The sequence below is a fragment of the Leptopilina boulardi genome, unplaced genomic scaffold, assembly GCF_019393585.1.
Source record: "Leptopilina boulardi isolate dan_hultmark-lab unplaced genomic scaffold, ZJU_Lbou_2.1 LbouV2_354, whole genome shotgun sequence".
Taxonomy (NCBI): domain Eukaryota; kingdom Metazoa; phylum Arthropoda; class Insecta; order Hymenoptera; family Figitidae; genus Leptopilina; species Leptopilina boulardi.
In genome coordinates, this window is record NW_026137923.1 from 1,233,079 (window position 1) to 1,521,436 (window position 288,358).

Sequence of the window (288,358 nt, forward strand, 5' to 3'; positions counted from 1 at the left end):
TTACTTTTTAAGTAGTAAAAGCTCTCTAGTCAGACGTTACCTTTTATTAATTATAAAATTATTTTATATTAATTTAAGATTTAAAATTTGTTTAAGTTTTGCAAAATTTAATATTTAAAAGTTAAACACGGAAAAAATCTTTATCTGGAACAGCGATATATTTCTCTAGAATAGTGAAAACTTTTGCTGTTTTAGTAAAAAATAACGGTGTTCCAGTGAAACTTATCGCTGTTCCAGGTAAATATTTTTTTCCTTGTAGAACCTTGAATTTTGAGATTATGTTCATTTTAATACTAATATAGATAGTTATATGGGTCATTCCACGTCAATTCGCCGCTGAGTTTGAGGTTAAAATCAGAACTAAAATACTAATATTTAGATTGGTTACTCTTGACGTGGAATGACCCACATGGAAACACCGGCGAAATTTTTTTATAATATATATATATATATATACAACTATATATATGGGCCTTATGGTTCTCTGGCGTGGGTCCCGTTTTCGTAATTTATACCATTGGCTTGTGGAGCTCGGGGGGTCCCACTGCGTCCCTCGCTTTACGAACGCAATTCGCCTGCAACAATTAGTTATTTATGAGGCGTTCTCGCCTAAGCTTCAGCGTGCTACCAAACGGACGCTAACCATGGTCTCCTTCTTGAATCTCAAGACACGGGAGAATAATATGCTTTTATTTACACGCGCGCCTCTTTCGCGTGGGCATGATATTTTCGAACCCCCCTTTTTTCAAATCTTTGCTTCTGATTTCGCTCCGCGTATCATCCATTTTTTTATGAGACACCATCTGCTGCCTCTAATCAGTATTCGAATTCTATTTCAAAAGCAGTCCGGTTTACGGCGATACCGATTCAATACACGCTTATATTTTATCCTATTTGCATAAATGTATATAATTCCTTCTCATAAAATGTTTCGCTCTTTATTTATTTATTCTTTTATTTTTATTCTGTCGAAAAATAATGAAAAAATTATAACCGATTATTTGAATCAAATAAATTTTTTTTCAGTGTAAATACACTTGATTTATTTTTTGTAAATTTGTCAAGGAAACATAATATATACATGTTTTATTATTTATTTTTTGGACTTTCTTTACTTTGAATATTTTCATTTTGAATTTTTTGTACTTTGGACTTTTTTTCTTCGATATTTCGTTCTTGATATTTTGGATTGAACTTTTTGGCCTATATAATCACTGACAATAAACCTTCTCAAAACAATGAATAATTCTTAAATTATTTTCAATTCACCATTTAATTCAAATTAAAGACAGGGGAAATAGTAAAAATTCTCAAGTTGATAGAATTCCTTCACTAAATTCTGAGGTTTGACCAGAAGGACATATCAGGCTGGCAGGAATTTCAAACAGAATTGAGGCTCTTCAGAGTTCAGATAGTAGAAATGTTCCAAATAATTTCGAAGTTGCTGCAGGATTTCAGGAAATGAATTAAATTTTACAAATAATTAATTATAAGAAATATAACAAAACAAATTACTTATTCTTGAAAAATTTGTGTAACTTGCAACATTTTTTGCAACGTCACATTATTAATATAATTTTAAATCAAATATTTATAAATGTATAGCATATTTTTATTTTATTTTTTAAAATGTCAAATTATTTATTAGGCATATTTTAAAATTAGAATTTTTTTTTTATACTTTAGGTGAAACAAGTAAACATTTCTAAATATACTAAATTTTACAATAAACCTTTGTATAATTCTTCATAATTGATCTAACATATATTATTAAAAATTATAATTTTTTTTATCCAATTATGATCAATTTTTGAGCTTTTGTTTCTTTATTAAGTAGTAGTAGTGTTTTTGTTTTCTTACAGATTTCGTGAAAATTCTTTATTTCTTTTTCTGTAAAATAAACAGGAAATAGATTCTATTTAATTTTCGAAATGTGTATATATATATATATATATATATATATATATATATATATATATATATATATATATATATATACATGTATTCTTTATTTACTCTTTAACTGAAACTTGAGGTTTGATCTTCAGTGGAAGAAGCGTAGGTGTTTATAAATGACTTTCACGTTGCTTTAGGGTGTGTTCATGCATTTTAAATGTGTCCAGTTTTTATACATATTTAGATAGGAAATTTCTGATATAAGATATACTTCAATTCAATTATCAGAACTGAAAAAAAATTTTTAAAAACAATATAGTTTCATTTTTTTTTATTGATGCAAAAATTATAATAATAATAATAATAAACAAAAAATATATTGAAATATTTGAAAAAATTCATGATTTAAAAGGTTTTGATGGAATTTTTTCTTCATTCCATAGTTTAAAAATCTTTTTTTATATAATTTTATATTTATTTATTACTTCCTTATATTATTCATTCAAATAAATTACAAATATTTATAATCGATGAAAAGAAATACAACAAAAAATTTTTTTTTTTATAAAAACAAAGTTTATTTTTGTATATGTGACAATATTTATTTAAAGAAGAAAAATGATCTCTGCACCTCGCATACAATGCAACAATTTTTAGTGTCACCATTTGCAGATGTTTTATGTATTATCGAATGCCACGTGTCACAAGCGGACGTGTATGAAAATAAAATTGTAAAATTGACGGTCAACTAAAGTAAATTGGAATGAAACCTACTAAAAAAGATGAAAATTATAAATATTCACATGTACAAGGCAAATGGCTATAATTCATAAGTAGGTATATATATATATATTTGTTTGTCGCTGCCTGCAAATATAGAAACTGCACTTTTGAAATATTACATACAAAGTCCGTATTTGATTTATCATTCGTTTAAGATAAAACCTGTTTATGTTTATAAAGTAAAGTATACAACCAAGCATCTTTCGCTATAACGTGTAACGCAGTAAGTTTCGCTGATTTACAGAGTAACGTTATCAAATTGACCGTCTCGGCCTTTGGGACCATTCACTTATTCTTTTCTCATCATACTTATTGTATTGCTTTTAAACATATATACATACGTATTTATACGTAATTACGTATCAAAATGTATCGCTATACAAGGAATTTTCAAAATTTCATACTAAACTAATCATTTACAAATTACTGATTAATATGACTAATTTATCTCCTATTTTTTTCGAAAATAATATTATTTTTACTAATTAAAATAGAAATTAACGCTTTTTTTCTATATAATAAATGAATAATAAAAACAGAAAATTGAGTCCTAGATAATTTATAATTTTCTGATTTTTTGTTTATTTTACACATATCTTCTAAAGGATTATTTAATTTTACCTTAATTTATAGCGTAGTATTTACAATATTTGTCCACTTTTATTTTTAGTAATTCTTGCGATATGTATATATAGAAATAAATAATTATCGGCTAATTATTATAGTAAATAATAAAAAAAATTAATCAATTACTTAAAAATAATTAACAATTATTGACGAATTAACAATTTATTGGTTTGTTTTTGGGAGGGGGATTCATGATTGTTAACAGATTTTACTCCGTGATTGAGTCTTCATTTTCATTTGGATAGGGGTAAGATCGAGGATTGAATCTGTAGACACTTTCTGGATGTTGGTACCTGAAACATAAAAATGGAACAAAAATTTTATTACTGTTTCTAAAGATATTGCTTTTTATTACTTATTTTTATATTATTTCTTCATTACTTTTTTTTATTATTTATTAAAAATCGCATTTATTTTTTTAATTTGGATAAAAATAAGTCTACAGTCGATGATCATTTAAGGTTACTGCAAATATTAAAAATATCTTGTATATTTGACATATTGGATCCATATCATTTTAAATTTTGAACATTTGACTTCAGATTATGATTTGATAGAATCTTAGTCTGTAGAATATTAAATTGATAAAATATTAATTTTTGCAGAATAATTTTTCTCTATAAATAAAATTTCTTCAACATTGATAATAATCGATTTAATGAAAATTCTAAAAATTAATATTTTAAAAATGTAATATTCTGTAAAAGTAATATTCTACAGAATAAGATTCTATCAAGTCATAATTAAAAAAAAAAAAAAATTTGTTTTAGAGTTTATTTATGCGTTCGGGCTCTTATTTATGAGTGTAATAAAAAAAACACTTTAGATAATTTAGATACACTGAAAAAAAAATTTATTTGATTCAAATACTAGTGTATTTGGTTATTATCAAATAAATATTTACTTGAATCAAATATTTCAGTATTTGAAGCAAATACCATTTATTTGATTCAAATATGAAATATTTGATTCAAGTAAATATTTATTTGATAATAACCAAATACACCGGTATTTGAATCAAATAAATTTTTTTTTCAGTGTAATAATAAAACAAAATCTCTTTACCGAGTACATATCTGACCTAGAACAACAAAAACAAAAATCTTTTTCATAATTCTCAAGTTTATTCTTCATTTTCAAGATTGTCTCATTCTCTCCAAACAAGACTAATGATGGAACAAGGCCCAAGTCTCGTTGAGAAAAGTGTCGATAGTTATCTGGTGTGGATGACAAAGGGGTTAAAACGGCATTTGTTGCCGTGATAATCGAAAAGAATAACACACACAAACACGTGAATCGTTGTTGTACGGTATATATATACATATATATGGATGCAAAGCGCGGCGCGAGAAGCATCGCTGTAGGTAGGTGCGAGTCCGCACAGCTAAAACCACCAAGTGGAAAGTAACTGGGTGGACGTTTAACATATGAGCGGCTACCAGTGTTATTAATGCGGCAAGAGCTTCGTACTCGGTTTCTTCGGTTATGTGCCCACGTAGGGAGAGAGAGAGAGAACGAACTATCATCCGTTCGGGGCCACCCGCGGGTCCTTTGGGCCCCCACAGGGGGGAGAATCTGCCCCCGGGTCTCGAAGCACAGTGGTATAAAAGAGGGGGGGGGGGACCTTGCAGTAACACGACACTTGGAAACTCCACGAGAGACAACGTTGACTTGAAGCTAGAATTGCATATAATAGCCTATAACTCGCAAGTCAAGGAGTTATGTCTTCCTGTCCGCTGACGGCTAATTAATATAGGTGTTTAGGGTGGAATGACACACATATAAGCGAGCCAACAACCCCACCCCAAATAAATTGATGCGAGATTTTGTGGATGTTTTCTTATATATTTAAGCCTTTAATAGTTAATTATGTGGCAAGGGCGCAAAAGTAGGGCAATCGAGACACGTGTGAGTTTGACGCACGAGCAATAAGGGGAAATTACCCACTTCCCCCATCTTAAAAAAGAAAATTCCCCCCTTCCCCACCTCAAAAAGGGTAAATTTCCCACCTAAGCTCAACATTGGGAAATCCCTCAGGTCCAAGTTCAACATTGGGAAATCCCCCCAGTCCAAGATTCGGGAACCACCATGCCAAGGTTAGCATTCCAAAACTCCCCACTCCAAGCCCAACATTCCAACCCCCCTATTCCGAGCTCAACAATCCAAAAATCCCCACATTCCTAGATCATCATTCCAAACCCCACTTTCTGGATTCCACATTTCTTATTCCAGATTTCACATTTCAGGATTCAACAATCAGTATTTCAAGCCCCTCAGTTGAAACCCCACATTTCAAGTTCAACATTCCAAAACCCCTCACATTTTAAGTTCAACATTCCAAACCCTAAATTCGAAGCCCTACATTACAAACCTCACTTTCTGGATTCCACAATCCGTATTCTAGATCCCAAATCAGTATACGGAAAGTGCCCGAGGCGAAATTTGAATCCTCTTTAGCTTCCCTTAGAACCTAAATAGGCCCTCTTTACGATCTTGTAGACTCCCGTAGGCCCTCCTTTGAATCCAAACGTGGAAGAAAGGTAAATTTGCGACTGGTTGAGGAAGCTAAAGAGGGTCTAGTTCGATTAAAAAAGTACAAAAAAATGCAAAAAAAAACTCTTTTAATTATTTTGATTAAAGCAAAATGAATTTTTTCTTCACACAATATTTCTTTAATTACCCTTTAAAAACTGGAATTAACATATTTTGAAGCGTTTTAAAAAAATTAATAGAATTAGAGCAATTTCAAAATTTTCAATATTTTAATCAATTTTTAGACCCTACTTTAAATCCAAACGTGGAAGAAAGCGAAATTTGCGACTAGTTGAGGAAGCTAAAGAGGGTCTGTTTAACTCTACTTTACTCCTTGTAAATTAGGGCTTAAATTTCGCCTCGGGTAGACATCTAGAAATCAAATTGGTCTGTACCAACTACTCTCTAAATTTGAATCAGCGATAAGTATACCACTGGTACCAATCAGCGGATATACGCTGAAAAATCAGTGAAATTACACTAATTCATCAGTGCATATAAGCTAATTGGAATCAGTGGTATACTTATAGCTGAGAATCAGCGAGATTCCGCTGATTCAAATTTAGAGAGTAGGTTCTTCCAGTAGTTTCTGGCCTTCCATCTTGTTTCCTCAATAATTGCAGCCTGATCCGATAACTTTCAATTTTAAAGTTGGATTACTTCAGAAATTTTGCCTCATATATTTTATGAATTTTGTTAACATTAAATAAAAAAAATCGTTTGAAAAATTATAATTTAGATGAAAATATTTTTGAGCAGAAGAATAAAGTGATCTTGATTTAAAAAAATAAAGAATGAATAAAGATATCCTGACTAAGAAGAGATCAAGTTGTTGTGATAAGCCATATACCGGAAAGTGCAGTAATGAATTCCTTCTGACCAGATGAGTTGGTTTCATTCTCACATCGGTAGGTATATCTCCTAGAAATTTATGTATATTTAAGTTTACATATTTATAACTATATTATCGCATAATCGATATAATACTTCGCCCCAACGCAAACGATAATCAAATATATATATACATATATATATATAAATAATTTCGAATATACCTCTAATAGGCACTGAAAAATTTATTTTTGCAACGACAGTTTTATATTTATAAAAATAGTAATAAGAATACAATATTGCTGAAGAATTTTGAGTAATTGATAGAATTTCCTTAAAACTCATTACTTAGGGGTTTTCGGAGTTGCTAATTACTAATCTGGTATTAAATTCCTTACGAATAGCAGCGTAAACTCCCCATCAGTATCAATCTAATCATTTTAAAAAAAAATATCCGCCATATTGGATCAACCATTTTGAATTTTGAAAATCTAATACCAAATTCATAACAAGCGACCACGAAAACCCGTAAATAACGAGTTTTAACCAAATCTGACAAACTTTTTAAAAAGTCAGTCATATTGTATCCGACATTTTCAATTTCAGAAATTTGACATTATATTCGTAATCAGCAATCCCGCAAGACCCTGAGTAACGAATTCCGAACAAAAAAGTTTTGAACGATCATATGAACAAAATTTTTTTTGCAACTTCTTTAAGTACGAATTTTATTACAAAATATTGTTTAAAATATCTAAAAAGATGTTATTAATTTAATAATTGTTTAATTTACTGTTTTATTTTACATGGTCATCATAATTTTTAATAATTTATAGATTGAAAAAAATATTTCGTTGATATAAACGTTCAAAACTTTCGGCTCATTAAAATTCAATATGTATAAATATTTGCAATTGTATTATACTTCAAAAAGAGGTTATGTTAACTAGTAGATGTGGTACAATTTTATTGATTTGTCGATTTTACGAAGCTTTTTAATAATGAAAAAAACATTAAATTTGAAAGATCAAAAAAAGCGTTACGTTAACAAGTTTAAAAAATAACCTCACATTTTTTGTACAGTATTTTACATATGACTCTTGTTTGTTTTGACAAGCAGTATTACATTTTTTTTATAATAATACTTTTACCATTATGAAATTCTGACTTGATAAATAAATATCAAAAATGTAAAGAAAACTACAATTTTCTATATTATGTTCGGAATCCTTTGATTTAATTTTAAAGAAAAAATTATCTTCCGGGCCACATCAGTGCCCTATCAGGCCCATATTTAGGGACTTCCATATGTGGATCTGATCAGGTGGTGTGTTTCATCCTGATCTGGTCTTGATCAATGTTTCCACATCAGGCCCTGACTAATCCCTAACAGGCCCTGATCGGGACCATGACAAAATTTCTACACGGGATACGTCACGTCAAAGTTTTGACGTTGAATTGAAAATGATAGTTGATGACAACGTAATTTGGAGTGTTGCTTAACGCTGCAATGAGTAGAACAATATAACCTCGTTAATATTAACATAGGGTAATCGGTACAATGATTGGCCACCCTACAATGGTTGGCCGTCTTGATGAAATATAAATATAATAAGAAAGAACTAACATCAAATCATTTTTCAATTTATGCTTAATAAACTTCACACAATTACGCTGCGATCATTTCAGTCGGGATTATCTGGTCCTTCATTATTAATTTAAATTTAATTATTTATTTACGTGTTCTGAAAACAAAGTTTGACAGCAAAGAATACTATGGTGATCAGTAGTGTACCCTAATAAAAGATTAGAAATTTTTTAGTGTAAAAATATGTTTTTAAGAAAATTTGTTCTTATATAAACTTGCAGTGGTTACAAATACACGATAAAATAGTTTTTTATTTAAAAATATAATGTTTTTTTAATTTATTGGGAGGCCAATAATACCCTCTTTGAATTGTACGAAAATACAATGATTGGCCATGGTGGCTAAAGAGGCCAATGACTGTAGTTTTCAAAAATATTGTAAAATATTATCAAACATTTTTTACAACACTTAAATATTTGTTTTTAATAAGTCTGTTTATGTAAAAATGTTAAATAACCTTAAATTACAATTTTTGGCCACGGCCAATCATTGTACAACGATAGGGGCCAATAACTGAAAATTCAACATTTTATTTTGCCACCAGTGTCGCCTCTGTTGCTTTCAAAAAAGTACAGGTTATACCTATAATTCTAATAACTTCATGTTAATAGGAAAGGTGGCCAATCATTGTATTTAAAAACTTACAGAGGCCAATGATACAATTATTGGCAACTGCCAATCACTATGTTTTTAAGGCCAATAAATGTATTTTCTGACATTTGCATTATTTTCTTAACATATCTGTTATTTAAAATTTTCCTATTTTTTTCTAATTACTAATATTTAAAATAGAATAAATTTATGGGCGATTAGTGTTTCTCAAATATTTTTTTGACATATGGTGTGAATTCGACAGTAAGTCAAACATAAAAATTTTCTTAGGGGGGCCAATCATTGTACCGATTACCCTATAAAAATTATAAAACTAATGGTTAATGTAAAATAAAAAATCAGATTCGACAAATCTAATCTTCCAACACACACACAGACATAAAATTAGTGCAGGAAAATATGGTCCTAGTGGCAGTAGACGAATATCCTGTGGTCAAGCCGGTACATTAGGCGTTCTTCTCCATCCGAAGGATTATAAATCCTTAATACAGATCGGCACGCGATGCTTGGCTCGTTAGAGTGATGCATGGCCGACCGCGATGTCCTGGGGTGTACGGTAGCCGCACTACCACCAAAACATGCATATCTTGCGCATATTGGTATACACAACGTTCCAGCACCCACACACATAAACCAAAGAACCCAGGTAATAATGAGAGATCGCAGATACGACTCGATATTAATTGTGCGCATCGAGTGTGTTGCTGCTGCTGGTTGTTGCTTCCAACTCAACTCCCTTCCTTTTCTCTCTCCCTTCAACCTCACACTCATACACATACTGCTGCCTGTCAGGGGACTCGAGGGAACAGGCTACCGACTTACCCCGATCATCCGATGCGATATGCGATATATGCGCGATATACGATACAGGAACAAACCTGGACCCAGGCACAGGTTGGTGCGAGAATAGTGTGCGTATATATATAGTTTTGCATCTTCCTGACACTGTGCGACTGATTGCAGTAGGCCATGCCTCCTCGCGAGAATTTGTCGACTCGCGATCCTAAGCTCTGATCATAAATATTCTTATCCGCCATCCAGACAAGATACTCGATTACTCGACTATATATATATATATGTCCAGGAATTGAGCAGTTTATAAAGTGTCATATTTAATTTATGAAGATATGCGTGTAAACAAGATGACTTAAGCTATACCCCCGTGCAGAAATTGAAATGTGGGTCTGATAGGATACTAGCCAGATTTCCCTATCTCTGATTTGACCCTTCTCAGAGCAACTGACTAGTGCCCTACACTATTGGAAATCGAACTCTAAGTTTTCATTTCATTGGCTTAATTTTTTTTTGTCCATCCATTCACACTTTTCGGGATTGAAACTACATATAATTGCAATCTTTTTAGTGTAAAATTAGAGTCCAATTTCTAACAATGTAGCATGGCTGTTACTATTTTCTTAGGAAAAAAAATAATTATCAGGGACCTCTCAATTCTCCTCTAATCTGTATTAAATTATAACTATTACCCTATTTTGTAAGATTTTATTTTAAATTAATGACAGTTTTTACAATTTTTTATTTCTAACTTATATTCTACACTGAGAAAAATAATTTCGTAATAATAAGAAAATAATTTAGTTGAGCTTTTTTAGTTGGCGTTACTAAAATATGGTTGTCACAACAGAATAGAAAGTGTCAATAAATCGGGAAGTTTAGTTGGCTCTACCAAAAAATATATTTGAAGCTTTCATGTTTACGAACTAAATAGTTTGGTTCCCAGTACTAAATAGCTGACATGCTGTATTGCGCACGCGCTCTTCTCGTAAATATGGCGTCGCTTCCCATTCACGGGATGTCAAGATTAACCATATGTCGTTCGCGTCGTGAAGTTTCAGTGTTGAAGTTTTTATGTTTTTCAGACATTTTTTTAAAAAAAAAGTTTGTGTAGTGAAAATAAATAAATAAAACTTGTTACAAGAACGAAAGTTTTTTTCCAGCTTTTATACATTGTGAAAATGATTTAATCTCAAATTGTTAGTAGGATTCGTAGAGTAGTGGTCAGCGTTCTCGACTAGAGTTGCGTAGTCTGAGGGTTCGAGCGCCAGCAGTGTTAGGTTTTTTCCGCGATAGAAATTAATTTAAGTAGGCATAGGTAGGTTATATAAAGAGAAAAGGGTGAAACAAAAAAATAAGTTGGTTGAGAAAACAAAAAAAAAATTTTCATTTAACTAAATTTTTTGTTTGCTTAAAAAAAATAAGTTAGTTGTGCAAAACAAAAAATTTGGTAGACCGAACAAAATGATTCAACGAAAAAATTTAGTAGCCCGAACCAAACGGATTAGTTGCACATATATCAAATAAAAAATTTGGTAGAGAGAACCAAACTTTGGTAGATGATACTAAACATTTTTCTCAGTGTATTTAAGATTATTACTTGTACAATAAATAAAATACAAGACTAATTTTAAAAAAATTTTTTACGCATGGGGGATTGAACTCAGGACCTTTGGAACGCGAGCTAAATACTCTGTCCACACAGCTACGTTGCATAACAGCATAACAGATTGTGTTATGCAAAAATAATTCTATATTATTTGGTTCAAACAAAACTTTTTTCTGTATATATTTAAGATTCGACTTCTTTGAGTTTTAATAATTTGGCAGCCATATTGAATCAATCATTTTGAATTTTTGTATTCTGACATTTGATCCGTAATCAGTGTCTTCAAAAATCGGTTAGATTTACAGATTAATAATTTTTGTTTTAGGTCAACTTTGAAAATTATTCTGGATCACCCACCTTTTGTATGTAAGTTTTAATTTTTTTTATATTTAATTTAATATGAGATATTTTAATATTAATCATAAAAACCTAAACTACTATCATTATTTGTTATATTATCTAATAATAACTTATTTGTTTATAATTTATTTAATTTACGGTAATTATGTATTTTTTAATTATGGATATTTCAACAAATTTACGGTTCCAGCACTTTCAGAATAAAGTAGTATAAAGTATATGTGACACAATCATTTTAGTTTAAAGAGAGAAAGAGAGAGGGGTATGCATTGGAATTTTATTAATGTTGAAAAAATATCAATAAGTTCTAGAGTGTATCGATTTACCGTCAATTTTATTAATAAAAAAAAAGAAAATTCACCGCCTAATAAATGCGCGTCTTATATATATATCAAAGAAATCGGTCTAAAACCGATATTTATTGATACTGGTTTCAGCCTACGTTAACATCAAGAAATGGCGCGAATGCTTATCCGCACAAGATGTTCAAAGCTGGATTTATGTATTCTAATCGTTTACAATCATATAAATTTTCAATAAAAACAAGAATGTACATTCTTTCCGATAACCACAAATTAAAATTTGTATTAAAATTATATCGATCTGATAAAATTACACGGAAGATTTCTAATTAAATTCAAATACCTAATATATAAAACAATATAATATATAAAAATATTACAGTATCTAATTTTCTAGTTTTTACTAAATTATAATAATAATAATAATGATGAAAAAAATTAGGTTAAAATTAATTGATAGACACAATTTTTTTGTTTTCACTGTATATGGAGAAAGAGCCAGAAAGTTAAAAAAAAATTTTAATATATTTTATAAAAATTGTTTTAAAAATATTGGTATAATTAATTAAAGGTATTGTAAATATAATTATTTTTAAATTATATTGCCTGTAATTGTATATTTGCAGTGAAGGGATGAAAAATTATATAGACGTGAGAAGGGTAGAAAACGATTCGTTATCACGCAATACGATACTTAATCAAGCTTTGATCGCAGAGCAAATTAATTCCAATCGAGAAAAGCTAACTGAACGCGAGTCTGGTGAGGATCAATTTTGTAGATTTGTCTTTTATATGGTAGTGATTACAGGGAGCAAAGTTGCTAAAGGAGCTTAGCAAGTGGACAATCTGAAGTTGATCTTTTATTATACAAAATGAACGATGTATATAGTACGTTGAATACATTATACATAGTAAAACCTCCATCAGTAATAAATATTTCTTTAAGAACATTAACCCTTTCAGGGGCAGTGGGACGTATACGTCCCACCTTTTTTGTTGTTGTATTTTTGGTATTTCCGGCATATTTATCTAATAATAATCATATATTTCTTATTTTTAGATTCTAAGGATATAATATAACGAATCTATAATATTGTTTATGAATAATTTATTATTGTTAACTTAATATTATTCCATCAATCTGAAAAATATGCATTTTTTTAATAATTAATTCAGCTATTTGTAAACGCGAAGTGCTACGACTTTGAAAATCTTTACTCGGGGGTTTTTGGGGTCCCTGATTACGAATCTGAGGTCAGTTTTTCAAAATTCAAAATGGCGGATCCAATATGGCGGACGACTTTTTAAAAATATAATGCAATTTGTATGAAACTCGTTACTCGGGGGTTTTCGGGGTTGCTGATTACGAATCAGATGTCAGTTTTTTAAAATTCAAAATGGCGGATCCAATATGGCGAATATATTGAATTTAAAAAAAAAATGTCCGCCATATTGGATTCGCCATTTTGAATTTTTAAAATTTGCAAAATCTGACCTCGGATTTGTATTCAGCGACCCAAAAAAAGTATAAATACGTAATGAAACAAAAATTTGTATGCTTAGAATAATGTGCCCCTGAAAGGGTTAAATTCTCCTAATCTGAATTTCTTCTTCTTCTTCTTCTTCAAAAAAATAATAATAAAACAAATTATTAAATTCTACTGTATAGTAGATAAATGATTATTTTTATTTAGTTTTAGAAATAAATTATCCCAACCAAAAATTTACTACTGGCGCAGTATTTTCTTGTGTAGAGTTCATTTTTGTTCATACTGCTCAAAAATATATATTTTCATTTTCAATTCCATTTTAGTCATAACTTTGTTCTTTATTTGTATATATATATGTATCTCATTCTGTACGACACACAGGCGAATGTCCCCCTCAACGAGGACGAAGAGCCACTTTGAAGATACGATCTCGAAACAAATTACGAGTTCTATCTCGTGTCCCTCCTGCAGTTCTTCTTCGCAGTCCTATAGCCCCTTTCTCCGCTTTCGCAGCTGGATTAAAATAATCGCGGCCCGTTAGCGGCACCGGGACCACGAGTACTCGCATTTTAAATTAATATTGAGTCAACTCTTATCGTGAACACTGAAGAAAACGAGAATTCGCGCTTATCCTCTCAATGAGAAGAAAAAGATATCTTCCTTTTTAATTTGTCCTTTGGTTTTTGTTCACTGATAGACTGAAATATATATAATTGAATACCCGGATCAAATATGTCGACCGACGCTCGGACGAACGCTCTATTACCAGTCAAGTAGCAGTGACAGCCTGTGGGCGGCTCACTGCTACCCGACTACCATTAGAGCGTGCGTCCGAGCGTCAGTCGACATATTTGATCCGGGTATTCAATTACATATATATATATATAGGGTAAATGTGACAGTTACGGCGTGTTAGAATCAGTTTCTGTGCGTCAATTACGGTGACCAAAATTATGTGTATTTTGAATATACTTTGCTTACCGTATGCCAATTGAAAATTTTTAAATGTTTCAATTTTTAATTGTTTACAATTTGTTAGGCTACTAAACAAGTTACAACGGTAACTCTTCTCTCCGTGTGCCACGGGGAAAAAAATCAGAGCTTTGTAGCACGGAATATGAATTCATACGCTTTCTGCGCGACGAATGTCTGTATTACAAGTCCAAGTCAGATGTGCTTTGGTAGCAAGAAATCGTGCTGCATTCGTAACGACGCCACGCGGAGAACGCAAGCACTATCAAGGTGCTTGCTTCTTTTCCACGAGTTCCGACATATTTCGGTAAGAAGAGCTTCTTGCAAATGTTTGAGAAAACGTATTTTAACCCTTTGCGGCACAGTGGTAACCCAGATTACCACCTATTTTTTTACAACTTTTCTTACTGTACTTTAAGTTTTTTAAGCAATATTCATTAATTTTTTTTAAAGTGAATGAGAACATATTATTGAATGAAATGAAAATAAAAGTAACAATATTTACGCAAAATTAAAAACAATTATAAATAAATAATTGTCAACAAATTCATTATCGAAAATTTAGGTAAAAAGGGAACCGATATTTTGTACTTGGAGGTTTTTGGGATCGCTGATTACGAATCTGAAGTCTGTTTTTAAAAATTTCAAAATGGCGGATCCAATATGGCGGACAATTTTTTAAAACTTGCTTGAATTCGCTTGAAACTCGTTAATCGGGGGTTTTTGGTGTCGCTAATTACGATTCTGAAGACAGTTTTAAAAAATTCAAAATGGCGAATCCAATATGGCGACCGAAAATTTTAAAAATCCACGAAATTTGCTTAAAACTTGTTACTCGGGGGTTTTCGGGTCGCTGATTACGAATCCAATGTTAGTTTTTCAAAATTCAAAATGTGGATCCAATATGTGCTCATTGTAGTACAAAAGCGAACGTCCTGGATTTGTAAAACTTGCAATGTTCCACTCTGCCTATTGCCAGTAAGAAATTGTTTCTCTCCTTATCACAACTAAAAATGCAATTTTACTTACGATCCGCCATTTCCAATTTTTAAAAAAAAACGTGATATTTGTAATCAGCAACTATAACAATCAGCCTTTTTCAAGGCTACCAAATCATTTCGAAAAACCCCGAGTAACAAGTTTCAAGCGAATTGCATTAGATTTCAAAAATCGTACGCCATATTGGATCCAACATTTTTAATTTTTGAAAACTGACTTCAGATTCGTAATCAGCGACCCCAAAAATCCCCAAGTAACTAGTTTCAAGCGAATTGCATTAAGTTTTCAAAAAGTTGTCCGCCATATTGGATCCGCCATTTTGAATTTTTAAAAACTGACTTTAGATTTGTAATCAGCGACCCCAAAAACCCTTATAGGTGTGATCATGTGTATTTTTGAATGGAATGAAAAATGTGTGCCGCAAAGGATTAAAAATTCAATTTAAAGCCATTTAATGCATATAACTTCAAAATTGTTTCTAATAAATAAACTTTACGGGGAAGAAAAGCGCCGGGCGAAAAATTCACGATCTACTTCCGTGCTACAAAAGCCCTGATTTTTTTCTCCGTGTGGTGCTGCATGAAGTTAGCATCAAATTTTTTGGCGTTAATCACCAAAACTATTGAAATAAAATAATATTAGTACTGTACATGATTGAGTTAAACTGTATTAAGATATTTTGAAAATTTGGACATTCCAATGAATTTTCATGATTTATGACTTCTTATCGAGTTTAATATAATATTTGATATAAGATTTGCAATATTGGAACATTTTATCAATAATGGGCATTTCCATGAAAACACGGACATAGAGTTGGAATTTTAAATTTAGTTGTACGTGTTAAATAAATCCACTGAGAGGCATATTTCGAAACTATATTTCAGAGACTTACGGTCATTATACAAATAATTTTTCACTTGTATCGTGTAGTGCAACTCCTAAACAACTCAAAAAAATGTTTTTTAATTATTCTTTCTATATTATTTCTAATATTTAAAAGTATTTTAAAATTTCAAAAAACAATGTCCGTGCGTCACGAAAAAAATGCATTTTTTTATTTACAGCAATTACTACTGCACTTTATAACTTGAAATCTCGGATACAAAGCTAATTTTTTATCCTGAATATTTTCCCATAGAAATTTTTGTGACTTAACACAAATTATGTCTGATATTACCGTGATGCACGGACAAAAAAAGTGTAAATTGTTAGGTTACCCATCTGTAGGTTACAAATTTCAATTGTTTTTTTTTGAAGTGAGGTTAATAAATGGAAAAATTTTCAATAACAAACTTGAGAAATGTGTACAACAAAATGACACCAAAAAAATCTTCACCTCTTTCCGCGGCCCAAAGGGCAGCTGCATATAGGCAACGCAGAAAAGAAAATGGTTTAGGTGAAGAAGATAAAGTAAAACAAAGAGATCGAATGAGATTGAAACGTATGAATTTGAAAAAAGATACAACAGCTTGCAAGAATTTTAGGTTAAAAGATGCTGAAAGAAAACGCAAAAAACATTTTATCCGTGTTGTAAATGGATCTGTTTTGGGAGTTAAAGAACACGCACGTTCTTCCACAGAGCAAGAAGTAGCTCTATTTTAATTTATTTTAATAAATTTACAATCTTATTTGTCATGTTATATGAAAAGTATCTCATTTCAAACTTCAACAATAAATATAATTTATAACTACATACTGTAAAACCTAGCAACAACTTTAAATAAATATAATTTCGTTCTATTTGTGGTATTAAAAATTATTATTTATATACAATATATTTAATCGATATAATTATTAATTATTTTTTTATAAAAGCATGTAAATATTTGTTCAAATATTAATTTATAACATATCCTTTTATACATTTTGTAACATCTGAATACAAACTCCTATAAAAAAATCGAATAATGTCCGTGCGTCACAATAGTCAAGTCCGTGCGTCACGATGATAAAATGCGTGTGGATTCCCCAAAATTTATTAAAAATTTTTTAATTTTTTTCAAACTGCTTCTACATGGATTACTTATTATATTGGTATATATTAAATATTTTTAAAATATTACAATTCGCAGAAAATTTATAAATTACACCGAGCTGTCGAAAGGTGTGTCCAGAAAACGTCCGTGCGTCACGTTTCATAATTTAACCAAAAAAAGGTGTAAAGAAGGAGAAAAAGATTTTTTAACATAGGTTTTAGAAAGATTTGCTCATTAGATTTTCAATTTTAATTGACTTTTTGTATTATCAATTCATTTGAAATTACTAGAAAGGCTAAAACAATAAAATTTGTCATACAAACGTCCGTGCGTCACACGTGGAAATGCCCTAATTGAAAACTTAATTTAAAAAAGAAGAAAAAGAAAATTTTTTGTAAAGGATTTTTATCACAGATTCAAGCAAATAATCCCTAAAAACTTTAATTTCGGGAAAATGGAAGAAGTATAATCGTAAAAAGTGCAAGACAAGAGATTGAGAAAGAGAATAAGAGAGAGAGAGAGAGAGAGAGAGAGTGAGAGAGATTGGTAGATGGAACAGGAGGAAGATTTTCATGGAATTCGAAATTGTCCAGCCTTGGACTCTTTATCCGGCTTACGCTAACACCTACAGTCCACCCGCTCATCCGCAATTTCATCATCTCCTGTCGCGCCTTCCGGAAGGATTCCAATTTTCTTTTTCTCCTTTCGTCGCTTCCCTCTCATGCAGCACTCCCGGGATGGAACTCAATCTGTGTCTCATCGCGGATTATCGGGATTTCGCGAGGGCACAGCGAAACGAAGAAGAGGATCGGCTCGCGATGTCTGAGTTCCAAACCAAATCGGTTTCTCTCAGGAGAATATAAGACTGAAAAGAAATCCTCAATGATCTTTATTCGCATTTTTTTTACTCTCGCTTACTTATACATGGCGCTGTGTGTGTGTGTGTGTGTCCCACGATCATTCCAAGGAAATATTTTATTTGCCAAGAGCAATATCGTCGTTATAATAAAAATCTCAATTAAAAAGAAAATTAAAAATCATTAAAATTGCAAAAAAAGAAGGAATTATATAATGAGTATATTCTTTTTTACTTTTAATTATTATTTCTTTTCCCTACTTCCCACTTCATTTTCCAATCAATAAAATCAAATGACCGTATATATCTTTTCCTTAAAGGAAAGTATCAAAAAATTGTTTTAACAACACCGAAAAAAAAATATTCTTGTATTCAGAGGAAAATTCCTCTTACAGAATTCTGTTGAATTTTATTCTTAAAAGAAGAGTATTACTCTTTAAATGAGAATATTTTCCTCTAATTTCAAGAGGATCGAAACAAATCTTTTTAGAATAAAAATAATACTCTTAGAATTTAGAATAATCTTCTATGTTTAAGAATATATTCCTCTAAATTCTAAGAGGATTTCTCATAGAAAGTCGCTCATGCGCAAAGATGATTGCGTCATATCATTTACGTCGCGTCATAAATCGCATATCATATATGTGAAAAAGTTTTAGTTTCTGTGTGAAAAAAGGTGAATAAACCAAAATGGATAATAGTCTTTTAAATATCTTGATTCAGTTGCAACTTACACGATACGTGCCCATTTTTAAAGGTAAAAGAAATTTTTAAAAATAATTTTTAAGAAAATTTAAATAAATTTGAGGTTATGCTATTTAAAATTTTATTTAATTACGATCTTTATTTATTTTAATTTTATTTAAAATTTATTTAAAATAAATTTTCAAATTTAATGAATTATATGTTTTGCGCATAAAAATATTATTAAAAATAGATTTAGTTGATTTATTCAAAAAAATAAAATCAATTTCAATTTATTTATACTTAAATAGATGTAAATCATGGAATAACAAATTTTATTCCTTTTAATTTTATAGATTATATCTATGACATACAAACTAGATGATTACATTTTTATTATTTCAGAGTTCTTTTTAAGATGTTATTTTCCTCTTAAAATAAGAGTATCCTCTTAAATTAAGAGGAATAATTTTACATGGAGGACAATCCTCTTAAACCTAGAGGACATCCTTTTGCAGCATATACTAGAGGAAAATATGCATTGAAATAAGAGGAATCCTCTTGAAACAAGAGGATTTTTTTTCGGTGAAGAAGTAAATATATTGATTGAAAAATGAAAAAATGGGAAGTGGAAAGTAAAAAAGTTACGGAATATATATTTTTTGATTACCTATATTTATTATTTAAATAATAAAAATAAATTATTGCAGCGTTGATTAAAATTGTATACTAGATGAATAAATGTTAAAAAAATAAATTCAAGGAATAAAAAACATTTAATTGAATGAATATATTGAGGAATGTATATATTTAATATAATATATGAAATGAAATGTTTTGACACTTTATTAGTATCTTTGTAGTGAATGTAAAAGTGACGATAAGCAACGCACTTGTGGGAATGGTGGACAAGTAATGTAATGAATGTGATAAGCTGTGACACGTGTAACTGGGGAGTAGGAATCCTTGTTGTGTAGAAGGCAAACCCCTCGACACTCGTTTCGACGGCATCAAAGAAGTAGTAGGTCATCCCATAATTGTCCTGAAACAACTCCCTTGAAATGGGGGATAGGAAGAAAAGAAATTTTTAATTTCCTGGAAGCTTTCTCTTTTGCAAATTGATCTTAATTTTGGACAAAAAAAAATTATATATTACCTTATATATTTTTTTTTTCTATAAATCAGGTGTTCACTGAAATCAGTTTTTATTAAATATTTTAGATGTCTTTTTGCAAGACAATTTTTTTTTAAATTAGATAAGTTGTCCTGATATTTGCCAATATTTTCTTTTTAGGAATAAAGCATTTTTGGAAAATTATTAAGTTTATTTTATTTTAAATTAATTTTTTTTTATTAATCAATATTTATATTAAAATTTTACATATATTTTAATCTCATTAATAGAAAATTTGTTCCATTTTCTTTACAACTTTATATTTTTAAATATATGTACACAGAAAAAAATATAAGGTAACTTTTACTACTTACAAAATAAAACCAAAACTATCTGGAGTTTTTGTGCATCTCTGTTAACTTTGGCTTTGAAAATAGAAAAAATTACTTCTGAAAATGTAAAATTTACTTCGGAAATAGTATTTTTTACTATTTATTTCCGTAGTAAAAATTGTCAGAAATTCCCGACAGTTTAGGATTTATTTTAAAAAATAATAAAAGTTACTTTATTTTTGTTTTCCGTTTTTCATCGTGCACATATTTTTGCTTTCTATTTGTGTCTGGGAAATTTTTTAATATACAGTCGAATATTTAAAATATTTTGTTTCTCAAAAATATTTTAGATTCTAGTATATCAATTTTCGATGTATGTATAGTTTACAATTATTTTTTCTAATTCACATTTTCGTTCTTTTTACATTGTTTTATGGAAAATTTTCAGAATCCTGAAATCTCGTTTTCGTATATAGAATAATTTTTGTTGCAACGCATTTATATTACTCAAATAAATGAAAATATTTATAGAATGTGAAGGACATGAAAATTAAAAAATCCTTTTTTCTAAAGAGAACGAGACAGATGTTGGTTTCAGTTCGTCGACCCTCGAAAGTCTGGTTGCAATGGAGTGGTTGGACCGGCTGGCAGGACTCGTTTTCTACAGCAGAGCATAGCAGTAGTAGCATTCGGTTGAATTACCGGGGATAACGCTGGGATTTTCATTACTCTAAGAGCCGATTGCATTTTTTACGTCTCCATATCCGCGCGGTTCAATCTCGACGGTCGATGGACGGTAGGACCATCTAATCACGCGTTCTTGGCAATCATGTCCTGCACCCCCTGAGAGCGGACACAATCCGCCAACCCCCGGCCAAAGTCTTTTATTCTTTATTCGTCGATGGCCGTTGGGGACTCACAGTGACATCCTCTATTTTTGTCCCCACTGAGAGAGAGAGAGAAAGATAGAGAATGTATTAGGGGTGGCACAACCCCCATTCTTCAATCGGACTTCCAAGAACGGCTTAGCCGCCACATAATTAAGTCGCAATTGAAAATTAATCATCGACTTCGATTCCATCCGCTATACTAAAGTCTCATCATGATAAAAAGGAAATTTCCATTGAGCTATGTTATTTTTCTTTGATCTTCCCGATCACTCGAGACTATATAACGAGAATGCTTTCTAGGCCAATTATTCTGCAGAGATTATTATTTTTTTCTTCTTATATATCTATAGGAACGAAAAAAATAAACAATCAATGATTGAGTAGGAATTTTGTTTTTCAAATTAAAATATCACTTTTTTTGTATTATTATTTCATTTCTTCATAAAGTTTTTTTTGTCTGTAAATTATTATTAAATATTAATTTCTTTGTAGGTTCAAGGACAAAATAAAACTTGAAACAGCGAAAGGTTTTACTAAAATAGCAAAAGTTTTAATTGTTTCAGTTAAATCTTTCACTATTCTAGTGAAACTTTTCGCTGTATCCAATAAAGTATTGTTCCTTTAATTTTTAATGTTTTGTGCCATTGTTATCTAAAATTACAAATATTTAGTAATATTGACTAAAAATTATTTTTACTACTGATACCTGCTAAAATTACTATAGGCATGAAAATGAACCGTTTTGTCTGACTGATATTGACTTTTACTACTGAAATATAAATGACAAATCAAAACGTCGTGACGATTAAAACTATTTTCAGCTATTAATACCAAAATTAGAAAAAAAATATCGAGTCTTACTTAAATTGTCTTTTACTACTGATATAAAACTTACAAAAATGAAAGTCTGACTGAAATTTACGTTTTACTATTGATACTAAAATTACATGAAATAAACTTGTTTGTTTTTACTACTGTTCTGTCTGATCAAAACTGATTATTACTACTTAAACTAAAAAAAATTATTGTTTTTGTAAAGAATATTAAATTCCAAGAAAGAGATAAAAAAAACAAATAAATAAAAATCTAATAGATTGTAAGGTGAAGTATAAGTGTCGTAAAACAGGATCTCGGGTATTATAGAGGTCGCGATTTTCGGTGATTTATGACGCACTTTTTACATGGGGCGGCTAAAATAATTCACCCTAATGCTCTTGCTAACTGTTCCTGATTCTGTACTCTCGCCAGTTAGTCGATTGTTTATTGCCAAAAAATTCCCTCTTGTATTCCATTCACTATAGGTACATTTTTCTCTATGGAAGATAAAAACAAAAAAATTTCGACTGTCCATTCAAACAATTCCCTGTATATGTATATATGTGTATCCACAATGTGGCACTTTATTTAGCTTTTACTAAGAAATATTTATTCTTAATTTCGATTTAACTGTAAATTATTCTATTATTGAGTTTAATTCAATTTATAAGCTTGATTTTTTTTAACTATATTGTTAAATTAAAAAATAATAATATATTTTGATTTTAACTTACAAGTGATTATGTATTTAATTTAAAACTTAGGAGTAAAGAAACAAAAATTTTGTTTATACACCTACACTCAAAAAAATAAGTAGTAGATTTGACTACTTTTTAATTACCCTGTATAGTACAATAGGTCCTCAACTCAATTTTAAAAGTTGTATTAACTACTAAAAAGTATTTAAAATAACTAAGAATGTAGTTGATATAATAAGATTTTATAGTTAGTTTTAAATTCTAACTACATTTTTAAGTTAATTGTACTACTAATTTTTAACTTCTTAAGAAATAATGAAATTAACTACACAAACATTGTTAAACTAACTAAGAAAGTAATTGCAGCAATCTTGCGGCAAGCTTCAAATGTCCCACCTGACCCAAACTTGCATGGTAAGCTTACTGAAAGATTGCAGTGTAAGGTTACTGCAAGATTGGACAATAAGATTATCGCAAGATTGCTCAGTAAACTTGCACGGAAACTTTGTTGCAAGGTTGGTGCAAGGTTGCCAAATAACCTTGCTTTGAACCTAAATTTTTTTCAATATTTCGTCTAATTTATATAATAAAATTTATATAATAAAATTATATAAATTAGACGAAACTTTTTAAAAAAAATTTTAGGTTCAAAGCAAGGTCATTTAGCAACCTTGCACCAACTTTGCTACAAAGTTACCGTGCAAGCTTACTGAGCAATGTTGCGATAATCTTATTGTGCGATCTTGCACTGCAATCTTTCGGTAAGCTTACCATGTAAGCTTGGGTCAGGTAGTCAGGACATTTGAAGCTTGCAGTAAGCTTGCGGAAATTTTGCCGTGCAAGGTTGGCAATATTGCGCAGCAAGCTTATGTGTTATCTGGGACATGATAATTTAGATAATTCTGGATACTTCAAATTATTTTAAGATAATTCACATTACTTCAAAGTACTGCAGTATATTTCACAGTACTTTAGATAATTCAGAATATTTTAAAATAATTCATATAGTATTTCAAGTTATTTTTGGCTACTTCACGATACTTCACGTTACATCAAATAATTCTAATACTTTAAGATAATACAGGTTATATCAAAATATTTCAATATTTACTGATACTTTAGATAATTTTAAATACTTCCAATAATAATTAAAATACACTGCAAAAAGTTGGTATCTTCTTGGTATCTTAAAACAAGATGTTAAGACGGAAATGGTAACTTCCATTCGCTTCCATCTTAGAATAAGATGTTAATTTTAATATTTAGATGCTTTATTCCTATTATAACATCTTAAAATAAGACACTTTAAATAACTAAAAAGTTACTACCAAAACGTCTTAAAAGTGACTACCAAAACATCTTATATTAAGACACTTCTTTTTGCAGTGTACTTCATGGTAGGTATTTTAGGATATTTCACGTTACTTTAAATAATAATTTTGGATACTCAAGTATCCTGTTTGAAATTATCTGAATTATCTTCAGATAATTTAAAGTACTTCAAGATAATTCTCAGCACTTGAAATTACAATACAATATATATGTAACTTTTTTTTACTATAAAAGATTGAAATTAAAAATAAAGCTATTAATTTATTTTTCGGTTGGAAATTGGACTAGTAAAGCATATTATGAATATATACAAACATATTTGAATTTGATGCCTGAGGCTGGCTAATGGCAAGCGAGGTGTATTAATTAGCGATGAGAAAACCGAGAGCCAGGATATAGATATATATAGCTTTGGGATTGAAATCGTTATCGAGGTTGCCACGCGCTTTGATTTACCCTCGTCGTACTTAATTGCATTTGACAGTAATTTGGCTCGCTGGTACTGATTGACGGCCAAGGTATTTCTGTTGTAACATTTGTTTTTTTTTCTTTTTTTCAATATTCGTAACATTATTATTTTTTTATTTATTATTACCATCAGTATTATTATTTAGTTTTGTTATTATTGTTTTATTACTATTATATCATTTATGATTATAAATTATTTTTTTTTTTGTTATCTATATTATATATGTCGTGTGCATTTGTCATTATTACAGCACACATTGAATATCTAACGTACTCGAAATCGCTCGAAATGAACGAATACAGAACGATCAATTAAAATATGAGCTAAATGAATGTAGTATGCACGTTTGAAAGTCATTTTTGTGACATACACAGACGATGGCTGTGCTGATTAACTTTGCTACAAAAAAGAGGGAAAACACACCGCATGTCCATGACGGGAAATGACGTTTTAATTCGAAGTACCGGAATTATTGGAGCGCTTTATTTTTCCCTTTCTTTCAATTTAAATTCTGTTTATCTGTTTTCATGTATTTATTTCTATTCAAGTTGAGGCTAAATACAAAATTTCCTGTAAATTCACGTTTACGATTAATTTTTTTTTTCATTTTACGCAGCATATAATATATATATAGTTCATGAAAAAATTGGTTATTTATAAAAAAAAGTATTTTTGTTTTAAATTTATTCATTGTGAGAATTAAAAATTTTCTGACTATATATTCAAATAAATAAATTTAGTTAAAAACATAAATATTTGAATTAATTTTACTGCAGTCGCAGTAGTAGGTTATATTTTCAAATTTACGCTATTTTATAATAGTAGAAATTTTAATTTTTCAAACAAAAATAGAGATTATTATAATAATTTGCAAATCGCAAAATTATTAGATTTTAAATATTCTTTAAAATACAATTTTATTACTGAAAAAAATTATAGTCACGCTATACTACTTTTGATCTTTATTTTTTATGTGATTCTGCGAACAAATTTTCTAATTTTTATAGTTTGTTCGTTATGGTATAGTGATAGAAATAATAGTATTAAGTATAATATATATTAGTGATTGAGTAATTATAGGAATAGACGGAATAGTGATGATATGAGCGTGTTAATTATCTATCGTTAATTATGCTAAACGTCCAGAATCGTGTTAGAGAACTGCTCACCAGTAACATTTCCTCCATATTACTGTATCATCATTCTCTAACAAGTTGCAAGTTGCTAAACTTATATCGATTAATTATAACCCTACCCAAAAATTGACAGAGTTCACTGCTGGTGCGGTACTGGTACCAGTATCACGCCACTAGTCAACTTTTGATAGGAAAAAATGTATTGTTATAAAATAAAATCTTAAAAGTATTGATTTTTTCAATTTATAACTTAACTCTTTAAAATGTCATGAAAGAATTTACTATTTCTACCTAGTTACAATTTTTTATAGTTTTTCTATTTGGAAGATAAATTTTGATTTAACTTTTCTATTAAATTTGATTTTTTTAATCATTTTTCGGATTTCAATAAATGTACCTTCATTTTAAATTCTATCGTTTTTTTTGTTTAATAAATAATAGTGATTTAGAATTGGATGATACGCTAGTGGAAGCAATTTCTACAGATCGTAGTGAAATCAGAGGAAAAAGCAGTTATCGGACAGACAATCATGTCTTTATTCCCTCACAAGACCTGGGAGACGGGGAGAAAAAAATTAAAACCCATCACTGAAACTATCAAATCAATTCTATCTCTGCTATTATATAGGGTAAGTCCGGGGGAGTTGGCCAATTCAAATATTTTATAGAATTTGCTGCTAGGTATCGCTCATTAAAGATTAGTTCGCTTTATTTTGTGGCAAAACACAATTAAAAGAAAAAACTTCACGAAAAATATTGAAGAAGTAAGTAAAAAACTGATTTGTTATTTTGACTAGTTCGGAAAAAAAGTGATGAGTTTACGTTTCTCACTGGTGTTATTTTATTTTATAGAATAATTTTGAATTTTATTTTTTTCTGTAAAGTACATGACCCAAGCTTTGTCATAAATTTATATTTATTCAAAAATTTTATTTATTTATTTAAATTTTAGTTGTGTCAATTTGTCTCCTGACATTAGGAGAGATGGCCATGTTTTTTCGAGGTGAGATGGCCATACTGTTTAAGTTATTGGCACCCTTGAGATTCGTATGTTCGCTAAAAAAAACATTAATTCTGTGGCAAATGACATATATTACAACAATACACTCCAACAAAGATTTTCAAATTTAAATATGATCAAATAAAAAAAAAACTCACTATTGTGTAATTAAATCTTAAAAACGTTTATAAACAATCATAACACAGGTCTACAAAATAAGACTTTTTTATATACATATCAGAGTGGTTTTCAATGTATTTTTGTGTGCTGAACACGATCCCGGGTTCTAAAATGGCGTATGAAGCCAGGATTTTGAATAAAGTGGGGGTAAATTTTTCAAAAACCGTGTTTCTGAGTGTTTTCAGTATTTTTTTCTCTTTAAACTGACGTGCTAGAGACTTCTATCTAGGCTTAAATTGAAGTTTAAAACGTACATTTTAAGACCCATATGCGTATAATAAAAAATTTTTTGAAATTTTGATAAAATGGGGGTAATGACCCCAAAAATCTGTTTAGTGACTTGAACCTAATTTTTTTCAAAATTTCAATTTTTTTTTATCTTGTGCATACGTATGTGTCTTAAAGTGTAAGATATGAGCTTTAATTTAAGCCTATATGAAAGTCTCTATCACGTCAGGTTAAAGAAAAAAAATACTGAAAACACTCAAAAACACGGTTTTTGGAGACTTTATCCCCAGTTTACTCAAAATCCAGACGTGATACGTAATTTTGGAACCCGGATTCATGTTCAGGACACAAAAATAAATTGGAAACCACTCTGATATCTCAAAAAAATTCCTTGTTTCCTTGTTGTGTTGGTGAGACAGACAAACAGACAGCGCTTATGAAAATTGCACTGAATTTAATCATAAATGTTCGAAATGTAGTCAGAACAAGAAAAAAATACTTTAATCCCTTTAAATTAAAAATTTTGATAAAGCGAAAAGCTAAAAATTGATTTTAAAGTATTGGCCATCTCTCCCGTACGCCTATGGCTATATCTCCCCCGTACATTCCGGGAGAGATGGCCAAACGCGTTTTTTAAAAAATGTTAATTTTAAGATTGTTTGCATTTAAAAAATTTCTCATTTTTATTATTTTTTGTAAATTAAATGTTCAATGTTTAATTAGCAATAAATGTTAATACATAATTCACTTTCTTTTTATTTTTATAGACCTTTAAAAAAAACCATGGCCAACTCCCCCGGACTTACCCTATACAATTAGAATATAATATATTCTGTTTTTTCATAAAAAAAAAAAAACAAAGTAAATTTTCTTTAAAAAATCAGTTTTTGGATTTCGTAGTATTATAAATGTTTAAAGATTCAGGTCAATAATTCCATACCAGTTGTCAATTTCCGGTAGGGTTATTATCAGTCCGCTTTTATAATTTAAAAACATTTTTTTTTTTTTTTGACTTCTCAAAAGAAAATAAAATTTATATTAATAAAAAAAGAAGTCTCCAAAAATGATCTAATTTAAAAATGTTTATCATATAATAATAAAGATACAATATATTAATGTCAGAACGTCAATTAAATATATAAATATGAGGGGGCAAAAAGAAAAAAAGAAAATGTAGAAAAATACCTGATTCGAGGTGTGGAATGAGAGGTAGGGTGAGTTTTGCTGATAAATTCAGTTAGTCGACAGGTCTGTGGGCTCTCGGGCTTCATTTTTTATCCGAGAGGAAAATAAAGCGACCCTTGTGAGCCGCGCGCGCGGCAACCGGCATTACCGGTAAGAGAGGAAAAATTGCTGGGAAAAGAAATTACTTTCTCTTTTGTATTTCGGTATATCGCGCGCGAGCCTCGGCTGGATGCTGGGGATGCTGAAGCGAAACGGAGTGCAAAAGATGGTTTGAGAGAGGTGGATGCGAGAAGGAGGAGTACAAGGGTGGAAGGAGGGATTTTATCTCGCTCATCCTCATTAAAACCCTCCAACCTACAGCCTGCCGCCACCCTCTTCCTGCCTGTGCGCTCTTCCTCGACTCTTCCTTCAACCGAACCCTCCGCTTAGTATATATATATATATATATATATATATCATCTCTGCCTTGCTGCAGTACGCTCTATTAATTAAAAAAAAATCTTTTTTTTTTTTGTCAAAGGCTTCCCAGGCAACTGCTGGTCAACGAAAGAAAGAAGATGTGTTCCAACTGTGTAATGACGCGAATTAATTTTTCACATCTCGTCAACCGCTCACGTATAATTACTTCTACTTTATGAAAATTAATCTCTTCTTTCTCTTCGTTTCTTCGTATTTACATGTATGGTAAACCATATTTCTGAGGTTTCCTCAAAACGCATGAATTTTTTTTTTTTAATTTTGATTTATATATCTTCATTTAATCATAGAATTGACCTGCAATAAAAAAAAATTTATCCTTATAGCTTGTATAGAATTCGAGATTTTTATAAAGAAAAAAAAATGGAACGACATTCGCGCCAACTCCCATTATTTCCCACTTTAATGATTAACTTTTTAAAATCTTGCAAATATTAAAATTATAAAAATTTTATCTAAATTTCGAGGTTATGTTCGTTTCTTGATTATAGGGGAGTTTGAAGTTATGTTTCTCGGACATAGCGCTCGGTCTCTTGACCTATGTCCTTGAATTTTGAGGTTATGTTTGAACTAAGGCCTTGAATGCTGGAAACCTATGCCTTAGAATTTTGAGGTTATGTTTGATCTCTGAACTTGAATTTTGGAACCATATGCCCTTAAATTATTTAAGGTTATGTTTTATCTATGACCTGGAGATCTAGGACCTTGAATATTGAGGTTATGTCCGTTTTAATACTAATATAGGTAGATATATGGGTCGTTCCGCGTCAATTCGCCTGTGGGTTTGAGGTTAAAATCAGAACTAAAATACTAATATAGGTTCAACATATATGGGTCATTCCATATTAAATGTAACCAACCCATGTTTTTGACATGGTTAGTAAAATGATTGGTTACACTTGAAATGGAATAACCCATTCCTAACCCAGCCTAACCTAACTTAACCTTGTCAAAGACATGAGTTGGGTACACTTGACATGGAACCCAAGAAGCACGTAATATAACCTCAATATCAAGGTAATATTACACTGAAAGACTTTTTGTTTCAAAAATTGATATAATTTGTTACAAAATGAGGATAACTGTATTTTTGTACTATTTAGTCGTATGAACGTACTAGTTTCTAACCAAATAATACCAAAAATTAGTATGGTCCATACTAATTTTTGGTATTATTTGGTTAGAAACTAGTACGTTCATATGACTAAATAGTACAAAAATACAGTTATCCCCTTTTTGAAACAAATTATATTAATTTTTGAAACAAAAAGTCTTTCAGTATACATGTAAGATTGTAATATTGACGTTGTAATATTACAGTAATCTTACAGTGATCTTAAAATGTCCACCTCAAGGTAATATTACCGGTAATGTTACTGTAATATTACGCGCTAATATTAAGGTAATATTACAGTAATATTGCAGTAATATTAAGGTAATATTACAAGAGAATATTACAGTAATATTATAGGAACATTTCTTTACGAAAAAAATCTACCCATCCAGGGAATCGAACCCCGAACTCAAAGCACACGAGTCCAGAGTTTTACCAACAAGCCAAATTGACTTATAATATATTTACGTTTTTATGCTTTATGAATAACTCAAATCAGTCTGTAATATTACTGTAATATTACCGTTAATATTACAGTAATATTCCCGGTATTATTACCTTGAGGCGGACATTTTAAGATCACTGTAAGATTACTGTAATATTACAGCGTTATATTACGAATCTCACGTGTAATATTACCTTGATATTGAGGATATATTACGTGCTTCTTGGGAATGACCTATACTGAAGACAGCAGCGAAATTTTTTTTTTGTAACACATGCAAGAAAAATGACACTTTAATTCAATGTAAATGGGGCACAAAGTTGTTGATTTCTGCACTTTGAAACAAAAGTACACTTTTCTGCACTTAGATCAATACTTTGCTGCACTGCGAGTTCAGAAAAGTGTACTTTTGTTTGTTTGTTTAAATAATTATTGTTAAACAATTAGAAGTTATAAACAAAACAAAATACTGTAATTTAATTTTTTATTTGTCTAATTAGAATCAAGCTGGAATTGCAACAAAAAACACACTGCCAACATATATATATACTCTAAATTTTATTTAATAAAAAGTGAGCTACAAATTCACATTAGTAAGAATTTTTACTAATTTTCATTAAAATATTACTATTTGATTTAGTAGTTTTAAATTGTATTTACTAAATTTAACTAAAATAACTAAATTAAACTAAAATAAAATTGGTGAAAATTTTATACTACTTTGAATTAATGAACAAATTCTCACTAATTCAAATTTAGAGAGTACTGTATTTTATTATAAATTAGTAAAAATGTTATTGGAAAGAATATAAGCGAGTTGTGTAAGGAATTTTTAAAGGGATTCATTGACAACGACGATGATGACGATGGGGAAATCCCTCTGCAGTTCGTCAGATTTGAGGTTAGGTTTCCGCAAGGGGGGTTGAAGAGGGTGGCGGCTAAAACAAAGGGCTGGTCGCGGGTTGGTCGATAGTCTACATTCGCCAATCAGGCGAGACTTTGTGAGAGGGAACCCTCGTTTTTGCAACCTGCTCTCTAGGGTTACACTCGGGGGTTGCTCACCCTCTAGATTCTAGTTCGCGAACCCAAAGCGAGCACTTCTTCTTTGCGATGGTGGATTTCACAAAAAAAATGAGAGAAAATCGACGTTTTTCTTTTGTTTTTTGTTTGAACTGATAAAAATATATTTCTTTGTTTCTTGAAACGTTTATTTTTCTTTTTCTTTAATTTATTAATTTTATTGAGTTCAATAAATCAAGAATTGGTAATTTTTCCCTGAAAAGAGAATAAGACTTCGATTTGAAGAATACAAGAACTCTCGAAAAATTATATCGATGAATTTATCATTTTTTGATTTAAAATTATTATCTTAATTTAAGGTCATCTCAATTTATAAAAAAACTAGTATTATTTTTAGTTTGGTTTCACTGTATAATGCTAAAGCGCATAAACGGTGGCGTCCTCAACTAGAGTAAAAATTTTATCCCGTTTTCATGGTAGAAATTATACTTTTCTTCAGTGTAGTTAATGCCTTGATTTAAAATCTTTTCTATTTAGTATTTTATTGAGAATCGTATAAATAAAAAAGATGTAATTTATTAATAATTTTTTATTTAAATTCATATTTATTGAAGATTTATATATTATTGATTATACACTGAAAAAAAAATTCTAGTTAGAATAACCAGAATTCTAGTTAGAATAACCAGAATTCTGGTTAGGGTATATTTAACATTTTGATTCTGGTTAGAATAACCAGAATTCTGGTTATTTTAACGAGAATTCTAGTTAATTCAACTAGAATTCTGGTTAACATAACTAGAAAGTAATGTTAAATATAGCCTAACCAGAATTTTTTTTTCAGTGTAATGACGATAAAATAATAATAATAATTGATTAGAATTTTTTTTTCTCAAAGATGGTGATATTTGGAAAACAATGAAACTGAAGGAAGACGCTGAAATTAATTAGGAAAATGTAATGTTTCAAATTTGAAATGAGATTCTCTGTTGGAACATATATTAACAGTGGTATACGTATATATATATTTGCTACATGATTGCAAGTTACGAAGACGACGCGTTACTACTCTCCCAATGTGACAGAATAAGTTCGTCTCGAAGTCAGTTTAATTGGGAAAGTTTTCAGTTGGAGATTGTAACGTCAAATCTGTTTGCTAATTAGAGAAACTCAACGAAACTCAATCAGAAAGCAGGGGTGTTTCTCTGAATTCATTTTCAATGCACAGTTGAACACAATACCGCGCAGGACGGATCTGTTACAAAGTTGACAACCAACTATTCCAGACGAATGCTTTTAAAGTACAGAGATTTTCTGGGATGAAAACCTTCAAGTCGCGAAATCATTTTACTTTGAATAGTCGTGAAGTAGGAAGCAGGGGGGGGGGGGGTGAAAACTTTAGATAATTTAACTTTCCAATTGTATTATTTGTTGTTGTTTTTTTATAATTATTGATATTTACCGAAATTTGGATTTAAAATTTTTTTAATTATCAAAAAATTTGTAGATAGATATAATTATTTGTATAGCGTATGAGATAATTTTTTTTTTTTTTTATTATTATTATTTACTCCATGTCTTTAAATATATTTTCAAACCCTTACCCTTACAATTTATTTTTTATTTACTATAATTAGTTATTTATTACAAAACTCAATTAATTACAACTACAATGGATGTTATGAATCTTTATATTTGTCTTTTGTTTGTAATTGATATTATTTTTAATTTTTATTGGCGTCGACGCCAACTTCATATGGAGGTAATTATGTGAGGAAAGTAAAAATCAAAGGGATGAGAATCATATGCGAAAAATAATTTCTCTTAACGAATTTTGTTTATTCAACACTTATATTGTATAATACAGCTTAATAATAATAACTACATACAAACTTATTAAAATGAGCTTAAATTTTATCCTCATAAATTGTTTCGAGTTGAACAGCATCACAGCCTCTGATCGCAGTTCCCTTGGCTCTGCAATAATGAAAACCAAGAAGCATTTCTTAATTAAGATAAATAAATTTACAAATTAAAAATGTCAACTGCAGAAATCGTTTTCAACATCTTAGAATAAAAATATAATTTTTGCAAAAAATTGTTTCTGTTAATTTTACATTATATATATCATAGAACTTTTATTGATAGAACGTCCAACAGCCTTCCGGCAGGATGAAAAAGACTCACGTGAGTCCCTCCGAAATCGCTTTATAAAATTAACATGGATTCAGATAATCCAAAAGTAAAATATATCGTTGGAAAGGTAAAAACACAAGCTTTTAGCGCATGTAAACATAAAGTTTGTTAATTAAAATCCCTGGGCTAGGGAATTCAAAGAAAAAGGACGTTTTTATAGGGTTTTTTTGACGAATCCAAAAAAATATTTAAACTGAATTTTTTTTAAAATAAACTATCACATTTTATTCTTTGAAGGCTTCAGAAGAAAATGAGAGTAGTTAGACCGAAAAATATTGGTTTTTGTAGATTTTACAGTGAATTTACGAAAAACTGTTTTTTTGGCTTGTAGCAAACATGCAAAGTTTGAAGGCTTCGAAACATGGTTTAATATTATTTTTTTTTAAAGTCTAACGCATGAATTTTTTCGTTTTTACGTCTACTTTAATAAGAAAAGGTGAAAGAAAAAAATTTTGAGTTCCCTTTTTACCACCCTCATATATATAGGGCCATCCAAAAAAGCCTTCCGGCAGGACGGGCGCTTGGACGTTCTATCTATTCGTTCTATAATGTAAATGGAAATTCTGTCAAATAAAATAATTCGAGCAAATATAAATTCGGCTAAAAGAAAATTCTATCAAATAAAGATTCCGTAAAATCAATTTTAGACATTATTCATGCGTTTTTATAAATCATTTTGATACCGGTCACTGTGTGTGGAGGGAAAGTGACGAGCTCAAAGGTTAGCCTAGAACGAAAAAAAAGGTCGAACGAGCAGTGGCCAGGGAGAGTTCCTGGTGTCGGGCACTCGAACCCAAGCAGGGTTCAGAGCGCAGTCCCCAAGAGTCTCCCGATGATTCGTGGGGCGACTGCTGTCGAGGATTAAATTTCAAGTTTAAAGAACAAAAATAATTCCTACGATTGACAATTTGCCCTGAAAAGGACTAATTGTCAATGTTTTTTTTCCTTTTAAATGGTTGTCCTGAAAAGGACAGATTGTTGTGTTGGTGTGTGATGGTGATGGTCTTTCACGGCCAGTGAAAGAGTAAATAAGACGATGGAGTCCAGAATAAAATAGTATTTATTCAATAAAAATTCCCTATGGAGAACGGCAGGCAGTTGACAGGTTGGCAGGCGGTTGAGAGAAGATGGCGTCGAGAAGTGACGCGGCGGCTTGGGTCTCACGGTAGTGAGACGCGTGGAATGGCAGCGTGGCTGGAGTTACGCAACTCGTCACAAGTGACGTGTTGCTCCGTTGAGAGTTGGCGAAGAAGAGAGAGCGAGTCACAGAAACTCGCTGTATTTATGTAGCGTGGAGAGAAGAGTCGCGCGAGGTACCCTCTCTCCAAATTGTGAGAGCCAATAGAGGCCTTATTTTTCCCCCACCATGCGGAGCATGTGGAGTGCGGAGAAGGGGAAGAAGCGAGAATCAGTCGAGCGCGGGAGCTCATAGCGACAAGACGTCGCTTTAATTGCACAGCGAGAGAGAGAGAGAGAGAGAGAGAGAGAGAGATTTTCACGTGCCTTTATGCCATGCCGTCAACTTTGTACCGAACTCCGGTACAAATAGCTAAAAGTTTTAAACTAAGTTAAATTATATTATAATCATAATATTTCTTAAGGTTATATTTGATATTTTACCGAATATATTGTAAAAATATATTAGTTAAAATTATAATATATCTTAATAAATATTATGTGCAAAGATAAAATTATTATTCCTCCGCACAAAAGTGGGTGTCAAAATGACACTTTAAAGAATGTTCCGGTGTTTTCTGATGTTTGATAAATTTAACAATAAAATGCTAAATTTTGTCAAACATCATACAACCCGGAATATAACCAACTATAACAATTTCATAAAATAATAAATTATTATTAATTAATCGATAAAGTATTTAAAAGCGAAAAATGTAAGAAATAATTAAAGTAATATTAAAATCTTGTTGAATATTGTAAAAAAAAATTTTTTCTTGTCAAACTATTGGTCTCATTGTAGAGGAATTATTATCCGCGAATTAAAATTCTCATGTGATGAAAAAAGCAAATGGAAAAGCGCCATTAAACTGTTGATGTATTGGTATGCAATGGCGAATATAGATATATATATATATATATATATGTATAGGTATGTATGATGGGTAAAAAAAGAGAGATAGAGAGATGCTTTTTGTGCTTTTACAAAAGGCAGGCAATCGTTCGATTAGTCGTTACATCGCAGGCGAGCTGGGAATCCCATCGAGTGGCAATATTAATTTTGTGCATTACGCTACAAAACAAGACTGCTGCTGCAGCATTGCTATCCTACGGGAATCGATGACGAACTTTACAGATCGTCGATTACTACTTGTATCGGGGCGTTGGAATGGGAAAAATTTGAATTCAAAATTGATGAATTTATAAAGTTGCACGATGAAACTTCTCCCCGGGGGCATAGATCGAGTGACAATCGTTGAAAAGCATGTGTTGTGAATAATTATTTCAAATAATAAGCACAGATAAATTCATTCTGAAACTCTTGGGGAATGATATGTGTCATGGATTTCTCGTTTATTTATTTTTTTTCACACATTTACGTATTTTCCTATTGTTCTTTGAGTTCGTTTTTGTTGCGCATTAGAATTTAATAATTCACTTCAAGTCTGATTATTTATTTTTTCAATATTAATTATAATATTTATGATAATAATAAATAAATAATAAAATTAATTCAAACTTCAAGAAATAATAACAAATTATAGATAGCAAAATTTTCATTTACCACCATTTTTATTGATGAGAAATTTTATATTTTAATAAACTTTTAATTCACCTGTAAATATTTAACGAAATTCTTATTTAACCTAATTTCTATTTAGTTAAATTTTTTCGAAATGAAAAATAATTTTTTTTTTAAATTTTAACAATATATAAAAATTTTAGATCCTAAATAATGTCATTAAAAAACAATTGAAATCCCCTAAACATTAATTTTGATAGATTGAAATTTAACCTGTCTCTCCCCTTAAATATAGATAATCGCTTATGTAAAAAATATGTGTTAATTATAAAAATTTGCCAAAGTAAAAATTTTATTTAAAAGAAAATTTTACTAAAAATAAACTTTCAATAAACATTTTCCTGTCATGTGCTCTTCGCTAAATATTTTAAATACTATATAATTAATAAAAAAAAAAAAAAAAATTCTATAAAATATTAATATTTGAACAAAAGAAAATTCTATCGTCTTTCGTTTACTGCGGATAGAATAATGCGCGACGAGAGAGATATAGAGTAAAATGAAATAGAAAAATTAAATTTCTCTCGCGTGTATTTCTTAGAATGACGAACAGAGAGTCAGATTGAAATCGACGTTCATTCGATAGGAAACAAATGAATTTTTATTAGTTGGGAAAAGCATTGGGTGCTTATATTGCAAGCAACGTCGACCAACCGCGAGAGAGTGAGTCCGATTGGCACAATGGCGTTCGAGGATACTTGAAGGGTGAAAAACTGAATCCGGATAGCTTCAGAGGATGAAAAAGGTCGACAGTTCTCTTGCGTCAGACTGGTAATTATTTTTGCGAGGGTGAGAAGATCTGTCGATGACAGCTGAGACTCAGAGTTTTCCCTGACGGAAACACCGAACCACATCGAGTCAGGTACGGCTTCGTACCTATATATATATATTTTAGACAGAGAGGGAGAGGGGGTAAATATAGAGTGAGAGAGACAAGTCGCGAGAGAATGTATATGGAAGAGTGTAGGGGTATTGCAAAATGGGATGAGATACGATAAAGCGATAGGCATGAAGTGAAAAAGGGGTGTGAGAGGAAAGGGATGAAACCGTGGAGACAAAGATTCCTGTCATTGGCAGCATCTCGATCCGTCGGGAAAAGCAAACTTTGGAAAGTGACAAGCTCGAACGTATAATTTCCCTAGAAAGCCACCTGCTTTTCTATATATAATAATAATTAAGGTATCACATCGGTAAAACCGTTTTCTATAGATTTTCTTGAAAATTTTACCATATGTTCTTATTATCATTCTTGACAAATTTGCAAAATATGAAGAATTTTCGCCGTACGAAACCCGAGATATTAGCAATCAAAGTTGCTTATTTTGTATGGGAGACGGGACTAATGTATGGGGGAGAAGTACATTTTCATAAATATCATCAGAAGTTTTCTATAAATTTTTTTCAAAAACTAATGTTGAATTCACGAATAAATTTGGAACTAAAATATACAAAGAAATTTATAATTTACCGTGCCGTTTATTTGTAATTATAAATTAAAAATTCTATTTCATGACGTCATTTGCAATATATAGCACACCCGCCACTTTGATGTGGCAACATCGCAGGATGGTAACATTAGTTAGAGAGAGACAGTAGTCCACAGTAGTCAAAGCGAGACTTAAAGCGACGTTGTCAAACCTCCTATTCCTTCCAATCGCTGCTAGTGTGGGGTATACGTGTACGAGTGTATTTGTAGAAGTAGGTACAGTATGGGCTGAGAGTATAGGGAGTTGAGGGCGAAAGTATAGTGCGGGAAGTAGTAATGCGAGCTACAAACTTTTGACTCCGATTAGTGCCGCTGTGATACCTTAAGTAGGGGAGAGCGGGTAAAGCCGCTGATGTAACATTTATTTATAAATATTTTTGTTATTACACCTCCAATTGACGTGATTTTTTTCTATTTCATCTAAAACTAATTAATAACGAATTTCAATAGTAATTATATTTAATTTATTATAAGCTTGATTAATTAATTTAATTATTTTCAAAGAGATGTAAAAAAACGGCTTTGCCCCGTATGGCGAGACAGCGACGTTTTTGCTTATATTTTTTAAAGGTAGAAAATTATAGCCGTTATAACAGTACGATGTTGCAGTAAATGACCTAATATCTTTGAAACATAAGTATTTTATACATTTTTTAAAGAGTTTTAAGTTATATTATAAAAAATATCAATACTTGTATTTTTAACCTCACATTTTGAATTCAACTCTTCACTTTTTCGTTGAAAAGTCTACTTTACCGACTGTTCAAATTCAAAAATAATTTAAATAACGGGGCGAAAATATTATGAAATATTAATATTATATTTACACAAAATTTATCATTTTTTTAATGTTAATAATAAATTTGAATTCTAATAAATTAATTTATGTTCTAAATGAAATATTATTTTAAAATTATACTATTTTAATATATTATATAATAAACACAGATTTTTTACATAAAAATAACTAATTTCCTTTATTTTATTTGATTTTGTGAAATAATGTAACATAATAATATATAGGTAATGTAAGATAATTATAATAATAATAAAAAATAATTAAATTGAAATATGTAATTTTTGAAAATAAATAAAAACAATTATTTAATATTAATTCATTAATTTTAATTTAATAAAACTACAGTTATAAAAAATATATATTTATATTCAAAATATAAATAACAATAAGAAAGCACGAAAAAATACTTACATGTTTTGGTTAAAAAATCAGATTAATATTTGTTGACACTTAATTCATGTGAAGTTAGAAAAACTTCAAATATGAAGGTAATGCAGATTTTCATTTTTAACTGTTTTTACGAAACAGTTTTTAAACGGCTTTGCCCCCAATGACATACATTTTTTATTTTTAAAATTTTATTTATTTAAATAAAAAATAAAACCTTAATTTCATGCAGATCGTGTAGATAAATGTTTGATTTATTCAAGCAAAAAGTTTTTAAGACCTAAGTGTTTAAAACAATTTTTTAAATTTGAATCCTCGATCAACGAAATTTTCATCTCTTCCTTGCAAAAACTATTTTTATGTTATATTTCCTAATATATTTAATATTTTTTAGCTGTTTCTTTTCCAATCTATTGCTTTAATCGTATTAATAATAAACTGTTAACGAAAATGGTAATAGATTAGAAAGAAAGAAGATCCCCTAAAACGCACTTATTTGTTTGATTGACCGAAATCACATGAAGCGATTAAAATTATAATTTAAATCTTATATGAAATTTTAACCTTAGGAAAAGAAAACAATTTTTTTGCCCTATATTCATTTGTTTTAAATAAAATATTCTTTTTTTTGAAACTAAAAAAATATATTTTTTAAATTGAAAAAAATCATCTTTCATATATATATATATAAAAGATTTCTTGATTAAAAAAATTTTTATTTTTGAAAACTATTGGGAGTTTATTTTTTTTATTCAAAGAAATGTTTTTTTTTTATTTGGAAAAAATATTTTCAGTGAGTGTATAAATACCTACGGCGAGAAAATTTTCTTTGTATATACTCGGATTTTACATAAGAAATAACAATGTTCTTTTTAATATAATACACATATGTAACACCTTCTTTTATCGTATATATAATAAAAGACTATATGTAAGTTATCTCATACTCAGTTATTTCCATTTTCAATTCAAGTTTTCTTTATTGTGTGTTACATTTTCACTATTGAAAAAAATGTATTATCGAAAAAAAAATAAATACGATACTTGCGTACATTTTATTCATTTTTTTTTTTAGAAATCTTAGAAAATATATATTTATAAATGATGTTTGTGTGCGATTTTTTCTGCACATAAAAATAGTTTAAAATATATAAATGTGAAATATGCTTCAAAATAATATCAAAATGAAACAGTTTTTTATTTCAAAAGAAAAATCCTTTAAAAAGAAATAGAAAGAAAATTCCTTTGAATTAGAGAAAGATTTTTTTTTCAAATTAAAAAAAAATTTCTATTATTTAAATAAGCATTTTTTAAATCAAAGATTTTTTTAAATTTGAATATATTAATATTATTATTAAGTAGAAAATAAAACAATGTTTACTTATAATTTGCATAAAATTAACTATATTCCGTTTAGAGTTGAGTATATATATATATATATATATATATATATATATATATATATATGTATGTGTTTAGAATATTTTCATTGTGAAATTCAACGAGGTGAAGAGTCAGGCAATGATTTGACGATAATGTAATTTGCTGGTCCATTAGTCAGCCACCTTTCCAGAAGACGCGTCTGCACAAAATTTAGTCACACGAGGTCCCTCCTTTTTGAGATTCTTTTAAATCAACATTATAAACTACAGTCGCAATTGATACACCAGCATTCAAAAAATTAATTCACAACGATAGACAAAATTCATCATTGTAAATAGTTTATTATTTTTATTTCTCACGACCCTGAGATACTTTCACTTTTTTTTACGTGAAAAATTCCTTTTTACATCATCATCGCTTTTATCAAATACCTATATATAATAATTAATAATTTTTTTTTATCACGTTATTTCTAAAATTCAAAATAAAATAATAAAAAAATTTTTATTTTTCTATTTTTTGCATTTCTTTCTCAAGAAGTGGGAAGAGAGAAAGAAAGAGAGGGGGTAATGAAAAATTAATTATCCTTTCGTTTAATAAACATTGAGATAAAAACATAAATGATAAAGGGAAAGTAGACATTTAATCGAGGGGAGTGTGCGGCCTAGTTGAATTTTTTTTTATTTTTTCTAAAAAAAAAAAAAAAAAAAGATTTAATTTACCTAGAGACAATGGAAAAACATACTGCGATCGTAAAACACACAGACTTGCTCAGCGATCCACGGAAAGACCGGGAGCAGCTGACATCATGAAAAAAGTGGCTCTACCGTTATTCCAAGCTGACGCCTGTGAAAGATCGGAGCAATTAATAATTGAAGTACATGAAAATACGAATTTTTTTTCAGCAAAACTGTTCTTTTGAAAACAAATTGCTGGCAAGTGGCAAACACAAAGTGTATCTAAACCCGTTATATCGTTATGTATATATATCTTTCGTAAGCCTTTTTAGAAGCGATACATATAGATTTTATTAATTAATCGATCAATTTCAATCCTAATGCCGATTTACCTATTTTTTCAAATTTTTTTCCCTCGTTTCAATTCAAATTTTGATTATTGCATTAATAAACGATTAATATAATTTGAAAAAAAAATTAAATATTAAATATAATACAAAAATAATAAAGTATTACCTTTATTGAATGTCATATTATATACAATGTGTTATCAGAGAAATAATAGTCATGAGTAAAAAATAAAAAAAATTGTAGCACACATAAGATGTTAATTCGACTATTATTTAATTTTTTTTTTTTTAATTTAAAGTATACATTTTAAACTCCACATCGTACACTTTTTCTTCGGTATATATTTGTTGAAACCGTTCCTCTGGATCTCCTAATCTACAACCACCATCACAAATGCAACCAAAAATTGCACATGATCCTTTGCCACAATATGATTCACTTGGTGTGCCATCAGCACAGACTGTTATTTCACATGAAGTATTATCACTATAAGAACCAATGTTGTACTTTTTTTTATCAATATATCTTCTTTCAATGTTTTTTGCAGAAAAATCTGAGCAGATATTATTGTTTCTAGTTTTAAAAGTCAATGTATAAAGTGTCCTACAACATTCCATACTACTCACAATCAGATGCGGTAATAATGAGATTCCAATAAATAATATAAAGCACGATTTCAACATTTTTTCGTCATATATTTTTATAAACTTTTTTTTGATAAAATCACAGTTAGAAATTTTTACCAATATTTATTTTTAAACTATTACCGAAAATTACAACACAATAGTTGTTCTCTAAAACTAAAATGAATTATTAATAAATTTTTAAATAAGTTATTCAAAATTGATGTAGAATATTATCAATATTTTTTAAGTATGGAAAAAGTTGACAGTTATCTTATAACATGAACTTGTAATAAAATTTTTAATTTAAAAAAATAAAAGATTGCTGCCTGCTTTTTATTTACAAAGTTCATGTTTTTCGATATAATTTTCAAAGTTAAACTTTATTGCTTTAAAATTTCAATATATAAATGAATAGGTAGATAATTTAAAAAAAGATTTCTTTAGAATATATAGTATATTCTACTTAACTTTTACTTGAATTCATTAAATGATAAATAAGTGTAAATTTAGTAAATTTCAAAATATTGCAACTTAAAATAAGATTTTCTTTTTTACAGTAATTACCCAATCAAAAATTTACTACTGGCGCAGTACTGGCGCCAGATTTGGCGTAACTTTGGAATGATAACATTTTACCAGTATTGGTTACCAAAGTTGGCACCAGTATTGGTAACCACTGCTGGTTCAGTACTGGTCGAGTACTGGCAGTTTTGTAATTTATTGTATACGAAAAGAAAGCTTTAACTATAACAGAGATAAGTTTCACTGCAATAGTGAAATCTCTGCTCCAGGTAATACTTTTTTTTCGGAAAAAGTGTGTGAAATTTTTAGTAACCCAAGACAAATTAAAAAAAGTATACGTATTTTTTTGTAGGTTTATAAATTTTCGGGTAAAAATTTTTAAATTTAAGTTTTTTCCAAAAGTATAATATCTATTTTTAATCACATATATATTTGCATCAAAATGAATTTTTGAAAAACTTTTTTAAGAAAATAAAAGTTGTTTTTTGATTTTTAACAAGTGTTGTCAAGAAAATCTTTTTAAATTTTTATTTAAAAAAATATAAATTTTTTATAAACAAATTTATTTTTTTTAGTTTGATCGTTTAAAATTTTTTTTTGGTTTATTGCATATATCTGAAAACAATAAGAAAATCTTGCAAAATGTTTTAGGCTTGGTCTCAGGAAACTTTTTGTTTAAATAATTTTACCCATACAGAAAAGCAAAATAAAGTACATTTAAATTTTGAAAAATAAAATCAAGGTGAAAAAATTTTTATAAACAAAATATTTAAACAAAAAGATTCATCAGGTTCACTCTAGAACTTTTTGTAAACTAGTATTAATCAAAAAGAAAATCTATTTCAGCCAGTACTGGCTTAATATCGGCTCAGTACTGGTTTGCCAGTACTAGGAGGGTGGTACTGCAACAGTACTGATACAATGAAAATACCAGTACTGGTTCAGTACAGACTGCCCAGTCTCGGCAGCCAATACTGAACCAGTATTGTGCCAGTAGTGAACTTTGGTATCCCAACCAAAAATTTCAGTATTATACCAGAGTTGACTACTGGCGCAGTACTGGTTCAATATTGGCTGCCGAGACTGGGCAGTCTGTACTGAATCAGTACTGGTATTTTCATTGTATCAGTACTGGTGCAGTACCACCCTCCCAGTACTGGCAAACCAGTACTGAGCCGATATTGAGCCAGTACTGGTTCAAATAAATTTTCTTTTTGATTAATAATGGTTTACAAAAAGTTCTAGAGTGAACCCGATGAATCTTTTTGTTTAAATATTTTGTTCATCAAAATTAAATACAATCGCAAGTAAAATTGCACAAATGTTATATTATCAATAATATAAAATATACAATTAACCTTTTTTAAGGCCAGGTCCAAGTGAGGCAGCGCCATCTACATTGATACTAAAATTTTGGAAAATTTTTAACAGCCTTTTCTTGAAAACAAGATGGTAAAATGCTTTTTCCTTTATGGATAATTGATTATTGGCAAGATATACACCAGCTAAAACTTTTTTTGAGTTAAAATAATAAAAAAAATTTCATTTCAATAAATTAAATATGAGCACTTTTTTCATAAAAACTGTAACAATACTTTCTCAGATATTACAATCAAAAATGCAATTTCCATTTGGAAAATTAATAAACGCTAAAAAATACACGACCTAAGATTTACCAATCACGAAAATAACAAAAAAAAAGTTTTTTAACATAACATATTTTACTCATTATGACAGCCGTTTGGCAGGTTATATATGTCACCAGACGTTTCGCAGTTTTGCCGAAAGGAGGAGATTGGCGCTGTTGCTAACCACCTGAAATACATAATCTACCAAAGGGCTGTCACAATCAGTAAAGCAGTATCAATATGTTAAATATTTAATAAAATTTTTTTTGTTATTTTCGTGATTGGTAAATCTTAGGTCGTGTATTTTTTAGCGTTTATTAATTTTCCAAATGGAAATTGCATTTTTGATTGTAATTTCTGAGAAAGTACTGTTACAGTTTTTGTGAAAAAAGTGCTCATATTTAATTTATTGACATGAAATTTTTTTTATTATTTTAACTCAAAAAAAGTTTTAGCTGGTGTATATCTTGCCAATAATCAATTATCCATAAAGGAAAAAGCATTTTACCATCTTGTTTTCAAGAAAAGGCTGTTGAAAATTTTCCAAAATTTTAGTTTTAATGTAGATGGCGCTGCCTCACTTGGACCTGGCCTTAATAGAAATTATAAAAAATAGTTAAACCTACAAACTTATATATTTCAATGGTCAATAAAATTATTGTATTTTCCAAAAGTGAATTATAAACAAAAATGTAATGTTAATTTAAAAATAATTTAGATAATTTTTTTAATAATTACTTAATTTCAGGAATTTAGTATTCATTATTTATTAAATCATTATATTTGTGATGAGTTAATTTGTAAACTAATTTTGTTTTATGTAAATTGAATTGAATTCAATGTTAATTTATTTATATTTGATAAAATAATTAATATTAATTAAAGTAAATAATAAAATAATTAAATAGTTAATTGCATAATTATATACATTATAATTATTTTATAAACATTTTTATTTTTAGTGAAGTGTTTTTATATATTATAAAAAGTTTGGTTTAATAATAAACATATTTTTATATTTATTTTTTGATTTTTTAAATAATAATTTGCAATATATATTATAAGGAATGAAAATTCTTGGTTTTTTCGATTTTATATAATAAAATATTAATTAGTTAGTTGACACATTTAATTAATATTTAATTTGTGTTGGGTTACTAAAAATTTCAGACACTTCTTCCTAAGTATACCAAAAAAGTATTACCTGGAGTGAAACTTATCTCTGTTACAGTTAAAGCTTTCTTTTCGTATACAATAAATTACAAAACTGCCAGTACTCGGCCAGTACTGAACCAGTAGTGGTTACCAATACTGGTGCCAACTCTGGCAGCCAATACTGGTAAAATGTTATCATCCCAAAGTTACGCCAACTCTGGCGCCAATACCGGGTGCCAGTACTGCGCCAACACTTGTCAGTACTGCGCCAGTACTGTGCCATTAGTAAATTTTTGATTGGGATAATACTGAAATTTTTGGTTGGTTAGGTATACATAAATAAATGTATGAATAAAAGTAAAAAGTATTAAGGACATTTCTCTGAATTTCAATAAATCTTTAATTTCACATTTGGATTTAGTATCTCGAATCCAATCAAAAGGCCAACTCTTCTTTCTCTTTCTCTCTCTCTCTCTGAAATGGTATTGGGAGAACTATATAATATTGGAAGACCTGGATGGTCGTCGAGAAGGATGAGAAAAGATTTAGTCGAGGATGACTTTGCCAGAAACACCAAACTCAGTTTTCTGTTCTGAAGCCTCACTCGGTGTGGTTCAATTTCTGGCGTCAATTAAAAAGTGACGCGGACCGAGAAAAATCAGTAATTAACAAAGCTCTCCCACCTCTCTTTTCTTCCGTTCCTTCCTCTTCATACTGATGCTACAACCACCATTTCGATGTTTCGTTGTCGTTAATCGAGAGTGAGAAATTGACGGACCCAAATCGACAAAAATTTGCGATCCAAATCTACCGTGAATAATTCGCAGCATCTCTCTAAAATTTTTATACCGCAATGAAGAGATCATTCAAGATCAAGAGTTCGTATATATAGTCTTTTCTTAATCACTGCGTGCGCAGAAGAAAAAAAAACTTTATGCCAGACACTTTTAGAGAGACTTGCCGCGCGCTAAACTTCTAATGTCCGGTATTATAAAAATTTATCGATGTACTCACAGATGATGAATCGACTAACTCTCGAGTCAGGTGCTGAAGATTTACGATCTCATTTGAATAGGATTACGGTTTTTACGGAATGTCGCTTCATCGATCTTATTTGTTTGGATTAGGTGTAAATCCGAGGAATTATTCTTAACACTCGAGAGAAATCTACGGTTATAATGAATTTGAAACAGGCTCTAGATATACATATTTGATAACGATCAAGCGTCAGGATGATGAACTTTAAATTAATTTTTTTTTATCTTCATTTAGTGGATATATTACTTAGTTTGAGGGAATATTGAGTTTAATAATTAACTAAATTTAATTGACTTATTAAATATTGATTCAACTAGTTTTAATAAGTTGTTTCAATTAATTATTAACAACAATTAATTAAATAATTAATAATAATATTTTTTTTATTTATAGAATAATTACTAATATTAATTTAAATGTTAATAACTTTATAATTTAATAATTAAAATAAAAATATGTATAGTACTTTTTTTGAAAATCAAATTGAACGTATGTTCTTAAATTTTCAAGAGGAAAAATGTAATTTTATCAAGAAATAGGTTGAAAAAAAACTAGATACAGTAACGTATTCAAATTAATTAATAAAAAAAGTTACTTTTTTTTGAAAATTAAGAATGAGATGTTTTAAAAGTTTTCAAACAGTTCTAAAGTTGTTTTTTTTCCTCTAGTGAAATAAAAAATTCTTCATGGAAATTTAAGAAAAGTTTCAAAAAATAAAAAAAATTTTCAATTTCAAAAATTTTTTAAAATTGTTTTAAAGATTCTTGTTTCTGTGAAAGAAACTTGCTTTTTCTATGAAATTGAAAATATACCCTTTTTTTGAAAAAACATTTTTTTTAAATGTAAAAAAAACTCTTCTTTCTCCTTTTTGCAAGGATTTAGAAATAAATTTTTTTCAACGTTTTGGAAAATTTTCTTGAACCGAACAATAAACTTTTTTTTTTTTTACAATGCTCGCTGAAGTTGACGATTAAAAATTATAAAATTTGTTGTCAAAAAAATATTTTTCATAATTTTTTGATCAGTATAAACATTAATGAAAATTCATAGAATAATTAATTTCAAAAAATATTCATTTAAAAATTGTTTATCAAAAACGTTGTGGATTTCAGGTGTTTTTTTTAAAATAATTAATAACACTGGAATAATACTAGTTTTAATTGCTTCAGTTAAATCTATATCACTATTCTAGTGAAATAACCTTTCGCTGTTCTAGATGAAATTTTTTTCCATGTATTTCTAAAAAAAAAAAAAAAAAAAAAAATATTAATTTTCTTTTCATGAGGTAAAAACTTATTTTAATTAAAAGAAGAAATTTCTTCTTTGAAATAACAATTTTAATTATATATTTACCATTTGAAATTAGTTACGACTTTTTCAAGTTCAAAATAACATTTAATCTATTTAATTAAATCGGTACCACTTGTTGAATATAAGAGGATGAGTATATATAAAGTATATTATCGGATGTATTTTTAATAAATAAATTGACTGATGATGCCTGAATAAGATGAAAGACGAATATATAAAGGAGGAAGAAAAAAAGTTTGCCAACCTGGATTAGAATTAGTATTTATATATATATACGAGAAAAGGGAGTGTGAGCGCAGTAGCGCGAGGAAGAAAATGATCAGAACGAGATAATGGTGTCCTTGTCATCGTCGTCATCATCAGGCCGATCTGTCCGAACAACATCGTCGATGACGACGATCGATGCTTATAATAATAATAATAATAATAATAATAATGAAGGCACGACTATACGGAAAAAGAAGCTGCTTTCGTACGGAATATGCTGCGAAGCTCGTTACTTGTCATGACTCGGCATTACGAACACCCTTTTGCCCATCGTCATATATTTCTACTTCAACTCCTCCTTTCACGTCGATTCCTCCACCACACCAATCTCAGAGATTGGTCTCAACCAATTTCAGAGAGCCGATGCGCGCGAACCGTCATTATCACCGTACAGTCCTAATTGTCAAATGCACGATCATGTCCTACCATCAAAATCACCTAATCGATCTCGATAATAAGAGGGGGAACCTTTAAGAATATTTTTTAAATCCCTGATTGATTTAAGTGGAAACCTTTTTCACCTCATCTCATTTAAATAGGAAAATTGAATCTGATCATTTTTATAACGGACATTTTTCTAATAAGCTTATTTCATTTTAAGAAATAAACGGTATTAAAAATATATTTTAATTATACACTCAGAGAAAAAAGTTAATTTTACTTAACCAAACAATTTAATTACCTTATTTTGTTTGACACAAATAAAAAGTTTAAATAAAAATTTGGTTCATAAATGCATAAATTCATTTAGTTAATAAAAACAATTTTTATTTAAAGGAGTTTGTTCAATTTAACCAAATCATTGTCTTTGATTAAGCGTAAATTGTTTAGTTACAATGTAAAAAGAAAGGTATTATAATTTAATACCGACTACAGGTACTAAATTGTCATTTGGTATCTAAAATCGGTACTGTTTTAGTACTTTCTTTTTACAGTGTAAAAATAAAAAGTTAAATTTGATTTTTAACCTGATTTTTAAAATTATGTTTTGAATTTTTCTATTTAGGTAAATGTCCCAATTAGTGTCGTACTAAGAATTTAACTTTAGTTAATAAAGAAAAAACTCGATTTATATTCTTCCATGGAGATAATTTTTCACATTAATATAAAGGTAATCATTTTTTGAGCAGAAAATAATTTTTATTTGAGTATTATTATTAAAATATTTTAAATTTTCTTTTTTTTTTAAGTGATGTTATTGTACCAATTTGTGTCCGACGAATTTTAGGTTGCCCCTATTTGTGACCTGAGGTGTACCAATTAGTACTCAGCAGCCATATTTGTGTCAAGAAATGCAAAATATAAAAGTAATTGTTATTTCATTCTTTTAATAAATTTATAATAATTAAATTAATAAATTGAATTGAAAAAAAAATTAATTTACTTCGTGAATTTAGTGTATTTCACAGTCTGAGTAAATAAATAAATAAGTAACTAAAGGAAATAGATGTTCACTATTTGGTACACAAACATAAAAATATGCTTTGTCCTAATTAGTGTCTTTAAAAAATACTCGCTGTTCTTACACTGTCACATTTTTCACATATTTAAATAATTTTAGGTTAAAATATAAAAACTCTCACAATAATTTTCAAAATTAAGAGTTATAGAATTAATAAATGAAGTATTTTTCAGAAAAATGTAATAATTTCTTTAATTAAAGTTGTGTTATTGTATGTAAACACAAATAGGATCATTCTCATTTTAGTGTACGTATTTGTATTTTTAGGTATACATAAAAATTAACTTACCTTTGCATGAAAAAAAACCTCCAAACAGTAAAACTATATTATCTTGAATTATTTACTTAACAATTTAATTCAATATTAGACGTTAATTATCCTGTGCTAACAACATTCTGTTAACCTGTCTAATGACAATCTTTATAAGATGGCGGCATACTTTCCTCGTTTTGGCAGAGAGGGCGGCAGTGCAAATTTTCAAAACTTAATTTATAATTATTAAAGAATACTAAGACCCTAAATGCAAATCTACACGAAAGATATATAATGTAATATTCAAAAAATATTTTTTTGAATATTTTTCTAAATTGTTTTTTATTTTATTTCGTGCATAAATGTGCAAGTGGACACAAATTGGGACATTTACCTTAATATTTAATATTATTTATTAAATAAAGAAGTGGTTATAAAAATTTTTTAATTTTTATTTGTGTGCAATTTTTTAGAATTTTTATTTTATGTGAAATGACTGATACATTAAGTTTTTTTTCTGTTTCAGTAACGGCAAAAAAAAGAGAAAAAACGTCAAACAATAATGTAAGTGATATTTCTCAGTTATGATATACTTTTGTATTAAATGTTATTTTGTAAATAAGAGACAAAAGGATGTGAAACTATGTTAAAAGAACATATACATAATGTGGATATATACATACGAGGTGGTAATCGGAACCTCTGGTTAAAATCTTGACAAGGCTTGAAGCCTTTTTGCGTCCATATCCACTCAAAGGATCGACCTTAGAGCTAATTACCTGAAATAACCCATTAGTCTTGTATCATCCCGAAGTTACGGCTTAGGTGCTTGTCTCGCACCTTTGACGACTTAATCTCCTCTCCAAGAAGCTTTCTTGGGAGGAGTTGTTTCCATGAATCAGCGATACTCCCGCGACCGAGGAAAATTGCTCTCTCTCTCTCTTTTTTTTTTCCTCTCAACCATAATAATGATACTACATAACTAAAACTATATAAGCTTCAGCCTGAAGAAACGTCAATTTAAGAATTCACACCTCGCGAGATGAAACTTTTGAACCATTATTAAAATCTTGAAACAATTTCAAGGATGGATGATTACTAATCATTCTGTTGCCTTAATTATAACAGCTGTGAAAAAAGTAACTAATAGCACCGCGCAAACATTACGGAAAGATTTGTTTTCTTGAGAATAAAATGTTATAGTGGGAAAATATTATATTTTTTTTATCATCATGATTGAAGAAAATTAATTGAAGCAGTGTGAAACAGTTTATATATAATTATGTATAAAAGAAATATGGGCATATCTAAAAAAAACTTTTATATTTGGATAAAAAAAAACATTTTTTGAAAACAAAAAAAGAAATTCTTTTTTTTCTTGAAATTTAAGAAAAGTTAATTTTTTAAACCTTTTTTCTACCGAACTGTTTTTCTTTTTTTTTTTTAATTTCATCGGGATTTCTTTCTCTCGAAGCGTGAAACGGATGAAGGAATATGTCGAATGGGGTGAGAATGTAAATTCGCTGACGATATCTTAAAGAGGTGCGAAGAAATGAGAGAGTGAGTCGGGGTGAGATACGAGGTATAAGAGCAATCACCGACGATTTCATAGCTGTCTTAGTTGAGCGGGTTGCGCGTTCCAAGTCTTGAAGGTTCGGTTCCAAGGTTGGTACACGGCAGAGGATGACCGAGCGCATTCCATCATCAACGCGCCGAGTGAGGCTTTCCCTCTCGAAGAAATTCGAATCGCGACACCTCCCCTCACTAAAGTCCCACCTGATATTTTTTTTTTTTTAATTGACATCAAAAAGTGTTACCAGCAACATTCTTTATGAGCGAGGATTACAAAACGTTCACACGTTCCAAAATTATAGGAATCTTCATTTGTCAAAAACTCAAACGTCTATCTCTCTCTCTTTTTAAACCTCTTACAGAATCTACAAGAAAATTTAACTTTTGACTTAAGGATAACAAGTTATAATTATTTAAACAAAAAAAAGAAAAACCTGAATTTAAATTAAAACCCTATATTTTTGATATGAAATCTCTTCAAACAAAATTCGGAATGATAAAATATCGCGATCAAATCCTTTCAAATCAGCTCCTTTCATTTAGGCATTATTACTATTAAAAATTTTTATTCTTTCAAAATTCAAAATGGGGCCTCACACTGTTTTCTAGAAAGGATCAAATTGAACCCGAAGTGGATCAAATTGATCTAAAAATTTGGATCAATTTTTGATTTGATCCGTATTTTTGGATCAATTCGTTGCAATTTGAGACTTTTAGGTTAAAACAGTGGCAAAAATGGCCGCTAAAATGTCTGAAATTTAAAATAAACAGGAAAAACAAATTGCAAGCATATTCTTTATTACAAATGACTATAAACAGAATATAAAATTAACAACATCTTTGATAAAATTTTATCATCAGATAATATTTAACAATATTTATAAACAATTTTATAAGCAAACTGTGATTTGAAAGACTTCAATAGTTGGAAAACATTTAATGTTTTAAACATCTTAATTTAAAACAATGAAATATATTAAAAATAAGACACCTCTTCTTACAGTATAATGTCAATATTTGGTTATGTCTGACTAAACACAATTTTTCTACTTAACTGTAACATATTCTTTTTGCGTCAATTATTAATCTTCACTTTTTCTAAATCTGTTTTTGGCTTTTTTTTCACCCTCTAAAGCAAAACCTATTTAGAATGAGTTATAATTAAAAGAGAGAAACTTGTTCGTGATGTTTGAGAGCAAAAGAAGAGTGTCTTGAAGGGAAAATTGTATTGGTTGTTTTTGAGCTTTTGACACATTGGCGATCGTTATAAGCCCCCCCCCTCTCTCTCTCTCTCTTTCCCTCATTCGACAATGAGAGAGAATCGATCGATCGCAAGAGCGACTGACGATTTGTTATCGACAAAGTCGATCGCCTAGTTTGCTTGCCCGGAACAAATGCGCCGTGCAGATTGGCATTCAGGCGAAACTGGGGCAAAACATTCGATCGGCCGCGATTCAATCCGGTATTAAGAGTCGACCATCGGTCACGGCGCAAGTCTCGATCATCTTTTCTCTTTTTCGTTCGACAAGCCTTAAATCAGCTCTTAGGATCGATTAAGGAAATTGGATGTGTCTTCAATGAAAATGATCTCTGAATTAAAAGAAATCTTTATTTCTTAAATTACTCTCTCTTTCCTGATTTTATATAATTAAATCAACATTGTTTGAGAAAGGGGATTTTTTTTTTTTTGGTCTCCAATATCAGTCAAAGCATTAAAATTATCAAATTAATTTAAATAATTTTAAAAGGGTCAGAATTTCTCAAACTGATCACATAAAATTTTCAAAAAGCAATTAATTTTCAATGATAAATCGGGTTTTTTTTTACTTCTATTGTAATCAAAATAAATTTCTGAAAATATTCGAGCAAAAAATGTTTTTTGTCAAAGTTACAAATAATTGAAATCATTGGTAATTTGAAAGTAGGTATCAATTTGATCCAATTCGGTATCAAATTGATATTACTTTTAAGAAAATTGTGATTTTTAGATGTTATAACATAAACAAACAATTTTGTTCTGTTCTAATAGTTTTAGAAACTTATTATGTATTTTTTATTTATGTTTAATTTACTTTCCCAATGTATTCAAAATTATTTTCTTCTTTAAAATTATAAATATATTATATTAGAAATATTTTTTGAAAAGTTTAAATAATTTTCGAGAACTTTGAACGAACAAGCTGAATTAATAATAGTTAATTTAAGTTATTTTTTTTTTTATTTTGGATTATGTAAGTCGAGGGAGAGAGAGAGAGAGAGAGAGACATGTCGGATAAATATTAATGATTCAACCAAAATTAATGACCAATTTCAAGTTAACGGTTTGTTGGTATCGGTTGACCTGACATTTTACGAGAAAGTGTGAATATAACTATACTAAAACAAGTTAGTGGAGGCAACGCAACATTTGATGTATTTATTGCTTGTATTAAAATTCGACGTAATATCGAAGCAATGTAGCTACTTTATGTTGCTGTAAATCATTCATTTATATATCCTTAAGATTTAAAATATTTAATATCATAAAATGTCGATAAGCAAGTACTTTTATTTCATTATAAAGCTTCCTTAAAGCATCACTCATTCGAAAAATTACTATCGGTTTATTGTACCCTAAAGCGTGCGGATTATTAGAAATTAACCCCTTCCTGCATTATAGAATTTTTTCTTTTATTTTTAAAAGCAACGAATTTTCAACGTTTTTCAGAAAAACAAAATCATTTTTATTTATTTAACGTTTTTTTTAATGAAACAATTTTTTTTTATTAAAAAAAGAAACGTAAATTTTCCTTTTTTCCACTTTTAGATTTAAAATACCTAGGGTCTAGAAATTGATTAAAATAGGTATTGAAAATTTTGAATTTGCTCTAATTCTACTATTTTTTTAAAAAACGATTAAAAATATATTAATTCCAGTTTTTAAAGAGAAATTGTGTGAAAACAAATTTCATTTTCATTTTATTTTGTCATTTAAGAGAAAAAGAAAAAATAATAAACGATCACGTGATATAACAATCACGCATGCTGTTAAAGAAACAATTATAAACGTTTTCTGCAGTTGACAATATTAATAATTAATTATAGTCAATGGATGGAAAAAAATAAACTAAAGAATAAAAATAAAATCTTCACCTGGGAACTCACCATGATGCGCGAAACGATCAAGGGGCGTGATCCTTTAGGCTGGAGAGGTGAGATTTGTCCATATCGTAAGACGCTCACGTTGGCCAGGATTCTTGTACACGAACATTGCTCGTTCCATTCCAATCCCTGTAACACACACGACAGTCGTCTGAGACTTTCAGTGTCCTCTTCCCTCAATTTTCTTCTAATTAAGAATTCATCTAAGCTCTTTATTAATAAGTTTACGAGTTTTATTTTAATTAGAAAAAAAAAAATTAAATTCTAATTTTAAATCATAATTTGAGAAAATTTCCTCGCATAGATATAGTGCATATACTGAAAGAAAAAAAAATTATAATCACAATTAATCAAAACAATAGATAAATTATCAACTTAAAATTAATTTTCGATAACGAGTATTTTCGTTATTTTAATTAGAAAAAAATTCAATTCTAATTTAAAATCATAATCTGAGATAATATAATCAGTTATATATACTGAAAAAAAGGAAACTATAAACGAAACAATAAATAAATTATCAACTTAAAATTAATTTTTGTATTAATTAAACATAAAAGTGAAGTTTAAAAATTTAGATTTTTTAAGAAAAAGTTAATTCAAATCCTTAATTTATTAGTTTAATTCTCCTCCAAATGTCAATTAATTATATATCAAGAGAAACTTCCGTTTAAAAAAAATAATCCTACATATTTCGACATTATACATAACTTCGACCCTCAATCATGTTTCTCTAATGTTATGAAAAATTATTTTCTAAATTGTCTTTTAATAGCTAATTAATTGTTTTTCAGAGAGAAAAATTGTATTCTAGACACATGCAATGAAAAAGTTTTTTTTTTATGTTGATCCATGGGAATTAATATATTTATAAGAATATCAGGGGTATATATAGAAGAAGCTCACGATACCCGGTGTATATAATTTCAACTGATCTATTAATCCTGAGCTTCCTACCTCTCACGCACAAATGCGTACCTGCGTGCACACGTGACATGTGAGCACGTCTGTAACTTGAGGCTAAAAAATAAAAAAATAAAAAATAAATCTTCGAGACCAAGAGGCAAGGCGCAAGATCATAGAGCGATCAAAAGAGAGGGAGGGGATCAGAAAAGATTGAAAAAGGGTGAGGGGGGAGAGAGAGAGTGTGATGTATGCGACGTCATGCGTGACTCACGTGAACGCAAGAAGAAACGTTGATATTAAGATACGTAAGTGATGCATTATATAGAGACATCATTCCTTGCCATCTCTCTTTCTCTCTCTCTCTCTCTCTTTTTTCACTCCTTCTTCTTTTAAATTTGATATGTCTCTTATAAACTTCTACGAAATATTTTCATCGTCTACTTATTTAATATCAAGATATTTTTTATCTTATTTAAATTTCTAATCAATAAAAGTATCATTAAATCAAAACTTATTTGAAGGGGAGGAGGAATTGGGTAGGAAATTGGAATTAAGTACAACTAATATAATTATTGTAGTTGTACAAAATTCAATTAGACTTTTTTTTTAAATCGAAACTATAAATAATTATTTTTTGTTGAAGTTTTTATTAAATAAAATTTAGTTATTTTATATTAATTTTTATAATTTCTTGTTTATTATATATATATATATTTTTTTATTGATTTATATTTTTAATTTGTTTAACTAATTAATATTTTTTTAATTTAATAATGTTAATTTATTAAAGGTATTATTTTTTCAAATTACAATAGTCGATAAAAAAAATATTAATTAAAATAGCGTTAGTATATAAAATAGGTACTATTGTATAATATTCAAATATTGTATAAGTTAATGAAAATCCCATTGACAGCAGCTGTTAATATTAATTGAAGATATCGTTAATTAAAATTGTAACGTAAAACAAAACGTTGATTGAATAATTAATTAAATAATATATAATTAAAGGTATAAGTCAGAATTTCTCAAACGGATCACTTAAAATATTCAAAAAGTAATTAATTTTCAATGTTTCAATGTTTCTTTGTAGTTTTTTCGTTTATAAAATTTTTAAAAATAGTTGAAACAAATTTTCCTCTATATTGAAATATTATTTTGATCACAGTAGGAGTAAAAATATCATTTAAAATTGAAAATTGAATTTTTTAATTTTTTACTGTTTTCAAATTTTGTCTAATTTAAGTGTTTTGTCAAATTTAAAGAGTTAAATCAAGTAGAAGAAAATTTATTGAATTAACAAATCAGTCAGTTAGAAATCTAATGAAATCGTATAAAGTGCGTAAATATTTGAAAATGAAAAAAAATAAGAATATAAAATGAGTAAAGGTTAATGAACCATTTCTTATAGTAAAATAACAATTAGTGCCTATTGAATTAACAAATCAGTCAGTTGAAAAAATAAAGAATATCTAATAATAAACGTTTATATATGTAGAATAGAAAATCGAATAAAGTGCGTGAATATTTGGAATTTTGTAGGAAAAAAAATTAAATTATGAATATTTAATGAATAAAGAGGTTAATAAACCATCATTCGTTAACGAAATATTAAACTCCAGGGTTAGTCAATGCGCGTGTCAAATGGTAAGGAGAAAAAAAATTTATCTCTCTTTTGTCTTATTGTCAGACAAACATAAATATTTATTAGCTTAATAAATAAATTTTATTTGAGGCAAATAAAAAATTTTATTTATATTAAATAAAATTTTATTTGTGATAAACAAAATTGTTATTTGATACAAATAAATTTAGTTCTAAGAATAGATAGTTTTTTTTTATTCAATTAAATTATTTTTGATTGGTATAAAAAATTTCTTTATTTCTATAGGTATTATTATTTTTTTTCTTTCTTATAATATCATAGATTTGAACGTGTGTCGCGTCTTTTCAAGGTGTGAGAATGTAGACGCAGAAAACGACAAAAAAAAAAATGAAACGATAATATTGTGTGCGTACCTTCTTTTTCTTCTATGGTTTTTTATACTGCGTGCCTAAACGTGTCTCTAGATGCTAACTAATGCTCACTTATTTATCACACTTTCAAAAATGAAAAAAAGAACTTCGTTTAAATGTACGTGCTACTAATATATTTTTTGGCATTAGTCATTGAGATATATTAATTAAACTCCATATTTGAAAATAGGTTTCTTTAATCGCTATCAAGGATTCTTTTTTATAATAAAAAAAGGACGTATATATATTTAAATTAAATTTGTGGAATTCCATTTTTTTCTAAAGGATTCTTGAAAAATATTGCGGGACCAGACAGAAACGTTAGATTACTTTATACATTAAATATATAATCTTATTTTTTTATACAAATTTAAACTCAATAAATTTTATGTTAATTTTTAATAAATAAAAAAACTTGAAAGATTAGAAACATTTCTTAAATCGTAGAAATTTTATTATGGTTATTTTTTTAAAAGAAAAAAAAGAAGAAGAATTTTAAAAAAGAGTCGTGAAGTGAAGCATATATGAAATTTGAAAAAGTGGTACAGAATTTATTTATATATATATATATATATATATATATATGTGGATGTTGGGCGTCGCGGCGTCATTACACGGTTCATTAGGAACGTATAAGCCTGAGGCTGCGGAAAACCAGAACCACAAGTACTGACACCATTACCAGTACTGGTATAAATATGTACACGTACATACTGTAACAGACACATACTGGTTGCAGCGACTGTGCTATTCGCGGATGGATCGAAATGCGGGAGAGGAAAATGCAAGAGAGATGCCGTGGAGGATGCGCCTCTATCAGCCAACCAGACCAACCATCGCACCGACACCCTACCCAAGTAGCCAGCCAACTGGAGGCGTGTACAGCATATAATTCTCTGAGAAATATAGTAAATACGTATACAGATACGTATATCCCGGATTCACGCATTGCCCCAAAGCCAACGACGATGAGATAGCTAATGAGAGCATACCTTTCAGTTACATACAGAGAGGGAGAGAGAAAATGAAAAATCCGGTTTTTTAATTAGCCCAAAAACAACCGTTTTGCTCGAAAAATCAGAACTTAAAACGATGATAAAGAAAAATCACAGTAGAAAAAAAAGATGAAAAAACAAGTAAAAAGGATATGGAAGAAGGAAAATAAAAAGATAAGTTATAAAAAAACTATCAAAAAGAACAAGAAAATGAAAGTATCAACTACATTTTTCTGTGTCGAAAAAATTGAAAAATCAATGTTTGTACCCGTAACCCAAGTGCGAAAACCAACACGGCCCAATACTGGCCCAGTATTGGCAATTCTAACACTTTCGGGAATCGAACTCGCAACCTGAAGCATCAAAGTACACTGAGAAAAATAATTTCGTAATAATAAGAAAATAATTTAGTTGAGCTTTTTTAGTTGGCGTTACTAAAATATGGTTGTCACAACAGAATAGAAAGTGGCAATAAATCGGGAAGTTTAGTTGGCTCTACCAAAAAATATATTTGAAGCTTTCATGTTTACGAACTAAATAGTTTGGTTCCCAGTACTAAATAGCTGACATGCTGTATTGCGCACGCGCTCTTCTCGTAAATATGGCGTCGCTTCCCATTCACGGGATGTCAACATTAACCATATGTCGTTCGCGTCGTGAAGTTTCAGTGTTGAAGTTTTTATGTTTTTCAGACATTTTTTAAAAAAAAAAGTTTGTGTAGTGAAAATAAATAAATAAAACTTGTTACAAGAACGAAAGTTTTTTTCCAGCTTTTATACATTGTGAAAATGATTTAATCTCAAATTGTTAGTAGGATTCGTAGAGTAGTGGTCAGCGTTGTCGACTAGCGTTGCGTAGTCTGAGGGTTCGAGCCCCAGCAGTGTTAGGTTTTTTCCGCGATAGAAATTAATTTAAGTAGGCATAGGTAGGTTATATAAAAAGAAAAGGATAAAACAAAAAAATAAGTTGGTTGAGAAAACAAAAAAAAAATTTTCATTTAACTAATTTTTTTGTTTGCTTAAAAACAATAAGTTAGTTGTGCAAAACAAAAAATTTGGTAGACCGAACAAAATGATTCAACGAAAAAATTTAGTAGCCCGAACCAAACGGATTAGTTGCACATATATCAAATAAAAAATTTGGTAGAGAGAACCAAACTTTGGTAGATGATACTAAACATTTTTCTCAGTGTATAACATGCTAAAACTACTACACTAAGCGGATATGGGAATCTCAACACAAAAATGTTTTGATAATCTGCATCTGAGGAACATTTCAGCCGTTGTTGGGCCCGAGGGGAAATTCACTTCAGAAATCACGACTTCATGATTTTAGAATTAAAGGAATAGTTTAAGAAATTTTCGAAATCTATAGAAATCCCAGGAAGTCTCATTCGAAATCTCAGAAAATCTTAGTAGAAATCGCTAGAAGTCTAGACACAGTAGTTGGCTCGGCAGTTGACATCTGCCGAACGCGACTGAACAAGCCCGAAGTATTTATCGACTAATGATCACATCTATGTAAATAGTGTCGTTATCACATACTGAGACACTTTTTGTAAAATTATAACGAGTTTGATTTTTAGAAATAACTGGATACAAGCAATTTTCAAAATTTAATTATTGCATTCGCAAAAAATTGATTTGTATTAAAATAAGATGCAAAACTTTTTTAATTACCATCGAACAACTCTAAATTGAAAATTAGGACGTTACATTATATTTAAATCGAACACAATTTTTATTATAGTGTTTGTAGCTATTCAAGTCAATAGATTATAATTTATTTTTAAAACAATTAATAGAGCAAAATATATTTTTAAAAACTCAATACATAATTTATCTAAATGAGAAGTTTTCAATAATATGATTGAATGTATATTTCAAAAACAATTCATTCCTATATTTAGTGACAAATAATTTTTTCATTTAAATTGTTGTATTTATTGATTATTTATTCTATTAATGACACAGCCCCACAAAAAAAAGTGTCGTGCGCGGCAGACCAGACTCGTCATTTCCTATGTATTTTGACGCGCTGAACACGAATCCGAAGTCCGTTTTGCTCCATCACGTCAGGATTTTTTTCTAACCTCCAAAAACCTGTCGGATTTTCAGAGGTAGGCTATTTTTTTAAAAATTGATGGATTTACTTCAAAATTGGTATCTAGGGGTTTTTTGGGTCGCTGATGACGAATTTGAAGTTAGATTTTCAAAATTCAAAATGGCGGCTCCAATATGGCGGACGAATTTTGTAAAAATTGATGGATTTACTTCAAACTTGGTATCTAGGGGTTTTTTGGGTCGCTGATTACGAATCTAAAGTTAGATTTTCAAAATTTAAAATAGCGGCTCCAATATGGCGGATTATATCGACCCTTCAAAGGTGATAATTCCGCCCTTACACACGAAACTAGGAGCAATTAAACAGTTTGTCAAAGCCTTAGATAAAAAAGGAAACTGTTTCAAATACCTGGAACAAAAGTTTCCAGAAATCTCTGATGCGAAACAAAAAGAAGGGGTTTTCGACGGACCACATATTCGCAAATTGTTAAAAGATGAGCAATTTATCACCAAGATGAATAAAAAGGAGAAAGCCGCAAGGCTTAGTTTTAAAGCAGTTGTCGAAAATTTTCTGGGTAATCACAAGAGTGAAAATTGGGAGCAAATAGTTAGTGATATGATTAAAAACTTTGGTAAGTTAGGATGCTTAATGAGCATAAAGTTGCATTACTTAGACACGCATCGGGATTAATTCCCTGAATATTTTGGAGATTACAGTGAAGAACAAGGAGAACGATTCCATCAAGATCTGAAAGAATTTGAGCGTCGTTATCAAGGAAGATGGGATATAAATATGTTGGCCGACTACTGTTGGATGCTGAAAAGGGATATTGTACCTGGAGGCACCAATTTGAAAAGAAAACCATTACACAGATCCTTTGAGGACAAAAGTGTGCGCTACCATAAAAAGACGTGAATATCTTACTTATGTATATAAGAATTTCCATTTCTAGTTTTGAAAATCTAACTTCAGATTCGTAATCAGCGACCCAAAAAACCCCTAGATACCAAGTTTGAAGTAAATCCATCAATTTTTACAAAATTCGTCCGCCATATTGGAGCCGCCATTTTGAATTTTGAAAATCTAACTTCAAATTCGTCATCAGCGACCCAAAAAACCCCTAGATACCAATTTTGAAGTAAATCCATCAATTTTTAAAAAAATAGCCTACCTCTGAAAATCCGACAGGTTTTTGGAGGTTAGAAAAAAATCCTGACGTGATGGAGCAAAACGGACTTCGGATTCGTGTTCAGCCCGTCAAAATACATAGGAAATGACTAGTCTGGTCTGCCGCGCACGACACTTTTTTTTGTGGGGCTGTGTGATTAATATTTCACAAACTATAAATATTATAGATTCTTTAGAAGAATAAAAATGATTTAAAAAATTATTTTTTAAATGCGCTTTCAAAAAGTTATCCGAGCTAATGTGGACTGGACCTACCTCGGATAATCCGAATTGTTATTACAATTTAACATTATTATTGTTTAAACAATTATTATTTATTACAAACGGGAAAATAATATTGTATATATTTCATAATAATTTAAACAATTTGAATTTATTAAAAATAAACTCATATTTATAAAAAACTAAAATTAAAAATAACTCGGATGAAGTAGACTAGACTCAGATAATACAGACTTTCCTACTGGGACACCACCTCGGATAATCGAGACCTCGGATAAAGCGAGCTCGGATAAATGGGGTTTTACTGTATTTAATAAACTTATAAACATAAAAAGTCGATTTTTTACCAAGCTAATCCAAAATTTCATTTCAATGAAAAGCCGGTAATCGATCCGGCAGTCCCTAGAAATCTGAGGTAATTGCGTAGAAATCTCAAGAAATCTTAGAAATCAATAAGAGAATCTTATAGAGACTACCTCTACCGATTTCTGATTTCCTTAGTGAATTTCCCCTCGGTTGGGCCATTAATGATCCGAGATTCATTTCATCATTAATAAAGAGTAGTTGCTGTAAAAAATTCAACACTTCTGCCATTGATGGGCCATTATTGGGCCGAGATTCGTTTCATTCAAAGAATAAGAGTTCAGAAAATTTCTGCCTAATTAAAACTTTCATTCACGATTTGTTATAAAATTACAAAAAATGAAAGAAAGTTTTGACTGTTTGAAACTGTCTTTTTCTACTGATACAAAAATTATTATAATTTAACACGTTTTTTGATTATACAAATAAAACGATGTTTTAAATTTATGAAATATAATGGCATATGGCATAAGTATTTTTTTTACTCATTTGAAATTAAATAATAAACAAGTAAAAAGATAAGATAATTATATTTTTTAAAGTTTCATTTTTGTTAATTAATTTATTGTACTTGTATTTGACATTAATTTAAATTTTCTAAAAAAATACTAATTGATTGTTAAACAAAAGAAGACATATAATTATTATTTTATAATATATTATAAAATAAATATACGTAATCATTGGTTGGATTTGTGTAGGTTTTTCAGGTAATGCAACAAAACAATGAATCTTCGGGGGTTCTGTTTACATCTCAAGGTTGCATGTTATTGACGTTCGATTGTGAACTATAGACTCAATTCAAATAGCAGGTCAGAACCGGTGAGATTATAAAATTCACAAATATAATATATAACTAAATTTCAATGATTTCTCAAAAAATTCGTCTGACTGAAATTGACTTTTACTACTTGAAACGTGACATAATGAGACCATTTTATGTGATAATTCTATATCATTTAAGATAAATATTATTTTGAAAACTATACTTTTTCTACTTTAACAGCAAGTACCTATAGGTACTACTTTAACAAAATAGAAATATTTATTTATAATTGAACTTTACTTCACTAAACAACTTAATATCCATATTTAAATGAATTAAAATTTTCTCAGACGAAATATTTTTTCATTAAACGCATTAATAATCTCTAAAATGAATTTGTTAGAATTTTCATTTGGCAAAATTTTATTACCTGTAATTTAATTTTAGCCGAATTTTTATTTCTTCAAATTATTATTTAACAGAAATTTCATTTAACTGAATTTCTTTTATTATAGAATTGTTCTTAAAATATAGAATATATAATATAGAAATTAGGTTAAATAAAATTTCTGTTAAACAATAAATGAAAGAAATAAAAATTCTGCTAAAAATAAATTACAGGTAACCCAGAAAACCAGAACAGCCTTTATATAATAATTGTAATATAACATAGATACAAGAAAATGTCATAATATAGTTGTAACAGGTACAGATTTGTGATTATTATTATATAATAATAATTATTATTATATGCGTTATATTACAATTATATAAAGGCTGTTCTGGTTTGCTGAGAATCAAATTCTGCCGAATGAAAAAAAAAAAAATTTTTATATAAAATTGCTTCTTCAATAATCATAATTAGCGCTAGTATGTCCATCATTTTCTGCTCGCTTTTTTCAATTCTAAATTTCATCCCCGTTTATACCTATCATTTCCATCAAGAAGAAAGAAAAGGAAAATTTAAATATTTGCACAAGCAATAAAACTATTCTCTAAGTTAAGGAATGTTTTCGATTCTCGCGCGCTATTCAAACGTAAAAACAAGTAAACTCGTTTTGAAGGACGATGTACAGCATCGTGTAGTTTGTGTTGGGGGTTTGTATAAGTAGAAAAAGAGTGAATGACGTGAGGGTTGGGGGAGTTTGGGTGAGCGATTCGAGGGAAGAGGGTGGATTGAACTTGGCGCATCCGAGTACGCATAAACGCGTTCATTCGACTCTAGTACATCGTGAGTACAACGTCGACAGTCAGAGTGAGAGAGAGAGAGAGAACGAGGATCGGGACAAATCATGCGCAGGAAACGGAAGTCCATCTCTACTGCAGCGAGACAGAACGAGTGTGGGTGCGGTCATGGGCCGACGATGAACTGAGGGCGAAAAGGGATCTCTTTCTCTCTTCCCCAGAGGAGGGATGATTTGGAGATGAGATCGCCTGCCGGAAGTTCCGCTGGACCGGAATCCATAAAAACTGCTGTGGACCACGTTACGCGCTCCGACAACTTCCTCCATCCACCTCCTACCCATTTCGGCTCCTCATATCGTGTCATTTCCGAATTCTAAAAATTCCAAGCGTCTAGGAAATATGTAGATTTCTCAAATCTACAATTCAGAAGGAGTTTCATCTAAAAAGTTGAAAGTCAGAAATATTTTGCTCTGACCCAACCAATGTTTTCCAAAGTAGAAAAAATACCCGTATTTCTTTTTTTAATCGTAGAATATTTAGAGCTTGCTCAAAACCCATCAGTAATAATGCAATTTTTTGTATAGCTATAAAGTCGCGTAAAAAATCAATTAAATCAGTTTTGCTTTGGATCAGTTCTTGAAAAAGGTTTAAAAAATTGTAATTGAACCTCCCAATTCTGTAACTCGTTTAGCACTCGGCCGCACGCTCTATTCGTAGTCGGGTAGCAGCGAGGGAGCCATGGACGCTCGCTGCTACCCGACTACTAATAGAGCGTCCGTCCGAGCGCTAAACGAGTTATAGAATTGGGCGGTTCAATTTATAGATTATTTATTTAACTACAATGTACGACGTAACAAATTTGTAAAAAAAAGATCCTCAATCCTTTTAAAGAAACAATAAAATTTATGCAGGATAATATCAATGGACAGTCAACATATCCGTTAATAATTTTGAACAAAAATAATGTCCAAAAAAAAAATTTCAGACGATAATTTTGGGATCATAAATGATTTTTTAAAGTCTATGTAATCATTGTTTATTTAAAAATGTGTTAATATTATCTATTTTTTATGGTAGTTTTTCAAGTAACCAGGAATATTTAAAATTTAAATGATTTTTAACGATTTTATTTCAAAAATAAAAGGCACTTTTTTACAATAGGACATTTAAGAAATTAAAATGTTATTATTTATAAAGTTAAAGTTTTTGTATATTACACTGAGAAAAATATGATATTGAATCAATATAGCATTTCTGCTAAAGGTATGAAAATTAATTATTAATTCAGAAGCATATGCTGTAGAATCTTTAAAATATTTTACAAATTTTATAGCATACATGTTTTTGAATCAATAATTTTTATACCTTTGGCGGAAATGCTGTTGATTCAAAATCGTCATCATTTATTTTGTTTGGTTGTCTTTTTTTTAAATCAAATTTGTATTTAGTGACCTAAAAATCCCTAAGGATTTAAAGTTCCTTTTTTTACGTTTCGAGATAAGTTTATATATATATATATATATATATATGTAGTCATTAGCGTGAGAAAGTATTTATCTTATTTTTGACCTTCTTATTTTCAGTAATTATGTTTAAGAAAACTCTTTTTTTTGTTTTCTATAATCTCGACAGTCCAGGCAAGAGTATCGACATAATTATAAACTCAATTATAAACGTATTAAATATAGTAATTAAAATTTTTGATAATTAAATTTAGATTGAAAATGTTGATCACTAAAATGCAATTTTATCAGGAAAAATTTCCAGGACAAACAATTTCAATAAAAAAAAAATACTAAAACGTCAATTATTTAAAATAATTAATTTTTGAAATTGACAAATTAATAATTGAACGTTACCTAATATATATGATTTTAAATATCATTATTTTTAGTTTTTTTAAAAACTTTTATTCCTTCCATATGTATCACCTTTTTTCGGGTTTCTTTACATATACTGATGCTGACCGGACACTTTTAAATTAATGAATTGTTTTCGTGTCCCGACCAGACAGGTTTAAAAAAATTAAATGTTTTCGTGTCCGGACACGCCACTTCTGAAATTTTTAAATGTTTTTGTGTCCGGACACAACACTTTTAAAATAATTAAATGTTTTCGTGTTCTAACCAGACACTTTTGAAAAAATTAAATGTTTTCGTGTCTGGACACGATACTTTTAAAATAATTAAATGTTTTTGTGTCCGGACACGACATTTTTAAAATTTTCAAATGTTTTCGTATCTGGACACGATACTTATAAAATAATTAAATGTTTTCGTGTCCACACCCGACACTTTTAAAATAATCATGAGTTTTCGTGTCCGAACACGATATTAAAACTTTTTAAATGTTTTCGTGTCCGGATAGGACCCACTTTCTCATTGTAAAATATTCTCATGAACAAATTTACTTGTTACGCCATATTAGATACGTCGTTTTGATTTTTTTCATTTTTGAAATTAGATTTGGATTCAGTGATCCCAAAAACTAGAAACTCTCCTTTCTCCTCCCCTCCCCCATCACAAAGATTAAAAATTTAATTAAATTAATAATAAATTATTCATATTAAATTAAGTTAATTAATTAAATGTTCCAGTGACTAGACATGAAACATTAAAAAAGAATTACATATGTCTCGTATCCAAACACGAAACGTTATATTCAATGAGAAAATGTGTTGTGTCTGGACACAAAAGATTTTATTATTTTAAATGTGTCAGGTCCGAACACGAAAACATTTCATTATTTCAAAAGTGTCAGATACAAACACGAAACGATATTCGATGAGATAATGTGTCGTGTTCTGACACGAAACGTTACTCGAATCCAGTTTTAAAACAAAAGATTTTTGTTGAAAATGGAGATTGCTCTTTAAAGAATCATTAGAAAGTACAGTTGGATCAACTTTTGAAATTTCATACATTGTATATATATATATAATGATGTTAATTAACTTGACTTCTCACCTCGTGAGAATATTTATATATTCATTTTTAAGAGATTAAAGGTCTCTTGTGATAATAATTTAACAACTTTCGCTGTCAACGCCTCTCATTGGTCAATTGGAACCGAAAGAAGCTTTCGATCAAATTTTCTCAGCGCGCAACATCGACGAAATTTATATATCTTTTTAAGGAACGATGCGGAACACCCACACGCGAGAGAGCCTTTCCAATGACGTTCGAGGACGACATCAATCTCGGGACAATACTGATCCGTGGTGGCTGGTCCATTCAACTCTCATCATTCCTCTCGTGTATGTACATACATATATATATATATATATATATACGAGCCACACGGATCCTCATCACTCTTGGAACCGAGCCGTGACCAATTCGAAATAAATATTGCCGATTATTAACTCTTCTCAAGAGATATGTTGTTGCGGTGATGGAGCGAAGATGTGAAGCTCATCGCGAGAAAAAAAATATATATCTAAGAGAAGCAAAGCGGTCCGATGGCTGGTCCAGCATTTGAGAAGAGATGCTTGAGATGTTAAGTGGGGCCATTAGCGTGCCTAGATGGACCGTGCCAGATGATGGCATTCCTTCAGGGTCAGACGCGCATTCAAGAACCATATCTTTCGACGAGACTGCGCGAGAATATATATATATATATCGCAGGGTCACACTTCCAAAAAGTGTGATTTTGCCGAATGGAATTTCAAACCTGGAAGTGGAAGCGATTGATTCTCACTTCTGTCAAGATCCCATGATTCGCCAGGTGAATGATGATCATTCCTAGAATCGTGATGATTCCATACCTTTCTACTCGATTGATCACGCCGACGATATAATTATTTTGCATTTAGGACGATTATGACAGATGTCGGGCCAAGAAAAAAAAATACCTAAATTTTTTCAATTTTCGATGGATGATGATGGTTTTTGTTTAGGTGCGATAATGCGATTTCAGTATATATGAACGCAGAAAAATAGGCCTGATTAATTATCGATGAATAACAGTCGTTCAAGGTAGAGGGGAGAAATTAATCATTAGGTGAAACAGTAGGAAAATAATAATCGTTTTGTATATACACCTTTTTTTATAACATTTTAGCTATTAAATTTGCTTTCGCCTTGGTAGTTTTTTCATGCTATGTCGAGTTACGATTGTCATCGTCGATTAGATTGCGGATCCATTTGAATTTTTATTAAAACACACTGGTAGATTAATCGAATTGATTACAATTTTTGTTTCTATTAATAATTCGTCGATTTGAGGTTATGTGTTAGTTAACGTTAAAGTTTGGTACAAAATCAATGCGATTTATCGATGCAATGTCAACGTGATAGAGCTTCCATCATAATTTGAGAGATGGCGTTAGCTTCGATTTTCATTTCCCTACAACTGAACCATATTCGTATCATGTTATTTTTCCTATTTGCCTCTCGCAATCATGTAACAAATTGGACGTTTGTCATGATTCAGAAATTATACGAATCAGCAGAATAAAAGAAATGGCTAAAACGAATTTCGAGAAAAAACTATATTTTGTGAGGAGAGACATAACCTCTAAACTGACGGAGCATCAGCGCGACCTAGTTCGAACTTGCTATAAAATTTTTAAATGTATATATGTATAAAAGAGCAGATTTATTCAAATGAAATACAGAGAAATCACATTTTCCCTGTAGGTATTAAAGAAAAGTATTTAATAAATATATAAATGGTTGTATCTTAAGATGTGTCAGGTGTGTCGGAACAAAGGGACCGAAAGGATGCAAGTTGGATATTAGAAGTCGAGAGAAGACATAGCAAAGTCATGCATTGTGTATAGCAGTAGAATCGATCGATGAGGGTGGAGAAATATTTTTTTTTCATAGTCGACCGACTGATAGGAGAAGGAGAAGAAGAAGAAGTAGAAACAGTCTGAAGAAAAAAGTCAGAAAGAGATGAAGATGTCATTGCAGAATACTCTGAAGTTGACCCCAGTGTCGAGTCAGCAAATTCCATTCGACCTGCGGTTCAAGTTCAAACGGGAACCGTCACCCTTTTTTACAAATCACATTACTTCCTTGACAGACACCCATATAACTCGAAAAGATTTGCACTTTTATTGTTACATTCTTGCGCGTGAAGATTATTTTGTCCTCCTTTAAAATTAGTTCAGTCACTTAAAAATATTGACTCGAAATAAATTCACAAAATTTAATAGAAAAAACATTGAATTTATCTTTATATAAGAAATATAAAATATTTTGTATGAAACAAAAAAAAATATTTTGGTTTTAAAGTAAATTTTTTGAAAATAAATGTAAATTAATTCGTAATTCCCTTTAGATTTTATCGTGATTTCTTTTGAATGAATATAAGGGACGCTATCCGTCTGGTGCCGTTTTCAAATTAAAGAGAAGCATTTACGTGTGCACGCTCGACCCCCATAAAGATTAAATTTACACATAGTAGCGCCGAGGAACAATGGTCGTTCTTCGCTTGCTTCAAGAGGTAAATATTTGAAAAAGCCACCCCTCTTGTGTAAATTTAGTCCAGTGTCGAATCAGGCTTTATTCCAAGCTCTTTGGGTACTCTTCTTGATCGATGTTTACTTCGGCCACTTCGACATAATTGCCGACGAATCATCTGTTAAATAGTTAAGAACTCTCGCCGAGAGAAAGAGAGAGATCCAAGAAAATAGCCCAATAAAGTGACATTAACTTATTTGGCTTTTTTCATTTTATTTACAAATCCTTTAATTTCGAATTTAAAATACCTTGAAAGAGGCATGGTGTTTTTCTGTATCAATTCTATATATTATTCATTGCGTGAATAATAGAAAAAAAGGACGTAAAATGTCTGACATAAATTGTCATTTACTACTGATTTCAAATTGCCGAAATTCTTAAAAAGCCAACATTTTTATTTACAATTCATTGAAACTTTATTTTTCGAAAGTTCCATTTGTATACGAATTGTCATTTAAGAGAAAAGTTTTGGCGCGAATTTAAAAATTAACCAATCAGAAATAATTTGACTAAATAAAAATTCCTTTAATTATTGAATTCAGTTACCTAAATAAAAAGTCTTAAATATGAAAATTCAGTTCAATATAAATTTCAACTTTATAAAATTCGAGCTTATTAATTTCGACACCGTAGAAATTCCAACAAATTCAGTTCAGGGAATATTCATGCGCCTCGAAATTTTAAATAATAATTCTAATAAATGAAAATCCAGCTAAAATTAAATTCTAGGTAATGAAATTCTATCAAATTAATTTTAACTTATTCATGCTTCGTGAATTGTTTTTTTTTTTATGGAATCGACAAAGTTCAAACTTGTGCATTTAAAATATTTGAAGGACATATTAGAAACAGTAAAAGAGGAATATATTAAATATTGAATATAAATTCACAGTAAATATTGTATCTCATGTGTCATAAGACGACGTAGACAACGAATTACAGTAAAATGGAACGTGACGTTCGTAGGTTTCAGTGGCTGATAATGTCCATTCTGGAGTTTCGTCCGGGAAAGATAGATCAGAACCTGACCAGCCAACTCGTTGCGGCGCTTCCTCCTTTCCGGCCGGAACTCGATAGCAATCGGATAGCCCCGGTCCCGGCCGCAAATAAATATATATACACCAGCAAACACACATACATTCGTATCGTTTTCGAGAAATATATATATATATATATATATACATACAAACTTGTTACGTTACGTAGAGAGAAGTACATATATATACATGAATAGAGAGAGAAACACGCATATAGAATCGCGACAGCAATGCTCTATACTAAAGCCGCAAAAGCAACTTAATGTCCCCATTTGTCCACTGCTCTCCGGAGGCGATTCATCTCACCCTTTTGTGCACCCAGGGAACATGTCGTCCGTTCGCCCAAATAAACGGCGCCACCCCTCACCATGAAAACTGCACCTTGGAAGAAATTAACCTTCGTGCTTCAACGACTTATTTAAAGCCAACATGGCCAAGACTACTCTAGTATTTTATTTTCATGAATGAAAAATTACTTCTCGTTTCCGCATTTCTTATATACTTTGCATTTTTCATTCTAGAAAAAAAAGACAAACAAAAACCATTTCTAATTTTTGGTAAAATTTTCCTAAAAAAAGGAAAAAAATATAGTTATATTATGTAAGAATATTTTTTAAGTTCATGAAGCCACCCCTCCACATTTCCTAGTGGGAAATTACAAAGACTGAATATTGGCTAAATATTGGACCCAGTCTGGGAGTGTAGAGACCAATGCCAAGGCTGAAATTTCAATATTGGCCCAATATTCAAAAATACAAAAAATCAGACTTTAGGCAAGATTAAAAAAATTAATTATTTAAACTAAAATATAATAAAATTGTTTGTTATATTTATATATTATATTTTATTATATATAATAACATTATTATTTCTCTTCGGATCAAGGGTTATATATAAAATCATCCGCAATAAACGGAGAAGAAGAAAAAAATATTTCCTAATGTCCTTCTAGGCATTAACAATTATCAGCTAAATAAAAGAGATATTGTGAAGATTCTGTACATATCGCGGATACTTATACCCTAACCGATTGATGTTGTTTGTGAGAGAGAAAAACACTGCCATCTGAAGGATATTTGGAAATAAACGTAGCGCGAAATTTAAATTGCGTGAAGGAAAAACTGTAAATATAAAGAATTAAAATTTTAAAAAAATTATTTGTGACCATTGTAACATTAATTAAGTTTTGTTTAATGCAATAATATGCATTCTTAAATAAATACATTTTCAATAAAATATTTATATTTACAGTTTTTTCTTCACGCAATTTGAATTTTGCGCTACGTTAATTTTCTAACTATCCGCCAGATGGCAGTGTTTTTCTCTCATAAACAACATCAATCGGTTAGAATAATATAAGTATCCGCGATATGTACAGAATCTTCACAATATCTCTTTTATTTAAGTGATAATTGTTATTGTTAATGCCTAGAAGGACGTTAAAAAATATTTTTTTCTTTTTCTCCGTTTATTGCGGATGATTTTATACACGGAGAAAACAGGGTAATAAAAACAAAGTAAAAAATGATAGGGAGTTTGGTATAATTCTTTGACAGCATGGGAAAAATACTCGAATTCTATGCAAACAGGAAATTTTGTATATAAAAAGGAGTAAGAAATTATATAAGGAAATTAAAAATAACTATGCTTACATAGCACAGAAAAAAACTGAATTCAAATTGAGTATAGATTCTATACTCAATTTGATTCGCAACAAAAATGAAACTGGTTATCTCATTTCGAGTTCTAAGGTAAAAGTATCAAAATGAAACAGGCAAGTTTCATTTTGAGAAAAAGAAAAATGGAAAAATATTGTGAAATAACGAATAATTTTGCACAAAAACATGAAATATAATAATTACAAAGAAGTAAATAACACGCTAGACTTAATATATTTGATTAAAAATTGCTTGTAATCGCGTAATAAAATAATAAAGGAAATATGTTTTTAGGTTAGAAAAATGAAAACATGTGTTTTGACAACAGGAACGGTACTGCCAACTTAAATAATAGCGGTAAATTTAAAAACTTATGAAATTAATTATTATCTACGTTAATAATAATAAATAATTTTTATTTAAAAACTTCTAAATATTCGTACTGGTCAAAATAATCTTTCTGGTGTTGTTGAAATATTAGAAACAATAATTGAAATACAAAATTACTTTGCTTATGATGCCAACTTAGAAATCTGAAATTCCAGCCAATATCATTTTGAATAACATGAAGTTTGTCCCATATTCATTTCGATACCCAAAAGAAAATGAGTTGCAACAAAAATGAGTCTAAGTTTTTTCTGTGAGTAGAAACTCTAACTTTGAAGATTTACTTGACGTTGATATTACAATTTGCGTTACACTTGGAGAAATTTAAAATGCATAATGTGATTTTGTGCTTTTTAAATTTAACAATTTTAATTATACATACACTGAGAAAAATAATAATGTAATGTTAACAAAATAATTTGGTGGAGCACTTTTAGTTAAGATTACAAAAATTTAGTTGACATAACAGTAACGAAAGAAGCAATCAATCGAGAAATTTAGTTGGCTGTACCAAAAATTTCGTTCAAGCTTTTGCGTCTGTTAACTGAATAATTTGGTTCTCCAAACCAAACCGTCTGAATGCTCAATTGCGCATGCGCTGTTCTCGTAAATATGTCACACGTTAACCATGCTTCGCTCTTCGTGTCGTCCAGTTTTATTCAAGTGTTTTCGGGATTTTTATGTGTTTCAGAAATTCGGTAAAAAAGTGTGTGTAGTGATGCATATCGAACAGAGAGAATAAAGCTTGTTAAAAGAACGGAAGTTTTTCTCCAGCCTGTATACTTTATGAAAATAATTTACACTCACATTGTCACTAGGATTCTTAGTGTAGTGGGCAGCGTTCTTGATTTGCGTTGCGTAGTCTGAGGGTTCGATCCCCAGCAGTGTTAGGTTTTTCCGCAATAGAAATTAATTTAAGTAGACATAGGGTAATAAAAGAGGATAACAAAAGTGATAAAATTAAGTGAAAAATAAAAAATATAAGTGTGAGCCAAAAAATAATTTTGTTGAGAAAAGAAAAAAATTTTTTTCATTTAACTAAATTTTTTGTTTGCTTAAAAACAATAAGTTAGTTGTGCAAAACAAAAAATTTGGTAGACCGAACAAAATGATTCAACAAAAAAATTTAGTAGCCCGAACCAAACGGATTAGTTGCACATATATCAAATAAAAAATTTGGTTTGGAGAACCAAACTTCAGTAGACGATACCAAACAGTTTTCTCAGTGTACTTTTGTATAAAATGCGGTTTACAAACAATAATAATTTTTTTAATCTTGGCTGAAGTCTGATTTTTTTTATTTTTGAATATTGGTTGAATATTGGGCCAATATTGAAATTCAAGCCTTGGCATTGGTCTCTACACTCCCAGACTGAGTCCAATATTGGATAAAATAATAGACCAAGATTGCCAAAAGTGCTCCCAATATTGGACCAATATTCAGCCAATCGTGCTTTTCCCACTGGGTTGTCATCGACATAAACTTGATAATCATTTTTTTTTTTGTTTATATCCGCACATCTCCAATTTCTTATATAACATAAAATTATTTTATACTTCTTTCAAACTTTACACTAATTTATTCTCTAAATTTGAATCAGTTAAAGTTTTACTGATTCATTCAGAGTATACTGAAAAAATTATATTCTGAATTTAAGAATTTATCTTCTTGGCGCCTATTTAAGAATATTTCCACGAAGTAAGAATAAGGAGTCTTCACTCCATGCGTGGATTGGAGGAAAACTGTCCTCAATTCTGGTAACTTCATTCCGGAAAATTAGAATTGTCGGAGGTGGCGTTCGTAACGGGAAAAACCTTAAACTATTGATTTCCCTAATGAAAGTCGTCTGCTATTTTTGAAAAGTATATTATAAAATCACATATAATTCCATATTTTTGAAAAATTAAGTAATTGAATAAATAGTAAATGTTAAATATGAAATATTATTTGTATCTAAAAAGTCATTTATAAATTAATTCATTTTATTAATTTTAATGAAGTTCTTTAAAAATTCGCGAACTTTAAACTTTTTTTTAATACACATTCTTTAACAATCAATTATTGTTTTTTTTGTTTTTACAGTAATCAGTAGCTATTTAATTGTAAAAAAAGTTTTCATTAAAAATCTCTTAAAATTAAATTAATTCGATCTAAGAATCTTGCGAATATATGATTTTTCCGAAATTCAATTATTTTTAAAATTATTAAAATTCTTTGTAAAAGTAAATATAATAAAAATGTTTTTAATCACATTTAAGTAAAATTTAATAATTTACTGTAAAAACAATAATTAATTGTTAAAAAGAAGTTTAAAGTTAGTGAATTTTTAAAGAACTTCATTGAAATTAATAAAATTAATTAATCAGTAAATGACTTTTTATTTACAAATAATATTTTATATTTAACATATTTACTATTTATTCAATTACTTAATTTTTCCAAAATATGGAATTATTTAATTTTATAATATACTTTTCAAAAATAGAAGACCATTACCACTTAGTTATAGTCAGCCTAACTGTTTCGTTAGTAAGGTAACTAATTAAATAGTTATGCCAACCAATAAAAAAAATAATCACAACTAATAAATTAGTAGCAGTATAGTTTACTAACTAAAAATGGTAACACCAACAAATTTTTTCTCTCAGTGTATGCATTTTATTCTTAAAATTAGAATATAATTTTTTCAGTGTTTTTGAGTTTTTTATCGTTAGTAATTTCTTTCAAACAAAATATTATTTAATTAAAAATAAAATTTCTTTAATCCAAAAGGAGAGTTTTTGAAAAAAATAAAAATATATCTTTGCGAACAAGTAAAAATATTTTTTTTTTTGTTGTAGAGATTTTTCTTATTTAAAAAAAAAATTTACTTATTAAAATTTTTTTTTCATAAAACACTAAAAATGAATAATTACCGAGTAAAAATGAAAATTATAAAAACGAAAAAGCCTTAAGGAACATATGTAAAAACTTTTCCACAATTTTACCAATTTTTCATTTCTTAAGCAAACAAATATTTGTACCCATTTTACGTAAAATTTATATTCCATAATGAACAATACATAATAAGGTTCAAAAGAAGAAGACCTATTCTCTTTTTGTTTTGCCTACTTTAAATATATATTGAAAGACCACATATATATTCCTCTTGTATATAAATATTAAATAGGTTACCTAAATATTATATATATATATATAGCAAACTATTAGAAGTCGACCTGTTAGCTAAAATAAATGGATGCGCGTTTACAAAATTTGAAACTACGTAATGAGGGTGAAATTTTTTCTATTGTATATAATAATAAACGTAAAATTCTTTTTTTTTCTCGAAAGGAGAGCAAAGAGCTGAATATTGTGACATATACAAAAAGGGTCTCAAATTTTTTGAGAAATTTGTTATTCAATTTTGCGCCGTATTTAAGACCAATTTTTGGACACCCGGTGAGTAAGATTACAGAACCACAGAATCGTGGAGAGAAGGGAAGGAGTTGGAGAGAGAGAGAGAGAGAGAGTAGAAGCGAGGAGACCTGTCACATTACGGACTGGAATTTATATCCGATGCCCAGCGGCGTGACAAGTTGCCTCTGATGAACGGCCCCACCGCGAACTTTTGGCCCTCTAAAGTCTAACATAAAGATGAGGGAAAAGCATCGACGACTGGTTCCTACTCGTCCTCCTGTCATATACCATACCAACCAGAATGGTTCGCCAATTTTGCAATAATTGCCGGAGCAAACTACTTAAAATCTCACCTTTTTTATTATCTTTACTTTTTTTCTATTTTTGTTTTTTAATATGCCCTTTTTTTTCTTTCTAACATTCTACATACCTATCCTATATCTATATATACGTGTACAGTACTTTATTTTTTCTTACACAGTAAACTATATGAGGCATTAAAAAGGATTGCAAATTAAATTTTGACGTTCTGATTTAAAAACACACTATTTACATTTTTATTTATGAAAAATGAGTTTTTTAATCGTTAGATTCGTAAGAAGAAGACGGATTTTTTTTTTGTTAATTATAGAATTATTAATTGTAATCGATTTCCGATAAATCCTGATGCAAAATTCACTATTTACAGTGGCAAAAATTACATCCTGTGATGCTCCACGAGAAACTGACCTTATATATAGTAAAGAAATTTTAAGTTATGTTTAGTCATTTAGTGACAATTTCATCTTGATAAAAACTTTTCAATTAAGGATGTTTATCCACGGAAATGCAGACATCCAACAGAAAAAAATTATTAACATTTAAATAATTAAAATAATATTATTAATTGTACTTTCTGAAAGAAGAAATGTCAATTTTTAAGAAAAAAAATTTAAAATCTACAAAATTTATTTGTTTATACAATTTGCATAGGATAAAAATTTTCTGTCACTTCTCTTCCACGGAATTTTTTAAAAAATGATTCGATTTCAATATAATATGGTTTATATAAAAAAGACTCAAAATTTTGTCATTTACAATCTTTAAGTTTAATTTTCAGAAATAAAAAATTGTCTTTTATTATTTTTTAATTATAATAGCAATACAAGGTTTTTTTACGTTTATAATTTACAATTATAATTTAAATTAATTGTCATTATTTTATGAGAAAAAACATTTTACATACATATTTATAATTTAAAATTACTATTATAATTCAAATCAACTATTTTTTAGTTCAAATTAATAATTTATAGTTTCAATTAAAAATTCATAATTTTGTCTTTTATTTTATTCAACAAAAAAAATTTACTTCCAAGTAAAATTTCATATTTATTTTCATTTGTGTTAAAGTTAAATTTAATAATTTTGTTCTCCCTTAAAAGTCTTTTACCTTGAGCAACACAAAGTTTAATTACTCAAAGAATAAATTCACGGGCGAATGACCGCGAACTTTTTTTTTTTACTCTTTCATTTGTCCCGGGACCACTGGTTGGGATTATTTGCAATAACGAATGCGAGATGACGTGGGTGAAAGAGGAAGAAGTAAAGAGAAAGGACGAGAGAGAGGGGGGGAGTCATTTGTGGGGTGAGAGGGTGAAACTAAACTCTGGTCTTCTCGTAGGCCATGGGTTTTAAAATGTCCATACGATTTTAAGGCCCGTCGCAAAAAAGGCATTCCTCGTACTAACGCCCGTTGGCGAACACGACCAATGCGGTGATAAACACGATAAGTTACGATTTCTTGGACTTGGCGAGACTTACATGTAATGCGCACATATACGGAACAAAACCATACTTTCGGGGACATGCTTAATGAAACAATGAATTCGTTAAAAAAAATGACGACATTTCCATCTGAGAAAATGGTTAATAAGCAATAAATAAATCGCAAGAATTTTTTGAGGAATCGTCATATTTGTTATTGGTTCAATAAAATATAATTACGTCAAGAAAATAGATTTTGACTAAAAAATTTCACGAAAAAATTATATTATATTTACTTTTAACCATATTTTTTTTATACTCGAAATAAATATAATAAAAAAAATTCTCGAAAGTGTTAAAATGTCCTGAAAAAATTACTTTAACCATCATCCACGCAGGCTTCTTCAAACATTTTTTTTCGGTTTGAGACCTTTTTGGTTTAAGAATAATATTCAGGGGGAAAAAAATATTCTTTCTCAATTTGAAGTTTACAAGGTCAAAATGGTGTAAAAACTGATGTAAAAAAAAAAAAAAAAAAAAAAATAGTGAACCCTTTGGGTAAATATTTTTTTTTTTAATAAATGTTTGCAGTTTATTAAATTTTTCCTCAAACTTTCTCCTAATCATAAATTTTACAATTTTGACGTTATTAAATCCCTTTTTTTTGGACATAATGTGAGAGAAATACATCTGTGAGACATGTCTCTTCCACATGTGGAGGAAAATATTTGCGCACATATGATTTTTCAATGTGTGGCTTCGCTGTATAACAAGACCTGAATTTGGAAATTACAATTTTACATTAATTAGTTTCTTTAAAGTTGAATTAGTAAAAAGTGAGTTACTAATTCACATTAGTAAGAATTTTTTAGAGGAATTTAGAGAGGTAACTGTTATATTATATATTATAACATAATTTTTTTTACCCAATTTTTTATTTAAAAGAATTCTTGTTTAACCGAATTTTAATTTAGCATAATTCTCATTCAACGGAATTTTAAGTGATAAGAATTTTTAAATGTTAAAGTTTCTAATTCACCGAATCTTCATTTGTACGAATTTTTATTTGATATAAATTCTTAAAACGACGAATCTTATTCATTTGCCCGAAATTTCAAATGGTCGAATATATACAATCAACAGAAATATTTCTAGGAAGCGCATGATTTTTCCCAAAAATTAAAAAGGTTGAAAGTTTAATTGATCGAATTTCATTAAGTCGATATTTTATTTGAACGATATTCTAAATGATAGACATTTATGAAGGTTGACATTTTATTCAATCGATTTTTTATTCGGTCGAAATTCTAAATAACCGACATTTATGAAGGTCGACATTTTATTTAGTCGATATTTTATTTGATCGAAAATCTAAATGGTCGATATTTAAAGTGGTCGGCATTTTATTTAGAGGATATTTTATTTTGTCGAAATTCTAAATGATCGACATTTAAAGTGGTCGAAATTGTATGAGTTAGATATTTTGTTTGGTAAATATTTTAAATGAATGACATTTAAAGTGGTCGATATTTTATTTGTTCGATATTCTAAATGATAAAAATTTAGAAGCATCGAATTTTATATCCATCGAAATTTAATTTGGTTGATTTGATATATTTTAAAAGCTCGACACTTTTTTAGCTATAAGTACGAGTTTTCTTTGTATGTAGATCATTTAGAATATATCGAACAAATAAAATATCGACCACTTTAAATGTGGATCATTTAGAATATCGACCAAATAAAATATCGAACTAATAAAATTTCGACCAAATAAAATATCGTCCATATCGACCACTTTAAATATCGAGCATTTAGATTTTCAATCAAATAAAATGTCGACCATTTAAAACTTCGACCAAATAAAATATCGTCTAAATAAAATGTCGACCACATTATATATTGATCATTTAGAATTTCGAATAAACAAAATATGGACCAAATAAAATGTCGGCCACTTTAAATATCAATCATTTAGAATGTCGGTCAAATAAAATATCGACTAAATAAAATGTCGACTTTCATAACTGTCGTTCTTTTAGAATTTCGACCAAATAAAATATCGACTTAAAGTAATTCGATCAATTAAAATTTCGAACTTTTTAATTTTTGGGAAAAATCATGCGCCTCATTTCAGCGCGATTTTTAAAATTGACCAATCAGAAATTATCAAGATTGTCAATTCGTCATAATGGAAAATTTTGCGCTGAACACGAATTCGATGTCAAAAATGTTCCATCACGTCATGTTTTTGAGAAAAATGGCGTTAAAACCCCTAAAAATAGCGTTTTTTGAAAAAATCGTGGGGAAAAATCCTGACGTGAATAAAACCTTCGCTATTATCAGAAATTAAAGCTTAATTCGTGCCCTTTGAAATAATTAGATTTATTGAAATACAACAATTATTATATTTTTTTCAAATTATAATTTTTTCAAGTAAAAATTTTCTGGAAAGTTGAACATCTCAAATTCAACATTTGAGAATATGAGCCGAGTTATATACTCATTTGCGTTTGTGCGACCCGCTCGGCATTTCGCTGTCGTTTGGCTCTGAGAGCGTTCCGGACGCTCCGGATCTCCCGTTACCGGTGGTCGTTACTTCTCGGAAACTTTCATTTCGCAAAATGTCGAGCTCTCTGTACCGGCCTTTACGCCCATAAAAACCCTGTATATTGCAACGCGTAATGTCGCACTCTGTGCGCGACACATATATGTATATATGAAACACGCGCGCGAGAAAATTGCTCGCATATATGTGCCACTTGTGCACTGTAGGTATCAGAAATTACATTCGTACATATATATATATATATACATGCCTGCAAAGTCCTCGCGTTACAACAAACGAAACGCAGTATCAGGTGGCCGCGTATAACCTGTGTCCCGACACGGCAGCTACCGCATTAGCTTGCATTCCGGAAAATAGCAATGCTGCCTCACACCTTTCAACCATCATGTATCTTATATATTTATATATTGCGTCTCAGGTTCGTTTTATTATCGTGAATGAAAATTTTATTTGCAAAAAAAAAATTCTGTCGAAATTTACGTAAGATCAATATGAAGAATATTACATTTCAAAACGTGGAATCACTTTGAAAATTGATCCACATCGCTTTTTTATCAAGAATATCAAAATAAAACGTAAATATATTCATTTAATCAGTAATTAAATTTTATTATTTTGTTTTAATACAATTTTTTATGTTAAAAAGTTAACAAAATTTTAAAAATATTTTTCAATAATTTACATCGAAATGTAATATTTTTGAAAAATAAAATATATAATTTATGAAAAATAATAAATAAATAGAATAGAAATAAAATATATTTATATAAATATATACCTACACGGAAAGAAAAGGAATGGTTGGGCCAACCATAGGTATTGATAAATACGTCCCATCAATATTATATGGTTACCACAACCATATCTTTAGTTGATACAACCATAGTATGGTTGGCCTAACCAAAGGTTACACAGAAAAAACCTGAATTCAAATTGAGTATAGATTCTATACTCAATTTGATTCGCAACAAAAATGAAACTGGTTATCTCATTTCGAGTTCTAAGGTAAAAGTATCAAAATGAAACAGGCAAGTTTCATTTTGAGAAAAAGAAAAATGGAAAAATATTGTGAAATAACGAATAATTTTGCACAAAAACATGAAATATAATAATTACAAAGAAGTAAATAACACGCTAGACTTAATATATTTGATTAAAAATTGCTTGTAATCGCGTAATAAAATAATAAAGGAAATATGTTTTTAGGTTAGAAAAATGAAAACATGTGTTTTGACAACAGGAACGGTACTGCCAACTTAAATAATAGCGGTAAATTTAAAAACTTATGAAATTAATTATTATCTACGTAAATAATAATAAATAATTTTTATTTAAAAACTTCTAAATATTCGTACTGGTCAAAATAATCTTTCCGGTGTTGTTGAAATATTAGAAACAATAATTGAAATACAAAATTACTCTGCTTATGATGCCAACTTAGAAATCTGAAATTCCAGCCAATATCATTTTGAATAACATGAAGTTTGTCCCATACTCATTTCGATACCCAAAAGAAAATGAGTTGCAACAAAAATGAGTCCAAGTTTTTTCTGTGTTAGGTTGTCACATCAAAATGACGAAAAATTGCAAATTTGATGTGTCAACCATACTATGGTTGTATCAACTAAAGATATGGTTGTGGTAACCATATAATATTGATGGGACGTACTTATCAATACCTATGGTTGGCCCAACCATTCCTTTTTCTCCGTGTATAATATACAATATTTTTTTAAATTAAAGCGAAATATTCCACTAAAAATAAATTAAACCAAATTATTACAAACCTCGAAAAGATGTAAATTCCTAAAACAAAACACGTGCAACATTTTTTAATGTATCATATATGCAAACTTTGAATTATAATTTATATCGAGTCCTTGATATTGTCCAAATATTGAGATTAATTTATTCACACACATTAGGTACTCATTGTATAGTTTAAATAGTAAAATTTTCCAAAAATGCAAATTATACAAAATATAAGTTATGAATTTTTTCAAGTACACGAAATGTTTGCATTGTTGCATATATATTCATACAGTGAAAAAAAAATTAAAATTATAAATGAAATTAAAGACTGTAAATATTGAATAATTAATAGCGTTTACCTTATCTTGAGTAATGAACATTTTTGTCGTAGAATTTTCCTTAATTAATATTTATAATTTTATATGTATACGAAATTTTATATATACATATATATTAAAAAGAAGTTTCTCGAATATTATTTTAGAATATTACTACCAATATTTATATATATAATTACTGTATATATCTATATATTGATTAAATGCAGGCGACAAATTAAAATAAAATGATATTCCGGAAAATAAGTCTTCCGCGAATATATGTTATATATTCGGTGAGCCAGGTCGGCAAATATTATTAACTGGAAACACGACAAAACTAAAGCATTTAAAAAAGAAAACATGACGAAACAAGTGTACAAATTATATATTTCGCCATATAATAATTTTTACAAGAAATTACTCTATATATTTTAATTATAAAATTTGAGACAAATCGTTTAATTATAATAAATTAAAATTTTATATGTGTCATTCGCAGTTTTAATGCAAAATATTTCTGTGTGATTAATCACATCTATATACATATATGTATATGTTAATTAATTATCGAGTTTTTAAATAAATATATATATATATATATATATAAACAAGGAGGGGTTCCTTTATGTTTATTTCATAAACATTTTGCTTCCTCGTAGAGGAAGCTATGAATTTCTCCAATTCAATTGATTTATTTAAAAAATTTCGAGTTGAAAACTCTGTTTTAAATTAATTAAATTTTTTGAAAAATTAGGAAAATTTTAATTAATTTTGGGTGTAACATATTCTTAATATATACCTGTTAAAGATAATTTGGTGTTCACAAAAACGATCCACCCCCCCCCCCCCCACATACACACATATCCGGAAAATTGATCAGGATCTCATATAACATGTTTCTATATAGAGGGAAATTTGTTTTCACCATTTTTAAAAATTTTTAAAACTACAAAGCTTCCTTCACGAGGAAGCAATAGATGTATGATGTAATAAAAATAATAACGTAATTATTTAATAAGTGTCAGCATATTTTAATGAGATTACGAATATATCAAAGTGGTTCTCGACAGTTGTTACAACATTTGTTTGTTGACAGATTTTTAAATATTACTGCATACATTAGAATTTCATTTAATTTCAAAGAATTTGAGTTTAATAATCTCTTTTGAATTAGTGAGAATTCGTTCACTAATTTAAATAAGATACTTTGCCCGCCGAAATTGGAACCAATGGAAATCCTAAAATTGTTTCAATTACGGCGAGGAAAAAAATTTGATCTCAAATAATTAAATTAATACTTGTTTAAATGTCCATCTTTATAAGTAATTGTATCAAAAAAAAGATTAAAATAATTTTTTTAAATCATTTTTCAACAGTTATATTAAATATATATATATATATATATATATATATATTATATATTATATTATATATATATATATATTATATATTATATATATTATATTATATATTATATATATTATATTATATATATATATATATATTAAATATATATATATAATAGTAATAATAGTTATTTTTTATGAACGCGCCGTAATTGGTACACTTACCCTAGTATAGGTAATAATTTATTAAAAATAAGTGAAAATACTAATTTGAATTAGTTAACGAATTCTCACTAATTCAAGTTTAAAGAGTATATATTATGTGATTACCCTACGAGGAAATAATTAATTTTTTTCAAATACAACTTAAATTTTTCATACAGATTGTATTTTGTTACCCGTTTATGATTCGACATAAACTGCGGGGAAATATATATATATATATATATATATATATATATATATATATACCAATAAATAAATAAATTCAGTATATAATACTCTTAAAATAAGACTATATTCTTAATTTATGTGTAAAATATATATACTGAATTCAAGAAGAAATTTTATAAAAAAAAAAATTAAAAAAATAAAAACCAAGATTATTTATTTTTAATTTGAGAATATTCTTTTTCGGTGAAGTCACAGTTTCACAAGTTGATATTAAATATATATACATCTGTATATATAGTATATCCCTTACATAAGTAAGAGATTCATTTTCACCAGACGAGCAGAAATTCCGTGTCTCATCTAGTTTGTCATATCTCTTAATGTTCAGAACGCAGTTTCATAACGAGATTTGTGTGTTTGCATGCACACAAACTTGACCACAAATACACGCGGCAATAGAAATGATCAGATTTACACATTTATGTATTATATATACATATACATATAATAGTACACGATATCGCGCCCCGGAATTGCCCAGTAGTTGTAACTCCCAACTAGAAATCGAGAGAGTGAGAGATGCAGAAGTTTACTGGCCAACAGTTATCTATCGATGCGCGACCATTGGTCGAGTGAGTTTATGTTTGTTTTGCGAACGATACGCCTTGTTGGTTCCGCGATGCACGATTCGCAGCTCGTCAGGGATCTTTATCGAGAGACTATGCGTTTTCTCTTCAGAAATTCTAGTGGTTTTTTTTATTTATTCTTTTTTTTTCTTTTTTTTACATTCCGTATTGATTAACTAACTACTTGTTTTTCCCCTTAGTCCAATATCGTATGAAAAACAAGATAAATTAATTTACAATTAATTAATAATCCATTTTTGATTTCTAAGATTTTTTTCTGAACATAAAGGGTATTTTTCAATTAATTTCACCAAATCTTTATTTTTGTCTTGAAATTTTATTTGAACCAATTGTTATTTCTAGATTTTTAATCTAAAAGATGTTTGCTTAAACGAAATTATATTTGTGAATATAAAAATCTAGACAAAAATAAATTCGTTAAGATATAAAATGCAAAAATTTTAAAATTTGATTTAGTAGAAATTCTGTTGAATGAAAATTTGGTTAAATTGAAATTTAATAAAAAGAAAATTCGTGGCGCATGAATAAGTTGAAAAAATCAATTGTTTCAGAATTTTTATATAACCGAAAATTCACTTCACAACATTTTTATTTGTTTATAAGTTTTATTTTAATATATGGAAAATATTTATCACACTTTTATTCTAAAATATTATTTTTTTGAATGAAAATTTGTTTAATTTAAACTTAAGGGTTAGTTTAGAATGTGCGCATGTAACTAGAATTCCAGTGAAACGTTCGAAATATGACATATCTTTATATTTTTGAAGTACCTATACTTCACTCTGCTTTTCTCTATTCTAGTTCCCCACTATGTATCGAAAAAAAAGCTACCATTCCCTGAAAAGTGTCACAATTCAGATATTTCATTGATTATTTTATATTTATTGTCAATAAGATTTTGACATGAATATAGAAAATCGATTAAATGAAAATTCTGCAAAATAATAATTCTAATAAATAAAAATTCGTCTCAATGAAAATTATATCTATAATAAAATTTTATTAAATGAAAATTCTAACAATTGATTTTTAGAATTTATTCACGCGTTTCAAAAAATTCGCCGAATTTTTCTGTTAAATTAAAAGTCGGTTAAACATAATTCATTCCTCTATTATATAAATTCAAACTATGTAATGAGTTTCAGTGCGAATATTCCAAAACGTTTCAAAAATTGATTATTTGCGCTCGTGTGTAATTATAATATTAGTGAAAATATAATCGAGTTTAAAATTTTTTTCAAAACGAAAAATTTCTAAATTGAGAGTTGACAAATTGACTTTGTAATATATTTGTGCAAGGTAGAGAACTCTCTGTTCTTATCTGGAAAATAGATTTTTGTTTTGGGTCCCTGTGGTCGATTGTAAATTAAAAAGAAAGGAACCCCTGTTGCTTGAAGGGGCAAACCATTTTTATATTACTACAACTCAAAACATGTCGCTTTCAACATCTCACTACTATTGTCTTAACTTTTACAAGGCAAGAGGTTTTTCGTGGTTTGTGAAAATTGTTTGTTCACCTGCAGCTTTTTGGTTTTTCTTATGTCTATACCTTTTAGTAAGAATAAAGACCTTCTAAATTGCCAGGATTATGAATCGTTTCTCATTTATTTTCTTAACTGAAAAATTATCTACATTTGTATTTCGAAACCAGTTTGGACATTTAAAAGTGTCACGTCTTAGGAAAACACACCTGTTTTTAAAGAGTCCTCAACAATTTTCCACTAATTTCAACTTTTTATTGCTCGATTAATAATTCATTATTAATCATAATATTAACAATAATGATAATAATAATAATAATATCGTTATTATTACATTAACAATTTACTATTAGCGATACTATTAATCTTTTTGTAATATTTATAAAATTTATGTGAAACTACAAGATGATGAGAAATTTTTGTCAGATTTCATTAAAATTGTTTTTAATATCGATTATAATCGGTATTAGGTATTATTATTATTATTATTATAGTAATAATTATTGCGACAAATTTTTGGTTGTTTTCTAGGGGCGATTTAAAATACAAAATATACACATATTATGTAATTAATTATTTAACTAATTAATTCTATTAGCTATGTAAGTTTATGAAATTTTGAGATTGTGATTTTATTAAATTGACACAGCCAAAGATTGATTAATTTATATTTTTTTGGGGGAGAAACGGTATAACGAACTCCCTGATTATTATATGAAGATAATTTTTGTTGAGGATCTAAAAATTATTGAATTAGGAGTAAGGAGATTTGTCCACGAATTTGAGAAGATGTGTCAAAAGGACACAGGAGTTTGGGAGGATTATACCGAATTGAGGATTAACGCCAATTAGTCAAGCTTTGAAGTTGGCAAGGCGTGTCGAGGGAACACTCGCAACTCTCGCAAAAGTCTACGTTTAACTAACACTTCATATTCGTTGAGGCCCCCCCTTAAGTAAAGCATACTGTATATAACCATCTGGGGTACTACGGTACCTGCCTCGAAAACGCTATCGCGCTTCCATTTCTCTGCAGCATCTCTTCCTTTAAAAGCACTGGGGGGCAATGGTGGACATACCGGGATCATAAAATAACCTTCCCTTCGGACACTTTTATGGTGGCACAGCTTTGTCTAGATTTTAAACTTTAAAATCTCTTTCGCCAAGACTAACAACATTCAAGGTAGCGAAGCGACGACTCTTCGAGGTCGAGTTTACTTTTCCCGAACATTTTTTTTTTTTTTACTTCGCCCGCAATGGTATTATCGAAATTTTACTTCAATCACTTCCCACCAGTGAAAAAAAAAAAAAAAACAATCTTCTTTGTACGAGGGAGAAAAAAATTTAGCCCTTTGCGATGGGGTAAAAAAAAGAGGATAGGAAAATATATATATATATTTTTTTTTGTGAAACTAAGTAAATATTTACACTGGAAAAAAAAATTTTTAAATTTGAATTTTAATGCTAATTTTGTTGCTAAAACAATGAACAATTGTTTTCTGTAAAAAAGACAAAAATTACTGAGATTTATTTTTGTTGAAAATCATTTTCAGTTTATTATTAAAATTAAAATTAACGGAAAGCTACACATGTGAAAAATGGGTTTGTTCATTAGAAAAAATAATTTTAATTTATATTTTTATGAATAATTACTTGTTATTTGCCAATAGTAATAAAAAATGACATTTTATTTTGAACTAAAATAGAAAAAAAGTTGATTTTTTTTGTTGTATGTTCTTTTAACCAATAGGTAAAGCGCATAGACAGTGGCGCCCTCAACTAATGTACAATTTGTTAGATGTTATTTTAACATCATTCTTGGTGTTAAAATAATACTTTCTTTATTAATTTCTTTTAATTAACATTTGATAGAATTTCTTTTTAATCGATATACAGCTTTTATTCTATAAAGTAAAAATTCGTCCATAAAAGAAATTCTGTCAAATTATACTATATCGAATAATGAAAATTCTTCTAAAAAATAATTAAAATAAAATTCTTTAAAATCAAAATTCTAACCAATATGATTTTTATGGGATAATTATGCGCTCCTAATTTTTGTTGCACTTTAAAATAAGAAGCATATATATGTATTTTTAACCCATTTTTTTCCCTACATACATCGAGAAGAATTTCGAATTATATATCTCATTGGATGTACAAGCTTGGGAAATACGATTGAGAGAACGAATCAACATTCCTAGAAGTGGTATATCATTAACCGATTCCGTTTGGAGATTGATTGCAAGAGAGAAAAAAAATAAGAGAGAGAGAGAGAGAGTGTGAGATGGAGGGGCTTTAATTTCTTGACAGACATTAAAACAGACGAATGAACGGACCACGACAGACGGAGTGGCTCCAGCGTGTTCGAATATGAGGATGAAAATCGGGATCAGAATCGAGAGAAGAATCAGGACGTGAACCAAGAGGGAGTAGCGAAGGTGGATGAAGAGGGGGAGGGGGGCTTGTAGGAAGGTCGGCACCCCCGTTGCGAGAGCCGGTCGGACATCAAAGTATTCCTGAGACTTCATCATCATCGATACAGCTGGTCTGATCACTGCCGACAGATTAGACGCCTCGCTTCTCTCTTCCTTCGATTTTTTTTCACTCTTTCTCTCTCTCTCTCTCTCTTTACTCATCTCTTCATCCTCTTTCATCTTCACTGAATTTATTTCCCCTCTCAACCCCCCTATCTTTCACTTGAAGAGCAATCCGTCGATCTCGCGTGGGGATCCCTCTATCACCCCCCCCCCTCTCCTCCTCTTTCCCCTTAGTATCGAAAAGTCCTCAAGACTTCGAAATCCCGACCTTGTCTTTTTAAAAAATATTCTCTTTCATGACTCATATATATATATAATATATTCTCTTTTGATAAATTAAATCGTCCTTAAGCCGTCAAATCTATGACTCGATTGAGTTGATTTGAAAATTGAGACGAAAATTCGATGTGAATGTAATAATTGATGTTCTCAAGGAGTTTTTTTTTTACTGATTTTTTTGAATAATTGTCTATGAGATATATTATTAAAACTCTTTAGTTAGAATTTTCAGTGGATCGAATTTCGTAAGGCCGAATTTTTGTTTAATTGCTGAAGCATAAAGTGAGCCATAATTTTACTGATAAATTATTTTTTTTTAACTAATTCAAAATTTAGAGAGCGGATTAAGAAAAATTCGTTTCATAATAAATATGTTTATTTAATTAATATAGGTATTTAATGTTTATTTATTTGTCAATGAAAATTTTGTGCTTAGAGAATCTACTTATTTATTATATAAAAGTTCAATTAAATAAAATATCTATTAAATACTCAATTATTTACAAAAATTCTGCTAAAAAAAAAAAATTTTTCCTCAAGTAAATTCAGTTTGAGTAAATTTAGTTCGATTCTGGGAGTCGATTATATAATTTGATTTGACTTTGACGTCAAAGTCAAATTTATTTTTTGATTGCAATACGTCAAATTGCTATCAAAAAATAAATTTGAATGTAACGTTAAATTGAAATAAAAAATTAAATTTTAATTTAACGTGTAAGTTAAATAAAACAATGAATTTGTTGAATTGAATTTGACATTGACGTTAAAATGAATTTGATTTTGACGTCAAATCAAATTACATAATCGACACCCAGTTTAATAAAAATTGTACTTTACAAACTTTAAATTGAAATATTCCAGCATAAAATTTTCAAATAATTATCTACTGATTATTTTTATTATTTATTTATTCTAACGCCTTTCTAATGTAATATTATTGAAAAAAAAAATATATATATTTATATATATTTAACGAAAATGTTGATGGTATAAGGAAACTGTGAGATTATATCGTATATTTCCTCGAGGATATTAGAGTCCTTACCGTTTTGGGGTTTAAAAATTTAGATTTAGAGTTTAAAAGTTTGTATTTTACTATGCTAAAGTTTAAGGGCTTTAGAGATGAGGTCAGATTTTTGGGCGCGTAAAGATAAAATTTAGGAGAGAAGATCTGCGAAGTGAAACATTGTTCGCAAAAGGAAATAGTATAGAGAGAGGTGTACCTGTTCGTGTACCTGTCGCAGGTGTGTCGGAAGTGGTGGTCACGCTTTTCCTTAAAGGTTTGTACCCTCTTCAAGGACACCTTGGAAAAACTGTAAAGCCCCCACGGACTACAGGTGTCTGTTAAGCCGATTAGCTACAGAGCAAGAGAGTGATAGAGAGAGAGAGAGAGAGAGAGAGAGAGAGAGAGAGAGCCCTTGGGCCAATTTGTTGGCGAAACTAACCCTTGCTTCTGAAATGAAGCCCCCCAAAGGAACCCTATATATAATATTTATATATATAAATAAAGCCCAAAGGTCCAATACTTGAAAATGCTATTACCAATTCAAAGTGCAAATAAATCCAATTTTGCCTTTTCTATATGAATCCTTCGACAATAGCATCAATAGTTTTTCTCTCCTCATATCAATGTCGAGAAAAGCCAATGAACAACCTTTGAACAGGTGACGTATTGTCAATTTATTTTTCGAAAGGTCCCATTATTATGGCACGCGGTTTTCAAATTGGATTATATTAAGATCATAATATAATAATAATAATGAATGAATTTTTCAATAGTGTTTATACTACAATGATTTGGTAATAATGATTTTTGTAATTGAGATATGTCGGGAAAATTTATCGATTGTCGGGGAAATTGATGTGAAATAATAATAATAATAATAATAATAATAATAATAATAATAATAATAATAATAATAATATATAAATGTCAAAAGTCGATTTTGTGGAAGGAGAGGGCAGTATAACTGAAAAGCAACTCTTCTCAAGTGCGAGCGATTTAACTTCCCGCAATTTTGTTACTCGGTATATAAGTACCAGTTTCTCGATTGAAACTTTCCTCCCTCGAGTGTCTGTAAAGTTGCAAGGAGTTTGGAAAAAGATTAGTGGCCGCACCGATCGAAAGAGATTTCATCCAATAGAATCAAAATATTTCTACCTCGTGTTCTGTACACAAATTGATTGTATTTTTACAATTTTCAAACGAATTTCGAATCAATTTCTCGTTTTTGAAAATATTGTAATATTTTTTTTTTTATACACAATAAAAAGAAAATCATATTTTAAGAAAGAAAAATAGTCTTATTTTAAGATGCAACTTTTTTAAGAAATTCTTATTTCACCCATAGTTTAATTTAAGACTAATTTTAAGATACGATTTTCTTACCACTATGTTTATTATGTTGTATATATTTATTTATTTTTATAATCAATTCAAAAAAAATTAATTTTCTAGACCACGGAAATTGGTTTTTTTTTTCAAATCACCCATATTTCTGTGCGTTAAATATATACATAAGACCGTAAAATCAAACCCTGCGTTGAAAAGTTGTAACAATAGTTTGGAAAAGTACGGCATAATGTGAACTAACGTAGCGTGCAATTCCGTGAAAAATCTTCGCACTTCGGCATTTTTCTGTTTCAGCACTTTATATATACGTATATATATATATACAAGGAGTTAATGGTAAGATTCATGTGTCGGCAATTTTTTTCCTCTCATATTTTTGAAACAATACGACATGACTTGTTTCTTTCGAAATTAGAAAAGCTGGAAAATTTTTCTAGTCTTTGATGAAACCGCACTTATAAACATATTATAGGTGAGAACTTTGGTGTCAAAAACTTTATTTACGAAATTTACTTTGAAAACATTAATACACAAAATTTCTGATGAGAAAAATTATTTTTAATTTTCAATTTTTCTTTTTTTCTGTTTTAGCTTCTCTCCCTCTTTATTTATGTTATTAATTTTTCACTTTGCAAAAAATTATTGACTCGTATATTCGCACACAAAACAAATTATCAAAATGAAATATATAATTGATTGGTCATTGTAAATGCATTTGTCTTCAAAAACTAATTTCTATTGTAATCGATTCACACTAGTTATGAATGTAGCATTTTTTTTTTTTTTTTTTTTTTTTTTTTTTTATTTTATCTCGAGTGGTGAAGAACTTTACCTGGGGGGTCTTGGACCTCCCCCAATACATTCTCTGCAACGCCCACTTAAAGAAACAAATTTATACATTACTATATATGTATATACCTCGAAATACACGTGATTTATTCGAATATCAAACCGCGAGAGAGAATTTTAATTTATATAAACAGACAGTTTACACCAGACAAAAATATATCATTTTTATTTGCAAAATATAAAAACAATGCCAAAAGAAAAGCCACAAAAGTATATATATATAACAAAATAAATTTTCAGAGAAAAAATTCATTTCATAAACTTTCATCAAATTATGAAAATGTTCATTCATCGTTTATAACATTCAATTATTTAAAACACAGAAAACAACAACAAAATTATTCCTCAAAAATTGAAAAGAAAAAAAAAATTTTAATCCTTAATCAGAAAATAATTTTGGAAAAAGCAAAATTAATATTTTCTTAAAAAAAAGAAGTTAAAAACATTCTGACAAAAAATGACGATATTAAAATAACAAAATTGATAAATGCGGGCGTTTAAACATAAAATAATACGCTTATAATAGAATGTGCAGATTTTGATTTTAACAACATACATCCATAAACATTTGGCTTTTCATGACAGCAAAAGTGATTACAGATAAGATTGCGTTCATTTAAGAAGACAATAGATGTGTCTGAGTTCTAATGATTTATGCTGTAAAAGCATACTTGAACGGTATACATATATATATAGCTAATATTATAGAGCTGTACAGGGTTCTTATTTCCTCCAGTAAATACCATTTTCTTGGAATTGTTGCATTCAACACTTTACACAAATTCAAATGATTTTAACATTTAAATTTGTAAAAAGAAAATTGAAAAAACATTTGCAAAAAATAAAATTTTTTATTCAAAAATTTTTAGTTTTTTTTTTTAAAATTTTACTTATGTTTTCGTAAAAACTCAAATTCTGCAGCATTTGACAGACAATTTCCTAAGCAATAAATTTTGAAATGTGGGTCGTGATAACGTCAATAAGAAAGAAAAGAAAAGTTTCAGTTTTTCTTTTACTTTTCAATAACGTTAGGAAAAAATTTTTTTTTCATTTTTTATAAAAAAAATATCAATTTTTTATAAACAAATTAATTTTTTTTTTAATTTGGATATGATATTTAAAAAATTTTTTTTTAAACATACCTGGAAATACTAAGAAGATTTTGCAAAAAAATTTAGAGTAGGCCGATGAGTTTTATAGGTTTAAATAAACATTTAAACACCGCGCGCAGCATTTTTCGCAGTTTTGAAAATTAAAAAAAATTGTAAAATTGTTAAAAATTATTTTTTTTTTAATTTTTCATAGTGAAATATGATTTCAGGTTCCAAAAAAAAAATGAAAAAAATAATTTTTAACAATTTTACAATTTTTTTTAATTTTCAAAACTGCGAAAAATGCTGCGCGCGGTGTTTAAATGTTTATTTAAACCTATAAAACTTATCGGCCTACTCTAAATTTTTTTGCAAAATCTTCTTAGTATTTCCAGGTATGTTTTTAAAAAAAAAATTAAAAAAATATCATATCCAAATTAAAAAAAACTTAATTTGTTTATATAAAATTGATATTTTTTTAATAAAAAATAAAAAATTTTTTTTTTTGTTAACATTATTTAAAAGTAAAAGAAAAACTGAAACTTTTCTTTTCTTATCAAAAATTGAAAAAATCCATTTTTTTCGAGTTATCAGCCATTAAAAATAGATCTAAATTGAAGAAACTAAAATTTTGAAAATTCATAACTCGAAAATTTTTCAAAAAATAAAAAAATACGTATCTCCTTTTTTTTACTACAGAACAAGAAAAAAATATATTAGGCCGAATTTAAAGGGTCGTAGGAAATCTCACGTGATTTCGCCCATATATACTTTCGCGTGTAGATTACAGGAAAAATATAGCGAACCAGATTGGAATTGATTATCATAGCGTTGTTAAGGGAAAAATAAAAAATTTCGAAAAAAAAGATTTATTCTCCCTAGCGCACACAATATTCAACTCAGACAGTTCATATTTAGTATACAAATGTATTTTTAGGGAAAATGATAATTTTAAGGAAAAAAATCGGACAAGTGCGAGTTACACTCTCACTGAAATCGAGGGTTTCGTACTCGAAGCGAACTTATTTGGTATAAAAACAAATATTTAAAAAATATGTGTTGTACCCGAGGCGAAATTTGAATCCTCTTTAGCTTCCCTTAGAACCTAAATAGGCCCTCTTTACGATCTTGTAGACTCCCGTAGGCCCTCCTTTGAATCCAAACGTGGAAGAAAGGTAAATTTGCGACTGGTTGAGGAAGCTAAAGAGAGAGTCTAGTTCGATTAAAAAAGTACAAAAAAATGCAAAAAAGAACTCTTTTAATTATTTTGATTAAAGCAAAATGAATTTTTTCTTCACACAATATTTCTTTAATTACCCTTTAAAAACTGGAATTAACATATTTTGAAGCGTTTTCAAAAAATTAATAGAATTAGAGCAATTTCAAAATTTTCAATATTTTAATCAATTTTTAGACCCTACTTTAAATCCAAACGTGGAAGAAAGCGAAATTTGCGACTAGTTGAGGAAGCTAAAGAGGGTCTGTTTAACTCTACTTTACTCCTTGTAAATTAGGGCTTAAATTTCGCCTCGGGTATGTTAAATAATATAAGTGATACAAAAAGGAACAATTTTGAAAAAAAAATTTAAGAAAATTGTTCCTTCTTTGGTATAAAAAAAAATTTTTAAATATGTGTTGTATGTCAAATAATATAAGTTATACGAAGAGGAACAATTTTCTTAAATTTTACAAAATTATGTTCCTTTTTGCGTACGTACAAGTTGCGGATAAGAGCCTAACGATATTCGGTCTCAGCACATATATATATAAATATATATATAAAAAAAAAAACTTGAGTGCAAGACAAGTGCTCCAAAACCAGCGGAACTCACGATATTTCAATATATTCATAGGTACACGTCACAGTTTGAGAGGAAATATTTCTCTCTTTCTCTCTCTCTCTTTCTTTCGTCGACAAAAATACGTTATCATAAATTGAAATCAAAAAGAGAAGTGGCACTCGAAAAAATAATGCAGTTTTAGCATAAAAAAAAGTAAAATATTTCAAAAAAATTTTTTTAATTTTCAATTTTTTATATAGTATATAAACTCTAAAATATGTCACGGATAAAGTAAAATACACAATTGTAAAAGTATATAACTTTTAAAAGAAGTGTTAAAGAATATCAGAAAGGTAAAATTTTTGTAGGCAAATATATATTACAAAAAAGGCAACAAAAAAAAGAAGCATAAAATTCCCAAGGACACGTCTTCACGCTAATTGGGACTAATGGAAGAGCAATCACGAAACTTTTTTAGCAAATAACTCAAAACTTGTGATTTGAAGAGTTCTCACTTTTGACCACGCGAACACTGAATCACGTGACTCGACGTATACCATAATAGATGCCTTTGCGATAATTAACAAACACCTACGCATCGAGTAAAGCCTGCTGACCTTTGTCGAGAAATAATAATAAAAATAATAATAATAATAATTTCTAAATAAAAGTCATATACAATTAATAAAAAGGTAAAGTTAGAAAAATTTAAGAACATAAGAAGTGAAGAAATACAATCTTAATAATGTAAATATTATTTTGCCCAATGGGAAAATATAAGAAAAAATATAATGTTAGAAATTATAGAAAGATAATATTTAAACAAAAATTTATTATGAATTATATCATGATAAAAGTTTTGAATTAAATTTCAATTATTTTTATAAACATTTATTCCAAAACATTCCAAAATTTGTTTCCGAGCCAATCAGATTTTATCCGCATATAAATATTTTAATGTAACTTAACAAATAAATATTCTTTCCGAATCAATCCGTTTTATTCTGAATAAACTGAATTTTAATTCTTTCAATTCTGTTTTTTCTTTTCGAATCAATTCGTTTTATTTTGAGACAAAATTTTGATGCTTTTCAATCCTGAAATTGCATTCTGAATTAATTCATTTCGTTTGAAAACGAATTGATTTGAAATGAAATTTCATAATTTAAAAGAATTACAATTTAGCTTCACGGATTGATTCCTATTGATTTGAAATGAAATTTCAGGATTCAAAAGAATTAAAATTAAGCATTTAAATAAAGCTGATTGATTCGGAATAATCTGAAAAGAATTTTTTATTCAGTTACATGGAAATTTAGATTCGAATAAAAACTGATTGGTTCGGAAATAAATTTCGGAATGCCTTAGAATAATACTCAACCAAAAATTACAAGTATGAAATCTTAAACCAAAAAAAAAAAAAAATTCGAAGTAAATTTAGTAAACTTGAAAATAATTAATAAAAAAAAAAAATGAAGTCTGTATTTATTTAATCGAAATATGTATTTTAAAATCATGAATTGAGAAATGGCAATTAATCTAAACGGTGAAAGGTCGTTGAATTTTCGAAAGAATAACAAATCGGAATAAAAGTGAAAGCAGGGGTTGTATCTCTTCCTTCTTTTTTTTGTATTATTGTATACACTATAGGTTTTTGATAAGATTGAATGACACTCTTCTGGGTTGAGGCCAAAGAATCGAAATCTCGACGTAGCATCGGCACCGATTAATAATTATGTCTGACGCTAAACGCTTTAATCAATGTCATCGGGCCAATTTCCGAACGCCGTTGGCTTCCATCCCGTCTCTCTCTCTCTCTCTCTCTCTCTCTCTCTCTCTCTCTCTCTCTCTCTCTCTCTCGACCTTCTCTCCTCTCCCTGTCCGTCGTCGAACCGCACCACGTTATCGGCACAACTCCTCACAGGAAATTACGCGGGACACGGCCGAAACGCCGCTGCGGAAGTTGCAATTTATCAATTTCCACGCTCAAACGCCCATTCGAGATCGATACTTGTCTAAATTAATGCTCTAGTCCAGTTCATTTCTAATTCCACTCGAGAAATATATATCATCCAAATTGCAATTTCAACTGTCCAAAATCCAATTGTTATCGCAATGTAATTATTATTATTAATGACGAATGGAAAATTAAAAAAAAAAGGTTTTTAATTTACAAAAAAGAATTGAAGTTATTATTATTAAAAAAAACACGATTATTCTAGACTGAAAAAAATTTATTGTTTTCAAATAAATCGATTATTACTTGCCTTTATTATCAAATAAATATTTACATGAACCAAATAATTTTTATTTGAATTAAATAAAGTGTATTTGAAGCAATAATTTATGTATTTGAAACAAATACCATTTATAATTGACTCGAATAAAAATTATTTGGTTCAAGTAAATATTTATTTGATATAATAAAGGCACACCCAGAGAAATGATTTATTTGAACCAAATAAAATATATTTGAGTTAAATAAATGTATATTTGTCTCAGAGCCTACTAACTTATTTATTTGATGTAAATAAAAATTTTATTTGTCAGAAATAAATTTTTCTTTGGCTCAAATAAATTGTTTATTTCAATGAAATGAAATATATTTGCAACAAATAAATGAGTTAGTAGGCTTGGAGACAAATATACCATTTCTCTGAGTGCAAGTAATAATCGATTTATTTGAATCAAATAATTATTTTTTTCAGTGTATTTTGTGCTATAAAATAAAAATAGAATTAAAAAAGTTTAATTATTAAAGAAAATTAAATTAAACCAAATTAAAAACTTGATTTATAGTACAAATTTTACGAGGCACGTTAATTTTCTCCAAATTGGCACAATATTATATTATTATTAATATAATTATTACCATATCTCTCAATTTTTATTTGATCTAATCTTTATTTAATTTAATTCTGATTTATTCTAATCATATAATTTGATATAATTTATCATTAGTCGCACTTTTATATACTAATTCTTATTTGACCCAAATCAACATACATATTGGCCTAGTTCTTATGTGGCATAATTTTCCACTTAACCTAATTAATGTATGACATAATTTTTTTATTTCAATTTAAATAAAAATTATTTATTTTATGTGAAATTTAATTTCTTTACTGTTTAATAAGTTTTATTGGCACTTAAATAAAAGTTAAACCACACAAACATATATTAAATTAGCCCAGATCAAAGATTAGGCGAAATAATAATTAGTTTAAATAAAAAAGGTTAAAATTTAGGTTAATGAAAAATAATTATGCCAAATACTGATTAGGCAATACAAATAAAAATTAGGGCAAATAAGAATTAGACATAATAAATAAATATTAGGCCAAAAAGGAATTGTAAAATTCCTTAAAAAAATTAGGCCAATAAAGAATTAGATCAAAATAAAATTTACACTCATCAGGGAAAAGATATATTTGTCTCAGAGGCAAATTTTTTATCTACTCTTTTAAATAAATTTTTGTTTAGTTTAAATAAAAATTTTATATGTATTAAATTAAATATTATTTCTGATGAATAAAATTTTATTTGTATGCTAAATGAAATATTTTATTTGAAACAAAATAAAAAGTTATTATAGGCTCTGAAACAAATATATTTTTATTTTATTAAAAAAAATTTTATTTATCTCAAATAAACGTATATAAAAAAAAAATTCTCTCGTGAACCAAATAAAAATAAGAATAGTAATCTTTTTTTGAAAATCTTTTCCGATTCTATATATACTTCACGTCATCTAATACTGTAAAATTGAAAATTATTAACTGAATCAGCATTTTCTTCTCAATTTCTCATAGGGATTGCCATATAATAATAATAATATACTGCAGACTCTCGAGGGATTATATTCGAATTTGAAAGTCCGGAACTTCAGATTATGAAAATTGTTGGAAATAAAAGTTTGTTGTGAAGAAAAATCAGTTGAGTCATGAGACAAACGAGGACGAGTTTTGCACTTTAGATTTTAGAGACCAGGTAGATAAATTTCGCGCTACCATGAGAGAGAGAGAGAAAAGGGTGAAGGGGGGGGGGGGTGAAAGGTGGTTAAAAAGGGGACTGCGTCGCAATGCCACCGATTTATTAGCAATTTTAGCAGAACTCAGACCCTCGGCATAAATCAACCTTTACTGATGTTGACTGAGTGGCCATCTCGACCAGCCAGAATACCAGATGTACCTGACTACTATATAGTAAGCAAAGGAGAATCACCAACCACTGCCAATCAAGCAGCATTCATTGAGCCGCTGATATTACCTACTGCTCGCAAGCTTTAATTAAGCGCGGGAGTACTTTGCCATTTCGCCAACTCGATTCGTGGTCACGTGCAGACCATTAATTTATATTCTGCGACCACTTGAATCAAATCATTCACCCCCCCCCCCATCACCCCTCTTTTTTATACCGCGAAGCAAAAGTTATAATAATTTTAAAATATTTTCACTTTTCAATATTTTTTTTACGTATATATTAGAATAGTAAATCCTTTCAAAAAATTATTGTTTTAAAATATTTTATTATGACTAGAGCAAAAAAATTTTCATTTTTTGCTTCCTCGTGGAGGAAGCTTTGTAGTTCTTTCATTTATAAAACTTTTCAAAGTGGCGGAAACAAATTTTTTTCTTTATAGAAACATGTTATATGAGATCCTGATCAATTGTCCGGATGTATGTATGTGTGTGTGTGTGGATCCCTTTTTTGTTTAGAAGATAACTTTAACAGGTTTTAATGGATTTAGATAAAATTTGGTAGGCTCATTTATTATATTAATATCTCAAATCTGACCAAAGGATTTTGATAAATATCCCAAAAAAAAAATTTTATTGTCTTTTTTCCAAAAATTTTTTTTTAATCGAAAAAATTTTTAAATAGAAAAATTTAAGGTTATATATAATAAAATCGTTTTCCTTACGTCAAGACGAATCGATCGATATATATAAAGTATACATTTAAGGTAAATTTAAAGAATTAATGAAAGTAAAAAAATCAAAATTTCACATTTAGGCTATAAAATTTTGTGATTTTTTAAATTGAAGTTTATATATGAAATAATTGTATTCCTTACGTCAAGACGAATCGATCGATATATATAAAGTATACATTTGAAGTAAATTTAAAGAATTAATGAAAGTTAAAAAATCAAAAATTAACATTTTGGCAATAAAATTTTGCTTTCTCCACGAGGAAGCAAATTTTTTTGCTGATCGTAAAGAGGAAGCAAAATGTTCATGTAATGAACATCTGAATTTACAACTTGTTTTTTAAATTTTCAATTATTACTTATACTATACTGTAAACAAATTTGGGGAGTTAACAACAATCGGAGTTTGGAGTAAAATTTTTGAAGTTAAAAATCAACTCCAAAAGTGAGTTAACATTAGATTAACTTCCTTGTCATTAATTCTTTAGGCATAAATTTAACTTCGTTTTTGCTTCAACTCCAAAAGCAAGAAATTTATTATTTATTTATTTTTTAAAATATAATTTACGAGATAATTCTCATATTTTAATTAATAGATACGTGTACTTTTAAAATATGAGAATTAAATAATAATAATAATAATAATAATAATATATAAATTATTATAGTATAATAATAATAATTGTTAATTTGTAAAATTTTAGAATTTTAATCATAAATTTAATTATTGAAAGAGTAAAATGTATCTTCATTATATGAAAAAATGATTATTACACTCTAAATCTGAATCAGTGAAAATTTCACTGAATTCAAATCAGTGGCTCAGTTTTCTTTAATTCATAATTTTATTATACACAGAGATGGTATTTGAGATTATATATATATGCATAAAACTGAGAAAAAAAATATATATGTATATAAGTAGCGTATTATTTGATTACATCCTCCGTAATAAATTTGAATGACTGACGAGCCAATAAAATATTTATAGAATCGTTTAATACGCGATGTGAAAAACGTATTTTCACCCCTGTCTATATCTTATGGTCCCTGGTGGTTACACGGTGTTTACCCTATGTGTGATCCCCATTGGTTTTTCAACATCAAAAGTTTGCGTAGAGCATCATATATATAGAACGCTATTAACAACGCGTTTTCTTGTCAAATCTCACACCCAATCATTTGCAATAGGTATATATATATTGGTGCAAATTAAATCTTTATACATTTTTCCTTTTTCGATCTCGATTTTCTTCCCATTATTTATTTTTAATATTATTATTATTATTATTATGGAGTATTAAATTTTTTTTTTGTTTTTATGGTCCTTATTTGAAATAAATTCGAAACTAGGTAATTTTATTATATTATACAAATTATAAATTATTATTAATAATAATATTATAGTAATATTTATTATTCTTAATTATTACAATTTAATTGGAAACTAGATGTTAGTTTTATAACATTAAAATAAATTATTATTTAATCTTAATTGTACTCTATATATTTCAAATTTGAATTATCTGGAGCGTATATTATTTGAAGAGAAGTGATTTTAAAAAAAGCTGTCGTGATTTGCTTGTTGGGTGATAAAAAAAAAATCATCTCGGAGGAAATAATTGAAAATTGGAAGCTGGATGAGTGCCACGCGCGCTACTAGAGTGTTTGATATCGTGCAATCGAAAGTTACCCTTATATATTCTAAAAGGAGCACAGCTGGAGCTCATTTTTGTGCAGCTGCCCTTGTTGTCTCGGAGGGGTAAGTCCCATCACTAGGGATGTGTGTGTGTGTGAGTAACTTACGCGCGGGACACGATTGTCAATATAAAATTGGCTCGACCATCTCGATGCGTGAAGCATAATCCTTTCTCGATTGTCGATTGAGATTCGTCACGGTCTCAATTGGAAGACCATGTTAAATGCCACAGAGGCAAATAAAATACTTGAGCTGCAATTATGCATTGAGATCTCGCTTATATATTATTATCAAATATATATAGTCTCGACTCTATTTACCATTTTTTTTTATCTAAGGAGAAAAAATTGAGTTCTTACAAGAAAAATGAAATTTCAGACCATTTTAGCAATAATCGTGTTAATTCGAGGACTGAAATTTATTTATATTTGACATTGAAAAATTAAAATAAATAATTAATATACATAATAAATAAATTATAATTGTTAAAGTCGATAAAAGCTCGCAGTGGATGTTGTAAAAGTAATAATTGCTCGTTCTTTATATTATTGGAATTATTATTAATATTATTATTATTATTATTTTTTATTATATTTCAAGTGGTTCTTTACGAGTTTTTTGATGAAAGGGTTTTCTTTCTATTTACAGTCGCCTGGCACACGGGCATCTAAATCAAAAGGATCATTAATTTAAGTGCGCAGTAAGAGACATATGAAACTCATGTCTGTATCATCAGCCACCGAGAGATTCCAATTCAAAATACGCGCACGTTATTATATATTATATACCATATCGTAATATAGAAATGGTCACCATAAATATGGTTACGGACGCGCGTGCATCGTTCTTGAGGCGACTATAACGTTCTTGGAAGAATAAAATCTACTGGTAATTTATGCAAATCTCGCTGACCAAGCAAAAAATGCATATATATATATATATATATATATATATATATATATAGGAGACACTGAAACAGAGAGAGAGAGAGAGACATCAGAAATGCGCGCGTCTGGATTTCGGGGAATTAAAATCGATCGCTCAAAATAATATTAACCGCGAGGCTATCTTATTGCATTTTTTTTCAATTTCGGCATTTCTTGATCGTATAGTAATTTTTTGCTTTTCAATTTATTTCATTTTAGTATATAGTCTCTCAGAGCCTCGCTCAAAGCTAAATAAATATTTATTTAGTTCTAAAATTTTATTTGTGCAAAATAAAATTTATTTATTTCAAATCAAATAATGAGTTTTTTTTTAATCTCTGAGATAAATATATTGTTTTATCTAATTCAATTATATTTGTATTTGAGTTTTGATAAATAATTTCTCTGAGTGTATAGATATTATTCCTAAAACGAAAGTAGTAAAAGAAAATGAGGACGGAAAATTTGTCGGAAAGGAGATCCTTGTTTATGTATATCTCGTATATAGATCGAGTGTTTGTTTTCCTTGCTTAAGACAAATTTGCTGTCTTGTAGAAAAGTGAAACTAAACGAGAGGGTCCTTTGACAAATTACATATGGATATATGCGGATGCTCGTCAAGGTTTCTGAGATTTCGAAGATTTCTTGTTTTGTTAGTAAATTGTTACCGCACGGACTAATTTTGTGGGTATACATATGATCGACATTTCGTTTTCAATTTTTTTTTCTCTTCATTCCTTAACTTTTTTTCTTTCTATACAACGCAACACTTTGGGTATATATATTTTTTTTTTTTGCACATTTTTCCAGCGACCCTCAAATAAAGTTGACCATTTTTTTTCTTCACTTCCCGTTCAACTGTTTTCTTGTTTCGATGTTTTTTCTATAATGAACCAAAACACGAGGGCTCCAAGGTGAGTGCGTGCGCACGCGGGATTTATTTATTTGACCGTTAAACTGTTACGCGTGACTTACGATTTTCATTGTTACCCGCGAATCAAATAATATAATCAAAGTTGTACCATATATAAAGAAAATCCTGATTGACACCAATTCTTTGGCTATAGCAAAATCGCTTCTATTTACAGATATTTATACACATACATATATGTATTATGTGAGTGTTTAAAGAAGAATCAGATATGAGAAATAGTCGCAAACTTATACACAAAGAATTACTTTTTTTTTTGCTTTCTTTTAATTTATTGGAAATAATTTACAAGGTAAACAAAAGACTATTACAAGGACGAATTTTTATTTATTTGAATTTTATATAAAGTAAAATTAATGTTGATCAAAATATTCAAATTGTAGAATTTTCATTTAAGCAAAGTTTTAATTAAAATTTTTTTTTTGAGTCAAATAAAAATCCTAATAACTTTTTATTTTCAATACAAAATTTAATTTAGAACAAATAAAATTTCATTTAGCACAAATAAAAATTTTATTAAGCGCAAAAAAAATATTTTTATTATTTGTTTCAAATAAATGTTAATTTATAGTTTAAAGAAAAATGTTATTTGCATTAAATGAAATTTTATTTGTTCTAAATTATAATATTGAAAACAAATAAAAAATTATTAGGCTCCTGTGACAATAAATAAATTTTTATTTAATTCAAAGAAATTTTATTTTTCTTAAATAAACGCAAATAAAAGATTTCTCTTGATATGGAATATATTGAGGGGGGCTATTACACTCAAATATTTCGCAAATGTTTCTATTGCTCGACTAATTATCATAAATGAATGTGAATGAATAAATCATATTGACTTAACAATGAAATTATCGCAGGTTGCGTAAGAATTAATTATCTGAAGAGAAAATTAGGATTATACCATGACGACGACTACGACTACGCGACGACCCTTAGGGGTTGAAGAGCAACGACTTCCTTCCCGGTTGATATACGAGTAACTAGCTCAAGTAACTCAATGAATTTTCCAGCTTTCAACCCCTCAGAACGGTCATTTGGTGGGGTGTAACATCTAATCACCGCTATCTTTTAGCCACACCCTCGCCACGATGACGACAACGACGACGACGTCGACCCCTGCTCGCACTTTCTGTATAGCATCTTTATACGAGTATATATACTTAACAGGATTTCCTTGACTTTCTTACAATCTTAACAGTTCGTGGCTTCTTTCCTAATGTGCTATGTTGTCTCGGTATTTTAAGGGAAGTCGAAAGGCATTAACGTCAACGTAAACGTACGTCTGAACACTTTGCAGTCGCCTTATATATATATATATATATACATTCGAGAAGAGTTCGTGCAACACGCGAGCTTATACTTTTTTCCGACCCCCCCCCCTTTTTTTAATAGCGCCCTGCCTGTCCACGTATATACATTTTTTATTTCTAGTTTTTACCTTCTTTTCAAAATTAACCTACTTACGGGTGTTCACCTCTGAAATCAGCCCTAAAGCAATTTGCCAATTTCTAAATTGTCTGGTAGTGAGCGAATATACATAAGTGGTACATTTTTTCAAGAATTCTTCTAACATTCTAATATTATGTATATATGTTAAAAAAAAAATTATAAACTGCATCTGAAAATTGCACCAGTATTTTCTAACAACAACAAAATATATGATAATGCATTGATTTTTGAAGAAATTTTCGATCACTATTTTTACGTTTTAATTGGTTTATTATTATTTAATTATTAATTTAAATAATAATTAAATATTAAAAATATTTATTTTTTTACATACCTATTTATTTTCAATTATAATTTTTTATTATCTAATTGATTATGTAAATTTTATTATTCAAATATACATTTTTAGGTATACCTATATAATCGATTAAAAGAAAAACATTCCGTTAATTAATAATTCTTGGGTATTAATATTGATATAAATAAAGGATTAATTATTTTTTATTAAAAATTATATTTCGCATATTTTAAATATATATATGTATATATAATACAGAATCCATCACAAAAGCAATTTTCTTATGAAAAAAATATATTTTTTTATTCAATGCAAATGCGTCGCAGAACAAGAAGTGCATTAACATTATATGGAAAAGCGGTAATAAAATTTATCTATTTTTCTTTTCTTGACAGAACACATGGGGGGCGTTAGAAGTAAATCGTGCGTTAAAAATTCGCCGAGGGTCTTTCATTTTATATATATGTATTTATATGTCCAGAAATATTTTCACTGAGATTTTTGTGAGCAATGCACGCGGGGAAAAATAGTGCTACACACAAAATAAAGAACAAGGAATGAAGAAGAAGGGTATATACATATATATATAAAACTTGGAAGCGGAACTAAATCATGTTCGTCGTGACGACGTCACGTGATGACAAACGACCGTGACGGCGTCATCACGCAAGAAGGAGAAGTGACATCTGATAACGACCCTAATCGCATTAGAGCCCTTCGAATTGCTCTTTTCTTATACATTACAATCGCGTGCATCACCTCTCTACTATGGACGCGCACGATCAAGGAAATAAATATATCTTGATCCAGTTCGATCATTGATGTTTTTACATCCTTCAAATTTCCAAGAAATTTAGATTTTTAAAATTAATTTTTATTCTTTAAAATAATTTTTTCTATGTAAATTAATTTTATTTCCTTATAGAGAAAGCATTTTGTAATACCCAAATTTTTAGAAATCGATTTTTTGATGCAAATCTTTATGTTTTCAAAACTTTATTCTACAAAAGAAAAAAATAATAAAAGAAAAAAACATTTTTTTTTACTTCAATCCGTAAGAGAATTTTGAAAAAAAATTTACTAAAAAGACCATTAAAAAATTATAAAATTAAAAAATTTTAAATAATAAATGAAATTACATAATAATAAACGTTTAAAATACAAAAACATAAATTAATTAATTACTATTAGTTTGAAATATTAAATTTTAGAATCCAGACAAAAGATACCTCTCCTCTTGTTCAGGAATACAATTACTATATTAAACGAATATCAAAACAATAATAAACAAGCATTACAATCAGTTGAATTTCAAATTATAAATTTTTCAAATAAGACATTGAATCGATTATAATTTTTTGTGCGAGATTAATTTTTTAAAAAATATTTTTATATGGATTATTGCGCCGATTTTTATTCTATAAGTAATATTTTTGATTTTCAAAATAATTTAAATTTATAAAATTTGTTTTACAATGTGTCTTTTATTTAATTCAATTAGCACTTTGAATTAATTGTTAATTTAATGAATTAAATATTGTAAAAATTTGAATGAAATTTATAACGATAATTGGGATAAAAAAAAAGTTTTTAAAACTCTTTTAACAGGAACAATGATTTTTGTGTAGAATTCTAGGATTGTTATGTTGATTTTTTTTTTCTTTTTTGTGCGGGGCGGTTAAGATACTCATGATGGGCGTTCGTGCAAAGCGTTAATAAAAACATTCGAAAGCATGCGTAAAGAGTGTTGTCAAGGAACACGGCAATAAATTACCGCAAAGCGAGAAGAACAGAAAATGTCGGGGTCACTCGCACGTGAAAGCAGTCCTTTAGATTTCAAAGTGTACTACACATATATTTTTCTCTCTCTCTCAGGGGTGTGGAAGAATGCGACGACAATATACATATATATATACGCACGTCGCACCAAAAACCACCCTCGAGCACGACCCTTCAAGTGACAATGCGACATTTTATTATTAAACTCAAGTACCAGCTTCGCGAATCAAGTGCCTTCTCAATGTATTGCACTTTTTTTTCCTAAATACTCTCGTATCCATATACAAAGATTTTATAGGTATATACACGTTTTTGAATAAATAAGGAAAAACAAAAATGCAAAAATTGAAAGTACAGCCAGAGAAAATTTTTTTTCGTTAATTATATGAATGCAAAATGAGAGTAATTTTTTGATGCATGTAATATTTAATTATAAAAATTTTACATTATAATGTAATATTTTTAGTATTATGAAATATTCTGCAATATTGAAGCCATATTTGTGGACAGTAATATTGTATATATATGGGTGATTCTCCAGAAACGGGTCACTTTTGAATAAGGAATTTTTTTTTCAAAATTATTTAAAAATACATGTTTATTGCATCCTTTGTATTAATTATGATTGGAACAAGTGATTCTAATAAATATTTGAGCTTAAAAACCGTTTTTAATGTAATTTTAACGATAAATATGTATTGTAGTACTTTCAGCGCAATAGCGTAGCAAGGGCGGCCGGGGCCCCAGGCACCATTGTTTTTGCGCAGACATGTAATTAAATTTTTAATATTTAATTTTTCGAGAACAAAACAATAATTTCTTTGCAAAAATTAATTGTTTTGTAGAAATTTATCTCGGCTTTTTTTTATAAAAATAGAGAAAAAAAATTAAGTTTCTTAAACGCAAGGGAACTGAAAAGCTGAATGACGGCCCTGTAGTTGAGTGTCGTTTCTGCTCGCGCGAAACTTGCGCATGCTCAATAAAATTTCGGGGGCCGGAGTTGAGAGAGCTGGAGTTGAGAAACAAATGAAAAACATTAATTACTTTGTTAATTAAGGACTAAATAAAAAATCCTTTAGGGATTTTATACAATTTTATTACTTTTATCGATACTATAGGTTGAAATTCAAAATTATTTTGAAAAACGATTGTTTTAAACAGGTTCGGAGTTGAGACATAATAAAAATACGCAAATTGTATTGTTTAATAATATAAATTTAAAAGTTAATTAGTTAATTAGTACCGTTGATTTTTATTCAATTGGGATTTTTACACATATTTATCAAAAAATTGCTTTAGTTACAATGAAAATAACAAGCAAAACCTCGAAAAACTAGTCAAATTCTCAACTCCGGATCCAGAAAAAAATTTACGAAGAAACATTATAAATAAACATTTTTTTATTTAAATGGACGAAAAATTAAAAACCCTTTTAGGGAATAACAGTTTTTCAGCCATACTTTAAAATGACTATAATGAAAAATTTTATTTTTTTAATTTTAATGTCAAAAATTTTATTCAAAAATAGCAAAATCCATGTGTGGAACGAGCAAAAGTATATTTTTAGCATATTTCAGATGACAAATTAAATTTTGGGAAGTAAAATATCATTATATTGATAATGAGTTTAATAAAGATCATTAAAATGAAGAAATTTAAAAAAAAATAAACCAATTCTAGATAATATTTATTAACTAATTAATCAAAGAATCAAAAGTGACCTGTTTCTGGAGAATCACCCATATCTATATATTGCAATATCGAAGATTTCTACAGCAATAAAAAAAAAAATTCCATTAAAACTAACATCTAGTAAAATATAAAATCATATACAAAAGTAAAAATATTAAAAATAGTAATATATTGCATTTGGAAATTTTAAAGATTTAATTTTTTAATTTAACTTAAAATAACAATGAATTAAAAGTAATTAAAAATTTGTTTTGAGAAATTTTAAAATTGTTTCTTACTTTTTTATTCATTTGGCAATTAAATTCAAATTATGAAAATTTCACTTGAATAATTGATATTTTAAAACAAATTGAATTTTTAATATACAATTAATTTTTTAAGTACCTAATTAAATTTGTTTGAAACAATATAAATTTTGGTTATTAAATTAACAAAATATTGATTAAATCAACCAAATAAATGTATTGCTATAAAGTTAATGAAACTTTTAGTTAAATCCACCAAAACTTTTTTTTCAAATGCTCATGGTTTTTTTTCTTTGTTCAAGATAAATTTATTAAAATAAACCAAACGTTTATTTAAATCAAATTAATATTTAGATATTTAAATTGCAAACATGTTTTGATTGAAATATCCAAAACAATTGTATTAACCCCTTCGCAGTCCAGTTAAAAATCGCTGGTGGGCCTAAAACGGTCCGAAAAAAAAGTTTCCAAAAAAATATGACTTCATCATATTTAAGGTTTTTGTGGTCGCTGAATTCGAATTTGAGGTCAGTTTTTCAAAATTCAAAATGGCGGATCCAATATGGCGGACAAATTTTTTAAAAATTTGTCCGCCATAATGGATCCGCTATTTTGAATTTCAAAAAACCGACCTCAAATTCGAATTCAGCGATCCCAAAAACCCCCGAGTAACAAATTTCAGACAAATCGGATTGATTTTTTAAAAATTTGTCCGCCATATTGGATCCGCCATTTTGAATTTTGAAAAACTGACCTCAAATTCGAATTCAGCGACTACGAAAACCCTCGAGTAACAATTTGTGGTCAAAACGCATTAATTTTTAAATTATCCGCCATATTGGATCCGCCATTTTGAATTTTGAAAAACCGACTTCAGATTCGTAATCAGAGACCCCGAAAACCCCTGAACAACGAGTTTCATGTAAATCTGATAAATTTTAAGTTTTCATGGTCGCCATTTTGGGTCCGCCATTTTGTTTTTTTGAAATCTGACTTCAAATTTGGATTCAGCGACCCCAAAAACCCCCGAGTAACAAATTTCAGGCGAATCAAATTAAATTTAGTATTATTTTTTTGCGATGGCCATATATGGCCACTTGCACAAAGGTGGCACGACTTTTTCTTGCCACATATGGGCCCTGGACTGTCAAGGGGTTAATATAAAAAAATTGTATATTTGGTTCAAACAAAACTTTTTTCCGTGTCTTTTAATAAATTTTTCAATTGAACAAAGAATTTAATTGAGTTAAATAAAATTTTTATTGATTCAACCAAAAGTTTGGTTAACTGTCTAGCAATAGATTTATTTGGTTGTTTCAACAAAAATTTGATTGTTTTAAAATTTAAACAAATATTGGTTGTTTCGAACAATATATATTTTTTTTTGTGTGTCCTATATGTATATTATTAATTTTGTATTTTAAATGTTATTTTCCCAATGAGCTTTTCTCCTTTAAAGAATTTTTTTGCAGTGAACGCATTTTGCATGTAATGAAAAAAATAACATACATTTGGAATTTTCAAACTAATTACAACTCGACTTCGTTAATGAGAGATTGAAGAGTGCGAGTTGAAAGTCGAGACTGATTAAAGCTAAAACCAGATTTTCGTCAGAGTAGGGGTGGGGTGGAGAAGGGCACAGTTTGGTAAAAATTATTCCATATTTAGATTAAGAGGTAAATATGCTCCTTGCGACGTAGAATTATATGTGCAACCCCTGTGTGACACTGACGTTGTTAGTGCACACGTAAAAGGGGGTTTAAAAAAAAATAACGTGTTTAACTAATGGATACTTCAAACGCGCTTTTTTCAAGTCTAAATATTGGCAACAGGTCTCAAATTAATGTCAGGGTCTGTTAATTAACATATAAACTTATATATATACAGTTCCCTTATATTCCCTTACCTAGTTTTCACTTTCAGTGAATTGCAATCATGATATTTTGATGTTATAATCAGACATATTCATTGTTAATTTTTATTTGCATTTTTTGTTTCATATAAGAAGAAAAAAGTTTTATATATATAAATATAAAGGGGTATAAAAATATGTAACTCACCACGCTCGCACCGACTCGGATGAGTAACAACCGGTTTCCGGATTTATCATCTTGCGTTCACTATCCGACCTGCAAGAGAAGAAAAAAAATTATGAAAACTTTTAATTAAAAAACTTCTTTTCAATTTAGGGATTTGCATGTTATGAAAGCTGTTTGTAAATTTTATAAATCTAATTCTTCATTTAAATGGTATTTATATTTTTTTAAATATCGCATTTATGAATGATAATTTCATATTGTTATTGAATTTAAATACAGATATTATTATTAAAATTTAGTATAATTAATTTCATGAATCAGAAATTTAAAAAATACTAAGAGAAAAGTTATCTTCATGCACTCTGTTTTTTTTGTATAACTGTATTTTTTAAATTATTTTCAAAATTTGTTCAAAAATAAGCAAATAGAGTGTATAATAAACTGTATTTGTTATTAGTAATTAAGATTATTATTTATATATTAGGATGGAAATTGTAAAGGCCTATACAATGAAATAAATTATTATTATTCATGTATTTGTTATGAAAAATATTATTAACAAATGTTTATTGAAGTTGAAAAAATTTTAATTTCAAATAATAAAAAAATTGAATAAATAAAAAATGTGTTTGGTTCAAATATAATTTTTCTCTATGAGTGTATTGTATAATTAGCGTAAAATAAAACTTAAAAATGTTACAATTATAATTGAAGATATATTTTATTGGAAAAATATTATCAAAGAATATATGTGAAAATGAGTGACAAATTGTGTTTGCATATATATATAAATATATATATTGTAGAAAGAAAGAAAGAGTGAGAAAAGAACAGAAATTATGAACGTTTCAGTTATTTGTTTTAATTAGAAAAAAAAATAATAATGAGTAATTGATTTTAACATTCGATGAGATTGATAGACAGGGTCGTTATTTTCGTTATGTCGCAGTTGCGATTTCATAAATAAAGAATGATAGCACTGTCACGCGTTAATAATGTCGTTTGAAGAGAGACGATAAGGGATGATCGTTATACGCTCTGTATGACATGCAATTCTCTCACTGATATACGTATTTAATGTATACACAATTTTCACCAAATATACAAACACTCATTTTATGTTATACAATATTTACTGTCCCATACACATCACATATATATATATATATATAACATATCGTATTAATTTAAATCCGACAAAATCTGATAATTATGTACATAAAACCACTTGTTTCCTTAATTTATTAAATACACACATTTCATTTCATTTTATTAAATTCGTTATCCCATTATTCGCATAAAATCATTCTTTATAATAAAAAACATCATCAAAATCATTGTGATTTATTATTAATATTAATAAAAATATTAGTCTTAGTATAATTCAAAAAATTTTATTAATAATATTCGGCAAATCAGAAAAATTTTGGTTGCTTAAATACCAAAAAAAAAAAACGTTTTGTTGTTAAAACCAAACCCTTTTCTCAGTGATATGGATATTGTTAGAAAACTTTTTTTTAATTTAGTGCTTGCAACAAAATTGTTTGATTAGTCAATTTTGGTTCTTGTAACTAAATTTTGGTTGGCTGAAACAAAGACGTAGAGTTATCTCAACCAAACATTTGGTTAGGCCAACAAAATTATTTGGTTGAACATTTTTAAATTCCAACCAAAATTCGGTTACGACAACAACATAATTTGGTTAACACTACAAAATAGTTTGGTCTAAAAAACCAAATGATCGTTTGTTGTCCTAACCAAAATTTGGTTGCGACAACCAAATAATTTGATTCGCTCTCAGCTCATAGCTTAAGAGAACAGTTATAGTTTAAATCTCTCACAAAGACCAGTGGTCAGAGCTCCCAATCTTCAGTTTTAAAACAGAGGTTCGATCCCAGGCGGAGATGAGATTTTTCAAAGTCCACAAATATTTCAACACTTAACCAAATTTTTTTGGTTGACTCATACAAATAGTTTGGTCGCTTAAATACCAACAAAATTTTTTTGTTGGCCCAACCAAATTTTGGTTATATATAATATTTTTTTAAACCTACACACGATTAAAAAGCATCTAATTGCCGTTCATTAATATTGACCTCGAGACAATTTCATATTTGTATATATATATATATATGTACACTTAAAATGTCAAATGTTATTAAGATATAATAATAACGTTATATATATATTTAATATATAGCAACACGTTAGGATCGAATTAAAAGACAGATAATTGCGTCTAAAAATAAAAAAAAAAGAAAAAGGAATTACAAAGCAAATTGAAAGGTGACAGGGCATAATTCATTGCGGTAAAGCAAACTAAATGTTGCGTGTCTTTGGGTGTTATGACAGTAGCAGTATCGACCTCGATTACTAGCGACATTAGTGCGCGCATTGGGTGGGGGTCGTGAGAACCCCATCTGTCCCTATATATATATATATATATATTGAGGGGTGAAGAGGGTGTCGAGGCTCGCAGAGGGTGGAAATCACTGTCCACAGACATTATGCATTCATGCGTACTGGTTGCGTGAGCTACTCCTGTGTGGGAATGCCTTTATGCTCCATGTTAATTCGAGGGGTGGCAACGAGAATGTGATTTTTGGTCGACACAACGACGTGTGTGTACGTGCCAATACGTTGGGGGTGAATTTTCAATTACCACCAATGAATACTCTCTCTGATTTCACTCCCACAACATTCCCCCCTCTCTCCCCCTTCATAAAAAAAGAACAGAGAAAGAAAAAAATTCCCACACACACACACACACAAAGCAATCATCAATTTTCAAAATTCGAATTTCACCGGACTAATTAAACATCATTATTTATTGCCCACCGAATTGATTTTTGTTCTCTCTCTCTCTATATATATATATACCTGCTAAATCATTTCGTGAATAAATTGACATTTCTTTTATGTGCTGCAAACAAATTTCTAAACTTGGATTTTGTTTAATTGCAAAATATAATTTTTTATTAAATTGTATTTTAAAAAATTAATTAAAGGTCAATTCACATAAATTTTTTGAATTTAAATAAAATAATTTATAAACATTTATGAATAAAATGATTTTTTGGGACATAAAAAAAAATCAATTTCTGAAAATTTTTTTTCTATTTGAATGGGAAATATTTTGATCTTCTCAAACAATGGCTTTCATGGTTTTTATTATGGGAGGGGGAAAAAAAAGTTGACTATTTCATTGAAAATAGTTTTTTTTCGTGTTTTTGCCGGTACCAGGAAGTCACGGTGGAATAATCGCATTGGACGTGACTTTCAGTAACGCAAAATGATCTAATTCATCTAATTAAAGTTATATCACCACCATTGGGCTGCATCGATATCTGTGTGTGTTTCAAGTATATATATACCGCGACTAAATGAAGTTGGAGTGACGATCGCACATTCCTATACAAATGGAGCGTAACATTGCAATCAAAAATATTAGAAGCCGCAAACGAGTAATGAACATATTTCCCCGCAAAAATCTTTAATTACTTCTTAATTATTAATATGGAAATTAATAATAATTTTTTAGGTTTCATTGATAGAAAAAATTTTCAATGAAAAAGTAATTTTTTTAAAAAAATGGACTTAAGATGTGCTCTCTAAATCTGAATTAGTAAAAAAAGTTTACTAATTTGAATTAGTGACTCACTTTTTGCTTCTCAATTAGTAAAATTTAACTGATTCTAAAGCAAAAAGTGAGTCACTAATTTAAATTAGTAAAGATTTCTACTAATTCAGATTTAGAGAGCAAAAAGTGAGTCACTAATTTAAATTAGTAAAGATTTTTACTAATTCAGATTTAGAGAGTATGATAGGCTTTTAAAAAAATCATAATTAATTACCAACTAATACTCAAAAATTTTTAGATAATACGAAATTAACAAAAATAGAAATTGTATTTTTTTTTTGATATTGAAATTTGCTTTGTATAAAATTTTTTTAAAGATGTGGATATTATTGCACGCTAATATATTGGAAAAGCACTTTGAGGAGGAAGCGTCTATATAATTTCCTTGTCGTGGATAATAATTTGCCGCAACTGTCGATCATTAATGACTAATCGTTGACGATGACGTAGGCGGTGATTGGTAATCAAGGTACATATCTTCAAATAAGGGGTGTCGTGGGACATAGAACACGTGAAGGGCGAGAAAAAAAAATATATATAGGGAAACGAAGAAAATAGTAAAAATATATGAACTCTCTTTCTTTTTTTTTTTTTTCATCCACCATTTGCTACTGGTACCTTTATAGCTCACAAACCATTTGTCAAGGTGACAGGGCAATCTTACCCCCGCGCACTATCAAGCTCGAAAAATTCAACCCGTCCTCCACCTGTCGTCGAAACAACCATTAACAACAGTTAATGTATTAAAAAAAATGTCTTCCAATTTTTCTGAAAATATCTCTGAAAAATGTAATTAATTAAAATCACGCGACGAGAATAAAGAGCGGAAACTCAATTTTTTTTTGTCTCTCAAAAAACAATTTACCATCTATAATATATAAATTATTTATTATTTTTATAATATATGTTATAATATATAATATAACATATTATTATTATTTTTATAATCATTATGTTTTAAATCTATTTATGTAATAATAATATAAAAAATAATAACTATTATAGTAATAAATTACCTAAAACATATCGTAATATACAATTTGTAAATAATATCATCTGTAAAATGAAATTACAGGTATGATATAAACCGAAGAGAAAATAAAATAACAAGCAAATGATTATACAAAGTGAAGAAAAAGACAAATATAATAAAAAATGATGAATAAGTAAAAATTACCATAGTCAATGGTCGGTAGGAATAAGTGATTGCAATTGAATGTACATATATATATATATATGTAATTTCGAGTACTATTCAAGTACTATATATATGTATACCCCGTGAATATAATTATAGTATTTATTAAACCCATAAGACAGAGTTCCCATAAGCTGCACATATATATATACATATGTATATATATTTTTTTATCGTAACGCCAAGTTCCATCGCATATGCACTTCAGTTTTGACAGGTGGTGTTCAGATTTCCCATATATGTATATATAGACTGCGCACAATTTGACGATAATTATATTATCGTGTCCCATTCCACCTGTATTTTAACTTTAAATCCGTGCCCTCGTGATTCCCATGAAATATGTTAACGAAATATAAATATATCAGTTTCACTCTTCGGTGAACAATAAAATATACACCCTTTTGTATTACAATGTGCTTCATAATTTAAATTTAATCCTTCATGATTTTTCGATTTTAACATAAATAATTTACGTAAAAGAGAATAGAGTTTAAATTCTTTTCATTTTTTGAAAATTTTCAATTAACTTCACGGAAAAAAATAGTTCGTTAAACTTTCGTAAACTATAGTTGTTCACTTTTGGACGGGCCCAAAGTTTGGAAATCTTTCATTAACTTTTTTTTCAAGATTCCACAAACTTTTTTTTGTGCGCGTGCACAGACATTGATCGTCATGAAGAGAATGATGAACATTCGTGAAATCTTGGAAGAAGTTAATGAAAGATTTCCAAATTTTGGGCCCGTCCGAAAGTGAACAACTAGTTTACGAAAGTTTCACGAACTATTTTTTTCGTGTTGATAACTTTAATGATCATTTTGAAAATTTTTTAAAAATAATAAGACTTTTGGTTCTTGTAACCAAATTTTAGTTGGCTGAAACAAAGTCGTAGAGTTGTCTTAACCAAACAATTAGTTAGGCCAACAAAATTATTCGGTTCAACATTTTTAAATTTCAACCAAAATTTGGTTACGACAACCAAATAAAAAAAAATTACTATCGACGTTAGTGCGCGCATTGGGTGGGTAGTCCAGTAGTCAGAGCTCCCGACTCGCAGTTTAAAAACAGAGGTTCGATCCCAGGCGGAGATGAGATTTCTCAAAGTCCACCAAAAAACACTCAACCAAATTTTTTGGTTAACTTAAACAAATATTTTGGTCGCTTAAATACCAACAAAGTCTTTTTGTTGGCCCACACGGAGAAAAAAGAATTGTTGTGGTTACTAAAAATTAAGTCCACACAACAATTCCGGATTGTCAATATAGAACCAGCAGTTCTATTTGTTGTTGGGACAAAAAAAAGTCATATCACCAGTTTCATTTGCATTAAAATCTGTGGAACATGCAGTTTCTGAATCAAATTCTTTGACCTGAAACCAAAAGATTATTTTGAGTTGAAATTTGTTGTTAAATAATATTTAATATGCATTTTGTATTTTTTAAGGTGAGGTTATGTTCAATAGTAACCGTGTATAACTCACCGATAAACGATGAAATTGTCTCTTCATCCCTTCACCGCACATTAGCTTGCAGTAGATTTCTCACTTTAACCGAATTCATTATTTAACAGCACTTTGTCATTTAAAAAAAAATAATAATAAAAGCAAAAGTGGCACATGTGCCAGAAGCAAACGACGCTACAATCTGCTCGCCAGTTTGCGAAAATTCAAGATGACCACGAGAAATGGAACAATAAACCTGTCAGCTGAACAAATCCGGATTGTTCCATCAGCAATCGACAGAGAGTTTGCTCCTGCAACTGCACGGTATTGCAAACTGAACAAAACAGACAACAAAAAATTCGTATTGTTGTTAAAACAACATACAGTTGTATTGATGACAATCCGAATTGTAATATTAACATTTCGAATTGTAATATTAACAAATCTACTGACAACAATCCAAAAATTCTTTGCCCAACAATCCCATATTTTTTTCCGTGGCAACCAAATGTTGGTTGCTCTGACTAAACATTTTTTTCCGTGTATAGATTTTTTTGAATTTCAAAGTCAGTTAACTTAATGTAATTATAAAATGAACATTAACAATAGGGAATATTTTATATAATATACATATATACATAAAATCTTTGCAAGAACAAGCAAGATTGGTAAACTCGCAGTTTGGAAGTTTGAAGATAACTTATCAGTTATGCGAAAAGTAGGCCACTATATAAACACAGTCGAGTTGTTTAAAGTGAAAATATAACAGCACTTTACTCGTGAAAACGTGAAATAATCGCAGAGTTCAGTCAGAGGATGTTTGAAAAATGAAAAAAAAGAGAAGTTGAGCAAGAGAGTAATTTTACAGTGCGCGAAATAGCGCGCAAGATAAAGAAATGAGAGTGAAAATAAAACGGTGTACTTGACGGATAGAAGGTAGAACCCCGTGGCAGCATGGTATCCATATAATAAATCGCCCTTTTAATCACGAGTTGTTCACGCTCGAGTCATTTGCCTTAATGGAGCCTCTTGTTTAGGCCGCAATGCGGTAGGTTTTGTGCGCGAGAGCAAAGGCAATTTCCTCGGTCGAATATATACATATACACGCATATACAATATGATACATATATATATAACATTTTGTTTAAACCTTCCATCATTAGTCACTGCGTGTTCGCGCTGTTATATGTTATAACACAAGACGTACCATTATCTTATATCGATGCGATTTGCACACTCTAATTTTTCGAATGTGTATATATATATATATATATGAATCCAAAGTACCTCCTGCGGTTTTCTTTTCTCGCTCAGAAAATTTCTATAATAATCAATTATACATAAATCCCCTCACATGAAAACCATTTGAAAATCAATTTTTTTTCATCTACATTTTTTGTTTATAATAGTAGGATTTAAAAAAAATATATATATTTTATTATATTTTCCACTTTATAAGATTATTATTAAATATTTTTCAAGTGATGTTTGATTTAAATTTTATAAAATTCTGTATTTTTTTAATAAATTAATTAATAAGTTAATTAATTTTTAATTAATTAATTTCGATAGGAAATTAATAGGTTGTAAAATAATATAAATAATACACTGAAAAAAAAATTTATTTGATTCAAATAATCGATTACTTGACAATTATCGAAATAAATATTTACTTGAACCAAATAATTTTTATTTAAATTAAATAAACTGTATTTGAACCAATAATTTCTATATTTAAAACAAATACCATTTAATTAACTTGAATAAAAATTATTTGGTTCAAGTAAATATATATTTCGATAATTGTCAAGTAACCGATTATTTGAATCAAATAAACTTTTTTTTTTAGTGTAAAGTATATTTATAAATATACAAATAGGTATTATATAAATAACAAAATAATATAAAAATAAGTGAATTTATGGGATATTTTTTTTTAAATATATACGACTTTCGTAGAAGATTAAAACTAAAGATTTAATATTATGAGAAATTTTCCAAGAATGGAAAAAAATGTTTGATTATCTTGAAAGTTGAGAGTATTATAGAGAACGGGTTGAAAATTCAGAGAACGTTCTCTGGGAGTTGTAAAATATATATATACACGCGTGTTCAGATTGGTTATAGGCAACTTTAGAGTGGAAACTACGGAAACGACGAGTCGGCGATATTCAGCCGATAAGCGACACAGAGTACCGTCGTTATTGCCTCAATTTCCACTTCCACTTCCGTTGGTGATCTCTTTTCCATCGGACCAGCCTAAAAACTCCTATCGACGTGTCACGCTTTTGAATTGCCATCATCGTCGTTATACATGAAGCTCTCATATATTTATTGTTTTTTTAGCTTCATTTTACGTCCTGCAAAATTTTCTCTAAAATTTTATTTTATAAAATTATTTGACGAGGTTATTATAAATAATTTTAATTTTATTGATTATAAAGTTGATATAAAAATATAGGCACTAAAAATATTTGTAATATATTAAATATTACTTATTATTATTAATATTATATATTTATTATATAAATATATAAATATTTGTCTATTATATTTCACCTAAAGTCTTACTTTTAGAAAAATCTTATATTTTGTAATAATCATTTTGGAATTAAAATTTTAAAGATGAAATCCCCCTAAATTTTCACCCACTTAAATTTAAATTATCAATAGAGGTTACATTTTTTTTCTTGCATCACTTGTATCAAGATTAACCTTTTTCCGTGCAATTAATCTTTAAAAAACTTCCAATGTAAATAGATAAAATTTTATTAATAATTATGAAAATTGAATTGTACGGAAATCAAAAATAATAATTATGGCCTTTTTCTAAAAATAGGTAGCAACGATTTTAAATAAAATATAATGGATTGAGTTTGACCCAAATAAATATAAAAAAATGTAGAAAATACCCATGAAAATATAATAACAAAATAAAAAAAAAAAAATAGAGTTTCCTTGAAAAATTAAAATAAGGTAATATAAAAAAATTACAATAAGATTAGATTTTTGTATAACACATTATATATTAAATTTGAGAAAATGTTTGAAAATGGATATTAAGCTGCAACTATATTACGTGAAATTAGAAGCTTATTATTATTATTATTATATGAAATAAATTGACAGCAAATCCGCGTGAATTGTATAATATATATGTGAGTATCATATCGTTCAGCTGAGCGTGTATCCCACCTGAAACGGAAGTAATAGTGTGTCCCCCTTGTAAGGGCAAGCCTACCGGAACACCGGAACCGGAAGGGTGCGGAACCTCCATGACGCGTCTGAACTGCGGACGTACGGACTCGCACTGATTATTCCCTGATGATGAAATAGATTACTGCTTACGTGGATAAGAGACATTTTCGAATCTATCGTTGTCCTTCAACCGGAATTACAGCATTATATGAGGATTCACCAAATCACATTAGTAAATTTAACACGCGGCCTTCAATTATAAATCCTCTTATACCTCATAATTATTATTATTATTATTATCGTCACTATTTGTATTTACAATGTGACGTAAATTTCATTTTAATACAACTAGAATTTTATTATATATTTTTCAATTTTTTTTTTTAAATATAATAATTTCGAATTAAATCTAACGGGATTATAATAATTTAGAAAAATTTATTGACGAAATTTTTAATGAACACATTTTCACTTTTTCAAAAATTTTTATTTAAATGGAGTTTAATTAACTCAATTTTGAATTTTTATATACGAGAATTTTTATTTAGCAAAATTCCTATACGCGAATTCTTATTTAACAATATGTCTATTTAACTGAAATTTTATTTATCACAATTTCTATTTGACCTGAGTTTTTATTTAACAATATTTTTAATCGGTAAAATAAATATTCTGTTTGATAAAAAATTTACTAAATGACAATTCTGTTAAATAGAAAAAATTCTGCGAAATGAAATTTTTGATAATATGAAAATTCTCTTGTAGAAAAATATTGTTTTGATATTCGATTTTACCTAAAGATTAAAGAACATCAAATATTCTATTTTAATTTTAACATATAAAAAATGTATATATATATATATATATATATATATATACTATAAATAAACCAAATGCTTCATTTAATTGTAAAAACTAAGCCAGTCTCAGTATTTCATATCTGACATTAATTTTTTTTTCTTAATTTCCTCCCGGAAATTGTTGTCACACATTTGAACCAAATTCTAGATATCCGGACATATAAAATAAGTACACTAGAAAAATATTTCTTTTTTTATTTACATCTTTTTTATATAACAAAGATTTTGCTAATGTTTATACATATACTATATACAAAAATAACTATATACGTTTAAAAATACATTATTGAATAAGAGCAGTAATTTAATAGACTTATATATACATACGTATCCGTATATATAACTAAACAATAATGACAGGAAAATATTGTAGAATATAATTTTAAAAAATACAGGAAACAAACATTTTTTAAAAATAATATATAAAGAAAAAGGAACACGGAAGTCACAATATTTAAGGCGATAATATATAATATACACATCTCTCTTGTCACAATGTATAAAAATAAATGATCGCACATACCTATATATAATTTTTGTGGAAAATGGAAAAACGTTGTAACTTGGAAAATGTCACAATTCGTTGTGATTTGAGTTTGTGAGTAAGAATTTCTCGGCAGATATGAATATATCCAGTGTTGCCGTAACGATTCATATGAGAGAAAATGTTTGATCGGAAGCTGTATACGGTTGGCAAATGGCATAAGAGCTACCCTTATGGCAACATCGCCAAAATGGTGCGATGGAAGAAGGTAGAGAGCACACCTGGACGAAAAATGCAGCTGCAACTTTTGCGACCCCCGATACGACATATATAGATATACATACATATGAATATATGTGTATGTATGTGTCGGCAGGGGATGAAAGAGAGGAGAGAGAAACGAACGGGCCCAGTCGAGGGGAAAGAGCGGTATACCCAGGATTTTTAAGGGGGGTGGATGCTGAGATTTCAGTTATACGCGTTACACGTCCCTCACCATAAACGTTTGACGATTTCAACGAGCGCACAAGCGACATCAGTTCATTATTTTTCCATTCGTATATCTTGAAACACTCGTAATATTATATACAATTATTATAGCTTTTTTGTTCCTTTAATTTCACTTCTTTAATTTTTATTTTCTCATTCAAATACATATATTATCCTTTCATTACAATTATATAAATTTAAAAAAATATTCTAATTATATTTAGAACATATTTTTTTAATTAGTAAAATTAATTTTTTAAAATTATTTTCTTAACTTTTGTATTATTTTTTATATACTAAATTTAGAATAAAAATATTAATATAAACTCCACCGCAATGATACCAAGGACAATATAATTTTGAACCCAAAAAAATTTCTCGGAAGGTCTGAATCAGTTAAGAACACTTATAGATTCGATCGATATTACTATATGTATGTAAGGGGACTTCAAAGTGGTTGGAATAAATCCATATACCCAAGACTCAAAATGTGAGACTGCTATTAGTATAGTACAGAGTGGAGTGCCGAGAGGCAGTGGTGCAAGTATCTTACAGTACCCTCTTGAGTTTCGATTTCACCCCGAATGATTTTCTCTGCTTTTTACCTTGTTTCTGGCTCTTTCTCTCAATTCTTTGTCTTCACCCACACCTTACATCACTCTTTTTTTACTTTCTCCCTCTCTCTTTTTCTCACCCCTTTTTTCAATCGTTCGTTCTTTCTTCAGTCATATATTCACTTTTCTCAACCACCATCGCACAATATATACACAGCAAGATCGAGAGAGCCCACCACTACATTTTTAAATCCGAAACTCACAAAGAGGTTTCAATTCTATATATGGTCCAACTCTTCTGTATACGCTCCATCATCCTCATCCCTTCATATCGCGATTCCCACTTTTTTTTGCAAGTTATTCTGCACATTTACCCCTTTACTCAAATTCAAGAGAATTTTTCGCATAATAAATGATTAATGGTGGAAAATGATACATCTGAATAAAATTAAAATATATAACAATTACAGCTGGAACTATTAGCGATTAAAAAAAACATACTGATCTGTTACTATAGGCAAATACCTATATGTTCGAACAATATCAGTATTTAAAATAGAATGTGATTAAAAAAATACTCTCTAAATCTGAATCAGTGATATTTCACTGATTAGCAGTAGAAATCTACTAATTGCCATAGCGAGAATTGAGCAACTGATAATTAGTAGAAATGTACTGATTCAATTAGTAAAATATCAATTACTGATTGAATCAGTAATATAAACATGTGGCAGCGGCTGCAAAATCTACTGATTTAACAGTTAATTTGAAAGGTTATGTTATATACAAATTACTGATTTACATAAGTTATTTTCTACTGCTTATATATTCACTAATTATATTAGTAAATTTCAAAAAATAACTGAAACTTCAGTTAAAATGAATAGTACTGATTGAATTAGTGAAATTTCTACTGATTCAGATTTAGGGAGTACTTAATAAAAAAAAAACTCATTGCAAACAATAGTTGATCCAGTCATTAATAGTTGCAAATTATAGTTGTTCCAATCACTAGTTCTTCCGAACAATAATTTTCATTCACTAACAGTTGCGAACAATAGTTGTCCCAATTAATTACTGATTCCAAATTTCCGCCATTATTCACTGTTAGTTCCGAACAATAATTGTTCTAGTTTTAGTTATTCCAAAAAATGTTTGATAAAGTCACAATAGTTGATCCAATCACTATAGTTGTTCCGAACAATAATTATTTTAGTCAAAGTAGTTGTGAACAATAGTTTGTCTAATTGGTCCAATCACTATAGCTGTTTCGAAAAATAGTTGTTTCAGTCACTAGTAGATTCGAGTAATAGTTGTTCCAGCTATGGTAGTTTCCGAGTAATAGTTTGTCCAATCACTCTAATTGTCCCGAACAATTCTTATTCCAGTCACTAGCAGTTTAGAATAATAGTTGTTCCAGTTATTAGTAGTTTCGAAGAATAGTTGTTCGAATCATTACTTATTCCAAACAATGATTAATTCAGTCAATTATATTTACAAATTATATAGTTGTTCTATAGCCAATACTAGTTTCGAACAATAGCTTGTTCAATTATTAGTAGTTCAGAACAATAGTTGTTCCAATCACTAATAGTTACGAACAATAGTTGTTCTAATCATTATTGATTCTGAATCATGGTTGTTCCACTCACTGGTGTTTCTGAACAAAAATTATTTTAGTTATAGTTGTTCCAAAAAATTATTGTTAAAGTCACAGTATTTTCGAAGAATATTTGATCTAATCACTAGTTGTTCCGAACAATAATTATTTTAGTTAAAGTAGCTGCGACAAAAATTTGTCTAATTGGTCCAATTACTGGTTGTTTCAAACAATAGTTGTTCCAGTTACTAGTAGTTCTAATTACTAGTAGTTCCAAACAATAGTTGTTCTAATTATTACTGATTTGAAACAATGGTTGATTCAGTCATTTTTAGTTGCAAATTATAGTTGCGAACAATTTATTATTTGTCCAGGTTCACTAGTTGTTCCGAACAATTATTATTTCAATGATATATCCTTCCAAGAAATATTTCATTAAATTCTAAAAAATGGTTCTTGCAGGTCCTTGTAGTACTAAATCAATTGTTGTTTCCAACAAAAATTCTTCACTTTTAGTTTCAATTAATAATAATTACTTTATTCACTGATAGTATCAATGACTGTTTGCAATTATTAAAACAAGCATTGTTTTACTATAAAACGCTAAAATAAATAATCGCAGAGTTTAATTATATAAAAAAAAATTTATATTTCACCATAAAAACATTTCATTAATCACATAAAATTTTTTATCACACCAATAGAAGTTTTTAACAATGAAATATTTATTGTCTCACAATAGAAACTTGTGTCTTTATGATCATTGTGGTTAATAAGCAGATGTATTTTCATTATAAACATAGATATATAGGATATGTATATTTAAGCAATGGCTATAAATATATAGATATATAATAAATGAGACAGTGTGTTTTATAGAGGCGTGCGCGTCACGTATTTTTTTGAGTAAATGAAAAGGAATAATTTTCAAATAATAGACAAATGCGCCAGGTGGGTTTCTCTCGCCTACTCGACTCTCACTTTCAACCCTTTCTTTCGCGTGGAGTGCTAACAGGTGAATTTATTCAAATGCCGATGAATCCGAGGGAGACGCCTCATCGACACGAGCGTGTCTCTCTTTTCTTGAGTGCGACAATCCTTTTGTAATGGAGCATATACATAGTATGTATTCCTATGTATATATATAAAGAGAGAGAAGGGGGTTTCAAGCAACGGACAATGGTCGTGATTGACGATTCTCTAATTTGTTTATAAATACCCATATTCCCTTGTCTGAGAAGTCACTCGACCCGTCATGTGAGGTGTGAAATTCTATTTATTCTGTAACCATATATAAGTTTATATATTTTATACAATCTACAAGGACTCCCTGTTTTTTTCTGCTAACAGGTTGTTTGTTTATTACGCGCACGAGACATTGAGGGCACATATTGTTTTCATTTATTATTTTATTTATTTCCTCACAAGTATTGATTTAGTTTACATTCAAATTTTTTTTCTCTACATATATATATATATATATCCATGTTATTTTCTATATTTATATAATCAGGAAGGTTTGAACTATTAGTGATTAAAAACAACTATTGCTCGCAAATACTAATTACTGAAACAACCAACAATCGGAACTACTAATAGAGTAACTATTGTTTTCAATTATTAGTGACTGGAACAATATTATTGTTCGGATCAAATTATGATTGGACAAATTATAGTTCCCAAATACTATATGACTGGAACAATCATTTTTCAGAATCAGTAATGACTGAAACAACTATAGTCATTGGAGAAACTTTTGTTTGAAACTACTATAACTGGAACAATCATTGTTTGAAATCTGTCATGACTGGAACAACTATTCTTCGAAACTACTACTGCGACTGGAACAACTATTATTCTAAACTTGGAATAAGAATTGTTCGGGACAATTAGAGTGATTGGACAAACTATTATTCGGAACTATCATAGCTGGAACAACTATTACTCGAATCTACCAGTGACTGGAACAACTATTTTTCGAAACAACTAGTGATTGGACCAATTAGACAAACTCGAGGACAAACTATTGTTCACAACTACTTTGACTAAAATAATTATTGTTCGGAACAACTATAGTGTTTGAATCAACTATTGTGACATTATCAAACATTTTTTGGAACAACTAAAACTAGAACAATTATTGTTCGAAACTAACAGTGAGTAATGGCGGAAATTTGGAATCAGTAATTAATTGGGACAACTATTGTTCGCAACTGTTAGTGACTGAAAATTATTGTTTGGAAGAACTATGTGATTGTAACAACTATAATTTGCAACTATTAATGACTGGATCAACTATTATTTGGAACTACTACTGACTGGAACAACTACAAATAACTGGATCAACCTTTGTTTGAAATCAGTAATGATTGGTTTTGCTCGAAAGCCATGAAAAATCAGCATGGATTTCTTGCAATTTACGCAAGGTTGTGTCTGTGTTATATTCGAACGGACTGCTCAAGCGTTATTAGTAACAGATTTCTCTCCGTGTACCAGTGACTGGAATAATTATTATTCTGAATTATTAATAACTTCAACATTAATTTTAAAAAAATTCTTTAATCAAGAAAACTTTATTTAAATTAATATAGTTTTACATTTCAAAAAAATTGTCTACGGAATAAGTTAAAATATTTAAATACATATTATTAATTTTTTAAATTTTCTTGTTAAATTTTAGGTGACTAATTTTACGCAGATTTGAGTTTAAAAATTAAAAAAAAAAATTTATTCAGATTAAAAATGAAATAGATGATCGACTCAGGTTTGTGTCGTGCGTTTTTCACGCTTATATGTCGAAAGAGAATTCGTCCTATAACAAATTTCGCTAATAAATATTCATGAAAGTCGCGCGCGACTAATCGTTTTTGCGCGATGCGTTAGAAGTTTCGAATGAGAATATAGGAATATGTATATATGTATATGGAGCGCCGTCGTGTATTTATTTTACTTGTGCGCGCACGTCACGTTTAGGAATATGTTTAGGAACCCGTCGAAATTTTGCGCCTTTTTTTCGGTTCGACCTTCGTGTATCGCCTCGTTCCAGACACAATCACTCCGCCCCACAAAAACACGTATAGTCTAGGAAATTATCATAAATTAGTAATATTTTCGTGTCGAAGGGCTTCTTTCGCACCTTTCGAAATTCCTAGGTTTCGTGCGAGCTCACGATTCAACGCGCTTCCTTTCCTCTGCGCCCCCCTCCTCCTTTTAAGATTCTACAGGTCGTTAAGAGAGACGAAATGATATGACGATTTTCAACTGTTTGTATGTGTATAGTAGCGCGTCTAGCAGTCTCCTTCGAATGAGAAATAAAGGGTTCTCATCTTTTAACTTTGAAAAATACAATAAATAAAGATAAAAAAGTGGTTTATTTAAATTAAATTTATTAGCAATAAAATAATTATAGTTCCAAAATAGTTGCTCCAGTCACTAGTAGTCCCAACATAGTTGTTCCAATCATTACTAGTTCCAAACAAAGGTTGATCCAGTCATTTATAATTGTTTCAGTCAGTAGTAGTTCCAAACAATAGTTGTTTCGAAAAATAGTTGTTCTAATCATTACTGATTCCAAACGATAGTTGATTCAGTCATTTATAGTTGTTCTAGACAGTAGTAGTTCTAAACAATAGTTGCTTCAGTCACTAGTAGTCCGGACAATAGTTGATTCCAAACAAGGGTTGATGCAGTTATTTATAGTTGTCCCAGTCAGTAGTAGTTCTAAACAATAGTTGTTTCAGTCACCAGTAGTCCCGAACAATAGTTGTTCCAGTCACTAGTAGTTCCGAAGACTAGTTGTTCCAATCATTACAGATTCCAAACAATGATTGACCCAGTCATTTATACTTGCATATTATACAGTGCGGTCTCGTAACTGCAACATTCTCTGAAATTTCCCACTCTTTCGGACTTGATACTGCAACATATCCCACTACCTACCATTTCAGGGACGTACATACCTACTATACTATACTACTACTATACTATACTTGATATTCATTTTCCGCTGTAGATACGGCACTGAAAGCTGCCGACGTCACGTTTCAGTTTCAAGTCCGGTGGTCGAGGTGGGGTGTTGCAGTAACGAAACTGTTGCAGTTTCAAATGTTGCAGTTACGAGACCGCACTGTAATTGTTCCAATCACTAGTGGTTTCGAACAATATTTGTTCCAGTCATTAGTAATTCTTAACAATGGTTGTTTTAGACATAGTTAATTGCAAACAATAGTTTTCCAATCACACTAGTTGTTACAAAACAAAGTTGTTTCAATCATTAATATAGTTGCGAATAATAGTTGCTCCAGTCGCTTATAATTGTGAACAATAGTTATTCCAGTCACTGGTAGTTTTGAATAATAGTTGTTCAAGTTATTAGTATATTTTAAATCAACGCAATTTTAATACAAGAATAAAACTTTTCTCGAAAATTATTTTTGAGAATAAATTTTATTTTTAAAGTTCTAGAAATTTATTTTTAAACGTTGATAGCATTAAATTCGTTATAATAATTTAGTTTTAAAAAATTTTTATCGTTCGTTCGCAAAGTGGTACTAAGATTTTTTTTCCTCCTTTCATCCGGACTTTATCTCGTTTTATAAACGCAAAGAAAAAAACCATTTTCCTTGTGCTTTATATAACAAATCCATAAACAAGTCCCTATTTAAATACATTTTTTTCCAGCATCTTAACTGGGTGAAAAAAATAATTCGCCCCGCATCTTGAATGTTGACGAGCGCCCTTAATACTCTCTTGAGCCCAGTTTTCCAGTTTACCAAGAAGCACAATTTTACCTGGGTTCTCGTTCACTTCGCTGCACCCCCCCCCTCTCTCTCTCGCTTTTGGTCCAGAAGAAATATCCTCTCCCCCCTCATTTCTGAGAAAACTCCCGTGAGGAGAAACTTTCCATTTTTTTTCCTTCTTCCCACGCGGCGTGTGGTGGCTTTTTGAAAATTCGAATACAACCTGTTTATATATTTTTGAAAAAAAATATTCATTTAATATTCAGCATATAATATATGATGAATTGTTATTCATTCTGAATTAAATGAATATTATTCTTTTTAACGCTTTACTTTCTCAAGTGAAATAAATTTGAAATGCTTTCATTAAAATTCGTTCTAGGGGAGAAGAATATTGAATAAACGGAGAGACTTTAACATTTTTGTTTTTATTTTCTTTTGACAATTATTTTCACTTGACAGTATATATGGTAATTTTAAAATAATTTGTATTAATATAATTATTAATATAATTTTGAGAAATAATAATTTACAAAAAATAAAATTGTTACTTTTGTTAATAATAAGAAAAAAAATTTGTAGGCATTATTAATTTGCAATAATATTTGAAAATTTTTAATTGAGATTTTAAAGGAGCGGGTTTTAAAAAAAAAGATTCAACAGTAAAAATATTTTCATTGTATCGCATCATTGAGAAAAAAAAATATTTGATTTGATGATTTCCTTAAAAAATACACGCACTTAACACTTTGTCCTTCGTCAAAGAGATGAAAGAGACCTGTGCACATTTCATCTTCCCAGTGGCTCTTTATTGTCACGATTATATTCCTTTTTAAAGGAATAATAGATAGTTAAGATCTCTCTCTCTCTCTCTCTCTCTCTCTCTCTCTCTCTCTCTCTCTCTCTCTTTTTCTCGAAGCTTTTAATCTCTCTAGATCCCATTCTCGAATTGAAAAGCAAGAGATCTATTCTTAAATTTGAACGGAGTAGCATGGCACGCGTCGTTCGATTTTGAGAAGCGACAGAAAAACGGCTTAAAAATTTCTTCATTCACATTCCTCTTCCGGGTTAGCTAAAGAAAATAGTTTGGTTTTTCCTGCTCTGCGGTAATAGAAGGAAATAACTCGTGTGAGAATGAGAAAAAGTCGATTTTTAAAGAGGAAAAGAGGCGTGAAAAAAAGTGAGAATCGAGAAAAGGAATTCAGGGTGTCATTCTCATTTTGACCGACCGCACGTTCAAGAGTTTACGCACAGGTACAGATATATATTTTATACATATACATGAAACGTGCTGTTCAAATATTAACACGGAAACTAAAAGAGATTCCCAAGACCTTGCTTGGTTTATATATATATATAAGACCAGTAGCTACGTTTACATGGATCCTGAGGTTATCCGGTTTCGCTATTTGTCGACACCTTCATTTTGATATCGCGTATACGTGCCTTTCTTACATTTTACCTTTTCAGTTCAAATAACCAACTAACAGCGTGCTTCTTCGAGAAAACATAATAATCTTCCATCGTCAAGGAAGAACGTTCACATTTTCAAAAATATTATAATGTTATTTGTTGGGGAATAAAATTGATTTTTATATTAAGGTTATATGTAATTTTTATGACTCCGTAAAGATTTTCTCGCAAAATATTTGACAAATTGAATTATTTTGTGGATAATTCAAAAAAGTATAAGGATTTGTTTTCATATACCGGAATATATTAATATTTTGTCAAAAAATTTAATTTTAAAAACGTTCTATTCTATTTTGATAATTTCTCCAAATATGAAATTTTTTAAGAATACATTTTTTGACAAAATATTAATAAACTCTGGCCCATATTAATAACAAATCCTTATACTATTATTCACTTCTCTGCTCAATCTATCAAGTATTTTCTGAAAAAATCTGCTAAAGAAAAGCATTTTAATTGAACAGAATTTTTATAATACATACACGGAGAAAAATGGGATTGTTGTGCAAACAATTTTTGGATTGTTGTCAGTAGATTTGATGGTATTACAATTCGAATTGTTGTCAGTACAAATGTATGTTGTTTTAACAACAATACGAATTTTTTGTTGTCAGTTTTGTTCAGTTTGCAATTCCATATAGTTGCAGAAGCAAATTCTCTGTCGATTGCTGATAGAACAACCCGGATTTGTTCAGCTGACAGGTTTATTGATCTATTTCATGTGGTCATCTTGAATTCTCGCAAACTGGGATGCAGATCGTCGCGTCGTTTGCTTCTGGCACATGTGCCACTTTTGCTTTTATTATTATTTTTTTTAAATGACAAAGTGCTGTTAAATAATGAATTCGGTTAAAGTGAGAAATCTATTGCAATAAGTGTAGTGAATGGATGAAGAGACAATTTCATCGTTTATCAGTAAGTTATGCTTGGTTATTATTGAACATAAACTCACCTTAAAAAAACAAAATGCATATTAAATATTTTTTAACAACAAATTTCAACTCAAAATAATTTTTTGGTTTCAGGTCAAAGAATTTGATTCAGAAGCTGCATGTTCCACAGATTTTAATGCAAATGAATCTGGTGATACGACCTACGGAAATCTGCTATCGATTATTTTAGAAGGCGAAGAAACTGAACAAATTGTATTAGACGGATCAAAGTTTTGTTAATACAACAAATTGTGTTGCCGATTTAACAATTTAGTTTTGTTATTTCAACTGTTCCATAACAATTTTCTTTGATCATCAAACAATTCAGTTTTTTCACCGAACAATTCCATTTAAAAAATTTTTTTTTTTTTTTTGAACAACAAATAGAACTCTTGGTTCTATATTGACAATCCGGAATTGTTGTGTGAACTTAATTTTTAGTATCCACAACAATGCTTTTTTCGCGATGTATTTTTTATTTAAATTATTCTTTAATTAAAGCGAATTTTCATTTACAAATAAAAATGATGTTATATGGAAATTCTATTTAAAATATTTAAATATAAAAGTTTCGTTTAAAAAAAATTTGGACTAACAACTTTTAAGAAATATTTATTCTCTCATTTAACAGTAACATAAAAACTGAATGAAGCCAAGAACAAAATCCGTGACAATGATCTTTTTATTATAAAATGAATGATTAATAGGTAATTCTGGCTTTTACTCCTTTTTTTTCTTGAAAAAAAAAATAATTTATAGATTTTTTTTTTCATTTCGGTAGGTGGTAAAGATATTCATCGAAAAATTGACTCCACACAGAGGGGACCCGGGTGTCTAATGTCTATATGTATATACAGCTCTATTTTTCTCGCCCAAAATGATGTGAGATTTATTTCTCGGGTTCATGTGTGTCAAGTGACAAATGGAAAGGGATAGAAATCAGTTGAGTGATCGACTGATGGAGAAAACTGCATGCAATTGCGGGAACGACTTACACTCACATATAATATATATATATATATATGCATTCGTAACAATGTCTTTGTCGCATCAGCAGATCTGATATCATATATATGTATACATATATATGTATGTACTTCTTATTCGCGGTTGCACTGAATTTTTCCAAAAAGAAATATCGTTTCAATTTCATTTGAATATGATTATCATCATTTTCAGAAAGAATTGTTTCTGATTAATATTAATGTCAAGAAATGACACAAGTTTCACGCTACCTGGTTGTACATTGCATGTATAATTATATATTTTAATTGATGACTTAAACAATAAATAACAAATTTTGTCTAAGTTAGTTAAATTTTATTATAATAAAATGTAAAAAAAATTATTTTTTTTGTAATGAAATTACTATAAAATTACTATTATATGGATTTAGAGAAATCTTTAATTTGCGTTATATAAAATTTATTTAAATCAAAAACAAATATATTTGTCTCAGTGCCTAATAAATTTTTACTTGTTTCAAATAAAGAATTTAATTTAGCACACATAAAATTTTATTTAACGCAAATTTTAATGACTTTTATTTGAATGAAATAAAAAATTTTATTTGAATCAAATAAAATTTAACTGTCACAGCAAATATGTTAGCTATAATTATTAGCTAAGGTAGATAACCTTTATTCTCCATGTGGATTTGAAATATATACATATTTGCTTAAGTCACGTTTAAAATAAAACCTTTGTTTGAATGCAATTCTTTGTTGTCTCCAAATAAAGGAAAATTGAAAACAAATTTGTCTCTAAAATTAGATTACCTTTTAATAAATATATGATAAATATTTGTAGAAAAAAAATTTTTAAAAATAGAAATTTTTCTTTTGTAATATGTATGAGTGAAAAATGAAATTTTCCTGCGTACAAAAGTATTTATGAAATTAATTATTGAGAACCACTGTACGGTAGCAGTAAAGCAGAGGTGGGCATTGTCGGCAGATCTCTCTCTCTCTAAAAATCTCAAATTAGAGTGTTCCCGCCGACGCAAAAGATCGTTTGGTGTTAGAGAATTGGTAGTAGACAGTTGGGCGCCCAACTTTACCGGGAAGTAGAATCGAGTTTGGGACTCAGGTAGTCGCTCGTGTTTCGTATACATATATATAAATATACATGTATATGTATACCTATATATACACCCTAAAGCAGCGCCCCTTCCATCCCTCTTTATAAGTCCCAAGGCGAATTATATATGACATGGAACTCAATGGTATGGTGAGGGGGGTCCACCAAAGGGGGGAGAACAAGGTACCCTCATCCCCTCTCCTCCACCCTTCCCTCTGGTTTTCTCGCACCCAGAAATACACACCTGGGCGAGATTCTGAGCGCTGCTGCCGCCGTTCACCGGATCCTCTTTTCCCTGTCCGCGTGGATCTCCACAAAGTCTCGTATATATACTCTCATGCTTCGCTATACACCCGGATTAAGTCCAGAGATCCTCATTCACTCGACATATACACGGAAATCTCAGGGATCAATCAACTTGTATCCGCTCGAAAATCTCCGAAATTCGATTCGACGTCTCGAGATTATATAGGCGGTGGATATATATATATATTCCCTTGACGTGCCGCACTAAAAAAAAATGAAATCCTTTCAGAAATATTACTGGAAAATATTTTCAGGAAGGATGAAATTAATAGATGAGGATTTTTTTCGGCTTCTTTTTTTTTCTTTTTTTCGAAGACTCGTGTGTTTTTTCGAAGAATGGAGAAAATGCACAGGTGTTGAGAATGTTTGGATTTTTTTCCTGAGAATTTGATAGTAATAATTTACCTGTACGTCACATAAGGAATAAGATTTCTTTAATCGGGAGGACTATCATTTTATGTAATGTTCCACGGTGAAAAGGACCTTAGCTGTAAGAAGTTTTAGGTTATGTTTGTGACTCTTGGAGTGAAAATCACAAAGAGCATCAACTCTTAATGTACACAAACCGCTCATATTGAAGTCTTCACTAGATCAAAAATATTCATTAAAAACTGATTTTGATTTTACATAATTAAAAATGAATGTACCAAATTATGATTAAAACAATAAAATTCCTTTATTCTTCGTATTTTATTGTGTCAACCAAATTTTGATTTTGACAACTAAAATCTGATTGGAAAGAACAAATATTTATTGATTATATTACGCAACAAGAAAATTTTGATTCCACGTATATTAAACAAAGTGTTTTGTTGTCAACTGAAACCTTTTTTTCTCAATGTGATCTCTCGTCACACCTACAATTCGATTAAATATAATTTCAATAAGCCTGTTATTTTTTTCTAAACAAACAATATAAACGCAGCCAAGTGTCAGAAATATTTTTATTCTGTATCAATACTATTATACTTTGGATATTATATATATATATATATATATATATATATATATATAACCAAACAAAGAGACATCGAATCATAAAGGAAAATCAAGAAGATAGAGAGCAGGGGAATATTCACGATCGATAGAAAATAAATGTTGAAAGCTGAATCCCGCAATATTGGCTTCCATCACTTTCGCGTAAATGAGGTATAATAATATAGGTTAAGGTGTAACGTCCCTAAGTAAAATTTATATGTATACATAGCAAACAAGTACACACACATAGGTAATAATACACACACACATACACACCATGACACGTTAAGACTCATGCTTTGCGCGTATACAGAATCTCTTGTAGATGAAAACAGGGCATGTCATGAATGACGGGATAAAGGTATACCCGAGGCAAAATTTAAGGTCTACTTTCCTAGGAGTAAAGTAGGGTTAAACAGACCCTCTTTAGCTGTCTAGATTGTGCGTAAATTTCCCTTTTTTTCCACTTTTGGATTCAAAGTATGGCCTAAAAATTGATTAAAATACTGAAAATTTTGAAATTGTTATAATTCTATTAATTTTTTGAAAACGCTTCAAAATATATTAATTCCAGTTTTTAAAGAGTAATTAAAGAGAAATTGTGTGAAAACAAATTTCTATTTGCTTTAATCAAAATAATTAAAAAAGTATTTGTTTTATCGAACTAGGCCCTCCTTATAGTTCCTACACAACCTGTCACAAATTTTCATTTTTCTCCATACCATTGGATTCAAAGGAGGGCCTACGGGAGTCCAAAAGATCCAAAAGAGATCTCATTCAGGTTCTTGGAGGAGCTAAAGAGGATTCAAATTTTGACTCGGGTATGATGTGAGACGATGGCTGAGGAAGGAGAAAGGGGGAGGTTGAAGGGGTTTTGAAGAAATGATGAGAGGGGGGGGGAGAATGATATGATGATTATTCGTTTTGATGAAGGGAGGAGGGTGGTTTCTTGTTACACCATTTCCTGTATGGAAATCACACAGCGCCCAGATTTCTGGTCTCAAAACTAGTCTCTGGTTCAATAATCTTGGAATGAAATCAAATCTACATGTGCTATATACATACCCTGAACGTCCAAAGTCTCGTCTTCCGGAATGGAAAACTGGATAGGGATCGAGATAAAAATGATAAATAAATATATGTCTATATAGAAAAGACTGGGTGCAGTTTAGCTGTTGATTGAAAGTGGGTCATGTGACATTTCCTTGGTCTTATAACGTATTCACCCCTCCTCTCTTTCTCCTCTCTCTCTCTCTCTCTCTCTCTCTCTCTCTCTCGACTTCCTGAAAATTATTCTGTTCATGAATTTCTGATATCGTCTTAGAATATTCTATTCTTTACTACTTCCTCACAGAAGGAGTAATTAAAATTAAAAATCAAAAATGTATCTAGGTTTGAAATTGTCGAAGATTGAGTTAATAATTTATAAATGCGAGGTAGTTAAAAATAAAGAATTATAACTATATTTTTGGGATTTTTATATATATATATAGGTCATCAATTTTTTAAACATTGTGAATTGATTTCATTTAATAAAATATTATAAAAACACTAAAAAAATTGTAACTCTTTGATTTATACTCTTTTTATGATTACTTATAAGACTTTTTAATTAAAAAAAAAATAATTGTCTTAAACTACTTTTAGTACAATTAAATAAAAAGTATCAAATTGATTAGTATTTATGTTAAATAAATTGTTTCCTCAAGGGAATAAGTATTCTTTTTTTAAGAATTATAAAAAACATGGAAAAAGAAATTTAAAAAATTATTTTTTTTAAATAAATGATTAGCATAATTGCATTGCTTTTGTATATTATTGTTTCACGTATAGACGACTTGTAGACGCGAACTTGGATGGACCTCGCGTACAATTCATGAATCTAAATATAAAGAGTTGTGTGTGTGTGTGTTGACTTTCTCTCTGTGTTATTCGCGGTGGGCGCTCACAATGGAAGCACTTCATGTCCACGAATATGCGTACAAGACTTATGTCTATTGCATACAATTGTCTCTCCAGTGAAAATTTCGTGACGAGCAAACAAATTTTCCTAAACGTTCGTAATTACTCAGTATATATATATATGTAAATAAAAGAATATCTCTTTTCTAAAGCTACAACAAAAGATCAGTTGTATATAACTTCCTCTTTCTCTTTATATCATTTCCAGAAAAACAGTTTTTAATTTTCTTCCATATTTATTTTATATAAATGCTCATTAATTGTTTACTTTCGTTACTTTTTTTAATTTACAATTTTCTCCGTGTATCAATATTATTTCTGTTCACAATTATTTTTCCAATTTTATATAGTTTTCGAATATGAGAAAATAAATTTCGATAATGAAAAATATAGAAAATTCATTACTTTTTTTAAGGGTGGGGGGGGGGTGAAAAGAGAATTCAAAGGTCGAACCGAAGATATGAGAATGCTGTCGTTTCGGTGAATCAACGATGCCGAGAAAAGGTAAGAAAATGGAAGCAAAAAAGCGGCACCTTTCAAGCTTGCATACGGAGAACTAACAGAAACAGAAAGATGCATCCGTTGCTGGAATGGGTATAAAATTTTCTTCCTTTTACTAAACATACATACACACATATATATATATATATATATATATATCTCGGACTAGAGATGTATTCCGGTTGAGTTGCCGTATCCTCAGGATTTATCATAGAACTATATATATATATATATATATATAGTTGAGTAACGCGGCATCAGGACTTGTCCAGAGATTCGAAAAGTGTAGCCAGGAGTGAAATCCGGTAGCCGCGAGCACGTCGAACAAAGTTTTCAACTCAACGTGCCAAACATAGCCCGCAGGATCTACAGCTTACAGAATTCGTGGAAAAAATAGAGAAGTATATTCTTCAATTCACATCCCAACGAAAATCCTGTTAAAGTTAACGATCGTCGGCAAAAAAATAAAAATGAAAGAAAATTATTAGTGGATTTGATTTTTAAAAATTATATATATAATAATGAAACTTGAGTTTTGTAAAAATTCTAAAATTTTAATTTCTCTTTTTAGTAAATGAATCTTTTTTTAGTGTTAAATAAAAGTAGATGAAAAAGCAAATTGCCTGGGTTCGAGAGACCCAGCTCAGGCACGCAAGGGTTAAAATGAAAAATCTAATAAATGATTTTTATGGTATAATCATGCGCCCCGGTGTAAACCCATAATAAGAGAAAAAAATTTTTAAAAGTAAATAAATTGTCTGAATGAAAAAGTAAATGAAATTTTTTTCTATATTTTTCAAGTTAAGTTTTGCTCTAATATATACCCAGATAACACACGTACTAGTACGGTAGTAGTATAATACTAGTACGACGTACTAGACATACTAGTACTGTACCAGCCATGTACCTTCGCACGGTACCAGGTACTGTACTAGTACGGCGTACCGGTATGCAATATCGGTAGAATACGAGTACTATACGAGTACGACGTACTGAAAACTTTTGTGACTTAGTATAACGTACTGTTATTGTACTGGTACAATACTAGTATGATGTACAATATAAAATATTATATACCCTCCCCTTTCTCTTCCCACAATAGTATTTTCATTATTTTCATTTATTATTCAAAAGAAAATCTGTGGGAGAACTGAAATAATAATAATTCATTTTTATTGAATCATTTTTTTTATTTACATCATATATGTAACTTGTATTCTCACTTATCTTAAAATATCTGGTATTTTATATTATTTTAATTACTTAACTTTATCAAATATTAATTGATTATTTCTTTACATTTAAACATTATTTCAAAAGAATTTTAAACTTGATGTTATAAATTGCTTTGAAATTTGCTTTGAAAAACATATTATCACATCCTAACCTATAAATATGTTATATGTATAAGAAAAACTATAACGAAATAACACACAATTGAATTTAAAAATATATCAATATGATCAAGACCGAATTTATGAATTTTTCTCATTATAAATGTAAAAGATTTTGATGTTTTTCAATGAAATAACACCATGGCACCATGTCAAAGTAAAAGAATATAAATCTTATAAAGATCGATAATTTAATATAAATTTAATCTCGGATATTCAAGATGAGTACAGAAGCACAAGTTACAAACGTTAAAACTCTTTTGCTGCATCATAAACGACTTTTTTCACCAACATTTAATGCACCGTTTTCAGTGACGCGTTCATATTTGACAATTGTCAAGAAAGTGAGGTTGGGTTGGCATTACCAGCAAAGATTCCCAGTACGACGTACCAGTATTATACTTGTATCGTACAAGTATGTTGTGCTTCTTATTTCAGAAGTACGACGTACTGATATTGTACTAGTACTATACTTTTATCGAGTAATCATATTTTACAATTCTAACAGTACGACATACTTTTATTGTACTAGTACCGTACTGGTACGACATATATAATTATTTTGTACTTGTATAAAACTAGTATAATACTAGTACGCCGTACTCGTAAATAACGATTAGTACGCTTGGTTATCTGGGTATATATATATGTATAACCAAATAAAAACAGTGCGGAATGATGTGAATTATTAACCGACTATATATACTGTCAAAACTCGCGTCAAACGAAATGAAATATATTTTCATTATATTATTTTAAACACATTATAGGAAAATGTATGCGACGTAGAATTGGAATTGAATTCGCGAAGATGCTATCGATGTTAATAAAGTTGAGTTTGCCCGCGATCCAAGTGGCAGGAGTATAGGCGCCGGTGAACATCGTTTCGCGTAAGTGATGGAAAGAGGAAAATGAAAAGATAGAAAGAGCTGGGCGGTGTGGGGGAGGAAGCGGGCAAAGTGAAATCCAGCAAAATGTAATTTCCCTTGTTGGCATAGGACACGTGAGTAGCACCTTCTCTCGTTGCAAGAGAACATGTTAGACTCATGGCGTACATATATAACACACAGGATGGAACTGGGACAAAACAGGGTGAGACACAAGAGAACACATCCTCGAGAAAAGACAAGAGAGAGAGAGAGAGAAAGAGAGATATATGCGTCGTCAAGTAGTAATTTCCAGGCTGTCACAGCCACCTCGTCTCGTGTCTGCCTTGGCTTTACGTTTGTCTCTTGTCCTATACCCTAAGCACTATCCTTCTCCAACCTATCCCTTTTCTTCTTCGATTTTACACACTCTCTCTCACCCATTTACTTCCGCGCACTCAACCCCTTCATCTGCACCCCATCAGTATCCTATATATTCATCCGCCCACCAATCCAACAATGTCACTTTTACTTCTGCTTCATGAACGTCTCTCCTCTCACAGTTTTCATCAAAGCTGACTTACTGTCAGCATTCAACTAACATATCCAGCATCTCATTTTTAATGGATCCATTTTACCGATGAGTTGCGATTATTTATAGGTTTTATTTTATTAAAATTACACGATATTTAATTAATTTTTGCTTTGTAAGCTGATTTGTTAGTTATCTTAAAGATCGTTATTTATCTGTGTAAATAATTATTATTCGCTTTCATTTTTAGCCACTTCTGATGTTTCTCAGGGATCTCATATACACTCTCTAAATCTGAATTAGTGAAAAGTGAGATAATCTAAGGCTTGGTACCCATTCTACTATATAATTCGGTTAACACGACACTCAGAGTAATTGGCTCAATCTAACGAAATGCGTGTCATTTTAAAAATTAAGTATTAAAATCATTGTACTTTGCTTTAGCTAGATCAAAATTAGACTTTGCAATATCAATATGTGTTCCTTACCAGGATCTTGATCTACTATTCTTATTTAAAATTATCAACGGATGTGTTGACTGCATAACTTTCAAAAAAAATTATTAACTGCAGTTTTTTTTTGTTTATAGTGAAAATATAAAAATTATGAAAAGAAATAACACATTTTGAAAAACTTACAAAATATAAAAATTTACACAAACCAGAAAGAGTAAAAATATTTCTAGACTATAATAATAAATTATTGTGTACGCAAATAATATTCAACAGAGAAATGAAAATGAAACTACACGCGAGTGCAGAAAGGAAGAAAAACAAATAGTTAAAACGACTTGCTAGTTGTGCGTGGAAATGTAAGTCAAACACGTACGACCATAGTTGGAAGTTGTTGCGCGCAAAATAAATGCATTTATAAGCCATGAAACCGCGCATAATGAACATATATATATACACACACACACGGTCTTTACCATTTTGAAACATACAATTATGAACCAATATGTGAAACACACGTGCTCCGGGTGTGCCTTCCACGAGGACATGCTAATTATAAGACGTCTGATGTCTTAAAATTCTTTTGCAAAAAAAAGTTCCCAGCTAATTTCTTTTTTTCATATATTTTTTCATTAAAAAAAGCTAGTTCTACCTCGCAGCTATATAGTCGTACATCTATAATTTTTTTTCTTATTCTATATTATACATTTCTTATCTTTTTTTTCTTCAACTCTCTCACTTCTAATTTCCTCTTCACACATTTCTTCGCGCTAGGACCCCATCGTTTTTACGCTTTTTAACTATTCGTCCGTTTCGTCTTGGAACTAATTACACACCATAACCCGGAATCAGAAATATTCAGTTTCCACGAATTTTAAGATTGGCAAGTTCACGGTGAATCTAAGATCATCAAATTTATTTTTCACGAAATTCCTAACGCCTCTGAGTCTATCGATATATTTATTATTTAAGCACTGTAAAAAATTTGGGCAATTAATGGCAACCAGAGTTGTGAGTAAAATGTTTGAATTTAAAAATCAACTTCAAAAAAAAGTAAACATTATATATAGGTACATTAATTATTCACTTAGGATTAATTCCCTAGGCATAAAATTAACTTTCTTAGCATCAACTCCTTTTGCTTTAACTCCAAAAAAAGTGTGACATTTTTATAAAATTTCGTTGAGAGTTAAAATCTAACTCCCTTTTTTACAGTGTGTAAATATATGATTAAAAATGTACAAAACATCCTCAAAAAATTTTTTTCTAAATCGACTTTTTTTATTTTTAAAAATGAAAAGTGAAAATTATCATATGAGAAAAATAAAAAAAAATCGTGAAACGAAATAATATAGGTAGACAAATAAATAAACTTAATAAATATAGAAAAAGATTATTTTATCAATTAATTTTATCAAACCTTGACAAATTTCTGGGAAATTCTGCGTTAATAAAATTTCATTATACATCACATGAATAAATGTGTTTGTTTATACATAATGTCAATTTGAATGAATCAGTGACCTCCCATTCAAAGGGGGGGCTGAAGGGATAGAATAATTATTATTCTATCATGAACATTCGATATATAATCGGATGCAACAGTCATCAATTCTAAAATTAACGAGACGCGGAAGAATTGAAGTTTGTTTAAAAAAAAAGGGGCTCGTGCTAAGCGGTATAATTTTCTTTCTTCTACAAAAGGCACGAATTGCTCGATGTACAAACGATACGTGCCTGATCGCTGATAATAATTACAACTAACTCTTTTATATATATAATTAATTCAAATGGCCACGTAACGATGTTTGGACACTCATCTCATGTGTACAACCTGACTTACATTTTAATAGAAGAAAAAAATACCTAGATTTATATATATAGCGATGATTAGCACTTCGTATAATCAATATTCAACAAGCAATGAAACTTCCTTCCAATACACCGCATTTATATTGAAAAATATTTCAGTTTTATTTTTTCTTTATTTATTCATAAATTGAATTTAAAGATGATAATCTAATTTTTTTTTCTTTCTTTTTTTTTTGCAGAGAAATTTTCAATCATCCGCAATGGATGATTTAAAATTTAAAAATCACAACTTTCTCAATTTTTATCAAATCAAAAAATATGTATTTTCTTATTTTTCATAAAGAATTCGAAAAAAAATTTTCCAGTCAAAAAATAATTTTTTTGTAATAAAAATCTCATTTAAAATGCCCCATGTATTACACAGAAAAAACTTGGACTCATTTTTGTTGCAACTCATTTTCTTTTGGGTATCGAAATGAGTATGGGACAAACTTCATGTTATTCAAAATGATATTGGCTGGAATTTCAGATTTCTAAGTTGGCATCATAAGCAGAGTAATTTTGTATTTCAATTATTGTTTCTAATATTTCAACAACACCAGAAAGATTATTTTGACCAGTACGAATATTTAGAAGTTTTTAAATAAAAATTATTTATTATTATTTACGTAGATAATAATTAATTTCATAAGTTTTTAAATTTACCGCTATTATTTAAGTTGGCAGTACCGTTCCTGTTGTCAAAACACATGTTTTCATTTTTCTAACCTAAAAACATATTTCCTTTATTATTTTATTACGCGATTACAAGCAATTTTTAATCAAATATATTAAGTCTAGCGTGTTATTTACTTCTTTGTAATTATTATATTTCATGTTTTTGTGCAAAATTATTCGTTATTTCACAATATTTTTCCATTTTTCTTTTTCTCAAAATGAAACTTGCCTGTTTCATTTTGATACTTTTACCTTAGAACTCGAAATGAAACAACCAGTTTCATTTTTGTTGCGAATCAAATTGAGTATAGAATCTATACTCAATTTGAATTCAGGTTTTTTCTGTGTACTGAAAAGTTAAAATCATGAAGATTTCGTGGACATATGAAACTAGCTTCTGGCGAATTTTGTCAAAACTCCCGTGACGACAACTCAAGTTTCTTTGCTTCTGATGCAGAGGTTGGCGGGGGTGGTTAGTGTCACGGAGAACGTTATATGTATGATGTGAGGGGGTGGAGGAAAAGGTAACCGTGAGAGAAGTTTGTACAGGTTTTCTAGGGTGGGCGGGAGTTTCAAAGTTGTAGTTTATGAATTTATAGCGGCAGAAAGCAGCAGCCGAGAGCCGCGCTTGGCAAAGGCAACTGAGTTATGCACCCGCTCCGGTTTATTTCATCTCATCTCCGAGAGATTTTCCACATAGAAATTTTGGTACCAAGTTAAAGGGCGGGTCCTCGTGGACTACTGTTAACGACATTAACCTTTTCTCTATATTTTCGCCTATTTAACAAAATATCCTCTCTCAATGTTATAAATGATGTGTTCATTAAACTAAAAAGTTGCTTGTGTCTGTATTTTTTTCTAAAAAAAAAATTCGTAATTTGCTAATCTTACACGGAGGAAAAAGAATTGTTGTGGTTACTAAAAATTAAGTCCACACAACAATAATTGTCAATATAGAAATTGGATTGTTCGGTAAACAAACAGAATTGTTTGATGGACAAAGAAAATTGTTATGGAACAGTTGAAATAACAAAAGTAAATTGTTAAATCGGCAACACAATTTGTTGTATTAACAAAGCTTTGATCCGTCTAATACAATTTGTTCAGTTTCTTCGCCTTCTAAAATAATCGATAGCAGATTTCCGTAGGTCGTATCACCAGATTCATTTGCATTAAAATCTGTGGAACATGCAGCTTCTGAATCAAATTCTTTGACCTGAAACCAAAAGATTATTTTGAGTTAAAATTTGTTGTTAAATAATATTTAATATGCATTTTGTATATTTTAAGGTGAGGTTATGTTCAATAATAACCAAGCATAACTTACCGATAAACGATGAAATTGTCACTTCATCCATTCACTACACTTATTGCAATAGATTTCTCACTTTAACCGAATTCATTTTTTAACAGCACTTTGTCATTTAAAAAAAAATAATAATAAAAGCAAAAGTGGCACATGTGCCAGAAGCAAACGACGCGACGATCTGCACGCCAGTTTGCGAGAATTCAAGATGACCACGTGACATGGAACAATAAACTTGTCATCTGAACAAATTCGGATTGTTCCATCAGCAATCGGCAGAGGGTTTGCTTCTGCAACTGTACGGAATTGTAAACTCAACAAAACTGACAACAAAAAATTCGTATCGTTGTTAAAACAACATACATTTGTATTGACAACAATTCGAATTGTAATATCAACAAATCTACTGACAACAATCTAAAAATTGTTTTGCACAACAATATCATGTTTCTCCGTGAATATGTGGTTGAAAATAAATTAAATTCTTTTCCAGTACTGGTACCAGTAGTGGACCAGTATAGTGAACTCTGTCAATTTCTGGTATAGGGTGTAATAAATTAATTTTTAAATCATATACATTCCTTTGTCTCTCGTATAGAGTAAATTTTTACTTTTTTCTATACCAATGAAAAATGAAAATAAAAAAAGATTAGTTTTACGGAAATGAGTATATTTCATTTCCCGCGAATAATATACGACATATAGGAGTTTCAGTTACGTACGTGTGACACTAGAGTCGTCCTCGTGATTTTCAATGAGTGGGAGAGAGACCTTTAAATGTATACATGTGATTGTTTTTTTTTCATGTGTTTGGCTGTTTGCGTAGGACGTTTCAAATACCGCGAAATACATAGGTACCTGTGTGCTCGGTGTCGGTGTTCGTGGGCAGATTCAGTTCAGTCACGGTCCCCGACGACGCCCTACTCTACGCGAGGCGACACTCCGACCTGGTGCACCCACCGTGTATCCGGTCTGACACATGGGAAGACTCCTGCCCTACCCTATGGCCTATCCTATCATCTTGTTTCCTCCTGTTTCCGGATCGATTTACGTTCACTATATATGTGTCTGTGTGTGTATTGTCATTTTTTTTCAAACGTACTTTATAATTTTTATCACACAATTTTTTGCAAAAAAATCAAAAATAACAATTTTGCGAAAAAAAATTTCGATATTATTTATATATAATATATTATAGATTTTATTACGATTTTATATAGGTACTTTAAAAGTAAATATTAAGATAAACTAATTAAATTAGTATTATATAGGGGAGAGTGACAAACAGTGGGACAGTTTAAACAGTAGGACACTTTAATTTTCTGAAAAACTATACTTAAAGAAACTCGATCAAAATTTAAATGTAAAAAATGTTTATGACAACACACTATCTCCAAAATTTTTAGCCACATTGATTCATTATTTACAATGAAAATTAAAAAAAAAACCGTTTTTGACGTAACACAGTAAATTTTTTCTTGAAGTACAATGCTGTTTTTTATATAGGTAGGACAGTTTAAAAAAAAGGGTAATTGTTACTTCATTTACTTATGTTTTTAATACAATATCCAATAATTAAAAATATTTTAAAATTTCACAAACAATTTTCATTTAAATAATTGCGATTGCTTAATTTAAACAGTGAGACATTCAACACTGGGACAGGCAAAAATTTAAGTTTATGAAACCTGAATTTTGGCAACACTGATTATAAGTTGTGTTAGCTATACGCATGCGCATTTATACTTACACAGCGACTAAAAATGTGATTTTTTTATGCTAAAAAACATTAAAAAATTCAAAATTTATAATTAATAATTATAACAATTATTGTTCGACAACATTTAAAAAGTAACACTTGATAAGAGAACGACTATTCAAATTTTGCTCCAAATTGTTTTAAGGTTATGACCAAATTATGACGTATGATCAGCAGAGTACTGTAAACGTGAAAAAAAAATAATAGCAATTTTTATATGAAACTTGACATCGTATTATAAGAATGTAAAATATTATTAAATTATGAGTGTTTTGCAACATTTGTTAACGTTATTTAATGCAAAAAATATATATTTACAAAGTATGAAGCAAAATATTATTATTGAAATATTATTATATTATTGAATTATTATTATATTATTGAAATAATTGAATGATAATAAATCACATTTTTTTAAAATTATTATATCGTAAAACTAAAGATTTAAAAGTACAAATTTTTTAACCGAATTTCAAAAGTAGAGATAAATGATTTAATACATATAAAAGATAATATATCAGAAAAATATTTATCTGAATATTAAATAGAATTAATAGTATTAATATAAATATAATAATAATTATTATTATTATTAATACAAGAATGTATTCATTACATTTTTCTTCTAAGTCATTGAGACAACATTAATTTAATAGTCGAATTTTTTTTTTATTAACATGCGAAAAATGTTCTATCCTTCTACCACGTAATTACTATTAATTATTATTAAATTTATTTCTAATTCAATATTGTTGTTAACGATTTTTAAACATTCTTAAGGCAAGTTCTGTGCTTAAAATTCAACAAAAAAAAATTTTTGTAAACGTTTATTAGTTTTGCATAAATCAAAATAAATTTAAAAAGTGCAAATAATGAAGTTCATCTAAGTATATAATGAGAGCCAGACGTCTAATTAAAAATTTTCCATTAGAATTTTATTTGTTCATTCATATATATTTTTAACTGGAATATGATAAAATTTAGATTTCCAATATAAAAGCTATTTTTTTTTCTTTGTGAATATAATATATTTTACACAGCTGCAGTGATATACTCTCTCACGTTTATTCATAAGTTTACTCTAAATCTACATTTTTTTCAATCACAAAAAAAAATTATTTCATCAGGTAAAGGAAAATTACACATATTTTATAATCTTATGGTTATTCAAAATTCACGTGATATATTAATGTTAATTAATTCAATTCAATTATTGACATTGGTAAATTTTTGTAAAAATTAATTATTAAAATAATTCTTCTAAATAATAATTATTAATTATAAATAATATTAATAAACAAAATAGAATGAAAAAATATAATTTGTTAAGGAAACATGATTTGAAAATTTCAAATCGATAATAATGCAATGATTTGGTGTCATTTAGAAATAGTTTTCAAGTATTGACATTACAGTGAAATGCAAGTATAGGTCAATATTTGGTGAAAAATGTCAATAATTCCTTGTCAACGTCCCTAAAATTCTACCAATACTTGTTCAATAATTGGTGTGCAACTATGCATATTTATTTGTATAGGAAAGGGATTTAATAGCATGCCATGTTTTTCCGTTTTGTTAGTTGGACATGTGCACCGTGACTGGACAGTTAACACCTCGACAACGATGGTGGTTGCGATGTCAAGGATCCTGAGTCACTATATAGAAATCTTTCTATCATCCCCGTCACAAAAGGAAAAAAAATAATTTTTTTTTATACAAGTTGCATAAGTTGCAAAAAAATTTCCCCTTAATAATAAATAAAAAAAAAATCGAAACAAAGGAAAAAAATAAATAATTTACGAGACAATTAATAAATAAAGTAAATAAAATTAATTGAATGAAAAGAAAAAATCGATATAGGAAAAGAAATGAATAAAAAAAACAACAATGGAAAAATAAGTAAATGACATATGGAAATTATGTGAATTAGGGAATTTTGTATAAAAAAAATAATGTAAATAATTGGAAAGATGGTAAACAAGAGAATTGACAAGCATAAGGTTGAGTCATTTCCATCACACCTATATACATATATAAGGGCCAGAAATCTGAAACCTCATCTGACAACCAAGTATATCTCCGGTCAACAAACTCCACTTTCGAACTCCTTGTAACAACCCCCTGAATGTATCTTCACATATCGAGACATACTTATCGTACCAGCTTACATATGGTCATTCCCGTTTCAAGTATCATTCTCGTCAGGATCAAATTTTTTTCCTCTTCCATTCACCCCATCGCATTTACGAACATTTCTGTATATTTACATTTTATAAAAAAATCTCTTATTATTAATTTTTACGAAATTTTTATATAAACTACTTTTTTGTCAAAAAAAAAAACATTTTTGTTTTATGATAATAGATTTTTTTAAATTAAATATAAAAATATATTTATCTCAAATAGCTATATTATTAATTTCATTTATTTGTTACAAATAAAAATGGGGACCATTATATGTAAAGCTGAGCCCAGAGGGCAGCACCATAGCAAGATCGTGGAGCGCCAAATTTTTGATTTCGGTTAAAATGACATTTGATTTTCTTCTTGTTTTGATAAAATAAAAACATGAGTAACGAGATAAATAAATTATTAAACAGTATTTTTTTAAGAACTGCAATTTTGAAAATTTTAAATTGCATTTGTTTCATAATTGTTTATATGTATAAATTTTTAATATTTGATTTCTTTAAATTTGAAGGTTAGATTGCACATTGTGTTAATAATATATATTTTTAATTGTAATGTACAATCATTTTATAAAATAATTATAGTGTCAAGAGGGAGTGTATGTTGTTCTTTTCAAAATAAAATAAAAAATAAACTGTTTAGAAATACAGATTTATACTAATCCAACAAACGATTTGTTCGTAAACATCGTAAAATATATTTCATCATGTTGACAATTCTTTAGATTTATAATAAACAAATATCATTCGAGATTTTTAATGTTAAATGTATTTTAAATTATTGTGATAATGTAATTACCTGTGTGATAACTTTCATTGTTTTTAATTATTTCATCCTCTTCGAAATGACTTGCACATAACCTAGAAGTTTTTATCGATTGAAAATTTGCACTTATTGCATTTTCCCACAAATTTCGACGCTTCTCATCTTTAGGAAAGGTAAATGTGGCATTTCCTTTACATAAAGGGACACAGCATTTCACCATTGTGTAGAAAATCACTTTCAATTTAAATTATGTAATTTTTTTAACTTTTGACACTTTAAATTACAACGCTGTCTGAAAATTGACGATAATGACTGGCAATAACAGACAACAGCTGACCGTATCAGTTTGTCTCCTAAAATCTTTAAACAGTTACCCACACTTTATTATAACCACAATTTCTTATTAAATGATTTCATTCGTCTTTTAAGTGAACAAAAACATTTTATAATATGCTTTTTAAATATCATGGAATAAACTCGATTTGAAATTTAGCGCTCTACGATCTTGCAGTGATGCTGCCCTCTGCTGGCCAAGTTTGGCCGTGAGGATCCCCATTAATAAATTAATTAAATATTTGTTTAGTGTAAATAAAATATATTTGAAACAAATAAATATTTATTTAGCTTGGGAAAGAAAATATTTCTTTTTCTCGGCTTTTAGAGAGATGTGAGCAATTTTGTTCTATATATATATATATATGACCAAATTATTTTCTTTGCTAATGTGATTTATCTATTTTTCTAGGCTCTGGCATCGTTTTTCCGGTATTTTTACCTGATTGGAAATTCGAAATAGCCGTGAAACAGAAGCACATAATGAAGAGGATAAAGACGTCCCCTTTGGGTCAATATTCAATAGCCTTTGGCAAAACATATTAGTTAAAGATCATTTTCAAAATAGGATCTTCGTCTCTTAACTGACTAATTCGGAACTGTGCTAACGATCTTAGTAAAACAATACTGAAACCGTAAAATGTTTCTCTAATTCACCTTTATCTTTTTTTAGGTCATGCAAATTGCAGATTATTTTGTATTATAATTCATTAAAAAACAAACAAAAAATATAAACAATAATATTAGTGACAAATTATTATGTTTAACGATCAGAAATATATTAAAATTAATTAAAAAATATAATTATTATTTTATTTTTATATAATAATTTTATTATTATTATTCTATTTATATTATATTATATTATTATTATTTGTTATTATTAATTTATTATTTTTTCTACTTGTTAGATAATTAATATTATTGAAAATGCGTAGTATAAATTAATTATTAAAAATTATTTCAGTTAATTAATTGAACGTCAAAGATTCTATCCCTCAATAGTTAATAGAAAAAAAAATTTTTCTTTTCAAATTTAAAAGAGCTATTCACTTGTTTTCAAGTGTGGGCAGACAATCGAAGATTATTATTATTATACAAATAATAATAATCCAGCTATATATTAATATAATTATTAAATTAATAATTAAAAAAAATTATTGTAAAATAAATTAATTAATTTTAAAAATAAAGTAGGAAAAGTGAAATTTTATTCATATTTGATAATGAAAATGAAACTATATATAATTAGGATTATTATTGTATACATGTTAAAAAAATTTCACGATCTCTATTTTTCTTGGCAGGGCCACCCATTATTTGGATGTTGCGTATAAAATATATAAAATTTTTATTTGAACCTCTTTTTTAACGATTAAACGACTCGTAAGATAAGTGGCTGCATGGTGTACACAAGGCACTTGAAAGTGAATGCGGCACACAACGAATAACGATATGCCCGATGCTGCGTCTAATTAATTATCATCGTACGCAAGCCGCATTCAGTATAGAGGATGTGCAGGTGGGATCCTCGAGACTCGTATGTGCAGTTGTACACCACCCACGATAAGAATATCTATTACTGTTATAATATATGAATTTATATTTGCATTTGTATTTATATATATATATAACTGAATTTAAATCAAGGCACTTGATATTAAAAAAATCAAACAATTTACTTTTTCCTTTTAATTTTATATATATTTTTCCAATTGTTGAAAAAATTTTTAATTATTTCATTTTTTTTTTAAATGTTAAAATAATTATTTTATTTTTTTCAAAACGTTAAAAAAATTATTTCATTTATGAATTATGAATTTTTTCTTTGTTATAAAATTTCTTATCTATAGTACTTTGTACGAATGGGTTCTACCCGTATAAATTCAATAAATAAATAAATTTATTTTCTATTCTAATTAAATTATTCAAAAAGTATTAAATTAATATAATTATTGTAAATCATTATTTAATGTAGCATAAAGTGATAATAATAAAATTGAAGCGATTTTAATTATGAAAAATTACAAGGAAATTGTTATGGATATTTAAAAGCTAATTAAAGAAATTGACTATAATTATATAATTAATACAATTTTGCACAAATAAAAGATATAATTATCAAGTTTATTAAATTTTGATTCCTTCTGTATATTTGAAAATATATATCTTTTTTGCAAATGGCATTTGTTTGCGGAAGTTTATATGCAAATTAAAAATAAAGAATTGAAAATAATAAAAAAAGACATTTGATAATATCGAATGAATTAAAATGGAAAAAACTATAAACTTTTGTATCAGATTATAAAATATATAAAATTTCAAAAAGTATAAATTCTTTTCATTGATGACAAAACTTCCTTTTGAGATTGTAAATTTTTTATATTATATGATTTTAAAAATTTTGTTACTGAAGCGCGAAAAAATACATATTAATTATATATACAATATTAATAAAGAATTTACATAATAAACTATATCGTTTAAATGAAATTAAATATCGATATTATAAATATATATGATTTCATACACGTGATTTTAATCACGTAGTACAATATTTTTTTTTTACTTTTTTAACGCTTTTACTGCATTCAATCGTCTGGAAAAGATTTTCTTTGATATTTTTTTTTTTTTTTAAATAAATTCTAAACAAATAAATTATTAAACTAAAGTATTTTACTTAAATTATAAATTCAATCTGTTTCTTTTTATTTATATTTTTTTGTCATTTTAATTTCAATCTTATTGAAATTATTTTTGACTTATTTTGTGAATTTAAAGAAAAAAATTTATTTCTCTATTTCTTCGTCATGAAATTTTTAACAATTTTTTTAACATTAAAAAAAATATTTCTGATAATAAATTGAAATCAAATTGATTTTTATTGTATTTTAAAAAATCTTAAAACCTGGTTTAAAATTTATTGTCTCACTGAAAGGGTTAACTGTTTTTATATATAAAAGGCAACAATGGGGCAAAAGTCACACTTTTCTGAACTACTGACAAGTTTCACGCTTCAAGATAAATTAGTTACGAATCGGTTGCTTCTTTCGTATGCAAGTGAACCTCTAACGATTCGCATCTTTTGTACATATAATGTATATGTATATATATATATATAGTATATAGCGTGGCTCATCCTCGTAAATGGACAACCGGTACAAATTCAAACCCATTACCGGGCGCATTCAATTTTCACGGGATCGACAAAAGCATCACATTACAAATTCAAATCCCCGGCACGTGTATAAAATACTCTCGAATTCTTCACGTCGATTCACCTGTTATAACTAGAAAGAAAGAGAGGGAAGGCGCTATAAACTATTTTCAACAATCAAACACTATTATATTCTTATCGGCTCCTTTACCGGGAAGACCTTCATTTTTTCTCATAGAAAATGTTTTAGAAAGCCAAAAACATAATCCCATTTAAAAATTATATAAATTCATTTTTATAACTATTATTTATTTAATTTAATTTAATTTTTTTTCAAAAAATATTTTTCCAATTTTATAACTTTCTTTTATGAAAGCAATTTTTTCTATATCTTTTTCCATTTAATATTAATATAGAGAAAATAAAATATTAATATATAAAATTTTCACACAAATTCTAAAAAAAAAAATTAAAAAAAAAAATTTTTAAGCAAAAAAAAATTAAAGTGTTCTTCTTTTTTTTTGATTTATTGCTTCACACAAATGGCTTTGTTAAAGAAAAATTTATCATTTTTTTTTCACGGACACCTAAAACAATATAATCATGTGTTAATAGTATTTAATATTCAAGATTTAACTCAATTTTTTTTTGTTTCTGGGTCAGTGATCTATTAATTATTAACAAGTAGAATTTTTTTTATCTGTTACAAAACTAAGAAATGTTAATTTTGCACGTATCTTTATAATATAATTTTGCATTAATTAAATTCATTAATAATAATAATTTAATTATAAATGTTGGGAATTTTTTTTTTCAGTGTTACATCAAATTAAAAAATATTTCACCATCGCATTGTGAATTAATTTGAATATAATAACTTTATTTACTCTCCCTGCCTTATGCAGGGTTCGAGGACCCAAATACATTTTTCTTACAGACTAATATTTACAAAAAAAAAATCCTTAAAACTAAACGCAACTTAAAATTAACTAAAAACTACCTATCTGCCAGTGCCGGGGTTCTGGCATAAAAAAATTTTTATTTACGTCAAATAAATTTGGTTCAAGTAAAACATTTCTCTAGGTATCATTTCTCAATAATCGAAAAAATCAACTTATATACTTCAATAACGGAAGAAAAAGAATTATCATCATTATTATAAAAACAAATAAATATTTTATTTGCATTTATTTGAATCAAATAAAAATATATTTCTTTCAGAACCTAATAACTTTTTATTTGTTTCAAATAAAATTTTTTTGAAACAAATAAATATTTATTTGCCTCTGAGACAAATATATCATTTCTTCTGGGTGAAAAAGTAAATTTATTTTGTGAGATTTTTTTCAGAATTTTAAAAATAACTCCCATTTGTAAAAAATGGTTTTTAAAAAAATATTTAATAAGGGAATAAATTTATAAAGTTTAAATATAAGAATAAAATAAATTATTTATATTCAAATTAATATTATTATAATTAAATTATAGAATTTAATATATACGATACATTACCAGAGATAATAAAATTTACTTGAGTGGAAAAATAAAATTGTTTTTCTCCTTATATAACGAATAATAAATTCCTTACGCTGTGATTCAAAAAGGAGGGGTTATCTTTAATTTCTTGATTTAATATGTGCCTTCCTGAGCGGGGTAATTTTGCCACACGATATGCAGTTGCTAAACGAGTGAAGAAGAAACATAGCCCGGGAATCCCTTTTACCGTATATCCATGTCATCAGATGCCGTGCACGCAGAATGCGGCCTACGTGGCCCCATTGTCATTTTAATATCCACTGGTTTTTTGATTTATTTTATGGGACCTTATTCGCATAAACGTTTCACTAAACGACTAACAGCGAGCGACTTGCCCTCGAATGAGGTGCCAAAGATTTTCATCGAAAGAATTTTACCCGCGTATTTTAATTATATTTTTAAAAATATTAATTCATCCTTTTCTTGATACCCCCTCCCGACTTGATTAATTTAACAAACAGAACTTTTCTTTCAATATACGCGCTCAATTCATCTAATTATAATATTCCACTTCAATAACATTTACAATACAATTACAAATTCATAAAAAAGAAAGAATCTTTTCATATTCTTTTTGAAAATATTATTATTGATTTTTTTATTTTATATTTTATTTATACAAATTTTCTTTTATTTTATCTTTTCATTTTGTCGTAGTTTTTTTTCCTTTATTTCTTTTCTATAGATATATCGTTTTTTTTTTTTTTGAAATGCTAAGTGTATATAAGTTTCCGTTCAGTGTTGGGATTTAGAAAAAAAAGTGTATTTGATATCAGGTATGAAAAAAAGTAAGTTTACAAATTGTGGAATTTTGGTCTTCAGGTTAGAAGATCAATTCTCAGGCACACGTCAAGGGAAAGATATGAGACCAGGAAGAAAAAAGTGAGAAATAAGCTGAATGTATATGACAGGATTCCATCCTAAGTAAACATTGACTATGCAGCTGACTAAATGCAACTCACAAGTGCAATAGGGTTATACAAGATTTTTTGATAAAAAAAAACTCATCCTATTTTTTTAAAAGTGTGTTCCTTGATCGAGTAATAGTATTTTTTTTTTTTTTTTATATTAAATCACTCTTTCAGAAAAAAAAATTACTCTAAGAAAAAAGGGAAAAAGAAAATACTGAAAAGTCAACAAGTTTTTCTCTCTATGGTAAATTTTTGCCCAAAAGGGATAAATTAGAAAAAAAAAACATTGTAAATAAAAATATAAAAAATAATCATTTTAAAACAAGGAAAAAATTAAAGAGAAATAATTTTTTTGTATTTATAATTTTTAAAAATGAAGTAATTTTTATTTATTTTTTTTTTATTTTCTTGGCTACTGAATTTTTACACTATGGGAAAAAATTCAATTTACTGGCAAAATATACATATATTTATATGTATGTATATTGAAGTGGCTATGTCAAGATAATTAAGAAGATGCTAAAAATTGTGAAGTGAGACTGTTAAAACAACGCCACGCGTATTGGTTATTGAAGCCGTCAAGTTTCTTTTTTGACTTTTTGACAAGTCGTTGTGAAATGACAAGTGTTTGTCGGACATTTGGTTTTGGATGGATTCTCAATTCCCAAGTTCTATACCTACTATATATGTGTACTTTTTTTGTGTTTGATCGTTACAACTCTTGAGTATTTGCTTTCCTGCTTTGCTGTTGCCAGTAAAATGAACGCGGTTTCCCAGTTAGCCAAAGCTGACACTTTACTCTCTCGAGTCAACCAACTCGAATTTCTTTCATTCCAAGCGCAAAATTACATACATAAAAGATGATAAATTAATATATATATACATAAATTTTTCTAAATTTGAATTAGTAAAATTTTTAACTAATTTGAATTAATGACTCACTTTTTGCTTTTGAATTAGTTAAATTTTACTAAATTCGATAGTACAAAAAGAAAATTTTGTTTTATTAATTAGTTACATATAAATATTTTTCTGTTAATTATTTTCAAACAATTATTATTTTTACCAAAATAATTATTTTAAAAAAAGAAAGTTACTAAATTTGAAAAAATTAATTTTTTTATGCGATTTTTAAACATTTTTAAAAAATTTCTTAGCGGAATTATTCAAAATATAGAAAAAACAAAAAAAAATAATAGAATTTTTTAAAAATATGTACACAATAATAATTATAAATAATTTACTTTAAAATCAAGAAGTTTAAATTATTAGCTTCATTGAGCTGTAAATGATGCGATTAATATTAATCTATATGAGGCATTTTACGTGTAATGTCCTAAGTTAAAAAATTGATTTCTCGAAAAAAAGTGAAACTTGTGGAAATTATGTTCCTATCTGATAGTAAAATATTCCTAAAAAAAATTTTTGACTTTTTTGAAATTTTTGGGGAGATAAAAGGGGGTCAATTTTATCAGTTTTACCTGACACCGCCTACTATTTGAATTTTTTCTGTCTATAAATGCAATAACAAAATTTTGGCAGGTAAATTTTTTTGAAGGGTTTTTCATGCTCTTTCCAATGATGAATTTCGTTTTTTAAAATTTTTGAATTTTGACCTTGATTTTCTATAATTAAACATAAATTTGCTATTTTCACTAAAATCGGTGCGTTTTTTTTTAAATAAATAATTGCAAACGAAAGATGAGGTTTTTTCCGATCTGTATATAAATTTTCAAAATGCCGATTTTTTTTGTTTTCGAGATATTAAATATCAAAGATTTTATGTCCGCGCGCGCCAGTATTAACAGCTACCACGGCGCGGTATGAGTCGACCCCCCTCTATATCCCCCAAAATTTCAAAAAAGTCAACAAATTTTTTTTGGGGATATTTTACTATCAGGTAGGACAACAATTTCCCCAAGTTTCACTTTTTTTCGAGAAATTAATTTTTTAACTCAGGACATTACACATAAAATGCCTCATATGTAATTTGATGTCTTACAAATTATTCATTTTCAACGTGATTGGCGAACGTGAATAGTTTAATCAATAGAGAGAGATTTGTTAATAATGGAAAATTTTTTTTTTTCGTCAAAATTCAAAACGTTGATAAAAGAAAATATATTTGTTACCAAGAAAAGTGTAGTGGAATTTTTTTTTTAATTATTTATTTAATTATATACCTATAAATTTAGAAATAAAAAAAGCATACAAACTTTTTAGTATTTATTGTATTGTTTACACTATTTGGATCAATATAAACTGACATAAATTTTGACTGAAAAAAACCAGACATAACATTTTGAAACAAAATAAAAAAAAGGAAATTTTGTTATGTTGAAATAAATTTTAAATACATATTTAGAATATAATATAGAATCGCATAGATTCTACATAGATAAAGTGAATGTGAAAATATTCTACATTAAACTCTAATGAATAATTGAATTATTTTTATTCATCTATGAATGTTTACTTTTGTCTATATACCTTACTACTATAATCTAAAATACTAGATAAGCGTGCCGCACAAATTTTTTTTCTTACATTCAATAAAACGAATTTGATTTATAAATTTTACTACATAATTTAGATCTTTCATTCAATTTTTATTAATTTATTAATTATAATATATAATGTAATATATAAAATCGATGAGGTCCCAATTTATTAATTAAATTAAAGTAAATGATTTTTCATTTATTGGCGGGTTTTTAATTTATTAATGTATTAAAATTAGTTCTTTATTTATTAAATTTTTTTTATTGATTTTACTTAATTTTAAAACTAGAAAATAAGCGTGCCAATTAAATATTATTTCAAGATAAACATAATGAACCTTCGTATTATTATTATTATTATAACTATATTAAAATTCGCCTTATTGATTTATTTATAGTTGACAGTAAAAAAGTTTTAAATAATAATAAAATCTCGTTATTACCATTGTCAAATTGTAAATGTTTATTATCAAAAGTAAAGAATATTATATTTAAATACGTTAAATATCAATAGAATGATATAAATATAAATTTACATTTTCAAAAATTAAATACACCAATCTGTAAAAATAGTTTCACAAACTTTATATATAAATTAAATTTATAAAATTATTTTCTTTTTCTACGATTTTTACAAATATTTTTCTTGAACCAAACAAATAAATAATAACCAATAATAATTGACGAAAATTTAGATTTAGTATCAAATCAAGAAAAACAAGAAATATACTATTAATAAAAATAAATAAATGAAGAAAAAAAAAGAAAATTCTTTATTGACAGTTGCAAATAGGGAACGATAAAATATGTTGAACAAAACAATGAGTCACTTCTGTCTATACCCTACATATTTAGATTCATTTCCGTTTATCAAGTGATGGTGTGTACGATGACAATGTCCAAATAGGCAACGGTAGAGCATAAGGAATTTATTAGTAAACAGAGTACATTCACAAATTATAAACCGTGTGTGTCATATATGGGAAGTTATGGTGTGTATGAGAGAGAAAGAGGAGTTTGTTGGTTATATGGCTGTATGGTGATAACTACTATACAACAGCAGCAGCAGCAGAGGCAAACACCCACCTCGGCAGCCACCGCGGTGCGACTTGTGATTTACTGCCGCTGCTGCCCCACCCAGGAATGTCGCGGTTTTGCGCAAGATTTTTAAAAATAATCGACCAAACCCCAAAGAGAGAGAGAGAGAGAGAGAGAAAGAGAGGAAGCCAGTCGGCGCCCATATACATAGTAAAAAAGAAATCATCCACCGAACCTCTCTTTTATATATATATATGCTACGTGGAGTGAAGCTGGGGGGGGAGGAGGATTTAATCTGCGCGGAACGCAGAAGCAGGTATGGGATTGCATATCTTTACCCGAAGCCACCTTTCCAAGTTAAGCATCTGCGCATAACTTAATTCCCATGACACACGACATAAAAAGCCAAACTCGATGACCGTACCAAACTTTACATATTATAGTGTCTCTTTTTATATATATATATATATATATATATATATATATATATATATATACAGCATGCATTAAACATATTTTCCTATACAAAATTTTAAGACTAAAAAATTTTCACAATTGTACGAAATTTCCAATATAAAAGTCAAAATTTCCAATATTTCGAAATTAAATTAACTAAAAAATTTTTTTTAATTATTTAGTTTACATTAAAGTAGAATTTTTATTTAACTAAATTTCCTTATCTGAAAAATTAAATTAACATACTTTTGATTTACATTTTACAGAAATTTTATTTAACATTACACACAGAGAAATGATTTATTTGAATCAAATAAAATATATTTGAATTAAATAAACATATATTTGTCTCAAAGCCTACTAACTTATTTATTTGGCGTAAATAAAAATTTTATATGTCATAAATAAATTTTTCTTTGGCTCAAATAAATTTTTTATTTAAATGAAATAAAATATATTTGCAACAAATAAATGAGTTAGTAGGCTCGGAGACAAATATACCATTTCTCTGAGTGTATATTTAATGAAAATGAATTTCTATTTAGATGGATCTCCATTTAACAGAATTCAATATTTAGCCTAATTTCTTTTAATAGAATATTTAACTAATAAAAATTTAATTTAACAACATTTATAGGTATATTTAGCCAAATTTAGAATTTAACAGAATTTATATTTAAATGGATTTCTATAGGTATATTTAACAGAAGTTCTGTTTGGCTTAATTTCTATTAACAGAATGTTTGTTTAATCAAATTTTTATTTAATAGAATTTATGTTTAGATTGATTTCTATTTAACACAATTTATTTTTTAATAAATTTTCATTTAACCACCCAGAGATATGATATGTATTTGAATGAAATAAAATATATTTGAATTAAATAAACGTATATTTGTCTCAGAGCCTACTAAGTTATTTATTTGGCGTAAATTAAAATTTTATTTGTCATAAATAAATTTTTCTTTGACTTAAATAAATTTTTTATTTTAATGAAATAAAATATATTTGCAACAAATAAATAAGTTAGTAGGCTCAGAGACAAATTTATACCATTTCTCTGAGTGTAAAACAGAAGATTTATATCACTAAAACCAAATTTTCATTAAACAAAATTTATTGGTATATTTAGCTAAATTTTCATTTAATAGAATGTTTATTTATTTTAATTTTTATTTAACATAATTTCCATACCTGAATGAATATTGCAAAATTTTATATACGAACTCTCTCGATTTGAATTTAAAAAAAAATTAAATATTTCACCCAAAGAAATCTTTTATTTGTATATATTTATTTGAGACATAAAATTAACTTGCTTCAAATAAAAATATATTTGTCTCAGAGCCTAATATGTAACATTTAACTTGTTACAAAAAAAATTATTTAACACAAATAAAATTTTACTAAGAGCAAATAAAATTTTTATTTAAACCAATTATAAAACTTTTCTCTCAGTGTTCTGATTCTGAATTATAAAGAAATAAGTATCAAATGTTGTATCTAATTTCAAAATATAAAAAAATTCTAGATACATAAGACATTTTAAGTAAAATATGAAATTTTTGTTTTACAAATATTCTAAATCTATTTTAAAATACAGAAATTTATAACTATCAAGAGATCCTGTTTCTATCAGTTGGGGGCCATAAGAAATTTTTCGATACAAATTTATCAAATCAATTTACGTATATATATATATATCCAAAAGAATTTTTCCACCAAAATTTCTCATATTTTACAAAATATCCTTTTGCCTTTTTTTTCTAGAATAAAATTTTTTTTTTTTAATTTTCAAAAGACCTTGCCACCTCGCACCAAGACCGGTAGCCAAATTAATATTCGGTCATTTTCATGAATAATTCATCAGATCGTGTCTGTTTTGCTGTCACTTATAACCAGAGAATGTCTGACACTCTCAGTAGGTATATATGAGAAATATTTGTCTCAAAAAAATATTTGAACAATTGTATGGGCCTTCATTTAACGATATTTTTCACTTTTCTGTTAAATAAAGTTACATAAAGTAAAAAAATAGATATTGGAGTCAGATTATGCATATATTTAAATAATAATTTTTTGTGAATAGACATTCTGGTATTTATAGCAATATATTGTGAAATACATTTCTAAAATTGATTTAATATTTTAATATTAATATATTAATTTTATGATTTTAATACAATTCATTCAATTTTAATTAATGAGCGCATCATAGGGAAATTTTCAAAAATCCTATAAATTATTTTTAATAAAGGCATGTGTATTAGGTGCTAATGGATATAATTTTAGAATAACAAACTATTTCACTTTAAATTATTTTTTTTTTTTTAAATTAAATTAATCCTATGAATTTGGCTAATTTTTCTTTAAAAAATGTTTACTTTTATCTATAAATATGCAGTTATTGTTAAGTTCTTTTCAATCAATATTCATATATACTCGATATCAAATTTTTAAATAAATTAAAAATTATTTAAATAAAATATCTCTTTGAATTTCTCTTGTTTTCAAAAGAGTTTCTCAAGAATAAGATTTTTAACTAAAAATAATAAACTTTTAAATAACAATAAAAATTTTTAAAACAATTTGTTTTCAATTTAAAAAGTCATGAATTTTCGATAACAATAAAAATGCGTTTTTTTTCTTTTAATTAAAAATACATGAATCTTTTTACATTATATTTAAAATATTCAATCACATGCTACTGAATTTTCAATTATATGTGTGCAAGTAAATTTGTCAGGTAGCGGTTATTGAAAAATATTTAATAAAAATTCAGAATGTTACATCATCTAAATTCTTATCTTTGAAAAAAAAATAGTATATAGTATTAATATTGCTATCAATATTACATTGTGTATAATGTTATTTAAATAAATTTTATAAAAAAAAAAAAATATTAAAACATATTAATAAAAAAATTTTTATCTTAAAAAGTTATAAAAAGAAACAAACAAAAAATTAAAATTAAAATAATATTATGAAAAAACAATCTCATATGGAACTTTCACGTCGATGATTTCTAATTGGACCACTACTGCCTCAATTAAAAAAAATGGAAAAAATAGCTAATCGAACGATTTCTCTACGGTTTTTTGAAATAGAAAAAAGGAAAAAGATGATAAATAAAAGCCATGGTATCAATCTCCTATATATATATGAAGGCGCGCGAGTAATGTCGTTTCAGGTTATCAACACTTTCACGACGCAAGTTCTCTCGCATAGTGTGCAATTGCAATTTATTTCATACGGCAGCATTACTTGGCAATTTATAAATTTCCTCAAGCATTACAAACGTCGTTATACAGCTAAGTGCATTCCATCGTGTCATGAATTTGATATGCATCATTGTACTTTAATTTTACTTCTATTGGCACTGCGACAGGTGATTGTTGCAATTAATATCTGCAGATCGATGATTCAATGATAAATGTGCAAAAAAAATATAGTCAAGAAAAAAAATAATATATTTACTTCTTTTTGCAACTCTCGTAGTGGATATATATATAAATTTAATTTTCCATAGGGCTTCATTAGAACAATTATAAGTGAGATATTAATTAGTAAATTAATTAGTAATTAGTATAAATTACTTATTAATATAATGAGATACTCATTGCTGGAAATGAAACATAATAAAATATTGAAAATTAGTTGAACTTTTTTTTCGTATAAAGTTTCAAATAAAAATTTGTCAAAATGAACAAAATATCGCAAAAGCGGAGAAATTTCGTAACAGTTCCTATATACTCTAAATTTGAATTAGTGATAATTCGATAGGATCTCTAATGTTTAGTAATACTATTTGATTTATTAACAATAGGTATTTACATTTTACTAAAGTTTTAGTGAAAAATGAATTAAAAATTTGTAAAAATTTTCACTAATTCAAATTTAGAGAGTAATATTATAATTAAATGAATTATTTAAAAAATGATAATAATTTTTCAAATAAATAATGCATAATTTTTATAAAGTTACTATTCATCACTATATATATAATGAAAAGAAATCAATCATTGACAAAAACAAGTCTCTCTCTCTCTCTCTCTCTCTCTCTCTCTCTCTTTGTTTAATATAAAGAAAGGATTTGAAAAATTGCAAATGCAAATATTATGGATGGTATTTTAATCTAGTCTGCTTTCCTATCCGATGAGATGATAACTAATCCGCCATAATGCATGAAAGATTTAAATTACGATAAACGATCAATATATAGAATTCAATAATCTAAATATGTTCATATAACGCGTCTAGAAGTTTGAACTCTCTTTTGGGAATGACTATACACTCAGGTGAGACCGGTTTCAATTTTTATTTACTCTGTTTTATGCCACCGATTTTTTGACATTAACGCACCGCGCCATTTGGGCCTATTTTATTTATGGGATTCTCCCCAGGCACGTATCCTTGTCCATTTCGTTGAATTTATCATTCATATATATATATATATATATATATATATATATATATATATATATATATATATATATATATATATACACGATTTTGTAAAACAAAAAAATTATTTATTGTTTCAATTTCAAAAATTTCGTATTTTTCTTTTTCATTCTATTTTTTCAAAATGTATAATTTTTTTCATCTACCTATATGCAGAAAAATTTACATTCTTATTTCTGTATATGAAACAAATACCGTTTAATTGAATCAAATAAAAATTATTTAATACAAATAAACATTTATTTGATAATTTTATTTTAAATTGTACACGGGTTTACAAAATTTTACCCTTTATAAAGTAAAAAGAAAAAAACATATATATATATATATATATATATATATATATATATATATATATATAATTTTTAAGAACAATAATAACAAAAGCAATTGGCGTTATATAAAAAAAAAAGAAAACAATAAGAAAGCATGATCATTCAAATCATTCCAAGCAACTTACATAATTAGACAGATCTTGAGCAAATCCACTCTTTGAGTTATTAAAAAAATCCACACATTGAGCATAATAGTCAAATAACCGATTATTTTAAATAATTTTTTTTTAATAAATAATTGTTTTTCAGTGTATTATAAAAAATTTGTTTTCCCTTAGATTAAATTTGCAAAAAAAAAAAATATGCAAATTTTCGTGAAATTGAAGAAAATGTAATTTCACGCGAAGAAAATTGACAAAAGGACAAAAATGTGCGGCCCTGTTAAAAATCAGCGAGGCACATCAAAGAACGCTCTTATTGGCCCAGGTACGAGAATAAAGTCCTGGACCCAACGGGAGTCTGCTGGTCACGTCTGAACGTGTCATATTAAGGATAACCAGGACCTCAGGATTCCTCTTGGATCCATCTCGCACCCCGGCGGGAGTCGCTCTTTATGTATTCCCTATAGCAAATATTCTGGGCATTAAATGCAGGTGCAGCGACAGCTACAAATTTTGAGGCATGATTTACGAAAAAGGTTGCATAATTTTCACACCTTAAACTCCTCACGAATTTTTCAACTCATACCGTTTTTCAAAGAAAAGAATATAAAACTCAAAAAAAAATTTTTAATTTGTCTCCTCACTTTCTTTTTTATTTTATTAAAGAGATTTTTTTTTTTTTTTTTTTTGTTAAGAAAATTATTTATTTTTTTTAAAAAAAAAAAAAAAAAAAAACACGTTTCGTGCCAAAAAAAGGAAAACAAGATTTCGAGAGAACGACTTTTCAAATCGCATTTTTTAACTTCCCACGTTGCAGTGGCGGACCGGCTTCGTCCTCGAAACCTAGTGACTATAATATGCTCGTAAATTAAATTTTTTCACCAATGATTTGTGAAGCGACTCTGGCTTCTTAATATTCGCACTGCTTTTTTTAAAAATTAATTTTCATTTTTTACTCTCTATTTATATACGGAATTTGAAAAAAAAAAATTCATGTGACTTTTTGTACATTTTTTTTTCGTGAAATTTTCTACATTTTTATTAAGTACATAAATTTAAGACAAAAAAATTTCAAAAAATTCTTTAAAAAAAAAATTGTTCCCTTTTTTTTAATGTAATGATAAGCAATTTTTCTCTTTGAGTTTTTCTTTCATGTAAAAACTATTAGGATTTTATATTTATAATGAACTGTTGTGCACAAAGCCATAATGCCAGCAAAAGTCTTTCTGCTACGATTTTCCTCTTATCCAGCAAAAAAAGAAAGTCCTCCTTTTGATCGAGTATTTACTGGTCAAAAGGAAATCCTAGAATGACTTATTTTACTTTGAGTTTTCATCCAGAAAAAAAGGACTATCTTCAAAGAACATAAAGCTTTTTGCAGAATAAAAAAAAGGGGAATTAATTTCTCTATATATTTTTGCATTGAGAAAATGAAATTATGTTTATTATTATTTTACCGTCTTTTTATTTTTTAGTCATATATATATAGTAAATTATATTACAGTAATTAATAATATATTTTTATTAATTTACTAATTGAGATATTTATATTATTAATTATTAATTAAGAAATTCTTTGAAAATTAAATTTTATTTAAAGTATGAGTTTTTTATTTAAAAAAAAGACATGATTAATTAGAGTAAAAACTTGATTTCTTGATAATAATAATTCTTGGAAAAGAAAAAAAAAGTCCGACTGGAGAAGATCCATTTTGCAAATTAATTGAATTACGAATGGTACAAGACTTGCAAGGATGCTGGTAGGCTTATTTAGTGGTTTTCAAGGGTTTGCCGCCATCTTGTTCTTCAAGTACTGCTACTCGTGTTCTAACCATCGTGCACACTGCACTTCTCTACCTTTCTCAAGGACCTTTTCTTTCGCTCAACATTTCCAACTTGAGGGCTCGACGTCGTTATTAATTGATTCACATCTTTCTCTCTCATTGGTGTGTGTGTGTGTGCCAACTGCAAGCGCAATTACTCTAATAATGAGATTAATTAACAACTGTTTAAAAATGTCCTCCTTCCACCCACTTTCCCAATATATATATATATGTATAGACACATTAATTTACACACTCGCGAAGCGCAAGTAATTACAAATGTAATTATCACTTTGATCGCAAAATGCAAGGAAATTTGCATAAATTGCGCGGGGAAAACTATTTTACTTAATTAATTGGTTATTATTTAAATCTGTCATTTAATTAAATTTATATTGTTTAAAAACCATGGTTGATAGAAATCATCATTATTGATCATTGTATTTACCATTGTTCGTAAGTATATAGTGATTATAACTACCATGGCCTGAAATTACTATTAATATAATAATGTGAACTATTTTTACGCATTACGGTTAACGCATTATCTATACGGAACAGAGAAAAAATTCCCCAAGTGCCGGGAATTGAACGCACGACCCTAACACTCGCTGGCCGATACCATAACCATCTGACCACAGACGCCCGCTATGAAAGTATGTTCATAATATTGAACACTTTTACAATTTCAACTTGTTAGATTCTTATTATATTGTCTTTGACTGTTTTGAAACACTTTTTTTAATAATTCTTTTAATTTTATCCTTTGGGAAATGTTAACAGTTTTTCACGGGCTTTTCCATGTCGGAATTTCGATATAATTTATATATAATATATATGTATATATGTTCGGTCAGCGAACCGGTTATTATCGAAGCGAAACCAATATACGTAAACGGTAAGTTCTCGATAAACTGTTCATTGGTAAATTTATGGGGTAGAAAGTCCCATTAAGCTTTACTTTGTTGCAAATTCATTCATATCTTTTGCGTTTAAGAGCCAATTTAGCAATGTTATTAAATGCAAGAATTTAAACAACGTGTTTTATAGAGAGTAGACTATGAAATTTTATTATCACCTTAGTAATTATACTCTTCATTTAAATACAAATTATTTCTTTATTTATTCGTCATTTTATGAGTGAATTTTTTATTTCATTAATCTTCTATATATATATATTTGTATATTATTGAATAGTAAAATAATTAATATCGATTGCGCTATTTTGGAATTTCATTATTCTTAATTGTCTCTGTCTATAGTATTTTGTAGTTTTTTTTTATATAATTTATTTCATTTTTAATTACTTTAAATAATTATACAGGTATAAAAAAAGCCTTATTCAATAATAATTTATTCGTCCATAAAGTTTTAAACGCTTGAAAGAACGATATTTTTTCAATATTGAATTTAATTTAATTATATTGCTAATTAGAATTATAATTACATTAATTAGTAAAATAAAATTATATGATCTTTATAAATGTACCTAATACTGTAATATATTATTAACAAAAATTTTAAAAATATATGAATTAAAATTAACAAAAATTATTATAAATTCATTAAGAATCGAAGCCTTGCTGTTTCCTAACGGTAGTCGGAACTTGAATGGATCTCTAAGATGCTTTTCTGACATGACAAATCACTGAGCAAGACTATATCTTCAAGAGGCAAAAGGTATTTCTCTTCTGAGTTTATAAAAATTCTAACAAACAACGCAGTAAAAAGAAAATCTTATTTTATTAAACACATGTCTAAAATTAAATTAATCTTAAAAGTAGAACTTCAATTTTAATTTAAAACATAACTATATACATATTGTTAGTTTAACCCGAATAAAATGTAAAAAATATCCCCTTACTATCTTTTTCTGGTTAGAAAATATTTAAAATTTCGGTTAAATTTTCGGTCAATTTAACCAAAAATTCTTTTCAAACAAACCAGAATTTTTCTATTAAATTTTTTTTGGTTATTTATTCACATACTGTATTCTATAGTTGATCTTACTACACTCAGAGAAATGGTATATTTGTCTCCGAGCCTACTAACTCATTTATTTGTTGCAAATATATTTTATTTCATTTAAATAAAAAATTTATTTGAGCCAAAGAAACATTTATTTATGACATATAAAATTTTTATTTACGCCAAATAAATAAGTTAGTAGGCTCTGAGACAAATATACGTTTATTTAATTCAAATATATTTTATTTGATTCAAATAAGTCATTTCTCTGGGTGTAGAAATTAACCAGGGGGTCGATTATGTAAATCCATTTCCATTCCCACTACCATTTCTACTTTCTTTAATCAACTTTTTATTTAAAAATTTGTTATTTGCCCAAATACTAATTTAGCAGAATTCTCATTCAACAGAATTTTAAATGATACAAATTTTTAAATGTCAGAATTTTCAATTCATCGAATCTTCATTTGTCTGAATCTTTATTTATACAAATTTTTATTTGATAGAATTATTAAAACGCCGAATTTCCATTAGTCCGAAATTGTAAATGGACAAACAAATAAGGGACAGAAATGTTTCAGCGCGAATTTAAAAATTAACCAATCAGAAATTATCAAGAAAATTGTGCGGGAGTGGAAATTGGAATAGGTGGAAGTGGAAATAGAAGTGGGAATGAAAATTGGAAAAAATATGGAATTAGAAGTGGGAGAGGAAATTAGGAAAAGTGGATGTGAGAATTGAAAATTGGAAAAAGTATAGAATTGGAAATGGAAGTGGGATTAAAAATTAAAAAAAAATGGAAGTGGAAATATGAAAGTGAGAATGAAAATTATGGAAAAAGTTGATGTGAAAATGGATTTTCATTTAATCAATCCCCAGAATTATTTAACTAGAACTGACAAGTTTTATAAACAATTATTCATTGTTAAAATCACTAGAAATTTTTTAACCATCATCTAGTAAATTCAACTAAATTTTTTCTTTAATGTATTTTATTTTTTTGTTGATTTTCTTCTTTTAAAAATAATACAACACAAGAGCGTGAAAGTATATATATCATCAAAAGTTGCAGCTCGTGCCCAAATGATTCACTGTTTTTTCTTTGAAAAAGCAGTCAGCTTTATATTTAGTAAACTGGGAAACTTTGTTTAAAAAAAAAAGAAAAAAAATGAAACTTTTCTTATGGAGAGGGTTGCATAGGTTCCATTTACACTGCACCGCCTTTGCAATGACTTCATATGGGGGTGTGCGCGAGAGGCAGAAATGTGTATTAAGTTGAATAATACTCGCGGGCGACTCGTGCCCGCGTGTGCCAACCAATGTCAGAGTGTGGGTGTACGTTAATTAATTGCAGTCAAGATCCATGAGGATCCAAACCTGTGAATTTAAAACACGAGGAACATGACGGAGGGCGAAGTATATATATATGCAAAAAAAAAACGAGAGAGTCTGTACGGGAAGCGCGAGAGGTGCGAAGTACACTTCCGTGAATGTCTGTCCGGATTTTTTTTTTACTGCAAGAGGGAGCACTTAATTGCAAGTTTAAGTAATTAGTACGTTGGCACCTTTCCGCGTTGTGCTCGTGTTTTTTTTCCATCCGTCATATAAGGAGTATCTGCTCATATTCACTTTATTACTTTTCATATTCTAACGACAATCTATATTGTAATTAACATATATGTGAAAAGATCAAAATGTATAATTTATTAATTAATATTCAAACTCTGCACATTATAAATTTGAATTAGTTAAAAATAACTAATATTTCATATAATATTCGTTTTAATTTTGAAAAAATATATATATGGGTGATTTTCTCAAAAAGGACAAATTACGCTTTTAAGATATTTTGTTAAAAAATATGAAAATTAATTGAAATTATTTAAAATTCTGTCAGCCATGCGTTAGGATTTAACAATTTTCAATCGGACCACTAAAGAAAATTTTAAAAAAAGGTAAAATAACTGAAATATTGAATAAAAACTGATGTTACGGAATGGAGTTTTAACACTAGTTTTCATTCAATAATTCAGTTGTTTGCCATTTTTTTGAAATTTTCTTTAGAGATCCCATAAAAATTTGTTGAATTTTATCGTATGGCTGGGAGAATGTTTATTAATTGAAATTAATGTTATTATTTTTTAACAAAAACCTCGTCCAAAAATTGTGCACAAATAATTTGTTCTTTTTGAGAGAATCATCCATATACATTTTGCCATAAAAATCATCGATGGTAAAAATTATAATTAACTATTGTTTCTTTTTGACGTATAAACATATTCAAAAAAAATACGTTTCATTTTAAAACAATTGTTATTTATAAACATTGTTCCCGAGTAGAAATTTGTAATGGCGCTAGGATGGAAGCGCTAGATGCCTTGTTATCGCTTATGGAGTCTCGCGCCGCGAGCTAGCGCCATTACAAATTTCTACTCGGGTTAATTAATTTATATATAATAAAATAGTATACAATATAATGTGTTTTTCAAAGAAATTTTTTTTTTAAATTTTCATATTTTTATTAATTAATTCTTTTTTAAATATTAAAAAAATATTTTTTTTCAACAATAAAGCATGGGGTAATTTAAATATACGGGAGGAGCAAGCCTACTTGATTTAAAAGAATACACACTCCACTGAGACTCGCGTCGAATAATGCGTAATTAGTAATTAGTGCAGAGTTGCATATATACAGTATTAATAATCATTCGGAGGTGACCATGCGATGATATTGCTCGTTATTTTCTAATTAAGTAAGGTAGCTTGCCATTCAGATTTATCGAATTAAGCGCAAACAATAATACGATACAAAAGAATTGAGGGGGCTTTTGCTGCATACTTTATATTTCCACTGTCGTTTTTCGCCGTCACACCTTTATATTCAAAGAATATGAATGCTTTTAAGAACGCGAAAGTGTGTGAAAATACCTGATTTATTTTTAATGATAAATTTTTACAATATTCACTGAGAAAAAAATTTAGTGTTTACAACAAAATTGTTTGGTTAGGCAATTTTGGTTCTTGTAACCAAATTTTGGTTGGCTGAAACAAAGTCGTAGAGTTATCTCAACCAAACATTTGGTTAGGCCAACAGAATTATTTGGTTGAACATTTTTAAATTCGAACCAAAATTTGGTTACGACAACAAAATAATTTGGTTAACACAACAAAATAGTTTGGTCTGAAAAACCAAATGATCGTTTGTTGTCCTAACCAAAATTTGGTTGCGATAACCAAATAATTTGATTTGCTCTCAGCTCATAGCTATAAAGAGAACAGTTAGTTTAAATCTCTCACAAGGATGGGCAGTCCAGTGGTCAGAGCTCCCGATCTTCAGTTTTAAAACAGAGGTTTAATCCCAGGTGGAGATGAGATTTTTATGTTATGTTCGTTTTAATCTATAATTCTGTCGTTCGACCTTAAGTATTGATGTTATCTTAATTTTTAACCTGTGTTTTTGAGATAGATAGTACAATCTCTGAAATTTCCAAGACAAATTCTGAACGGTACGCGAATTTGAATGCTTCGCGAGTTGAATGGTAGACGAGTACAGCGAGTTCTCGCCTAGTGTTCATTTGAGACAAATTCTGAACGGTATGCGAGTCGGAATATTTTGTGAGTTGAATGGTAGGTGAGTACTGAGAGCTCCCGCGTAGCGTCGAAGTTCTCGCCTAGCGTTCATTCTTGAAAAATACATATATAACACTATACTACATTTTTGTCTGACTAAAATTCCAATAACTGTTGCGGTCATTTCTGACGAATCAAAAAAAAAAAATAAATAAATAAAGAAAAAAAAGAGCGAGAGAGGTGCTGGGAAAATAGAGAATGAGCGCACGAGTTGATGAGAATATAATTGCAGCGTCATTCATCAGGCATCGAACCCAAGGATATATGGATTACGTTTAAGATATAACTGTAAATGAGAAGTTAAGAGAGGTGTTAAAAAAGTCTCAGCAGCATAACATATACTTGAAATTTGTATTATTAACAATGTTCAATAATTTATACTTAATTTTTAATAATAAAATGAGAAACTAACGAAAATGTAAAAAAATATGCTATATGTATATATAATATATTGTCTTGATTTTATACAATATGAAAAAACATTTTCCTTCAATGTCAAACAAAATTTTTTATCCTCTAAATTTACTCATATAAAATTTATTTTGTTCAATTAAAATTAAAAAAAATGTTTGATTCATTGAACCAAATTGTATGAGTCTTATTTTTCCTCTTCAAGAAAAAATCTGAAAGACAAATTAATTATTATAAACTATGAGGCACGTGCGAAGAACAAAAAAGAAAGAAATAGATTTGCTCTTCAATCGCGTGCAACCAATGAGACTATATGAGAACGACTTTTACGTCTTGATAAGCCTGCGGGGGCATAGCGCATATAATTACGGTTTAATCCACACCTTTCTTAACACACGCTATCATTCCGGTTCACGTATACTCGATTAACGATCGATGGATAAACAAATATTCCCATCGCGTGTTTGTATGCCTGTTAAAACCTAGAAAATCGCAGGAATAATTTAGAAAATTTATAAACACGTATACTTGTACGCACACCTGCCATTTAGTGTCGATTTTACACCTCCTATTAACACGCGTGTTAATTATATATGTAATATAAATATTATTGTTTTTGACCATTATATAGACAAATATTTACACCCGGGTCCTTATTTGTCAATATAGTGAAAAATTTTCTTCTTTTAAATCTGTAATAAAATGTTCAAATTCTGAAATTGAGAAACAAAATTTAAAGTTTTCTATATTAATTCTATAATAATAAAAATTCTATTTTAGTTCTATAATTTAAAATTTTTTTAAAAATAATATACAATTAAATTTAATTTTTATTTTCAAATTTGGGGAAAAAATGAAAATCAATTTATTTTAAAGCAAAATACACACACTGTAATGTAATAAAAATTTCAAACATAAAAAATCTAATATAACATTTTTTTGGATTTTGAATTAAAAAAATCTGTAAATAAATTTTTCAACTTTACAAATATTTTTAATAAAATTAAATAGTATTTGAATAATGAAGATATTTTGAATTGTGTATTTTATTTTTTGTCACATATAGTTGTTGTAACTATAAATTTAGATTTTATATTATTTCTTTAAAACTTGATAATTATAAGCTCGGTAACTTTACTCATTAATTACACTAAAACAAAGCTGTAGTAATCAATGAGTGAAGTTGCAACTTATAATTTATTTTGTAAAATATGATAAATAGGTGTGAATTAATTTAAAAATATGTATATAGGTATTCGTTGGTTAAAATTTTTTTTCTATAATATTTAAATAAATTAACAAATTAATTCAAATAATACCTTTATTATTAAAAATTATAATTTTTTTCTAAGCGAACTGATAAAAAAAAAAAAAAAAATTTCGGTAAATAATATGAATCACCTGATTTAAGATTGACGTTCATCATGAGTAGAAATGAAATGACTTTTGAAAAGAGAGAGAGAAAGAGAGAATGTACGATAAGCGTTCACTCAGAACAAAACAGGTTCGAAATTAAGACAAATCGGATGATAGTGATCGCGTGAAATTAGTCGCGACAGAGTTTGTGCGTCGCTTTGACACACACATGCGAAGTAAACATTAGTTCAACTAATGCCTTTTTCGGCGATAAGACAATACCCTATTTTTTATAGTCGGGATCCCCCTCCCCCAAATAAAACCCTTGCCCAAAATAGGTAGATAAATAAATAATAATTTTTAATGATTTATATATAATTTATATAAAATTAAATTTAAAAAATTGTTTCACTTAAATAATTTTCGAATAAATGTCAAAAAAAAAATTTTATTTTCCCTTCTATTTTAATTTATTTGGAAAAGTTTGTTGACGAAAAATGTAAGTTCAAAAGAAAAAAAAAATCCCATTTCAGTAAACTAATTTGTCATTCATCTTTTATATCTTTTTCAAAAAAAAAAAAAAATAAATAAATTGAGAAAAACTAGGTGACACACAAATGGATCATTAATGTTCAAGTTTTTCTTTTGGGGAAACTAAAATTAATTGAAGTAGGCGCGTAATCGTTTCAAAAGGTGCTACATCAAATTGTATTAGATATATAGGTGTGATAAATTGATATATGTGACGCGATAGGGAATATAAAAATTGTGTTGCGTAAAAAAAAAACAAAATCACAAGTTTTTCTCAACAAATTTTTCTTATTTGATTATAAAATTACCGTAATTTTCATAATGAATTTCATTTTGACTTTGACTTTCATTTTCACTTTTATTGAAATTCGATTAAAAATTGTATTTCAGTAAAAGTGAAAATAAAAGTGATAGTGAAAATGAAAGTGAAAGTACAAATGAAATTACATAATTGCACCTCAGTAATCTTATTTGAGTATATATAGGTTAATGATAGAACGTCCAAGCGCCCGTCCTGCCGGAAGGCTTTTTTGGATGGCCCTATATATATGAGGGTGGTAAAAAGGGAACTCAAATTTTTTTTCTGTCACCCTTTCTTATTAAAGTAGACGTAAAAACGAAAAAATTCATGCGTTAGACTTTAAAAAAAATAATATTAAACCATGTTTCGAAGCCTTCAAACTTTGCATGTTTGCAACAAGCCAAAAAAACAGTTTTTCGGAAATTCACTGTAAAATCTACAAAAACCAATATTTTTCGGTCTAACTACTCTCATTTTCTTTTGAAGCCTTCAAAGAAGGCGATAGTGGTGATAGTTTATTTTTAAAAAAATTCAGTTTAAATATTTTTTTGGATTCGTCAAAAAAACCCTATAAAAACGTCCTTTTTCTTTGAATTCCCTAGCCTAGGGATTTTAATTTACAAACTTTATGTTTACATGCGCTAAAAGCTTGTGTTTTTTCCTTTCCAACGATATATTTTACTTTTGGATTATCTGAATCCATGTTAATTTTATAAAGCGATTTCGGAGGGACTCACGTGAGTCTTTTTCATCCTACCGGAAGGCTGTTGGACGTTCTATCATTAAAGTAGGTTAAAGTAAAAATATTTTTATTATATTTTTTAACAACCACTAAAAAAGAAAAGGAAACAATATAACACTCATTTGTATTATATATAGAATAACTTGAAATATTTCTCGAGCACGCGAATCAGCCAGGAAAAATGTAAACTATTAATAAAGCCGTATACTTGATATAATAAATAAGATTTTATACTTGAAGAGGAAAAACGAGTCTTGATGGAAATATAGTCAAATACAATATGTTTGCAGGGACAAGTGTCTAAGGTGAATATTATGTGTATATAAAAACAGGGCGTAAGATCTTCATATTCCATCACAGAGTAGAATGATAGTCCGCGCGTAAGCAGGGAGGACCAGTTGTCGTGCCTGTCAGCGTCACTAACAAGAGGTTTCAAGTGTCATATTGCGAACAACCTAAACGAATAAATATTATACAGACTCTCGAAAGGGGTTCAGTAACTGGAGACTCATGTCGTTGTTACTGTTTACCCACAACGAGTTTGTCGCATTAAGAACACATTAGCGTCAAGTCTATGTCGAGTTTTAACTGATTGGCGTGATATAGATTGTAAGCGGGGTGTTATATGCACGTGCACATACTTGTGCTTGTGTATTGGTGCCATATAAGAAAACCTCCGGGATATATTTCCTGCAATTGCAGACGCATGTTCAACATACTATATAATCAGCTTGTTCCAGACTTGGAATCTTGTAATTAAGCTTCTACTCAATTACGTCTAACGTATGTATATATACATATACACACTTTAAAGATGAAAATTATAATGTTTAAACGAGCGAAGAAATGCGTGAATTGAAATTTTTATTATTTTTGATTTACCATTAATTAATTGCCGTCAATTGTAATTATCAGTTAAGAGTGGAGATAAGTTAGCATAAGCAGAGAGTTACCCGTGTAGAAATTGCCCCACCAGGGCCCTAGTAGGGAATGAAACGCCACACCTGATCAGGGCCAAATCAGGGCAGCCTGATCCGGCCCCGATCTGGTGCCTAAAACTTCTGTTATATACAGTGAAAAAAAAATTCTGGTCAGACTATAGTTAACATTACTTTCTAGTTAAGTTAACCAGAATTCTATAGTTACATTATAATTAGAATTCTCATTAAAATAACCAGAATTCTGATTATTCTAACTAGAATTTTTTTTCAGTGTAGAAACTTCAAAAATATTTCTACTTGAAAATTTAAATGTATATAGTAAAAAATGAAAGTAAATTGGAACTTCACTTTTTTAACAAGGGTGAATCAATTAGATGCAAAACGCATTTATTTTAACTGTACCTACAGTTTCTTTAATGGAGAACATCTGATTGACTGGTTCTAACCAATGGGCAAGTTAGATTACGATAAGTAAGGTTATGGGTCGACCTTAACTAAAAATAAGTGAGACTGGAAACTATTAAAATAAGTGCAATTTTAAATAAATGAAGTTCCATTGCGTATTATATATATACATTCTATGAATTAGTTATATACCTTCAGACAAACAAGGTTACTAAACTTTGTGTAATAAACCTTCTGAAAAGCTATATGTTTATCGAAGCATTATCATTATATTGTATAAATATATTTAGCTTCAATAAAGGTATAGATTAGTGAATGAGAATAATATTCATTAAGCCAGACTTTTCGTTACATAAATGCCAATCAACTTAAAATTCTATTCATTGAAATTACGTCGGGTAAGTCTGAGATATAGATATACGTTTTTTAAATGTCCATAAAAATAAAACGGAAGCAGTTTATGTATTAATTTTTATTGCTAATTGCTGAATTTGAGGTCCAGTTAGACAAGGACAGACTTACATGGGCTTAACTTAAGACTTTGTTTTTACTGTGGCAGTATTTTAAGCATATAACCATATAATGCAGAAAGAAACAATTACTTAAAAAAATTAATAAAAAATTGAGACTTAGCTCCCGATTTAAGAACCGGTCGGACGCTCGGGAAGCACCTTCTCAAATCTGTCAACGCACAAAAATGTCAATAAAATTAATAATAAAAATTTTGATTTCTTATTTTGTATAAATTAGTATATTTTAAAAATCAACATATTTGACATTTTTGTGCAGTGCCTGATTTGAGGAACTAAATACGTCCCGAGCGTCCGACTAGTCCTTGAATCGGGAGCCTCAATTGTAATGAGTATACTAAAAATTAAAAATTTTTTGAAGCATTTTACATAAATTTAAGAATTTATCTTTTCTCCACTTTAAGAATTAAAAAATTGCATGTATTGTATTTTGAATGTTATATATTCTAATTTCGAAAGTAAAACACTTTGTTAAAAATTGGATCCATGAAAAGAATATTCTTGTAAATTTAGATTATTATTTCAAATATTTAATATTTTTCAATGTAAAATAATTATTTTATACTGAAAAGAAATGATATTCTTTAACAATTAATTAATAAAAAAGAATACATTTGCAACCAGAAAAATTTCACTTTTATAATTTTATCTTCTGAGTTTATAACCGTATTCGTTTTTTATTTCTTTCTATATATACATACATGAAATAAAAAAAAGTCTCATTTTCATAAGTGCATAAGCCATAAATCTGTTTTATGAATTTATTACTCTTTTTCTTCATCCTTATTATAATCACTCTCTGTAGGTGCGTTAACTGCATAATTTTCCCTCTTCTGCCATTTTTAACCCGTTTTAACGGCACCTGGTTTGGCCCACCCTTATACGGCATATCTTCTGATATATGTCACGATTTAGGGTCCCAACTTAACGGGGGTTCGAGGAAACCAGATTTCTCCCCATCCCCACCTTTCTTTTTGGATATATATCTTTTTTTTTCTTTAAAGGTGCATATAGGCTTCTTCTCTCATCTTTATCGCGCGCGAGCCTGACATTTATGGCGACAAACGATCGTCACCAAAACCCGGTGATCTTTTCCAATTTGTTAATTGGCTCGATGCACCACAAAAATATGTGCCTCGTATAAATATTACATAAATAGATATCACAATAATTTACCATGAATCACATGATATTTGACGACCTTTTCTTTTCTTATTAAATAATTCTGAAAATTAGTGTCATGATTTTTTTTCATATCAAATATTTGACTATTATTATATATTGTTTAATTAATATTTAATATCATTTTTACAATTAATTAAAATTTTTATTGTATAGCTTTTTGTTGAAATAAAAATTTGCAGCTGTGTAATAAACAAAAAAAAAGAAGAAAATAATCACGTTTTTCATTCTTGGACGTTGAAATTAATTTTAATTAAAAAACTCCTCTACTGACCAAATCTAAACCTATATATGTGAATAACTTTCAGTGGTTTAAAAAAATGACTGTCGCCCAATGGTAATTTAAATATTTCAAGTTTATCGGAAATAAATTTTCCAACGCGGTAGCGCGTTACGCTTTCCAATTCGGTGAAACGTTTTTGAGAAATATTGTAACAGCGAGTTTACAGAGAGAATATTTGCGATGCCATTAATCTTCATAAAGTCGAAGGGAGCTGAAAGACATGCACGCATATATTTATTATTGATTTACTGAAGAAAAAAAAATTTTTTTTTAAATAAGTTACACCGACAGAAAGGTCAAATTTCTGCGTCAGTCGATGAATATTTCGCAATTTTTTTAACGATTGCATGTCAATGAGAAAATTATATATGACAATTTTCTGACATAATTTATTATTCGAAAACAAATTTTGGAAACAATGTAAATGGAGTATTAATTTAAAATATATAATATTGTTAAAGCAATTTAAGATAATAAAAAACTTATAATATGTCACGGAAAAACTATGGCAATTTCTTTAAGAATATTTAAAAAATATTGTTTCATGCGAGCCTTATTGTTATAAATATTGCCTAATATAATTTTCATTCAATTTCGACGCAATTTCCTCAGAAAATCCTATTTCACAAAAAAATTGCCAATATTGCCTGGAAAAACTATGGCAATTTCTTTGGCAAATATATGAGAAAAATATTGTTTACTGTAAAGCTTATTATTACAAATATTTCCATATAATTTTGAATCAATTTCAAGGTAATTTTCTCAGAAAATTTGTGCAATATTCCACAAAAAAATTGTCAATATTGCCCGGAAAAACTATGGCAATTTTTTTTTGCAATATATAAAAAATATTGTTTACTGCAAAGCTTATTGTTTATAAATATTGCCTAATAATTTTCATTCAATTTCGAGGCAATTTCCTCAGAAAATCATATTCCACAAAAAAATTGCCAATATTGCCTGGAAAAACTATGGCAATTTCTTTTGCAATATGTGAAAAAAATATTGTTATATTATATTACTGCAAAGCTTATTATTACAAATATTTCCTTATAATTTTGAATCAATTTCGAGTCACTTTTCTCAAAATATTTGAGTAATATTACACAAAAAAAATTGTCAATATTGCCCGGAAAAATTATGGCAGTTTTTTTTGCAATATATTAAAAAATATTGTTTAATTCAAAGCTTACTATTACAAACAATGATTAATAATTTTTAATCAATTTTGAGGCAAGTTTCCCAGAAAATCCTATTCCACAAAAAAAATTGCCAATATTGCCCAGAAAACCTATGGCAATTTTTTTTGCAATATATAAAAAAATATTGTTTACTGCAAAGCTTATTAAAGCTTATTATTGTTTATAAATATTGCCTAATAATTGTCATTCAATTTTGAGTCACTTTTTTCAAAAAATTTTAGTAATTACACAAAAAAATTGTCAATAATGCCCGGAAAAATTCTGGCAATTTTTTTTTTTGCAATATATAAAAAAAATATTGTTTACTTCAAAGCTTATTATCACAAATATCGCCTAATAATTTTAAATCAATTTCAAGGCAATTTTCCCAGAAAATTTTTGCAATATTCCACAAAAATATTTATCAATATTGCCCGGAAAAACTATACACAACTTAAGGCAATATTAATTGTCAATTATGAAGAGCTATTTTAGACAATATATACTGTCAGGAAAAATAAAAACAATATTCTCTGACAATTTTAAAACAAAAAATATTGCATAAAAATATGTGTTAGCATACGCCAGAATATATGCAAATATTTTACGGAGTAATGGGTTAGAGCACAACTAATCACGATTTTCAGTGCAACTATATATAAGTATAACTTTGAAGTTTCGCGCCTCGTAGAAACGGTAGGCAGTCGATAAGCAAATGAAATTATCTTTTTTTTTTTGTTTATTTTTTTTTTGCTGCATACCATCGAGCTTCTCTCGCGTTGAAAAACTAGAGAATATGGGTCTGATTTATATTGCCTGTCGCCAACACAGGGAGCTTCAAGGTGATTAGAAATGTTCACCATAACGTTGAAACGGGGCAAAAACCTTTAATTTTATAGCATTTCTTGTTAACTATATGCATATCTACAATTATGCAAACATAATTATTATAGTCGTATATACGTTAATATACGTATATCATATATTCTCTAATATTTCTTTTTAATCATTGAGAAAAAATTTATATATATTTGAAAACTTGTAATCATCATATACTTATATATATATATATATATATAATGTTAATAAACCAATCAAATATATATTGATAAACATTATACTCTTCTGATGAGGGTCACAAGAATATAATCACAACAAATCTAAATCATCTGGAAAGCTTATATACACGCATATTATTTTAATTTCTACAATTTTTCTTAAAATTATATATAATTTTTAATTTTTGACCAATTTTTTTTTAATTTTAATAGTTTTTGTTAATTTAGTTTGTTATTGTTTTGTTGTTTTAATTTTTAACCAATTTTTATAAAACCTTTACACTATAAGAAAAAATTGTATTTAATTTAAATGCAAATATAATTTTAGATGATTTTGTTTTTTTAACTTATACTCTATATACACAGAAAAAACCTAGTCTCATTTTTGTTGCAACTCAAAATGATTTAATGCTAAACGACATAGAAAGTGGCGCCACCAACCTGCTTCATTTTTGTTGCACATCAAAATGAGCCGCCTAGACTACTCATTCTGAGTTCAGTTTTTTCTGTGTATATATATAATAAAAAATATCTACTACTTTAGTTTAAAAATATTATTTTTTTGAATAATATATTTAATTCAAAAATATATTCTATTTCGGTTAAGCAAAAAAAAATATGTTTAAAAACTTTATGTTTTATTTAAACTTAAAATTAAATTTATTTATATAATTTAAAATCAACCAAACTTTAAATTAAATATATTATTTACGTTGAATCAATAAAAAAATAGGTTTGAAACAAAAATATCCCGTGCAGAAGTAGTTGGCAGGGCTCACGTCGGGAAGCTCCAAAATTGCATAAAACAGGGAACCCGATCGGGGCCACAGAAAAAGCTCGATTAAAAACGATGAAAACCGGGATCCGACCAGGACCTGGTTTGGCCCTGGTCGGGTTCCCTGTTTCAACCAGGTCAGGGCCAGGTTGGCGAATTTCTGCACGGGATCGTTCTCTCAGATTAGTTTTTATTAAATTATTTTATTTTTTCAACAAATTTTTAAATTTAAACTAATTAATGCCATATTATATAACTGTTATCGCCTGGGTGTCGATTATGTAATTTGATTAATTTGACTTTGACGTCAAAATCAAATTCTTTTTAACGTCAACGTTAAATTTAATTCAATAAATTCATTGTTTTATTTAACTTCAACTTTAAATTAAAATTTAATTTTTGATTTAAATTTGGCGATTTAAATTTGACTTTGACGTTAAATTCAAATCAAATTACATAATTGATACCCTGATGCTGATTTAATGAATATATACATAGATTTTAAAATAATTTCATATATAATAACAAAAAAAAATGTGTTCGAAAATAATTTCAAAGAAACTTTGGATATCGAAAAGATTTCTTGTCATTCCGACCAATGTGGGATTAGGAAATAAAGAAAGGGGTAAAAGGACTCTCCCCACCCTCCTACTTGATCGTTTCGTAAAAAAAGGGGGGGGGAGGATATGGAGCCGTGTGTGAGACGGTCGTTTTGCAGACTGGTTGGACTAGCTTCAGGGTCAGTTTATCGCAAACAAATGGGTTACGCTTGTTCGACGCCGTATTTCACTAGAATTTATTGTTTATTATTTCGCGGCGCGGATGATATAGGGCCGTGTTTGCCCGAAGTAGCGTTAATGTCGTTAATAGCTGCACACCACACTGGTTCTTCCATTCTGTATATGCCACCTATATGGTATTGCGGGAGCCGAATCAGGGACAAAAACCTGCAACTATTTTTCTTTCCAAGTCAATGAATATACGAGCAAATTATACATATATATATATATATATGAGTGTGTGTATATATAAAAATTCTCTATTTTTTAGGGTTTCGTTCACAAAATAACCACAAAGAAACCCTATTTATACAATTACATAATTTTTTTCCATCTCGATTTCAATGTTCCCCCACCCTTCCCTTTATTTTTTTCATAATTTAATTTTAATATAGTGTTTTTATCAATGAAAAAATGAAATTACACCGAAAAAAATTCCTAGGCGATTTAGCTATGCTCCTAGTCACAAGAGGAACCCACTAAAAATCAAAAAACAACCTTTATTTTCATAAAAAAGTTTTTCAAATATTCATTTTGATGCAAATATATATATATATATATATATATGTGATTAAAAATAGATATTATACTTTTGAAAAAACTTAAATTTAAAAATGTTTACCCGAAAATTTATAAACCTACAAAAAATTACGTATACTTTTTTTCTCAGAACTTTGGTTTTATAATAAACATATTTTTATATTTATTTTTTGATTTTTTAAAATAATAATTTGCCATATACATGTATATTATAATAAAGAATAAAAATTCTTGGTGTTATCGATTTTATATACTCTCTAAATTTGAATTAGTAAAAATTTTAACTAATTTGAATTAGTGATTCACTTTTTGCTATTGAATTAGTAAAATTTTACTAATTATTAGTAACTTTTACTAATAATTAGTGAAATTTAACTAATTCAATAGCAAAAAGTGAGTCACTAATTCAAATTAGTAAAAAATTTTACTAATTCAAATTTAGAGAGTAATAAAATATTAATTAGTTAGTTGACTAATTTAATTAATATTTTAATTGTGTTGGGTTACTAAAAATTTCACACACTTTTTCCGAAAAAAAAGTATATTGTCTGGAGCAGACATTTCACTATTGCAGTGAAACTTATCTCTGTTACAGTTAAAGCTTTCTTTTCGTATACAATAAATTACAAAACTACCAGTACTCAGCCAGTACTGAACCAGTAGTGGTTACCAGTACTGGTGCCAACTCTGGCAGCCAATACTGGTAAAATGTTATCATTCTAAAGTTACGCCAACTCTGGTGCCAATACTGAACCAGTACTGCGCCAATAGTGAACTCTGGTATAATATACTGAAATTTTTGGTTGGGCCGACCCAAGCTTGCATGGTAAGCTAACCGAAAGATTGATCAGTAAGCCTACCAAAAGATTGCAGTGTAAGGTTACTGCAAGATTGTACTACACGATTATTGCAAGATTGCTCAGTAAGCTTGCACGGTAAGCTTATAGCATGGTTGGTGCAAGGGTGCCAAATATAACCTTACTTTGAACCTAAAAAAAAAATTTTTTTTAATGTTTCGTCTAATTTATATTTAGGTTTAAAGGAAGGTTATTTGGCAACCTTGCACCAACCTTTCTACAAGCTTACCGTGCAAGCTTACTGAGCAATCTTGCGATAATCTTATTGTGCAATCATTCGGTAGGATTACTGAGCAATCTTTCGGTACGCTTACCATGCAAGCTTGGGTCAAGTGGGATGTTTAAAGCTTACGATAAGTTTGTCGTGAAAGTTTGGAAATATTGCGCGGCAAGCTTGCCGCAAGATTACGTGCTATCTGGGTTTATATTAATATTAAATAATTATAATTTGAGTTAATTTGTTTCAAATACAGAAATTTTTAGTTCAAATACAGTTGATTTAATTGAAAATAAATATTATTTGGTTCAAGTAAATATTTATTTTGGATAATAGTGAAGTAAATCGATTATTTGAATCAATTAAATTTTCGTTTCAGAGTAATATTAAAAATAAGAAATATTTTATAAAATAAAATTATTCATATTATACTTATAATAATAATTATTATTATAATAAGCAATAATAATTATTATTATTAATTATTTCAAGAATGAAAAAATAAATAAACCCGCAGGGATTCTTTTTATTATTTCTTCATTATTTATTTTTTTTTAATTATATAATTACTGAATTGCAATCCTTTATTACATATTATTGATAAGACGTAATCACAAAATTTAGTTAACGGCTAATATATAATGGTTACATAATTATATGTATTTACTCCTTTGGCAAAATCTATATAAGTGTTATGTTATAATTTCATATTCGTACTCGTCTCTTTCTTCGAGACAACTTAATCGATACTATAAAATCAGATTATTTTCATATAGTAATCATCTAACAGAAATTTATTCTATTTGATCAAATAAATATTCGTCCAAATATCGAATTCGATTTTAATTTTAAAGTAAATTGACTAATTGAAAAAAAAGTAGACCTCAATCCGATTATTAGAACGGAAGATATAGCAGTTTAAAATTTTTTGTTATTATTGCAAATCTCGTAAACTAACAAATATTTTAAGCTGAAATTTACGTTAAAGATTAGTCTTACTAAATATAACAAAATTCCAAAGTTTCATTGCAATCGGTTAACCTACTCCGAAAAAGTCAAAATCTCACCTGGAATCGCACTTAAGTATAAAAATTCTGTTAAAAATCTTAAATATGAGGGGGAATTGCAGTTGTGGAGCATTAAGTTTTTCAAGTTTCTCTCCATCTCTCTCCTCTCTCTCTCTCTTTCTTTCTCTCGTGACGTCAAGTTGAAAAAGAAATTCATCCGGTGGAATAATTTATGAAGGAATAAAGATTTCAGATGACAGAGTTTTTATAAGACGGTAGTTGAGAAGCCAGTGTTGATTGGCAATCCGCCAATAATGGTCAAAGCTTGTTTTGCGCGAGGAACGAGTAATACATTTCGGGTAATTGGTTGTGAATATTATCCTACCGCTTGGGTTACGGGGTTGGACGCAAAAAGATTCCGGAAGGGCAAAAGGAGAGAAGAAAAAGTTACAAGGACATCAGCGAGAGTGGGCAAAGGCTAGGTATATATAAAAAAATTACAGTATATCATTAACGAATTTTTGTAATTTGTAAATTAAAAATTTTAAGGACGCAGAAGAACTGGTGTGGGAGTGATTAAACTTAAGCTAATATTATACATATATAGGCGAGTATATATAGGTATGTATATATAAGCAAAATGAATTCAATAATTTTGTTTATTATATAGTTAATTGTGTAATCACACAATTGAATAATAATTATTATTTAATATATTAGTTAATTATATTTATTTATTTAATTATTAATAATAATTTATTTATTATGATAATTTATAAATAATACTAATTATTTATTATTATTTCATAATAATTAATAACAATATAAAAAATAAAAAATTAATTGACAATTATGATTTTATAAATTACTACTATTAAATTATGATTTTAATTAAGCAAAAAAAGATTATTTTTATATTCCTCAATTATTTTTTACATTTTGAATAGAATATATTTTTCAATTTCCTTTCTAATAAACAAAGCTTCATTTCTTTGACTCAAGAGTAAAAAATAAAAAGATGAAAACAATTCATTGCCCATATATATTTCAGTTGAATTATCAAAGTGATTTTGGCAGTATATTACGAACAAGAGAAATGGAATCTGAAATCAAGATGGCATGAAATTTAGATTTGCGTTGGTCAAAGGCCGCACATTTGGACCTTTGAGTTTCTCTAAGCAATCAATCAAATTGACCGGATAGTTGCATGGATATACATATATATATATATATATATGTATATATATATATAGAACATATGTACAATAATCAGTAATATCTATATGTATAATTTTGGAAATCAACAACCATTTAATTTTTGCATTTTTAATGCAATTAACGTCTTTAGTAAAGCATGACAAATCGACATTGAAAAATACCTTGTTAACGTCTCATATATATATACACCTCCTGTGTTTCATTCAGCGACGGATATTTTAAGAATTACTTCAAAACATAAAATAAAATCACACAAGAAAAAAAAAATTTCCAAAAATCTCTAACAAATAAAATATGCAAAAAAAAATTTTTTTCTTAAGAAATTTTAAATTGAACTCCAGAGATATATGATGTAACATTGAATTTATTTGGCAATAACATAAAATTATAATTGTAAAATTATGCAATTTTAACGACTATATAATAATTGTTTTAAGATTAAGGGAAGAATTTTCTTAATTTAAGAGGAATTCCGTAGTGATCGTATGAGTAATAAAAAAAAAATTCATAAAAATGAGAGGAATTCTGTGATATAAAAATTAATTTTCTCGGTATACAGTTATAATAATATTAAATATGAAAAGTCAAGGAAAACAGAAAATTAATTTTCATTTTTTTATATTGAGAACTATTTAAGAGAAATATGGGTAATTGGGACTATTTAATACAGGAATGCATTTTATATACATATCTTTAATATTTAAGCAGTAGTAGAAATTATCATTTTTATTAGTTGTAATAAACGTTTTATTAGTTGAAATGAATAATTCAATATCAGATGGATATTATTTTAATTCTTGAAAATGAATATTTATATAATTAAAATGTAGGATAGTTATATTTTTATAATTAACATTATTGTATTATTTGAATTTGAATTGTGTTGGCGCTCGACTTATTTCAACGCATGCGCATATCTGATCATAGATCTCACACACGAACACTATCTATGTATAACCTCAGTTTTTGGCCGACAGCCATCATGTAATGACTCTTTTAATTCTTAATATATATCGTTCATTTTCAATATAATAAATTATTCTTTATTTTATTTCCTTATTCCCTACAAAAACAATCATTCTTTAAACTAAAAATAATTATAAGAAACAGAATAATAATAATAAACGAATGATAAGAATTATTATTTTTTTTTTATTTCTAATATTATTTCTTTGTACATATAAAAAGTAATTTGATAAAAGAGAACCACCACCTGACAAATCATGCTGAATAGAGCACTCCAAAACATTAAGAAAAAGAAACAGTTATTATTTTAATCGATTTTAATTTATAAAAAATATTTTTCAAAAATCTTAGTTTATTTAACAAATTTAAATGAAAAAAAATAAAGTGGAACTAAGTTCTAAGTTAAAAAAAATTAATTCTGGTTTATTCAACTAAATAATTATTATAATTTATAATTAAAATTTTAAACATCTTTCATACTTGTTATATTATATAAATGAAGTTTGAATTATATTATTTAAAATGTGATAATTGAATTACATGGAAAACATTCAACAGCTTCTTTGTAATCTTTCTGTTTTAACGTGATGTATATAATGGTCTTAATCGTGTGTATAATTTAAACATATATGATAAATAAGTAGGGAGTGAAATGAAACTCGAAAATTTGTGTTCTATAAACTGGTGGAAAGCCCCGTGGGACAAATGGTTAGGTAAACGCGTAATTGAAAGCACTTTACGGACCCTAGACTTTACGACAAACCCGCTCGCACATTTATATTCAGTGTTGAGGGAAATTACTTGCAAATAATAAACGACTGACACACTGAATTCTTACTATATTGCTTATATTCTATAGTTAATTTGAAATTTTTATTCCTTTTTTGCCCTTATAAGCAGAAAATTTTGTTATAAAAGAAATGTTAACGCGCAGAAAATTAAAAGAGAAACAATTTATTTTTTATTGTCAATTTTATTTTTAAATAAAATATGTTACCCATAAAATTTTTGTTCAATTTTTTTTTAATCTTTAAATATTAATTTATTTTATTTTTTAATTTTTATTTACATTGTCAAAAAATAATTATTTATTAGAAATTATTATTATTATTCAATAATTTAAAAATTATTGAAAATATAAATTTTTTATTCATATACGTAGAATGTGAAATGAATATACATTTATAAGGAATGTATATTAAATTTTAATTAAAACATTTGAAATTAAAGTGCCAAAAACATGCAAGTTAAAATCAAAACCGTGCCAAACCCAAATTTTGAAAATGTTTTTTTTCATAATTACCTGTCTGATTTTTGTTATTTCCTTTTCGATGAATATATAAATATTTTACTTAATATTATATTTTAGATTTTGTTTTTGTAAAAATTTTCAATAATTGTTCTTTATTCCAAAAATCGATAAATTATTTGTTAAGTTTAATATTTTTTTATATCAAATTTATTATAATTTTTTTTATATAATTGAATTTATATTAATTTATTTCAAGCACTCATTATTTATTTAATATAATAATGACAAATTAAATAAATAAATATATAATAAATTAAAAATATTCTTGGAATTATTTGCAAAATAAAAAAATATAGGAATTTATTTTTTGTGAATTAATAATAATTAATATATAATAATTATTAATATAATAATTAATATACAATAATTAATATATAATAATAAATTAATAATAATATGTATGCAATAAGGATAGTTGGATCAAATAGAGGTGCTCGAATTGAAAACAATATAATATTTAATGCTGATTTCTTTCGTATATATTTTAAATGTGTTTTTTTGCAGTGCACGTTTCCGCTATGAAACATTTTAATATATATACATTCAAAGTCCCCGTCTTACAATTTTTCTCTCTAATTTTTTTCCATATCGATATTATTATATATACTCATATATACAAATCTACACGATAACATTGATTTTTCCCTTTTTTTATTTCTTCGCGTGATATATTTTATGAATTAACATCAAGACAAATATGAAACATCATTTTTTTTTTTTTTTTTTTTTTGATAATAATTTATATTCAAAAACTCTAAGAACTAAGAGAATTTTTTACAAAAAAAAAATCATAAGCGTGAAATCGAGATCACAGGAATATTTTGTCAATTGTTATATATTAGTATATTATATGTTCTACATAGAGACAAAAAATAAAACATTTAACATTCGTTTCTTCAAAAAACTGTCCGAATAAAATTTTTGTCATAAATTTCTCTTTTTTTTAATTTGGAAAATTTTCTCATTTCGTACAAATAGTTAAGATAAATAATGAAGTTAATTACTAAGAAAACTTTTTTTTTATTATCATCTTTTTTTTTAAATAAATAAGAAATTTGTTAATTTTTAAATAAATAGAGTCCCTTTAACATATGTTTTCTCAATAATAAATCTCAGTGGGTGTGAAGAAACGAATGCCAAAGTGCTAAAAAGATGCAAGTGCGTTTCATTTGCGCGTCGAACATAAAGTTTTTGTCAGTTTTCATGTTAAATGAGGATAAAATGTCATTATCGGTATAGTTTTCTATTGTTGATCGATTAATATTATTAGTAATTATTATTTTCATTATTATTATCATTATTGTGAAAAAGTGACACGCTCTCCAAAATGCAAAAATGAAAAACAAAGTCATCATCAATAACTAAATCAAATATAATTCGACGAGGACGGGAGAAATACTAGTTGTTTTTTTTTTAATAATAAAGCGCTAATTAATTATATAATGATAATAATACTCAGTGGTGTAGATAGAATAATTGTGAAAAGACTTTTTTTCAGTCCCATCTTAGAGAATATAATTTCCTTTTTTTTTTTTTTTATTATTTCAACTTTTTTTTATGAAAGTAAATTTTAAAATTAAAAATAAAATAGAACATTTTCCCAGCTACACCACTGATAATACTTATATGTCAAGGGCACTGTATTGGTGATGATAATAATAAAAGTTATTAATATAAAGATAATATATAATAATATAATAACCGTTAAAGCCGTAATACACGAAAAATCATAATTTTGTTCTCCATTACTATAAACTCGAAATCACGGCATATTAGGACGAGGATATATATTCGAATATTTACAAAAAGTCTCAAAGCGACGGACATATTTTTATATATGTCAAAAAAAAAAAAAATGATTTCGCGGTTTCGCGAATTTTTTCATTTTCTCTATATAAGTTATAATAATATATATATTTTTTCATTAAACGACATTTGTCGCTTATTTATGGCCTTTTGACTATTTACAGATTTCGTTTTTTTTTCTTTTTTTTTCCTTTAAAGTTATACAATATACATTTATGTTTACACTCCATTATATATATATATATTTATATAATATATATGTATACATATGTATATTTATTATTTATTAATATATAGAATTATAAATCTGTATATATGTGCATTTTTATATACAATATAAGATGAAGGGTGGTGATAATGCTCAACTTATAATATATATATATTTATCAACGAGAATTATTATTTTTTTTTTTTTGTACTTGAAAAAACCCGAAAATTTGTTTTCGTTTTTTTTTAGATCCACCCCTCATCTCATTCTCAACTTATACACGATTATTTATTTATTTTTTTATCACAGTGGTTATTTGAGGAGAACGAGTCTACCCGTATACTCGTCAACGAATCACTGAGCACGTCGTTTTCAAAAAATTTGGCTAATTTCGCATTTTTTTTTTTTTTTTTTTTTTTAAATAAATCTTTCCCCTCCTTCCCTTTCTGCTGTATATTATTTACAGATGATGATTGAAAGTGAGAAAAACTAAAGTTTTAAAGAGTGACTAAAAATTATAAAAGGTGGCTAAAAAATATTCGCTGTACTGAATAAAAAAAGAAAATTATTTTTTTAAATTTGTTTTTCTCACTCGGGCGAAAAAAGCAATTCTTGAAGAAACTTTTTATATGAAGAGAATTTGATAAAAAAAATAGATATATATATATAAATATTTTTTAAATAAAAATTAAATACTTTCTTTAATTTATACAGAAACAAAGAAAAATGCGAGTAGTATTTGTGAAAAAAAAACGTTCTAAAACTTGCACATTTTCCACTAGAAAAAAAAGACGCGACCTGCGCTCCACACACCTGAAATTTTTTCCCAATTTCCGCCGTCGCTCTTTCTCTGAATCGAGAGGTAACAATCCTGACGAAACGAGAAGAACGTGGGGGGGTTTTTACAGTAGCGTCGCTTCACTGCGAGATCGGAAACAAAATCATGTACATGTGTGCAAGTATTTTTTTTGTTTCTCTTTTTTTTGGCTGTTGTTTTTGTTTATTTTGTTGTTATTTTGTGGAGAAAAATGTTGAGATCGTTTTTTTTTTTTTTTTTTTTTTTGCATTGAATTTTTCACGTGATGTTGATTGTGGGCCGGGTGTTCGTTGAGAGATGGTTGAGATTTTTGCGTGTGAGATGCATCAATCCTTGTGTCCTTCCATGCCCATGAAAATTTCCGAAGTCGCAGAAAGCTTTGTTCCCACCAACAGGGTCCCCCACGTGCAAGCTCGTTTCACATTTGCTTTGTCTCTCGGTCCGTTTGAGTCACTCTGGGTCACAGGCCTCGTTCATCCATCCATCCTCTCTAAGTTATAATCCTACGAGGTTAGTGATTTTTACGTTAGCGAACAATTTTTTTTTTTTGGCGATTTTTTTTTTTATTTTCTCTTTAAGCGCGAGAATATATTTAATAATTAAATCTATGTATATATGTATAGGAACCGATATCCAATGATCCAATCAAAACCCTCTTTGGGAAAAGCAAAAAAAAAAAAAAAGAAAACCTTTTGTCTGTGTAAGGGGGTTCAAATTTAACCCTTCCTCGACCCAAATCTTATTTATCTAGCATTCAATCTTTTCAATCATCTACCTGGAGGACTTGCCTTTAAAAAAATGAAGAGACTATAAATTCTATTATAAATTGCGTTACTAATGAATTTTTTTTGTATTTTTAATTAAAAAAAATAGAATTTTATTATTACATATTTTGATATCTTTTTTTCCTCTTCTCTTAAAATAGATTAGTTGCTGTTTTTATTTATTTAAAAATTATTTTGGATGACAAGTTTTTAAATTTGATGTAAATTTTCGATTGGAAGTGAATTTTTAATTTTTATGATTTGTAAATTGCATTTTAATTTCTTTCCACTTCATCGATTCGAACACAAAAGAATAACAGCTACTTTCTTTTAAATTTATATCATATATAAAAATATCAAATCAATTATTAAATATTGAGTCAAAACAAGAAAGTACCAATGATGCATTATAAGAATTAATTTATTATTATTAAACAAAAAATAGAGAGAAACTATAAGTATCAAATAACAATTGAAAATCGAATTGGAAATAGAAAAAAATCGTAAATATGAAATAATAAAAATCATAAACAATATACAAATCGTCATTTCTTTAGAAATTACACATGAACCCCCCTACACTGGATCATCGGCATAAAAAATTATTTATTAGATAATAACATGCATGCCGTTGTTAATGAGAGAGTAAACGCAAAAGAAAAGATTTACATTTCTATATATCTAAAGACGAATTTCAGTGAGAAAATTTTTGCAGAGGCAAAAGATTTATTTTACAAAATTTTAATTTTAGCCTTAAAGCAAATTTTTTGTTAGTAGTGCCCAGTTATAAATTGTAATTCTTTTAAAATATTAGCCTTGATTATTTATCACATTTTGTGAAATTAACTATTTATATAAATTGTGCTCTCCTCAAATATTATGCATGAATCAAACTTTTAGAAACATATTAACCCCTTTATTAAAAAAAAAAAAAAAACGATTACTCATTTTACAAAAATTCCTACTCTTTGTCTAAATATGAAAATTGAACAGAAAATTGAATTAGAAATAAAATAAAAGGGAATTTTTTTTCTCATCTACAAAGAAATATTTTTTCATCTCAATATTAAAACTGTTGTCTCATCTATATTATTATAGAAATTTTCTCATCGTCAACGGAATACAGAGATCTCACACTTCATAAAGAAGTAGTAGAAATTTTCGATCTCATTATATTCTATAATATATAATTATATATTCTCTCTTAAATATTAAACGACAATTTTGAATAAAAGTCATTGAAAAAGAAAGGATTCTTACATGTGTGATAGAGGTGGTAAGGCTGAATGATGCTGAGACAGTGAGTCCGTTACTGGTCCGGTTGCATAAACGGAATTGTGCTGTACAGAATTATGATCTTGTATTCCTGGTAGATAAACATTGATCATGTTCCTGAGATCGGGACCCTGTTGTTGTGGCTGTTGGCCCATGTATTCTCTTTTAACACCGCCGGGTACGCCTGAGGACGTTGGTCCACCAGTGGGTGTTGGTGTGTGAATTCCGCCGCTCGCAGGACTCGTTGGCTCTGATTTTATGCTGCTTCCACTTGGACTATGACTGGACATTTGTGATCCAGGTTGAGTTTGATGATAAGGCGATGGTGAACCACCGGGAATGGCTGCAGTACCATAACCACCATAGCCATTCACGTAATTATTAATGGGACTTGGACTGCCACCTCCCATGTGATGGCTCATATCGTACCTTGTGTACGCTGCCGCGGCGGCTGCATTTGCGGCCATATGACTATTATAAGCCGGATGCTGTTGATAAGCTGATGGATCATACATTAAATGTGAACCATTTGGCATATATCCATTTGTCATTTGATAAACATCACGCGATAATTGTGGTTGTTGTGATCCAGCGGCACCTCCAACTTGTCGTTGATCAACGGCCAACATACCAGCAACACCAGAAACAACACCGCCAAGTGGGAATTTGTCCTTCTTGTTGATGGTCTTTGTCTTGCGACGTGGTCGATACTTGTAATCGGGATGTTCCTTCATGTGAACGGCCCTGAGTCGTTTGGCTTCATCGATAAATGGTCGTTTCTCCGTTTCGCTGAGAAGCTTCCATTCGGCACCGAGCCTCTTTGAAATTTCCGAATTGTGCATTTTGGGATTTTCTTGGGCCATCTTGCGACGTTGACCCCGGGACCAAACCATAAATGCATTCATTGGCCTCTTGACACGATCATTGTTATTAGTTTTGCTTGTATTATTATTGTTGTTTGAAGTCTGATGCTGTTGGGTTTGCTGTTGAGATTGTGAATGATGTTGCTGTTGTGCGGCGGCACTCTGTTGAGCAAGACTGTGCATCACTTGTTGTTGTTGCTGTTGTGCTGGTTGCATGGCACTGTAATGATGTTGTGTCTGATGATGGTGTTGCATTCCCAAACCACCAAGTCCAACGCTACTTGGCGGACTTACGGATATGGGATTTGAAACAAGACCACCTAAATTTGGATAGGGCGATGTTGTTGTGGCATGATGACCCATCGTCGAAAGACTATGATGGGTATGTGGGGGCATTTGCGCGTGCAAACTGCCGCCCTTCAAATCCGACTCCATCGTGAGCATATCTTCCTCCCTGTGCCCGTACAGTTTGCTGGCTTTTTCAAAAACACTTGGGAGTCAATAAAAACACAACTAATTATTCCCCCTCACAGTCATACGGAACCCTTAGGTCACGATATCTAACATCGGTTAGACACAAGTAGTCAATTTATAACACTCCCGAAATCACAATTAATTCACTTTTAGCTGTTTTAATAAAGGAAAAAGTAAATAATTCCTGTTTCGTCAATCACCTCGATGTCACAGGGTTCAAAACAATAAACAACACTGTCACTATTTCCCAGCTTTCGAAAAAAAAAGGAAAAGAAACTAACTAAAGCGTTATTCGAGTCTAAAACGAAAAAAAAATTAATTTCTCTCACTTAAGATTGACTTTGCACAAAATTGAGAAATTTTGCTGTGTAAAGACGACACTCTTCACAATTGATGATTTACGCGTTTCTTTTTTTTTTTGCGATCTATAATAAAGCAAGAACACTATAACGACATCCACTCTCTCCGCAAGAACGGAACCGTCTGAGCATTCGTTGCTTTTGCCTTGGGCTTTGTAGGTCTCGTTCACTTGCTGCCGAGGCGACCGCCCCTCCCACATTAATCCCCCTACCAATCGTTCGCCCCATCCCACTTTTCCCCTCCATCACCCGCAAATGACCGGGAAACCCGTCGCATGAGCAAAAGTCTGACCGGGTTTGAGAGTACTGTCGGCAATCGATTGGCACACACGCCTGCCATCATTTCAGTCAGCCAATGGTGCGCCTCCCTCGACCATTGGGGGAGTGGCAAAACAATCTGACGTCACAAAAGCCAACCAGGACGACCTCTCGCGGTGGCGGCGCATCTCGTCATGCGCCTCAAGCTTTTGACCACCCGCTTAGTAAAGGTTCCCGTGTATATACATTTCTAGGAAATTGTTTAAGTGTCTGTCTATATACGTATATACAATACATACATGTATATGAATACATGTATATATAAAACTTTGATACACGTATACTAGTTGGCGTACAACGAAAACTCTTACTCGTTGTGTCTTTTGCAACGTTGTGAGTTTGGAAATTTAGTAACTTAGCGCCTCATGTGAATGAGACAATTTGTTAATTATTGTCAGGTATTCTCTTTTGTTATATACATGTACCTGTAAACACACGCCATGAAATGTGAATTTACCTTAATTATAGGACTTTTCTATAGTGTTACTTATAAGACACTTAAATATCACTTAGTTAGATGCTAATAATGTCTGTTCAAGAATCTTTAATTACACAATATGTTAGTGTATATTGGTATAGTTTATAATATATAATAATAAAATGACATTTATGACACTTTTAAGGGCAGGTCAAAGTCGATGCTTTTTTCCCATTGGAGACTCTATGTAAAAATTGCTTCGACTTTGACCTGCCCTTAAGTGACTTGTATGCCACTATTAAGTGATATATGTCTCATAAACGGGATTTTTTTTTTAATAGTATAGGTAATAGTTATTAGTACTCATATGCGGTTTTTACTCATTTCTAAATTTGAATTAGTGCGAGAATACGTTCATTAATTCAAAGTAGTAGAAATTTTCACTAATTTTTAATGAAATTAACTGCAACAAGTTTTATCCCAGTTGAGGGCGCCACCGTCTATGTGAATTAGCATTGGTGAAAATTACCCGCAACAAAATTTATTTAGCGTTTTTTCTGTGATATTACTATTTGATTTAGTAATATTTTTTTTAAGTAAATTTTTGTGCAAAAATTACTCAAAATTAGTAAAAAATTTCATAAGTTGCGGTGAATGAATTCTAACTAATTCAAGTATTTATGGAGTATATTTTATTTACAATGATAATTATATATATATGCCACTATTCAATGACTTTTATGTCACTCTCTCTAAATTTAAATTAGTGAAAAGTGAGATACTAATTCACATTAGTAAGAATTTTTATTAATTTTTAGTATAAAATGTTACTATTTGATTTAGCAGTTTTAAATTTTTTTACTCTCTAAACCTGAATTAGTAAAAATGTTTACTATAATTTAAATTAGTGATTAACTTTTTGCTTTATAATTAGTAAAATTTTACTAATTGTTAGTAACTTTTACTAAAAATTAGTAAAATTTTACTAATTATAAAGCAAAAAGTGAATCACTAATTTAAATTAGTAAACATTTTTACTATATCACAGTTTTCTAGAAAGGATCAAATTGAACCCGAAGTGGATCAAATTGATCTAAAAATTTGGATCAATTTTTGATTTGATCCGCATTTTTGGATCAATTCGTTGCAATTTGACACTTTTAGGTTAACAGTGTATATATGTAATTCAGATTTAGAGAGTACTAAAGTTTTAGTGAAAAGTGACTAAAAATTAATAAAAATTCTTACTTATTTCAAATTAGTATAACTCACTTTTCACTAATTGCAGATTTAGAGAGACTGATGAAATTATAATTTTTTAATTCTATTAATTTCTTATATTCTTATTAAAATAAGAATATTTTGACTATTTTCTAAATCTGAAAAATACGTTTTTTTTTATAGAATATATATATATATATGTCATCATTTTTTGTATATCCAGAAATTTTGAAAAGTATATAATCCAAAATAAATTAGGCAAAATTTCGTATTTAAAATTATATAGATAAATATTTACAATTAGAAGAAAATATATATATTTTGAATTGCATTTTATTTGAAAATGTCACGTACACGCACATTACTTTTTGAATTATACAAAGTTTGCAACACTTCAATGACCACTAAAAGATCGTATATATTTATTAATATAAAACTTTCCTTTCGCGTGTGTATATCAATTACATGCAAATATATATTCATTATTTGTACAACTGAAATTTTCAAATTAAATATATTCCTCAATACAGTTTTAATAATTTAGATTGATTATCAGCTGTATTTATAATTTTTTCACGTGATTTTATTTAACAAACATACAACTCTTTCATACATATATACATATGTATATATGAACAATTATTATTATTAATTTTATTCGTTTGCTATACAAAAATATGTAATATTCCGAACAATTCAGGGACACGCTTATTTATTTGAATATTTATAGGATTTTTTTTTTAATTTATTATAATGACTATATAGTTAAAGCTTTCAATTTTTTTTAATTTACATACATATAATTATAGTCTAATTTCTTTTATATGAATTTTTTGGCAACAAAGTAATTTTAAATAAAGAAAATTTTTTTGCTAAAGTTTGTTTTTGACATAATTCGTTTTCGCTAATATATATTTTCTTGATTAAAATAAGTCGTATGAAATATGAAAAATGCGTGATCGCTATTTCAAAATTTATTAATTTTAACCATTATGTCAATTTGTTATATTTGAAAATTTTCCTATATATCATCCATGATAATAATAATTTCTAATAATTAGGGTAAAATTAATAAATGAAAAATGAAATTTACCAATAAAGTGGAAAAGAAGTCGTAAATAAAGGTATAGTTCAATGTAAAAAGTCATTAGCGTTAAAAGGGGAAGTATTAATCGAAGTTATAGATTACAACCGCAACGGAAATTAAATCGATTCATTTGGCTAACTCTCGTATATAGGCTCGCAGCGACACATTCTATTTTAGGTGATGGCGGCGTACAGAAATTGTGCACGATATCGTCCGACAGACATTTTATATACATATACATATATATATATATATATATATATATATATATATATATATATATACATATATGAAGCAAATTTGCGAGCAGTCACCTGTGTCGCGTGACACAACGATATTTGAATCTCCTTTTATTCGCTCGACTATATAGGACTTTTTTCTTGTAGTCGCAAACGCTTTTTGGTCTTTTTTCACTCGGAATCCACAAAGAAGCTCACGAGAGAATCGCTACTATATATATATGAAAGACTTCCATTTGACGTTTAAGCGGGTTCATGCGTAGGACCTGTTGCCGCGAGATATAATAGAAGAATACGTCATAGATAATCATAGCGCACCCTGCGTGCACTCTCTATAGTCATGACAATAAAAGTAACAACGGGGAGGGAACCCAGGCCACGTTCAATTTAGACGAATAAATACATCGAATATACTTACATTGTATTTTTGTGTGTATATTTTTATTTGTTCATATAATCGCGTTGACTTTTGTTACCTTTTTTCGCCATAACACATTCGTCGCAACAAATAACTTGAAATAATTGTATAGAAATTTTACTTCGCATTTTCAAGTGTGCGCATTTATATTATAGGTATATATATATATATATATATATATATATATATTTATAATAAAATTTCGGCTCTCTAAATTTAAATCAGTGAAAATATCAAATCAGTTGCTAAATTCCACGGGTATTTTAATTAGTGAGAATTAGTATGGTTTTTGCTGATTCAAAATTGTTATATTATGTATATAATAATATTGTATTATATTGATATATATATATGAGGCAAAATTCCTGAAATGTCCGAACAAAAAATTAAAAGTTCTCGAATTTAATCCATACTTTTCTAAAATGTTGTTATTGTTGGTAAAAGTCTAAAAATCAATTATTATTGAATTTAATAAAATAGTTTTTAAATTACAACGTTTTTAATTTTTGACTTTTGAAAAAAAAATTTTTTTTCAATGTACAATATTTATAAGTAGAATGCATAAAAGTTAACATATATATAATGATTTTTAAAGCTTTTTTGACGAGCTACACGCTGTTAATAAAAATTTTTTTTTTAAATAACATTTGACCTTGAAATTCAAGGTCAAAATGTTAATTTACATTTATCTCAAAATCGGATTTTTTAAAATTATTTTTAACTATCTCAATGGAAAGCTTGACTAATTTCCTACAAAACATGTAATTTTCAGAGTGGGATCTTTTAAAGTTTTTGAGATATTAATTAATTAATTAATTAATGTTTATAACAAATGAAATATTTTACAAACGAATAAAGTTACCGTAATTCTGAAGTTAGTAATTGAAAGTTAACGTAATTCCGCATCCAACGAGCCCTATATGAAGTATTTTGGATAAGTAGATTGTTAATAAACAATTAGTTAACATTGCAATTGTTTATTAACAATCTACTTATCCAAAATACTTCATATAGGGCTCGTTGGATGCGGAATTAGCTTAACTTTCAATTGGTAAGTTTAGAATTACCATAACTTTATTTGTTTGTAAAATATTTTATTTTTTACTAACAAGAAGCATCCAAAAGCCCTATATGAAGTATTTTTGTTCAATTTTAGTTAAATAACAATAAAAAATGAAATATCTTACAAACAAATAAAGTTATCGTAAATCTAAACTTACCAGTTGAAAGTTAAGCTAATTCCGCATCCAACGAGCCCTATATGAAGTATTTTGGATAAGTAGATTGTTAATAAACAATTGCAATGTTAACTAATTGTTTATTAACAATCTACTTATCCAAAATACTTCATATAGGGCTCGTTGGATACGGAATTACGTTAACTTTCAATTACTAACTTCAGAATTACGGTAACTTTATTCGTTTGTAAAATATTTCATTTGTTATGAACATTAATTAATTAATTAATTAATATCTCAAAAACTTTAAAAGATCCCACTCTGAAAATTACATGTTTTGTAGGAAATTAGTCAAGCTTTCCATTGAGATAGTTAAAAATAATTTTAAAAAATCCGATTTTGAGATAAATGTAAATTAACATTTTGACCTTGAATTTCAAGGTCAAATGTTATTTAAAAAAAAAAAATTTTATTAACAGCGTGTAGCTCGTCAAAAAAGCTTTAAAAATCATTATATATATGTTAACTTTTATGCATTCTACTTATAAATATTGTACATTGAAAAAAATTTTTTTTTTCAAAAGTCAAAAATTAAAAACGTTGTAATTTAAAAACTATTTTATTAAATTCAATAATAATTGATTTTTAGACTTTCACCAACAATAACAACATTTTAGAAAAGTATGGATTAAATTCGAGAACTTTTAATTTTTTGTTCGGACATTTCAGGAATTTTGCCTCATATATATAAATAATAATATATATATATAATATAAATATATATATATAATATATAATATATATATAATATAAATAATATATATTATATTGAAATTAATTAAAAATTTAATAAAATAATATTTTGATAATACAAAAAGTTTTTGTGCAATTAAACATTTTTTTCTAGTCCGAAAAATCACAATTTTGCGGTTATAATTCAATCAAAAGTTTGTTGATTCGAATCATATATATATAATTATGTATTTTTCTTTTTTCGCATTTTTTGAAATTATAACCTTAAAATAGTTCTAATTGTAACTTTACTCTTTTAGACGAAATAAATTCTGATGAGGGAATCGGTACCGATTCCGAAACGTTAAAGATGTTTCTTAATATCTTTTACTTGTCCTAAAAAAAGCCATTAAACCAAATTTTACTATATATATAATTATATATATATATATATATAATTTAAAAAAATATTTTAAATTTTAGTAAAGTAAACAAGAATTTACTATTTATTGAATTTATATTTTATTTAACTAACATTTTCAACCAGAAATAAGTTTGACTGTAAAAATATCAATCAAATTTTGCTATTAAAATAAAATATTTTTCTATGACGATTTATCATAATGACGGGAATGAGATTATATATATATATATATATATATATATATATATATATATATATAACACGCGTTTACCATTCCTCTAACTTTAAGGATTTAAAAAGTAATTAACGGATTTGTACTTAACTTTTTTGAATTTTCCTGAGAAAATTATAAAGTAATCTAAAGTGACAATTTATTTTTACTTAAGAATATACAGGTATTTCCTGGAAAAAAAATTTTTTGCTTAATGAGCACTGTGGGGGGGAAGAGGCGTGTCAAAGTGTCAAATTTGAAACACTTAGCAGAGCTTGAAGGATTATAATGTAATAATGATTGTTGTAAAAGTGTCAACAAAATTATTTTCTATCATTTTCTTCTGGTGTGGTAAAGAAAATATTTATTTTTAAAAATTTTTTATTTTTCAAATTATCATTTAACAGAATTTTGTTTCAAACAAATTTTTAATTGGCAAAATTTTTAGTTTAGAAATTTCTCTTCACACAGTTTTTTTTTTTTTATTTAAAACAATTCTATAATTTAACCGAATTTTTAAATGTCAGAAATTCTAATTTATCGAATTTTCAATTGTCCGAATTTTTATTTGATAGAATTCTTAAAACGACGAATTTTCATTTTGTTCAAAATTGCAAATAATCAAATAAGAAATTGACAGAAAAATTTCGACGCGAATTTTAAAATTATTATTAAGAAATTCTTAAAAATGAAAATTCTAAACAAACAATAAAAAAGAATTATTTTCTAATATTGATATATCGTGAAAACGTAAATATTATTTTATTCTATTTTGAATTTTTCGAAAGATTTTATCAAATCTAGCTACTATTATTTTTTTTCCTCTCTCTCTCTCTCTCTCTCTCTCTCTCTCTCTCTCTCTCTCTCTCTCTCTCTCTCTCTCTCTCTCTCTCTCTCTCTCTATATATATATATATATATAGGGAAAGAGATGAAAAGTTTCTATTATTCAGACCATCATCACCTTGATTTGTGTGCATTCATATATATGTATAGTTTTGCAAATAAACATGAGATTCGGAGTACGGAAGCCACAAGTGGTACGTAAGCGGTGCGAATAAGTGGGCTGATAGATTGTGCGAGAGGAGGAAAGGTTTGGGTAATGAGGGAAGAGGATAGATGTTGAGCGGATCGAAGAAAAAGCGAAGAGAGAAAGAGAGTGCGAGTGAGTGAGAGATAGTACATACAATAAAGTCAGTCCGACAATGGGATACTACGGGTGGTCTTTGTGATTCAAATCAATGTTTGCGATATACTCGATGGCAGTGAATTGCATTGTGGTCCTAGGTTTACATACGTTTAAACATCGATACATCGTGTCACATCTTACATTGCTCTTCTCCTTCATTCATGTGTGTCACATACATATATATCCGATAGTATAGCTTAGCTTCAAAATAAATACAAGGAATTTCAAATTTCTCCTTTACTCCTCCAATTTTTGATATTTACATCCAATCAATATTATACTGTAAATATATAGTATCATTGCTATATCAATTCAGAACATATTTCGAATTTGACCCTAGCTCTGAAATTAGCTCTAAATATTATGATACCCTATTTGAAATTGACTATCGGAAAAAATTACAGCTACAATCATTCTGAATGTTTTGTAACAAAAAATTAATCATGCCACACGTTGATTAGGGATGCAATTTTCTTTTCCTTTTTTTTGGCCTATATATTGGTGAAATGTTTGGAATCTCGTGCGTGAAATGAACTCTCTTCTAGCAAAGTCGACAGTCGATAACAATGGTAGACGTGAAAGAATCCGCAGGCGTGCGCATTGCCAACAGGTGATTCCATTGGGGTTCTTTTAGCTTTCGAATGACGATGCACGAGAGGAAAACGAAGAGAGAGAGAGAAAAGAGGGAGTGTGTATATGTGTACCAAGAGGGATGGAGATACAGAATAAAGTAGAAATCAGGGGCTGATGGTGGTGGAAAGGGGTGGCCAACAAAGTCTTTATATATCGACGAGGACCGATTACAAAGCTCGATTGTTGCCATTCTACCGATTCTAACACGGGAAAATAGTTTTTTGCTGTTGTAGCAAATTTCATTTTACCGCTTCTATGAAACAAAGAGAAAAAAAGAAGAGAGACCTATATAAATTTTTGTTTCCTTCAAGAAAGTTCTCAAATATTTCCTATTTCTCACAATTGGTTTCATCTCTTATTATTTTTGCAAATTTTATAAAGCCAGGCAAAACATGTAAAAAGTAGGAATTATAATAATACAAAAAAACTAACAGAAAAATCGATATTATAATTGAAAGGCAAAACGCAAGTCAATGTGGCGCACGATTTGAAAAAAAAGAAATTGGTACACTGTGAAGATGTATTGAAATGTGTTGAGAATAAAGAATTCAAGTTCAATGTCAATAAATATAAATCTGAAATTGAAACGTTTATCTTGAAATGTACAGTTTACATTGTGTATACAATCTGATTATAAGGCAATTGCACATTATAAAAGAGCTTGGGTGCGATATTGAAACGATATGAATGAGATTGAATACGAATGAATGAAATTCCATTGGGTGTGCGTAAGACATTGTGCGGTTCGTTTTTTTTTCCTTTTTTAATGTTTGTCAACAGAAAATCAAGGATGTATATATATGTATATACCTCGAAATATTCACCTGTTACACGAACTTTTCTTTATTAAAAAGACTACATATATTCGGTATTATGTACGTGTTTATAAAAGCGATCTCATGACCACAGGTTTCACTATCGGGACAATGCCATTATTGTTGGCCAACAATACGCATTGAGCATTGAACTCTACGACCTTTATACCACGTAATCCGGTTACACGCACTTTACACGCCATAAAAAAAAATCTGTCATACTCAACAATCATATGATACGATTACTAATTTCTCGATAATCTAAACACTTTGTTCGGGACAATTGGCAATATTGAAAAGTTAATTCTCAGATACTATAATCGGAGAAATAAGGTATATACCTTATTTTTCCAATTATATAGTATCTGACTTAAATTTTCTAATATTTTTTTTTCATTTTAAACACAGTAAAAAGAAAGTCTTATTTTAAAACAAAAAAGGTGTTTTATTTTAAGAGGCAATAATTTTAAGACAACCCTTGTTGAATCTAAGCAATGGATTTACATGCAATTTAAATTTAAATATACATTATGGCTAGAATTGCTGAATTTAAGACTGGAAATTTTCAAAATTTCTTTGCAATTAATTTTTTTTCCAACATATTAAAAGTTGGTAAAATAATTAGAATAACCTTTTAGCAAATATTCGAATTTCTTACCTTTTGATCAGAAGATGAGATGCAATATTTGATGAGGAAAGCAGGACAAACAAATAATCCTGAAACATATAAATAAAAGAGAAACGGTTAAATTTATTCTAAAAGGGAATAAATTTTTGTTATACAATCCACACTCAGCAAGTGGGATATTTATACACAAATACATTTCATGGCCACAGTAGTTTATATATTACAGTATATGTATGTATATATATGAAGCAGGTGAAGGCAAAAATCAGAAAATGTTATATAATAAAATTGTGTACGCGGCAAACAAGAATTTTCAGGTAGGTCAGCCAATTTTTTTTTCTCTCGTTCAACATCTCAATTTTTGTAAATAAAAAAACCTTTTTTTATTGCCACTATTCCCGTGACGAGTTACGTTTTTTAAGGTCATAGCCTATATATGGGCGCGGTTTAGAATTTTCGGATTTGTATACATATATATATATATATATATATATATATATATATATATATATATATCATATAAAAACACTTTATGACTCTCTCTCGCTCTTCCTTCAATCCTTTATGGTTATTTGGGACCAATAAAATTTACGAATTTTCTGTTAAAAGGTGTAAATCCTCGTCCGTAGAATTCAATTTAATTAGGTTATAAAACAGTTTCAGCACAGTAGCTGCAGCATTAGAGAGAATTTTTTTTCTAAATTAGTGCGCGTCAGTTGAAAATTTTGTAACCATTGCATTCATAAAGTTTCGTTTATCTTCACCAGCAAAATATCCTTGTAGCAATAAACATTTTTTCCAAATACAATTTAAAATTGAATTATTTTCGCCGAATGTATTATTTGTAAATGACAAAAGCTATAATCGAAAATTAACTGTTTTAAAAATAGTTTCGTATAGTTCAGAAATGGTGAAGAACATATGTTCGGTAATTTTTGAATTGGAAGATAAACAATGTTTGGTACTATTAAAAATGGTGTAGATCAAGTTCAGAATTATTAAAAGTACTGCAGAACTAGCGTTGAACTCATTCACCTCTGTTTTATTGTGTACAGAACTAGTTCAGTACTAATAAAAAGGCTCAAATTAAGTTCAGAATTATTAAAAGTGCTGAAGAACTAGTGTACAACTCATTCACTACATTTACACAGATCTACTTCAGTACTTTTTTTCATAAGTATAGAAGTATACAATTGGGGTAGAAAACCATCCCAAACTTATTTTGTTGCTAGAATGTTAATATTTAATGCAAAATAACTTTATTATATGTCGTTTTCTTTGTTTTTTTATAAGAAGAATAAGGTAGCGTTTCTTGTTATTTTATAGAAACAAAAATATGGTGACAAAAACACAAAAAACAAAATATGCGCCAAAAACCAAAACCAGCAAAAAATGCTGAAGTTTGAATTTTTTCTGGAGTAGTTTTTTACCCCAATTGTATTTTCTAGGGTTAAAATTGGTGTAGAACAAGTATTATTGTTAAATGTATTATTAAAAGTAACAGAGAACTATTACAATATAGGTACTATCAAAACTTATCCAGAACTTGTTCAGTATTATCGAAACTAATTTATAGTACAGTCACTACTGCAAGTTCACCATTGTATTAAGCGCACACAAATAAAAAAAGAAAATAATTGATAAACACAATGAGTATAGGAAAAAAAAAAACATTTATAGACTTCCCGTTGTAAAATCGCTTTTGTTACATATATCAAAAAATGACATTAGAAAGAATAATTCCGATAAATATGTATATATATATATATAGTTTGGCATAATCGAATAACGATGAATACAAAAAACCAACAAATCTCAAAATATTCCCCTATGTTTATCAGCACTTGTTGATGCCAGAACAATTTATTTTACAGAGAATTCTTCCTATGAGGTGAAAAATCCGAGACGAATGTAAACGTTTAAACAAAGGGAGATTTTTTTCTCCCCCTCCTTATGATTGAGAACCACTGTGTGATCGAAGGGCCCTATTTTTGCAGAGAGTTCCCGCAGGCAAGCGTAAGTCCCTTTGCTCCACATATATATATGTATATATATATATATATATATACATTGAAGTTTTCAAATCCAGTGATATAAAGAGGGGGGCCCTATTTTCAACGAGGGTATATATGTGTATGGGATATATAAGGGAGAGAAGTTGCGCGCGCGGGGTATTGAAGGGAGAAAAATCAGAAAAGAAACGAGGGGGGTTTCTCATGTGTGTATGTGTTCGAGTATAGACCACGCATATACGTATGAGGGTTCCCGGTATTTATTGCGGGGATGCGTGCAAGGCACATATTATTTGTACCGCACATAATTCAAGTAGGTCGTTAAAATTATTTTATTACTTGTTCTACATAGCGCTTTCACGATGCGCTCCCGTATTTTTTTTTTTTAAGAGAGAGAGAGAGAGAGAAAAAAATGAAATAAATAAGCGCCTACCTGTAGGTCTCAAATCACCTTTCATGGGACATTAAATAAAATTTAAAAAAAATTAGGTCTCTAATAATTTTCATCTTTGCGCGCGCGATTTATATCCAGTGCTGAAATCTATATACAATTTTCTGGGAGCTCTAAAATCAAAAAACAAAAATCTCGAAAATCTTTATATAAATATGTGACGCTTCGCGACAAAATCCAGACAGCACGTAAACTTGCGGCAAGCTTGCCACGCAATATTGCCAATGTCCCATCTAACGCTTGCCGAAAGATTGCAGTGTAAGGTTACTGCAAGATTGCATGATAAGATTATCGCAATCACAAGCATACTTACGGCTGCGCAGTAAATTTTTTTCACCTCCCAGAAACTAATGCTCAATGTATGTACAAAAATAAATTTCCTCCCCCTCCAAAATATTTGTTGTTATATTCCGCAAGCTTGCACCAAGCTTACCATAAGGTTGCCGAGCAAACTTGCATGGAAGGCTTGCTGCAAGTTTGCTGCAACCTTCTGTGCTGATTGGCAAGGTTATTTGGTAACCTTGCACCAACCTTGCGACAAGCTTACTGAGCAATCTTGCAGTAACCTTACACTGCAATCTTTCGGCAAGCTTATTATGCAAGTTTAGGTTAGATGGGACATTTGAAGCTTGCGGCAAGCTTACGTGCTATCTGGGAAGGTATCTAAGCTTCCAAAATTGTTAGGTTATATTTAGTGATAGTTTTACATCAATGAAAAGTTCTTTTTTAATTAAGCACAAACAAAAATAGATTTTATTGAGTACTTTAGATGTAATAAAGACTTAAACATCAATAGTTTATGTATAAAAAGTTGATCCTCTCTGAGTATTTTCACTTCAAAAATCAAAAATATAACCTAAAGTTTTTTGGAGCTTAGGTATACCGGTATATCGATCTCTAATATTTTTATGTCATTTTTATGTACTATTTTCATTTTATGTGTTTATTCTCAGTGAGAACTATATATGATTCTCTTTTAGGTGGATAAGGGTGAAAAAAATCTCTCTCTTCCCAAAAGAAAAATGTTCTTTTTCGCGTTTCTTCTAATTATATGTTGATGAGTCTCAATGAGAAAGAAAAGATACACATATATATATATAATGAGATAAGGTCATACAAAATCGTCAGGGCGTGCCGCTAATTAAAAGAACGACGAGGTGAGACTAACGAGGACAATTAAATGGTGTCTATAATATGTTGTAGCTTCCATAATTGTATGTAATTGCGGTTATATATATACTCCATGGGAATAAACACACCCTCTGAGAATTGAGTAGAACAAAAAAGGATTCTATAAACTCTTTATACTTCTGATATCAAAAAGTGTTTTAATTGTTAGCTAATTTATTTTATTAGTTACTTTTATTCATATATATATATATATATATATATATATATATATATATATATATGAATAAAATCAAAGTTTTAATAAAGTAATTTTATATTTTATTCATTGACAAAAAAGGTTTGTGTTGACAACCAAATGGTTGACAAAACCATAAGAAAAGTAAAGAAATTTTTTGTCTTATTCAGTTGTGCTTTTTTACATATATATAGGTTATGTTGCTTATTATGTTTCTTCTTTTAATAAAATATAGAGATTAAAATTATGAAAAATTTGATCCATGGAAGGTATATAGGAATAATTATTTCTATCAAATAATGGGGTAACATAACCCATAAGTAAAAAAAAATATACGTTATTTTATAGTTTTTCACGGCAGATATATTAATTCACATTTAATTTAAAAGTATTCAAATTAATATGATTTGGATCAATTAAATACTTTTAGTATCAATTTGATATTACATTTTCAAAGTTAACTGCGAATCAAAATATTTTGTTGATTGTATAAATTTTTAGTATAGTATATTGTGAATATTAAATTTAATCTAATATTAAATAATGTATAATTATAATTTAAAATAATATTCAATATTTATGGCAAATGTGTATAAATTTCCTTATTATAAAGTTGCACTATATATAAAAGAGGGATTTTGATTTTTGTTATCCAATTTTGAGAGTAAAAAAGGCTGCACGTGCACGTAATGTGTACTGATGCAGTGGATGATTTGCATGCAATTATAATCCACTTCCATTGATCAAGTAAGAAAGGGCTGATTTGCACGAAGCGACAGGAAAAAAAAGGGTGACAAACGAAATGTAAGGTCTTGTTTTGCACATACGATGACAGACGAAACGATCTTGTGCGAATGTACATCTATAGAGAAAGAGAGAAAGAAAGTGGCGTGACGAGTGTATGTCACAAACTACTTTTTTTTGACACTCTTTTTTTCTTTCTCTCTCGAAAATGATTCTCGCCTCGAGGTTACTCGTGTGAGTAATTTAAATTCGTATCAATCTCATTTATGCCAATTTCATGTTTGGGAACCTAGAGCCCTTTTTTTAAGCGCTCAGAGAATATCTTTTTGCTGCCGGTTTCTCTTTCTCTCTCCCTTACTCTTATATTGTCCTCTCGGCAATGTCGACGACAACGTCCCACATCTTGAAGGAATAGATTTCGACGCGACACGTATCTCGCACTCTATGGCATGGCGCGACACACACGTTTCGCTCGCTAAATTTTCATGACAATTGCAAAGGGCGTCGCCATTCAAAGACGTCTGCACGCGAGCAGACGGGTCTCTCTCTCTCTCTCTCTCTCTTTATTTCTTTTTTTCTCTTTCTTTCTGGCTTATAGTTTATATACAACCGGCAAAACTAAATGTATTTGACTCATTTACTTGTGTATTATATACATATATAATGAAATATTTACATCTTTCTTTAAATAGTTATATGAAGAAAAGAGGAGTCACACTATTCAGTTTGGTAATTTTGTTGTCATTTCATCTATTATATTCTAAAAATGATATTTGAAACCGGTATATATCAAATAATTGGTCGATTATTCATACTTTATAATAAAATACCTAAATGCGAACCGCAGCCAAACTGCACCTACGAATTTTTTATACATATATTCATTTCATGAACTCTCTAAATTTGAAATAATAAATATTTTAACTAATTATTCAAATTTAAAGAGAACACGCTTTGTTTTCTCCTGGAGATTTTTTTTTTTACCAATTTATATATACCATAAATCATTTGGTATTATTTTAACACCAAACTGGATTAAAATAAGATGGAACAATGCTCTTTGATTCATTTTGAAGATTAAAATAATCCATGCAAAGATTAAAATTGGAAAATTTCAAAAAATCGACTTAGAAACATTTATTTTTACCAAATTGAAAAAAAAAATTAAATAGATTATACATTAATTTTTTTAATTTATTATTGTAAATAGTAATTTATAATTAGTTTAGTTAAGTAAATTTTAAAAATAAAATCTTTTGTCTTAAACAATGTTTATATAACAATCAAAATGATAAAAAAAAAGAATATCATTATTTAATTTTTTTTTTCGTTTGTTTGAAATCTAATTGAAATATGTCTTTTTAATAGAGAGGGAATTATTTTGAATTTCGCTCAGATGAAAAAAAAAAGTCAAGAGGCAAGTTTGAGGGGAAAAGTCGGTAATGAAATAAGTGTACATGTGCATAAAAAGGAAGATTTCTTATCCCCAGGTTTACCTGTCACCTCGATGACGATTCTGACAAGGGTATAACCGACCCTTTGTCGCGAGAAACGACGTTCTTGTCGTGTATACAGAATGAATATATATATATATATACAAACTCATATACGCAGAAACGCAATCACCTTCTCTCTCTCTGATACACATATATTCGTTCATGTGTATATATGTACGCAGAATATACAGTGTATATAACCATATATATACATAGTACTCACTTGGTCGGCCGATAACTATGCAAAAAGAAGTTTTCTTCTGAACCCTATTTGTACTGGTTCCCGCGTAGAATATAAACTTGACTACCTGACAGGGCTCATTAATATATAATTCTGAGAAACGTTATGTCGATTACCCACTTTCAATACTCTAATAAAAAAGAAAAAATGGAGTGATTTTTGACTGCACTATATATATATATATATATAAGAATATTAAGAATGTGAATTTCAATTACCTTCGCTCCTTTTTTTCTTTACTTTCCAGTTTGGATCATTGAGCTTTAAGAAGGGTGACAGATTTTATCCTTTTTCTATTTTGTTACCTTGCAAAAATATAAGTCAGTCTGATTTCGAGACTTGAGGCGTTTACGAGTCAATGTCACGATATGAAAGGTTTTAGATTTTTATCGATAATTGGGATCGCGGGACAATAATTGGAAACTCTCGTGTTGGTATAGCAAATTATAAACATGTGTCTCGTTATGAAATTGTTGACCCTGTAATTAGTAATTGATCTTATATATAAATATATATTACGACTTTATATATATATATATATATTTCAAATATACGAATTTTAAGTAGGCAAAAAATCCCCATTCTGCAAAAACTTATAGTAATTCATTTTTGCAAATGTATAACAATAATATACTAATCTAAAAATTACAGCTAATTTCTCTGGTATTTTCTAATTATTTATAATTTTATACTAATTGTTTTTCCTTTAATTTTACTTTTTTAAAGAAAAATATCAAAATTTTTATCTGAATAGAAACGATTATTAATTAAAGAGAAAATTGGTGCTTCTCGTATTTATATAAAAAAAATTCATATTAAAAATACAAAAAGTTTTTTTGTCTTTTCAACGCTCAACAAAGAACAAAAGAAAAATATAATTTCAAATAAAGATAAAAACTCATCAATAATGTAATTTAAATTTTTCTAATTTTTCGCATTTAAATTTCAATTGTTATTTTTTTTTCGTTTTTTGAAAAAAAAAATGATTCTCTGAATTCCCATAAGCCGACTAGTTTGATCACTCACGTGCATTTGACGCGAGGCAAAAAAAGAGATTCGTAGAAAAATACAAATTCGTAAAAAGAATATAGCATATATATATATATGGGAATACACAAAGAAATAGATAGTAACGCAATGGCCAGATCGCAACCCACCGATTTTCACAAATACTAAATCGAGGAACCAATCATTGCCTGTATAAATGTAAAACTCGTACACATTTTATATGTATATACAGACAAAAAACAGTGCGTACGACGCATATATATATATATATTTATTCTTGAGTGCAAATATATATGTATATATATATCGACGCACATACATATATAACCACCATCTCTGGTACACGAGGCTGGAGCGCAGCATCACTCGGGTCGCGAGGGGTGGAAGCCATCTGCATCGCGATGAATGCCACTAACTTTCCCCCTTACCCTTGTCCCCCTTTCCCACTATACCGCCGCCCCTGAAAACCCCCTTCGTGTTTCAACCCCTGACGCGGGACAGCCGGACGCAACCATCGGTTCTCAACCTGCTTCCGTTCTCGATATCATTGAGCTTATTTTCTGCGACGCATAAAGGAAAAAAAAATTCCTAGTTCCTTTCACACACATATATATATATATATATATATATATATATATATATATACATATAAAAAATAAACGACAAACTCAAATAAACCTCATCATAATATCTTAACACGTGATAATTCTTCAACGTGGAAAAGCAAATTTTCAGCTATAGGAATTATACACACTCAGATAAATAGTATATTTGTCTCAGAGCCTACTAATTCATTTATTTGTTGCAAATATATTTTATTTCATTTGAATAAAAAATTTATTTAAACTAAAGAAAAATTTATTTATGACAAATAAAATTTTTATTTACACCAAATAAATAAGTTAGTAGGCTCTGAGACAAATATATGTTTATTTAATTCAAATATATTTCATTTGATTCAAATAAATCATTTCTCTCAATAAATCGGTTATACTTGTCTATCCTTTAGAGGACCGGCATTTTTTAATTGAAAATCACCATGTTATAAACTGAAAATTTGACTACTTATGAAGTCAATATAAGGTAGAAAAAACCTGACACCGGAACTGGCCACTATAGTGGCCACCCCGGCCCTCTAGAGGCTATTATCAAAATATATTTATTTATATTAAATTATTATTATTTTTTATTTCAATAAAATAAATATTTTTTTTTCATTGCAGATATAGTAGATAATAGTAAAAATTTAATGCAAAATTTTTTGCTAATTCATTAATAACTAATTCATAACAAAAAGTCAGTCAGTAATTCAAATTAGTTAAAAAAAATTTGACTAATTCAGATTAAAAAAGTATTATTTTAATTAATTAACAAATTTGTATAAATCGTATACCAACTTTTTGTGTGCGGAGAATATGTTGCGGTAAACAAACTGTATATATATACATATGATATAGGAGCGTTTTAAATAGAAATTTATATTTTTTTTACACAAAAATTGAATTGATGATCGTATTATTCATTTATTGATGATGGGCATCGAGAGCTATTAATGTAAAAATATATACATTTGGAATGGGATAAAATTTTGACGTCGAATAGAATAATGTGGTTGGCTTCGAATGACTTTTCCTGATCCCCTAGGGATAATAAAACGGCAATTTAATTCATACACTTGATAAACGTCAGGGAGCAATGCCTATATGTATGCCTGATGCGCGTATTGCCTACTCGCACGAAATGAACGAATGGAAGGGCCTGTTTTGCAAATCATCGCCTTGTGATAATGAAGCGTTCTCACCATAAACTTTTTTTTTCTTCATATATATTCTATATACTCGTTCTTTAAATATATCACAATAAGAGCTTAGCAATATATATTCTAACAATGTATTGACCAAACTTCATTTATTGAGCCTTTGCATCATTTTTCAAGAGCGTGTGTGTGCGGTTTTTAAAATACCTAACAGAGTATTATACATAAACCGCTATAAAACTATACATTTTATTGATTTCACAAGACACTATATTTATATCAGAACATGTATTCTCTAAATAATATCTAATTATTTATTAATTTTTCACACTGGAAAAAAAGATTTTGTGTTTGCAACAAAATCGTTTCGTTAGTCAATTTTGATTCGCTAAAACAAAATCGTAGAGTTATCTCAACCAAACATTTGGTTAGGTCAACAAAATTTGGTTACGACACCAAAATAATTTGGTTAACACAAAAAAATATAGTTTGGTCTGAAAAACAAAAATGATTGTTTGTTATCCTAATAGGGATCGTTCACAAACTACGTCACACTTCAAGAGGGGGAGGGGGGGGTCAAGCAATTTGTGATGACCCGTAAAAAAAATTGCGCTAAAGTATGTATAACAGTGTGTGACCAAATAATTAAGTATACGCTCTCAGCTTGTAACTTATGAGAACGCAATATTATAGTAGAATGATATTTTTAATGTTAACGCATGTAAAAAATAAATAAACAAACAACATTTTTAATTTTACAAAATAAAACTTTTGCATTGATAAATGAAACATTTTTCTTGTTCTAACAAAAAAATTTGTTAGACCTATAAACAAATATTTTTGTTATATCAACAAAAAACACACAACCAAATAGTTTATAGGTGACTTAAACAAATAGTTTAGTTGATTAAATACTAACAATATTTTTTTGTTGGTTCAACAAAATTTTGGTTGTTCCGCAATTAAACTTTAGTTGGCACCTCTAAATTTTGGTTAAAACAAGAATATTCTTTTTTCTCATTGTCAGTGTATCAATGCATTTATTTCGTTATTTTCTTAAAAATTTGCTTATTTAAAAAATTTATTTTTTTAGTGTAATTGATTTTAATAGTTATTTTAAGCAATATGGTTATTTTGATTCCTGATGAATTGTTAAACGTAGAAATATATATATATATATTTTTTTTTGTCGTCCACATTTGTGAATGTGTGTATGTGTAATGTCACCAAGTATAGCTTTCGGAAATACGACATGATTTCCACATTATGCTGACTTGGGTGCCCTGACTGTTACGAATCGCTACGCAAACCACTCTAAAGCTTCGAAGGAAGTCTAAACACACCCTTTACATCTCCCGCGAAAGCTTGGATAGTTCAAACGATAGATTTAGAAGAAAGGCGTGTGGGGTTGGACCTGATCGATTATTTACGACCTTATATACCATTCAACACACACGTCACGTGACACTCGTTTCACTTTAAAATTTATTCACAAAATAATTTAATTTATTAAACTTCGACAATTTGGAGATTTTTATATATGTATACACGCAAAGAATGATAAAAATTAAGTATTTTCTTATTTTTATATTACAAATAAAAGCTTGGAATCATCAAAATTTTTTACTACAAATTTTTTATATTTATATATTATGTTGCCAAATAATATATTTTATCAATATTATGTTGCGTTCTTTAAACAATTTGTTATTTATAATTTATAACAATTTTAAATACACATAGACAGAAGTAAATTTTTATAAAGTCAACTTTTCGTAGTAATTTTTTATACTATAAGAAATGAAATTTATAGAAATTAATTAGAATTATTATTTTTTTTCTTGTTAAAATAATTAAAAATTTATTAAAGTAACTTTAACAAGAACACAATAAATTCAGTTAAATAATAAAAATTCTCTCGAAAGTTATTTTTTATTCAAATGACATTTGACTTTTCGCAAAAAAAAAAAAAAAATAATAATACCGTCTGGTACAATTTTCTTTGGTGTTCGTGTATGTGTGCATAGGCATAAGCTAAGGGTCATCGTAGATGTTTGAATGTCGAGGAAAATTTGAAAGACCTCACTTCAGAACCACGGCAATCTCGAAGCCTGCAAATTTTATGATGTTTCCGGTTCTCGTCGGGCCTTCGAGAGTCGATGAATAATTCAGGGTCAAGCGAGACGCAAACGCCTCAGGTGCATGCGCACATCATTTAGATTTGAAACAATTTTTCCGCAAAAAAAAAAAAAAAAGTAAAAGGATCAATAATGACGCAAAAAAGATAAATATTTTTTCTCCTATCGTAAAAAAAACAAGAACATGATGCAAAAAAAAATTATTTTTTAAGAATTATTTAACATTTCTTAGGAAAAAAAAAAATCCTATTTCTAGATAATAATTTTGTTTTTATTATCTTGAAAAATGAAAAATAAAACCTTTCGTCTTTCAAAAAAAAAATATATATATATATATACAATTGCAAATAATCTCTTCATAAGGTGTTGGGAATAAATTACATTTTAAACCCTTTTAGCGAGGGGAGAGACACAAATTTATGACTATTGTGGTAGTAAAGAATTCTAACGGACAGTTAAGAAAATCGGGGTAAGATTAGGATAGAAAATAGGTATAAAAATCATGAATTTGTAGGTAAGTTATTTAGTGTCCCTAGTTATATGACTTAATTGCTTTACTAGCGCGCACAAGTTGTTGCCGATGTTTGCGCAGAGATAACAGGTATACAGGTAAGTAAATAAAATATTTAAGCCTAGAGAAAGAGAGAGAGAGAAAGAAAGAGAGTTACTAGTAGGCGGAGTGGTTAGTCCTAATCCCTGTACTTTACCGTAATTTGACGCCCATTTGCCCCATCGGTCATCGTCTAAAAGTTATTGAGGTGTGTACGCATCCCCATAGGATTATATGGAGATTAATCGCAATATTTCAGTAACAAATTTTTTTTCTTTAATATTTCCGACATAATGAGATATTATTTTTTTCCAACTATTTTTGTTAATTATATTATAATCCTAATATTTCGCCAAGCATAATTACCGGAAATACTTTTCCATGCGGTGCGAGAAATAGTGATCGCCATTTTGAATACGAAAATGAATGACGTTTCTTTGAAGGGGAATACATCTTATATATATATATATATATATATATATATATTTAAGGAGAAGGAAGAAAAAAAGGGGCGAGAGGAAGTGTAAAGATGGCTGATTGTGGGTGTTTCGGGGTTGTGGACATCGATCAGACTCGCGATCGGTTTGTCCGTCCCAAAGACTTGATGGATGCGAGATTATGCGAGCAAGAGAAAGGGGGGACACTCGTTGACACCGGATGATGTATCACCGCCTCTCGGTTTTACTGTAAAACGAATTTACCTTATTATAAAGCGCTTGATGGTTCATCGCAAAAAAAAATCTTCTGATCTTTATAAAATTCTGAATTAGGATTTTTTTTTCTTACAGTTTTAAACTAGAAATCACCAAAAACTGTTACACAGAAGAAGCTTGTTGATACATTTTTTTGTTGCAAAACTCATTTTGAAAAGGGTATCAAATTAAGTAAACGGCAACTTCAAATCACTTAAAATAATACTACAGGGATAAAATATGTTGCGCCATCTCTGAAGAGAAACGGAATTTAAAATTGTAAACATAACCTCTTTGATATGACACAAATATAATATGTATAACTTGAAAGAATGTAATTAATTGTTATTTAATTAAAATTAAAAAGATTTAATAAAATCCCGTGTAGAAATTCTCTAACCTTGCCCTCTAACCTGGTTGAAACAGGGAACTCGACAAGGGGCCAAACCAAGCCCTGGTCGGGTCTCGGTTTTAATCGGTCTTTTTCTGTGGCCCCGATCGGGTTCCCTGTTTCATGTGAATTTGGAGTTTCCCGACGTGGGTCCTGCCAGGACCCTTTCAAAATTTCTGCACGGGATTGAAATAAACGTAATATGTGACGCGATCTAAAGAAAGGGACCTTAGAAGTAAAAAATTATAGGTTACGTTTTGAAATTTTAAAGTGAAAATACATAAAGACGTTCAACTCTTATGTATTTTGGTTTTGAAAAAAAAAATTTTGAAACAATACAAAATTTTAATAAACCCAATTCGAAAGGCATTTACATGACACCCGCCGCAGGGTGCTGTTGCTGATAAGTCAAACGTTGTCTTCAATGATGGCTTTTTCCACACACGCATCCGGTATACTTTTTTTTTTCTCTGAGCGAAAATCTCTAAAAAGTCCATTCTATATATAGTCATTGTAAAGGTTTGTATCGCTCTGGGTATATAAGAAGAAGGATACACACGGGGGGTGTCGGTTATATGTAGGTGAAGTTAAAAAAAAAAAGGATGAGCATATAGGGAAAGACGAAGGTTGGATAGTCTGTGTAAAGTCCAATGGGTTGGGAAGCAGGCTTGAATAGAAGATTGGAACTCTTTCTGCGGTGACGAGACTCCTTCCGGCCGGGGGAGGCCGATAGTGCCGGCTATTTCCGGTGGCCGCCATGACATTGCTATCACGTCGACTCTACTACCCTCGGGGGCCATCCCGCGTTAAACGTCCTTCTCATTCTACAGAGAGGCCACATACGTTTACATACGTATATAGCATCTATCTACCACTTGCGTCTTTTGACTGAAGGTTACATATATATATATATATATATTATACATTTATGGTAAAATGTTATCAAAATATGTGTAATCCCCTTGCGGTTATACAATGATTTAATCACATTCTCATACTGCGAATAAACATTCTTTTCTTTATTATTTTTGTCCATTATTTATTATTGTTGCTTTATGTAGCTTCTGCAATTAGATTTTAATTTTTTATTTGCTATTAATTTATCCTCTTGATTGGATTTTAAATTTCGGTTTGTTATATTATTTAATTATTACTGGTTTAAACAGTCGACAAATATTCATATATTATCATTAATCGCTAAAACAGATTTGACTGTTTCAAGCAGTAAAAGAATTCTACTAATTTTCAGTGAAATATGACTAAATTGCAGTGGAAATTTTACTGAAGTGATTCAGTTGCTAAATTCCAACTATTAATAGCAAATAATCTAATCGAGATTTGTTAGACAATTCTTAATTCTATCATAGTTTCGGTATGACAAAATAGAATAACTCTACCGTAACTGTATCTAAATCTGAATCAGTGAAAATTTCACTGACTTCAAATCAATGGCTCAGTTTTCTTTAATTCAACAGTGGAATTTCACTATAATAATCAGTGGTTTTTACTGATTCTCAGTGAAATTAAATTTGAATTAAAGAAAACTGAGCCATTGATTTGAAGTCAGTGAAATTTTCACTGATTCAGATTTACTGATTTAGAGTGTAGAAACGTCAAATATTTCCATACGGGATGTCACAACATTATCTAAAAGGAGATTAAACAAGAAAAATTCCACTTTTTCCAGCAAAAAAATATATCATCCTTCTCTGGAGATGAAGATCGTTTACAAAAATTCTTTACACAAATATGAATGAACGAAAAGTATCGTGATTGACACATCACATATCTCTTCCAGGAATTAAAACCGCATTGACTTTCGTCAATTTCATTCTATAAACGTTGACAATCGTGGGAGTTGTTATTAGTGACGGGGGCAAGCATCATCTCCTCTGTACCATTGAAGAGAGAAAGAGAGAGACCATTCAATTATCACAGTTATCTTCGCAGCGACTCTCTCTGTAAGGGACAAAGGATCGCGTAGTACCAGGTTTTCACCGACAAAGCACACACGCTGAGATGTGGATGCCAGAGCAGCAGCAGTAGAGTTCAGGGCCACTGGGGTAACCCGAGATGCATGTCAGAAAATCCAGTGGCTGATGTGATTCTGCGGGGGTTGAATCTGGATCCGACCGGGAGTTTTTAGTTACCTACTCTCTCTCTCTCTCTCCTCTCTCTCACCCTCTTTTTTTTCTTTCTTTCTCTCGCGCTCATTTCTAGACAGGTAACGGCTTGTTATGTGCCTCAGTACACCCCACACCTACTTGCCGGTACACAATACATATGTACGCACGTGTGCGCTGCCCTGCGAATACGTAAGGACACGCGGACTCTGCGTGCGTAGGAACCTATATATATGTATATAGTCGCAAGCATTCAGCTGTCACTCAACGTCTCGACTCTCGGGTCCAAGGCACTCATGATGCTGCCAGTCGAGAAGAGAACATCTGCTCTGTTAAACGCGATATCTCGCGCTATGGAGGGGGTGGCAATCTCAATTCTTATTTGACGACCCTCCTCTCCTTTTACCCCAAACTCCCTCCTCCTCTTCCTTCTTGTGAGATCTTCACTTTTACTTGGTTACCTCGATAGGATCAAAATAATCTTCCCCAAAACGGTTATTGGCATCAAAATCTTTTTCGCTTGTTAAGGAATTTTCTTTCTTTCTTTTTTTTTTTGAGAAAAATCTAGGTTACCTCTGTAAGTGCCCTTTACGGGCAGTGCCAGTTATCGCGACAAAGGTTTCGATTCTTGGAATAGAAAAGAATTCGATTCATTCTACTACTGTATGTGTATATATGTGGATCGTGTTTCAAAATAATGTGCTTTTAGAGTTTTTTTATTCAATCGTGTATGTAAGTGATAATTACGTAATTCAAGTGAAGGACTTTTTTAATTTTATCTATATGTGTATAACACTGAATAAATTATATTCTAAATTTAAGAATATCTTCTTAGGGCCTATTTAAGAATAATACACTGTAAAAAAATTATGGGTTTAACGGCACTGGGAGTTAAATTTTTCGAGTTAAAAATCATTCATCATTTCATTCTTTTTTTGAGATAATGCTTCAACGATAAAAAAATAGTATAGGTCAATTTTCGAGTCGAAAAATATATATATATATATTATATGTCAGAATGAAAAAAATTGTTTAAAAAGAGGAAGAGAAAAATGTCAAATGCATGGCCTTTTACATTTGTTTCACGTCCGCTTTTAGAACATATACATATATGTATTGTACCTTTATTGATGCGTAGAGTAAAAAGTGAAGGTAAATCCATCAGTGAATGTAAATCGAATATATTCGACGAACTATATATAAATATATCTTGTGATCTAGGAAAACGCGACGCGCGCGATACTATATATATATACAGAGCATATATGGAACTCTGCAATTGTCTCTTCTCCGCATCCACTTAATGCTTCTATGCCATTAAGAGGCGAATGGCACTCCGATCAGAATCAATTGAGCTGTGATTAAGGCTTCACATATATATAATACATATAATGCAATAATAGCGTGCAATACCTAATAACGCATAAAGCACGAATTATAGCGATGACAATCATCCTATATTGGTTTTGGATCGTAGTTGTTAACATCTCCTATATAACATTTCATTCTCAAATTAACCACTCTCATCGCTCATCGGAATTCATACTTAATTACAATTATTAATTAACCCTTTGTCGCATGGAACTTTAGAGTTTCACTCAAAGAAATAGTTATTTTGTTCTAATAATAAGATTGTGGTCTACGTTTTTTTAAAATGTCAAGGAAAATGAGAGGAATAAATCTCTTTCAAAACAATTTTTTATAATTTTACAACTAAAAAAATTATTAAATAATAATTGAATAAATTTCACGCGACAATCTAAAATTTAATTTACAATTGGATTTCTTTGGAACATTAAAGAAAACACAGGTAAGATCATTTTAGCGTTCAATAAGTGATTGAATTTTAGATTGTCGCTTGAAATTTATTCAATTATTATTTAATAATTTTTTTAGTTGTAAAATTATGAAAAATTGTTCTGAAAGAGATTTATTCCTCTCATTTTCCTTGACATTTTTAAAAAAAAGTAGACCTCAATCCGATTATTGGAACGGAAGATATAGCAGTTTAAAATTTTTTGTTATTATTGCAAATCTCGTAAACTAACAAATATTTTAAGCTGCAATTTACGTTAAAGATTAGTATTACCATATATAATACAATTCCAAAGTTTCATTGCAATCGGTTAATCTACTTCGAAAAAGTCAAAATTTCACCTGGAATCGCACTTTTAGTAACATATTTTTTTTCACTAAAAATCAGTTGAATTATTACTAATTTAAACAGTCAAATATACATTATCATTGATCGGTAAAACAGACTTGACTGTTTCAATCGGTAAAGAATTCTACTAATTTTCAATGAGACATGACTGAATTTCAATGGAAATCAGTGTTTCAGTTTCTTAATTCCAACTATTTCGTCAGTAAAACTCATATAACTAATTCAAAATTAAAGAAAAAAAAATCTTGATTAATTTTTGTAAAGAAATGTTTTTGTTATTCTTTTATCATTATTTGTTATCTAAGATATGCCTTTAGTATAATTATATATATTTTTCATCATTATATCGTATATATGAGCAAAAAATAAAGGAAAAACTCGTAGGATTGAATATACTTTCTGAGAATATTTAATGATCAATTTATTTTTCCCTTCTTAAAATTAAATTACATTTTTTTCTGACTTGATTCTATGCGCGCTGCAATAATATAAAAGCTCTGGTGGAAATTTCTTCAAAGAGGAATAGAGAGATATAAAAGTTAGATTCAGTTTGAGATTAAGACTGATCGATCTTGTTAGCATCGAAATGATGCTTCAACAATAATATAAAAAAGTCTTCTTTTTTTTTAAATCATTATTGTGTAAAAAGAATCTCTCTTTTGAGCGATAAAGAAAAAAAAACGAACGAAACACGAAGAAGATATTTTACAGTGCTATTTTCAAAAGCTAGCAATATTGACAAATCAATTATATATTATAGAGAATGATTTTTCACTGACGCGTTTAGTGTCTATTTTTCAAGCTGATGAGGTAATAATCTATATACAAGAATATGGGAGGAGTCGTTAGACACATTTTTTTTAGGGGAAGTATATCTATATATATTTTTTTTGTGTCCTGATGATTTTTATAAGACATATAATTTGTAAAATATATTTCATTTTTCAAATTATAACCGAAACGAATTTATTTTTTCTATTTATTTATTATTATTTTTATCATTATATTTATTATCAAATTCGAGATTAATATAAAAATATTTTTTCCACATAATGTATATATATATATATATACACGACGTGTAAAAAATATTTTTCTGATCGATTTTCGCTTATATTCTTTTCTCTTGAAAAAGACAGTTACTGAAAAAAATAAGTGAAAATAAATCCCATACTCTGCAAAATAAAAATGAAATAAAAGTACATATAATATAAATCGAAATAAAAGTGGAAAATAATGGTAAAAAAAAGAAATATATATATATATATATATCTTCTCAACAAGGAAATATATAGTGTTTTCCTAACGAGTTTCGATTCATGGTTTTTGACACCCCAAGTGCCATCATCTTTTTCAATTTTTTCCTTTTTTTTGTCTAGAAACTCCCTTTTCGTTTTTTTTCCAATCTTTTTCCCTTATTTAATCTCATCTTTACCGCGATGGAGAAATGAAGCATCACGCAATAGAGAACAAAACTTAAAATCAGTAGCAGATATCGTCGGCATATATATAGTCTGAAAATGTCAAAAGAAATGTAACTCGAAACTGGTGATCCTTTTTTTTACGCCGATTCTCATCTTTCTTTAATTTCAGGGAACGAAATGTAACGCGCGCCATACTCTATATATGATATATTCAATTCAAACTGATCCGATTCCGTGTGTAGATCGTTCCTGAGATTTGCCATTTCTATGATCTTTAGCCGCACCTTTGCACGCATGTCACACACACACAGTGATGAGTAAAAAGAAAGAACGAATGAAGAAAAAAAGAAGAAAATCAAGTAAAAAATAAAAGAGGAAACAAGAGACAGACAATGTGGAAACTACATCACACATATATACTGAACGGTGGCGGAGATTTGATACTTGGTCCATTGTCAGCGATGATTTTGGTTCTCACTGGGTTCTTCGACCATTCGCATATATACATATATATACCTATATATCCTGCAAGAATTTACGACATTCCAATGTCTCGAAAAATTTGTGAATGGACGGATTCTCGTACCTGGCCGACCTGATCCTGCGTGGAGAGCAATTCCAGGATTTTTCAAAAGGGGTGGTTATGTGGTTCTTTTTCTAAAAAAGAGAGGAGAGAGAGAGAGAGAGAGAGAGAAGAAAAAAAAAGGTGACAGGGGAATAATAAATTTTGCCGTGTTTTTCTCGCACCTAAAGTGTTCTGAGAAAACGCATTCTTCGTTTCTCATTTAGATTAACACACGCTCTGCGCATTTTCTGGGAAACTGTTAAACGTCGTTTAAGTAAGTTATGATCTTTTCCAAATTCTCTTCGCGCGCGCACACACACACACACACACGCTGTTTTACACTGTAAAATACCTTTAACAATTATTATTTAACAGATTTTTGAATAATTTAAAAATTTTATATAAAATAATGAAAATATTTCCCATTAAATTATTTTCGATAAGCTTTTTATTTATTTCTATTTAAAATTATATATGGATTTAATAAATAATATTATAATTTATATAATAAAGCAAAATGTTTTCTTTAAGAAATGTAAAAAATTACTGTTTGCTTATACGGATACTATAAAATAAATTAAATTCTTGTACTAAAGAATACACTGAAAAATTGCATTTAAATTTATTCTGATTTTATTTTCATATATACATATAATAAATATATAGTGGCGCAATTAATATCGATATTTTGTCATCCATGAAAATGATGTCCATCTAAATTTTCAAGAGCGTGTATTCTTATTTATTATATGGTGAAAAAAGAGGGGTGTCCTCCGTATGAATTGACAATAAATGTGGTCACGGGGGTCAGAAAACTAACTTGGCAACCTTCTCAACTTGCATTATTTTCAAACCAAGAAATATTACGGTTTTCCAAAATCCCGTGACAAATAATAATAATAATAATAATAATAATCATCGTAGTATATATATATATATATATATATATATATATATATATATATATATAACTTAGGCGGGAACTATATATATTTCTCTTCTCTTTTTGAATTCTCATCCATTCATAAACTCCTGTATAGCCCTCTCACATATTCTATAAGTACATCCAAAATATATATACACAACTCTATATATTTGACACTATGCACTCATTTTTTGTTCCATTCATTCAAAACTAACCTACTGTGTCAGGTCGAGAGTCTATTTTTGAGATACATATACACAGTAGATATAATCAAATTAAGTCACACTTAATGATTTCATTGAATCGTGTGAATTATATCGTTTTAAAAAATAAAAAAGCAATAAATTCTTCATATTTTATATCCTTTGCATTAGATAAAAAGACATATTTATTGTACTGTACCAATTGTAGAATCTGTCTTTGACGGCTTATTTGGTTATATATACATATATGATGTATTTCACGCCAAATTCGAAGTCTATCTGGCAGTTGCATCTCCGATTTTTTTGAAAATTTTTTTTCTTTTAGTACTAATTGAGACTAGCTATCATGATTATTTTCAAATTTTTTTTTAGCAAATCGTTTTCGAGATATATGAATTTTTTCAAAATTCAGAATTTTAATGACTTTTAATTTTTGAATTTTCATACAATTTCCTTAAAAGTACATCAATTTTAAAAGTTTTTTTTTCTCAAAATGTATGTTTTTAAACGCACTTTTCAAAAAAAAAATGGAATTTTTTTTCAAATGATATTACTATTAAATTTTTTCATTTTAAAGATAAAAAGTCATTTTTCTTAATTGACATACAATGATCGATTTTTTTCAAAAATTTATTCAAAAAAAACTACTTCCTTTTAAGAAAAATTTAAGACTAATCCGATCGTGGGCAAGCAATTTTTACAATATTTTCGGAATTTTCAAAAATTATTTTTGTTTTTTTTTTATACTATACGTACTTTTTTGTATTTTGAAGCGCTGATTACGAAAATCATAGTGACAATACTCGAAAATTTTATTTTTTATGGTGAAAACCATAAAAAATAGTCCTAAAATTTATGGATTTTTTCGTTTATAGAGTAAAATATGCAAAATTATTTAAAAAGTTAAAAAATTATACCATAAAAATACTAAAAAAGATTTATTTGATTCAAATAATCTGTTACTTGATTATTATCAAATTAATATTTACTTGAACCAAATAATTTTAATTTAAATTTAATAAATTGTATTTGAACCAATAATTTCTGCACGGAAAAAAAAGTACAACTGCATCTGAGAATTTTTTCGCCATAACAATTAAACATTTCGTTAAAAATGAACCAGCGATATTGTATTGCTAAAATGTCTGAACAGAGAGATTGAACTCTAAATTCACTATAGCCGAATTGGCTAAATTTTTGGCTACTGCAGTAAACTTATTCACAGCGTTGGATGTTTCGTTCCTTCATATATTAATTATATTCCCAAATAGCTCATTTTTCTCGTCGTAAAATTTTTTTCCGTGTGTATTTGAAAAAATACCATTTAATTGACTCAAATAATAATTATTTGATACACTGTAAAAAGAAAGTACTAAAACAGTACCGAAAAGTACTAAAACAGTACCGATTTTAGGTACCAAGTGACAATTTAGTACCTGAAGTCGGTATTAAATTAATACCTTTCTTTTTACAGTGTAGAAATAAATATATTTATATGGTAATTGTCAAGTAAATCGATTATTTTTAAATCAAATTTTTTTTCGGTGTTTTTCGTTAAAAATATATTATTAAAAACTATTTTTCAGTTTGAGGTAATGTTACACGATCGGATTTTCTAATAACTTTTAATTATTTTAAGAAATATGGGGAATCGTGAATCGCCCAGAAATATTTCGCACCTCACTGTCCTTTCTTGTCATATTTTATAGACTTCTCCACTTTCAGATTCCATTCAGTATTCTACGAGAAAAATGGTCGAAAAAATTAACATATTGAACGATCTAATAATGCTGTTAACTTTCTGAATTATTAAAATACTTTCAAATATCATATTTACTGATTTTTTCGAGTTTAAAAAAAAAAATTAATTTAGAAATATAAAAAACTTTTTATCTTTAAACTTGAAGAAAAATTTTCATTGCGATTTTACTTTTGTGACGCAGTAGTAAACAAATCATAAAAAGTAATTTGTCAGTTAAGTAATTTTATAGTTATTTTTATTAAACGGTATAATTTTCTATTGTGAACACAGAAAAAACTTGGACTCATTTTTGTTGCATCTCATTTTCTTTTGGGTATCGAAATGAGTATGGGACAAACTTCATGTTATTCAAAATGATATTGGCTGGAATTTCAGATTTCTAAGTTGGCATCATAAGCAGAGTAATTTTGTATTTCAATTATTGTTTCTAATATTTCAACAACACCAGAAAGATTATTTTGACCAGTACGAATATTTAGAAGTTTTTAAATAAAAATTATTTATTATTATTTACGTAGATAATAATTAATTTCATAAGTTTTTAAATTTACCGCTATTATTTAAGTTGGCAGTACCGTTCCTGTTGTCAAAACACATGTTTTCATTTTTCTAACCTAAAAACATATTTCCTTTATTATTTTATTACGCGATTACAAGCAATTTTTAATCAAATATATTAAGTCTAGCGTGTTATTTACTTCTTTGTAATTATTATATTTCATGTTTTTGTGCAAAATTATTCGTTATTTCACAATATTTTTCCATTTTTCTTTTTCTCAAAATGAAACTTGCCTGTTTCATTTTGATACTTTTACCTTAGAACTCGAAATGAGACAACCAGTTTCATTTTTGTTGCGAATCAAATTGAGTATAGAATCTATACTCAATTTGAATTCAGGTTTTTTCTGTGAATGGGTGAGAGGAAAAATTTTATGACTAGACAGATATTTGTCAAATGTCAATGTGCAACAAAGTATAGTAAATTTTTGGAAAACTCTTAGTAGGTAGAATAACCGCAGGAGAGATAGAAAAAGAGAGAGAGAGAAGGGGGAGGGTGGGGTGAGTAAAGTGAGGTCCAATGAAGTATGAAAGTGGGTATAAGACACCTGTAATGGTCGGTCGTCGTCGTCGCTGTGTCCCATTCTATACTCGCAAAATGATTTATGCATTTAGCAGGTGGAAGGTGCAGTCATTTTTAAAAATTTCTCCATGGCCTTTCTTTGTTGGTGGATTTTGCGATTCGCCAGGCCGGGAGAGCTTAATTCCCGCAGGATGTATATGCGAAAGGACCTGTCGCTAGTGGTTCGCGCCTAATAGGCTTTCCCCGGGAATCGTCCTTGGAGAAAATCTCTCTTTCTATATATATATATATATATATGTATATGTTGATTTTTGCTTTCCTACGGATAATACCGTTTACACGAAGATCGATCTTTTTTGCTCGCTTTTCAACGAGATTGGAAAAAAAATACAGAGGACAATTCTTTACTTCGTTTTCAACATGGTAATTATGTTTATAGATCGCGTGTATATCTTTCGACTTAATAGTCTCGTCTCTTTAAACACCTGGGCGAAGAAAAAAGAAATTTTCAAAAATGTTTATTTTCTTTAAAAAACCTGTACTAACAAAGTCGAATGAAAGGCGGATAAAATATATACTTAATTTCGAAAATTTTTTTTTTTTTTTGATGTTCTATAACTCGGAATTTTACTCAATATACCATTGGAAAAAAAAATTTATTTCATTCAAATATAATCAGTTACTTAATAAATATTAAATAAATTAATTAATACTAATTATTAAATAAATAATTCAAATAAAACATATTTTATATAAATAAATATTTATTGTCAAGTAACCAATTATTTGAATCAAATAAAATTTTTTTCAGTTTAAGCTTATATGTATAAATAGGTATAGAATGTAAAATCATCGCAGAAAATATAAATCTAACATTCTAGGTCGATTTGTAACTTTAATGTTTAATTTAACAAAAAGTTGAATAAAAATATCAATTTTCTTTTCATTCATGTAGCTTTGTGAGAAAAAATAATTTAAGCTCGCACATAACGCGATTATATGAACGAACGAGGTATGGAAGTGAATTTTCGAAAAATCAGTGCATCGACCGGAATAATTCCCATTTGAATGGGTTGCTTTTGAGATTGTCAGAAAACGTGGGAAAGCATATATATATATAGCAAACGACGACGAATCCTACAAGAGAGAGAAAGAGAGAGAGTTAATGAGGCTAATCCTGCAAATCTGCGGGTAAAGATTAGCAGATCCTGTTGCGATGAGTCTGCGCTACCAGTGTGCCACCTGTGTGTCCTCGGCAATGAGATGTCCTGCGGGGTGTCGTAGTTGTACATATATCGACAGAAATTATATATACAAGCGCATGGACTATAAGGACAGTCTGAAAAGTATAACAAACAAAAGACCCTCGATAACGAACCTGTTGACAGTCTGGCAAAACTCGTTTCCGCTCTAAAAAAAAAGAGAGTAAAAAAAAATAAAAAATCGTTAACTCCCGGAACGAATATATATTCACAAATTGCTCGCATAATATATCAACGCCATTAATAAAAAAAAAAACTTTCTCAACTTTTTAATGAAAATGTCTCTCTCTCCCCTCTTTGCCATTTAAATAATAAATAATATATGAATATAAAGCAAAATTTATATTTAAATAAATTAAAATATTAATGTTTTGTATATTTTATTTTTAATTATGAAATTGAGAAATAGAATTTTTAAAATGTATTTTTAAAATCAAATGATTTAGAAGAGGTTTTATAGATTGAGAGGAAAATTTCTCAGTAAGGACATTAAATTATATATCTCGGAATGTTTTTTTTTAGTCGTTCTTTTCAGGTGTGCAAGGGTGTGAGGTTGAAATTGATTTCTGGAAAAGAAGTGGTTCCACCAAAGAGAGAAAGAAATAAAGAGAGAGAGAGAGAGAGAGAAGAGTTTATTTTTTTTCAGCGGGAGAGATTTTCCGAAACTCGAGTATTTCCTTTTCGATTATTTTCTCATCCATGCGACCGCCGCGCAGCAGACCGCTTGGGATCTTGGTGGAACGATGTCCTTCCGAGATATACATATATCCCGAGGCACGATCATGAATGAAATTCTTAGGCCCTCCTTTCATTCAAGGTACGCCCTCTGATGAGATCGCCGATAAGCCCTGGGTATTTATATTTGCACCCACCCACTTCCTTTCGTGTCGGTTCGCGTCTCGCATTTCCTACATGAGTTGAGAGCATGGCTCTTTCTTATTTTTTTCTCCTCTTTTTTTTTTCTTCTTCCCAAATCCCAAATCAGGATTCATGTCACGATATCTCGCGCGCAGCTATGAATTCTGTCGACCATTTTCTTTTTTTCTTGTTCTCTATCATTCCCATTGTTTTCGCACACTGAGGTGTTGTGTCCACCTTGAAGATTTGTTTTTAATCTCTCCTGCGAGTTGTATGAAAAATAATATTTAAGTTTCTCGTTCTATATTCTGATATATACTTGAGATTAAAATTTTTTTAATTTTAAACACAGACAAAAGGTAAAAAAAAAAAAATACTCTCTAAATTTAAATTAATGCGAGAATTCATATGAGAAATTTCTCAATCAACAGAAAATAATTATTTTTATTAAAAATTACAATATTTAATTGCAATTTTGAAAGAATTCCATAAATAAGTTCATGTGAATCTGTAATTGATATTAAAAATTGTTTCGATTGTCTTAAATCAAGAAGATTTACACGTACTTTCATAAGTAAAATATAACGAGTAAATAAAGAAAAATTTTATAAGAAATTAATAATGATCAATTTTCTCCGATGATTTTGGAGATTTCAAAGAAACAGTACAACTTGTTTTTGGAAGCTTGAATGAAAAAAAGAAACCCCCTTTAAGCACGCGGGGAAAAATAATCCCGCATGTTTTTGGAAAGAATTATATATAGCAATTGTATTGTCCTCGTTTTTAGAATCTTTTTTTAAGAAAAGATAGTACCTGAATGTCAACACGAGGGTTTTTATTGTAACGCATGATTCTGTGGCATAAAGAACTGAATATTTGTGAATAAGAGAAGACCCACCGGGAATTATAATAATCACACATATATATATATATATATATATAGACCCTTTATGCCAATAAATGATGAAAACGAAAACAGGTACTTAAGCTTGGATTTTGATAAATCTTTACAAATCCATATTGTAAGTACAATGAAAAACTTTTCCCATCAGAATGAGACTTCACTTCAGTTCCACACAGGTCAAGAAAAACATTCTCAATTGTATTTTCATAAGTGAGACACAATTGAATTTGATGAAATGTTCAAAATAAACACTGAAAATCATTTTCAATGGGTATATATATCAATTTCATTTCGCAGGAAAAGTATAAAGCGATTGAAGCTAAAAATTAGTTATTAAAAATAAAAAATTATGTATGTAAGTTAAAAAAAATTGTATTCGAATTTTTTTTATAGTTGAATTAATAAATTAAAAAATTTTCAGTCCAACAACTTGATTAAAGTATATATATATATATATAAAACGTGAATGAAAAATGTTCTTTGTTGGTTTTTTCGAAATTCATTCAATGAGCCTCGGTACATGAACTTTTCACGTGTGTGTTAGAATTTATATAATTCAGGTGGAAAAATCTATGCATTAAAAAAAAACAGAAAAAGAAGATAAAATACATGTATATAAACTACCCAATAGGGGTCCTTGGATGCTCCCGTATTCCGCGAAGTCAGAGACTGCTGTCGATAGTACGATTAATTTGCTCGTAAATTTTTCGTTTCAGAGGGGGCTTTCGTAGAAATAGGTGTACGGAAAGTAATTTATATTTTTCGGGTCGGGTCCACACCTGGCATTCTCACAAGCAACGGCGGCGAACGCCGCGCGTATACCTGAATCCAAAACTCTCAGACTGCGTTGCGCCGTTTCGATACTTTCTTTTTTTTCCTTCATCATCTCTTTCATCTCTTTTTTTCATTTTTATTTTTTACTCTCTCTCTCTCTCTCTCTCTCTCTCTCTCTCTCTCTCTCTCTCTCTCTCTCTCTCTCTCTCTCTCTCTCTCTCTCTCTCTCTCTCTCTCTCTCTCTCTCTCTCTCTCTCTCTCTCGCGTGCACGTTCTTCCTCGAACACGCCGGAAATTCAAAACGTTCCCGGATGTGAGCGCGAGTTGTCATATAAATATGCTTTTGTTAAATGATGCATACATGATCCATATATCGAAATATTTAAATTTTTTTTAGTTTATTTTTTCTTGAAATAATTTAAATAATTTTTTAAATTACACTTTAAGGGCATTTGTAATTTTATTTTTAATTTAATTAATTTTTTTTCTTTTGTTAAGAAAAAAAAATTCAAATTGATAAAAAAATGATATATTCACTATATTTTTGAAATGTTAAATTATTTATATTAATAAAATATAAATATATTATTCTTTCTATTGAAAAAATAGAAAATTTTTAAAAACAATGGGGTATTGTTTTCGCTGAAATTTGTCACTATATATATATCTTGAAATCACTTTCCCCGCTAATCTATGCTTTTTATAAAAGAAAAAAAAAGAGGAAGAAGAAGAGAATGCGATAAGATTCACAAGAGAGGAGAAAAAAAAGTACCTTCTTTCCAGAAATTGTGTGAAAGACTTGGTTGAAAACTTTCTCCGCAAATAAATTCATTGAAAATAGAGGGGTTATCGGGACAACTACAGTCGTTCATTCGCAAAATCTTTCCTCACTGGATTATTTTGCACTGCGTTTGTTAGCTCAAGTGTAAAACGCGAGGTAATTGGAGAGAAGAGGGTTGATAGGAAAATCAACGATTCTTGAAAATTTATCTCTTTCTCTCTGTATATAGATGAACCGTTCAACTCAAGTTTATATAAATAAATTTTAAAATATGTATTTGTTTATTATATAAAATATATTGTAATTGTCATAAAATTACATTGTCCTGTTTTTACACCCAGAGAAATTTTTTATTTGTGTTTATTTGAGACAAATAAAATAATAAAATAAAATTTAAAAATAATTATCAAATTTTTTTTTGGAGTTTGATATGTAATAATAAATTTTATAATATATAATAGTATAAAAATAATATAATATTACAAAAATCGTGCCAAAAAATTCAGTTTTTTAAATTAAATTTTTCAGTATTCACTCCTAAAAAATTATTAGTTTTTTTTTTAAATAGTGACTACCGATTATAACTTGTCAAAAATTATTGATATATCAGATATTAATTCTATAGTGTTAAATTTGAACTGTGCCAATAAATTGAAAATATAGCATTAAACATCAATATTAAGTGAACAATAGAGAATTTATTTAAAAAAATTCAGTTAGAAATTCTGTTAAATAAAAGTTAATTTAAATACCTATGTAAAAATTTCTAAAGTGTGAAAATGCCTTTATTAATATTAATTCTACTTTATAATGTGAATGAAAAGAAAAATTTGTCTTTTTCTCAACTTTTTAAACCCAAAAGTACACCTGATCATTGACTTACTATTGTCAAAAAATCTTATTGTTTGAAAAGAATGGTATTTAGGGAAGTCAATTTTGTCGGTTTATGGAAGAAATCAGATATATATTATACAATATCGTGATTTCATTGAATTTCAAGGGGGGGGGGCATGTTTCGCCTCTTTCTCTTTATCCCGAATCTCTTCATACACTTTTCTTATGTGCTCGCACAAATACTATTGATTCTTTCACACTATCCCGCTTGGTGCGCGCCTCCAATGTGAAATCCAATAGAATTTGCGATCAAAGGAGGCTTTTGGCTTTTTAAAAACAGGGGTCACGTGGACCCTGTACACCTTACGTCGTTTCTTCTTCTTCTTTTTTTTTCATCTTTGCAAATCCATATACATTCTATATATACTCTTCAATTGGCCACCGCGTCGATGCATTCAGCGTGCAAATCGGGTTGCCTCTTTTAAGTGCAACAAACGCAACAGGTTGCGAGAAGAGAAGATCGGTATACACTTCTACAAAAATAGAATATAGTAGCAGGTGAACTTCTTTCAACCAGGAAGATTTGAGAAACGAGGCCATCGTCGTTTTTTTCTACCTTTTCTTTATGCACTTAAATTCATATTGTACGCGATACAATGAGAATGAGAAGAGGCTTTTGCGGTTGTACTTATATATTATATATATATGATACGACCGCACGTAGATTTGTCTCGACGTTAGGAGAGAGAGAGAGAGAGAAAAAAAGTAGAAGAGCAACGCTACAAGACATTCTTATACATATATGTATACATATTTACGTCGCATGATTGCTTCTTTATTGAAGCAGTATATGCATTTTATCTCGTGGTATATACATTGTCGATGATCCGACTTATTTTTCTTGCCCTTTCTACAGCTCGCTGCTATTATATATATGTATATAATACTCCAAACTGTACTTGTCTTCCTAGTTTTAAACAAAAATGCATTTTTTTTAATGCTTAAAAAAATTAATTGAATTGAAGAAAAAAAATTAAATGGATGATTTAAAAATGATTGTACCAATAAGGAGAATGAGAAAAGTGAGAAGATTAAAGAGTACAGATAAAATGCATAATATCTAGGGCCTAAATCTATTATTAATAGAATAAATTTTTCGGTGATGGATTTGTCATTATCTGTTCATCGTTTTTGTCCCTATTCGCTTTTATATATATATATATATATATATATATATATATATATTTATTCACCAATCGGAATGAAACGCACGAATCAAGATGGAAAAATAACGTGCACCCTCTATCAAAATAAGAGCAGAGAATCTTCGTGTCCGAAAAAAAGGGGTCTGAAGTGGCACTTGAGAAGCCGCGTTCTGGAATTAAGATCACTTTCCCATGGACCCATTGCAAAAACTGGAATTCTTCTCTAGAGTTTTAAATAACATGTATATATGAACACCACTTCATACGCTCGTTAAAAAATAATCGTATTCAAATTCAAAAGTAATTGCACACAGTTTGAATATCTATAAGTTATATATACTTTCGAAATGAAAAATAAAATCTCTATCCACAAAAATTTATTCTTTGTCACATACACACAAGAAAGTGAATCTTCTGAAAATAATAATAAAATAATAAATTATTTAAATAATTAATACTAATTTATAAAATAAATATTAATAGATAAATACAAATAGCGCAGATATAAATTAAATTGACATGAAAGTATAGATATAAAATAAATAAATTTAGAATATAAATGAATAAAAATAAATTAAATGGAAATAAATCAATCAAATAATTGTAACGTTTCAAGTGGAGAATAAACGGGGGTAACATTTGTTCAGTGGGTCGCACGTAACAATCCAGATGTCTGGATTTCTCTGCATAAAACACTTCATTTACGAGGCGCATTTTTTACCTTAATTGTGAAACGTTTCGATATAGAATATGAAAAGTAATACCAGAAACAGATGGTTAAAAGAACAAATGAAAATCGAGATACCATTTGGCGATAAAAGGGTTAAACGATGTCAGAATCACTGAATAAATGCATATTTTGATTCATGAGAAGTGTTCAGAACAATAATCGAAAAGGACATATATACGTACCGCGCGCACACACTGACATACATATAAACGAGATCAAAAGGCAACCCTTTTTATATTATATATGTAGTACATTTTTCTCCGATTATTGTCAACTTATATATATTAAATATTTCATATAATCTACCCTCCTTCATTACGAGCTTTTTTTTTTTATTATAATAACATAGGTATCAAAATTCGATTCCAAAAATCGATCTTTTTAAAACTAATTATTATTGATGCAACATAAAAAAAAGGAAAAATCGAGAAAGGGATGACAAAAAAAGTTTTCTAGTAAATATTTGATCCACACTGGACCAATTTATCAGTGAAATTTTTTTTTCTTTTTGAATCACAAAGAAAAAAATCAAAAGCTAAAAAGATGAAAAGAAAGAGATGGAAGAGGAAAAATTTGACAGTGCAAAATTTAAGTGAGTAAGAGAGAAAGAAAGAGAGAGAAAGATTGACTGGTCCATAGGAACCATTCAAGCGCGAGAGTAAGTAGAGATTTCCGGAGGCTGTGTGGCACCCCCGCAGCGGGTGTGTCTTCTTACCTGGTACCACTCTCGGATGATTCCCTCCAAAAAATCTTACCTATGGGAAAATCTACATTGAGAACGATGGCCGAATGAATGGAACCGAGCGGCGGAATCTTTTGTGCACATTCCTTCTTTTTTTTAAGTGCTCCGCACTCGTACCAACCATCATCATCGTCAACCAACATGGGACATATCCTCTCTCCCATATATACATATATATATGGACCATCCAAACCACTGCTGTAACCACTCCATATATACTCTACCTGTCCATATACTTTAACTATACCAAGTAAACCAAATCTCCTTCATAAAATCGCCTCCCTTCCTTCATCACCGCACCACGCCTCCAATTTCATTTCTCTCTCGTCGAATTTTTTTTTCGCCTCTTTTTTTTTTTCCTCTAGCACACATTCAATCCTCTTCATCCATGAAAAGCATTTAGACCGCGTTAAGGTGGTGCAGATTTCAATTCGAGTGACAGGTTTATGCGCTCTCATTCAGAAACCAAGAGGTGGTAATAAACAAAATAGATCATCATTTCTTTTTCACAGACATTTTTAAGTTTTACTGCTTTTCGATGATATAATTTATCGTTTTTCGTTCTTTACTTTTTCCTCCAATTTTACCGGTTTCTGAAAATTGAATTTCTTTTTTAGTTTTCAAAAATGAAAATTTTTTTTTAGTTTTTACTGCCGTTTCCAAAAAATTGAGAGCAAAAAAATTTTTTTAAATTCTTCTTGGAAATTAAAAAATTATTTTAACACTAAAAAAATATAATTGTAGAGAGGAAAAAAGTCGTATTTTCAAATAAATTAAAATTCGCAATATATTATTGTTGCGGAAATTTTTTTGAAAAACTAATCCTTCTCATGTGATATCGGAGGTAATATGCGTAGTGCTGAATTTACGGTAGATACCCAGAGACCTGGTGTATGTACTTGTATTTTCTCGGAACGACTTAGACACAGTGAGCGCTTCGAGTTATGCCACATTAGTGCTTGGTACTCTCGAGGTTCGTTTCTGAATGTAACCAGTCATCCCCGAGGAATCTGTAGACAATATGGCGCTCCATCTCCCTATATTCCACCTCACGAGAATAGCTCCACATCCTTTCTAAGCACTGAACTCATTCTCTTTCTCTCTCTACAAAACTTTTTGTCTTCCCCCGGGGAAAAAAAAATCGCTTCCTTTTCGTTTACACATATAAAATTCTACTCCCGCTTCATTTTCTTATTCGTTTTCTCAGTTTTCACTTTGCAAAGAAATTTCGAGAAAATTTAACAAAATCCAAAGCTCATAAATAAAAAGCTGATTTCTTTCGTCTATTAAAAATTTAACCCTTTACACTATTAAACCCCCCTTTCCAAATAAATAAAAATCACAAACGGTTAAAATGTATATAAGAATATTGTATATACAAAATATATACTATGTCCAAAGTCATAAAAATGAAATAAAAAATTAATCCAATTACAGTGTATGAAACATATTTGGATATAGGTTTTCTTGTGGCTATAAAAAAAAGTATATCTCTAGAGGCAATAGAGGACAAACTCTCCCTTTTTTCCACTTTCTTCTTGCTTTTGTACAACTGTAAGTTTTAAGAATACGTTCGAAGTAACGCACCAGACCGCAAAATCCATAATTACCATAAATTCACGGGGTCGCTATTCTCTCCGGTCAATGAATCACTTTTAGAGTTTACATCCGAGATCGTAAAACTCTCCCCATCGTATTTAGCCACGATTAAAGTGAATAAAAGGAAACCTCGTAAAAGTTGCGTCATTGTCTTGGATAACTGAACTTTGAGATTCTTCACAAACACCCCGGAAATAATCGCGATTTCGTCGTGGCGAGAAAAAAGAAAACTTACGAGTCTATATATATACACGACATATTCACACAACAATGGCGTAAACACCTCAATTTTTATTAAAACTCTTCTTCTTAGTTCTATTATTATTATTATTATGTTATAATTTTTATTCTTTCAATTGTAATTAAAGAATTTTCTTCTTCTATATTTAGTTCAATGATTTTATTCTCATTTTTGATTGATTTTAATATCATTTTAAATTTGAATCCATTTCACTTTCAATTCTAATTGAATTTAAAATTTGTCTTTAAATTCCAATTTAGTTTAATTTTTTATTCATTACGAGATGCATTATTATCACCGCCTCACAAATCGATCTTAAAGTTATATTTGATAAAATTTACATTTTTCAAATGGCAACCCAGATAGCACGTAAGCTTGCAGCAACCTTGCGGCAAGCTAGCCGCACAATATTGCCAACCTTGCACGGCAAACTTGCGGCAAGCTTATTGCAACCTTCAAATGTCTCACCTGATCGAAAGCTTGCATGGTATAAGGTTACCAAAAGATTGCACAATAAGATTATCGCAAGATTGATCAGTAAGCTTGCACGGTAAGATTGTAGCAAGGTTGGTGCAAGGTTGCCAAATACCTTGCTTTAATAACCTAAAAAAATTTTTTTAAAAAAATGTTTCGTCTAATTTATATAATTAAATTATAAATTAATAAATATATTATATAAATTAGACGAAACATTTTTTTAAAAAAAATTTTTCTTCACAGAAAAATAAAAGGCATTAAAATAAGCTGCAACGCTTCTTATTTTAATCTAATTTTGCTTATTTTAATCCATTTTGGTATTAAAATAAGCAAAATTGGATTAAAATAAGAAGCGTTGCAGCTTATTTTAATGCCTTTTAATTTTCTGTGTTAGGTTCAAAGCAAGATTATTTAGCAAACTAGCATCAACCTTGCTACAAGCTTACTGAGAACACAGAAAATTAAAAGGCATTAAAATAAGCTGCAACGCTTATTAATTTAATCAAATTTTGCTTATTTTAATACCAAAATGGATTAAAATAAGTAAAATTGGATTAAAATAATAAGCGTTGCAGCTTATTTTAATGCCTTTTAATTTTCTGTGAAATTTTGCGATAATCTTATTGTGCAATCTTGCAGTAACCTTACACTGCAATCTTTCGGTCAGGTATGGGATATTTGAAGCTTGCGGCAAGTTTGTCGCGCAAGGTTGGCAATATTGCGCGGCAAGCTTGCCGCTAGGTTTCTGTAAGCTTAAGTGCTATCTGGGAAATGACATGAAAATTTATTTGTTTGCTAGAATGTAAATTTCCTATAATTTTTAAAATGATCCCAACCAAAAATTTGAATATTATTCCAGAGTTCACTACTGGCGCAATACTGGTTTAGTATTGGCTGCCGAGGCTGGACAGTCTGTACTGAAGTAGTATTGGTATTTTTATTGTATCAGTACTGTTACAGTACCACCCTCCCAGTACTGTCAAACCAGTACTGAGCCGATATTGAGCCACTACTGGCACAAATAGATTTTCTTTTTGATTAATACTAGTTTACAAAAAGTTCTACAGTGAACCTAATGAATCTTTTTGTTTAAATATTTTGTTTATAAAAATTTTTTCACCTTGATTTTATTCTTCAAAATTAAAATGTATTTTATTTTGCTTTTCTGTGGATAAAATTATTTAAACAAAAAGTTTCCTGAGATCAATTACAAAACATTTTGCAAGATTTTCTTATTGTTTTCAGATATGCAATAAACCAAAAAAAATTTTTAAACGATCAAACTAAAATAAATTTTATAAATAATTAATATTTTTTAAAATAAAAAATTTAAACAAATTTTCTTGAGAACACTTGTTATAAATCAAAAAACAACTTTTATTTTCTTAAAAAAGTTTTTTAAAAATTCATTTTGATGCAAATATATACTTATGTGAATAAAAATAGATATTATGCTTTTGAATTTTTTCTTATAGTAGAAAAAGTAATTTTTCATTGATTTTATGAGAAACAGAGGTGTTTTGGTCAAATTAACCCTTAGATTTTAGAGTTTTTTTTCAAAAAGAGTGTCAAAAAAACATGCAAAAAACATTTTCCAAATGTTGAGCAATTGGCTTGAAAATCGTTGCTCGGGGGTTTTCGGGGTCGCTGATTACGAATCCGAGGTTAGTTTTTCAAAATTCAAAATGTCGGATCCAATATGGCGGATGACTTTTTGAAAATCTAATATTATTGGCCTGAAAATTGTAACTCGGGGGTTTTCGGGGTCGCTAATTACGAATCCGCGGAGTCAGTTTTTCAAACTTCAAAACGGCGGGTGCAACATGGCGGACAAATATTTAAAATCACTGGAAACTACTTACTTCAGACGAATATATTAAGTTTTTTCAAAAGTTGTCCGCCATATTGGATCCGTCATTTTGAATTTTGAAAAACTGACCTCTGATTCGTAATCAGCGACCCCGAAAACCCCCGAGTAATTATTTTCAAGCCAATTGCTCAACATTTGGAAAATGTTTTTTGCATGTTTTTTTGACACTCTTTTTGAAAAAAAACTCTAAAATCTAAGGGTTAATTTGACCAAAACACCCCCGTTTCACCTAAAATCAATGAAAAATTACTGTTTCTACTATAAGAAAAAGTTTTCAATCATTTAAATTAAAATCCCAAGGGGGCGAAATATAGGCCTTAGGGGCCCTCTTCCTTTTCAAAAGATACTTATTTTATATAATTTTTATTGATTGTGATTTTTAATCACTCCAATTTATTTTGTTTAAAATCTTAAGAAAATGTTTGTATAATCTAAAAAATTTATTTCTCAAAATTCTTTATTTAATCTAATTGTTATGTGCCCTAATTTTACAATCGTTTATTTGAATCAAATAAATATTTTTTCAGTGTATATATAGTATTATCAAATCATTTATTTTAAAATATAAATAAATACATTATTATAATAAAATTAATAATTAAGATTTATAATTAGTTATTAGTTGCGAATTAATTTCTAAATGAATACGCCAATGTGAGAACTATTAAAAAGATATCATTCAGAAGACCCCATATATATATATAAAATAAAATAACCTCAAGGAGATGCAGATGTCCTCGAAGGTGCATATAAAAATGTTCCACTGGAGGCAGTTATAACGAGTTTCATGCGCGCGAATATGTGACTATGTAGATGATTCCTAAGGCCATATCACATATATTTTTTTTATAATGGACATATATGTATCTATTTGTTAGTTGACGAAATTTTCCCATTGAATCTTAATATCACATACGATTATACGTCTTTTAGGAAGCAAGATAAAAATATTAACGATATATATATATATATATATATATATACGCGCGCATCGCCATATTGACGCGAGATATGCATAATCGCGCGATGAAGGCAAAGTCACTGCAAATAAGAGAGATCATAAACGTTCACTTCTGCCTATAAGATTGAGTCGTTAAGTACGATCAATCTTAACGACTTACTGCCAAACCAGAAGTAACGACGTTCCTCGTTTGGTCATTGAGTCAATTGGATAATTACTTGATTTGTTTATTAGGCTAATTTCATATGACCCTCTTCCAAACGCAACCATAATCTCTGAATTCATTAATATATATATATGAGCAAATCCACGAAACTTTTAACTTTTGTGATTCTCGAATCGAACACTTAAAAATCTGAATATTATTTTTAATTAAAACTTTGAGTATCATTTTTTTTTTGCTAAATTAGTTACAAAGGAACATTTATGTACAGTATTAGAACAATTTGGTAAAAATAAACGTTTTTAAGTCCTTTTTTTGAAAGTATTGTAATTTTAATCTATGGATCGATTATATATATTTTTGCGTTTTATTTTAATCCATTTTGGTATTAAAATATTATCCCACAATTTACATGATTTAAAAATTAACTAATTCATATAGAAAAAATCCAGAAAGTGAAAATTTTAAGTATATTTCAGATTTAGAGAAATGAGTTTTTGATTATATAGAAAATCATGAAAAAAAACCAGAAAGGAAATGTCAGAGTAGGAACAATTTTTGGATTTAGACTTTATAATATATATATATATATATATATATATATATATATATATATATATATGTAACAGATGATGATCAGTTTTCGGTGAATGTGTCTATCTAATTCCAGAAGGATCATGAAAGGTGCAGGTGAAGAGAGGTTTAGGACGGATGCTGCTTCTGAAAAGGTGCGTGTAATTATGTATGAGGATAGCATAGCGTTGGATATAACATATCGGGCATTCCAACAGCCAAGAGAACTCGGATCCACCCTCGCAGTTGGCCCGTTAAACTGAATAGCAGCTAATGAACGCGAAGCTCCAGTCTTCTGTCAGTTCGTCCGTCCGTCTAACCACGATCGTACGAACAGTGGCAAAGTGAATTCACAATGAGTCTCAAGCTAAGCTCCTTTTACATATACTCTATATCCAAAAACAAATCACCTTTCTTCCTTTATTTTAAACTTCATTTCCGCTTCAATTATGTAATTATCCAAGTTATAATAATAAATAAATTTGTAATTTTCAGATTTTTTAAAAATTTATGACAATATTTGTTCTTTTTCTATACAAAAAGTTTTTCTATTAATTAGATATATCAAAGATTTTTAGAGCTTTCTCGAGAAGGCAAAATAATTATGACTGCTTCAATTCCTTTAAATTCCTAAGGAATATTTTCATTTTTCAGGAAAACATTTTTTCAATAAAAGAAAATTATTTTTCAGTAAGTATGATACCCTAGTAGAAATTTGTCCCAGTAATTATCGTGGCACTGGACAGTTGCGCTAGAAGCTGTCTAGTAACTTAACACTACAACTGGCTAATTACTCGAATGGAATGTCACGCTTTTTTCGTCTAGTTATTGTCTAGCCCAACTTGATAAATTCTGATCAACGGTCCGTTAAAAAAACTAGACAAATTATTTCTTTTAAATATTCTCAAGATTTGTCTAATATTAAGATTTAACGTAAGAAACTAATTATACAATAATAAATTATATAATTACATTAATTTTTTTAAATTATAATTTAAATTATTTGAAGAAAATATAATGTATAGTAAATTCTTAAAAGCATAATATTTGTCAATACTGTTTAATTTTTAATTTTAAAAAAAAATTTTACTTGTGTAAAAGGATCACAAATATTTTCTGGTACACTGAAACATCTACTTTTTGATTGCACTGTAATGACGACTGAAACAAATATTTTTGTATTAGTAATTTATTATACAATTATTATTATCAACTTTTAAACACGAAGAGAACGCAATTTCAACGAAAAATCTCGGGGGTAACGGGGAGCGAACACGGGTCCGCTGGGCGCGAGGTACGCACGCTGCGCAATCTGCTATACTAACGATATCCATCAAACGAAAAATATAGCAGATATATTTTAGTTCAGTGCTGTAGCTAGAAATTGCATGCTTTATATAAATATTTTTACTATTATCTGCCAAAATACATATTTTAGAATTTTAATTTTTCATAATTTACTGAAAAATAAATTTACACTTGAAATAACAATTTTAATCAGCACAAATTTCATTAAACCATTATTGTATTAAACAATAGATATTTTAAATTTTCTAAAAATTTAAATTTAATTTTTTACAACTTAATTTTAATATTTTATAATTTAAAATTTTTTTTAATTTAGTTATTAATCCACCTATTATTAAAATTATATATTTTTTTTAAAAAAGATTTTAAAAATTTAAGGCATAAAAACATTTTGATTTAAAAAAATAAAAAGAGAAATAAAATTATTATTATTATTTATTTATATTATTTATTGTTTTCTAAGTGAAAAACTCAACGAAAACAGTAATTTTTATTGTTTTTTAATATCAAAGGATAGAATTTATAGGTTAGGTTTTCTAAATTACACATTTTTTTCAATATCAATTGAGAATAAACTTTCTTAATAAAAAAATATATGATATATAAATGGAACAATAAATAAAATGCCAATAATAGATAATAGAATAATTTAATTTATAAAAAAAATAAAATCGGACAAGTGCGAGTTACACTCGCACTGAAATCGAGGGTTCCGTACTCGAAGCGAACTTATTTGGTATAAAAACAAATGTTTAAAAAATATGTGTTGTATGACAACTAATATAAGTGATACAAAAAGGAACAATTTTGTAAAATTCAAGAAAATTGTTCCTCTTCGTATCACTTATATTAGTTGTCATACAACACATATTTTTTAAACATTTGTTTTTATACCAAATAAGTTCGCTTCGAGTACGGAACCCTCGATTTCAGTGCGAGTGTAACTCGCACTTGTCCGATTTTATTTTTTAAAAAATATTTTACTAAAAAAATATAAGAAACATAATTTTATTTCAACTCGCAATATTTTTATTGTATTTACATTTTAAAAATATATTGAATATTAAATTTTATCTTTCTAAGTCAAAAAGAGATAAAACTTAAGATATTGATATAAGGCTAGTAGCTGCTTGTCAAGGAAAAATCGAAAGTTATCTAAAAAATAAAATTTGTTTATTAATTCCAGAAAAATCAACTCCAATCATCCTCGCTATATTTTTTTTGTAATCTACAAGTAAAAATACGTCAAAATATATATAAATTTGAATCACTGTAGAAAAACTTTTTTCGTTTTTTGCGGAAAAATACATTTTTTTCTGAAATTTATCATTATTCTTCAAAAATTTGATAAAAATTGATCATCAACTCCAATCGCGCTTACATTTTTTCCCTGTATTTTTCACGCAAAAATTGAGTTTTACAGCAAGTATGAACAGTCTGGATTGAATATTGTGTGCGCTAGGGAGAATAAATCATTTTTTTCGAAATTTTTGATTTTTCCTTGACAACGCTATGTAAATTAATCCGAATCAAGTTCGCTATAATTTTCCTGTAATTTTCACGTAAAAATACGTAAGTGTGTCAAATTTGAGCTCTTTATGTCAAAAGATGTGGCCGCTAGGGGGGGGGGGTACATACTCATTTTTAGGTATTTTTTGTAAAAATTCATAGTTTTTCCTTGACAACGCTATGATAATCAACTCCAATCATGCTCGCTATATTTTTTTTGTAATCTACACGTAAAAATACGTTAAAATATATCAATTTAATTTCCTTTAAATAAAATTTTGTTCGTTTTTGGTGGAAAAATACATTTTTTTCCTAAAATTGTCATTTTTTCTTGAAAAACTTGATAAAAAGTTAATCATCAACTCTAATCGTGACCGCTTTTTTTCCCCTGTATTTTTCCCGTAAAAATACATTTGTATACTAAATATGATCTGTCTGGGTTGAATATTGTGTGCGCTAGGGAGAATAAATTATTTTTTTCGAAATTTTTGATTTTTCCTTGACAACGCTATGTAAATTGATCCGAATCAAGTTCGCTATAATTTTCCTGTAATTTTCACGTAAAAATACGTAAGTGTGTCAAATTTGAGCTCTTTATGTCAAAAGATGTGGCCGCTAGGGGGGGGGTACATAGTCATTTTTAGGCATTTTTCGTAAAAATTCATGGTTTTTCCTTGACAACGCTATGTTAATCAATTCCAATCAAGTTCGCTATAATTTTCCTGTAATCTACACGCGAAAATACATATGTGTACTAATTTTCAGCCCTCCAGATAAATTTATGTGGCCGCTAGGGGGGGGGGGGGTACACGATTTCAAAAAAACCGATATTAATAGGGTTCCGAACCGAGTACGGAACCCTAAAAACATACTAATATATTCAGAAAATATGTGAATATAGATTTTATTTATTTATTATATTAAAATAATAAATTATGTTAATTTATATTTACCTGAATTAATTACAATTTTATTATTTAAGAAAATAATATAATAGTTACATGAACACAGATTTCTAGCACTTTTTTGTCTAGTTATTAGTCATGTACTGCAGCACTGCTGCCACGAAAGAACACGAAAGTATAATTTCTAGAGACACTAGACAGTGCCATTCCAGCAACTGGACAAAAGTTGAATCTAGCCAATTTCAAGTTCAACTTGAATGTTTTCTAAGACTGTTGGTCAAGTAACTTTACAGTAATTGTCTAGTTTGTCTAGAATCAGCGTCCACGAGAAAAACTGGCCAGTTACTAGAGTATTTCTAGTGCTTCCATGACAAATTTCTACTAGGGCGATTTGGAAAAAGTATTTTTAACTTAAGAAAAGTAGTAGTAAATGAAATAAATGAGAAATAAATTATTTTGTTAGTTTTTGAAAAAGGAGAAAGGATTTATATTTTCCAGGAAAACATTCTTTCAAAAATAATCAAATAAAAATGATTATTATTATTCTATTGCAATTTAGGTTCAATTGGTAATTTTTTTGAAGGTAATATGTGATGTTTTACAGTAAGAAAATAATAGAGACATATGCTGTTTAATTTTATTTAACTTTGTAAGGAATTTTTTCATTATCCAGAAAAACATTTTTTTAATAAAAATTATTTTTTAGAGGAAGGAATTTGTGGTTTAGGCTTGAATGTCTTATAGTTTCGCTTTATTGGCGTCCGTCCGTCTGTCTGTCCACCCGTTGTACACTCGTATGGTTGCCAGGGTAACAGTTACCATAGAAACCGTTTCCATGACAACCGTTACCATAGCAACCTTTACCATATGGTAGTAAACGTTATCTTAGCAGGACACGAAAACTTGAAATGGCACGTGTAGAAATTTTGCTATGGCTCGGATCGGACGGGAATGTGACGCTACGCCTGATGTGACCCTGATTAAGAAATCCACATTTTCTCGTGGCCCTGAACTATGTCCCTGATCGGGACCAGATTGTTATTCACTACCAGGGCCCTCGTAGGGAAATTTCTACACGAGGGAGGCTCCATGCGCCTGCTTCTATCATGTTTGTAAATATCCAAAAAAAGGGGAAAATATTATCTGTTGCACATTAACATAATGTAAAATTTAAACGTTAAAATCTGATCAGTAAGATGTTTAAGTCAACAAATTCCACGCAAATCAAAAGCGGACAAACTTTATACAACCGTGTATACTGTAGAACATACAAGAAAAGTGTGAATATATATATATATATTCGTATTCAATATGAAATGAAAGACGACTAATACTCATGTGTGTACCAGTAAATGATGCGTAATTAAGTGAACATTTTCTTTTCGGTGGCAGTAAGAAATCAGCCGGCAAAAAGTGAGAAAAGACGCGGTAGGTATTATACATATATATATATATATATGTATATGTACACAATGCCCAAGAGTGATCCGATATGCGACGGCGACTCTGTGGCACTTCAGGGCGGATCTGGTTGGTCAATCAGTGGTGCATTGTACGTAACGAACCTCCACACTTACTAAAGTAATCCTCATACGTGTGTGTGTGTGTGTGCGTGGGTTATTAAATATGAGAAGGGGGAATGGAGGGATCGGAGGCAACTTCCTGAACGTCGATCGACCTATAGGCAGTTATAGTCATATATGCAGTATATGTCTAACATGTCCTGATATACAACACTAAAAGCCTCTCTCATTTTCATGACGATGATGATGATGATGATGATGATGATGATGACGACGATGATGATTCTCTCAAGCTATTCTGACACTGTCAGTCCTTGTGCAGTTTGAGATAAGAAATCACGACCTTCATCACCTGCGCGTACCTTGAAAAGTTGTTGAATGTTTATAGGAAAACGTCTGAATAACATAGAATATATCTTGCGCACCTGAAGGGCATGTAAACAGAGAGAAATTGATAGGATGTTATTGAAATATCGATTCCTTTCATTTTCACTTATTATACTATTTATCGCTTTGGTTGCTATGTATTACGATATTATTAATTATATTTACAACTTTATTTTTCTGTTTTTTATTTATTGTAAAGCTATTTATTTTCAGAAATATGTTCAGGAAGTATGCTTTCTTAAATTTATATTAATTAAAAAAAACAGGAAAATTCATTGCAACAAGTTTCGAAAGTGATATTTTCTATAAACGAGAAAATTCATTAGAACAACCCACTTGAAATACTTGTGGACTTTAAAAAATGTCATCTCCGCCTGGGATCGAACCTCTGTTCTTAAACTGCTAGTCAGGAGCTATGACCACTGGACTATACTGGAACGCCGGTTATTAGGACATCGCAGGTGTGTGTCCGAATAATCTGGACAGGTCACCTTGACGAAAAAGCATAAACTTACAGGGCCGTAAGAAGTTTTTTTTTTGCCTTTGATTGAAATACATAACCAAAGTTTGAAAGTTTTGAACAACAATTTTGAGGTTAGGCGCATGGGACGTGAGAAAAGAAAATATTAATTAAGTGAGAAATATTAATTGTTTTTTAGAAATAAAACAAATTTTACTTAGCAAAATTGTTACACAGCTTATTCATTTTTATCATATTCATATAAGACCAATAAATAATTGCAAAATAATACATTAAATCAAGGCGGGGAACGGACTCTTTAATAGATGCGCTACTGCGTTTCTTCTCACCTCGTTTTAGCGCCTAAGCTTTCCAAATAATCCAGTGCCCTAATAACCGGCGTTCCGCAGTGTACTCATCTTTATGAGAGATTTAAACTAATTAAATCATTTGGTTGTCGTCGTAACCAAATTTTGTTTAGGACAACAAGCGATCATTTGGTTTTTATAGACTATTTTGTTGTGTTACATAATCAAATTATTTTGTTGTAACGAAATTTTGGTTGGAATTAAAAATATTCAATCGAATAATTTCGTTGGCCTAACCAAACACAGAAAATTAAAAGGCATTAAAATAAGCTGCAACGCTTATTATTTTAATCCAAGTTTGCTTATTTTAATACCAAAATGGATTAAAATAAGCAAAATTGGATTAAAATAATAAGCGTTGCAGCTTATTTTAATGCCTTTTAATTTTCTGTGAATGTTTGGTTGAGATATAACTCTACGACTTTGTTTCAGCCAACCAAAATTTGGTTACAAGAAACCAAAATTGCCTATAGGTATAATTTTGTTGCAAACACAAAATCATTTTCCTGCAGTGATATTTTCTAAACAAGAAAATTGTTTGCAATAAGTTCCTGAAGTGGTATTTTCTAAAGAAGAAAATTTTGTTTATTAACAAAAAGAAGAATTTCACTTGTGTAACAAAAAATTTTTGACAGATTGGTTAGCTGTGAAAAGAGCTTGCAAAGTCTTCTGGAACTTGTTCCGTAAAATTATCTTTTTTTTTTTTGTTTTAAATGCAGCATTTAAGAAAGTTCCAACTTAATAAACAGCAACAGCCATATGACATTATCAAGTCAAATGATCGTATATATATACATATTGACCCCGAGAATGAGCCCTTTCGTATATGAAATCAATCAAATCATCATCGGAGTTCAATTCAGTCAACCATCAGAAATCAAAGTGACTTGGAATCCTAATCAGTGTTGTAACACGACATTATTAGGCAGTCACCGAGGGTTTGCGCCCTCTTGACAGTGTTAGCAGTAACAAGCAAAGCAACGTCTATATGTGGTATATATATGTATATATAGCTAAAGAGGAAAAGGGGAGGTTGGGTAACCAACTCGTGAAATTCAATTACTGAAGTTGCGTGGGTTGAGAACTGGGGTTCAGAGACGAGGCGTATGGGAGGGGGGAGGGGAAGGTGGGCTTGGAGGGTTGATTTTCAAGGGGTTGAAAAGAGGGGATTTGTGGAATTTGAGTGACGGCCAAAGGCGAGAAACTTGTGCGTGGATTTATAGTATATATATATATATAGAGAGAGAGGCCTAACTCTCACTTATCTTATGTCGAATCTTATACTCCATTTCTCTTCCCTCCTCTCTCCAATACAACGACATTCCTCTCATCTTTTTCCTTTACGAATATATACATCCCTTCTGAAAAACTCGTCCCACCAGAATTCACTCCATTGAAAATGGAGGCACGCGCGACTATATTCACGGGGAGATAGTGAAATTGAAATTGTACCTACTACTATAGATACACAATGTTCCATTATGTACGATCTGTGTATACGATTTAAGGGAGTAGGGGGAGTTATTGACATCAAAAACTTATATTACACATTGACAATTTTTTTTGCAAATTATAGCATTCGATGTGTATTTAAATCTGAATCATTTTTTTTAAAATGAATTTAACTTAATCCTGCAATTTTTTCTGTAAATTTTAATTTGTTTTTGATTATAAAAAATCATTCAAATTAAAATTTTCGATGATAGTCAACAGTCTCCAAAAAATTTCTCTAACTGTTAATAATCCTTTTCACAATGTTTTTCTGAATTAATGTTAAACAATTTATTCATCAGAAAATGTTTGAGAATTATCATAATTTGCAAAGACCCTCATTTTATAAAATGGAAAATTTAAAAATATAGAAAAAAAAATTAAATTATTTTTATTTGAAACTTATAATCAGAAAGCACAATTTCAAAAAACAATTGTAAAATTCTAAATCACATATAAACTATCAATAAAATTTATAAATCTCTTTTTATCGAGACAAAAAATCCGTGAATAAAAATTCCAACCCTAAAAAAGTGGATCACAGAGACTTGGGGAAAAAAAAAACCATTACGGATCATTAAGACTTATGATGTAAGCTGCGGTCTTTTGAAGAATGAGAAAGCGTGAAAGTGAAGGAATGAAAAAGGAAAGCTGGGAAAGAGAACTATAAATAAGTACGCACGTCACTTGGCGATAATTCGTCTTCGCTGTCTGACACTTGGAGGAATCCTTTTCTATTCTTTTCGATTCCCTTCTTCTTCTATACTATGCTCTTCTTTATTATTTTTTTTCTCTCCTTTAAATCTGTATCGTCGCGTCCGTTGCGAAAATTCGATATCGACAATATATGTCTTTCGCTGATGGATTTTAGAATTTCGAAGCACCTAAAAAATATTATAGAGGGGAAGGGAGAAAAAAAAGAGATCGAAGATGTTTATATATATATATATATATATATATATATATATATATATATGTATATATATGTACAAACACAAAATGTTTCGCCCCTCGGAATTCGCGTCCGTGAAAAATCAGTGCGGTTCATTAATTCCGAGAGAATAGCACAGTGCGAGTGCAGAAAAAGTTTGTATATATATATATATATACATACATACATAAGCATTCTGGTAAATATTTATGAATGCGGAAAAGCGTGAAGCAAACGGCAGAGGGTCCACAAAAAGGAAGTCCTTCCTAGCTTCCGTTCACACTCTCGTTATACGTCATCCGCGTTCTAACGCGCGCCCCGAGATTTTCCAAATAAACTTCTAAATGATTCTCACGTTTTGAATATCTTAATTTTCATATTGCTTTCTTCCGCGCATTTATAAACGATATAACAATTTTAAATACTTCAATGATATATATTAAATCTATTGTCTGTTATCTATTTTTTACAGCACAAAAAAATACGAATACTCAAAATATTATATTTCGAAGTTCCAACAAGTTAAAAATTAATTCTACTAGAAATTGACAGAATTTACTATACTGGCGCTGTACTGATGCCAGGTATATTATGTGCAAAATTAAATTTTTATTTTTGAAACAAATGAAAAGTTATTAGGCTCTGAGAAAAAAAAATATTTTTATTTGATTCCTTTTGTTTTTTACTTTTTATTCTAAATTTGAAGTGTATCGAAATTTGTAATGTGGAATTTCTATTTAGACATGAATTTTTTAAAATAATCTTTTCATTTAACCAAATTTAATGTAAATAAAATTAATTAAATTGAACCATCATTTACAATTAGTAGAAATTCAATTAACTATAATTTTCATAAATCAGAATTTCTATTAATTAGCATATTTGTTAAACTAAATTTTCATTCCATTGAATTCTTATTTAGCAAAAGGAATTTCTACTTAATACACTGAGAAAAATGTTTAGTCAGACCAACCAAAATTTGGTTGGTCCAACAAAAAAATTTTGTTGGTACCCACGTGAAAAGGTTCCCGGAATTTTTGCAAAGTGACTCTGGGAGTAGTTCCCAGAACATTCTGAGAACATTCCCGGAAAATTTTTGGTTTTTTCCCAGAATTCATGGAATTTTCGTTTCAATCAAGTAATTGATACTCCGGGATGACTCCAACGTACATCCAGATATCCAGGAGTCAATTGGACAACTTCATCAGGGAATTTTAGATGTAATCAAACAATCAATACTTCAGGATGACTCCAACGTTCATCATGATGACTAGGAGTCAATTGGACAACTTCTCCAGGGAATTTTAGCTGTAATCAAATAATCGATACTCCAGGATGACTCCAACGAACATCATGATGACTAGGAGTCACTTGGACAACCTCTTCAGGGAATTTTAGCTGTAATAAAACAATCGATACTCCAGGATGACTCCAACGTACATCATGATGACTAGGAGTCAATTGGGCAACTTCTCCAGGGAATTTTAACTGTAATCAAATAATCGATACTCCAGGATGACTCCAACGTACATCATGATGACTAGGAGTCACTTGGACAACCTCTTCAGGGAATTTTCGTTTTAACCAAATAATCGAGTTTCTATGACAACTCCAACGTACGTCCAGATACCCAGGTGTGAATTGGGCAACTTCTCTAGGGAATTTTAGCTGTAATAAAACAATCGATACTCTGGGATGACTCCAACGTACATCCAGATATCCAGGAGTCAATTGGACAACTTCTCCAGGGAATTTTAGCTGTAATCAAACAGTCGATACTCCAGGATGACTCCAACGTTCATCATGATGACTAGGAGTCAATTGGACAACTTCTCCAGGGAATTTTAGCTGTAAACAAACAATCGATACACCAGGATGACACCATAGTACATCATAATGACTAGGAGTGAATTGGACAACTTCTCCAGGGAATTTAAACTGTATTCAAATAATCGATACTCCAGGATGACTCGAACGTACATCATGATGACTAGGAGTCAATTGCACAACTTCTTCAGGGAATTTTAGCTGTAATCAAATAATCGATACTCCAGGATGACTCCAACGTACATCATGATGACTAGGAGTCACTTGGACAACCTCTTCAGGGAATTTTCGTTTTAACCAAATAATCGAGTTTCTATGACAACTCCAACGTACGTCCAGATACCCAGGTGTGAATTGGGCAACTTCTCTAGGGAATTTTAGCTGTAATAAAACAATCGATACTCTGGGATGACTCCAACGTACATCCAGATATCCAGGAGTCAATTGGACAACTTCTCCAGGGAATTTTAGCTGTAATCAAACAGTCGATACTCCAGGATGACTCCAACGTTCATCATGATGACTAGGAGTCAATTGGACAACTTCTCCAGGGAATTTTAGCTGTAATCAAATAATCGATACTCCAGGATGACTCCAACGAACATCATGATGACTAGGAGTCACTTGGACAACCTCTTCAGGGAATTTTAGCTGTAATAAAACAATCGATACTCCAGGATGACTCCAACGTACATCATGATGACTAGGAGTCAATTGGGCAACTTCTCCAGGGAATTTTAACTGTAATCAAATAATCGATACTCCAGGATGACTCCAACGTACATCATGATGACTAGGAGTCACTTGGACAACCTCTTCAGGGAATTTTCGTTTTAACCAAATAATCGAGTTTCTATGACAACTCCAACGTACGTCCAGATACCCAGGTGTGAATTGGGCAACTTCTCTAGGGAATTTTAGCTGTAATAAAACAATCGATACTCTGGGATGACTCCAACGTACATCCAGATATCCAGGAGTCAATTGGACAACTTCTCCAGGGAATTTTAGCTGTAATCAAACAGTCGATACTCCAGGATGACTCCAACGTTCATCATGATGACTAGGAGTCAATTGGACAACTTCTCCAGGGAATTTTAGCTGTAATCAAATAATCGATACTCCAGGATGACTCCAACGAACATCATGATGACTAGGAGTCACTTGGACAACCTCTTCAGGGAATTTTAGCTGTAATAAAACAATCGATACTCCAGGATGACTCCAACGTACATCATGATGACTAGGAGTCAATTGGACAACTTCTTCAGGGAATTTTAGCTGTAATCAAATAATCAATACTCCAGGATGACTCCAACGTACATCATGATGATTAGGAGTCAATTAGACAACTTCTTCAGGGAATTTTAATTGTAATCAAATTATCGATACTCCAGGATGACTTCAACGTACATCATGATGACTAGGAGTCAATTGGGCAACTTCTCCAGGGAATTTTAACTGTAATCAAATAATCGATACTCCAGGATGACTCCAACGTACATCATGATGACTAGGAGTCACTTGGACAACCTCTTCAGGGAATTTTCGTTTTAACCAAATAATCGAGTTTCTATGACAACTCCAACGTACATCCAGATACCCAGGTGTGAATTGGGCAACTTCTCTAGGGAATTTTAGCTGTAATAAAACAATCGATACTCTGGGATGACTCCAACGTACATCCAGATATCCAGGAGTCAATTGGACAACTTCTCCAGGGAATTTTAGCTGTAATCAAACAGTCGATACTCCAGGATGACTCCAACGAACATCATGATGACTAGGAGTCAATTGGACAACTTCTCCAGGGAATTTTAGCTGTAAACAAACAATCGATACACCAGGATGACACCATAGTACATCATAATGACTAGGAGTGAATTGGACAACTTCTCCAGGGAATTTAAACTGTATTCAAATAATCGATACTCCAGGATGACTCGAACGTACATCATGATGACTAGGAGTCAATTGCACAACTAAATTTTGCTAAATGCAAATTTTGATAAATAAGAATTTTACTATATGGAAATACATAGTGAAATTAAAATTCTGTTAAATATGTGGAACTTCAGCTAAATAAAAATTGTTGTTAATTGAAATTAATTAAAATAAATATTTTCTATTAATTAAAAATCAGTTTAAACAAAAATTTAGTTGATTAAATATTCAACCTTATAAGATTCGGCTAAATAAATATTTGTCTTTTTTAAAAAAGAAAAATAAATGAATGAATCTCTGAGCACTGAAAATTTAGATTACAATCGATTCTCAAAAATCCAAGTGAAGCACAAATCGTAACGCGCGCATATATATTTGTAAGTGAGAGTAAGAAATGTGCATAAATTTGGATGAAGCACACAACTCATGGCAAGGGCAGGAGAGGGTACTTGAAGCTTGGAGTGGGCCTCTTGGTAACGGCGAGCACTTATTCGCTCGCTCGCCAATCCAAATGAATTGGATAATTTGATCAGCTAGTTGCTGGCCCTTTGTTGCCTCCTGGGAACTTTGAATGGTCCAGTCGACCATCATCTCATGGCAACTCTCTCATTCTTTTCTCTCTCTCTCTCTCTCTCTCTCTCTCTTCATTGCTATGCTCTCGATCACGATCTCCTTTTTCATTTTCTTTTCTTCAACCCTCACCTCCTTCTTTTCCTCGCCATCCAACATTTAGAGAGGGGGGCAACCACCCCTTCAAGATATTCCACATCTTTATTGTTTTGTTCCTTTTTTTCCATTTACAAAAAAAAACGGTTTCTCTTGCTTTACCATATTTCCGATATCAGCAACTCTCGAAGAAAGATCATAGCTGTTATACTAAATAAAGAATGCAACCACTTCCTTTCGTGACGTTTTACTCTTTCATTCATAATATATGTTTCGTGTGTTGTAAATTTGTATTTCCCTTCGTTAATATCACACGATCATCATGGCCCTCTCAAATTTCAATAACTCAAATTATTGTTGAATTTTGTTTGAAATTTTAGTAAAATAATAATTGTATAGTTCTTTAATTTTTTAAAAATAATAATAATTATTATTTTTTGATAAATTACAATATTTATTTTGTTAACATACTAATTTTTGAAAAAATAATAACTATAAATTTTAATGATTTAATGTTTTATCAATAAATAAAAATAACGTGTATTATATAGATGAGAAAAAAAAAATGATTAAAATTTCTGATTGAAAAATATTGAAAGTAAAAAAAAAAAAAAACTCGTTCCAAATAAAATGGAAATAGAACACGCGTTGAATATGTCATCTAAAAATTGAACTAAATGCAAAATTGTCTATCGATATTCATTATATCGAAATAATACTGCGCGTGTTGCAATAGTTTTCTCAGAGACGCATTTGAATTGTCAGATCGTCTTTTATTAATTTTAATTAGGCAGATGGTAATAATTCTCGTTCAGTATGTATATAGTGGCCTTCTCTCGCACGAGGGACTCAAAACGATCGTCGTTCACATGCATGGAATACATATGAGACATTAGAAATTCTTTTAGTTAAAAATTTCAAAACAAAAATAAATTCAAATGTATTTTCTTTACTTTTCTGTAATATTAATTAATTAATATAAATTCAATTACAAAAAAATAAAAAATAAATTATTAATAATAATAATAAAATAAAAAAATAGAAAAAACGATATAAAAATTGAAAAAGTAATATTAGGTATATAGATAACAAAAAAATCGATTCTAAAATTTTTTTAAAACTGCTATATTTGAATTGTCTTTTCAGGTTTGCCCTTTTTAGGGTTCTGTACTCGGTTCGGAACCCTATTAATATCGGTTTTTTTGAAATCGTGTACCCCCCCCCCCTAGCGGCCACACGAATTTATCTGGAGGGTTGAAATTTGGTACACATATGTATTTTTGCGTGTAGATTACAGGAAAATCATAGCGAGCATGATTGGAGTTGATGATCAATTTTTATCAAATTTTTAAATAAAAATGATAATTTTAAGGAAAAAATGTATTTTTTCGCAAAAAACGAAAAAAGTTTATATCAAGTGATTCAAATTTATACATTTTGACGTATTTTGACGTGTATATAACACAAAAAATATAGCAAGGATGATTGGAGTTGAATTTTCAGGCACTGTCAAGAAAAAACTGATAAATTTAGAAAAAATCATGAATTTTCTGTCAATAACGAAAAAAAATTTATCTAAAGGGCTTCAAATTTATTATTTTCACGTATTTTCATATAGAAATAATTTAATAAACATGATAAGAAGTGGAAAAAGTGGACTTTTTCCTTGAGTTTATTTCTTCAGTCGTTACAACTCTAAAATAAAAAAAATCGGACAAGTGCGTGTTACACTTGCACTGAAATCGAGGGTTCCATACTCGAAGCGAACTTATTATTTGGTATAAAAACAAATGTTTAAAAAATATATGTTGTATGTCAAATAAAATAAGTGATACAAAAAGGAACAATTTTGTAAAATTTAAGAAAATTGTTCCTCTTCGTATCAGTTGTATTATTTGTCATACAACACATATTTTTTAAACATTTGTTTTTATACCAAATAAGTTTACTTCGAGTACGGAACCCTCGATTTTAGTGTGAGTGTAACTCGCACTTGTCCGATTTTTTTATTTGCGATAAGACATTCGCGGGAAGAAAGGACGTGGACTGGCACAGTTTTTTAATTTTCAAGCCTTCTCGTAATCATGGCACTATTCCATCTGAACGTTTTAATGAATACGCCAACGACTCATTCCTTTTTCTACTCCCCCCCCCCTCTCTCTCTTTCACTAGAGAAGGAAAAATCTTGCCGCTTTACAACCACATTCTTACAACCCCGAGGCGATAAGAAACTTTACTATGATGTCGTAGAAATAAGTATATATATATAAGAACTCGAAATACTACCACATTGCCATATATAGAATCATTCCCAAGTGAGAAAGCTTCGTCTCGCGAGTAAGAATAATAAAAACTTAAATTTTCAAACTGAGGGGTCATTTTTCCAACTCGTCGTCCTCGTCGTCGTTTTCTTCATTTTCTGCTAAATTTAAGACAGAAATATCTTCTGTATGATTTTTTTTCATCATTAAAATGCAACAAGAATATAATTAAATTTTAACAAAAATTGAAATAATAAATATTATTTAAAATAGCAATTCGTGTAAATAAAAATTTGTTGAATTGGAAATTCTGCACTGAGAAAAAAGGTTTGAGCTGACAACCAAATATTTCATTTAATATATGTGCAACTATAATTTTTTGGTTGACACAACTAAACTTTAGTTGACATCAACCAAAGTTTGGTTGAGACTACCAAATTCTTTTTCATTTTCTTATTTAGTCGTCTGAAACAAACTTTGGTTGTTGTCAACTAAAGTTTAGTTGTGTCAACCAAAAAATTTTAGTTGCACATATATTGAATGAAATATTTGGTTATCAGCACAAACCTTTTTTCTCAGTGTGGTTTTTAAATACAATCATTTAAAATTCCATTGAATGAGAATTGTGCTAAATTAATATTCGGTAAAATTGGAATTTTTTTTAAATAAACATAGTTGGATTAAGAGAAATTCTGTAAAATGAAAATTTTGTGAGACAAAAATTTGGCACTTAAAAAATCTGTGAAATAAAAAAATTCGTTTAAAAAAAAATGTTGTCAAGTGTTAATTCGTATAATTAGTATTTGATAAAATTCTTTAAAATGACAATTTTTTAACTATAATTATTTTTATGGAAAATTTATGCACCTCCCGTAACTGTACAGAAACGTGAAATATTTCTTATTTTTATAAAACAAATTGAATATCTTAATCTATTATGGTACACTGAAAAAAAAAATTTTTGCATCAATTAAATGGTATTTGTTCCAAATACAAAAATTATTGGTTCAAATACAGTTTATTTAATTCAAATAAAAATTATTTGCTTCAAGTAAACATTTATTTGATAATAGTCAAGTAAACTATTATTTGAATTGTTTTTTTTTCAGTGTATTAATTTAATCCGCAATGCTTTTTAATACCTCAAATAATAGTTTACTGTGTAATTTATATAAAATGTTGATTAAAAATTTACACTTGCGCCCAGTAAATATATAAACAAATAATAATATCAAATTTAAAATTCCCGCTCAATTAACTCAAAACTTTTCCCCTCAAATCTTTTACATAAACTCATCGTGAATAACTCTAATCAGGAGTTCAAAACGATTAAAGCATTTAAGAAAAAAAAGAAAAAAAATGTTCCCACAAGTTATATATATATATATATATATATATATAGTCGGGACCATTAATAAAAAGGCAATAATCTCCATTTCATATATAACATATCTCATAATAAACTGTTCCAGCTTGATTAGAACGATCATTAGTTCGTCTAAACGTCTCAAGCGAATCGATCATTCGCCACGGCAAAGAGGCAAAGGAAGCGACTATCAGTCTTTTACTCTTTGAATGAGCTTCTTTTCCTGCGATCATTCGTCAAGTAACCTTCGTGTCACCAGATTCGAGTCTCCGCACAAATTACACGTCTTGGTCACATTCACGCATTATTTATTCGCAAACATGCATTCATATACACACATGAACGAGAGTTTGTGTGTGTGTGAGAGAGAGAGAGACAAGCTCATGTCAGTTGGAAGGCCTATGGTCTGCGCAAAGGTGGGCTATATTAGGTCTTGGCCTCGCGGCCATGTTGCCTCCGTTTGACGCCCAGAGGAGGAGAGAACGACAGTCAAAGAGAGAGAGAGAGAGAGAAGGGAATGATTAATTACGAGGGAGTGACGAGAGAAGAGAAGGCAAGATATATAGGGACGTTCAGAGAGGTGAGACGTGATGGCAGCAGTAAAAGAGTTGAGATCCATATACACAACCCAACATGAGAGAAAGAGAAAAAACCTTTAACTTTAAGATATATACCAAAAAAGTTCGCAAATTTTCAAAATAATTTTGTCAAAATTTTCTCCACATTTCCTAATATATTTTTCTTTAACTTTTGTTTAAGATACCCGTGTATATATGTGAACCTCCGCGACAAAAGGAATACCAATCGATAATTTTTCTCTTGAATGCGGTCGTTCGGAAGGATGATATTTAGGATAAATTTGCTTTAACAAATGATGGCATCAATTAAAAATTGTTTCAACCTATAATGTGTTTTCCATCACGCGATTGAAAGAATTGACTAAATATGGCTAAACATAAACAGCTACGACTGCTGCGCTGATAATAAATTCAATCATAATGATGATTATAGGTATAGTTTAAATCAATAAAAAATATATATCTTTAGCTGATGATAATTCTAAAATTTTGGTAGTCACCATTAAAGGTACTCTCTAAATCTGCATTAGTCACTTTTGACTATCCCTTAGCATTAATTATAATTAAATTGCGTCGATTCATTCATTAACCCTCACGTGCATGCGAGTTTATTTTTTGACGTACGTGCCTGAGCTGGGTCCAAGAGGGACCCAGCTGCTTAAATTGCGTTAAAAACAAGATTTAATAGCAGGATATTCAATATTTTAATTCTTAATTATAATTATAATATTTTGCAAATATAATTGCAAAAAATATTTAATCTTTTTGACACTCTAGGATTCATAAATAGCCCACAATTAAAAAATCAGACGTCAGATTTGGAAAATTCAAAATGTCGGATCCAATATGGCGAACGAATTTTCAAAAATTAAACATATTTGCTAAAAAACCGATACTCAGGGGTTTTTGGGGTCGCTGATGAAGAATTCGGTGTCTGTTTTTCTAAATTCAAAATGGCCGATCCAATATGGCGGAAGAATTTTACATTGTATTATTTTTAGTTTTGTTGACATCTTATTAAATTCTGATGATGGTGACACATATGGTCATCGAAACGTTAAAAACTTTGTGAAGTTTTTATTTTAATACCTTGACTGGCTGTATCGTTCCATTATTTGTGGTTTATTTTATTTAATTCAACCGCTAGTGTTTGGATACTTATATTCATCTTATCAACTATTGATAATATAATATAATTTAAAAATTATATATATATAAAATATATTGTATATTATATATTATTATACTGTTTTATATGCATATTATTATTAGTATTAGTATTATTACATATATGTTATATTATAATAGCTAATAGATAACGTTCAATTAATTAAAATTTTTTTTTCATGAGACACGATACGTTTATGCAGAATTATCGTGTCGTGTCAAGTCATAATACGATACATTTATCTATTTCTAAACATATCGTGTTTGGCCACGATACGATTATGAATTTGTAAATGTGTCGGGTCGCACCACGATACACGGAATAAAATTTAGTAGCAATATTTGATAAATCTGATAGGAAATTTTAGTATTCTCTTTTTCAAACGCGGAACATTTGGGTTTGATAACGAAAATCGGTATATTTTTACCAAAAGTCTTTTTAGTAAATATATTCCAGAAATTGAAATTATTATTTCGTAAATTGATAAATTTATACGAAAAACCAGAAGTAAGTTAAATCGACGCGCACTTCGTTATTTACTAAAATATGAAAATTTGGAAAGATTATTTCGAAATTTGTTAAAACTATACTAAAAATTCGAAGTGGTTCAGTCGTGACAGATGACGACAGAAACACCAATAGATTCTACGCCAAAGTTTTATCTCTTTCTCATCTCGAGGATAGACGAGGATATGAACTTTTAAATGCACACACACACACATACACCGCATTGTTTTACATCGATTGGCTTATTTTTATTCCTAACCTATACTTACGATAATACGTATAACATTCGCAGAATAACGCTTCATATACTAATTTACGCTCATGTGAAAAACTGATGTGACCATTCTTATATACTAACCAGACATATTTTTCACCGCTTATGAGAAAGGTGAAATTATATCAAAACATGTTTAAAAATATAAATAAAAATCATTATTTATTGGGAAATAATTAAATATTTTATTATTTTTTGGAGAACAATTTTTTTTACTGATTTATTGTAAAATCTTCGAAATTAATTATATAAAAGAAATTCAGGTCTGTATCAAGATAATGGTAAAAAGGGGCTTGTCTAAAGAGCTTCGTCAGTCTTCGTTACCACTCGGTGAGGATCGGGCAATGCCGAACGTTCAACTTCGGCAAATTTCGTCGAATCTCGTTAACTTTGATATGTCTTTTTCAATTTTCATATCAAATATATATCAAAATCTGAAATAATTATATCATTTTATACAATTCTAATTAAGAAATTTGAAATATTTGGTTAGAAAAATTGATAAAGAGCTTATTAAAATTTGACATTTTTGTGTTTCAATAAAAAGATTTCAGATTTCGTAAATATTATATCAAATTTTCTTTCCAACTATATTAAATATTCTTATTTTAATCTCAATCATTCTTAAAAATAGTATCGAAAATCGTTATCATGCCAAAATGTTCCGCAATTGTAACCAAATATACTAAAAAGTAACACCATAATATCAAATATTGCTACAAACTTTCTTTCCGTGTACGATTAATTGTTTCCAAACGTGCTAAATCGTGACACGACACGACACTTTCTTAAAATTCAACAACATTTCGTGTCCGAGACAGTCCCTGCAAAATATATTGTTGGACTATAACACTTTTGTTCCGCTATTGTTTGTCCAATTTTTCTTCAACAAGAAATACATCCGATAAATTAACATTACGATGCTCCAGTGACCTTTATATAACAAAATCATGCAGTTAAATAGAAGAATTTTTAAATATATTATTTATACTTTAATTTAATTATAGCAAAATATATTCAGAAAATATATGAACACTGAGAAAATATTCTTATAATTTCATGTGAATAATGAATTACTGACATCGGTCTGTTATAATTGATAAAAAAAATCCATTTAATTTATATAATCATAATTTCAATATGAAAATCGATGAAAATGAAACAATCTGGTTAATATTAGAATAACAATTAAAGTAAAAACTGAAATTTCTTATAATCAGCTCAATATATCTTTTGTAATGCTTTTTCACGCATGAACTGATTTTATTGAATAATTTCCTTCGCCTTTTCTATATTTCAAACAACTCAAATGATTAAAATTAGTGTATTATATATATATATATATATATATATATATATATATATATATATATTACAAATTGATGTTGTATATTAAAATCACTGGAGAAGAATTAATTCCTTCATATTTAAGACTTATTTTTTAATTTCTATTAACAGAACATTGTTTTAGGATACGTGTTAATTTCTTGGTCCATGGAAAAAAAGATTTATCTGAAACAGTGAAAGGTTTTATTAGAATAGCAATAAAAGTTTTAATTATTTCATAGTTAAATCTTTCACTATTCTAGTAAAATAATTTTTCGCTGCTCCAAATGAAACTTTATTATTCCGTGCCGAATTTCTCTAAAATACTGAATGAATTGAGTTGGAAATTTCTAGAAAAGTTTTAAATATATTAATTATGAGAATGAATATATGTATATAAGCGAAAGAAAATGTAAAGTCAGAATTAAGTGACCTAGCACTGTTCATCAAATTTTCTAAAAATTTCCAAGTAATTTATAATAATAATTAATTTAAAAAATTATTACTACCTATGTTCGCAAATCATCACTAACGAAATCTTTATCATATTTTAGATTTCTCCACAAAATTTCAGCTCAAATCTATATTCAGTATTTATTACAAGAGAAATATTTTATGGTCAAAGCTATAACATTAATGCGATTGCGTGACCTACAAATTACAATTTTTAAGGAATTAATGAATTATTGATTAATACAATCATTTAATATATTAATTAGTTAAAACGGTTACCAATTCATTTAGAGGAAGGTGGGGGAATTGGAGCTCCTCAAGGACAATGATTAAAAAAACCAACTTTTTGTTATAATAAAATATTGTTTTGGTCATTTTTCACTCCTTTTGTTATTTATCTTTAATTATGATTAATAAGAAATTAAGAACAAAAAAGTAAGTTTGCAAAAAAAATGTTTTCTAAAAAAATGCATTTTCTCCCATTACCCCACCTGTGGGGTATTGGGAGCATTCACTTGAAATTCCAATAAAATGATATAATTTTTGTTTTCTTTAAATATTTTTCTTATTGTGTCAATAGTTCTCGACAGATGAACATTTTACAAAATATTTAAGACATAAAAAAACCTCCAGCTTCTTTAGTATTAGAATATCCAATAATAACAGATTTTAGACAATAAAACACAAATATTGATTCTTAGCAATTAAATATGCAACAATATCAAATTTTATAAATGAATCTTGTTTAATTTTCAAAAAAATAAGAAAAGCCATATCGAGGTAACGAAACTCTGCTGGCTGGCACAATTTTCCCATTACCCCGAAGAATTTTTACAGGCCACAATTTGAAAAAAAGAAGAAAAATATAAACAAATTTAATTATTACCTCTATTTTTATACATGTATATCTAAATCTACACATATTTATCTCTAATAAAATCACAAAACATAATTAAATAATAAATTTTTAACCATTTACTTTGATCTCCGAAAATATTTTCCATTTAAGAAAAAAAATTCGAAAACTTGATTTTTCCTTATAGTTTCTACAAATCTGTTAGAAATGTGACAGTTTGTCTTCGTATGACATACAGGAAGATTGTTCAAGTTTTCCGAGTTATTTCCACGAAATTCAAAGTCTCTGTGTACTTGAATTTTAAAAGCTCCCATTACCCACGCACTCCCATTGCCCCACCTTCCCCTAACTTGCGTTCCTGAGCTGGGTTCCTTGGACCTAGACAATTTTTTTTTTCATATACTTCAACAAATTCGCTTGAAAATCGTTACTCAGGGGTTTTCGGGGTCGCTGATTACGAATCCGGTGTCCGTTTTTCAAAATTCAAAATGGCCGATCCAATATGGCGGAAGAATTTTACATTGTATTATTTTTAGTTTTGTTGACATCTTATTAAATTCTGATGATGATGACACACATGGTCATCGAAACGTTAAAAACTTTGTGAAGTTTTTATTTTAATACCTTGACTGCCTGTATCGTTCCATTATTTGTGGTTTATTTTATATTATATTATATTATATTTCAAAGATTTCAGAGGAATTGGAAATTTTATACAATTATAGTAAATATAGTAAATATAGTAAACAATAAATTGTTGATAATACAAATCGAAATACATGAAAATAAACAGTGTAGGATGAAAACAGAAATTCGTGGAAATAATATGAAAGAATATATAATATAATATAATATAATATAATATAATATAATATAATATAAATTTAATAATTTACATTTGATGTGGCGGGTCGCCACGATACGATTAATTGTTTCCAAGCGTGTCGAGTCGCGACACTACACGACAAGACACAAATACTTCGAGACATTCCCTGATATTTTGGAATCTTTAAACAAAATTTCAACTCGATCCAATCAGTATTTTACGCGAAATCCGTATTCTTCACCGAAAAAAAATCCTCTTGTTTCAAGAGGATTCCTCTTATTTCAATGCACATTTTCCTCTAGTATATGCTGCAAAAGGATGTCCTCTAGGTTTAAGAGGATTGTCCTCCATGTAAAATTATTCCTCTTAATTTAAGAGGATACTCTTATTATAAAAGGAAAATAACATCTTAAAAAGAACTCTGAAATAATAAAAATGCAATCATCTAGTTTGTATGTCATAGTTATAATCTATAAAATTAAAAGGAATAAAATTTGTTATTCCATGATTTACATTTATTTAAGTATAAATAAATTGAAATTGATTTTAATTTTTTTGAATAAATCAACTAAATCTATTTTTAATAATATTTTTATGCGCAAAACATATAATTCATTAAATTTGAAAATTTATTTTAAATAAATTTTCAAATAAAATTAAAATAAATAAAAATCGTAATAAAATAAATTTTTAAATAGCATAACCTCAAAATTATTTAAATTTTCTTAAAAATTACTTTTAAAAATTTCTTTTACCTACAAAAATAGGCACGTATTGTGTAAGTTGCAACTCTATCAAGATATTTAAAAGATTATTATCTATTTTGGTTTATTCCCCTTTTTTCACACAGAAACTAAAACTTTTTCACATATATGATATGCGATTTATGACGCGACGTAAATGATATGACGCAATCATCTTTGCCCATGAGCGACTTTCTATGAGAAATCCTCTTATAGAATTTAGAGGAATATATTCTTAAACATAGAAGATTATTCTAAATTCTAAGAGTATTATTTTTATTCTAAAAAGATTATTCTTAATATAAGAGGAATGCTCTAGAATAGTCCTTTTGTTTCGATCCTCTTGAAATTAGAGGAAAATATTCTCATTTAAAGAGTAATACTTTTGTTTTAAGAATAAAATTCAAGAGGATTCTGTAAGAGGAATTTTCCTCTGAATACAAGAATATTTTTTTTCGGTGTAAAAATAAAAATGTATAAACTTGGATTTATTATAATAAAACTAACAATTTAAACATTGAACACGTTTTGATTGAAGGATGAAAACAATTCAATTGTTAACATTTAAACAATTAAAAAGTTCATTTAAATAAAAATTTCAATTTTTAAGAATTTAATAAAAAAAACGTTTATTAATTTGAGATCATGTCATCCAAATTGTTTCTTATTGACTAAAAATTGTAATTTTTAACCAAATGCAATTTTTACTTGTTAAAAATCTCTAAAAGTAATAAATTGTTTTTACTCTACTTTCAACAAAAATAATTTATACAATCAATTCTTTTTATTACCAAAAATAAGATGTTCAAATTGAAATTAAACAGACTTAATTTTGTAGTTTTTATTTATTAATTATAAATTATGATATTTCTACAAAAATTTAAGTGGGTAATGTATTACAATTTGAAACGATTTGGTCGACGGTACTTTCACTGACTAATAATGTCAAATAATGGTAATTACAACTATATAATGTTATATTTTTGAACATTTACTTTCCAAGCTAAGAGATTTTAGTGATTTTTTTTATAAACTTTCAGTGAAATATGTTTAAACTACAAAATCTATAAATAGAAATAATTTTATATAATATATAAATATAATATCGAGAGGTAACAGAAATTTAATTATGGAAGCGAAGTACTAGAACGAATCGCTGATCGGATCAGTCGATTCTATATAGTGCAATCGAGATGGAAGTTCAAGGGCTTTGCAACATCTGAGATAAATTAATATCGGATAGAATCGGGTCGATAAAGCAGAATATGCTGTTGGTGGAAGCACATTTCCAAACTCAGCAGGACGTATTACCATTGGCCATTCGGTAATGTGTTTTTGATTGCCGGCACGACTATATTTCGCCCACGATGGTTCTCACAGCTGATATCATTTTACTCTGTCATACATGTATATACATATATATATACCACCCACTTTCTGTATACAGAAAATTATTTAATCTAAATATCTTCAAAATCTAGAGATTTAAAATTTTTCAAAATAAAAGACCAAATCGGACAAATTTAGAAAACTTTTTTTTCTTATAGTTAAATAATAGTTTTAATTTAATAAGTATAATTTGATAGAGATTAGAAATTATAATAAATTATTATAATTATTTCGCTACATATTAGATCCACCAATTTGAATTTTCAAAATCTGACTTTAGAATTTAATTTATCGACAGAAAAAAAAATTTTTAAATATGCAACGTCATGAGAAACGACGATTCAAAAATAACTAATGTTGAGGGTTAAAAAATAAAGTACTTTTGACAAATAAAATATGGAAATTCCGTTTACATGAATAGATAGCCCTAGCTGGTTATAATAACTATAACAATAAGCCAGATTCTCGTATCTAGGAGCTGCTAGAGAAGCTTATAGTTATATACTATAACATGTTTCAAAGTCTGCCATGACAAATTTCCTCACACGGCTATATAAGAGATAATATATTGAGAACCACTTGATGAGAATGAATCAGTCATCGGAGATCAGTGAGGATCTCTGAGCAAGAGTGATGGATCCTGCCTAATGATCCCCCACTATATAATACTGCTTCAAAGGTATGTGACTCCATCGTGCCAAAGTACATCTCCTCTAACTCCTACATATATATGTGTTGACGATGTATCAAAGTGCGCGTAATGCATTATTCAAAAGTCGACAGCGTCAAGGAGAAATATCAAAGACGATATGGTCATCCTTTAAATATTACTCTGAAAAATACATTTTTTTGGAGGCCTATAAAAGTATTCACTCCACCATCCGTGTGCAGAACTTTTAGATGCGAATCAGATGGGGTACTGACCAGATTTCCCTATCTCTGACATGGACCTTATCGTGTGGAAAAATTTCTTGGTAAACTATAATCAAAATGGTAATTGTGTACAGTAAATTACTCATATAACTGGTCAAGTAAAACCATACCGATATATATGTCTAAACTCTGTATAGTTCAACTATATATATAAAGGTCATTAACACTTTTTCATTGAGAAACTAGATAGATTCTGTCTAGAAAACCTAATCTAAACTTATTCTAAATAATCTAGATGCACTCTGGATATTTTCCATACAGTTCAAGTATCTGGTTAGATAGTATAACTATGGTTCTGACCTTGGGGCTGTTCAAAAAAATACGTAACGAATACCCTACTTATAGTAGAAAGACTTATCAGGGCCTTATCACTTTTTCTTTATGAGTAAGAAGCCTATAATTAAAGCGTTAGGATAGTTGCTAAGAAGGAGTTAAATAACAGTGTGGAAAAGCTATCAGGAAGCATATGTTATGTCCAATTTTTCGCTTTCTAAACGCTTTCATTGTTTTTTATGTCATTCGAGTAATTTGATGACTCTTTTTTTAACCAATAAAAATGTTTTCGCTTAATTTACACTTCCCGAACGCTTTCCGGACGCAGTGTATAAAACACTTCAGAATAATTTTAAAAAATATTGTACTCAGGGGGAATCGAACCCCCACGACTCTTGGGACGCGAGGCGTGTATTTTAACCATACACAGCCACGTTGATTTACAAATCTTTTAACACTTTTTTATACATATAAAGACCGTACTACTTTCCGTTTGTAAGAACAAAATAGCTACATTACCATTTAATTTTTATGCAATCATTTTAATCATACATTTTTTTCAAATTGTTTGTAAATTAATTTAATAATTATAAATAAGACAATAGCAGAGAAACATTTGTAGAATATAAAATTTCTAGATACTCAAACTATATATGTATTATAGAAACTGTCTACTGCATCTAAAGATTATTTAGGAAATAAGTAACGAGCAGTAGTATATTAATAATTAATATAATATTATTTTGTTATTGTCATATTATTATTTAAATAGGTATAATAAATACCAATGAAATTTTTGCGCGAAGAGACAGAAAAAGTGTATTCCTTTTATATATATATATATATCTAAAGGAATTCGTGCAGATATTAGATGATTATTTTCATCAGTAGGGAGTTATTCCCCTTCGGGTGATAATGATTTTCGGGCAATAGTGGCTTTTAAAAGGCATTTCAATCAGAAGATTTCGCTAATCCCTGGCTGAAGATAATTTGACCGAGGGGTTGTGATATATACGATAGAAAAAAAGAGAGAGAGAGAGAAGATGGTTGGGTATAACGAATTGTGCTATCTTGCATCTTTGCGTCAGTGCATCATAGGGTGAAGAAGATTGACAGTTGACGACTGGCACGTGTAAGTTAAATCGATGATAGGTCGATATTCTCTTATTCGCAGAGAGTGGTAGTATATTATATATATACAGTGTAGTAGTAGCAGTAGAACGTCGGGGTCTCCGTTCAAACTCGACCCTCTTTGTCAGACTCTAATGAGAACGTGCAATATTTAAACGCCCATGTCGCCTCGAGCACATTCATTTGCTTTTATGAAAAAAAATAACAGGTCTTTTATTCATTCATTTTAACAATCAAAATACTGATTATTTAAATAGATCAATATAGAAATCTTAATAAAAGAGATAAATATATACCTTATTCATGACTTTTTTATTTTACAGATTCAGTGTATTTTAAATTTTTTTTTCGCATAGTAATTAAGAAAAATCTTGACATTATAATTAACATTACTGTTTACTTTAGTTTATTCTGTACACGTAGATTAAATTTTTACTGAAATTCAGTCAAATTTCACTAACAATCAGTAGAATTATTACTGACTTAAACAGTCAAATCTGTATTATCATTAATCGGTAAAACAGATTTGACTGTTTCAATTAGTAAAGAATTTCAGTGAAAACTTTACTGAAGTGATTCAGTTGCTAAATTCCAACTATTTCGTCAGTGAAATTTTACTGATTTTTTAGAGAGAATATTACTTGAATATTATTTGATGATTTCGTACACATAAACGATGATTGGAGCAGCATATATATGTATGCGGACTAAAAGGATAGTTTCGTAGTAAACTTTGGAAGACGTCTTAGAGTTGACGACTCAAAGTCTAGGAAGATTATATAGAAGCAGACATGAAGGGGCTATATATATATATATATATTATACAGTCGGTGAGATGGATGGCTGGAAGCGTATCAAATTATCGGTTATTAATAACGCAGCTCAGAGCAGCTCAGCCGCCTACATCACACCTGCAAATTCACGTTGCACAGACATTGTACCTATATATATATATATATATATATATATATATACGAGAGAGATCCAAGTTCCTCGCTTGGGTTAGCCGCAATGACTCGATTAATAACGCCTTGGCGCGATACTCCCTAATACGTATCCCATGTGGTACAAATATTCCCCCCTCGTGCAGTCAGAAAACACACATATAAGCTTGCTTTCAATATTCGCACAAGTATATACATATATATATTATATGAGATCAGAACTTTCTTTCGCACAACTTGCGAACTCAAAATTCATTCATTAAAATTCTCCATGTATGTATAGTCTTGACTTGGACCCTCCTAATTATATAATTATTATTTTTAGATAATTGTTAATTAAAATTTGCCAATTATAAAAAAATAAAATTATCCCTTTGAGGTCACACTGGGTGGTTGCTACCCATCAATATTTTCAACTTTTTATATTTTTCTGAAAAATTTGAAAGATTCCTGAAATGTTTTTGATAATACACGGATTTTATATGTTTTTATTCAAAACATAAGGAAACAGATTTTTAAAGCATTGAAATGTATCCCCAAATTTTGCTGGTTTCTTGTAAATTAAGCATTTCCAAATTACAGCCACTTAAAAATGACTGATAATAATTAATATAAATAATAAATTGAATAATAATTTTTTAAAAAAAAATAAATTTTTGACTTACCAACTGGAGACTTTTTGGTGAAAGGTCAGGGATGCCTGAAACATAAAATAGAAAAAAACAAATGTAATGGATTTATTTTTGGAAAATTAAAAAAAAAAAGAGAGAAAAAAGGGAAGTTAATTCAGGTCTTTTCTATCACGTAAAGTAAAGGCGAATAAGTTCCCTTGGCAAGTATATAAGAAAGCTCCTTTCGTAATCCGTCTGTTAAAATATCAATCTCAACATTTCACTCTTTGCACAGCATTCCAGTTACCCTCGGTTCGCCTGCGTCGGTCCTGACTGGCTGTGAGTCGGCTCTCCTCTCTTCTGTCTGGGCGAGGTCATCAAAGATGCAACAGCAATCAGCGAGCTAGTCAGCGGGCGAGCGAGTCAGCCGACTATCCCCGAGACCCGAGGGATGCACAACGCGAATTCTTTGAATGTCTCTTGAATCAAAAATCCTCCCTCCGATGTAAAACAGTGGGAAAAAAAATATGCTACCTCTCTCTCTCTCTCTCTCTCTCTCTCTCTCTCTCTTTTTTTTTTCTCATCCGTGTGGTGCAGTTCAAATGGAAATTCATGTGGATGCACTCCATTGCAGATTAGAATTAAATCTCCATTATATATATATATATATATATATATATATATATATATATATATATATATATATATATATATATATACAGGGTGTTCAAAAAGTATGCGGAAACTTGCAAATATCTCGAAAGGTACGAATTTTTGTAAAAAATGTCCAAGAATAAAACTAAAACTTACTCCCCCTACTATCACAACATTTTTAAAGAAATCTAACAGTCTGACTCAAATGTACTATTACTACTGATAGGAATATTCATTTTATGAAATTAATAAAATACCTACTAAACAATGTCATTAATATAATATTGTTAATATTTTTTTTAAATTAATTTTTTTTAAACCTCGACAATCATCTCCCAGTATTGTTTGCCAAGAGTTGCCTCACTTGGAAAGATTCCCCGGAAAGTGCCCCCAGGGGGTCGATTACGTAACTTTCCCACTTCCCACATCCCACATCTCACTTCCCACATTTTACATCCTACTTCCCACATCTCACTTCCTACATTTTACATCCCACAACATCCCACATCTCACTTCCCACATTTTACATCCCACATCCAACATCTCACTTCCCACATCTCACTTCTCACATTTTACATCCCACTTCCCACATTTCACATCCCACATCTCACTTCCCACATTTTACATCCCACTTCTTACATCTCACTACGTATCTTTCACATACCACATCTCACATCGCACTTCTCACATCTCATTACCGATCTTTCACATACCACATCTCACTTCCTACATATCATTTCCTACATTTCACTTCTCACATCTTACTTTCTACATTCCACTTCTCATATATCACTTCCCACATGTTACTTTCCGCTTTTCACTCTTCACGTCATGCATCCCACTTTTTGCTTCGTTTTTTTCACTTCGATTTTATAAAAATTGTTATTGTGTAGATTTAACTAGTTTCTGAAAGAAACTAAAAATTTTGCGATGCGTTAAACATAACACTAAAATAATGTCATATTCTTTCGACTTTCTGTTACTATTTACTGAAATTTTTAATTTAATTTAATACATTAATTTATGCTAATTGTTTATGATACAAAAGTTTAATCGAAAGACTAATGAACGGAATAAAGAGTAAAAATTTGAAAGTGATCAGATGTACGGTAATGAGTGAACATTGAGAAATGGGATATAAGATGCGGGAAGTGGAACGTGAGATATGGAAATAGAAAGCGATATGTGAAAATTGGAAGTTGAATTGTGGGAAATGGGAGAGAAGTGGGAAGTGGGATATAAAAGGTGGGAAGCGTGATAAGAAAAGTGTAATGTACAATGTGAAGTGTGAAATGTGAGAAATGGGATGTGAAATGTGGGAAGTGAGATGTGGAATGTGAAATATGAGAAGTGGGATGTGGTATGTGAAAGATGGGATGTGGGAAGTGGGATATGAAATATGGGAAGTGAGAAGTGGGATGTGAAATATGGGAAGTAGGATATGAAATATGGGAAGTGAGATGTGAAATATGGGATGTGGGGTGTGAAATATGGGAAGTAGGATATGAAATATGGGAAGTGAGATGTGAAATATGGGATGTGGGGTGTGAAATATGGGAAGTGGGATGTGAAAGATGGGAAGTGGGATGTGGAATGTGGGAATGTTACGTAATCGACCCCCTGGAGGTATTCTATCAGAATTCCGACGGAATTCCGATAAATTTTTTTCAAAAATTTTAGAGTCCTAATTGCGTCAGAATTCCGTCGGAAATTCTTTGGAACTCCGATGGAATTCCGACGGAATTACGTTGGATGTTCCGGCGGAATTCTGATAGAACCTCCAGGGGGTACTTTCCGGGGAATCTTTCCAAGTGGGTGGTGCCAATGTTGCCAATGCTGGGCCAATTATACATGCGAAATTAATTTCTTCTTTTCGAAGAAACAATGCGGATGAAACGCAAAAGAAATACTTGAGCGCAAGTTATATTTTTGTTTTTGATAATATAGTTTGAAAAGTTGTTTTTACAAAATCGTACTTTGGTAGAGAGAGAGAGAGAGAGAGGGAAATCGTCGTCGACACGTTTCAAGCACTGATGAATATATATCGAGCGCTTGAAACACGTGGACGCGCGGAGTGGCCGGAGAGAAGATAAACGGATTACGGCCGCTTTGTGTCAACGTGATCCGCTTCCCTTGCACCCGACTTCAGTATATACCAGTGCCCGCTCTGTTCATCTTCAATGGGATATTACGCGCTCCAGTGCTGGGTAACGCCACTAGCTTTGACCGTTCGGTCTGCAGAACGCGTTTCGACTGATAACCAATTTTCATTAATATGATTAATTTGTTCGTCGACTCTGTTACGCGAAGCCTGATGCACACTACGAAATTCCTACTTCAATCTCTTCTTCAATTCCATCTATATACAATCCTATTCCCCATATATATGTATATATACGTTATAAATTATAATTCACACATGTGTTATTGTTTCAAATATAATGTTTCCAACATTTCGGAGTATTAAAATATATAAATAATTTTTATCATAATAAATAAAATGGCATTAATAATTTAAATACAAAAATATAATATACAAATGTAATAAATATTAAAAAATGAAAAAGATATTGTTACTACTATAATTTTAAGCTCTGCAGGAGATTAAAGTCAGTTATTAGGAATTTGAAAAAGTTTTCTTGCTTTATCTAAAGTGTGTCTACTTCAATTATATAAGGCAGAGTCTTTTTAGTGCCACTTTGTATCCCCTTCTTTATGCAAAACGTGTGGAATTGAAGATTATTTTAGCCTCGCGAGCATTTCTTCAAGAGCTATGAGTTTGAGGACAAAGACAAAGTTTAGCCCCGTCGAGCGAACATTATCTTTATATAAACTCTCATCACGTGGAAAATATAGTTAAGATTATATAGAAGAAAACATCTTGTGTTTATTTTCATCTTCGTTTACCTTTACTGCATTTTTTTTTATGTATAATTTTTTTGCCAAATCAAAAGTATTAACACTTTTGGAGTATTGGTTATTTAAAAAAAAAGAAATTTATGTATATAAAACATTTTTTTTTTTTAGAAAATTAATTATTTATCTCACAATTTCAGCCAAAAAATTTCCAATTCCAAGTCAATGGTTTTTATCTAAAAAATTATTATTATGTTGAAAGTTGTTTTTCTGCTTCGAAACCCGTGCAGAAATTTTGAACGGGCACTGGCAGGGACCACATCGGGAAGACCCAAATCCATGGTAACGATTTCCATAGTAACGGTTGCTATTGAAACGATTGCTATGGTAACTGTTACCAAGACAACCACACAAGTGTACGACGGACAGACGGACGGACGCCAAAGCGAAACTATATAAGGTTTTCTGGCCTGAGCCACGAAACCCTAAAAATGAATTGTTTTTTTAAAAGTGATACAAATAATTCGAATTTGTAGAAAAATGATAACGACGTTATAATGGAATATTAATTATTTTTTTTGCAGAAATTCTCTAATCTGGTCCTGACCTGGATGAAATATATAGGGAACACGTCCGTGGTCTTACTATATAGGTTCTGATCGGGCCTTGCCAAGACGTGTGTTTGAAATTTTTGCACTTAATTATATACAGCATTATTGTTGACAATAGTATATAAAATTCATTAAAAAAATTTCATTAACATCGCGTTTCTTAATGAAAATTTTGCCCTTCTGCGATAATAATGTTCGATATATGCGTATTGATATAATTCAGGGAAATTCAACGAGCGAACGACCCGCCTCTCTATCAGAGAGAGAGAGAGAAAGAGAGAGAGAATTTGCATGACAACAGAATCACAAGCGTATCCTCCGTACGTATATAGTCGCTAATTAGTTGACGCTACATACCGGTGCGGATCAACGGGAATATTGCATTTTTAATATAAATCATTCGCCCTCTACCTGCCGTTATGAGGCGAGGGTGCACAGATTTAAGCGCTTTCAATATACATAATATACTCATCAAATATCCTAAAAAGGGACATAAGAATCCTCCAACCAAAAATACTTTTGATGTCCTTTATTCTCTCGCGCCCAAATTCTCTCACCGGCTGGTTTATTAGAAGAGGATTAACTAAAATCGTTTTTCAACCCATATTTTCACCCCTTCTGTATACGCATAAATAAAGTGTATATGAGATTTTACACGAAAGCTAAACAGATTGATCGCATTCTTCAAATTCGAGACGCATGATTATTCCATAAAAATCATTAGTTACAATTTTCATTTTAAAACATTCTATAATTATTTTTTTTACGAATTTTCATTTTTCGAAAATTATATATAGTATTTGAAAAAATTCATTAATGAATTTCTATTTCACAAAATTTTTATTTAATATGGAGTTTTTATTTTACAAAATTTCTGTTTACACAAATTTTTATTTAAAAGAATTCTAATTTAAGCCAATTTTAATTTAATAGAATTTTATTTCGAATTTTTAAATACTGTAATTTCCAATTTACTGAATCTTATAATTAAACCGACGTTGTCCCGCAGTAGCCATCTATTTTTACAAATAACTCGTATAATAATTTAAATTATTTTTCAACAATATTTTATTCTTTTTATCGTGCAACGGACATATTAGTTAAAGTAAACAAATAAAAGAAAATAATTTTTTTTTAAATGTTATCTTCAAAATTAAAGTGGACGGAAACTGGGTCTTATTAGCTGGATAGAAACTGGGATAACCACGGTAGTTCTCACTTGTATACACGGAAAGAAATTTAGTAGCAATATTTGATAAATCTGATAGGAAATTTTAGTATTCTCTTTTTCAAACGCGGAACATTTGGGTTTGATAACGAAAATCGGTATATTTTTACCAAAAGTCTTTTTAGTAAATATATTCCAGAAATTGAAATTATTATTTCGTAAATTGATAAATTTATACGAAAAACCAGAAGTAAGTTAAACCGACGCGCACTTCGTTATTTACTAAATTTATATGAAAATTTGGAAAGATTATTTCGAAATTTGTTAAAACTATACTAAAAATTCGAAGTGGTTCAGTCGTGACAGATGACGACAGAAACACCAATAGATTCTACGCCAAAGTTTTATCTCTTTCTCATCTCGAGGATAGACGAGGATATGAACTTTTAAATGCACACACACACACACACACATACACCGCATTGTTTTACATCGATTGGCTTATTTTTATTCCTAACCTATACTAACGATAATACGTATAACATTCGCAGAATAACGCTTCATATACAAATTTACGCACATGTGAAAAACTGATGTGACCATTCTTATATACTAACCAGACATATTTTTCACCGCTTATGAGAAAGGTGAAATTATATCAAAACATGTTTAAAAATATAAATAAAAATCATTATTTATTGGGAAATAATTAAATATTTTATTATTTTTTAAAGAACAATTTTTTTTACTGATTTATTGTAAAATCTTCGAAATTAATTATATAAAAGAAATTCAGGTCTATATCAAGATAATAGTAAAAAGGGGCTTGTCTAAAGAGCTTCGTCAGTCTTCGTTACCACTCGGTGAGGATCGGGCAATTCCGAACGTTCAACTTCGGCAAATTTCGTCGAATCTCGTTAACTTTGATATTTCTTTTTCAATTTTCATATCAAATATATCAAAATCTGAAATAATTATATCATTTTATACAATTCTAATTACGAAATTTGAAATATTTGGTTAGAAAAATTGATAAAGAGCTTATTAAAATTTGATATTTCTGTATTTCAATAAAAAGATTTCAGATTTTGTAAATATTATATCAAATTTTCTTTCCAACTATATTAAATATTCTTATTTTAATCTCAATCATTCTTAAAAATAGTATCGAAAATCGTTATCATGCCAAAATCTTCCGCAATTGTAACCAAATATACTAAAAAGTAACACCATAATATCAAATATTGCTACAAACTTTCTTTCCGTGTACAAATTGTTATTACAATAATTAATACAATATTATAAATAATAAAATTTCGACGCTGTTTTTAAAGTTGACCATTCACAATTTATTTTTAAAATAACTGATTGGTGAATTTTAAAACAAGCGCCCGAAATCTTTTTGTCCTTTTATATTATTTTAACATTTAATTTCGGATAAATGAAAATTCGGCGTTTTAAGAATTCTATCAAATAAAAATTCGTATAAAAATAAAAATTTAGACTAATTAAGATTCGGTGAATTGGAAATTCTAGAATAAAAAAATTCAAAGCACTTAAAATTTTATAAAATGAGAATTCGGATAAATTAGAATTCATTTAAAATAAAAAATTGTGAAAAAAAAAAATTCGTTTTAAAAGAAATTCTGCTAAAGGCTAATTCAAGAAATGAAAATTGGTCTAAAAAAATATGATATCTAATAAAAATTTTTTTTATTGAAAATTTTGGATTACATTTTTTCTAATGAATTAAAATTTTCCTACAATATTAACATTGTGGACCTAACAATTACACGCAGTTAATTTTTATACTTTAAACATTTTTTTATGTTGCAAAATGTATTATATTTTTATTTCACAAGAAAAGTAAAACTTATTTACTTTATATTATTTATTATTCTATAAAAATTTGAAATTTTTTTTTAAACATAGAAAATTTCGAATGAATTGTCAGAAAAGATTATCGCTGCGGTAAGACGTCGCGCATTAAAAACGGGTAGTTAAGAATCTATACTTTATAAGCTGTCGACGCTCTTTACCGCACACAGAGAGCGATGATGAGGAGCGTATTAGTGAAAAAAATAGAAAGAAATGCGCGCGAGAGAGCTGAGACGGTATGGAGTTCGTGAGGGTGTTTGTTTCGCGAGATGAAATTTGACCAGTAACAATGGAAAAAGAGAGAAGGAGAGAAAGAGGAGATGCAGTGCAGTTGGCGGTCTTTTTGAAGGCAGGTGCCCCAGCTGGTTCCGTATAACGTCGACATTCTCTTCGTTGGTCGAATGATTGGTTATTTCTTTTTCCTTCGCGCCAGGGGATTTCGCTAATAAGCGCCGCTGCCGGTGCTAAGCTCGAAAAACGATGGGCCCTAGGGACGATTATCGATTTATCTATACTGTTTCTCTCTCTCTCTCTCTTTCTCTCATCGTTCTCCCAGAGATCGTCACTGATTTTTCTTTTGCAAAAAAAAGAAGAGGGATTACCCTCTAAGAAGGTTATATCCTTTTAAAGCGATTTTAAGAAATTATTTTCTTCTTTTCAAAATTTATTTCTATAAAAATAATGTTTTTTTTTTGATCATTTATTAATTATCGTCACTTTAACTAATGGTTCATTTATGTTTTAGTAATATAATTTTTAGATTTAATTAATAGCCTGTGATTGTTGGATCTACAATGTTGAATAAGAATTTTGTTCAATTAAAATTCTCTTAAATTAAAATTGTCTTAAATAAAAAGTCATGTAAAGAAAATGACAGTATAAACTAAAAATTTTATCAAAGCTAAATCGTTTTTTTCAAATATAGTTGCTGGAGAACGTTCTTTAATAAAATGAAGTTTATAGAACGACAATGACTGCTGATGATAAAAAAAAGTATAGTCCCTTGAAATCTTATATTAAAGTAAAAAAATCTTTCTTCTTCCTTATCCTATATATGTCGAAAGAGAGACAGACAGATGAAGAATAAAAGAGAAGGAGTTTTACTATAGTATACATAAAAAAAAGAGAGGGTGGACGAGAAATTCTCAGTGAGAGTAATCATGAGGTGACGTTGGAATGTCGACATTTCAACAACGCGTCTTTCATTGGGCATTCCATCCGGTTTCGAGAGACACGTCGCGAGCTGAGTTCTCTTCTCTCGAAACAAGCGTATAGGTCCAGCCCGAAAACCACATTTAACGAATGACGCTCACGAGGAAACGTGTCTCTCGTTTTGTCTCACTGCTGAAAACATTTGTCTCGAGACAGTGACGCTTGTCATTCGTTTTGAATATCATTTCCCTCTCTCTTTCTTTTCTCTTTATTCCCCCCCCCCTTTCACTCTCTCTCTTTCTCTGTTTCTCCTTCTCTATATTAAAAGCATTCTCATACTTTTCTCCTCTCTTTCCATATTTCGCGACATATTTCTCCGATCTGACGCTTTTGAGACTATATATATATGAGAGCGAGCTTTCTTGTAACTTTCGGCGTGACGCCCGCGTCTTTCAAAGACACGGTAACTGACAAAGGAGGTCCCTACTAATATATTACGCTTATTAATACCAACCCTTTTTCGCCGCGTCTCTCCCTCGTTACTTGGAGAAATGCAAAGAGAAATATTAGTTGTGTATATGCCTTGTGTAAAAAAAAAAAACCCGGGAGTAAAGGTTAAAAAAAAAAAAAATTGCCTCATATATACAAAAGAGACTGAGAAATTTTCGGTAGGTTTTCTTAATTTTTGTCCTCTCTCTATATTCAAAAGAGTGAAAATAAAAAAAAAAAATTTTGCCAACCAATTTTCTACACCGATTAATTGGACCTCCCTTTCAAATACGGGTTCCAATTTCATTTCATATATTCAACAATATTGTTCTCTTGAAGACTTTGTTTTTATCCCCACGCGCAGTACAAAAGCGTTCCCGAAAATGGGCGAAATTTTGAGACAGGAACGATAAAATTTTATTATATAGCTCTCGCGAATATATAGATGATTGAAAGTAGAGAAAAAAACAAAAAAAGTCTCGATAATGTGCACGAGAAAGAAGGGATTAACGAGTCCCTTTGGGTAATTCATTTTCACACGGAGCGCAACACGCATAAAGCATCTGCTCTCTCGTTATCAACGCAAAGTCGTCGTTGCGAGATTAAAGAAAAGCTGCTCGCCTAAGAGAGCTTGCGCGCAACGTATTTTCTTTATTCTTTGTGTTTTCCATTTCGTTTCGCTCTTACACGCTTTTTCTTTGCCCGCATGCTCCCAACAGTATTTCGCCGCTCTTTCGATTACTTCTCTTTTGCTCTGTATATATATATACTATGGCTCATTCTGGTAAAGCGCCACGAAAATAGAGACTAATCTTGGTCGTTCGGTACTGCATTGTCCGCAAGCTGGTATTGTATATACACTCGCGATAATACGCCAGATGATTTTAATGGGGAGAGTAAAACCTGTTTCGCTTTTTGTGTATATACATATATATGTATGTATTTATTTTCCAATTTTTATAGCTTTTCTATAACATTTTTCTATATATTATATATATATATGCAAGTGTCTCACGTCACCTGATAAAATGTATTCTGGTAAATATTTTTCTTTTAAATTAATATACACTATAGCGGTCAGAATTGCGTCCATCCATTTTTTGAAGAATTAAAAATATTCTTTAAACATGAAATGTACACTGAAAAAAAATTCTAGTTAGAATAACCAGAATTCTGGTTAGGGTATATTTAACATTTTGATTCTGGTTAGGTTAACCAGAATTCTGGTTATTTTAACGAGAATTCTAGTTAATTCAACTAGAATTCTGGTTAACATAACTAGAAAGTAATGTTAAATATAGCCTAACCAGAATTTTTTTCAGTGTATATATAGATACTAAAAAATTTTCTGTTTAGTTCTTAAAAGAAGATCAAATTTTGAGAAGAATAAGACCTGAGAGAAAATGATTTCGACAATATTTCATTTAAATCACAGAAAATTAAAAGGCATTAAAATAAGCTGCAACGCTTATTGTTGCAGCTTATTTTAATGCCTTTTAATTTTCTGTTATATTATAAAAAACTGTAAATCGCTAAATTCGTTTTTACTGAAATTAATTTACTAGAAAAATTTTTTAAATTGCCAAATAAGTTTTCAAAATTAGATTTTTTAATTTTGTTTGTCATATTATTGTAAATTACTTCAAAATTTTCATAAATTTCTATAAATTACCAAAGGAATTTTCAATATTAAACTATTTTTAAAAATCTGACTTCAGATTCGTACTCAGCGACCCTAAAAACACCTAAATACCAAGTTTTACAAAAAATAATTAATATTTATAAATTTCGACCGCCATATTGAATCCGCCATATTGAATCCGCCATTTTGAATTTTCAATTCTGACATCATATTCGTTATCAGCGACCCCAAAAACCTTCAAGTAACAGGTTTCAAGTGAATTCGATGAACTTTTATAAATTTCGACCGCCATATTGAATCCGTCATTTTGAATTTTGAAAATCTGACATCAGATTCGTAATCAGCGACCCGGAAAACCCCGAGATATCAGGTTTCATAAAAAATTATTAATTTGTACAAGATTTCCTATCACCTTTCATTTAAGGGTTGTTTTTACCCCTAAAAGCAAAAAATGACCTGATCTAGCAAAACGGCCAGACACGGGTATCTTTTTTTTGGTATTAGTTTCTGAAAATCATTGATTTTTTCGTGTGTGAAAAAAAGTTGAATTTTGTCGGACGGTGTTACACAGGTCTGCAAGGTTTGTTTTTAAATATCAGAATGGTTATCTGTATCTGTCCAAAAATTGCGTATCACGTCAGGATTTTTAATAAAAACCGTGTTAAAAAAACTTAAAACATACACGGAGAAAAATGGAAAAACGAATTAAAGTAGCTTTTACTATACTTTAAAAAGTAAAACATGAAACTGTCCGCAGTTTCTGCTCATTTCTGGCAATTTTTACTCCAGAAATAGTAAAATTTACTCCTAAAATAGTAAAAATTATTTCAAAAATAGTAAATTTTACTATTTCTGGAGTAAAAATTGCCAGAAATGTGCAGAAACTGCGTTCAGTTCTGGTTTTACTTTTAAAGTACAGTAAAAATTACTTTATTCGTTTTTTTTTACTCTCCTTTAAGAGAGGATAGGAGTTTTATTTTTAGTTGCAATATTTATAAGATGCAGCCTTTACTTAAAAAAAAAAAACAAGGTTTCAATACCAAGAATAATCAAATTTTCGCTGAAAAACTGAGAAGCACACACTCACACACACACAACAAAGTGAAAGGGCATTTTAAGAAAACTGTAAATGGCGATAAAGAATATACATGGTGTTAAAGAGCCGAAAAGATTGGCTCCAAGGAGCAGGCCAATCGGCTCAATGCTTCTTTGTCTTACGAGATTGGTCGGCACATTGTTTTAAGGGAGGCTCTGCGCATGCGTGTCAAGAAGCGTAGGAGGAACGACTAAAGTTCACGGCCCACAGGAAAGATGAGTGTGTGCCTTTTCTTGCCACATGGTGTGTATATATATATATGTACTTTCTGATTTTTACTCGCCTTCACGCTTTCGGAATTACACAACACGCACTTTCATGCAAAAGCCGAGAGGGTGAACAATGTCACGTTTCAACTTTCCCGAGACACCCTACTTTCCATAAATGCACGCTTTAAATTTAATGGGTCACTGCCATTCTAGACACTATATGCTTATCTCCTTTTATTTCCGCTTCCTTCAGCGATATTTCAATAATATTCTACGATTTACGATAAATAACGAATAAATAATCGCGTAATTTGGAATTTTTTTTTAGAATACTTTTTTATTATTTAGATTTTTGAAAGAAATATTTTTTTTGAAAAATTAATAAATTGTCGAATTATTAGGTACCTATAAATGAGTATGGGGAAACACAGAAAAAACTTAGTCTCATTTTGATATGCAGCAAAAATGAGTCAATGCTAAACGACATAGACAGTGGCGCCACCAACCTGACACATTTTTGCTGCATATCAAAATGAGTAGCATACACTATCATTTTGAGTTCAGGTTTTTTCTGTGAAAGATTAGGATTTTCTTTTTAATTATAAATATAGTTTTTATATTATTTAAATTTTTAAAGGTAATTTTTTTTAGAAATTAATAAATTATGAAATAAATTAACTATTGTTGAAAGTACACGACTTAATTTGTGTATTTGTCAATTAAAATTGTTACTTTGTTAATTATAGTGTAAACGAACATTTAAGCTTAAATTGATTAAAGTCGATATTAATTTTAATTTGTTGATTTGTTATACTTCTATCTATCATTATAGTATTGTTAATTAATAGAGAGAAGATGTCTTTTTAATTTTGTGGCCTATTGGCTTATATTTATTTAATTACATCAAAATTTTACGCGTTTCGACACAGTATTCTCTCTATTAAAAATGGCTTAAAACTCTCTAAATCTGAATTAGTAAAAATGTTTACTAATTTAAATTAGTGACTCACTTTTTGCTTCTGAATTAGTAAATTTGTACTAATTATTAGTAACTTTTACTAACAATTAGTAAAATTTAACTAATTCTAAAGCAAAAAGTGAGTCACTAATTTCAATTAGTAAACATTTTTACTAATTCAGATTTAGAGAGAATAAAGAAGTATTTACTTCATACATTGTTAATTAATACTAAGCGTTGCATAATCACTTTGAATTTTTTTCTTAATAATTAAAAACAGTTTTAATTAATTGTAGTTTTAATTAATAGCTGCTAGAATTTTTTACTCAGTGACTAATATATCTTTATTTGACATTGTTTTCAAAGATATGATACTTTTTTTCAAAGGGCAGATTATATATAATTCCATTTTCACTTCCTCTGACTCTAATTTTCACTCATAATTTCACTTTCACTAATTCAAAATTTTCACTCTTAATTTCATTTCACTTTAAGTGATAATAATTTTCACTCTCCTTTTACCTTTCACTTTCACTATCACTGACTCATATTTTTTAATTCAGTAAAAATTTAAATTAGTAAAAGTGGAAGTGAAAATAGGCATAATTGACCCAATTTAGGTTAGGGCCTACCCAGTTTTCCCTGTTTGAAAAAAAATATATTAAGTTTAATATTAGGGTCATTGAAATAATGTAGGGGAGAGTGGAGCAAAACCGGGTACTATCAAGAAAATATAAAAATCATGGAATATTCTTTAACTTTTTGTTCAATTATTATTATATATCACTTACATTATAGAAAATAATTAATATTCAATAAATTTAATTTAAATATATTATATTAATAATGAATAACAGCAGTTAAATCTTTGAAAACGAAATTTTTCATATTTTTATTAATTTTTTATCGTTTATTTATCGATATGGTAAATAATTGATATATAGAAAGTTAAACATCGATTTCGAAACATACATGTCGATTCTTTTGAGATAAAATTTAAATATGTATAGTGCAATGCATAAATATATCCGATTTTGACCCACCGTTTGGTACCTGGTTCTGCCCCGCACTGCATTTTTAACAAAATGTAAAATTCTCAGCTTATTGTAATGTTATACTTGCTGAAACGAATATATCGACACAAAAAGTTTTATAAGTGATTTACTTTCGATAAAAAATGGATTTTCTTTTGACCTAAAATTTAAAAGTCGCATAAAATATAATAAATAAATTTTTATATAATGGTTATATAATTAAAATGATGTTAGTTGTAATATAAAAGATATATATGTAATGGGTGACACAAATGGAAATATTATCATAGAAAACTGGGGGTACCCGGTTTGACCCGCCTACCCGCTTTTGACCCACTCTCCCCTAAATAAAAAATGTTTTATTTTTATTAATTCTCGTGCAGAAATTTTGAAAGAGCCCTGGCAGGGCCCGGCCAGGGTTTGGTTTGGCTTGGTCGAGTTCCTTGTTTTAACCAAATCAGGGCCAGGTTGGCGAATTTCTGCACGGGTTAAAAGTATTTTTTATTCTAGACAGTTTAGAAATTGCCCTACCAGGGCCCTAGTAGGAAATGAAACACCACACCTGATCAGGGCCAAATCAGGGCGACCAGAAAATGTGGATTTCCTAATCAGGGCTACATCAGGCGCAGCGTTTCATTCCCTAATAGGAAAACCTAAGCCGGCCCCGATCTGGGCCTGGAAAAATTTCTGCACCAGAGTTTGTAAATTTAGTGAACGTTTTTCAGCTTTTGACTTCTTTGTAATTGTTTAATTAATTTATTAAAAAATTGAAAAAATTAATTTTCTGATTTTTTTTAAAATTATTTAAAAGGATTATAAACTATTACTAGATGAAAAAATATAAAACTAACGTAGTTATTCTATTATTACAAATTGAGTATATGTTTTCAGAGGAGAAAAAAAGTTGTGTTTACGAGAGCAAACCATTTTGTTTGCCTGTAACATGTATTGCGTATTGACTACAACGCATGTTAACTGTTTTTTCCGTTGTATTACAAAAAATGTATATTGATGTTGTTCAATAAAAAAATAATTTTTAAAAAAAGTGGTCTGCGTATACGGCTTGCTTCCCAAGGGTCCTGGATTCAATCCCATTATGCATGCAAAATTTTTCAACATTATGCAATAATAAATAAAATATAAGTTAGAAATAAAAAAAAAATTGTAAAAACTCTCATCTATTTAAAATAAAAATAATCTTATAAAATTGGCCAAATTCAAGGGAAAACTGACACGGTCCTGATGAGTGTAGAAATTGCCATATTTGCCCCAAAAATGGTTTGAAATGCCTCACCCAATATGGACCAGACCTGGGAAGCGTCAAAATGTGGCTTCATCTTGTGGCCCAAATTGGGTAAGGTTTGGCCCCGGTTTGGACCATGACAAAATTTCTACACAGTTGCGTGTATTGGTTTGGAGTCGCATATAGTTTCTCTCTAAAAGGGACGCACATATGAAAAACAGGAAAATCTGTTCAGTACCAGATCAGGTCCACATTTCAATTTCTGTACATATATAATATTTACTTTATCTATTGGGTGTGTTTCAGTTAATGATAGTATTATTTAATGGTTCCCTAAATCAATAGTAGCTTTAATTAACGACAATTTCTATTAAAAGCAACTTTAATTAACATCCGCGTCTCTAAATGGCTCAAAGTAATAACCTCTAATTTAAGTAATAAATAATTTTCTTCCCCTCTCAAAGAATATATCTATTTTCAATGATAAAGGAGAATATCGACTAATTTTTAGACAGTGGAGGGTGAAGTTTGTTCAAGAATCATCGAATATATATATATATGAATGTTGTATATTTGTGATGGAGTGTGAATCACAAAGATATGAGTAGAGATTGGAAGAGTGGAGCCCCTTCATAGCATTTTTTCTCAGTAATGGTCGTACCGGAAGTGAGATGACGCGTGACCCCAGACGGATGCATTAGACGCACTTCCGGTGGAACGACGCCCGACATTCTCGTTCGCCCGTGAAACTCAACCACCCATTCGCCCATTTCGAATCTTTCGAACATAATCCCGTGATTATGCCGCGACACACACTTGTTCCGGAAAATATATTTTATACATATCCATATATGTATAGGTACATATATATATATATACGACGCTCCGACAGTTTCACTAATGCAAGGAATTCCGGTCAATTTCTAGGTCACAATAATTTTACGATGTAGTGCGCTCAATTTTTGTGTAACATTATTACATGTGAAATGTATATTAATGACTAAAATATTAAAATTTTGAAAGAGTTATTGTAAAATCTACAAACTATCGAAAATTGACTGAAAAATTTTTAAATATTTTTATAAATAAATATTTACTCGAAATTAAATTTGAATTTTATAAATAAAAATTATACTTTAATAGCTAAATAATTATTTATATTTTCAAATAAAAATATTCCTTGGCATAAATAACAATTTATTGGATATAAATATTTATTTAGTTCTTGAGACAAATGTATTTTTTTCTCTATATTAACATTTATGGATTTTTCTTAAATACTTTTTAATATTGAAGGAGAAAAAACTAGCAGGCAATGTTGATGTATATATATATATATATATATATATAAGAAGATAAAAGACACGTGCGAGAGAGTCGATTCCTTTTAGCTTTCTTCTCTCGATTCGTAAAAGGAGAGGAAATGAAATCCTGTCTGAAATACGTTCATGCGAAGCTTGTCCCTTTATTAGATCAGCATTACTCTCAACTCGGGAGTGCTTCGTGGTCGAGCAATACATGTTCGATGTACGCTTTCTGCATTTCGAGTACCTTTTAATGCCCTCAAGAGTAATAAAAAAAACAACTTTCCACAAAAATAATATTTATGAAACTTTTATACAAATTATATAATTTCGAAAAGAAAATTTCACTCTCTAAATCTGAATTAATAAACTTTAACTAATTTGAATCATTGACTTTCTGCTTATATGAATTTGTAGAATATTACTAAAAACTATTTTTTACAAACAAAGTAAAATTTAACTAATAATTTTTTATTGAAAAGTAGTTTAAATAAATAATTATTCAATATTTAAAGTGTATGATATTTAATGAATTTTGAGAAGTTTAAAGATGATTTTTTCAGGGTGGTCCACTCATGATTACATACACCTAATACTTATAAATAAAAAGCAAATTAAAATTTTGTTAGTTTCAATGTCAATTCTCGATTATAGCGATAAAACGTTAGCATCAATAACATGCATATATAATAAAGGATATATTAAAACGCAACATTCATTTTTCTTTTCATTGCCAGTGTTTGAAGGGTTTCCTCGCTATTTTTCTCATTTATACATAACCTAGTGGTTTTGCGTGTATGTGAAAGTATTTTTTTTTTTTCATGAAAGTATGAGTTGAAAACAAAGCTTGTCTCTGGAGCGCTTCTCCTGGCATAAACGAGGACCGATGCCTCGATACCGGAAATGTACGGCGTGTACAGGTTTAAAAAAAAGATGTGCGCGGGAGCATGTCTCTGTTTTCGCGCACACTGCATATATATATATATATATATATATATATATATATATATATATATATATATATAAATATTCCATGAATATTTGAGGAGCTACTACCACCCACTTTTTCACTCCCTTCGTTGACATTTTCCGTAGTCCTGTGCAGGTGTGCCATGCTTTACACGCGTAATGTTCCCTCTTCCATACTATCTCCCCGTTTCAGAACAGAATTCGACGAAGCGTCTGTGCATATATCAACTATCAGCTCTGCAACACGCATAACGAACTGTCGAATCATACTGCTGAAAATGACACGACGTTCCTCTTTTTTTTTTTTTATTTTTTTTTTTGTTTCTATCCGCATTTAGAGATAGGAGAAATTTGTTTATTCGCATACACATACATATGTATAACAAAGAATAGAGCATTACCGTCAGATTTGATAAAAACTCACGTTTTCAAGAATGACATGTATTAACGATAGCAGAGTCATTCATGTTGTACTTTTTTTCCTCTAATTTTTTTTTCCTTTCTTTTTGAATAATTATTGTTTATTTAACCGAATTATCGTTTAACTAAATTTTGATCACTTAACACATTTTACGCCCATGCAAAAATCTCAACTGGTTAAAAATTAGTATTTTCTATTACTGCCTTTGTATGTTTTTTAGAACCTAAATGATATAGAAAAATATACGTGACTCACAAGAAAAGGCATTTTAGAGGAAGAAAAA

At 29.1% G+C, this 288,358-nt stretch overlaps 1 protein-coding gene and 1 long non-coding RNA gene across 7 annotated transcripts; one reads left to right on the forward strand and one right to left on the reverse strand.

Moving 5' to 3' along the window:
* Positions 1–2,449: 2,449 nt before the first annotated feature.
* Positions 2,450–194,985, reverse strand: LOC127286403 (transcription factor Sox-2-like). Of its 6 annotated transcripts, none has more exons than XM_051312818.1 (4): positions 193,147–194,985; positions 111,241–111,309; positions 54,424–54,549; positions 2,450–3,599 (listed from the first exon to the last, which is right to left on the reverse strand). In XM_051312818.1, exons 1-3 carry the CDS (start codon positions 194,466–194,468, stop codon positions 54,498–54,500), a joined length of 1,443 nt encoding a protein of 480 aa, XP_051168775.1. In that variant the 5' UTR covers positions 194,469–194,985; the 3' UTR covers positions 2,450–3,599; positions 54,424–54,497. The 6 variants fall into 6 exon arrangements, with proteins under 6 accessions (XP_051168775.1, XP_051168774.1, XP_051168771.1 ...); XM_051312817.1 differs by having other exon boundaries at positions 54,412–54,549; XM_051312814.1 differs by lacking the exon at positions 2,450–3,599 and adding an exon at positions 33,223–33,385.
* A 67-nt stretch (positions 194,986–195,052) lies between these two features.
* On the forward strand, positions 195,053–241,944 carry LOC127286408 (uncharacterized). The gene is made up of 3 exons (XR_007843741.1): positions 195,053–195,573; positions 206,242–206,383; positions 241,531–241,944. It is a non-coding gene; the product is annotated as an uncharacterized LOC127286408 (long non-coding RNA).
* The last annotated feature ends 46,414 nt before the right edge of the window (positions 241,945–288,358 follow it).

Coding starts and splice junctions, on each gene's coding strand:
- LOC127286403 (XM_051312818.1), bottom strand. CDS start 194,468: ATGCTCACGATGGAGTCGGATTTGAAGGGCGGCAGTTTGCACGCGCAA. Junction 111,310..193,146: donor TTACCACCTCTATCACACAT/GTAAGAATCCTT, acceptor CTTCTCTTGCAG/GTCGGATAGTGAACGCAAGA. Junction 54,550..111,240: donor TCCGAGTCGGTGCGAGCGTG/GTGAGTTACATA, acceptor TGTGTGTTACAG/GGATTGGAATGGAACGAGCA.